The sequence below is a fragment of the Salmo salar genome, chromosome ssa05 (genome assembly GCF_905237065.1).
Source record: "Salmo salar chromosome ssa05, Ssal_v3.1, whole genome shotgun sequence".
In the NCBI taxonomy this organism is placed as follows: Eukaryota; Metazoa; Chordata; class Actinopteri; order Salmoniformes; family Salmonidae; genus Salmo; species Salmo salar.
This window is the reverse complement of record NC_059446.1, coordinates 65,479,914-65,768,271: the sequence shown is the minus strand read 5'-3', so window position 1 is coordinate 65,768,271 and position 288,358 is coordinate 65,479,914. Positions and strand designations below refer to the sequence as shown.

The window sequence follows — 288,358 nt, the reverse complement described above, 5'->3', positions numbered from 1 at the left end:
CAGAAAGGATGGGAAATTCATCTAAGCCACTCATTCTTGTCAGGTATGGCTAATTTATATTTTATATCACTCAAATATCACTCAAATATCTAACTAATGGTGATATTGAGAGGCTTTCGTCACGCATATGAAATGACATGATCAATAGATGTTGACTGATCATGAAAACATGCAGTTACTTGATGTATAACTCTGATGACAGCTAAATGTGGAATATTCTGAATTGTGTAGTTCTGACTATGCTCTTCAAGGTGATGGTATTAAAACCAAATAGTAATAACATTTAACAACCCCTTAAAAGCAGCATGTAGTTGTCAATGGTTTTAGTGGAGCTGGGGGTCTCCTTGCCTCCCAGCAGGCAAGTCGAACACTCTGTACCTTATTGTGACGTTTTGTTGATAAAAACCTATAGAATTCCTTTCACTCAGAACTTGACTATATCACACAGGACCTCCAAGCACATCACTCTTCAGAAATATTAACAAAGAAAGTAGTTTCTTTCTTTCTATTTTGTCACAACAGAAAATGTGACAATGTAATTCCTTAGTAAATGCAAAGGGCTACTAAATGTTCTCTGTAGTAGAAGTTTTCATTCCAACGTCGCTAGAATTTGTATTTATTTTTATTTGTATTTAACCTTTATTTAACTAGGCAAGTCAGTTAAGAACAAATTCTTATTTACAATGACAGCCTACCAAAAGGAGAAAAAAAACTCCTGCAGGGACTGCGGCTGTGATTAAAAATAAAACAATTAAAATAAAAAACATAAATATAGGACAAAAAACACATAACAACAACAGAGACAACACAACATAAAAAGAGACCTAATTCAACAACATAGCAAGGCAGCAAAACATGACAACACAGCATGGTAGCAACATAACATGGGAGCAGCAAAAAGCATGGTAGAAACATTATTGGGCAAAGACAACAGCACAAAGGGCAAGAAGGTAGAGACAACAATACATCACGCAAAGCAGCCACAACTGTCCGTAAGAGTGTCCATGATTGAGTCTTTGAATGAAGAGAACGAGATAAAACTGTCCAGTTTGAGTGTTTGTTGCAGCTCGTTCCAGTCGCTAGCTGCAGCGAATTGAAAAGAGGAGCGACCCAGGGATGTGTGTGCTTTGGAGACCTTTAACAGAATGTGACTGGCAGAACGGGTGTTGTATGTGGAGGGTGGGGGCTGCAGTAGATATCTCAGATAGGGGGGAGTGAGGCCTAAGAGGGTTTTATAAATAAGTATCAACCAGTGGGTCTTGCGACGGGCATACAGAGATAACCAGTTTACAGAGGAGTATAGAGTGCAGTGATGTGTCCTATAAGGAGCATTGGTGGCAAATCTGATGGCCGAATGGTAAAGAACATCTAGCCGCTCGAGTGCACCCTTACCTGCTGATCTATAAATTATGTCTCTGTAATCTAGCATGGTTAGAATGGTCATCTGAATCAGAGTTGGTTTGTCAGCTGGGGTGAAAGAGGAGCGATTACGATAGAGGAAACCAAGTCTAGATTTAACTTTAGCCTGCAGCTTTGATATGTGCTGAGAGAAGGACAGTGTACTGTCTAGCCATACTCCCAAGTACTTGTATGAGGTGACGACTTCAAGCTCTAAACACTCAGATGTAGTAATCACACCGGTGGGGAGAAGAGCATTATTCTTACCAAACCATATGACATTTGTTTTAGAAGTGTTCAGAACAAGGATAACCTGTCTGGGCAAGTGGGCAGTATTTTCACGGCTGGATGAAAAACGTACCCGATTTAAACTGGTTGCTACTCTTACCCAGAAACGAGAATATGCATATTATTCGTAGATTTGGATAGAAAACACTCTAAAGTTTCTAAAACTGTTTGAATGGTGTCTGTGAGTATAACAGAACTCATATGGCTGGCAAAAACCTGAGAAGATTCCAAGCAGGAAGTGGCCTGTCTGACAATTTGTAGTCCTTCTGTTGCATCTCTATCGAAATTACAGTATCTGTTCTGTTACGTGACACTTTCTAAGGCTTCCATTGGCTCTCAAAAGCGTTCAGAAACCGGATTGACGCGTCTCCTGTCTCTGGGCAGATAACAGCAGCAGAGTTTGTCAGTGGAATGCCTGGTGACAGAGAGACTGGAGATGCGCGTTCGCGAGACCTCGCCATTTTTTTCTTTCCCTCTTTGAATGAATACAACGTTGTCCGGTTGGAATATTATCGCTATTTTACAAGAAAAATACCATAAAAATTGATTTTAAACAGCGTTTGACATGCTTCTAAGTACGGTAAAGGAACATTTTGAATTTTTTTGTCACGAAATGCGCTCGCGCGTTACCCTTTGGATAGTGACCTGAACGCACGAACAAAACGGAGGTATTTGGATATAACTATTGATTATTTGGAACCAAAACAACATTTGTTGTTGAAGTAGAAGTCCTGGGAGTGCATTCTGATGAAGAACAGCAAAGGTAATCCAATGTTTCTAATAGTAATTCTGAGTTTAGTGAGCCCCGAACTTGGCGGGTGTCTGAATAGCTAGCCTGTGATGGCCGAGCTATGTACTCAGAATATTGCAAAATGTGCTTTCGCCGAAAAGCTATTTTAAAATCTGACATAGCGACTGCATAAATGAGTTCTGTATCTATAATTCTTTAAATAATTGTTATATATTTTGTCAACGTTTATGAGTAATTTAGTAAATTCACCGGAAGTTTTCGGTGGGTATGCTAGTTCTGAACATCACATGCTAATGTAAAAAGCTGGTTTTTGATATAAATATGAACTTGATTGAACAAAACATGCATGTATTGTATAACATAATGTCCTAGGAGTGTCATCTGATGAAGATCATCAAAGGTTAGTGCTGCATTTAGCTGTGGTTTGGGTTTTTGTGACATATATGCTTGCTTTGAAAATGGCTGTGTGATTATTTTTGGCTATGTACTCTCCTAACATAATCTAATGTTTTGCTTTCGCTGTAAAGCCTTTTTGAAATCGGACAATGTGGTTAGATTAACGAGAGTCTTATCTTTCAAATGGTGTAAAATAGTCATATGTTTGAGAAATTGAAGTTACAGCATTTTTTAGGTATTTGTATTTTGCGCCACGCGATTCCACTGGCTGTTGAATAGAGTGGGATGCTAACGTCCCACCTAGCCCATAGAGGTTAAGGGTAGAGAAGGCTTGTTGGACACTAAGAAAGCTTTGTTGTAGAGTATTTAACCTCTCTGGGCTAGGTGGGACGTTTGCGTCCCACCCTAGTCAACAGCCAGTGGAATCGTGTGGCGCGAATTACAAATTCCTCAAAAATCCCAAAACTTCCATTTTTCAAACATATGACTATTTTACACCATTTTAAAGACAAGACTCTCCTTTATCTAACCACACTGTCCGATTTCAAAAAGGCTTTACAGCGAAAGCAAAACATTAGATTATGTCAGCAGAGTACCCAGCCAGAAATAATCAGACACCCATTTTTCAAGCTAGCATATAATGTCACAAAAAACAAAACCACAGCTAAATGCAGCACTAACCTTTGATGATCTTCATCAGATGACACTCCTAGGACATTATGTTATACAATACATGCATGTTTTGTTCAATCAAGTTGATATTTATATAAAAAACCAACTTTTTACATTAGCATGTGATGTTCAGAACTAGCATACCCACCAAAAACTTCCGGTGAATTTACTAAATTACTCATGATAAACGTTGACAAAATACATAACAATTATTTTAAGAATTATAGATACAGAACTCCTTTATGCAAACGCTATGTCAGATTTTAAAATAGCTTTTCGGCAAAAGCACATTTTGCAATATTCTGAGTACATAGCTCGGCATCACAGGCTAGCTAATTTGACACCCACCAAATTCGGGGCTCACTAAACTCAGAATTACTATTAGAAAAATTGGATTACCTTTGGTGTTCTTCGTCAGAATGCACTCCCAGGACTTCTACTTCAACAACAAATGTTGTTTTGGTTCCAAATAATCCATAGTTATATCCAAATACCTCAGTTTTGTTCGTGCGTTCAGGTCACTATCCGAAAGGTAACGCGCGAGCGCATTTCGTGACAAAGAAATTCAAAATATTCCATTACCGTACTTAGAAGCATGTCAAACGCTGTTTAAAATCAATTTTTATGCTATTTTTCTCATAAAATAGCGATAATATTCATTCAAAGGCTGAAAGAAAAAAATGGAGAAGTCTCGTGAATGCGCATCTCAGTCTCACTGTCCCCAGGCTGACCTCTTACAAACTCTGCTGCTGTACTTTGCCCAGAGACAGCAGATACCCCATTCCACCTTCTGGTGGCTTTAGAGAGCCAATGGAAGCCTTAGAAAGTGTCACGTTACAGCACAGATGCTGTATTTTCAATAGAGATGCAACAGAAGGACAACAAATTGTCAGACAGGGCACTTCCTGCTTGGAATCTTCTCAGGTTTTGGCCTGCCATATGAGTTCTGTTATACTCACAGACACCATTCAAACAGTTTTAGAAACTTCGAAGTGTTTTCTATCCAAATCTACTAATAATATGCATATTCTCGTTTCTGGGAAAGAGTAGTAACCAGTTTAAGTCCGGTACGTTTTTTATCTGGCCGTGAAAATATTGCCCCCTAGCCCAGACAGGTTAACAGAAGTGGCCAGCTGAGGAAAAGAAAGGGGCCAGCTGAGTATAAGACTGTATCATCTGCATATAAATGGATGAGAGAGCTTCCACTGCCTGAGCTATGTTGTTGATGTAAATTTATAAGACCGTGGGGCCTAGGATTGAGCCTTGGTGTAGTCCCTTGGTGACAGGCAGTGGCTGAGACAGCAGATTTTCTGACTTAATACACTGCACTCTTTGAGAGAGGTAGTTAGCAAACCGGGCCAAAGACCCTTCAGAGACACCAATATTCCTTAGCCGGCCCACAAGAATGGAATGGTCTACCGTATCAAAAGCTTTGGCCAAGACAATAGAAATTGCAGGACAACATTGCTTAGAATCAAGGGCAATGGTGGCATCATTGAGGACCTTTAAGATTGCAGTGACACATCCATAACCTGAGCGGAAACCAGATTGCATACCAGAGAATACTATAGGCATCAAGAAAGCCAGTAGAAGGGTTGAGCAGACTACCAACAAACTGGAGTTAAACTCCCAATGGTTAACCATAGATTTGAATGACCTGCTCATACTATTATGTTGATATTTCATGTAGGATGGCCATCCCACACAAACACAAACACACGCACGCACGCACACACATACATTGTTTGTTATTGTATTGTAACTTTGTGAGTCTGGGACACAGAAACCCTTTTCTTCTTCTTCTGTCTAATTAATAGACGGCAGATAGACCTCCAGCCCTGTGAGTACCTTTATCCAGGACATACTCCCCACTGATGTTACCTAGCATTACATCAATAAGTGATGGATTGTAATGTCTTGAATCTATTAACCATGCAAAAAGACAAAAAAGAGGATAAGTCTCGCCTGGCCACTCATTCCCGTCCTCAACTCAATTTTGTAAAACACAAGCCGAGTAGACCCTCTCCAAAACATAACATGTGAGGCATTATGCTGGATTAATCAAGTATTACTTTTGAATTATTTAAGGAGAATCCTGACAAGACTCTATTTCTCTCTCTTTCTCTTTTTCTCTCTCTCTAAATCTCTCTCTCTCCTGTTCTCTGTCTCTCTCTCTTTGCAGATAGTGGACAGGGTCAAAAAGAGGAGGCTGGTTAAAGAAGGGAAGGATAAGTGATCATGGGGAACAAAAGTTTGCAGAGGAACAATACAAGAGTGTTAGTGTAAGTCAATAATCTTTTGTAAATTAAACATCAAGTATTAGTTTTTAAACACATACTTTGATTATTTTATTAAACAAATATGGTTGATTGCAACCTGAACTATGATGTTCAAAATTACCATCATGGCTGCAAGGACATATTCAAGTGCTGTCATAAGATGTAATAATATTTACCTGAACCAATTATCTGCCCATCATGCAACAGATCACAGGATAATTCCTTCCTTCTGTTAGTTTGAGAAACACTTGAACTTGTGACATATCATTGATTTTCAGGTCACCAACAGGAAATGACATCAGGAGATGGAGAGCAGGTGTGGACAAGTAAATCAATCAGTACACCAAACCAATCAAATGCTATAGTTTAGCTAAGCACAATCATTAATCAACTCTAATGATGGTGCGCTCTCTCCATCACTCTGTCTCTCTCACTCGCTCTCTCTCTCTTTCTCTCTCTTTTCCCCCACCTCTCGCTCTTCTCCTCTCTCTCTCTCTGACAGCAAAGATCTCCCTCTCTCTAATAGGGCTGGGGGCAGGAACAGACAGACAGGCTGGGCTGGCCTATTGAAGCCTCCAACAGAGGACCTATCCTCCTGCCATGGCATGGTTCTCTGAATCCTCTGTCTCAGTTTGGCTGTCCTCTATGTGTCATCAGTACACATGGAGAGGAGGGGAGGTGGTATGAGCTAAATGGTTAACAGGTAGGATGATGGTGAGCCTGGTGCATAATGAGAATAGAAGACCTGACCATGTTAATATACACTGACACACACTGGCAAACACACACGCGTACATGAATACAGTACACGCACATACACACGCGCACACACAGATTGGCTAACACACACAAACACACCATAACCTCACGACTGCTGAACCAAACATAACAGTGCATCTTCCACCAGTATCCTCTCCATGCTCTGATGCACCATTTTTGCTCATTTTATTTGAGTTGTTATGAGGCACACTGAGCCAACATGTCATGGCAGAAAAACAAAGAACCAAGAAATGAAAATGCTGAAGAAATGGAACATGCTAACTTTTGAGCAAGAAACATTTGCTTTCCACACGGCACAAGCTCCTACCAGGCATTACCCAGCCTTATTGGTGAGGCATGGCGAAGAGGAAAAGGTTAAAATTACAGGTAATCTGTTTTGATAGAATACTTATTCCGAAAGGAAGATAAACCAGCCTCCCTGATGGCAATTGACAAGCCTTTTTGTTAAAACTGCGGTGGATTTTTAAAACAGAGCTCAGTGGAAAGTCGGTTGCAATTTTGTCCGACAGGGTGGAGAAGATGAGGAGGAATAGACTCAGCTGCTGCCAGCTTATTTCTCAGCATCTCTAAACCCAACAAAAGGATACATTCAATCTTACACGAGGCAAACACGGCCATTCTGTTATCGTTAGAAACACACTGACATTTGCAGTCCATAGGATGGCTTCCATTGGACAATAGAAACACACAACGGCCACTTGAATCTTAAGTCATCCTTGAATGCCAATACCCTCAATGAACCTCGGGCGGGCTTTTGAAGCCAAGATGGTGAATGAAGCGATTACGTGTTCTTTCTCTCAGCCTCAAGATGAAGAAGAGAGTAATTTCATATTGGAGATTATCATCATGTGTAGGGATAAAAGCCTGATATTCTTTTGGTGAGAGTCTTTTTGAAAGAGGAAAAGAGAGAGAGAGGGAAAGAAAGAGAGAGAGAGAGCAAAGTCCAACCCTCCCTTTTGAAGAGACATGAACTACTTCAAAATAAACTTTATTTTCTAATTTTGCTGGGGTTGTAACGCATCAGTACATCAACGGCGTAAAGCTACTATAAGAACAAAGGCACTATCTAGAACCTAAAAGGGTTTTTTGGCTGTTCCCATAGGAGAACCCTTTGATGAACCCTTTTTGGTTCCAGGTAGAAGACTTTTGGTTGTAGGTAGAAACCTTTTGAGTTATATGTACAAACCTTTCCACAGAGGTGTAGGGCACAATTAGTTCTACTGTTAATTTAATCACAATGGGCGGGTCTCTTTCTCTCTCTCTCACACACACACACACACACACACACACACACACACACACACCAGCATTGTAGGGTTTTGCATTTCCTGATTATGATGACCATAATGCCATGTGGTGATGGTAGGTGGAGGTGTTTCTGGAAATCAAAGGTCTGTGTGTGCCTGTCTCCCCGAGATAGCAGAGAGGAGCTGAAAACCCATCTCACTACTATCTCTGCCTAAGACACACACAAAGACACACACACACACACACACACACACACACACACACACACACACACACACACACACACACACACACACACACACACACACACACACACACACACACACACACACACACACACACACACACACACACACACACACACACACAAACACACATAGAGGATGTGCTTGTGGGTAGGCAGTATATGGAAGCCTGCCTGCCTGCCCTGGACTTACAGAGAGATTGGGCGGAACTTGGAAGATAAAAACATACCAGGGCAGGAGACGGAGGAAAAGGGGAAATATAGAGGGAAGGAGGAAACGAGGGAGGAGATGTGTGTTCTGTGTGATAAGAGCAGGGAGGACTGTAAAGGTTTTTAATTGACCTGTGTGAGGCCAAAAGCATGAAGAGGGGGGTTAGGACTGGACAAAGGCAGGGGGGACTGGGGTAACGTCCTTTAGAATGATGGAGGCAGTGGAGGGAAAATGCTATATGGTCTTCATGATAGATGCAGGAAGTGTTGTGAGATATGAAATAACGATTTCTGGTGATTTCTGTGCAGAAATGGTAAATGTAGGAGTATGGAAGAGGGCGAGGAAAGAGCATAGCTAGTAATGCTGGAATATTAATCAATAATTTTGTCAAAATCCTTTAGTGACGTTCACTTAGTGAAGTTCCCTGTCAATTATTGTGGAAACTATGGCTTGACCTACACTGTTAGAAAAAATGGTTCCAAAGGGGTTCTTCAGCTGTCCCCATAGGAGAACCCTTTTTGGTTCCAGGTAAACCCTTTTTGCTTCGTGCATGCGTGTGTTGTTGTATTGAGAGTACTGCTTGGCCATGCTCGCTCTGAGAGGAGAGCTATCGTGTTGTGTGTGTGTGTGCACTGCTTGGCTTGGCTCGCTCTGAGAGGAGAGCTATTGTGTTGTGTGTGTGTGTACTGCTTGGCCATGCTCGCTCTGAGAGGAGAGCTATCGTGTTGTGTGTGTGTGTACTGCTTGGCTTGGCTGGCTCTGAGAGGAGAGCTATCGTGTTGTGTGTGTGTGTACTGCTTGGCTTGGCTGGCTCTGAGAGGAGAGCTATTGTGTTGTGTGTGTGTACTGCTTGGCTTGGCTGGCTCTGAGAGGAGAGCTATTGTGTTGTGTGTGTACTGCTTGGCTTGGCTCGCTCTGAGAGAAAGTTATCGTGTTGTGTGTGTGTACTGCTTGGCTTGGCTGGCCCTGAGAGAAAGCTACCGTGTTGTGTGTGTGTACTGCTTGGCTTGGCTGGCTCTGAGAGGAGAGCTATCGTGTTGTGTGTGTGTGTGTACTGCTTGGCTTGGCTGGCTCTGAGAGGAGAGCTATTGTGTTGTGTGTGTGTACTGCTTGGCTTGGCTGGCTCTGAGAGGAGAGCTATTGTGTTGTGTGTGTACTGCTTGGCTTGGCTGGCTCTGAGAGGAGAGCTATCGTGTTGTGTGTGTGTACTGCTTGGCTTGGCTGGCTCTGAGAGGAGAGCTATCGTGTTGTGTGTGTACTGCTTGGCTTGGCTCGCTCTGAGAGAAAGCTATCGTGTTGTGTGTGTGTGTACTGCTTGGCTTGGCTGGCTCTGAGAGGAGAGCTATCGTGTTGTGTGTGTGTACTGCTTGGCTTGGCTGGCTCTGAGAGGAGAGCTATTGTGTTGTGTGTGTGTACTGCTTGGCTGGCTCTGAGAGGAGAGCTACAACCCACACAAGTGGCTCAGGTAGTGCAGGTCATCCAGGATGGCACATCAATGCGAGCTGTGGCAAGAAGGTTTGCTGTGTCTGTCAGCGTAGTGTCCAGAGCATGGAGGCGCTACCAGGAGACAGGCCAGTACATCAGGAGACGTGAAGGAGGCCGTAGGAGGGCAACAACCCAGCAGCAGGACCGCTACCTCCGCCTTTGTGCAAGGAGGAGCAGGAGGAGCACTGCCAGAGCCCTGCAAAATGACCTCCAGCAGGCCACAAATGTGCATGTGTCTACTCAAACGGTCAGAAACAGACTCCATGAGGGTGGTATGAGGGCCCGACGTCCACAAGTGGGGGTTGTGCTTACAGCCCAACACCGTGCAGGACGTTTGGCATTTGCCAGAGAACACCAAGATTGGCAAATTCGCCACTGGCGTCCTGTGCTCTTCACAGATGAAAGCAGGTTCACACTGAGCACATGTGACAGACGTGACAGAGTCTGGAGACGCTGTGGAGAACGTTCTGCTGCCTGCAACATCCTCCAGCATGACCGGTTTGGCGGTGGGTCAGTCATGGTGTGGGGTGGCATTTCTTTGGGGGGCTGCACAGCCCTCCATGTGCTCGCCAGAGGTAGCCTGACTGCCATTAGGTACCGAGATGAGATCCTCAGACCCCTTGTGAGACCATATGCTGATGCGGTTGGCCCTGGGTTCCTCCTAATGCAAGACAATGCTAGACCTCATGTGGCTGGAGTGTGTCAGCAGTTACTGCAAGAGGAAGGCATTGATGCTATGGACTGGCCCGCCCGTTCCCCAGACCTGAATCCAATTGAGCACATCTGGGACATCATGTCTCGCTCCATCCACCAACGCCACGTTGCACCACAGACTGTCCAGGAGTTGGCGGATGCTTTAGTCCAGGTCTGGGAGGAGATCCCTCAGGAGACCATCCGCCACCTCATCAGGAGCATGCCCAGGCGTTGTAGGGAGGTCATACAGGCACGTGGAGGCCACACACACTACTGAGCCTCATTTTGACTTGTTTTAAGGACATTACATCAAAGTTGGATCAGCCTGTAGTGTGGTTTTCCACTTTAATTTTGAGTGTGACTCCAAATCCAGACCTCCATGGGTTGATAAATTGGATTTCCATTGATTATTTTTGTGTGATTTTGTTGTCAGCACATTCAACTATGTCAAGAAAAAAGTATTTAATAAGATTATTTATTTCATTCAGATCTAGGATGTGTTGTTTAAGTGTTCCCTTTATTTTTTTGAGCAGTATATTTTCTACATTGTAGAATAATAGTGCATTTTTCAAAACTATGAAATAACACATATGGAATCATGTAGTAAACAAAATATATTTGATATTTGATATTCTTCAAAGTAGCCACCCTTTGCCTTGATGACAGCTTTACACACTCTTGGCATTCTCTCAACCAGCTTCATGAGGTGGTCACCTGGAATGCATTTCAATTAACAGGTGTGACTTGATAAATGTTCATTTGTGAAATTTCTTTCTTTCTTAATGCGTTTGAGCCAATCAGTTGTGTTGTGACAATGTAGGGGTGGTTTACAGAAGATAGCCCAATTTGGTAAAAGACCAAGTCCATATCATGGCAAGAACAGCAAAAATAAGAAAAGAGAAAACGACAGTCCATCATTACTTGAAGACATCTAGGTCAGTCAATCCGGAAAATATAATTTCCGCCACAGGAAAGGAAGACCCAGACCCAGAACTTTGACATTTTCTTCAAGTGCGGTCGCAAAAACCATCAAGCGCTATGATGAAACTGGCTCTCATGAGGACCACCACAGGAAAGGAAGAACCAGAGTTACCTCTGCTGCAGAGGATAAGTTCATTAGAGTTACCAGCCTCAGAAATTGCAGCCAAAATAAATGCTTCAGAGTTAAAGTAACAGACACATCTCAACACCAGCTGTTCAGAGGAGACTGCGTGAATCAGGCTTTCATGGTCAAATTGCTGCAAAGAAACCACTACTAAAGGACACCAATAAGAAGAAGAGACTTGCTTGAGCCAAGAAACACGAGCAATGAACATTAGAGCGGTGGAAATCTGTCCTTTGGTCTGATTGATGAGTCCAAATTTGAGATTTTTGGTTCCAACCGCCGTGTCTTTGTGAGACACAGAGTAGGTGAACGGATGATCTCTACATGTGTGGTTCCCATCGTGAAGCACGGAGGAGGAGGTGTGATGGTGCTTTGCTGGTGACACTGTCAGTGATTTATTTAGTATTTAAGGCACACTTAACCAACATGGCTACCACAGCATTCTGCAGCGATACGCCATCCCATCCGGTTTGCGCTTAGTGGAACTGTCATTTGTTTTTCAACAGGACAATGACCCAACACACCTCCAGGCTGTGTAAGGGCTATTTGACCAAGAAGGAAAGTGATGGAGTGCTGCATCAGACGTCCTGGCCTTTACAATCACCCAAACTCCACCCAATTGAAATGCTTTGGGATGGGTTGGAGTGAAGGAAAAGCAGGCAACAAGTGCCCAGCATATGTGGGAACATTTTAAAGGTCATTGGAAAAGCATTACAGGTGAAGCTGGTTGAGAGAATGTTAAGAGTGTGCAAAGCTGTCATCAAAGCAAAGGGAGGCTACTTTGAGGAATGTAAAATGTAAAATTGATTTTGATTTATTTAAAACATTTTTGATTCCATATGTGTTATTTCATAGTTTTGATGTCTTCACTATTATTCTACAATGTAGAAAATAGTAGAAAATAATGAAAAACCCTTGAATGAGTAGGTGTGTCCAAACTTTTGACTGTTACTGTATAATTAATTTAGAAATTACTGTATAATTAATTTAGAAGTCAAAAAATGTATGTAGCAACTAAGGATTGCCCCTTTTAATGGATCGCGTTTAAATGGCTACAAAAAATTGATGTAGAAACTAAGAATTGCCCCTGTAACAGGCAGTGACCTTCATACAGCAGAATTATGACTTTCAACTGCTGTATGAAGGTCACTGCCTGTTAAAGCACGTACATTACATATAAAACAAAAGATCAAAAAAGTACATCATATGACATTATTACACCACCACATATCAACAATACAAAATGTACAATTCAAAATGTATAATACCACCATATAACCAGTGGCGACCCGTCATGTTTTGACCCCACATTTTTAGCAAAAGAAATTGTGTGGGGGTTGCCTGTTTTGCATGTTATTTTGGCATTAATGCATGTCACATATCAATTTACAAACAATGTAAAAACATATATATATACACATATATATATATATATATATATATATATACACACACACACACACAATTGAGTTAATAAAGCCGCATACAAACATGGTCTCATTTTTGCTTTCTTGGGTATGGCAGCTCCAAAATGCAGGTGTTTCAGCAGGTGGGGCAGCCAGCGTAAAATACGCAGCATAGGCGTTGGTAATGTTCTTTAGATGCGCCATGATTGGCTCAGTGTTCTGTCACTCATGGGTACACTACTTCATTGCCAAATCTCAGGGTAGAGCTAAAAAATTCAAGCCCCTTGGGTGCTGCCATAGAGTTACATTAGAAGTGCCCATCCAAGAAGGCTCAAGGTCATTGGCCGCAGATAAAATGACGTCAAATCACGTTATATCTACAGTAACTTTGATTGGACTGATCATGTCAACGTCATACTTTCAAAATCTTATCTGGCAGTCATCATCATGCATCAAGTCAACAATCTACTGGCAAATCATTTTTAATCATTGTCATATGAAGAAAAATAATGGAAACATTATATAACAAGTTGGAAATCACAAATTCAACAATGAGTGGTTTGGAAGGAATCAGTGGCTAACTGCAAGCATTGCAAAGCAATCAATAGCCTGCTATTCAGTGGATTGGGTGTGTGGTCCCAATTCTGGGTTTAAGGGTTTCTTTTCCAAGCTTAAAATGATAAACATTCAACATTGGGCATGCTGTTGCGCTCAAAACAACTATTAACTGGGAACTGGGAAATCTGACTTCAATGAGTTCAAGACAACTGGGAACTCGGGAAAAAACGAGCTCCGACTGGGTAATTAATTTTGAACGGATGAACATCCAACTTGGAAATGTAAGTCGGGAACTCGGGCCTCTTTCTAGAGCTACAACCTGAAGATCACTGACGTCATCATGATTCGAACTTGTTTATTTCCGAGTTCCTCGTTATCTTGAAAGCACCATGAATCCAGAGAACGCTAGACTTCGATTACAAAGTTTGATGACAAAATTTGCCCACGAAGGACTGCCACGCCACCTTCCTGTTCAAGTGAGCACAGCACAACAAGGTGAGTCCAAAAATGTCTTGTACGCTGCTGCATAAATTATGTAATATGCCAGGAATATATTTATACTATAGCTAAGAAAGTAATACTAAGTGTATGTTGTGTAGTAAACTGTTAGTAGCATATGTCGTGTCTTTGGGATCATTAAACTGAAGACTGTTATTTTATCAAATCAATTCTCTGTAATTATTATTACGTGATTAAACTAATCAGGTAAATGTAATTAACTAGGAAGTCAGGGCACCAAGGAAAATATTCAGATTACAAAGTTATAATTTTCCTAATATAACTTTCAGATATTTTAATATCTGATCAATTGTTCTTCTAATTAATGAATTATTCTTTACCTCACGTTAGTCTCATTCCAAACGTCGTAAATTGTTGGTTATCTGCACGAACCCAGTCTTCACTATGAATCATCAGTTCATCAATTGTCTCAATCATTTATTTATTTACTAACTAAATAATCACAGAAATGCATAAACAAACAACAAAGTAGATATAGTTACAAGGAAATGATAGGGGATGTACCCTAGTGGGCTAAACTGATATCGCGGCTTGATTGAAAAAGGGACTGGGAAGGGCGGGAAAGACACAGTTGATAATTATAATAATTGAAATGCTAATCCTTTGCACATGAACGCTCAGTCATTCGGGAATAATTGCAATCAATATATATATTCACGCTCAGTGTGTCGTCGTGATCTCTGTTGGAGTTGTCCTTTTCTGTTGGAGAGTTCATCCGAGATTCTGTGTCCCTGGAGTCTTTGGTTAGATTGGATACTTCAGAGTCCCATTCAGAAATGTTGTTTTAGAATAGCTGTTTCGGAGGTTGTCGGCCTTCGCATTCATGGGTATATAATTTCTAGCTGCAGACTAGTAATTAGTATCGAAGAGTAGCTCTTATTCGGTCAGATCGATAGTCTCAGAGTTTAACCACGTGGTATGGTTAAAAGATTCAGCAACCATTACAACCTTAGCTCCCTCGATGGTCGAGGTACGCATGGTCTCTACTCAAACCTGATCGAGGTACTGGTCTACTGGGAAATTCTCAAGGTGGGGGTTATATCCAGAACCGTTGGAAAGGGCTGTCCCATGACGCCAGATCAATGTCTGTGCTCATGGGGCAGGCCTATGACTTAGTTAAACTCCAAAGGGAACTGGAGTTTCCTTCATTAAACAGTTTAGAATCCCATTACATAATTTCACAAATAGTTTCATCTTTACTCATTCATTTTAAACAACAATTAGATGCAAGCCTCACAACTGAGACTCTTGTATAAACAGAGTTCTGATAATGTGGCTGTATTGTCTCTCATGAGTTTCACAAACATTAAACGAAATGGACCGGTCGTAGCTGGATTCTCCCCGACCGTGTACACATTCTCCAAAACATGGACATTGTTCAGTTCTCAAGTTCTATGATGTGAAAGAAGTTCCTTTGTTCTCCTGCAAAACTCTTTCTCTCTATACTGAATGGCCATGAGATGAGAGACTCCTCTAGGAATTTATGACCTGCGATAACAGAGCCTGGGTGTAGGGGGAAGAGAGAGGTGGTGAGAGAAAGAGAGAGGGGGGGTGGTGCTTGCTATACCCAAAGAGGGCCACATCATGACACCCATGTGCCTCACCCTTATATTTTGGTATATTTCCCACTCTTAATGTCGCTTACTGCACTGCGCCCGGCCCTCCCTGTGGAGGGCCGGGCGCAGTGCATGCTGACACGGTAGTCAGGTGCACGGTGTTTCCTCCAAGACATTGGTGCGGCTGGCTTCTGGTTTAAGTGGGCATTGTGTCAAGAAGCAATGCAGCTTGGTTGGGTTGTGTTTCGGGGTACACACGGCTGTCAACCTTCACCTCTCCTGAGTCCATATGGGAGTTGCAGCGATGAGACAAGACTGTAACTACCAATTGGATACCAAGAAATTGGTGAGGAAAAAGGGGTAAAAAAAAGAAAAAAAATGATAAGATAAATAATATAATAAAAAAAATAAAACAATTACACACAAAAATCGAATTTGCAGTTTCACATATGAACAAATTTTGAAAAACATGTGAAACTGCAAATTTGAAGGGTATGTCTCATTTCCAGAGCCTGGATGCTCTGGTCCCCTGCTGGCTAGAGAGCGGTCGGGTCAGAGAGCTAAAAGGATCTTCACGTGAGGAGATAATACACCCTCTAATTGGGTGTTGTGTTGGGAGCTGGCTCAGGCTCCATCTCCGTCTGCACTCCCTCTCCCTTCTGTGGCCTCCCTCACACGACTGTTCCTCAGCCAGCTCCCACAGATTATTATGGATGACAGATGCCGCCATCTTTTGGGAGAGAGAAGGATTATCTTGTTCTGGCAGGCGGAGTGTGGAAAGGCATGATGGAGAGAAAGGGGGGTTGAAACAGCGGTGGAGAACAAATGAATAGGCTCTGAAAGGAGCACACAGTCATACACACATACACAGACACCCCACAGAACATCCCTCAACAGTGTGTGTGTGTGTGTGTGTGTGTGTGTGTGTGTGTGTGTGTGTGTGTGTGTGTGTGTGTGTGTGTGCGCGTGCGTGCGTGCGTGTGTGCACCATATACAACTTATCTCCAGATAAGGTCCAGGAGAACCCAAGAATTAGCTGGGAAATAGCCTCAGAACATAGCTGGCATGACATTCTCATTATCATATAGCCACAGAAACAAATGAAGTAGAGATGTATATATCAGGGTGAATGGGGTGGAATGATGACACCTGATCATGTCTCTAATGGCCAATGCGTTGGCCAGGCCAGCGACAGTAAGTGGATTTCTACTGTGGTCTACTGTTTGTTTATTGGAGTGGCTGTTGTTCTGGATGCACTCCATAGAGGATACAAATTGCATTATCCACGGCGGTGCAGGCCGGTAACGGCAGGGATGAATGATGGCCCCTATTTTCCTTCTGACAGAGAAGGTCGACAGAGGAGCTCTATACAATTACAAACAAGTTCCTGTTCAATCACTGCAGGTCTGTAGGGGGTACGCTATGCAACCACATCATGGGAGTTGTAGTTTTTGTGGAGTGGAGGGTTGCAAGGGTACAGGTTCAAGTACCAGTTTAAGTCTATACACTGCACAGTAATCTTTTGCTTTAGGGGCATACAAACCTGGATAAAGTTTATAGGAGGCTGGTTTGCTTGTATCGTAGACCTCGGCAATGCGGTCCATTAGAACGAGTTACCTTTATCTGCTATGCACATACATACTACTGTATGTTATTATCAAATTTGCCAACCCTTCATGTTACTACTGTCAGTGATCTACGCAGCTATTTAGGTTAACCTAATAACTCTAGCTGATAACTAGATTCACTCTGCTACAGAGAGACAGCAGGGAACTACTAACCACACAGTACTCTCCTCTCATGCTAACAGCTACCCACACTAACCACATAACCTCACTATGGAAACTACTGTCTAACCAACACCTGGAGGTAAAGAGCTTGGGAAAATGATCATTTTACAGAAATCTATTGACTTATTGAATTCATAATCTCCCGTGGCACAGAGAGTGTGGAGACTGGGGGGAGAGAGAGGGAGGAGACGGGAGATGCAGCGGCTCATTGCAGCTTTCTGAGAGTCAAGCTTTAATGAAGTAATTTATCTCTGATCTAGGGAAGCTCCCCCCTGCCTCAGACACACCCCTCACCCCCTTCTACCCCACTAATCACTGTATGAGTCAGTCCGGGCCGAGGGAGGGCAGGCCACAACAGAAATGCTCATCAACCAAATGACCCTCCTCAGTTTCCATAGACTTTCACCATCTCTGTTTGCAGGAACACAACAACACATCAAGGTGCTTTGTGTACACAACATGTAGCCCATGTAAGAACAGCCCACAACTTATTATTTAACCTGTTTGGCATATTGGGATCTTCAAATGTTATTGTAAGAATAAATATTTTTCTTAATGTTTTACTGGATCTTGCAATCAATAAGATGAACTTATACTAGGATGCCACATTTACAAATACAACTAATGCAGACGTATTTGTTGGATTCTTTGCAATATCTTATAATACATAAAAAGCAATAAACAAGGTGATTGGCTAGTTAAAATGATGAAATATGCATTATGAATTCAGCCTATTGAGTGAAAAGAGGAGTGTTCATTCTAGTGTCAAACGTCCATGTTTGCACTGTGCTGGGGCTAGGATATGAATACAATCCACTACCAGATATTAATATGGGTTACCTCAATTTTATTAATAACACATTCTCTGTTCTCATTCTATGTAGAAGGGCCTTGCTCGTTGTACTCTGTCCGAGAGGCTTTTGTGCGATAAAGAAAAGGATGACTTTGGTAAATCTCACTCACATATCTTGTAAACCTCTGGCACCCAGTGTATCCTCCAACCATGAATAATGCATGTCCCTCTGAGCTCCCCGCCTTGTTCGCATATGACCTATAGCTAAAACTCATTTTTCATATTTAAGCTAAATAAATAATCAAACGTTATAAATGGTAACCCAAGGCAGTGGGGGGATCAACTAGTGAGTGTTGCATTTATCAGACTATAAGAAACAGTGTGAGCGAAAGTTATTTTGATTAGTCTCTCTCTCTCTCTCTCTCTCTCTCTCTCTCTCTCTCTCTCTCTCTCAACTTTCTTGATTCTTTTCTTTACATGTTATTTTTTTTATAGTGGAGGGTTAATGCAATATTTGTTTTAGCGGCATCCACAGTTTTTTCAAAGTTAGGGTGGAAGAGGACAGAGTAAGTTTCCTGGGGTTTGGAAGGTGTGGTGTGCACGATGGCTTCTCAGCATAGCGCGGAGGAGATGCTGTCGATACGGCATGGATTCAGGTATGTTCCTGAGAATGGAGTTAAAGTAGAGGTTCTGCTTGCAGTTGGTGAACAGGTAGGACCTGAATTTATACATTTTGCTGCTAGAATGAACAAAGCTGTGGTTGTGTTCATGAAAAGAGCAAATTTGGTTGGTAGGCTAATTGCTAGCGGAATATTTGTAAGGGATGTGTTGGTGCCAGTTTCACCTCTCTCTACCCCTTCGACAAGAGTGGTTGTTGCAAATTTGCCTCCGTTTATTATGGATGATAAATCAGGAAAGAGCTGAGTCGTTTTGGTAAGTTTGCTAGCGGTTTCGTGTACTGTCGGCAGGTTTTCTGGCAGATGCCGTTAAGCACGTTGTTTCGTTCCGGAGGCAAGTGTTCATGTTTCTGAATAACAATGAGCAACAGTTAAATGTTAATTTTAAAGTGAGGCATGGGGAGGGGCTCTATGCAGGGTTTGCCAGCACAGATAGTCTACGGTGTTTTGAGTGTGTGGATTTGGAGCATAAGAGCTTTGCGTACCCACATAAAGGCCGTAGACAAGGTGAGGGTACAAGCGCCAGTGGGGGAAATCAAGGTCAAAGTGCAGGGGGTAATGAGATGCAGACAGCAGAGGCTGGGCCTAGTCATGCCAGGGATGGTGGTGTAGATGAGGCTGGGCCTAGTCATGCGAGGGATGGTGGTGTAGATGAGGCTGGGCCTAATCATGCAAGAGATGGTGGTGTAGATGAGGCTGGGCCTAGTCAGGCTAGAGATGGTGGGGTAGCGGAGGCTGGGTCTAGTCAGGCTAGAGATGGTGGGGTAGCTGAGGCTGTGCCTAGTTATGCTATGGAGGGTGGTGTAGATGATGCTGGGCCTAGTCATGCTATGGAGGGTGGTGTAGATGATGCTGGGTCTAGTCAGGTTATGCTAGTGGATGAGGAGAGTATAGTGGGGAAGTGTAAGAGACTAGGGGGGAGGAGGAGGGTGTCAAGCGGAAAAGGAAAAAGGTTGTGGTCAAAGGCACCATGGAAACTTTGCCTGTTGCTGTGGGGGATGCCCTGACCAGAGAGGAAGGGCAGGTGGTCAGGGTGGGAGATAGAGATGAGGAGGAAAGTGAGTCTGAGGAAGAGGATGAGGAGTTATTTTTTTCAGGCTCCTCTTCAATGGGCCCGGAGCTGACAGCCAGTCAAGCAGAGGGGTCTAAGTACACGTTAAGAGAACTGACAAGGTTCCTGAATGAGACCAAAGGGAAAAAAGCTAATCTTGAGGCTTTTTTTTCTGATCCGAGAAAGTTTGTAAGATCAGTACAATATGCTATGATAAATGAGGGGCATGGTGTCCTCTCACCCAGGAAACGGTTTAGGTTGAGGAAGTGGGTCACAACAGTGCGTAAAGGTTTACCTTCAGACACTGTTTAGATGTATATTTTCTTTCTGACACTGGGGCTTTTTGAGCTTTGCTATTGGTCTCTTTCTCTGCTGGCATGTCTCCCACTTCTTATGGAGACGCTTTGCGTAGGCTCGCTCAATATAAATGGCGCCAGAGATGCAGGAAAGAGGAGTGTGTTGGGTGAATATGTAAAACAAAAAGAAGTACAGGTGTTGTTTCTGCAGGAGACACATAGTGATGTGTTGAATGAAGTCGATTGGGGGCTCTGGTGAAAAGGGGCAAGTGTGTTGAGCCATGGGACAAATCTAAGTGCAGGGGTGGCAGTCCTTTTTGCACCAGGTCTGTCTGTAAAAATTTGCTCCTCAAGGGAGGTGTGTAGGGGTAGGCTGCTTGTTGTTAAAGCAGAAATTAACAACATGGGTTTTGTCTTTATAAATGTGTATGTGCCTAATACAGGGAGAGAAAGAGGGGTTCTATTTGGGAGTCTTAGACAGGAACTCTCACAGGTAGTGCCTGAGGAAACGCTGGTGGTCGGAGGGGACTGGAATTGTACAATGGATTTTACGAAAGACAGAAATGGGGAAGAGCCTCATTCAGTGTCAGTGGGAGTGTTAAGGGACATCATTCTTCAGTTCGACCTAGTGGATGTTTGGAGAACTAAACATCCCAACACAAGACAGTATACATGGGTGAAGGTTTTTAGGGCTAGGGTGAGTGCAGCCCGACTTGATCGGTTTTACATGTCTAGGAATCGGAGCAATAGGCTGTTGGGCGCTTCCATTCTCCTGGTGCGGTTTTCGGATCATCACATCACGGCTGTCTATTTCACCAGGGCCCCGGCAGGCATCTTATTGGAAGTTCAATGTAAAGCTCTTACAAGGCGCCACTTTTTGCTCAGGTTTCCAGACCTTTTGGGAAAGGTGGGGGCAGCGAAGAGAAGAGTATGAGTCTCTGAGTCAATGGTGGGATGTGGGGAAAGTCCAAATTCGGCTTTTCTGTCAACAGTACACAGCTCTCTCATCCTCAGAGGCTAGGAGAGTATTGGGGGAACTAGAGCGTTGTACTAGTGAGATGGAGGTAGAGATGGTGGGGCAAGGCAATGTAGGCCTCCAGGCTAATTTAGTCGAATTACGTAGGGACCTGGGCAGTTTTTTCCAGGTTAAAGCAAAGGGAGCACTTGTAAGAGCTGGGTTCTCCATGCTCAAGGAGATGGATGCTCCCAGCTCCTTCTTCTTTGGTTTGGAAAGACAGAGCAGTGAAGCCAAGGGTATGCATTGTCTATGGCTGTCTGATGGGCAGGTGACCTCTGTGGTGGGTAAGATGCGGGAACGGACTGTGGAGTTTTATACTGAATTGTATAGGGCAGAAGTGTGTGATCCTATTATGTGTGCTCAGGTCTTGTTCGCAGGACTCCCTAAGCTCTCTCTGGCACAGAGGGATGAAATGGACATTCCTCTGTTGTACCATGAACTGGCAGAGGCCGTAACCCAGATGTCCCCCGATGGACTCCCAGTGGAGTTTTATAAAAAAATTCTGGGGAATAATTGGACAGGACTTCTTTTGCGTGTTACGTGAATGCGTCGGGGTAGGAGAGTTGCCGATGATCTGCCGTCAGGCGGCTCTGACTCTCCTGCCCAAAAAAGGGAACTGGAGGCCTGTGGCATTACTCTGTGCGGACTACAAGATATTTGCCAAGGTCCTCTCTAACAGACTGAAGTCCCATTTCGATAGTACATAAGGACCAAACATATTGTGTACCGGGACGCTCAATCACGGTCAACTTGTTCTTAATTAGGGACATGTTGGACTTGTCGAGAGGTTCTAATGTGAACTTTGGACTGGTCTCTTTAGATCAAGAGAATGCTTTTGATAGAGTGAACCATGAGTATCTGTTTAATGTGATGTCTGTGTTTGGGTTTGGGAAGAGTTTTTTGACCTGTGTGAAGCTGTTGTATGCTGGGGCGTCATGTATGGTTAAGGTGGGAGGGGGGCTCAGTAGACCAGTCTGTGTGAGACGGGGCATTAGACAAGGATGCCCTCTATCTGGGCAGTTATACACACTAGCCATTGAGCCTTTTTTAGGACTGCTACGCAGGAGACTGCAGGGAGTGTTCTGGACAGGCATGGATGTGGTGACAGGAATAGCAGTGTCAGCATATGCAGATTATGTTTCTGTGATGGTCAGGGATGGTCAAGATATGCAGGCACTAGAGACCAGTCTGAAGGTGTATGAGGGAGCTTCATCAGCTAAGGTAAACTGGGGCAAGAGCAAAGCTCTGTTAAACTGGGGCAAGAGCAAAGCTCCCCCCCGCTGCTCGCAGACCTGCAATGCAAGCTGGTGGACTTCTTCTGGTCGGGCCATCACTGGCTGAGGGCTGCAGTGTTGTACATGACCGTCCACGAAGGAGGACAGGGCCTGGTGGAGCTGGAGAGCAGAATGGCTGCCTTCCGGCTAAAGGCGGTGCAGAGACTGCTGTACCATACTGATGTTGGCTGGAGGGAACCAGCATGCGCGCTGCTGAGGGGAGCTGGCGGATTAGGGTTGGACCGGCAGCTGTTCCTCATGAAGCTGGAGAGGCTGAGTACAGCAGGTTTCTCAGATTTTTACTCTGCAATGCTGAGGGCTTGGCAGCTGCTAAGGCCCACATGAGAAGGGGGTGTGGAGCCTGGGCTGTGGGTGTGGGTGTGGGAGGAGCCTATCTTCCACAACCCAGCCATCCCTTTGAGATCGGTTCAGTCGGCCACCCTGCAGAGGCAACTGATGGCAGGGGGTTTACAAAGGCTGGGTGACCTGAGACTGCTGGGAGAGGAGGGGTGGAAAACCCCGGAAGTCTTGGCACAACAAACAGGAATAACGTCTTTTAGGCTGCTCTAGAGATTCCTGGAGGAGGTCCAGGAGGCACTGTCTGAGCCGGTAAGGGGGATGTTTGAGCGGCCAAAGGGAGAGGGGCCACCAGTGTTTCCGCCACTGCAGGTGACGGCAGAGACTGGAGACTGGCAAGGGGGTCTGAAGGACTTGTTAGATTTTAACACTCTGAGCCTGGGGGAGTTTGAAGGGGTAGGAGGTAAAGCCCTCTACAACCTTTGCATTAAGGTTAGGAGCATTAGGAGACTAACAGGAGTGAGGGCGGTGGCAGGGGGTATGTGGGGCAGAGAGTATGGTGGGTTTTAGATGGAGGGGGCTTTACAAACCCCCAGTACCAAAGAGGTCAGGGGACCTCCAGTGGAGGGTTCTTCATGGAGCCCTGGCCACTAACAGCTAGTTGACACGGGTTGAACCGGGAGTCGGGCAGGGGTGTCCTTTCTGTAAAATGAAAGAAACTGTGATTCATGTGTTTTCTGTGTGCACCAGGTTAATTCCATGAATGTCTCTAATGGAATGTCAGTGTGAGAGGTTGGAGGAGGTTTTTACTGTTGGGATGTTTATAATGGGATACAGGTATTCGAGTAAGGAGAAGGCCAAATGTGTTTTGTTGAATTTTCTGTTTGCACAGGCAAAGTTAGCTATTTGGCTAACAAGGAGGAACAGGGTCAAAGGTGGGGGATAACAGACCTTTTACTATTCTTTAATGGGATGGTCTCTGTGCGCCTTAGGGTTGAGTTTGAGTTCTATAAAATGATAAAAGTGTGGAGATGTTTGAGGAGATATGGTGTTGGGGGGGCTGTCTGTATAACTGGGGAAGATGTTTTGGATATACGGTTGTAGGAGTGGGTATTGTTTTGAGTATTGTGATGTTGGTTTGTATCATGTGGTAGATGGAAAGGTGAGTATGGTACATGTATGCAGTACAGGATATATTTGGGGGGTTTATTTTTAAGGGGGGGGGGTGAGTTTTAAATGAAATGAGAATGCTTCAGTAAAGAAAGACAAAAGGTCAAAGTCTCACTCACTCACTCTCTCACACACACACATTGGGCTGAATTAAAACAGTAATGTGTGGGCTGTTGTCTGCACAGTCATTTAAAATGAAATTATTCTCTGGGCCTTATGGCTGGATGAAGGGAGAGCTACTATGGTATTAAGAGAAGCCTACGGCTCTGGGATTAACTCAGTCGAATGCAGCAGTGGCTTCATTCACAACTACTACTATGGGATGCTGCTGATTCACCGTGCACAGAAAATAGAGAAGTACAGAAATACAGCAAGTATAGACCATATTGTGTTCCCTACAGGTTACAGAAAAGAGCAGAATCTCTGAGCTATACTTTCAGACCCCTGTCCTACCTACCTACATCAGGTTAAAGAAAATGTGCTCTTTTAGTATTTGTCCAGAAATACAGCAATAAAGCAATACAAAAATACAGACATACAAGAATACAGAACTACAGAGATTAGGCTTGGGCAGTATACCGTATATACCGTATATCGGGGTATTTAGAAATAGTACCGTCAATATCGTTGAAACTATTTTTTCGAAATTTGTGCCATTTTTCATTATGAACCTTACCTGTAGACTCCAGTCACGCGGTGTTTGTTTACAAGCACACAACGACAAGAGACCAAAGCCTTGTGAGTCACTCATGCAGCACTTGTGCAGCACGTGCCAGGTGATCTAGTTACAGTATGGAATTCATAACTACGCTGAACAAAAATATAAATGCAAAGTGTTGGTGCCATGTTTCTTGAGCTGAAATAAAAGATCCCAGAAATGTTACATACTGTCACGCCCTGATCTGTTTCTCCTGTGATTGTCTTCACCCCCTCCAGGTGTCACTTATTTACCCCAGTGTATTTAACCCTGTATTTCCTGTAACTCTGTGCCAGTTGTTCTTGTATCTTAGTCAAGTCAACCAGCGTGTTTTCCCCGTACACCTTTTGCTATTCTCTTTTTGATAGTCTTCCCGGTTTTGACCCCTGCCTGACTCTGGACTTCTTTCCCTCCTGCCTGATCATCCTGCCTGCCCTGACCTTGATTCTGCCTGCCCTTCAGTACCTTTTGGACTGGTTTTGACCCTTTAGCCTGTCCACGACCATTCTCTTGCCTTACCCTATTGGATTAATAAATATTGTAAGACTCCAACCATCTGCCTCCTGTGTCTGCATCTGGGTCTCGCCTTGTGTCATGATAGTACGAACTGGCCATGACAGACCCAGCAGACTTGGACCAGCTCCGCCACGCTGTCTCCCTGCAGGGAGCCACTATTGGGAGACATCAAGAGTTGCTACAGGGCCTTTTGGAAGGGCTCAGTTCCTTGACGAAACGCCACAACCATGGGTTAAAGGCTATTATGGAGCACATCAGGGAGTTAGCTCCGACTGTCTGCCACCTCTGAAAAACCCCAATCACCCAGTCATTTTTTTTCCTTATCTGTGGTGAGTTTGTACTGCCTATCCCGACTCCCCGTGAACCCCGCTTACCTCCTCCAGAGCGATATTCAGAGAATCCTGGTACCTGCGGGGGTTTTCTTTCTCAGTGCTCGCTTATTTTTGAGCTACAGCCATCAACGATCGGTCTCCATGTCAGACAGGTCCTTCAGCGCCTCCTAGAGAACAAATTATTTAGTGAAAGCCAAGAAGTGTGAGTTCCACCGCTCTTCTATCACCTTTCTGGGATATGTCATTGCTGAAGGCAATGTTCAGATGGATCCTGGAAAGGTGAAAGCAGTGGTGGATTGGCCTCAACCAACGTCCAGGGTGCAATTGCAACGGTTTCTTGGTTTTGCAAACTTCTACCACCGTTTCATGCGAGATTACAGCACCCTGGCGGCCCCCCTCTCAGCACTCACCTCTCCCAAGGTACGGTTCAAATGGTCTCCAGCTGTCGACAAAGCCTTTGTGGACCTGAAGCATCCGTTCACAACAGCACCCATCCTCATCCATCCGGACCCCTCGCGTCAATTTGTGGTGGAAGTGGATGCTTCGGATGTTGGAGAGGGGGCCATCCTGTCCCAGCGATCTGCCCAGGACCAGAAGCTTCATCCCTGTGCCTTCCTGATTCATCGTCTCAATCCTGCTGAGAGGAACTACGATGTTTGCAACCGAGAACTCCTGGCGGTGAAGATGGTGTTGGAGGAGTGGAGCCACTGGCTGGAAGGAGCAGAACAGTCATTCCTGGTCTGGACCGACCCTAACATGGTATATCTCCATTCAGCCAAGTGCCTCAACTCAAGGCAGGCCCGGTGGGCCCTCCTGTTTACCAGATTCAACTTTATCATTTCCTACCGTCCAGGGTCTAAAAATGTGAAGCCTGATGCTCTCTCCCGGCTATACAGTTCCTCTGCCACACCCTCGACCTCCAAAACCATTCTCCCAACCTCATGCCCAGTCTGGATCTGAAAGGGGCCCGGCTAACCGGCTGTTTGTCCCTAACCCAGTCCGGTCCCGGGTCCTGGAATGGGCTCATTCCTCCAGGCTGACCTGTCATCCAGGGTCCTGTCGTACACTAGCCTTCCTTCGACAACGTTTCTGGTGGCCCACAATGGTCACTGACGTCTCTGCCTTCGTCACCGCATGCACTGTGTGTGCTCAAAACAAGACTCCACGGCAAGCTCCTTCTGGCCTCCTGCAGCCACAGTTCCTCATCGTCCCTGGTCTCAAACATTTCTGGACTTTGAGATTGAGGCTCATTGCCATGCCATTCATCCGCCACCATCACCTCCTGTTTCAGCATGATAATGCACAGCCCCATGTCACAAGGATCTGTACACAGTTCCTGGAAGCCAAAAATGTCCCAGTTCTTTCATGGCTTGTATACTCACCAGACATGTCACCCATTGAGCTTGTTTGGGATGTTCTGGATTAATGTGTACAACAGCGTGTTCCAGTTCCCGCCAATGTCCAGCAACTTCGCACAGCCATTGAAGAGGAGTGAGACAACGTTCCACAGGCCACAATCAACTTCCTGATCAACTCTATGCAAAAGAGATGTGTCGTGCTGCATGGTTTTCTGATCCACTCTCCTACTTTTTTTAAGGTATACGTGACCAACATATGCATATTTGTATTCCCAGTCATGTGAAATCCATAGATTAGGACCTAATGAATTTTTTTCAATTGACTGATTTTCTTATGAATTGTAACTCAGTAAAATCGTTGAAATTGTTGCATATGGTGCTTATATTTTTGTTCAGTATAAATGTTTGTCAGCTACATATCTGATAACTATTAAGTTAACTGTAGAAAATGTGCTAAATGCTCTGCAGTTGTGCATTTGGTTTGCTAATTTAGTAGCTAGTTAGCTTTCTAGCTAAGTGGTTAGCTTCTTAAAAAATCAACCTTCGCCTGGTAACAACAGAGAATCCCCTCCTGGATCAAGAGCTTTTCCATCTAATGTTTGTTTTGCAGCAAACTGTGAGTAGCATTTTTGAGTTACTTTTATAACTTTGTCTGTCCTGAAAATAGTTTAGGTCAGAGACTGTATCAAATGATCGCAATGCGCTCGTTAGCATTAAGTTAGCATTCTATCTGGGAATGTATATGTACTTGTTAGCATTGCTAACCTTCAGATTACGGAGGCTGTGGGGTTAGAAAATAATGCCCTTTATGTTCAGTACCGGCATTACCGAATATCCCGATATGGCACAAGGTCGGTATGACAATCTAGATACTTTCCAAGCCTAACAGAGATACTGCTCTAAACTTCTCAGAGATCCCCAGCGTGAAATGGGGAAAAGTTGAAGAAAGTCGATTTAGACCCTCATATAGCCGATTGTCAGGGTCAGACGTAAGGGGCAGTAAATCGTACAAGCCTAGCACCCAGCCAGCCGATAGTGAGGATATCCTGCATTATCTTGAGCCTGAGTAGCTCCTATAACCGTGGTTGGATAAAGCCTAATCATCACTACAACCCTGTCAAGTCACTTGCTCCATCCAGAAGGCAATTTGGAGCAGATAATGGCCTAACACATCCATATCTACCCTTTTCAGAGCATCATGATGGTATATGGATGAGGAATTTGGTCATTCATGTTTGTTTGCTGTAAAATACTTCTTGACAGCGTGAATTTGCTTTGACCCTGTCTAGTATCTTTATTGTCATAGAGTCACATTTTATAGGGAATTATCCTTTCTTTTTGAGAACAATGGGTTGACAGGAAGGGAACCCATGGAGAATTTTTACATGTCAGAGAAACAAGCAGTGGGGGTTTATAGTTTATTCATATTGAATAATATTCCATCCATTTACCACCTCCGCCTACCTCTCTCTCTCCCTCCCTCTATCTCTTCGCTCATCTCAGTAAATCTGAGGTCTTTAAGCCCAAACAATCCATGTGAAGTAGCTACACATTCTCTATCTATTCACCTCCATTCTTCAGAGCAAGTCAACTGTCCTCACCAGTACAGTGCATTTTCAAGGCCCTTCCCACATGAAAAAATATTACAGTTTACTATAGAATACTACATCACTTACTATAGAATTCCGCAGTAAACTGTAGTGTACTTTAGAATACTATACTACACACTGTAGTATCTCCTGATCATGTGTAGGACTTACTATAGAATGTTGTAGTATACTGTAGAATACTATAGTAAAACTACAGTATACTACAGTCCACAAAAACACCACAGTAAATTCTACAGTAATCTCCACAAAATAAAACACTGCAGTTGGCAAAAACACTTCTATGTCAAAGATAATAAAGCAAACACTGTAAAGGTCTGGGTGTAGCTGGTGCAGAGGAGTCAGGCGCAGGACAGCAGAGATGAGTAATAAAAGTAACTTTACTCAAAATTACCAAATACTTGAGGTAAATACCAAGCCCACACAAAAGGACCGAAATACATAAAACAAACACGCACAAAAACCATGGGGAAAACAGAGGGTTAAATAATGAACATGTAATTGGGGAATTGAAACCAGGTGTGTAAAACAAAGACAAAACAAATGGAAAATGAAAAGTGGATCGGTGATGGCTAGAAGGCCGGTGACGTCGACCGCCGAACGCCGCCCGAACAAGGAAAGGGACCGACTTCGGCGGAAGTCGTGACAAACACTATAGTAAATACAACAGTAATGTTCACAAAACACTACAGTCTGCAAAAACACTATGTCAAAGAAAACAAAACACTAAAGTAAATACTACAGTAATGTCCGTAAAACAGTACAGTAAATACTACAGTAACTACAGTCCGCAAAAACACTACAGTACGTACTACAATATAGAAAAGTCCGCAAAAACACTACAGTAATTATTATAGTGTATGTATAAATTGGTCTGGAACAGGCTGCGTGTAGCTGGTTACAAAAATATTTAAAGGAAAGAACACAGTGTTTATTAATTGTTGGTGTTGGTCTGGCTTCATGTAGCTGGTAAAAATGGTTGTGTTTTGCATTTCATGTTTTGTGTTTGCTTTTCATGTATTGTGTAATCGATTTATATATACAGTGCATTTGGAAAGTATTCAAACCCCTTCCTTTTTTCCACATTGTGTTACGTTACAGCATTATTCTACAATTGATTAAATAGTTTTTTTATCAATCTACACACAATACCCCGTAATGAAAAAGCAAAAACTGTTCATTAGAATTTTTTGCAAATTCATTACAAATAAAAAAACAAATACATTATTTACATAATTATTCAGACCCTTTGCTATGTGACTCTAAATTTAGCTCAGGTGCTGCATCCTGTTTCCATTGATCATCCTTGAGATGTTTCCACAACAGATCTGGGGAACGATACCAAAACCTTTCAGCAGCATTGAAGGTCCCCAAGAACACAATGGCCTCCATCATTCTTAAATGGAAGAAGTTTGGAACCACCATGACTCTTCCTAGAGCTGGCTGCCCAGACAAAATTAGCAATCGGCGATGAAGGGCTTTGGTCAGGGAAGTGACCAAGAACCCAATGGTCACTCTGACAGAGCTCTAGAGTTCCTCTGTGGGGATGTGAGAACCTTCCAGAAGGGCAACCATCTCCGCAGTACTCCACCAATCAGGCCTTTATGGTAGAGTGGACAGACATAAGCCCCTCCTCAGTAAAAGGTACATGACAGCTCGCATGGAGTTTGCCAAAAGGCACCTAAAGGACTCTCAGGCCATGAGAAACAAGATTCTCTGTCTGGTCTGATGAAACCAAGATTGAACTCTTTGGCCTGAATGCCAAGTGTCACATCTGGTGAAAACTTGGCACCGTCTCTACGGTGAAGCATGGTGGTGGCAGCATCATGCCGTGGGGATGTTTTTCAGCGGCAGGGACTGGGAGACAAGTCAGGATCGAGGGAAAGATGAACGGAGCAAAGTACAGAGAGATCCTCTCAGGACCTCAAACTGGGGCAAAAAACTCCCCAAATACAGGTGTGCCAAGCTTGTACCTTCATACCAAAGAAGACTCAAAGCTGTATTCACTGCCAAAGGTGCTTCAACAAAGTACTGAATCAAGGGTCTGAATACTTATTTAAATGTGATATTTCTAAAAACCTGCTTTTACTTTGTCATTATGGGGTATTGTATGTAGATTGATGAGAGAAAAAAACAATTTCATCAATTTTAGAAGAAGGCTGTAACGTAACATAATGTGGAAAAAGTGAAGGGTTCTGAATACTTTCTGAATACACTGTATGCACTGTATGTACTGTATAGTGTAATTGTTGTTTATTGATGTGTTGGTGCAGGGCAAAAAAGACTGGTCTCAACATGACTCCCTGGCTAATTAAAATTAAACAAATGAAATGGTAACCTCTATATACTATAGTATTCTACAGTAATATCTGCAAAAACACTATAGTAAATACTACAGTATACTACTGTCCGCAAAAACATTCCTGTCTGCAAAAGCGCTATGTTTTTTAAACTATAGTAATACTACAGTATAGTAAACTATATCATTTTTTCATGTGGGTTTGCTTGCTTTCTAATGTTCCTATTTGACTGAGCTCGGAGTGAGAGCTATACTCTATGGTACCCTGTGAATTACCTCTGCCCTGTAAGTAACACACACAGCAACAGGCCTCTGGCTCTTGGCAAACACCCAAACAAAGGGCGGATGTTAAAGGTTAACAATATCAGAGGCCTCTCATCCATGAACCCAGAATATTAATGCCACTCATGCTGTCAGTGAAATGAATGACGTTTCTGTGTGTGTATGTGTGTGTGTGTGTGTGTGTGTGTGTGTGTGTGTGTGTGTGTGTGTGTGTGTGTGAGTGTGTGTGTGTGTGTGTGTGTCTCTTTCTCTGTCTCTGTCTCTGTCTCTGTCTATACGTGCGTGAGAGAGAGAGAGAATGAGAGGGAGAGAGAATGAAAGACAGAGAGAGAGAGAGAAAGAGGTAGAGAGTGAAAGAAAGAGGTAGAGAGAGAGAGAGAGAGAGAGAGAATGAGAGGGAGAGAGAATGAAAGACAGAGAGAGAGAGAGAGAGAAAGAGGTAGAGAGAGAAAGAAAGAGGTAGAGAGAGAGAGAGAGAGAGAGAGAGAGAGAGAGAGAGAGAGAGAAAGAAAGAGGTAGAGAGACAAAGAGAGAGAGAGAGAGAGCGAGAAAGAAAGAAAGAGGTAGAGAGAGAGAAAGAAAGAAAGAGGTAGAGAGAGACAAAGAGAGAGATAGAAAAAAGACAATGTTGGGAAAGACAAGAAGCAATATCCTGTCTATGTGTTGTGTCATGTACTAGGCCAACTACAGCAAGAGCTGTATTATTTGAACTGCGCGCTACTTAACTCTACTTCAGGTCAAATACACTCTACATAGTCTGTCCCATCCCACAACTATAGCTGTGCCAGTCCACGTGCCAGTCAGACTACACCCCACTCGCCCTCAGCCAGCATACACAGGCCAACTACTTCTCCACTGCGCTCTAACTCTGCTGTGAAGTGGGGGTCTCTGACCTTGTTGGTTCACTGGCATGTCAGCCTAGAGAGTGAGCACTGCTGGGGCCTGTTGAGGAGTCCTGCTTGGCTCACTGTCTACATGCGCACACACACACACACACACACACACACACACACACACACACACACACACACACACACACACACACACACACACACACACACACACACGCAAACACGCACATACACACAGTGCTACATGGTTGTCCACAGAGCCTGCCTCTCTTCTGCCTCCTGCCTGTCCAGTGGCTTTGAACCACAGCGGCTGGGGTTAATCTTATTTTCCCTGGAGCTCTGAGTGGGAGACTAGGGAGAGCTGCAGTATGGCGTTTATCGCCTTTTTCTCTTTACGTTAGAGCTGCATGAGAGAGTCTGAGTGGCGTGGGTAATTACAGATCGTGCTTCCGCAGATTGGGCTGGGGAAATTACTCTTCACACACACACACTCAGATACTCTCCCACAATCTTACACACACACACACACACACACATACACACACACACATACGCTCACACATGAACACACTTATACTTGCACATGCACTCTCTCTCTCTCTCTCTCTCTCTCTTTGATACACACTCTCATACAGAAACACACACACAGATACGATCTTCCCTCACACTCTTCTAAGTCATCTTTTGCTTTCCATTGCGATTCAAAGCAGAGGGAAAACCAATTAAGGGAAGCAATAATAGCGATGTTATATTACAAATGATTAATGTGCTCCTTCAGCTGTTTTTTCTATCTAATCTGCATTCATCTCAAGCCTCCTCGTCGTATTGTCTACTGACATCCAGTCACTAAGCATCCACTCTGTTTGTGCAATGTGTTTTCTGAGACCTCTGAGGATACCGCTTGGCTCTGTTGTCTCACTTCAGAGAGTCCCAAACCCCCCCCCCCGCCCCCCCGCCCCCGCCCCCACCACCACCACCACACACACACACACATCCCCCCCCCACACACACACACAAACCTAGACACATTCATCGTCAGCTACACAAACTGAGAGTGTGTCATGGCCAGACTGTGAAGTCACTCCTCTCCCCGGCCAGTCCGTATTGATTACCTGTCACTCACAGGACTGGATGAGGATGGATGAGGCTGGATGCATAAATTGGCTGTGTTTTCCGGCTTGTCACTGTTATGAGACATTACCCTGGATGTCAGGAGGGATATCCCGCTGAGCCCCCAGGCGATAATGTGCAATTCAACAGGCTTCTCTGCTCTCTTTATCTGTCTGCGGAGGACCTGCCATGACACACTGCAGCACTATGCAGGCTCTGACTGACTGAAGACAGGGTTTCTCTGTTCAGCTGGTAGAGTATAGCTTCCAATAAGGATTAGCACTTATCAGATATAAAACACAAGATTTGAAGACTTGGAGCTGATACCAGTAGGAGTCTTAGAGCTAGCTATAGGTGACACGAACAGACAAGAAAAACTAAAAATGATCGCCAGGACATTTTTTGTCCCCACTCTTGAATCACCTAACCTTTTAATAGTTCTAATAGCCCTTTATCTTAATGTAAATGGTATTTGAAGCTGATACGTAAAGCACATGTCAACCCCGGACTCTTTTTTTCAGTCTCCTGTTCATTGAAGCTGTGATCGCCCATTAGGCACAGTGAGGGGTAATGGTCTGTCAGAATGACAGAGCAGAACTCTCTCTCAGCTCAGTGTGGAAACTGCAGACAGCTATGAGACATGGTTTGTGGAACGTGTTCTCTCACTACATGCAGAAAAGGGACGCTTTTCTATATATCGAATGTGCTGTATAAATTTTGATTTGATTCTCCTAATATTGTACATACACTACCAGTCAAAAGTTTGGACTGTTGGAAAAAGCACTCCTCATGAATGCCAAGAGTGTGCAAAGCTGTCATCAAGGCCAAGGGTGGCTACTTTGAAGAATCTCAAATATATTTTGATTTATTTAACACTTTTTTAGTTACTACATGATTCTATATGTGTTATTTCATAGTTTTGATGTCTTCACTATTATTCTACAATGTAGAAAATAGTCAAAAATAAAGAAAAACCCTTGAGTAAGTGTGTCCAAACTTTTGACTGGTACTGTATATTACATATTGTCTATAGACAGAGCCTACAACATTGCCTCAAGCGTTGTTTTTGCAAGGAAAAAAAACTCTGATTTGAATACCATTTAGATCCTATTCTGTAAAAAGTTAACTTGTGACTTTCAGGAATTTTACACTTTTGTTTCACATATTACAGCTTGCTCTCTTGTCAACCTCGTCAAATTAAGATGGATGGTATGAGATGCAATAGCGTCAATGATGTCAAAAATGAATCACAATTCCAACGTGTGGTGTATTTAATTGGAAAATGTGGCTCCTGTTACTGCGTCATCACCGCCCACTGATGTTACAGCCATCTGTAAACTTAGCTACCTGGGCATAAGAGTGGGCAGAAAGGGAGAGATGGGGGGGGGGGCAAAAGAGAGAGGGAACAAGAGAGAGAGCTAAAGAGGGAGAGCAAGAGAGAGAGTGGGGGAAGAGGAAAATGTGAACTGAAAGAAATAAAAAGAGAGAAAGCAGGGGAGTGTGAAATGACAAGAATAGGTGGAGATGAGAGAGAAGACAAAACAACAATCATCTATGAGCTCTGAGAAGAATCAAGAAACACTTTCGTAAAATCAGACAAAAGCAATCCATCCTGTCCATCACGCACGCTGCGCCCTACCAGGAGGGAGGATTGGCATCTGGCGGCGTCGGCAATTAATGTCTGGTTCTGGCTGGGCTCTCCATCACATCCTTGTAATAGCAGCCTGCGTGCAGAGAGAGGCTCAGCAGATGTTACACACAGATTCATTAGTGTCCTGTGTTCCTCATATTGGTCCCCTGGAAGCCATCATCTAGAGCATCAGCTATATGATACTATATGACGTCACTAAGGCCACGTCTCAAATGGCACCCTATTCCCTATATTGCAGAACTTTTGGCCAGCACTCATCCCTTACAAGCCATCATCCAGAGTCCTGTCAGTATGACACGTCACCAAGGCAACGTCACCTGTTGCCGCCCCATGTTATAGAGTATTTCTATATGTTTCATATGAGAGTAGGATGACACGCCCACTTTTACATTCAAGTCATATGTCGTCAAATGTCATGACTTTTTATGAGTGTCTATATCTGGTGCCACTGCGTCATGTTCTCGACACCATGAAATACTTCACTGTACCTGAATGGTGTGTGATTCAATGTGATGGGAAGAAGAAGCTCTCCAACCCTGTTCCTGGAGAGATACCCTCTTGTAGGTTCACTACAGCCCCAGTTGTAACTAACCTGATTCAGCTTATCAACCAGCTAATTATTAGAATCAGTTGTGCTAGATTATGGTCGGAGCAGAAACCATCAGGATGGTAGTTCTCCAGGAACGAGGTTGAGAACCCTGCCCACACACATACTGTATGCACGCACAAACAGTGCATCACTCAGGAGAGTGCAGTGGGGTGCCTCCTGTTCCATTACAGAGCTGTCCATCATCCCTAAACAGCCAATCAGCCAGCTTTACTGTGAGAGGGCCGACACCCCTGAGGCCCGCGTGACAGATGGAGAGAACCACTAAACATACAACACAGGGAGAGGCCCTCTCTCTCACCAGGGTGATACTACGTCATATACAGTACTGGAATTGTGTTGAGTAATGAAACATGTTGAGCATTTTCATGTAATGGATGACAGCGGGGGTTAAGTGTGATTTGTAGTAGATTTGGTGTGGTTATGTTTGACTGTACACACATTAGAGGGGAAAACGCTGGTAGGCTTGACAAAACAAAACAAACAGAGAACAGGTATAAATACACAGGGGATAATGGGGAAGATAGGTGACACCTAGAGAGGGGGTGGAGACAATCACAAAGACCGGACGAAAGATCAGGGTGTGACAGTAACCCATCCTCCCCCCCTCTAGGTGCGCCACCTGGCGTCCTACCTGAGCGCATACCTGATTGACCAGGGTGTCGGCGTTGGAAATCCGTGATGAGGCCTGGGTCCAGGATGTCCCTGGCGGGGACCCAGCACCTCTCCTCCGGGCCATAACCCTCCCAGTCAACCAGGTACTAGAACCCCCTGCCCTGAGGTCGAACCTTCAGGAGACGCCTCACTGTGTATGTCGGTTGACCGTCGATGAGCTGGGGAGAGGGGTGGGCCTGGAAACAGGAGACAAAAGGCTGTGAGACATAGGTTTAACTCCGGACATATGAAAGGTGGGATGTATACGAAGTGTACGGGGCAACAGAAGATGAACAGCAGAGGGGCTAATACTTTTAGAGATGGGAAAAGGCGATAAAAGTTGGCAAACACCAGGAAACATTGCAGCTGCACCCTGGACGTAGGCTGAGGCCAATCCACCACCACTCTCACCTTCCCGGGATCCATCTGGACACTCCCAGCAGAGATGATGTAACCCAGAAAGGGGATGGTGGAGCGGTGGAACTCGCACTTCTCCGCCTTCACAAACAGCTGATTCTCCAGAAGGCATTGAAGGACCTGCCGGACGTGGAGCATATGTTCTTGGGGGGAGCGGGAGAAGACGAGGATGTCATTAATGTAGACAAAGACGAACCAGTTCAACATGTCCCAGAGAACATCATTTACCAGAGCCTGGAACACAGCTGGGGCGTTGGTGTGGCCAAAAGGCATGACCAGACACTTGTAGTGGCCGCAGGCCATGTTGAAGGAGGTCTTCCACTCGTATCTGCACCAGGTGGTAGGCGTTCCGTAGATCCAGCTTGGAAAACATGGTGGCCCCCTGGAGCGGCTCGAAGGCAGAGGAAATTAGTTGTAGCGGGTAACAGTAATTTAATTGAGTCCCCGGTAGTCAATGCATGGGCGCAGGGTCTTGTCTTTTTTCTCCATGAAGAAGAACCCTGCGCTGGCGGGAGAGGAAGAGGGACGAATAAATCCTGCAGCTAGGTAGTCCCCAATGTAGGTCTCCATAGCCTTAGTCTCCGGTCCCGACAGAGAGTACAGATGTCCCCGGGGCGGCGTGGTGCAAGGGAGAAGGTCAATCCTGCAGTCATACGGTCGGTGCGGTGGAAGCGAAGTGGCCCAGGCCTTGCTGAACACCTCCCGGGGGTCCTGGTACTCCGCGGGGATGGGGGAGAGGTCCGGGGCACCTTCTGAGCCCCCAGGAAGACATCCCAGGGCAGGTTGCGCTGACTTCAGACAATGGGCGTGGCAGAACGGACTCCAGCCCTTGATGGCACCCGTAGACCAGTTGATGAGGGGATTGTGTCACTGAAGCCAGGAGAATCCCAAAACCACAGGAATCTAAGGAGACTTGATGAGCAGAAATTGAATTGTCTCGCTGTGATTCCCTGACACCCGAAGGTTAATGAGAGTGATATTATGAGTGACCCAGCCTATAGAGTGCCCATCCAGCACTCTAACATCCATGGGAATGGAGAGGGGCTGAGTGGGGATGTTCAGCTCGGAAGCCAGGGTAGCGTCCAAAAGGCTCTCATCGGCCCCAGAGTCAATGAGTACCTGGAGAGAATAAGACTGGTTTCCCCACAGCAGAATGGCATGAAAAGGGCTACAAGCAAGGGAAGCAGAAAAGTTCTCCATATGGCCCACCAGAGTACTCGCTCCTACCGATGAGCCTGGTCTTTTAAAGGACAAGAGGACACCAAATGACCAACAGTCCAGCAATACAGACAACTCTTCGTGTTGATCCTGTATTGCCGTTCCGCTGGTGACAGTCCAGCTCTGCCTAGTTGCATAGGCTCGGGAAGCGGTGACTCCGCCGTCTTCGGTGATTCTCGGGGGAGGTCAGGAAGCCTCGGGATTTCCGCAGTTTATTAATCCAACAGGGGCAAGCAAAAGACAGATCAAGGGCAGGCAGGGGTGAGTAATCCAGATAGGTGGGGCAAAGGTACAGGACAGCAGGTAGGCTCAGTGTCAGGGTAGGCAGAGGTCAGTAATCCAGATAGGTGGGGCAAAGGTACAGGACGGCAGGCAGGCTCAGGGCGGGCAGAAAAGGTCAAAACCGGGAAAACTAGAAAACAGGAACAATCGAGAGACAGGAACAGAGGGAAACCGCTGGTAGGCTTGATGGAACAAAATGAACTGGCAACAGACAAACAGAGAACACAGATATAAATACACAGGGGAATAATGGGGAAGATGGGCGACACCTGGAGGGGGGTGGAGACAATCACAAAGACAGGTGAAACAGATCAGGGTGTGACACTAATGTGTAAATCGCGAACACACCAAGACCCTGATACCTCATGCCTGATCCAGGTTGGTTGTGTGGTTTTTGTATGATATGTATATTTGTGTACTAACTAATTAACTGTCTGTCTGTCTGTGTCTTGTCTGTTTGTCTTCCTCATCAAATACTGAAACAAGGTATTCGCCATAGGATTAGTCCTGACTAAATGCACTAAGCTCATTTGGTAATTGAGGTTTCTCCCAATCTCTGGGAGTAATTAACAATGCTAGTGATGAGTCTAATCTAAATGAATGACTGTGGTACTGGGTATTGCATCAATTCTATCAGCTCCACATAAATGGCTTTTGTTCATGCGTTTCACATTTAGAACAAGTTGTATTTGTCTAATACTTGGCGCACTAACACACTGAAACATGTTCACATGTGCACTAGCATATACACATTCACACACTCAAATTCACACACACAAAAGGGGGAAAATATGGTACACTCTTAGATAAAAGGGTTTTAAAAGGGTTCTTCGGCTCTTCCTATATGAGAACCCTTTTTGGTTCCATGTAGAACCCTTTTTGTTTCCAGGTACAGTATAACCCTTTTGGGTTCCATGTACCGTAAATTCCGGACTATAAGCCGCAACTTTTTTCCCAGGCTTTGAACCTCGCGGCTTAAACAATGACGCGGCTAATATATGGATTTTTCCCGCTTTCAATTTTTTTTCTCTAAAAAAACACATTCTGTGACGTGCTCAGTTTTTTGGCGGCATGAAGCTTTCATTAGACCAATGAAATTGCCGAACGGGTTAAGGTCAAACAACTTTTTTGTTTACTGTTTAGATTAAATCGAGCGCTCTCAAACTTCCCATCATTCTGATTACGGTAGTCATTTTGTCACCCTCATCATGGCAAAGATACGGAGAAATGCATATGATGCAGCTTTCAAGTTGAAGGCGATTGATCTGGCTGTTGGAAAAGGAAATAGAGCTGCTGCACGGGAGCTTGGTCTTAATGAGTCGATGATACGACGTTGGAAACAGCAGCGTGAGGAATTGACTCAGTGCAAAAAGACAACTAAAGCTTACTGCTCATTTTTTATTTTTTGTTACAAGCCGTGTTTTGTTAAAGCCTATTTTTTTTTGTTACAAGCCGTGTTTCGTTAAAGCCTATTTATTTTTGTTACAAGCCGTGTTTCGTTAAAGCCTATTTATTTTTGTTACAAGCCGTGTTTCGTTAAAGCCTGTGTAAAGTTCATTTGTTTCAATGTACTGGTAGGCACCTGCGGCTTATAGACATGTGCGGCTTATTTATGTAAAAAAAAAAAAATTTTAATTCAGGCTTATATTCAGGTGCGCTTAATAGTCCGGAAATTACAGTAGAACCCTCTGTATAACGGGTTCTACATGGAACCCAAAAAGTGTTTTACCTGGAACCAAAAAGGGTAATTCAAAGGGTTCTCCTATGAGGACAGCTGAAGAACCCTTAAAGGTTCTCGATAGCACCTTTTTTTCTAAGAGTGTAGAGTTTAATAGAGAGAGAGAAGAGAGAGAGAAATCCAGATCTTGCAGAGAGACAGAGACTCTGTAATAAAATCCACTTCATTTCAATTGCTGCAGAGAGTGATAAACAATCCAAATAATGTCCCTGAAGTGGCCTAATCTTTTTAGGAGGGAAGGAAAGGGGGATGAGGAGGGAAGAGGGGAAGATGGGTGAAGAGAGTCCTTAATTTCATCAAAATGCCTGTCCATGCAGCATGCTGGTAAAAAATGACCCTCTCCCTCATCCGATTACATATCACACCGACCCCCACCTCTCCCCCACATCCCATCCACCGCTCCTCCACCTCTCCACCCTAATGACAAACCTCAATTACTCCACAAAAAGAGAGTCACAGAAAACGACTTTGTCTGCTGCTGGATTGTTTGTGTGTGTACTTTATGTGTACGTAGGCTACAGCATATGTATGTTTTGTGTGTCTGCGTGTCCAAACTGCACTATCCACTCAACATATCTTCCCTTTTCAATAGATTACACACTGAGTATACAAAACATTAAAAACACCTGCTCTTCCATGTCATAGACTGACCAGGTGAATCCAGGTGAAAGCTATGATCGCTTATTGATGTCACCTGTTAGTCAATTTAGATGAAGGGGATGAGATAGGTTAAAGAAGGATTTTTAAGCCTTGAGACAATTGAGACATTTATTGTGTATTATGTACCATTCAGAGGGTGAATGGGAAAGACAAAAAATTTAAGTGCCTTTGAATGGGGTATGGTAGTAGGTGCCAGGCGCACCTGTTTGTGTCAAGAACTGCAATGCTGCTGGGTTTTTCACGCTCAGCAGTTTACCGTGTGCATCAAGAATGGTCCACCACCCTAAGGACATCCAGCCAACTTGACACAACTGTGTGAAGCATCGGCGTCAACATGGGCCAGTATCCCTGTGGAACACTTTCTACACCTTGTACAGTCCATGCCTCGACGGGGGGGGGTGCAACTCAGTATTAGAGTTCCTAATGTTTGGTATACTCGGAGTATGTTTTTTCAGAATGTCCCTGTTTTTGTCATCCAAACTGTAGTCTGAATAATTTAGTTGTCATAAAATGTTCAGGTTCCTTTGCTCCTGCGTTAACAAGGAAAGCCACTCTGTTTGCATGTGCCCTCTCTTCCACCAGGATGTGATGTCATGACTAATTTATCAGAGGATGCCACACATACCGTATGTCCTGCTGAGTGTTTTGGATTTTGGAAGCCTGACCGGCCATGTGTACTACTACATACCCTTTAGATGTATGAACAATAAAAAATAGTTTGTTTTATTACAATTGGGAAGTTGAATATGCTTAGTTTCAACAGTATGTGGTGTGGTTGAATCATTGAATGTCAAACAGGGTTCAGGAGGGATTCCCAGTGGAACATGTGGGGAGTTTACAACTGAAGGTTCTCTCACCCTTCTGTTTTGGGAAGCTGGAGGCAGGAAGTAGCCTAGGGGGAGAGAGAGACAGAGAGAAAAGGAGTAGAACTTCGTACCTCCATTTCTGTCCACTGTGCCAGGTAACTCATACTGCCGGGTAACTCATACTGCCAGGTAACTCATACTGCCGGGTAACTCATACTGCAGGTTAACTCATACTGCTGGTCCATGGAGGTTCTTTTCACGGAAGGAAAAAGTGTGTGCGTGTGTGTGTGAGTGAGTGAGTGTGTGAGCATGCCTGTGTGCACTTTAGTGTGCGAGTGTGAGTCAGGGAGAGTTGTGACACAGGTTGACTATGACTGTCAGCAGGTCAGCACTTAGCACCTACAGAAGTCTAACTGCCTTGGTTTGACACACAGTGATGGAATGGCATATATGATACCTGGAGGGCATCCTTCCTTCATGTTTCTATTTTCTCACTACTGTAACATTTTCAGCCTTTCAGCTGTAGCTGCCCTCAGACGCATCAATCAATGACCAAAGTACGAAGCCGGGGTTTAAGCAGAGTATGAAGCATGGGTGATAGGCAAGGCAGGGTGAGCAGTGGGATTCCTGGAGCTGTTTCTGGAATCATTCACAGAGACGGAGAGTGTGAATGGAGGTAAGGGCCATCTCACTCAATGGACCCTTTCTCTCCCCTTATCCCTTGTCGTTGAAAAGAGCAGGCGGTGACATCATGCATTCTCAACCACTGCGTCTGAATGAATGTAAGGGGGAAGCAGCTTAAGAATTCTAAGGAGGGTGTGTGCTCGATTCTTGTTCAGATTCCAGTCATGTGTCACATATATTCCATTGTAAGTGAGTACAAGTATATTTTTGTGTGTGGGTCCTTGTATTTGTTTGAGTAGCTATGTGTACAGTAATGTATTTTCTGTGCTTTGAGTGTTTCTATTTGTGTGAATGGGTTAGTTTGACTTTGCATGTCTATGTTTTGTGTAGTAGCATTGTGACCAGAAACCTTATCCAGTCTAATCCACACCTCAAACGTGTGATGTTGCTATTGGATTCTTTTTGAGCCTTCTGGAAGGAACATTCTGGCATGTTCTTTTATATTAATGTTCTCTTTAATGCATTTCACTGATGATAAGATTTGAAAGCCCTAAAGGCGTTCGCTCTGCTCTGTGCAGAGAGGGAGGGAGATCCAGTGATACGGAGGAGTCCAGCAAGCCAACCGCCAGGCAGACAGGCAGACAGGTAGGCAGAGAGATATAACTTCTGTAGATCCACCTGACACTAGCTCCCTCCGTCCCAAGATACTACTGTGGTCCCTGGAGGCTAGCAGAGTAGTAGTGCTGGTAGCCACATGTGCTGAATCACTGTTGTTGTCTTTGTAGCACTTATGGTGGTGGTAGTAGTAGTAGTAGTTGTTGTAGTAGTAGTAGTAGTAGTAGTAGTAGTGGAGGTTTGCTCTGGTAGTGCACTTTATTAAAACAAGTATACTTTCATTTTAAATAACCTTTATCTAACCACACAAGTCAGAGAAGAACAAATTCATCTTTACAATGATGGCCTGGCAAACGAGTAATACACACAATCATCAAAACATATCTGCCAATACACTCCCCCATGCACTGGCACAGATCTGTCAGCATTCAAACACTAAAGCTCTCACACACACAAAAAAAGGTACAGTATGTTACCATAAATTCCAATGAAACTTTGGTTTAACAGTACATTACTTTGGTTTATTTGGAATTTACAGTAATATACTGTACTTTTTTATAGTAACTTACAGATAACTGTCTGCCAGTAAATTACTGTAAAAACAACATGATTTTTTTTACTGTGCATATATAGATGCTTTTGTATATTTTGCGGTCACCCCATTACAAAGCTGGCAGTGTTGGAGAGTGAGAGAGAAGAGCATTGGCACCCTCTAGTGTTCAGACTGAGCACAGTCAGTGCTTGGGGGAAGCCCTTGAAGGCTCAGAACATTTGGGTATGTCCCTAAGATTTACCGACCTTCTCCTCACGCTTTAAAGGTCAGTCTCAACAGGTTCAGTGGCTAACCCCTCCCTGCCCTTCAGCCATTTTATCATTATGCTCTCTCCCAGTCTCTCTGATTTAATTAAGAAGTGACATTTTCCAAGAACTGTATGAGAAATAATGTAAGAGGAGAACCATTAGGAACCAATGGTAGGGATAAAAGGAAAATGGGAAAGAGGGAAAGAGAGGGGGACAAGGGAGAAAGACAGGGGAAAGTGTGTGATAATTATGAGAGAGAGAGAGAGAGAGAGAGAGAGAGAGAGAGAGAGAGAGAGAGATAGATGCAGATAGAAAAACTGTCAAACTGAGAACCCAGACTCCAGTTTGAACAGGATAATCCCAGCTAGTATTTGCTCCTGTTCTGCCACATCCCTCCATGGAGCTGACTGTGGTCCTGGAGCCACCAGCCACGATGCAGCCAGCCACTCCTTTTTACTGCAGTGCAGTCAGCAGTTAGTTTGGCCAAAGTGTTTTTCTTTGACAAGGAAAGTTCCAGAATCCTCAACAAGCGGGGGACTAATCTTATTGGCTGGGAGGCCGGCTCTGACTACTTCAGCACCACTGGCCTTTCTTCTCCAGGATCAAACAGGAACAGGAAGTGAGTGACTTAAAGAGAAATAGAAATAATAAAAGCTCACAGGCGTCAAGAAAGAAAAATACAGCCCAACTTCACAAGATAGAAGTCCTGCTTAGTTCTGGCTCATGAATGTCATTTTTATTTGTGTGTGTGTGTGTGTGTGTGTGTGTGTGTGTGTGTGTGTGTGTGTGTGTGTGTGTGTGTGAATTAGAATGCATCTGTCTGACGTCTGAATAACAAATAATGCCATTAGTGAGACAGGGGCGTTCTTTGCCAGTTCCTCAAAGATGAATGGAGGTGTCACTGCCCCAACACACACAAACCACACACACACACCACATATACACACTCTCTGCTTATTAAGCCCTGTGTAGGGACCAGACCAGGTGAGGCTCTGTCACATCTGAGGATGATTAAACTGTAAAACGCTCCAATTAGGATTTAGACTGATCTGTCTCCCATGCCTCACTAAATGACTAGCTCGCTTTCTCTCTCCTGCCAAACTCTGATGTTTCTTTCTTTCTCTCTCTCTCTCACTCCCTTTCTTCCTTCCTTTATCTCTCTCTCTCTCCCTCATTCCCTTTCACTCTCCCTCTCTGCCTCTCTCTCGCTCTCTGCAGGTGATTAAAATACTCAGCGTCCTCTGTCCGTTCATCTCTCTGATGCCCAACACTGAAGTGGGTCATGAATCAAATTCATCTGTACAACAGGTTAGATTGAACTGCGTTGTCAAGGCTGCAGGAAAGAACACACAACACCTGACAGGATGCCATAGCATAGTAAACTGACTATAGTGTCGAATACTGTTTTTGAGAAATGACAGAGCAGAACTTGGAAACAGTAATCAGTCTTAAAGCTCTATGAGTTTTAGTGAAAGGGCAGCAGAAAGAGATGAGTGAGGGAGGGAAATGGAGGGAGGGGGGATAAGGAGAGAAAGAAAGGGTGGAGGGAGGGAAAGAGGAAGAGAGATTGAGGGATAGAAAGGGAGATGCAGAGAGGAAGAGAAACGTACAGATTCATGAGCAGAGGGTGAACAGGGAGACGTTATTTCTCTGCCTAATACTTCTTTATCCTCCAAACCTCAGAAGGAGTCATGACAACAGCTGTGCTACACGGAAGGACAACTATTCATTTGAACATAATTAAGCTCACTCTACCAAGGGAATTAGCTGTAATGAAGGAAAGCGAGAGGCATGAATAACATGAACAAACTCAACGCCACAGAGATCCTATCAAATATGTATAGTCTATGTAAAGTCAACACAAGCAAACTTCTGCAGTGAAAATCCAAAACAGTGGCTACTGTTGCTGAGTCCAAAATACTTTTCTTTCTCTGTACTTTTTCCATTTCATTATTAATTTTTAATTTATCATATTTGTAAATTATTGTTTTTTTCGCCTTAAGCCAGCTCGAACAGCAGAAGGCTGCATGTTTTGGTCTTCTGAATCGTACGGATTTCCATCTCATTTGAGATTAGCAAAGAAGAGCTCTTTTGGATTAGCTTAGTTCCTCTCTCCCTCCTCTCTCTCTACCCTCTCTCCCTCTCTCTCTCTCTCCTCTCACTCTCTCTATCATCTGTCTCTCTCCTCTGTCTCTCTCTCCCTCCACCCTGACACACACTGATAAGGACAAGCCAGAACCCAACAGTCAAAGAAGCACACAGGAGTCGGGAGAAATGCCTTTTTTTCTAAATGGTTAAGACTTTTCCAGTTAGTTTTCTCATGTACCCACCCCTGATGATTAGTGGAGGGAGAGAGACAGACACAGAGAGAGTAGTGGGGAGAGGGGAGGTAGAGAGAGAGAGGAGAGACAACAAGGGAGTGAGTATGGACAATGTCCTGCTGTCATAGGAGAAGTGTGTGAGAGAGCACACTAGAGAGGACAGAGGACACTTGTTTAACCTAGCAGGACACCTGTTGTGATTTCCACTTGACTAAGAACACCTTCTCTCCCTGTCATAGAGAACAGGCCTATCTTCAAATACACTCTGTCTCTCAGGGACAACCTTTAAACATCAAATCAAATCAAACCAATTTGTATTTGTCACATGTGCCGAATACAACAGGTGTAGACCTTACAGTGAAATGCTTACTTACAAGCCCTTAACCAACGATGCAGTTTTAAGAAAAATGTGTGTTAAGTAAAAAATAGTTGAGGTAATTGAGGTAATATGTACATTCGGTAGAGTTAAAGTGACTATGCATAGATAATAAACAGAGAGTAGCAGCAGCGTAAAAGTGGGGGTGGGGGGGACAATGCAAATAGTCTGGGTAGCCTGTCAATCACTCATGGGTCTCTCTGAGTGAACAAGTACAGGTCAACATGGGAAGTGGGAGTATTAACAGTTCTTTTGTATGAAAACCCTTCTCTATTTTTGAAATATTTAACAATAGCACACAATGAATTGAGCGAATCAGCAAATAATCCCCTAATGCACCAAAGCCAGCTCAGGGGACGTGGTCTGAAATAAAAGCCATCTAAAGGGTACTGGGTTCACAGGGGGGCACGATGATGTTATAACAGATGCATCAGTGTGAATGCGTGTGTCTGAAATGATACAACAGTCCCTATAAACGGGATGCTTGGGAAGGGTATAATCATAGGCAATATAAATGCTAAATCTGTGATGAAGTGGGAGAAGGAAAGAGGAGAAAGAGAGAATGTGTGTGTAAGTCTTGCAGAGGGCCTCTAATTAGGGCCTGATCCTATTAGAGATGACAGAGAGGGACTGGAGCAGCATGCCGATTAAAGTCAGCGTTGAAGTTAGAACACTTAGTGACCACAGAACCACCACGATTCAAATGATGGCCATGCACGCCACACTATAGACCCTATCAGTCCATGAAAGCAAGGATTTGGTTTAATGACAGTATCAACACTCAAGTCAAGCTGCCTTGGTCAGGGTTAATGGGCCTTCTTCAGTCTTTGAAAGCTGTGAGGCAAGATAGCCAGACCTACCAATCACACTGATTGGTTTTCTATAGGCCCTTGGGCCCATTTTATATCAGTAGTTTAATTTTCTTGAAGCCTTTATGTCTTAGTTTATGAGTGCAGTACCAGTCCATTCCCTGCCAAAGTCCAAATAGACTGTTTGTGCTCTCACCACCTATTGGTCAGAAGAAGAGATGAAGTATTGCTCTGTTTCTTTACTAGCCAACCCACTCATAATAAAACTAAATTGCAACTGCTTCTTTGCAATGGCGAACGTGCATGAAGGTGGCAGAACTTAGATATGGCGTCATTGTTTTAGCACTATTCATAGAGTTTTTAATCTACGGCATGTTACATGGTTCAATGCACCAATAAACCAGTACAATCTACCTTTTCATTTATTTATTTTATTGTCGTCGTCTCGGACCAAAATTGGGATCATGTTAACTGTGCTAATGACCATACAAAAAGAGTAACAGAGGACAATGTATTTTACAGTGAACTTAGCAAACGAGAAAATTGTGTTAAGTACATGGTGGCCGCCATCTTCATGCACCTCCACTATTGGTACATGACTGCATCTGTGACCCCCCCCCCTCTAACTCCAGCCACCTTCCACCTTCCACCTTGCCTCATCCCCTACCTGTGTCATTATAAAGTGGAGAGCTCAACGCGCAATGGCTGGTCTTTGGGAGGTGAGGAGAGGAGAGGTGTGTAATTATACAGGGCTTTGATTACCTCTCGTTGTGAGTGGAGCGGCCCGTTCAATAGCCATTACATGGAGACACTCTCCTGGCCGCTGGCTAATGGCCATGCCTCCATTCCCACTCAGAGGACACAGAGGGAAGGGAGGGAGCAGACAAAAGACAGGGACTCACAGCAGTATACTGTTTAGTGTTCAGATACCCCTACTATGCAGTGATCGATCTGGGCTGGCATAAACCCACTGCTGGGTTGGGATACACACTCACACTCACACACACGTGCACAGGCACATACACATACACAGACAGCAGAAGTGACAAATAACTTCACTGCCAAGACATCAATAGAGTGTTTTGTATAAATGTTTTTATTATTAGCTAGTGGGACTGTTAGTGTGAGTTGTAATAGTTGATAGTAGTACATTTTAGTCATTTTAGCAGACGCTCTTATCCAGAGCGACTTACAGTAGTGAATGCATACATTTCATAAATTTTTTTTATTTATTTTTTCTCTCCGTACTGGTCCCCTGTGGGAATCAAACCCACAACCCTGGCATTGCAAACACCATGCTCTACCAACTGAGCCACAGAGATAATTGTGGAAGTTGGTTTTCAGGGTTTTCTAGCATGTTTCTGCAGCACTAACACATTGAAGTGGCATGCTATTATGTCTGCAGTATTTCTGTAGAGGAATTTGAGAAGGGGGTATATGGAGACCCTTATGCAGTCCCTCTGCAGTGTGGTGGCAGTTAGTGCAGGTGTTGTGAATGAGCATTACTCTGCAGGACCCTGGCTGTCGCAGTGGCATGGCAGCATTGATGGAGTGTTATCAGAGAGGCCCTACCACCTGCAGTTATTCTGAAACCCTGCCTGCCTGCCTGCAGCAATCGACCTGCTTTGGAAACTCCAATGTCATTGTTTCTCCAGCTTAATTTTCTTTCTCCTATTCTTTCCCGTTCAGAAAAAAACAGTCACGCAATCACACACCCACACACACCCACACACTCACTCACTCACTCACTCACTCACACACACACACACACACACACACACACACACACACACACACACACACACACACACACACACACACACACACACACACACACACACACACACGCACACACACACGCACGCACGCGTGCGCGCACACACACACACACTCACACACACTCTTCAGATGTCGGCTTTTCTCCCACCTCAGTGTGTTGGTCTTTGATAAAGACCTGTTACCAGGGCAACACAGACCTAATTCACAGGCTGAGAAGCGTCAGACACTAACCCCTGCAGAAAAGTGAGGGGAGGGGAGTAAAAAAAGAGGGGGGGAAGAGAGCAAGAGAGACAGTTAATTACAGAATGCAAATTATGTTGTCAGAACAGTAAAAAAAAAATAATGTTGCCTGCCTTCCTGCTCCTCCTTTCAAAGCAGGTTTAATAAGCATGCCTCGTGCGCGCACACACACATGCACGGATGCACGCACACATGCACATACCACGCACACATGCTCACACACATTCCTTTTACATACACACACACACACACACACCCCTGTCAGTGGGCCCTCTGCATGAAAACGAAAAAAAGAATCTCCAAATGATGAACAGAACCATCTCTCCCCAGCCCGAGCGTGACAGAGTCGTACATGCAAAGTAGGAAGTCACAGAAGATGCCAGGTCGAAGAAATCTCTTGTGTTGAACAACAATCGGCCCCAGGGTTACTTTAAAGTGACAGAAGTGGTGTGTGTGTTGTGCAAGCATGAGTCAGATGTCCATCTATTTATTTACGGCCATCTGTGTGTAATATGTATGCCTGATGAAAAAGTCTTCACAGGTAGTAAACTCAGGTTCTTCACTAACATCAAAGGTGAATTATCCTACCTCATTTTGCTGGGGGTGAAAAAGGAAGCAGGTGTTTACTTCATTTGTGGAACTTGTTCAAAGTGTTCATTTAGTAGGTCAAAATGAATTCATGGTCCATGACAGTTCCTACTGAAACTTTCTCATGTCTACAAATCAGACATGCTTTTTGATTGGGTACAACTTAAATGCTGTGACTTTAACTGTGAGAGCACTGTTCAGTCTGTTCGCCTGTTTTGGCATGGCCCTTTATTTAAAGCAAGTGTTATTTGTCAGTTTAAGTGGGTATAGATCCCTGTGTTTCTTGCAGATTTCCTGTGAAGTTAAATCAATGGAATTACATGGAGCCAGAGTCACAACCCCTATTCATCTTCCTGTACCGCCACTGGCCCCACAGACTCACTATACTTCAGTATTCACCAGCAGCCCTCTGTTCCTCTCCACAGCTCTTTAGTCTTCACAGAGCTCTGGAGAGTTGGGAACAAAAAATAAAAAGAGATAACAGTTTGAGAGGAGGGGTTTGCAAACCCCCCCACCAAGCCCCTCATCCCCCACCCTCCAGTCTACCACCCCTACGCGTTATCTTAATTGTACATGACAGGCAGCTCCCAAATCCAAACGAATCAAAGAGATCAACATATTCATTTTAAATTGGCAACCCCATGCAGGCAGATAGGAATCTCTAATTACTTATGCTAATATGGAGGCGATAGAGACAGGGAGAGAAGCAGAGGGAGTGATCGAGTGAAGAGAGGAGAGGAAGAGGGTTGGAGAGTTGAGGATGATGCTAATATGGAGAGGTGAGGAGGAGGGAGGAAGAGGGTTGATGAGAGGAGGTTAGGGGTGAGGAGAGAGGGGAGAGAGGGGGAGGATGGGAGAGAGGGAGAGAAGCAGAGTAATAGAATGGCGGGTGAGGAGGAAGGAGTGAGGAGAGAAGAGTGAAGAGTAGCGAGAGGGGAGGGAGGGGTAAGGGAGAGAAGGGAGAGGGAGAGAATTAGAGGGAGTTAGAGAGGCGGGTGAGGAGGGAAGTGAGGTGAGGAGGAGGGAGTGAGGAGAGAGGAGTGAAGAGTAGAGAGAGGGGAGAGAGGGGTAATGGAGAGGAGGGAGAGAAGTAGAGGGAGTTAGAGAGAGGTGGGTGAGGAGGGAAGAGAGATGAGGGGGTGAGGAGAGGCGGAATGTTACGTTTGGTGTATCACTGAGGGTGTACTCAAATGTATATTCGCGACGTAACGGCCTGACTAGAGGCAGACCTGTCTCTCCTAGCCCAGTGCAGTACAGTATAGTGTGTCCCCAGCGAGGAGTGGAGCAGAAGCCACATAGAGGTAATTACTGTTATCTCAGGCCTGCTTTATTAACATATGTCCTCAACAGAATGAACAGAGAAGTTTAACTCGCCCTTTGGCTCAGACCTGATACCAGCCTCGATAGATTGACAGAAAATTATTACCGAACTGAAAACTGAACGGTTCTTCTTCCATTCTTATCTCACTCACTGGAAAAAGGAGAAATAAAGATATATTTTTTAAACTAACACCCACTCACACACTCCCTAGGGAGATGATATCTCCTCAGATAGACAGATAGAGGAAGGAGAGAGAAGATGAAGTGCCAGGACGAAAGAAAATAGGAGAGAAATTGAGGATAGACATAGGAAAGAGAGAGAGAATAGGAAGCGGATGGAAAAGAATAGGGGAAGAGAGGACGGTACGAGATGGAGAGAGGAGAGGATGGAGATTAACAAAGAGATCTTGCTGCTTTAGAGACGAGAGAGAGAGTAGATGGAGAGAGGGAATCATAGAGATAGAGAATAAGAGGGAAACCGTAGAGAAAGCACATATTGGGTCTTGTCTGTACCAACAGCCAGTAATTACACGCCAATCATCCTTCCGCAGGCCAGCGTGGGGATTAACTAAGCGGAGAAATGGTGGGAAAATTTCAATTAAAAAACGTATTAAATAACCAGTACTATTTCCCCTTCCAGTGGGAGCATTGAAGGGGCAGCAGATGGATTGGTTGAGGTGGTCCACAAATGGGAGCAACGACAGGGCGGAAGTGGATTGGTCGACCTATGGGCGCAAATTGGATTGGATGTGGTCGTCCACCATTGGGAGCAACGACAGGGCGGGAAGTGGATTGGTCGATTTAGGGGCGCAAGTTGGATTGGATGTGGTGGTCCACCATTGGGAGTGTGGGAAGGGCGGGAATCAGATTGGATGTGGTTGGCCAGTGGGAGCATCGGAGGGGCGGGAACTTAATTGGTGGTCCACCATTTGGAACGTTGAAGGTGTGGGAACTGGATTGGATGTAATGGTAGTCTGTCATGGGCATCTAAATGGATAGCATTGGCTGGATTGGTTGTGCTGGTTGGTCTTTTGAAGTAAAAATAAGAAAAGGCTGGGCTGATTTTAAACTGACTGGCCAATTGCTTTGAGACTGCAGCAACCAACCGTATCTATTGAGGTTGCTCCTGCAGGTCGAGACAGTGTTTTGTGGTGTTATTTTGAAGGTTTGTATAGGCAAGGGTAAAACCCATTGACCTGTGGCCAGCACCACATCTCAGTGTGTAAATAGAAAACACCATTTAGCTATTGTACCACTACCTACCAGTATGATGCCCTGTCAGACAGAGTAGAAGAGACCCAGGTCTGATTCTGCCCTGCATTATGATGGGAAATGTCAGCTATGATAAGACCTTTTCAGAGGAGAAGAAACCACATCTGATTTGTGATGCAGTCCATTTATCTGCTACATGATCTGTCTGTCAAGGCCTTCACCCACAGAATAATACCCAGCAGACATACATCCCACTTCTGTTAGAATAAGGTTAGGTGTCCATCAAATGGCTGAAAAACACTGGTTGGTGTCACAGAATATGTGTGATTAAAACCATGTATGTTTTACCTGACAAAGATCCATTGTGGAGCAAAACAATACCACAATTAAAATGTGGTATTAGGAGATGAATATAGTGTGCAGGCCTTTTTGTCCTTGACCATGATCTAACCACTAAAAGGTTTAATTATGAACACTGAGTTGGTCTTTCTCTGAATGAGCAGGTGGAAGACAGCCCTTTGGGGCAGCCATATTCAGAGCTCTGACACCTCCTTGCAGTAGCAAGGTGACCCTGAGACGCCTCTCTGTGACAACATGTAACCTCCCCAGTGTCTAATGTACACGTTGAGAACCCAGTGCCCACGTATTAACCAATCCATTATGATCCTCATCACCGTGGCGACGGGTCGTCAGACTGGCCCTGGAAAGGCATTATTAAACCAGGTAATTGCCGAATAATTAGACCGTTGTTTGTTGGCACGTCACTGGTGTATGTAAATGCCTTTCTGCCCACCCCACAGCGTGATTTATGACTGCATAATTTATATCACACACACTCTCTCGCACACACACACACACTACCACTCTAATCACGTTTTCTCGGCCCCCATTACTACAGCTTCGTTAATGGCAGAGCTGAATAGTGTTGGTGGAAGACTTTTGAGAGAAAATTATACAAAGACAAAGGAGATAAAACCTGCTTGGTTTGTGTTTGTTTCCTGATTGTATTGTGACCAAATGTTATTTGTTCTTCTGCTTATAAAGTGAAGAGCACATATTGTACTTTTTAGATCAAATAAATGAATGTACAGGGTGCGTTTCTCAACCCCAGACCTTGACATTCCATAGCAATGTCCTTTCTTTCTCTCATTTCTGTCTTTCCTTTGTTCTTTCTTTCTCATATAGACGTATCTCATGTTGGTGACTCGTGTACAATGGAGATATTTTGACCATAGGATCTCCAAGAATCCAAGTATGAATGAATGTACCTGAGCAGCATATCCAATAGTCTATTAATTTACTGAATGCTGTATATGAATGTACAACAACTGACAGGAAGGACATTGCTAGGTCATTAAAGAATGTACCCTCTTGCACGGCAGATAGAAAATGTCATTTTATAGTACAGCTCTAATGACAGGTGCAGTCCTCCCTCTTGTTAAATGTAGACAATTACAGGTATTTCTCTTTTTACCTGGAGCTTCCGCAGCTCAATTTGAGAGCTGGTTTTAGAAGAGAGAGCATCATTCAAATCATATTGCTGTCCTCTTTCTCTTTTCCCTCCTCATCTTCACCCTTCTACTATGAGATACAGCCCACTTTTCTTAATAAGCACCAATCATCTTCTACTATGAGATACAGCCCACTTTTCTTATTAAGCACCAATCAACTTCTATTATGAGATACAGCCCACTTTTCTTATTATGCACCAATCATCTTCTACTATGAGATACAGCCCACTTTTCTTATTAAGCACCAATCAACTTCTATTATGAGATACAGCCCACTTTTCTTATTATGCACCAATCATCTTCTACTATGAGATACAGCCCACTTTTCTTATTATGCACCAATCATCTTCTACTAGTCCACTTTTCTTATTAAGCACCAATCATTTTCTACTATGTGTTACAGCCCACTTTTCTTATTAAGCACCAATCATCTTCTACTATGAGATACAGCCCACTTCTTATTACGCACCAATCATCTTCTCCTATTAGATACAGCCCACTTTTCTTATTATGCACCAATCATCTTCTACTATGAGATACAGCCCACTTTTCTTATTAAGCACCAATCAACTTCTATTATGAGATACAGCCCACTTTTCTTATTATGCACCAATCATCTTCTACTATGAGATACAGCCCACTTTTCTTATTATGCACCAATCATCTTCTACTAGTCCACTTTTCTTATTAAGCACCAATCATTTTCTACTATGTGTTACAGCCCACTTTTCTTATTAAGCACCAATCATCTTCTACTATGAGATACAGCCCACTTCTTATTACGCACCAATCATCTTCTCCTATTAGATACAGCCCACTTTTCTTATTAAGCACCAATCACCTTCTACTGTGAGATACAGCCCACTTTTCTTATTATGCACCAATCATCTTCTACTATGAGATACAGCCCACTTTTCTTATTATGCACCAATCATCTTCTACTATGAGATACAGTCCACTTTTATTATTATGCACCAATCATCTTCTACTATGAGATACAGTCCACTTGTCATGGTTGTCGAAAGGAGAAGCGGACCAAAGTGCAGCGTGTACGTCGTTCCACATTTTATTTACTCTGTGAAACTATGCAGTACATAAATAAACAAAACAACAAACCGTGACGCAGAGGTGAAACATACACTACTCAAAATTAATCACACACAAAACCCCTACTTAAGTATGATCTCCAATTAGAGACATTTACATTACATTTTAGTCATTTAGCAGACGCTCTTATCCAGAGTGACTTACAGTAGTGAATGAATACATTTCATTTCATGCATTTTTTTTTTTTGTACTGGGCCCCCGTGGGAATCGAACCCACAACCCTGGCATTGCACACACCATGCTGGCATTGCAAACACCATGCTCTACCTACTGAGCCACAGGGAAGAGACAACGAGGACCAGCTGCCTCTAATTGGAGATCATCCCAAACAAAACCCCAACATAGAAATACAAAACTAGAACCTAAACATAGAAATAGAAAACATAGGGGAAAAAACCCTGTCACGCCCTGACCTACTCTACCATAGAAAATAACATCTTTCTATGGTCAGGACGTGACACCACTTTTCTTATTACGCACCAAACATCTTCTACTAGTCCACTTTTCTTATTACACACCAATCATCTTCTACTAGTCCACTTTTCTTATTACACACCAATCATCTTCTACTAGTCCACTTTTCTTATTAAGCACCAATCATCTTCTACTATGAGATACAGTCCACTTTTCTTATTACGCACCAATCATCTTCTACTAGTCCACTTTTCTTATTACACACCAATCATCTTCTACTAGTCCACTTTTCTTATTACACACCAATCATCTTCTACTAGTCCACTTTTCTTATTACGCACCAATCATCTTCTACTATGAGATACAGTCCACTTTTCTTATTACGCACCAATCATTGTTGTCCTTTTCCTTTTCCCACTCCACCTCCCCTTATTCCCATTCCTTATACCTTATCATGAACTCTGGATTTAAACCCAAGATTCAGTCCAATTTCCAGCCATTATTTTCCAGTACAATGTTAAATAGACCCCTTTGTGTGTTTGTAAACGAAGGCAATGCGTGCCATAACACGGGAGTTCTCAAAGAGCGCCGGGGAAAACAAGCCTCCATTTACATGTTGCTTATAAATGCATTTCACAATACCTCTGTATTATAATTGGAATTTAAGGCTCGTATGAATGTCATCATCACAAATCAACTGCAATAGACTTAAAAACAACTTAAACTTCAACCAGTAAAATGGCTTTTTGGCTAGCTTTTGTTACAGCATATATCAATGACCGTTAGCATTCTAGCTAAAACAATTGCTGCATCCAAAATAGGTATTTTGCAAAGATGACAACCAAATATAATGTTAGCAAATGTTCAAGCAAGTGTAGGCTTTGTTAAATGGAGGCAGGTGGGATGGTGATTTTCTGCATCCTTGATGCACACACAGCCATATATATTTTTTTTTCATTGATGACTGTAGTTAGTTATATTCTGGTAAAAACAGCAGTACTAAGGCAGTAAGGGGCAGAGCAGAATAGATATAAAAGAAAATCTGACAATCAAGTGGGCGTATGATTGCACTCGTATGCACCATATTCATCTTTCTCACTATTGCACAGACACTGTGGCTGGCAGTTCTATAATAACATACCACAGACAGAAACAGCCTTCATTGTGGCTGGCAGCTCTGTAATAACCCTATACCACAGACATAGACCAGCCTCACTGTGGCTGGCAGCTCTATAATAACCCAACACCACAGACATAGACCAGCCTCACTGTGGCTGGCAGCTCTGTAATAACCCTATACCACAGACATAGACCGGCCTCACTGTGGCTGGCAGCTCTATAATAACCCAACACCACAGACATAGACCAGCCTCACTGTGGCTGGCAGCTCTGTAATAACCCTACACCACAGACATAGACTGGCCTCACTGTGGCTGGCAGCTCTATAATAACCTTATACCACAGACAGAAACAGCCTTTACTGTGGCTGGCAGCTCTGTAATAACCCAACACCACAGACAGAGCCCGGCCTCACTCTGGCTGGCAGCTCTGTAATAACCCTACACCACAGACATAGACCGGCCTCACTGTGGCTGGCAGCTCTGTAATAACCCTACACCACAGACATACTGTAGACCAGCCTCACTGTGGCTGGCAGCTCTGTAATAACCCTACACCACAGACATAGACCGGCCTCACTGTGGCTGGCAGCTCTGTAATAATCCTACACCGCAGACATAGACAGGCTGCTGCCCCCGCCACCCAAGGGCCTGATGGGTAGAGATCCTGTCGGAGTGTCCCTTGCTGGAGGGCAATAGGAGTCAGTCAGTGTTCAGCCAGGTACAATACTTGAGACACCAGGCTCCAGACCCACAGCAGAGCGGTCAGGATAAGTTTGGCACTGTCATTATTATTACAGAGAGTCTCACGGGTCTCGCCTCACCTATAGTGGTGTAAGGAGAGGAAGGGAAGCTGGCAGCAATATGTCTTTTCCATTTAATGGCTGTATGTGTTTTTATTATTATTACAGTATTATTATTATTATACAAATACACAGATCCAGAGACATATTGTATCTGTATATGGCTCTGGGACAGATACATATGGCTCACAGTAGATCGGTGATTGTCTCCATGTCTCCAGTTCCAGAACGGATTCATTCATTACTCCACTGGGGATATGGCAGTAATGCAATTTCATATTTAATCATATATTGTCCTGTAGGTGTACAGTATGTGCTGTATAAACCACAGGAGGCTGCTGAGGGGAGGATGGCTCATAATAATGTCTGGAATGGAGTGAATTAAATGGTATAAAACACATGGCTTCCATGTGCTTGATTTGTTTGATACCATTCCAATTATTCCGTTCCTGTAACGTTCGTCAAAAGAAGTCGACCAAGGTGCAGCGTGGAATATGTTCATCTGGTGATTTATTTACTCAGAACACGATAAAAAGTAATGAACAAAGAAAATCCGACCGTCACGTTCTGTAGGCACACAAAGCAATACAAAAATAAGATCCCACAACCACAGGTGGAAAAAAGGCTGCCTAAGTATGGTTCCTAATCAGAGACAACGATAGACAGCTGCCTCTGGTTAGGAACCATACTCGGCCCAACACAAAGAAATACAAAACATAGAATGCCCACCCCACACCCTGACCTAACCACATACAGAAACAAACCCTCTCTCTCTCAGGTCAGGGCGTGACAGTTCCAGCCATTACTATGAGCCTGTCCTCCCCAATTAAGGTGCTACCAACCTCTTGTGGTATAAACATGTAAGTATTGGGGGGGGGGGTGATCCTGATTTACTGTCTGATTTAATAACAAGAACACACACACACACACTGTACCACACCTTCTCCAACACACTGCCGACTCACTTTCTTTACGCCAACCTTATATTATGTGGATAAACAACAAGTTCTCATATTCTTGTGCCACGTTCACGTGCAAGTCGGAACTCTGAAATTTCCGACCTGCTAACTGTTTGAATGTGGCACGTGTATAACTAGAACCAGTTAGCATGTCGGAAATGTAAGACTTTCCTAGTTCCAACTGGCGCTGCATAAGTAAAGTCCCAAAGAAGGTTTGTTTCTGCAATACTAAAATTGAGCAGTCCACTGAACATCCAGAGCATCAAACCAGACTTTGATTAGCCTCTGCACCTCCAGTAGTCCTCTGGGGCTTTTGAATGGAGTGGAACCCTGCTCACTCTCTATGGTACTGGTGCCCTGTTAACCTCAGGGTTCTCATTCCAAATCTCAAGAAACTACAGCCGACTAGTGCTAGACCTCTGAGTTCAGGAAGTGAATTGACAAGCATTTTAGGATCCTTGGGAATTTACCTTCAAGTAATGTGTTGCATAAGAGTTCTGAATGCATAGTGAAACTTTAGATGAGGCAGATTCACTGTTAGCCATCCAGCTATGACAAGACTGGTCAGAGTCCAGTATTCAGAGAGCGAACCAAAAATGAGACAGAGCAACCAAGCATACCTCTTAAAATTAAAACCCCTAAGGTTTCTATATGATACCCAGTAGTGGCACCTTCACCATGGTCCCTGAGGATCTGAATGTCTTGTCTGTCTGTATGAATGAACAGAGCACAGTGAGATCTTCTGTCCTCCCTCCTTTCCCCCACCCCTCCTACCAGGTTCTCATCAGAACAACACAGCTTGGGGAGACAAAGGAAGCGCTTGGAGGACAGTGAAACTCTTCATTAACCTGTAGTATTTGCATGAATAACTCTTTTCAAGTGGTGTCTGCCACTGTCCTCTCTCTGCCTTCATGCGACAGGCCTAGTCGACTGTGGGCACTGGCAGGTCATTCTTCAACATTTAATCTCTATTTATATATATGTGTGAGAGAGAGGTTTCTTTCCTTTGAAGCAACCAAATTGCGTAGATTTGTTGGGGGGGGGGGGTAGTCCTTTGTCAGAAACCTGGTGCAATGTATTGCTGTGAAGTTTTGTATACAAGACATGAAGGAAATGCACTTAATCATCCCTAGTATAGTGCACTACAACTGTTGATCTGATCCCTGGTGTTGGGAGTGAACACGGTGAATCTGTAAAAGCTACAGAGTGACAGAGATGGGCCATGTCTCCAGTATCTGTCAAATTGGTCTGGTGAACACACCCACCCATGGGGAGAACCAATCATCCTCTTTGACGAAAGAGAAGGGAAAAGGGGAAAGAATGGGAGGAGAGGCTGTGATTCCAAGTTAGAGTCCACTACTCACACTCTCCCACTTCCTCTCTCCTTCCTCTCTCCCACTCACTCACACACATACATACACACACACCAACCACCCCCAAACTCTTCTCTGCTCATGTGTGAAATGAGCAAGGGTCTTATCTCTTGGAAACACACGACTGAGCCAGAGGACAGGGAGAGAGAGGGAGACAGACAGCAGGATGGGAAGAGAGCAGGAAGGGAAGAGGAACGAGGGAGAGACAGAGAAAGGAAATGAAAGTTTCTCATGGTCTGCACACTGATGACTGGAGAATCTGGTGTGGCACAGACTCTGGAACTCTGGACATTGCCAAGGCTTACTGGCCAGTCTGAAATAACCCTGTTTTGCCCTGCCTACTATTAATGCAGTTAGTTAGGGTGTTTGTCTTGTATCTAAGGCCTGTCTGGCGAGGTTGTTTTTCTCAACATTATATACATAAATCAGGACTGAGTTATGTATAGTCATTAAATAGTCATTATGTCCCTGAAATTCTAATTAAGTGAAAACACCCCTGTTAAGCACCCCTGTTTTCAGTACTCCAGCATCCTACCCATGTGAGGATAATGACACTGAACCTTTTTCTGAAATGTTTTATGAGATTTGAGAACACATTGGGAGGGATCTTAGACCATTCCTCCATAGAGAATGGTCAGATGACATGATAATAAAGCTCTTTGGCCGCACACACCAGTGTGGGTTTGTGGCCCTTGTTAAGGTCGATGGCATCATGAACTTTACCAGGAACCTACCAGGACATTTTTGCCAAAAACCTGGTTGCCTCAGCCAGGAGGCTGACACTTGGCCGCAGGTGGATCTTCCAACAAGCCAATAACCCCAAGCACTAATCAAAATCCATAAATTATTAATTGACTACAAAATCTAAATTTTGCAATGGCCATCTCAGTCTCCACATTTCATCCCCATTGAAAACCTGTGGTTTGAATTGAAGAGGCTAGTCCATAAGAGCAGACAAAGAACATCTAGGATATAGAAAGATTCTACAGTTGAAGTCAGAAGTTTACATACACCTTAGCCAAATACATTGAAACTCAGTTTTTCACAATTTCTGACATTTAATCTGAGTAAAAATTCCCAGTCTTAGGTCAGTTAGGATCACCACTATATTGGGTGAATGGGTGAATTTTGGCCCATTCCTCCTGACAGAGCTGGTGTAACTGAGTCAGGTTTGTAGGTCTCCTTGTTCGCACACGCTTTTTCAGTTCTGCCCACAAATTTTCTATAGGGTTGAGGTCAGGGCTTTGTGATGGCCACTCCAATACCTTGACTTTGTTTTCCTTAAGCCATTTTGCCACAACTTTGGAAGTTTGCTTGGGGTCATTGTCCATTTGGAAGACCCATTTTCGACCAAGCTTTAACTTCATGACTGATGTCTTGAGATGTTGCTTCAAGATATCCACATCATTTTCCTACCTCATGATGCCATCTATTTTGTGAAGTGCACCAGTCCTTCCTGCAGCAAAGCACCCCCACAACATGATGCTGCCACCTCCGTCCATCACGGTTGGGATGGTGTTCTTTGGCTTGCAAGCCATCCCCTTTTTCCTCCAAACATAACGATGGTCATTTTTGTTTCATCAGACCAGAGGACATGTCTCCAAAAAAGTACCATCTTTCTCCCCATGTGCAGTTGCAAACCGTTGTCTGGCTTTTTTATAGCGTTTTTGGAGCATTGGCTTCTTCCTTGCTGAGAGGCCTTTCAGGTTATGTCAATATAAGACTCGTTTTACTGTGGATATAGATACTTTGTACCTGTTTCCTCCAGCATCTTCACAAGGTCCTTTGCTGTTGTTCTGGTATTGATTTGCACTTTTCCCACCAAAGTCCGTTCATCTCTAGGAGACAGAACGCGTCTCCTTCCTGAGTGGTATGACGGCTGCGTGGTCCCATGGTGTTTATACTTGCGTACTATTGTTTGTACAGATGAACAGGGTACCTTCAGGTGTTTGAAAATTGCTCCCAAGGATGAACCAGACTTGGGGAGGTCTACAATTATTTTCTGAGGTCTTGGCTGATTTCTTTTGATTTTCCCATGATGTCAAGCAAAGAAGCACTGAGTTTGAAGGTAGGACTTGAAATACATCCACAGGTACACCTCCAATTGACTCAAATGATGTCAATTAGCCTATCAGAAGCTTCTAAAGTCATGACATAATTTTCTGGAATTTCCAAGCTGTTTAAAGGCACAGTCAACTTAGTGTATGTAAACTTCTGACCCACTGGAATTGTGATTCAGTGAATTATAAGTTAAATAATCTGTCTGTAAACAATTGTTGGAAAAATTACTTGTATCATGCACAAAGTAGATGTCCTATCCGACTTGCCAAAACTATAGTTTGTTAACAAGAAATTTGTGGAGTGGTTGAAAAACGAGTTTTAATGACTCCAACCTAAGTGTATGTAAACTTCCGACTTCAACCGTACATCCTCCTGGCTGAGGCAACAAGATTTTTTCATAAAATGTCCTGGTAGGCTACTTGGTAAAGTTCATAATGCCGTCGACCTTAACAAGGTCCACAGGACCAGTGGAAGCAAAATAGCCCCATAACATCAAAGACGCACTACCATACTTCACTGTAGATATCAGGTACATTTCCGCATGCTTCTGTTTTTCAATGCCCACAAACCCACACTGGTGTGTGCGGCCAAAGAGCTCTATTATCATGTCATCTGACCATTCTGTATGGAGGAATAGTCTAAGATCCCTCTCAACATGTTCTCCAATCTAACAAAACATTTTAGAAAAAGGCTCAGAGTATTGAAAACACGGGTGCCAATCATTTTGGCCCCTATCGTTTTTTGATTTTATACAAATGATTTGTTAAACAACGTTTTTCCATGAGCAATTGTATTAGTATGAAATCATATATTTTTAAAAATTGCATTCTGTATAGCTCAGTATTTGTATTATTTATTTATTTTATATACAATTTTTGGCTGATCTTTATCAAGGGTGACAATAATTATTGACTTGACTGTATATTGATCAGCGATGTATTTCACTCAAAGATATTATAATCAAATCCATAATTATTTATAGGCATTGGAGAGTTTATTCATTCAAAACATGTTATTACAAGGCAATTGATAGCTATTAGACACCAATTCACTCTAGAATTAGGCCTGGTTTAAATGATCTAAAGCTTTTTGGCTCTACATATTAAAGCAATTATCTTTTGCCATTGTTGTTAGGGCATCGACCTTGTAGGAATAATGAATGTGGCAGGTGCTCGTTTTGTTATCTCTACTGTAGCACAGATGAATATGGCAGGTGCTAGTTTTGTTCTCTTTACTGTAGCACATATAACCCCAGAACCCTTGCTCTAGATAGCCAGGTGGGAGCTCCAAGGAGAGCCTTGCATCATTACCACCATGAGTTGGGATCGACAGTTAACCTGTCAATTCACCGCTGTGGTGAATGCGTCAGTGGCCAGATGCAAAGTGGGAGTCACCCAGATTAGACTCGAATTAGATACATATGACCTTCATCTCGCTCAATTAAATTACACCCAAAAGGCTTTATTGGCATGGAGTCTAACCACAGAAGCATATTACATCTGACGACGGAAATGAGATCTCACCCTTGTGAGATCTCAATGGGAAACTGGTTTGATAGTTACCCTGATAATTTATGACAATGGCAATTCGTATTTTTTTCCTCTGCAGGTACCAGACTGATGGTGTTGTACTGCAACCTGGTGGATAATGTGAGCACTCTCGCTTGTACTGCGCCCTGCACTAGGTGTCAGTATGTGCTTTTTCGTCCTTTTATGGAAAGTATCTTCAACCTAGAAAAGAACCAGGAAGTAACTCCGTCGTTTGTTTAGATTATTAGCTAGAACGCTCTTGGCAACTTCAGGAGTTACGTTTTTGCTTGCTTTAGAAAGTGAAAGGTGTAGCTAGATAGAGTAATTCAAAATAGCATCATAACATGAATAAAACAGAGAGAGGAATCATGAGCTCATTGCTTGTTGTGGCTGTAACCTATGTCCTCGTTAGCCGAGCAGAATGTCACACTAGTACTACGCCAACGCCATTGAATTGTAAGATACTATTCCTACATTTTTTGGTTACGAAATGTATCAACAGCATTCAGTATTGTCATTGCTCGTTACATTTATTTGTTTGCATTATGTCGCTTCCAAGGTCTCGATGGCTAGCTAGCTAACTATAACTGAAATGCGTCATCAGCTAACGTTAGCTTGCTAGTTTAGCAAAAATAATCAACTTTGAGTTGATGTGACATGCACAATTGTAGACAGTATGGCGATTTAGCCTAGTTTTTAGCAGAGCACAGCTAAGACTTACTGAATTCAAATAAGAACACACATTTTCTTTCATTTCAGCTTGCAAAGCCTTCTCAACTTGTGACTCATGCATTCAAAACCCAAAGGTAAGTAGAATATTATGTAACACTTCCTATTTGTAAAGCATTATAGTCTGTATAGCCTTCGCTACTAAGTTAACGTTATCACTCGGGCTATGTTCAATAATATATACTTTTTTTTGGTCAATTTGTACCATTTTGTACAAGGGTCACATCATTGCAAGTAAGCTGTCTGAATCCATTTTAAGTTACTCAATATAAATTAGAGCAGGGAACTACACGATATTATCACGATACTTAGATGCCGATACGATATATATTATGATTCTCATTATTCCATATGTATTGCGATTCGATGTTCCAAACATATTGCGCACCATTTGTCTGCTGCAGAGGGACGAGAATCATGAGAAACAAGTTTTGAGCAGTCATGGAAATAAAAGTACTGTAAACAAATTGGCTACCAATTTAAAAATATGGAAAACAATATTTGAAGGAAAGATACTGGAGCTTTGGTATAGGTACAGCCAACTAGCACAAAAGTAATATTGTGATATTGTCAAAAAGATGCAATATGATATATCGTCAAAAAGAATAATAACTAACACTAATAGAAATACATCAATTGATGGACACAGTCAAGGACATGGGTGAAGGCTGGGAATAGGTGATCCTGCACATATCAACTCTTTGAGAATTGAAGTAATAGGCTAATGATGAGTGTCTTTCCTCAGTGCCTGTGGTGCATGACCAACGACACGTGCACAGACTACCCAGTGAGCTACATTCTGCCTCCACCTGCAGTGTGCAAACTGTCACAGGCACGATGGGGAGTGTGTTGGGGTGAGTGAAATGAAGTTTTACTTGATGTGACCTCCCATTAGACCTCCTGATGTGGGTGCAGGCTTTAATTCTAATCAACTTATTGTAGTGTTCGATTTAGACATGAATTAGTGTAATCAAGTGTGTTACTACTTTGCTAGAACAAAAGCCTGCCCTGTACCCACATCAGCCCATGGCGGGCCACATGCTTAGTTGGGTATCTGTTAAGGTCAATATAGCAACAGTCAGATTAATACAGAATAGTACATCTGATTGTGGTTGGTGGAGCCTAAATTCTTCAGGGCATGGATTCTACAAGGTGTGGTGTTAAAACGTTGCTCAATTGGTATCACAGGACCTAACGTGTGCCAGAAAAACATTCCCCACACCATTACACCACCAGCAGCCTATACCGTTGACACCAGGCAGGATGAGGTCATGTACTGCTTGTGTTCCCACTGGAGCCGCTTCTTCTTGTTTTTAGCTGATAGCAGTGTAACCAGGTGTGGTTGTCTGCTGTAATAGACAATCCGTGACAAGGACCGAAGAGTTCTGCACACCACTTTTGAACTGTGCTGTTATTTGCCTGTTTGTGGCCCGCCTGTTAGCTTGCACAATTCTTGCCATTCTCCTTTGACCTCGCTCATCAATGAGCTGTTTTCACCCACAGGACTATCGCTGACTGGATGTTTTTTGTTTGTCGCACCATTCCTAGACACTACTGTGCCTGTAAAGTCCAGGAGGCTGGCCAGTTTCTGAGATACTGGAAAGGGGCGCACTTGGCACCGCCGATCATACCAAGCTCAAAGTCGCTTAGGTCATTCGTTTTTCCCATTCTAACGTTCAAACAGTAACGGAATGCGTCTGCCTGCATTATATAGTAAGCCAATGCCACGTAACTCACTGTCTGTAGGAGCTTATCATTTTCGTGAACTGAGTGGTGTTCCTAATAACGGGCCACTGAGAAAGTATTCACGCCACTTGACTTTTTCTACATTTGGTTGTGTTTGTTAAAGGCGGAGATTTCGTCATTGGCCTACACACAATACTCCATAATGTCAGTGTATTTATAGTGTTTAACATGTCTTTTGAATGACCACCTCATCTCTGTACCCCACACATACAATTGTCTGTATGGTCTCTCAGTCGAGCAGTGAATTTCAAACACAGATTCAACCACAAAAACCAGGGAGGTTTTCCAGTGCCTCACAAAGAAGGGCACCCATTGGTAGACGGGTAAAAAATAAAAAAGCAGACATTTAATATCCCGTTGAAGTTATTAATTACACTTTGGGTGGTGTATCAATACACCCAATCACTACAAAGATACAGGCATTCTTTTTAACTCAGTTGCCAGAGAGGAAGGAAACTGCTCAGGGACTTTAAAACAGTTTGAGTTTAATGGCTGTGTCGTGGTCTCAGGTTTGATGCACCTGTACTGTCGCCGCCTTCTAGATGGTAGCGCGGTGAACAGGCCGTGGCTCATTCAGGCCTAGTAGATGTCAGCCAGCCTGCCCCCTCTGGCTGTTCTGTGTTGATTAAAGAGCCCCCCCCACTGACTGATCCACACTCACACACTGGGGCTGCCTGCTGAAGCTTGCAGGGGCTCTGATCACAGGCCTCTGGGCCACAGATGACGGATGCATGCGGTGTCTGGCTGGTTTCTGAGCACAACCATGGGGTTAGATACCAGGGATACATAATAAGGAATAACACACATTCCACAGTGTTGTTATGATCATTTTAATAAGTAAAGAAGAGATCTATCATTTTGTTTTGCAAAAAAATCTCTGACACACATATTGGCAGATTTAATTAAGAATACAATGTTTTATGACATGAGAATCTGGAAACAACCATCTTTGTCCAAACTAGTTACTAATCAGTTTAAATCCTTCTCGACTTGTGACTCGTGCATTCAAAAACCAAAGGTAAGAAGAATATTATGCAACAATTCTTGACCAACATTTATTTTGTCCAAACTAAATCGAGGAAGTACAAAAATCTTGACATAAAACCCCACTTGTAATTTCAAAAACACACCAGCAGGTGGCAGTAATGTCTAAGAAAGGTGCATTGTTGAATAGTGGTCTGAGTCCCAAGCTGAGCTTTTCATATCACTCAATCACAGGCTGGTACTGCTCAGGCTAATTAAATAATACTGCATATCTGACAATCAACATCAGTGCAGTCTGTGCACCCCTCATTTGAATCTGTTTGATTCCTCATGGGTTTATTAGTCATATACCTACATTATGATAGAATAAATGCATCGTCACATGAATAATTAATTGTTCTCTTCATCCTTGATAAAGGATAGTGTTGTGAACGTGTGTGAAATTCACTTAAAAATCTAATAAACTTGAAGCATGTTGTTATTTGTTCGTATCTTGACCTTTGACCTGTTCTCTGTTCCAGTGAACTTCGAGGCTCTGATCATTGCCATGGCAGTGTTAGGCGGTACCATCATCATCAGCATTGCAGTCTGTTGCTGCTGCTGCTGTTGCTGCAAGAAACGTCAATCAGGGTAATACAGGAAGTGATGTCACAGAATTGCCCTGTCTCACCTAATATTAAGGGATACTTGCAAAGAATGGCAAGGGCTTTATCAGTCATTATCCTAGGAAAACCTCCACTCTAACCATATCAGACTCCTTATAAATGTGCTGATATTACTCATATTCTTTGTTACATCCAACATGAAATTATTCAAAATGCAAATCTCTATTCACGTGCACCATCCATGTACAGTCGTTATACCCTTTTATTAAAACCGGTAGGTACAGTCCTGGATGGTGATCCTGTCCTGCTTGTTATGTGATTCTAGGAGGGAGGAATAAAAAACTGTCACTACATAGCGGAATGTTTTAAAACGTCATGTCAATCAAGTGCTTGCTGGCCTGACACCCTGATTGGCAGCCATTTTAACTGCACCCGCTCTGTGCAGCTCAATCATCTATCATAACTAAACATGAAGGCCGTGAAGATGAAACAACATGTCTGTCCGAAATGAAATTCCACAGACACGCTTACACAGTTCATATTTCTCACCTCCCAATCATTGGAATGCCTCTGCATATATTGGCAAAATTATTTGTTCCATTTTAAGATTACATCCAATTAACAAAGATGACACCTCTCTCGTTTCCCCAGCAGAACCTCTCACCTGTCAGAACCTCTCCCCTTTCCAAGCTTCCACAACAGCAGCCTCACTTTTTGCATTAAACACAACCAGCAGAATAACAGCATACAGGATTACTTCTTGTTGGTAGCATCTATGCAAAGTGAAGAGCAACAGCCGTTCTATACAACAGATCTTGCAGTGTTATTGTTGACAAGAAATACTATCCAAGTCTCATTTCCACTCGGAGACAAAGTATATCATGTACTGTACAAGGAAAGTGTGTTCTCAGACCAATCTGTGCTAGTGTCTCTGTCTGTAAACGTGATGTTTCAAGGTGATTGTAACGCTGCCTGTGTCTCTGTGTCTCACCAGGCCAGACAGAGATGAGGAGAGGTTTGCCAGGAGGAGAGAGGAGATCAGACAGCGTGCTGATGAACGGTAAGGATTCATTAGTTATCGCACCCTCTGCTTCACACTGGCTTTCAAACCACTACTAAAAGAGGCCCCATTTTTATCAACACAATGATTTGTGTGAGCCCACACTGTTAGTTGCTAAGATTTTTGGGGAGGCGCTTGTATCCGTTTCAATGATGGAAAGCACTTCCCACAGCTACCTGCTCAGATTCAGTTTTCTACTCTGCTGCTGGTGACCTATAGAGACGTTCTCTGTCAGGGTTGGGGATTTGAACAGTTGGTGAGCTGTTCCCCTTCAAGCAGAACTGTCCCCAGGAGAATTGTGTGTGTGTGTGTGTGTCCAAACACCAACCGAGAGGATTGTAATCACTGACTCCAGCTCTTAGTCCTAAGCAGCTGATAATGAGGTCATAAGTGTGTGGTGGGTATAGAACATCTTGTAGTGTAGTGGTAGTAATGGGATTCTGAGCCACACTTCCTCCTACACTGAATCACGGTGTACTAAAGCTGGTCTGGAACCCCTCTTACATAAATGTTTCAGCCTTTCTTTCAATTGTTTCCCGCCTGTCGTCCACCGAGGATATCCTGATGTGTTGTTTAACGTGGTGAGCAGTCAGTCATGCAGAAAGACTGTCGGTAACAGTAAGTTTATCATCTGGTGTACTGGGGAGTCTTGGCTCACTGTGTGTTTCTGAATTAAATCAGCCTCTGTGAACCTTTCTTCTATCAAGCCAGGGAATGTAGAGTATATTCACTCAGTCAGTTCCTGATGTGGCTCAAACCTCTATAGTCTGTGTTAGTGTACTGACCTACATAGACAGTGTTGCTGTTCTGGTGGGAACAGAGAGGACCCAGGCCCTGTTTTATGCACCATGGGAGAGGAGGGAGCCTCTAGAGAGATTACAGCACGTCCCCAGAGTCTGCAGATGGAGAGGTTAGGACACAGCTAAGAGCTCTGGGCCCTCTGTCATCTGAGCCACAGATGGGGATCGTTCTACAGAACAACTAAACAGACATAAGTTACCACATCACATCCCTACCATCCAAACTCCACCGACTCTTACTGGATCTCTATGTTGGAGAATGTCCCATTGAAATAACACAGGGTTTAGGTTAAGTTTGTCCTGACTCCCTATCAAACCAAGGGGTTTAGAGAGGTCTAAGACGGCGGTAGAGAGCAAGTTTAGAAAGAGTGCACTTGAGTCTTTGAGATTGTATTCATCCCTCTCGCTCTTTTTCATTTTCTTCCTGTTGCTCACCCTCCCTCCTCCCCTCCCACTTGTTGCCTTGGTGCATGGTTATGTTGGAGTCAGTCAGCTGAGAGGGAGGGGGGGGGGAGAGACAGATGGTGGTCAGGACAGCCTCTGCTCCTCTCTGCTCCCTGTGTTGTCAGCCTGCCTGCCTCCTCTGATTGCTGCTCCCCAGATCACTACCTTGCATTAAAGAGCCCAAACTGATTTACACTGTCTGTCTTTGTGTGGGACTGCCACTGGGGACCCAGTGAATTTACGTCCCTGGAGGGGCCAACAACCACAACCACCTCCCCTCCCTGCCTCCTTTGTGTCCCCCATAAAGTTAGAGCGATGGCTGGGTGGCAGGCTCCTCAGCCTGCCCTGTGCTCGTATTTCACCTACTGCTGGCCATGCCGGTGTAAAACACAGTGTCTTGTTGTTTACGAGCCTCAATCAGGGGCCATGGGGAGGTAAACAATGACACTAAAGCTGCCTTAAATTATGTCAGATGTCTAAAGGCTTAATGCTGCCACTTTAAGGCATGGCAGCTTCGTTCAGCAAGATGGAGGCTGGAGTCAACTTTGTGTTTGTAGAGGACACATATAGATGCTACTTTTGTTATTGATTGCTTTTGACAACCATATTTGATATCTCCGCAACTGCAGTCCGTTACTTGACTTGATAAGGTATTTGCAGCCTGGGCAAAGTTCTTCCATTAAGCGGGGCTCCTCTGAGGAGGCTGGGGAGTATGGTGCAGGAACATGGGAAGTGTCACTGGTGAGAAAGCTGAGGTGCTAAAAGCGGCAGTGTGAAACAACATGTAACAAGTTTAGCAGAAACACCCACTGACTGAGTACGTTTACATGCACAATAATAATTGGATATTAAAAGTGATTATGGCAGTAGGCCAAGTATGGCAATAGTCATGTAAACACCTTAGTCTGCTTAGCTTAATCAGCGTACGGTCTAAATCGAAGTAAGCATGCGCAGATTATAAATCCTGGTTTTCTGAGCAATCTCTGGAATTATTAGGACATGTAAACAGTTTAATCCGTGTTCCAGCAGTGTAACTGATCTGCACATTTGCCAGCACCGGTAGCACAAGCCTCCCTCTTATGCCGAGTGAAGTGAGTTTGGAAAAACTGAAAGTATGCATCTTAGAATTCATTTTCACACACAAACTTTATACGTCCTAACTCAGAATCAAATAGGCTTCGAAAAAATAACATGATCGCTGTGGTAGAATTTTAATTTTGATTGGCGATTTTCTGCATTTATCAAAGTCCCTTTCAGACGTGTCCATGTAAACAGGAATATTTGGGAAATCGTTCTTCTTGCAAAACATGTCAAGGTTTTAAACAAACTATTATATTAATCTGACTATCCACAATAATCGTGTAATTGTGTGCATGTAACAGTGCTCACTGACTGGTGGTTTATAAAGTATGAGGCTTGTATTCACAATCTCCTTCATTACCCAGAATTACTGACTGAGAAGACTTTATAAATCCTACATTACCCAGAAGTACTGACTGAGAAGACTTTATAAATCCTTCATTTCCTACTGTTCATTATCCTGCGCTGTGTTCTTCTGTTAGCGGGTTATTACATGTTCCAGTGTTGCTTATTGTCTTGTTACTGTGTGATAGAACATGACTAGCATTGTCCTCTACTCTGACAGGAAGGTGGAGAGGAAGGTGAGGCATGATGACATCCGCAAGAAGTATGGTACGTATCTCCCTCTCTACTTGTATAGAAGTTAAATGTCATTATTTTAGCTATTATATTAGGATCCACATTAACTGTTGCCATAGCATCAGCTACTCTTCCTGGGGTCCACACACAACATGAAACGTGACACAGAACAGCTCAAGGACAGAACTACATAAATGTATACAATGGTATGTCTCAACTTTTTACCAGCAACTTATCTTGTATCTAATATGAACCAAGGACTCCCTCTAACCTCTTATGCAATTAGACCCAAGATACACTTCCTTATATAATCTGACCCAATGACCTTGCTCTACTTCACCTGATATGAAAGTCTTCTGAGACTACATTTACAAGCCTCTTGCTGTTCTGTGGCCTGATGTACTTTACATGGGTGTGATGGGATGAGCGTTCAGCATTCATTGTCCTCTATCCATAGGGCCGTCCATTTCCATATTTTCTAGGGTGTTGCTTATTGAATTTCCATCCTCGGTCACATTAATGCATTATTCAGCGTAGTGAACGTGTCCCAAAGCAAGCCCACGCAGCCCACATATTGGTTACTCTACCTCAAGTCTCTCGAAATCAATTCTAACACGATGCATCACACTTTGGATGTCAGATACTGGGCATCTCATTAACATCTGCATGTTAGTACAGGTCAGCACAACACACACAGTTCCCCATGTTGAAACATTGATACAGAAACACAGGCCAACTCGGTCTCAGGTAATATCTTGATTCTGAATACTGTAACAACCCGTAAGGCTCCGTTAGCTGGTGTATTCAGTATGCCGAACAGTGTAGGAGAGTGGGGGGAGCAGAGAGGTGAGGTGACTAGGAATGAGCAGCAGTCTGTAGGGCAGAGGGCTCCCTGGGGTGAATAGGAATGATGGGAGATATGAGCACTGCAGTCAGTCCCAGGGTTGACCGAAATGCGGGTGGGATGTCCGGACTTCCTGCTTATTCCCTCCTTATTCCAGGAATTATCCAACTGAGGTTTTTGGAAAACCTAGGATTTTTGGGAAAGTCACCGGCATTTTTCAGTCCTTAGTCAGTCTATATGAGTTATGGGAGTTATGAGACGAGCAGAGCAGAGTGTCTCTGGGGTCTGATACTATAACCTCTGCTCTATGCTAGGCCTCTGACCCTGGGACTGAAGAGAGGGGTGGTGTATATGAAGACATCTGCTTCTGGTTAAGTGTGAGAGGGGGGTAGCATAACTCTAAAGCTCTCTGAAAAGTGACTATTCCTAGTGAATATTTCTCTGTTACTGATGTGTTGTCAAGTTTGAGATCTTTCCATACATTCCCTTCACGGTCTCGAGGTATGTGTTAATGTCTCTGTGGTATTGGTTGCAGTTCCACATCAATTGTGAATTTCTTTATGGACAACATGACAGAGTGATGGATGGTGGTCTCCTTCACATGCCCCCTGCTTAGTGAAGTCTATGTACATTAGGGACCGCTTGGCATTTGTCTGCTACTCAAACAAGCTGTGTGTGTCTGTGTGTGTGTGTGCGCGCCTTTCACCCAGTAAATCCTCAGAGATCAAACAACACCTAGTGACCTGCACCACATTCCCATCATCTCGACAGCCTCTGTACAACCCTACTTGGCAGCCTCTGTACCACCCCACTTGGCAGCCTCTGTACCACTCCACTTGGCAGCCTCTGTACAACCCTACTTGGCAGCCTTTGTACCACCCCACTTGGCAGCCTCTGTACCACTCCACTTGGCAGCCTCTGTACCACCCCACTTGGCAGCCTCTGTACCACCCCACTTGGCAGCCTCTGTACCACCCCACTTGGCAGCCTCTGTACCACCCCACTTGGCAGCCTCTGTACCACCCCACTCGGCAGACTCTGTACCACCCCACTCGGCAGACTCTGTACCACCCCACTCGGCAGACTCTGTACCACCCCACTCGGCAGACTCTGTACCACCCCACTCGGCAGACTCTGTACCACCCCACTCGGCAGACTCTGTACCACCCCACTCGGCAGACTCTGTACCACCCCACTCGGCAGCCTCTGTACCACCCCTAGAAAATGTAACTATATACAGTGGGCTCCAAAATTACTGGCACCCCTGACTGGCAATGCACAAACAATACTTAAAAATATATAAACACTATAATTATGGAGAAACTCAAAATACCAACATGTGAAAAATACTGTACTTTATTAATGTTTAAATGGAATGTTTAAATATCAATGTCCTCCAACTCAAGGTTTCACAATTAATGGCACCCTTAAATATTATTGTAAATAATCTACCAAATTTAAACCAGGAATTAAATTCCACTTATTTAAGTTTATCTAAGTGTTAAGGAACTATTCAGTCATTACATCACTTCCTTTTTCACTAGGGTATAAAAATTAGGTAACACACATGCAATATCCCTTTGTCATCCAACACCATAAAGAAAAGAACTGGCAGTTCAAAAGGGACAGATGGTCGTAGACCTTCATAAATCTGGTAATGGCAACAAGAAGATCCACAAACGATTGACTATACCACTGAGCGCTGTCAGGGCAATTATTTAAAAAAATAAAAAGATATGGAACAGTTGAAAACCTCATGGGTAGAGGACGCAAATGCATTTTGCCCCCCAGGATAGGGAGGAGGATCGTGAGAGAAGCAACAAAATCCCCAAGAATCACTGTGAAAGAATTGCAGGCCTTGGTGGCGTCTTGGTCACCAGGTTTAAAAAATCACCACCAGACGCCACCTCCACAACCACAGGCTCTTTGGAAGGGTTGCCAGAAGAAAGCCCTTTCTGACCCCAAGACACAGACGCACGCGCTTGGAGTTTGCCAAACGCCATTTAAATTATGACTGGAAGAAGGTGCTCTGGTCAGATGAGACCAAAATTGAACGTTTTTGTCAGATACAGCATCGGCATGTTTGGTGTCGAAACAGAGATGCATACAAGGAGAGGCACCTCATACCCACGGTGAAATATGGTGGTGGGTCAGTGATGTTTTGGGGCTGTTTTAATTCCAGAGGTCCAGAGGCACTGGTTAAGATTGATGGCATAATGAATTCCACCAAGTACCTGGCAATTTTGGCTGACAATCTGGTTGCCTCTGCCAGAAGCCTGGGACTTGGCTGTCTGTGGACTTTCCAACAGGACAATGACCCAAAACATACCTCAAGGTCCACACAGAAATGCTTCTGTGACAACAAAATCAATGTTCTGCCATGGCTATCTCAGTCACCGGACCTCAATCCAATCGAAAACCTGTGGGCTGAGTTGAAGAGGGCAGTTGATAAGCGCAAACCCAAGAATGTGAAGGATCTTGAAAGGATCTGCATAGAGGAATGGTCCCAAATCCCTCCAAATGTGTTCCTTAACCTTGTCAAACATTACAGGAAAAGACCATGCTGTTATCCCTGCCAGAGGTGGTTGCACTAAGTACTAAATGAGGAGTGCCAATAATTATGAAACCTTGATTTTGGTGTGATGTATTTTGTATTAAATAATTGTATGATTTTGGTGGGTTCCGTTGAAACATTAATAAAGTACAGTATTTCTCATATGTTGGTATTTTGAGTTTCTCTATAATTTTATTGTTTATTTTTTTAAAGTATTGTTTGTGCATTGCCAGTCAGGGGTGCCAGTAATTTTGGAGCCCACTATAGAATACTATGATGGACATGAACCTTCTTATGATGTGAAGAATGTTAGCCATTTTGTCAGGGAGTTGGTCAACCATGGTTTGCCAGTGCTGTGATAAGATATTGTGTAAAATAATGAATTTGAAGAATTGAGCTGCACTGTATGTATGTTTGTTAGCTGGCTAGCCAGGCCGTTTTAGAGGAATGATTCCATTAGGGTTTTAACTTAACTACCAATTTGCCAACATTCCATTCAAACAATGCAGTCAATCCACAGCCATGCACTTTCTGAAATCAGTTGATGATAGGACTTAGACAAGTTGTAAATGCAACAAGTACTGATTGTATCATTAGGGCTCCCGAGTGGCGCAGCGGTTTAAGGCACTGCATCTCAGTCCAAGAGGCATCACTACAGTCCCTGGTTCAAATCCAGGCTGTATCACATCCGGCCGTGATTGGGAGTCCAATATGGTCCCCCAAACCAGCGTCGCCCAGGTTTGGCCGGGGTAGGCCGTCCATTGTAAATAAGAATTTGTTCTTAACTGACTTGCCTAGATAAATACAAATATATCGTTTTCCAAGATAACAAAACATTTGACATTTATGGTCTGTTTGCATATATTTTAAAGTCTATTTAAACATAACATTTGTATGAATCCCAATATAAACTGTATTTATAATTATGACTATTTTAGGGAGACAATTCTATAACACAATTTCTGATATCACATATCAGGATTATGCCTCTACTGCCATTCATTCCAATTAGACTGTTTGGATTTTTCCCTGACCAAAATATGGTTGTCATTTTGACCACATTCTGGAACTTTGAGGGTTAATGTCTCTAGTAATTTAATAGGATCTCTATGCTCTAGACAGCCTCTGTACAACCCCTACACAGCCCAGTCATAACGCAGCAGCTTCTAATCACTGTTTTTCAATGTTCCCCATCTTTCCTTTTTATTTCTCTCTCTCTGTATTTGTTTTTACAGGTCTTGTCCCTGACTCTGACCACCCATACAGCAAGTTTGAAAATGAGTAAAGCAGAAACCTGTGTTTGAGTGAAGAGAAGAGTTGTTCAGATGGCCCTGCTCTACTCTGCTCCATCCTCTTTTGGCTGACTATCATCCTGTCCTGCTGACTGTTTTAGCTTAGAGAGCAGACACACACACACACACACACACACACACACACACACACACACACCTATATATCAAGACCGGTCTATCATCATGATTAATCTAAATCAAAACCTTTGCCTATAATTATTAAATGCAGTTTTTATTCATTCATTTTAGGTTCTGATTGAAAATTATTTACAGTTTGAGAATGTTATGTTTGTCACACGATTAAGAAGTTTGAGGAAGTCTGTAATATTTAGTTTGCTGTTGGAGACATGGCACTGAGTGGAGCTTCTTAACTTTCTGCACATTGTCTTTGTATTTTTGTGAAATCTGATTTAAAAGAGCCTTTGTTTTAAACTACTGTAATATCTGTGAGTACGTTTGCGCTTTGTATATATTTCATAAACCAAGATCATAATTATGCTCAATCTGATACATTTCCTAATAAATGTTTTATTTTAAAGTAAAATGTTTAACATTTTAAGGACTTAACAAGCCTAAGATCACCATACTCAATGCCAAGCGTCGTCTGGAGTGGTATAAAGCTCACCGCCATTGGACTCTAAAGAAGTGGAAACGCGTTGTCTGGAGTGATGAATCACTCTTTACCATCTGGCAGTCCGGAAGGATGAATCTGGGTTTGGCGGATGCCAGGCGAACGCTACCTACCTGAATGCTTAGTGACAACTGTAAAGTTTGGTGTAGGAGGAATAATGGTCTGGGCTGTTTTTCATGGTTCGGGCTAGGCCCCTTAGTTTTAGTGAAGGGAAATCTTAATGCTACAGCATACAATGACATTCTAGACGTTTCTGTGCTTCCAACTTTGTGGCAACAGTTTGGGGAAGGCCCTTTCCTGTTTCAGCATGACAATGCCCCACGCACAAAGCAAGGTCCATACAGAAATGGTTAATCAAGATTGGTGTGGAAGAACTTGATTGGCTTGCACAGAGTTCTGACATCAACCCCATCGAACACCTTTGGGATGAATTGGAACGCCGACTGCGATCCAGGCCTAATTGCCCAACATCAGTGCTCGACCTCTCTAATGCTATTGTGGCTGAAAGGAAGCAAGCGCCCGACCTCACAAATGCTCTTGTGGCTGAAGGGAAGCAAATCCCCGCAGAAATGTTTCAACGTCTAGTGGAATGTCTTCCCAGAAGAGTGGAGGCTGTTATAGCAGCAAATGGGGGACCAACCCCATATTAATGCCCATGATTTTGGAATTAGATTTTCGACACGCAGGTGTCCACATACTTTTGGTCATGTAGTGAACCTCATCAGCCTCTCCACCCCTTCTTATTCGTAACCATACCCCAATCTACCAGATGTCTGGATGGGGTTGCCAGTCCTTATAATGACAAATTTACTGCCCTGTATGGACATTCAACATCTTAATGGCAGTGCTACTATGGAAAGTTTGGTCATTAAAGGGATACTTCGGAATTTAGACAATGATGCCCTATATCTACTTCTGCTGAGTCAGTTGAACTCGTAGATACCATTTTTATATCTGTGTCCGGTATGAAGTAAGTTGGAGGTAGTTTCACAAGCATGTTAGCAGATACCCATAGAATTCCAGTCATTGCGCTAATGCTACACTGAACAAAAATAAAAATGTAACATGAAGTGTTGGTCCCATGTTTCATGAGCTGAAATAAAAGATCCCAGAAATGTTCCATATGCACAAAAAGCGTATTTCTCTCTGTACAAATTTGGCCAGGTATAAGCTACACACAATGATCAAATTTGCATTTTATCGAGATACCGTGATGAGATTCTGAGGACCATTGTGTTGTGCCATTCATCCGCCGCCATAACCTCAAATATGAGAGTGTGCACTTGGTTAGGCTAGTGGCAAAACTGCTATCTAAATGGAATCTAATTCTAATGCTAGTCGATGATTTGTTGTTGCGACTTCTGCACGTGTGCACAGTCTGAATCTACAAGGACAGGCACAGCCTATTTGACATGCAAATCTCCTGAAAAGCTTATCTTTTGTTCCATCATTTGCAATGCAGACAACACCCAGACCAGACGTTTTTAAACGGTGAAAATACTGAGCAGGAGAAGTCAAATCAGGTGATTATGAAACACTTTAAGGTGGTATTTACCACTCTGGAGTGGTCCAAGACAGATTAAAGGACATATCAATTCATCTGAGGCTCATCACTTTTATTGGTTTTATTGAACAGTTATAAAGAGGTTCTTGGGCAGACATGCTGTGCACCTGTTTATAGTGGAATCGTGTAATAGACTCATTGGTTGTCTCATATGGGTTACACATTGAATAAGAACACCTCAAAGGATTTCCCTTTCACATGTACAGGGCCGGCCCAGACAGGACAGCCTGTCATAATTGATTTGGAATACATAGCATACTTTACAATGCCATCATGCCAGTCTGTTTGTGCCGTAATGCAAACTCCAAACATGACAATGACAACAATGGAGTTGGCAAGAACACCAACAGATCTGGGAGCAGGCTATACTTTACACTCATGTTTAATTGTATTGAAGAATTTCTCATTGAACAATGAAACCCATTGAGTCATAAAAATGACAGAACCATGTAGGTGCTCAGATTTGGACAGGACAGTGGACACCCTACCTTCCCTGGAGGAATGTATGTGTACATTAAAACAACATGGCCTTGACAAACCCCTCCACATTCCTAGCATGTTTCCCATGCTTTGTGTGATGTATTGTTGTCTCTACCTTCTTGCCCTTTGTGCTGTTGTCTGTGCCCAATAATGTTTGTACCATGTTTTATGCTGCTACCATGTTGTGTTGCTACCATGTTGTTGTTATGTTGTGTTTATACCATGCTGTGTTGTCATGTGTTGCTGCCTTGCTATGTTGTTGTCTTAGGTCTCTCTTTATGTAGTGTTGTGTTGTCTCTCTTGTTGTGATGTGTGTTTTGTCCTATATTTATATTGTATTTATTTTTTACTTCTTAATCCAAAGCCCCCGTCCTTGCAGGAGGCCTTTTACCTTTTGGTAGGCCATCATTGTAAATAAGAATTTGTTCTTAACTGACTTGCCTAGTTAAATAAAGGTTAAATAAAAAATGTAAAATACAATTGATCTAAAACACTCTATAGGCTACATATGCACCACCAAGTCAGAACAGTATGCTAAGTTATGAGGGGGAAAAGGACCAAATTATTAGGGTGAGGCACATGGGCTTCTAACAGCTTAATACAAAACATACACTTAATATTGCTTTCTTTGCTACAGTATACATATCTCTCTGGCATATTACATCATTTATGCAGCACCATACAAGACATTTTAGGACTTAACCATGTTGTGCTGTGCTCACTTGAACAGGAAGGTGGGGCAGCGATCCTTCTTGTGGGCAAATTCTTTCATGAAACTTTGTTATCAAAGTCTGACATTCTCTGGATTTATGGTGCTTTCAAGACAACTGGGAACTCTGAAAAAAACAAGTTTGAATCATGGCCTCCTTGATCTTTAGGTCGGAGCTCTAGAATGAGGCCCGAGTTCCTGACTTGAAATTCCGAGTTGGATTACCATTCAAAACGTATTTTCCCAGTCGGAGCAAATTTTTTTCCAAATTCCCAATTGTCTTGAACTCACTGACGTCTGAGATTTACCAGTTCCAAGTTTCCAGTTGTTTTGAAAGCGCCAGAAGTCATGCAAGATTGACAGCATGGCCAATCTATTCAACCTTTTCTGGCCCATGGTGTTGGGTGAGAATGTTTATCCTTTTAAGCTTGGAAAAGAGACACTAAAACCCAGACATGGACCACACACCCTCTCCACTGAATAGCAGGCAGGGGAATCAAAATAGTGATTGCTTTGCGATGCTTGCATTTAGCCACTGATTCCTTCCAAACCACTCGCAAACCAATTTGGGATTTCCAACTTATGTAATGTTTATGTCCAATGGCGATGAGCACCATTGCGTTTTATCTGTAATTTCTCTTCATATGACAAGTATTGAAAAGGATTTGCCAGTAAATTGTCGTCTTGATTCATGATGATGACTGCTTATCTAGCTTGCTAGCTAAGATTTTGAAAGTATGATGTTGACATGATCAGTCCAATCAAAGCTGCGGTAGATATAACGTGATTTGACATTATTTTATCTGTGGCCAATGACCTTGAGCCTTCTTGGATGGGCACTTCTAATGTAAATCTATAGCTGCACCCAAGGGGGCTTGAACTGCCTAGCCCTCCCTCTAGATTCTGCGGTGACGTAGTGTCCCCATGAGTGACAGAACACTGAGCCAAAAAACTAGAAACTAGAGAAGATTATCAACGTCTAAGCTCTGTACTTTCCACTAGCTGCCCCTCCACCACAGAAAGCACTGAGCTAGGCTGAATTACCTTGCATTTTGGAGCTGCCTTACCCAAGAAAGCAAAAAAGAGACCATGTTTGTATGCGGCTTTATTAACTCAAAATATATTTTTTTAATTGTTTGAAACTCATATGTGACATGTATTAATGCCAAAATAACATGCAAAAAAATATATATTTACAGTACCAGTCAAAAGTTTCTACATTGTAGAATAATAGTGAAGACAGAAACTATGAAATAACACATATAGAATCATGTAGTAACCAAAGAAGTGTTAAACAAATCAAAATATATTTAAAATGTGAGATTCTTCAAAATAGCCACTCTTTGTCTTGATGACAGCTTTGCACACTCTTGGCATTCTCTCAACCAGCTTCATGAGGAATGCTTGAAGGAGATCCCACATATGCTGAGCACTTGTTGGCTGCTTTTCCTTCACGCTGCGGTCCAACTCATCCCAAACCATCTCAATTGGGTTGAGGTTGGGTGATTGTGGAGGCCAGGTCATCTGATGCAGCACTCCATCACTCTCTTTGGATAAATAGCCCTTACACAGCCTGGAGGTGTGATTTGGGTCATTGTCCTGTTGAAAAACAAATGATAGTCCCACTAAGAGCAAACCAGATGGGATGGCGTACGTATTGCTGCAGAATGCTGTGGTAGCCATGCTGGTTAAGTGTGCCTTGAATTCTAAATAAATCCCTGACAGTGTCACTAGCAAGGCACCCCCACACCATCCCACCTCCTCCTCCATGCTTCACGGTGGGAACCACACATGCGGAGATCATCCGTTCACCTACTATGCGTTTCACAAAGACATGGCGGTTGAAATCAAAAATCTCAAATTTGAACTCATCAGACAAAAGGACAGATTTCCACCGGTCTAATGTCCATTGCTCGTGTTTTTTGGCCCAAGCAAGTCTCTTCTTATTATTGGTGTCCTTTAGTAGTGGTTTCTTTGCAACAATTTGACCATGAAGGCCTGATTCATGTCTCCTCTGAACAGTTGATGTTGGGATGTGTCTTTAACTTGAACTCTGTGAAGCATGTATTTGGGCTGCAATCTGAAGTGCTGTTAACTCTAATGAACTTATCCTCTGCAGCAGAGGTAACTCTGGGTCTTCCTTTCCTTCCTTTCCTCATGAGAGCCAGTTTCATCATAGCGCTTGATGGTTTTTGCAACTGCACTTGAAGAAACTTTCAAAGTACTTGAAATGTTCCGCATTGACTGACTTTCATGTCTTAAAGTAATGGACTGTTGTTTCTCTTTGCTTATTTGAGCTGTTCTTGACATAATATTTTTATATTTTTTCTTTTTTTCTTTTATTTTTATTTCACCTTTTGTTAACTAGGTGTTCTTTGTTATTCTTTGTTAGCTACTAGCTTCTTCCAGGAGAGTCCCTAGCAACTGCTTAGCAACTGGTAAACAATTCAGCTAGCTAAGATAACTGTACAATTTTATGAAAAATAGTTACTTTTTCAAAAGCCTATCTTCTTTGTTTGTTGCTTGTTTTGTCTCCAATTCAGTCTTGCAGTTTTCTTTTGCTTTTTTTCCAATGTACTTCATTCTAAAAAACTCTAAAAAACCATGTACATTTCAATATTTGTAGGAGCTCATTTTTTTAGCAGCTGCTGCTCAATTTGGAACTCCGGAGTTGGAGTTGGTCTTTTACCAAATCGGGCTATCTTCTGTATACCACCCCTACCTTGTCGCAACACAACTGATTGGCTCAAACGCATTAAGAAGGAAAGAAATTCCACAAATTAATTTTTAAGAAGGCACACCTGTTAGTTGAAATGCATTCCAGGTGACTATCTCATGAAGCTGGTTGAGAGAATGCCAAGAGTGTGCAAAGCTGTCATCAAAGCAAAGGGTGGTTACTTTGAAGAATCTATAATCTAAAATATATTTTGATTTGTTTAACACTTGTTTGGTTACTACATGATTCCATATGTGTTATTTCATAGTTTTGATGTCTTCACTATTATTCTACAATGTAGAAAATAGTAAAAAAATAAAGATAAACCCTTCAATGAGTAGGTGGGTCCAAGCTTTTGACTGGTACTGTATATACACTACTGTTCAAAAGTTTGGGGTCACTTAGAATGTCTGTTTTTTAAATAAAAGCAAATTTTTTTGTCCATTAAAATAGCATCAAATTGATCAGAAATACAGTGTAGACATTGTTAATGTTGTAAATGACTATTGTAGCTGATAACGGCAGATTTTTTTTATGGAATATCTACATAGGCGTACAGAGGCCCATTATCAGCAGTGAATAGGCGACTCCGGGATGCTGGCCTTCTAGGCAGAGTTCCTCTGTCCAGTGTCTGTGTTCTTTTGCCCATCTTAAACTTTTCTTTTTATTGGCCAGTCTGAGATATGGCTTTTTCTTTGCAACTCTGCCTAGAAGGCCAGCATCCCGGAGTCGCCTCTTCGCTATTGACGTTGAGACTGGTGTTTTGCCGGTAGTATTTAATGAAGCTGCCAGTTGAGGACTTGTGAGGCATCTGTTTCTCAAACTAGACACTCTAATGTACTTGTCCTCTTGCTCAGTTGTGCACCGGGGCCTCCCACTCTTCTTTCTATTCTGGTTAGCGCCAGTTTGCACTGTTCTGTGAAGGGAGTAGTACACACACAGATCTTCAGTTTCTTGGCAATTTCTCGCATGTAATGGCCTTCATTTTTCAGAACAAGAATAGACTGACAAGTTTCAGAAGAAAGTTATTTGTTTTTGGCCATTTTGAGCCTGTAATCGAACCCACAAATGCTGATGCTCCAGATACTCAACTAGTCTAAAGAATTCCAGTTGTATTGCTTCTTTAATCAGGACAACAGTTTTCAGCTGTGCTAATGTAACAGTTTAGCTTCTGTCCCTCTCCTCACCCCTACATGGGCTCGAACCAGGGACCCATCACTCTACAAAATCCGCAGCCCTTGCAGAGCAAGGGGAACAACTACTTCAAGGTCTCTGAGCGAGTGACGTCACCAATTGAAACGCTATTAGCACGCACCCCGCTAACTAGCTAGCCAATTCACATCGGTGAAACTAACATAATTGCAAAATGGTTTTCTAATGATCAATTAGCCTTTTAAAATGATAAACTTGGATTAGCTAACACAACGTGCCATTGGAACACAGGAGTAATGGTTGATGACAATGGGCCTCTGTACGCCTATGTGGATATTCAATTTCCAGCTAAAATAGTCATTTACAACATTTCCAATGTGTACATGTATTTCTGATAGTTTTGATGTTATTTTAATGTAGAAAATAGTAAAAAAATAAAGGCATTTCAATGAGTAGGTGGGTCCAAGCTTTTGAACAGTAGTGTACGTATATACACTACTGTTCAAAAGTTTGGGTATAGAATGTCTGTTTTTAAATAAAAGCAAATTTTTTTGTGCCATTAAAATAGCATCGATCAGAAATACAGCTGTTAGACATTGTTAATGTTGTAAATGACTATTGTAGCTGATAACGGCAGATTTTTTTTTATGGAATATCTACATAGGCGTACAGAGGCCCATTATCAGCAGTGAATAGGCGACTCCGGGATGCTGGCCTTCTAGGCAGAGTTCCTCTGTCCAGTGTCTGTGTTCTTTTGCCCATCTTAAACTTTTCTTTTTATTGGCCAGTCTGAGATATGGCTTTTTCTTTGCAACTCTGCCTAGAAGGCCAGCATCCCGGAGTCGCCTCTTCGCTATTGACGTTGAGACTGGTGTTTTGCCGGTAGTATTTAATGAAGCTGCCAGTTGAGGACTTGTGAGGCATCTGTTTCTCAAACTAGACACTCTAATGTACTTGTCCTCTTGCTCAGTTGTGCACCGGGGCCTCCCACTCTTCTTTCTATTCTGGTTAGCGCCAGTTTGCACTGTTCTGTGAAGGGAGTAGTACACACACAGATCTTCAGTTTCTTGGCAATTTCTCGCATGTAATGGCCTTCATTTTTCAGAACAAGAATAGACTGACAAGTTTCAGAAGAAAGTTATTTGTTTTTGGCCATTTTGAGCCTGTAATCGAACCCACAAATGCTGATGCTCCAGATACTCAACTAGTCTAAAGAATTCCAGTTGTATTGCTTCTTTAATCAGGACAACAGTTTTCAGCTGTGCTAATGTAACAGTTTAGCTTCTGTCCCTCTCCTCACCCCTACATGGGCTCGAACCAGGGACCCATCACTCTACAAAATCCGCAGCCCTTGCAGAGCAAGGGGAACAACTACTTCAAGGTCTCTGAGCGAGTGACGTCACCAATTGAAACGCTATTAGCACGCACCCCGCTAACTAGCTAGCCAATTCACATCGGTGAAACTAACATAATTGCAAAATGGTTTTCTAATGATCAATTAGCCTTTTAAAATGATAAACTTGGATTAGCTAACACAACGTGCCATTGGAACACAGGAGTAATGGTTGATGACAATGGGCCTCTGTACGCCTATGTGGATATTCAATTTCCAGCTAAAATAGTCATTTACAACATTAACAATGTCTACACTGTATTTCTGATCATTTTGATGTTATTTTAATGGACAAAAAAATTGCAAAACAAGGGCATTTCTAAGTGACCCCGAACTTTTGAACAGTAGTGTACGTATATATATATATTGTTGTTGTTAGCTAAACAAGTGCTTGTTAGTGCCATCAGACATATCAGAGAATACAGCTGTTATACACTTGCATTCTCTGACATAATTGACAGTTTGAACTCAGCTTTGTTTCAAGTTTTATTCTCCAGTTTTGAGTAGAGTGTTCCCGACACTTCTGTGGCAAGGCTCTGCTGAGGCAGCTCTCAAGGTCCTCGTTGGAGATTTGCACCACCAAGGGAGACTAGGTGGAGAAAGCAGTTGTCTTTGGAGTTGACGCAGAAATATATCAAATGTAAACTGGCATCTGTGCGTTTGCTTAATCCAATAAATGTACGACTCCATGTGTAGCCAACCATTTGGAGATGCCAAATGCGCTTAATACGCATACTGTATGTGGCTGACGGGTATGTCCTCTGACTCGTCTTGTCATTTGGTACTGAAAATTAAGCGAAATTATATTAACAGGTGTAGGCCTAATATCAAGTTCGACACCTCTCAGAAAGCATTAGAGCCTGTGATAAAACATTTGTTTTGCATAAAGTTTCAATAAACGGCTTCCTGGTAGGACTAGGCCTACTTCCAAACATCCCTTCACAACACCCAACACTACAATGAAATGATCAAATAATCCAATAATATTTTAAAACAAAGGATATTTGGAAGACATTCATGATCGTATTTGATACGATTGTTACATTTAGGTTATTTGCATGATTGGCTAAGAGATATTTTTGATAAATCAACAATAGCCAAACTAATTGTGGTAGGCTAAATGCCACAGGATAGTAGACCATCACACTTTCACTTGTTGTGAGTTACTTTTATCTGAACAGCGGACTCCCTGGCAATGAACCCTGCGCACTTGAATTTTTATATATTTTTTGTATTCGAGCGGCACAAAAGCATGATTGATAGATCAATAGCAAATCACAGAATCCCCTGTTCTTATTTGGCCAATCGTTGCGCATCCTGGGCGGGATTTGTAGCTCTGGTGGAGTGTGTTTTTTCTTTCCTCTCCCAGACGGGAGAGAGAGAATCCCAAAAATGACATCCAGATTGCAGGGGAGCAGAGCAGAGAGTGAGTGAGAGACTGAGAGAGAGAAAGAAAGAACTCAACAACCCGTTCAGTTTCAGGGAGAGAACAGAGAATATCAGCCAGCGCATGTTTTATTTTACAGCTTCATACTCGGCATCTTGTGGAAAATTCCGACTTTAGAAATGTAGTTGGATACAAATAAAACCTGAGAAGAATACACCAATGTGTTTTTGAAAACAAAAGCGTTAGCATAAACGTTTCCTGTTTCTTGACATCGTAGTAGAACGGAGAACCCCTTGGTTTGAACCCTGTGCTTCTCTACAGTTTTGTGAAGATCACTGTCTGCTGCAATCCAACCGTTAAGATGTGTGACCTGATGCCAGTTTCGAAACCTGCTGAAAAAATCGGCAAAATGAAAAAGTTGCGAAGAACTTTGTCAGAGAGCTTCAGTCGCATAGGTAAGTAGCCTACCCCTACTGTAGCGGTTATAGTGCAACAATGCATAGCCTATCGCAGTTAACGGTTATGGAAAACGGTGCTGTAGCCTAGGGAACTATTCTAATAATGTCCACTCCAACTAGTCGGGACGATAGCTGAATTTCACTATTACAAAAAGCTTTACACAAAATAAGCAGCGGTGGCATTCACACTGGTGGCAATCACTTTTACGACATTACGATTATGCATTATGGCAATAACTGTCATTGTGTTGCTGTAATTCAACACATTGTTGAATATTGTAAATGGGTAGTTCAAGTTGAGTGTTATCATTACTGTCGTATCAAACATCAGGGAATTGCCGATGTGCTTATTGTACAACTGGAAGAAGCTTGCTATCCAAATGGCCTGCGTGCGTAAACGCAGGCATCTAAGCAGGTACACACACTGCATCTCTCTCTCTCATCCCAGTGTTGGTCTATATGGTTTTGTGCATTAAAGGCAAACAAAATATCACTCCCTATGTAGACGACTGTTATATAATCTTTCCCCACAAATTAACTGATCAGATACAACAAGAAGAGGGAACATTTCCCATTTTTACGTAATTTAGCAGACACTCTTATCCAGAGCGACTTACAGTAGTGAATGCATACAGTTTTTTTCCTGTGCTGGCCCCCCGTGGGAATCGAACCCACAACCCTGGCGTTGCAAACACCATGCTCTACCAACTGAGCTACAGGGATGGCCGATATGATTTGAATATGAGGCTGCATGAAAAAAGGTCGGTATTGACTTTTCTGCTGCATGGATTGTCCTTGTCCGTACTGGTCACTGTTGCTGCTGATATCTGCATCAGCCATCAACGTTGTGCACAGCACTATATAGGCATTGATTGATCACTCACTCTCTGTCTGTGTTTCACGGATGGTTTAACAAAGAGCATTACATATTAGTTTGAGAAGTTGGGCTTCTTGTAACCAAGTCATAATGCTACGTCCTTACTATATACCAGTCGATATTATTATTTCCATACATGTCCTAATAATACGCTCACACTCAATGTCACATCATAGTTCAGCCTGGTCTCATAGACTAGAAGTAACAGAGTAAATGTAAATCCAGGACCCCCAGTTAGTACATTATCTTACCTTTGGTATGTTTACATAAGACATATTGTTACTTAAGGCCAAAAAAACAAAGGTAGGCTGGTTGGTTGGGTGGAAAGGTTGCGAGTTCGAATCTCATCACGGACAACTTTAGAATTTGAGCTAATTTCAAATCAAATTCAAATCAAATTGATTTATATAGCCCTTCTTACATCAGCTGATATATCAAAGTGCTGTATAGAAACCCAGCCTAAAACCCCAAACAGAAAGCAATGCAGGTGTAGAAGCACGGTTGGCTAGGAAAAACTCCCTACAAAGGCCAAAACCTAGGAAGAAACCTAGAGAGGAACCAGGCTATGAGGGATGGCCAGTCCTCTTCTGGCTGTGCTGGGTGGAGATTATAACAGAACATGGACAAGATGTTCAAATGTTCATAAATGACCAGCATGGTCAAATAATAGTAATCACAGTGAACAGGTCAGGGTTCCATAGCCGCAGGCAGAACAGTTGAAACTGGAGCAGCAGCACGGCCAGGTGGACTGGGGACAACAAGGATTCATCATGCCAGGGAGTCCTAAGGCATGGTCCTAGGGCTCAGGTCCTCCGAGAGAGAAAGAAAGAAAGAGAGAAAGAGAGAATTAGAGAGAGCATACTTAAATTCACACAGGACACCGGATAAGACAGGAGAAATACTCCAGATATAACAGACTGACCCTAGCCCCCTGACACATAAACTACTGCAGTATAAATACTGGAGGCTGAGACAGGAGGGGTCAGGAGACACTGTGGCCCCATCCGATGTTACCCCCGGACAGGGCCAAACAGGCAGGATATAACCCCACCCACTTTGCCAAAGCACAGCCCCCACACCACTAGAGGGATATATCTTCAACCACCAACTTACCATCCTGAGACCGAGTATAGCCCACAAAGATCTCTGCCACGGCACAACCCAAGGGGGGGCGCCAACCCAGACAGGAAGATCACGTCAGTGACTCAACCCACTCAAGTGACGCACCCCTCCTAGGGACGGTAGCTAATTAGCAACTTTGTAACTACTTACAACTTTTTAGCTACTTTGCAACTACTTAGCATGTTAGCTAACCCTTCCCCTAACTCTAAAACTAACCTTAACCCTTTTAGTTAACCCTAACCTTAATCCTGTAACCTAACTCTTAAACTTAACCCTAACCTTAACCCCTAACCCAGCTAATTTTCCACAGCTAGCAAACATTAGCTACTTAGCCAGAATTCATAACATATCATATGTTTTGCTAATTTGTAACATTGTATGTTTACCAAATTCGTAATATATAATTGAAATTGTAATTCATAACATATCATACAACATGGGTGATGGACATCCTCAAGTTAATACATATCATACAAAATGTAACATGTCATGCTAAATGGAGTTGGGAATTTGATGTGGGACCCAGATTGTAGGCTATTTATCCTACCTTGCTATTCCAGGCTATGCTACCACCTTGCATATCAATTGCTAACTGTGCTAAGGTCATGTACAGTAGGATCTACAAACTCACAACTCTATTCTTGTCTTTTAACTGTTACTGTGTATTTCCAGTACATCGCTATGACAATGCAGCCTTCTGACCTTAGCTGAGGTTAGCTGGGATGAGACTGTTGGCCTACTTCAGGGATCATCAACTAGATTCAGCTATGGGCTGATTTTTTTCTTGAGGGGATGGTCAGGGGACCGGAACATAATTACAAATGATTTGTAGACTGCAAATTTGTAACGTTTGAGCTGGGAGTCGGGAAGCAATTTCAGGAAGTGATTCATTTAATAAATAAATGAAAACATAATACAAAACAAGAAACACAAACAACGCACAGACATGAAACTGAAACAGAAACAATGACGCCTGGGGAAGGAACCAAAGGGAGTGACATATATAGGACAGGTAATCAAGGAGGTGATGGAGTCCAGGTGAGTGTCATTATGTGCAGATGCGCGTAACGATGGTGACAGGTGTGCGCCATAATGAGCAGCCTGGTGACCTAGAGGCCGGAGAGGGAGCACACATGACAGTACCCCCTCCCCGGCGCATTCGGCTCCAGCAGCAGGACGCCAACCACAGGGACTATCCCGGGGATCAGGAATGGACCGGTCGCCTCCACTGAGGCACAGAAATCGGACAAACCGGCTGAGGCATGAGAGCCTGATGAGCAGGCTGAGACCTCCCCAGTTGCCTCGGTGGAGGCACGGGAACCTGTTCACCCAGCTGAGGCATGGGAGCCTATTGAACCCGCTGAGGCATGGGAGCCTGTCGAGCCAGCTGAGGCATGGGAGCCTGTCGAGCCAGCTGAGGCATGGGAGCCTGTCGAGCCAGCTGAGGCATGGGAGCCTGTCGAACCCGCTGAGGCATGGGAGCCTGTCGAGCCAGCTGAGGCATGGGAGCCTGTCGAGCCAGCTCAGGCATGGGAGCCTGTCGAGCCAGCTGAGGCATGGGAGCCTGTCGAGCCAGCTGAGGCATGGGAGCCTGTCGAGTCAGCTGATTCATGGGAGCCTGTCGAGCCAGCATGGGAATCCGACAAACCGGCTGAGGCCTCCCAGGTAGCTCTGGTTCTGACACCCGGACCCGACATCACCTCCAACACAATTTAAAAAAAATAAAACACTCATTTCATTTCATTATGCACTGATGCACGTAACAATGGTGACAGGTGTACAGCCTGGTGACCTGGAGGCCAGAGAGGGAGCACACGTGACAAAATTGACTAAAACATAATCATTTCAAACCTTGCTTACATTTGCTCACGATCGCATACACTGTAAATCTCTGTATTATGCGTGGGAATACTTTGGAACCTATTTCCCAAATTAAAATCACTTGGAGCTCTTTTATGTCCAATAATAATAATAATAATAATAATTATAAAAAACATATTATTTTATTATAAAAATAAAATCACCCGTGGACCTCCAGTTGGGGAATGTCATGACATCATTTTCTGGAATTTTCCAAGTTGTTTAAAGGCACAGTCAACTTAGTGTATGTAGACTTCTGACCCACTGGAATTGTAATACAGTGAATTATAAGTGAAATAATCTGTCTGTAAACAATTGTTGGAAAAATGTAGATGTCCTAAACGACTTGCCAAAACTATAGTTTGTTAACAAGACATTTGTGGATTGGTTGAAAAATGAGTTTTAATGACTCCAACCTAACTGTATGTAAACTTCTGACTTCAACTGTAAATGATATCACCTACAGTTGAAGTTTTTCCAACAATTGTTTACAGACAGATTATTTCACTTATAATTCACAGTATCACCCCAGCAGCATACCACCCTGCATCCCACTGCTGGCTTGCTTCTGAAGCTAAGCAGGGTTGGTCCTGGTCAGTCCCTGGATGGGAGACCAGATTCTGCTGGAAGTGGTGTTGGAGGGCAATTAGGAGGCACTCTTTCCTCTGGTCTAAAAAATATCCCAATACCCCAGGGCAGTGATTGGGGACACTGCCCTGTGTAGAGTGCTGTTTTTCGGATGGGATGTTAAATGGGTGGCCTGACTCTCTGAGGTCATTAAAGATCCCATTGCTCTTATTGTAAGAGTTGGGGTGTTAACCCCGGTGTCCTGGCTAAATTCCCAATCTGGCCCTCATACCATCACGGCCACCTAATCATCCCCAGTGTACAATTGGCTCATTCATCCCCCTCATATCCCTTGAAACTATTCCCCAGGTCGTTGCTGTAAATGAGAATGTGTTCTCAGTCAACTTACCTGGTAAAATACATTTAAAAAAATCACAATTCCAGTGGGTCAGAAGTTTACATACACTAAGTTGACTGTGCCTTTAAACAGCTTGGAAAATTCCAGAAAATGATGTCATGGCTTTAGAAGCTTCTGATAGGCTAATTGACATCATTTGAGTCAATTGGAGGTGTACCTGTGGATGTATTTCATGTCATACCTTCAAGCTCAGTGCCTCTTTGCTTGACATCATGGGAAAATCAAAAGAAATCAGCCAAGACCTCAGAAAAAAAATTGTAGACCTCCACAAGTCTGGTTCATCCTTGGGAACAATTTCCAAATGCCTGAAGGTACCACGTTCATCTTTACAAACAATAGTACGCAAGTATAAACACCATGGGACCTAGCAGCCGTCATACCACTCAGGAAGGAGACGCGTTCTGTCTCCTAGAGATGAATGTACTTTGGTGCGAAAAGTGCAAATCAATCTCAGAACAACAGCAAAGGATCTTGTGAAGATGCTGGAGGAAACAGGTACAAAAGTATCTGTTTCAGGTTATGTCTTATATCGACATAACCTGAAAGGCCGCTCAGCAAGGAAGAAGCCACTGCTCCAAAACCGGCATAAAATAGCCAGACTACGGTTTGCAACTGCACATAGGGACAAAGATTGTACTTTTTGGAGAAATGTCCTCTGGTCTGATGAAACAAAAATATAACTGTTTGGCCATAATGACCATCGTTATGTTTGGAGGAAAAAGGGGGAGTCTTGCAAGCCGAAGAACACCATCCCAACTGTGAAGCAGGGGGGGGGGGGTAGCATCATGTTGTGGGGGTGCTTTGCTGCAGGAGGGTCTGGTGCACTTCACAAATTAGATGGCATCATGAGGTAGAAAAATTATGTGGATATATTGAAGCAACATCTCAAGACATCAGTCAGGAATTTAAAGCTTGGTCACAAATGGGTCTTCCAAATGGACAATGACCCCAAGCATACTTCCAAAGTTGTGGTAAAATGGCTTAAGGGCAACAAAATCAAGGTATTGGAGTAACCATCACAAAGCCCTGACCTCAATCCTATAGAAAATTTGTGGGCAGAACTGAAAAAGCGTGTGCGAGGAAGGAGGCCTACAAACCTGACTCAGTTACACCAGCTCTGTCAGGAGGAATGGGCCACAATTCACCCAACTTATTGTGGGAAGCTTGTGGAAGACTACTCGAAATGTTTGACCCAAGTTAAACAATGTAAGGCAAGACAATGCTACCAAATACTAATTGAGTGTATGTAAACCTCTGACCCACTGGGAATGTGATGAAAGAAATAAAAGCTGAAATAAATCATTCTCTCTACTATTATTCTGACATTTCACATTCTTAAAATAAAGTGGTGATCCTTGACCTAAGACAGGGAATTTTTACTAGGATTAAATGTCAGGATTTGTGAAACTGAGTTTAAATGTATTTGGCTAAGGTGTATGTAAACTTCCGACTTCAACTGTATAGTATCTTATATTTATGTTCTTGAATACGAGTCCATGTTTAGTTTTGTTTTGGAAATGTTCAATATATCAGACTTGTATGTGAAGGAGTGTTCAAACTAAATAACAATGCTACAGATTCTTGTGTATTGACTCCCCATTTACTGTAGTTGTAATGATCCTGCTGTGTTTTCTACTTTGAGGAAATTCTCCTCTCTGTGTCTCTGTTTTCTGATGAGAAAGATGCAATTTTATGGCTCCACGGCTAGATGACTCTGCCTCAAAACAATGCCATTGACATGAGTAAGTCATTTTACATCAAGGCCAAACAATATAGTGTTACTTCCATCTGTAACTTACCCTATCTCATTGTGTCAGATTAGTTGTGATACCCTCCAATCAGATAATTATTGAGTTCATTATGAGAAATGTGTAATTAAAGAGATATTTATTAGGCTATGTTTCCGAAAAGCATTTTTCAGCACTCTTCCCAGGCAATGTGGATTGGTTTGTCTTTCACAGTTAAAAACAAAGCTAAAGATAAGATCTGGTTTGCACCGAATGTACCATACAGTACATCTAGCTGTCAAGGAGGAAACAATCACACCGGCAACACAGCATTGTTTACCTTCCTTTTCATAAATACAAAGGATATTGCTGTCCAATGCAATCACTATGACTTCCTGTGATTATAGTCATAGTGGCGAGAGAAGACGAGAGCTCCTCAGTCACACCAATGGGCTGCTAGTGGTGTGTTGCTCTCTTCCTGCCACACCTGGGTTCAAATATTATTTGAAATCTTTCAAAATTACTTCTAGCGTTTGCTTAAGCCTGCCTTAAGAATGCCATTTGGGTGGGGTGTGCACTTTTGGGACTATTCTATTGGTTCCGTTGCGCCAGGCAAAATCAATCAAGCACAGCTAAAGTATATTTAAAGATTTCCAATACTATTTGAAGTGAACCCAGGTGTGTTCCCAGCCATTCACTAGTCTAGTAATGATGATGCAGTGTCTGAAAGGTCTGTCTAATAAAGCACAAACAAACTCTTCTTCTGAACGCTGCCAGTGTCAGATCATGTTGATTGACCTCGGACTATCTGCCTGAGTGTCTGCCTTAATGAAGGAAGCATAATGAATCTTTATCACACGAATAGGAAATCAGGACACCATTACAGGGCTGTGTGTGTGCGTACTGTAGGTGTGTACGTGTGTGTGTGGGTTATGAGTGAGTGCACACTGTGGTTGTAGTCACTGTTTTTGTTCCCTGTTCAGAAGACGTCAATGTGAGCCTGGTTTTCTTCTTCTCTCTATTTTCAGCTTTCAAGAAAGAGGACAGTGGCTTTGATGAGGTGAGTTCAAAACCAGTGAAACAGCTGGTGAAATGATTGGTCCATTTTTCAGTGCAATACAACAATATTTGATGGTAATGCTTATTGTGTTTATTATGTGGTATCATGGATTGAATTCATAGACAGACAATACTGTGGTGGTACTGTATGCAGTTCAGTAGTTTATTCTATGAATGGTCATTAGATAGGATTTGTAAGTCGCTCTGGATAAGAGTGTCTGCTAAATGACGTAAATGTAAATGTTTGTAATGTATTCATGTTTACTGCATCAGGGCTGTCCTATCATCTCAGTAGTCCTAGTCCTCTGGGCCAGTGTTTGTCACTAGGAAGCCAACCAGACACATTATTCTGTGGACAGAGAAACTAACATCAGAATGATGAAAGTATTCGAGAATGTTTTCCCAATGTATAACAATGCTGCATGCGTGTGTGTGTGTGCGTGTGCGTGAGTGTGTTTGCATGCGCGCGTGTGTTGATGAGGAAGCCGATAAGGCCGTAGACACTAGGATGTAAATGTTAAATGCGTTGGCAGGGAAATTCTGCTTGCTTGCTCTTTTGAGTTGAAGTAACATCGATTTTTTTTTTCTTCTCCCCCAAGCCCTCAATGCGGTGCTTTAGATTGGTATCTAAGGAGATGTTCTTGGTGAAAGATAAGGCTTAACTCCTGTGGTCTCTAAAGCCTTTCCCTTTTCCAGTTGGAAATTCAAGTACACAAGGTGTAGAGAGACTGAGGAGACAGCAGCCAGTGTGAATGTTTGCTGATCTTGCTTTGGTTAATGATAACCTTATCTGTTCAGCTTATGAAGGCGGTGATGGTACAGACAAACCAGGGATTGCATTAACGAACTGAACAGCTCTGCAAATGGAGGCTAAAACTAATGCCGGGCGTACACTACACAGTTTTGCCATGAATTCCCCACTTTTTTTGCCATCCCAGACACATTTTCATGATCGGGGTGAAACCTTATGAACTTAGGCTAGGTTCAATACGTCGGGACTCGCATAGTTTGAGTGGGTCAAGGACGCACCAACGATGGCTGTTCCGTTCTCCAGATCCCTGTCGGATGTCCTGAAAGGTTTTCGGACACATTTTGGATGTGCATCTTGTAGTATGAGCAGTGCTACAACGCGATTGGGCAAGGACTGCTGCCAATAGCCAATGAGCACTCAACATATGAGACCAAAACAATGATGGCAAAGAGGAAAGTAACAACTACACGCACCGTGTGGACCGAGGTGATGGAGGACAGATTGGTGGAGCTGTGGAGAGAACCTGGCTGCCTTCAATGTGCAAGTTTGTTTTACGTGCCCCAGATGAGCTCAGTTTGCTCATTCCATTGGTCTTTAAGTAAAATCTCCACCCACCCGGGACACCGGGCCATGCAAAACAAACTCCACCAATATTACATCTGCGTCTTACCATGACAGAATCCAAAAATATTATTTCATATTATTGTTATTATTTCATATTAAGTTCATATTCTGCGCCTCCGGCTTTTTAAAAATGTTTCTGCACATAATAACGTGCTCACTTATAAAACAGCTCACTGTTTGCGCGTCAGCATTTTTTCCTACGACAACCGAGAAACGCAGGGCATGATCAACTAGGGAATCATTGTGTAATGTGAGCAGCCATGTCCTGGGGTTGAGAATGGAAGGAAGGAAAGATTTGGGACAAGCAAATCATGAAATGTGACCACGTCCAAATTGTTAACATTTTAGAAGTTGTGTAGTGTATGCCCAGCATAACTGATTCACACAAGGTGCGAAGAGCCACGATTAGCTGTTTTTCTACCTCTGTTAAATCTCTGGGGATGTCCCCTCCTCCCATGTCGCTGTATTCTTGCCTAGCCCTACACAGATTATAAGAGTGATGGGCAATTACTCCCTGCTGCCCTCTCTCTCTCTCTCTCTCTCTCTCTCTCTCTCTCTCTCTCTCTGTGGCTCTGCTCTCCCTTTCTGTCTCTCGCTGTCTCTCTCTGTGTTCCTCTGTCCTTCTCTTTCCTCTCACTCTCTTTCTTTCTGAGGTCCAGGCCACGGGTCGGCATCTCTCTGAGGACTTTACATAACACTGGCCTGGACTGGTGCTCACTGCCTTCTCTCTCTCTCTCTCAGAACTCTAACCTAATTCTGACCACTGGTGGACTTACCATTAGGCAGAAGAGGCAATTGCCTCAGGCCTCACATCATCAATGGACCTCATGAGCTGAGCATACATTTTTTAAATAATATTCAAATAATTTCTACCCGCCCCCCCATGCTCCGCTCAAGGCAATAAATAAATCCCCATCATAATCTGTGTTTAAGATAGAGATATCCACCGATGTCGGCGGAAGGTGGCAGAGCTACAGCGGTGTTTGTCAAATTAGGTAACTCGTTACCGGGGTGAAAAATGAATTGAAGTGAAAAGGGCATTTTCACGTCAAAGGTATACAGGTTTTTTCATGTACGAATATGTTATTCAATTTGTTTCTATAGGCTAATAGCAGTAAGGCCAAATTCAATATTTCATCAAATAATATTTTTGTTACCTAAAATTCTAAATCAAATATCTAAATCATCCTTGGTATGAGCATCTTAAAACTATTCCATATGTTAGCTTAGTAGTAGTCTCACGTTGCCATACCTCCAAAATCATATCGCTGTGTGGAGAATTTTGTATTGCAAAAACAGTTTGAATGGTCCTCTGGCTCCCAGCGGCAATATTTTGATTGGATGTTACTTTCAAGAACCCTTGCCCACATGCCCGTTGGTGCCAGGTGTTATGTTCGGCACTGTTTTCTGACTGGATAGGACACATTTTGCAGAGAGTTGGTCCGTATGCTGGTTTGCAACATTGCAGAAAATGGAAGAAAAACTGGGGGGAAAACCCTTTTGTCAGAAGTGTGCTCAATACACAATCCAAGTACATCAACATATATTGATGGAGATTTTAATCAGCGATTTCCTGGCCATCTTCACCATGCACGGTTGCACCTACAACACTCATTTAATGAGCACTATTGGAGCTCCCCCCAAGCAAGGCATTTGATTGATTTGACGTGTAGCGAGGCGTCACTGATTTACATCTGGTCTCCACCCCATTTTGCTATTTAGGGAAGACTGGTTCTCGACCCAGCCCTTTGTCCTCGGACTCTAGGGGGATATAATACACCTTTCTTTAGTAAAAAGGCAGGTGCTGCTAATAAAACTGCCATCGTCATCTAAGCAGAGGACATGTACAGTATGTGTAGCCCATTTATCTGATGCTGTCTGGCATGTCATTCTTTGTTTTGGCCAGACAGCATCAGATACATGGCCTACATATAGTAAGACAGAGGGGTGCCGTTTCGCTAGTTCGCATGCTTTTGCCGGTGAGATAGTTTCAGCCTCTATTGAATTGAAGGAAAGTTGGTGGGTGCACACTGCACTGTTCGGATGCTGGAATTATTTTCAAATCAAATCAGTTTATTTGTCACGTGGATGAACGTGTGAAGGTAACCTACTTTTGAAGTGATTATTTGACAATCAGATAAAAACATGACTGATTGTGTTCATGGCACATTAAAAGGTAATACAGACTGGTCTTTGACTGGGGCCTCCAAATCACTAAGCCTGCCCCTGGCTCTGACTAGGGCCTCCAAGTCACTAAGCCCACCCCTGGCTCTGACTGAGCTCTTTCTCTCTCTGTCTCAATTCAGTTCTATTTAAGGACTTTATTGGCATGGAAAACACATGTTTACATTGCCAAAGCAAATGAGCTAGATAATAAGCAAAAGTAAAAAAAAAAAAATAACAATTTACAGTAAACATTACACTCACAAAAGTTCCAAAAGAATAAAGACATTACAAAATGTCTGCAGTAATCTGCAGTCTCATTTCTGTGGTTGCACTGAGGAAGTGATTATGCTCATTTTAAGACTTTGTCATCACAGGGGCTTTGCACAAGTCATTATTTGTGTTGGCACTGGAGACTAGCTGTATATAAAATGGCTGTATATAAAATCTAAGTTATTTAACATTGGCATTAGTTATGTTTCCGGTGATTACGCTGATGAATATAGATTAGATATATCGCCACCACCAGTCCATTTTATGCTACTGGGACTTTTGTGGTGCAATAATGTGAACCGAACCGTTCCAAGAAGCCAGTGCCCTGGGAAATAGCCCGGACCATTGGCTATAAATGGTCTCATGCCACCAGGGAATGTTTTAAAAGAATTTAGGAAAGAAAAATAACTATTTCCTGTGCAGCACCAGGGTGTCTCTGAGGGAGCAGTAAGGGGAAGAATTAGCCGGCGTGTGTTTATGTCTTAAAGAAGGGCCCATTGTTTGCTACATTGTTCAGCTGATGCCCATTCATCATGGGCAGAACACCACGAGTCTGATTAAAATGTACCCAGAGTAGCTAGCCTACTACACTGCCTGAAGAATTAGCAACAGTACCCTGTTAGTTTGTCTTGATATTAAATTGTTGCTCCAAGGTAATGTGACTGTATCTGGCACAGAAAGAGATATCATCTGGTCATAACTCCCAGAGAAAGAGACCAGTCATCCACAGCAGTCTTTATCCCCCTCTCCCCTCTCTGTCCCTCTCTCCTCTTCTCTCTGTCCCTCTCTCCTCTTCTCTCTGTCCATCTCTCCTCTTCTCTCTGTCCCTCTCTCCTCTTCTCTCTCACTCTTTCTCTGTGTCTTTGTCCCTCTTTCTCCCCATCCTGCTCCTATCTCTGCCCTCCCTGATTCCTTCTCTCTTATATCTCTCTCGTTCTCTCTCTTTCTTTCTCTCTCTCTGCCACTCAATCTATCTTTTCATCTCCCTACCTCTCTCTCCCTCTCTCTTTCTCCTTGCCCCCCTTGCTCCCCTTGCTCCCCTCTCCTAGTGGAAACACAGGCGCTGTGCTGTGTGGCCTGGCTGAATGTTAAATAACACTGCTGTGGGTTTGACTGTTCTATTACAGAAGGCTGTTAGAGAACTCTGGGACGCTGAAATATACACACACACACACACACACACACACACACACACACACACACACACACACACACACACACACACACACACACACACACACACACACACACACACACACACACACACACACACACACACTGGAATGCTGAAATGGCCTCTACTTAAGAGGAAGTCTCAGGAGGCATCATGTTGAGCCATTAGAATGGGCAGATTGTAAAGGATTGTGTGTGTGTGTGTGTGTGTGTGTGTGTGTGTGTGTGTGTGTGTGTGTGTGTGTGTGTGTGTGTGTGTGTGTGTGTGTGTGTGTGCGTGCGTGCGTGTTAGCACAAACACGTCCTCAGCTGCTGCCCCATGGACTCAATCCAATTTTAGTTAACATGTAAGCCGAGTTCCATGAGTGTCGCTTTGTCTTCACTTCACACATTGTATGCACACAGAGACATTTTTATGTGTAGCAATGCAAACAATAACTTCTGTATAATGAACATTGCTAAATATTGTTAGATTAAGGCCAAGGTCTTCAATTATTTCTGGCTATTAATAATTATTTTCTCCTTCCTTATTTTTTCTCTCTCTCTCTCTCTCTCTCTCTCTCTCTCTCTCTCTCTCTCTCTGTCTCTGTCGCATGAGAACTTCATTATCTATTCTCAGCAGAATTGGAGTCTGGCACATTGAATAATTGCATGTGTTTGGTGTCAGGATCAGAAATGAATGCAATAAACGTCTTCATCTATTACATTAAAGACTCCAGCGATATTAGTGGAGGAGCCGTTAAGACTGAACCGGATGGAAAATCTGTCATTTATTTCACAGGAAACAAATCACCTTTTGGTCCTTGGGAGTTATCTGAAGGTTTTATAAAGGGAGGAACGGTACTCTCCTGTCATCATTGTCATCATCATCATCTGTGTCATCATCTTTTATGTCATCACTAGCAGTCAGTCACTTCTTGAATAGCAGCATGGCATAGGCTGGAGCCATTCCCCAGGTCTTAGAATGTTAACGTGCCAAGGGCGGAGGGAGAGAAATGGCGAGAAGAGAGATGCCTGGAATAGTGAGTTTTTCCTCCGTCAGGGGATGTATGGATGGTTGGTTCACAGTTAAGCCCAAGTGAGGGACTGCTAGGTGGGGTAGACGGGGGAGAGAGTCGGGGGAGGGAAGGAGAGAGGTGCTGTCACGTATTCTGCCATGGTGATCCTTGGGGACGGACACAGCCCAGCAGAATACCCAGATAGACCATGGATTTATCTTTCTCTCGCACTCTCTCCCCCTCTCTTGCTTGCTGACTCCTCGGAACTCCAGTTCTTTACCAAGACTTTAGCCTTGCTTTCTGTCTCAGAGCACAAATGTCTGTTGTTAGAAACTGGTTGGAATTACACTGGTGGTTAAGAGAGGAGAGGAGGAGGGGCAGCTGGGACATTATGGATGTATATCATATTTTTCCTGAGTGACACAGAGGTGTGACAGTTTGAATAGCTTTTATTGGATGTCTGTCTCACACCATTAATTAAGTTTGAAATGCTGTCAGAACCTGATGACATTGTCATATTGCGTCTCAACCGGCATACACCCAGCTGTTTTCCCACGAGCGCACACATCTGTCTCTAAGCCAAGGTCAGTGGTGATTGTTATTCGCTTAGAACACTTCCCATTGAGAATTCAAATCGCTTAGAAAACGCAAGCTACAAACACCCCCTATTGACTTTTGGTTGAAATCTTCGTTGTTCAATTAAAACAGCGTATTTTGATGACTTTGAAAAATCCAATCAATGTTCTACATTGATAACATGCGGGCGCGGTAGCGTTGATTACAGGGATTGACTCACTGGTTCCTGCTTTGAGGTCCCATTGACTTTCATGTCCTATAATGTTGTTCCAGTAAATCTCCACATGAATTCAATAACTGTTGAGCTACAAAGGGGTGGAAAGGAAAAGTAAAGGCCATATCTATGTGAGTAAGTTAGGAGGAAAGATAAAAAAGAACGAGTAAGGGCCGTAGAGGCTAAGGAAGAAGGAGAAGAGGAGAGTACCAGGAGACCAGCAGTGGCCTGCGGTGTGAAACACCATGGTGTTGATTACAACCTTCCTTCACCCTAACATTGATAACGCATGCGCACACGCACACTGATAACACACGCAGGTGCCGCCCATGGCTTATCGATTCACCTGGCGGTGCGCTCGCCAATGTCACCCTTCCTGCCCCATTGTGTCTCAAGATTACCATCCTCCCCATCCCCAAGCCCCAGGGTTCCCGTCCCCCACGTCTCCTAGATAAGGGACAAGGTCAAAGGTCATCAGGAATCTAGATAACGTCCCTCTCCCGGTTAGCATCACCGTGGGCAACAACGTATGGCGAACACTCTTTAATGTTATCGTCAAGGACACAAATAAAATAATCAAAGATGACATATATTGTTTTTCAGGATCATAGTCAGGATCAGAAATATCACACCTTTTGTTGTTCTAAGAGGCCTTGCAGAGGTGATGTTTCACTGCAGTCAGTGCAGTAGTTGATATCATATACTATACAGTGAGGGAAAAAAGTATTTGATCCCCTGCTGATTTTGTACGTTTGCCCACTGACAAAGAAATGATCAGTCTATAATTTTAATGGTAGGTTTATTTGAACAGTGAGAGACAGAATAACAACAAAAAAATCCAGAAAACCGCATGTCAAAAATGTTATAAATTGATTTCCATTTTAATGAGGGAAATAAGTATTTGACTCCTCTGCAAAACATGACTTAGTACTTGGTGGCAAAAATGTTGTTAGCGATCACAGAGGTCAGACGTTTCTTGTCGTTGGCCACAAGGTTTGCACACATCTCAGGAGGGATTTTGTCCCACTCCTCTTTGCAGATCTTCTCCAAGTCATTAAGGTTTTGAGGCTGACGTTTGGCAACTCGAACCTTCAGCTCCCTCCACAGATTTTCTACGGGTTTAAGGTCTGGAGACTGGCTAGGCCACTCCAGGACCTTAATGTGCTTCTTCTTGAGCCACTCCTTTGTTGCCTTGGCCATGTGTTTTGGGTCATTGTCATGCTGGAATACCCATCCACGACCCATTTTCAATGCCCTGGCTGAGGGAAGGAGGTTTTCACCCAAGATTTGACGGTACATGGCCCCGTCCATCGTCCCTTTGATGCGGTGAAGTTGTCCTGTCCCCTTAGCAGAAAAACACCCCCAAAGCATAATGTTTCCACCTCCATGTTTGACGGTGGGGATGCTGTTATTGGGGTCATAGGCAGCATTCCTCCTCCAAACACGGTGAGTTGAGTTGATGCCAAAGAGCTAAATTTTGGTCTCATCTGACCACAACACTTTCACCCAGTTGTCCTCTGAATCATTCAGATGTTCATTGGCAAACTTCAGACGGGCATGTATATGTGCTTTCTTGAGCAGGGGGACCTTGCGGGCGCTGCAGGATTTCAGTCCTTCATGGTGTAGTGTGTTACCAATTGTTTTCTTGGTGACTATGGTCCCAGCTGCCTTGAGATCATTGACAAGATCCTCCCGTGTAGTTCTGGGCTGATTCCTCACCGTTCTCATGATCATTGCAACTCCATGAGGTGAGATCTTGCATGGAGCCCCAGGCCGAGGGAGATTGACAGTTCCTTTGTGTTTCTTCCATTTGCGAATAATCGCACCAACTGTTGTCACCTTCTCACCAAGCTGCTTGGCAATGGTCTTGTAGCCCATTCCAGCCTTGTGTAGGTCTACAATCTTGTCCCTGACATCCTTGGAGAGCTCTTTGGTCTTGGCCATGGTGGAGAGTTTGGAATCTGATTGATTGATTGCTTCTGTGGACAGGTGTCTTTTATACAGGTAACAAGATGAGATTAGGAGCACTCCCTTTAAGAGTGTGCTCCTAATCTCAGCTCGTTACCTGTATAAAAGGCACCTGTGAGCCAGAAATCTTTCTGATTGAGAGGGGGTCAAATACTTATTTCCCTCATTAAAATGCAAATCAATTTATAACATTTTTGACATGCAATTTTCTGGATTTTTTTGTTGTTATTCTGTCTCTCACTGTTCAAATAAACCTACCATTAAAATTATAGACTGATCATTTCTTTGTCAGTGGGCAAACGTACAAAATCAGCAGGGGATCAAATACTTTTTTCCCTCACTGTAGCTCTACTGGGAGATTGTGGATCCTGTCACTGACAGATACATATTCTTCATATCCACCATTCATCTATAAGTAGGACTGGATCCGCTATAATTTAAGCTGCAGATTAGAACACGTAGGATCCATATGCTTTTAAATAGAGGGAAACCAAACCTGTGAGTTCTTACAATGTGATCAGAGGACGACTGACGTCTCACTCATTTCTATGGTCACTGTAGTTCCCGGGAGAGAGAGATGATTCCCAGAGGTTTCTACCCGTTCCGTACCGCATGTTGAATATTCCGACCGGAATCATCCGGCTTTAATCATGGCAGGATTTCATTTCACACTTTTCGCTCACTGTGCTGCTAACCTTCCTCTCTGTAAGCTGCTTAGCCATACTATCAGACAGCGAATATTATTAAATAAAGTTTTAAGCTGTGGTAGGAAGGGGACGATAAGGAAGGAATCTGAATGAGATTACGTTAGAGTAGGTCAGAGGAATAGGTTCTGAAACCAGATCCTACTCTCTCCGAGACACTAGCTAGAGAATCCTCTTCTCAATTTCTTTCAGGGCTGAGACATTTTAGGGGGCATTTTGTAGGCTTGGAGTATCCCTGTCCTGTTGCACTGCAGAGGAGCTCAAGGGTCTTTTCATTGTATACAGATATTCAAGTGTGTGTGTGTGTGTGTTTTCCTAGACAGGCAAGCTTTCGATGCTAGGTCACTTTAGGTTGTCTGTTTGTTGAGCAGGTAGAGCTTTACACTTTGAGTCTGGTCCTCCAGAAATGCAGCAGATGTTGAGTTGACTTCACTCAGACATTAAGCAGATCCTACTCATATATATACACACGCACGCACGCACACACTCACACACACACACACACACACACACACACACACACACACACACACACACACACACACACACACACACACACACACACACACACACACACACACACACACACACACACACACACACACTGGGAATGTTGCCCCTAATTGCTCTCTTTCTCTTCCACTCCATTCCTGTCTGCATTCTCTCTCTCTCTCTCTCTCTCTCTCTCTCTTTATGTCTCTCTCTCTGTCTCTCTCACACTCCATTCCCCTCTTTCTACATTCTCTCTCTTTCTTTTTGTCTCTGTGGGTGGTCTCCTGGCTGGTTTGTGGTACCCCTCTGATCTGATTAGGATGGCTAGATTATGCCACAAACAGTTGTGGTGTCAGCTCCCCAAATGTTTCTATTGGCTACATCACCAGGACTGCTGTACACAACAAGTTCCATATGTACAGTCGTGGCCAAAAGTTTTGAGAATGACACAAATATTAATTTTCACAAAGTTTGCTGCTTCAGTGTCTTTAGATATTTTTGTCAGATGTTACTATGGAATACTGAAGTAAAGTTACAAGCATTTCATAAGTGTCAAAGGCTTTTATTGACAATTACATGAAGTTGATGCAAAGAGTCAATATTAGCAGTGTTGACCCTTCTTTTTCAAGACCTCTGCAATCCGCCCTGGCATGCTGTCAATTATCTTCTGGGCCACATCCTGACTGATGGCAGCCCATTCTTGCATAATCAATGCTTGGAGTTTGTCAGAATTTGTGGGTTTTTGTTTGTCCACCCGCCTCTTGAGGATTGACCACAAGTTCTCAATGGGATTAAGGTCTGGGGAGTTTCCTGGCCATGGACCCAAAATATCGATGTTTTGTTCCCTGAGCCACTTAGTTGTTATGGCAAGGTGCTCCATCATGCTGGAAAAGGTATTGTTCGTCACCAAACTGTTCCTGGATGGTTGGGAGAAGTTGCTCTCGAAGGATGTGTTGGTACCATTCTTTATTCATGGCTGTGTTCTTAGGCAAAATTGTGAGTGAGCCCACTCCCTTGGCTGAGAAGCAACCCCACACATGAATGGTCTCAGGATGCTTTACTGTTGGCATGACACAGGACTGATGGTAGCGCTCACCTTGTCTTCTCCGGACAAGGTTTTTTCCGGATGCCCCAAACAATCGGAAAGGGGATTCATCAGAGAAAATGACTTTACCCCAGTCCTCAGCAGTCCAATCCCTGTTCCTTTTGCACAATATCAGTCTGTCCCTGATGTTTTTCCTGGAGAGAAGTGGCTTCTTTGCTGCCTTTCTTGACACCAGGCCATCCTCCAAAAGTCTTTGCCTCACTTTGCGTGTAGATGCACTCACACCTGCCTGCTGCCATTCCTGAGCAAGCTCTGTACTGGTGGTGCCCCGATTCCGCAGCTGAATCAACTTTAGGAGATGGTCCTGGCGCTTGCTGGACTTTCTTGGGCGCCCTGAAGCCTTCTTCACAACAATTGAACCGCTCTCCTTGAAGTTCTTGATGATCCGATAAATGGTTCATTTAGGCGCAATCTTACTGGCAGCAATATCCTTGCCTGTGAAGCCCTTTTTGTGCAAAGCAATGATGACGGCATGTGTTTCCTTCCAGGTAACCATGGTTGACAGAGGAAGAACAATAATTTCAAGCACCACCCTCCTTTTGAAGCTTCCAGTCTGTTATTCGAACTCAATCAGCATGACAGAGTGATCTCCAGCCTTGTCCTCGTCAACACTCACACCTGTGTTAACGAGAGAATCACTGACATGATTGCAGCTGGTCCTTTTGTGGCAGGGCTGAAATGCAGTAGAAATGTTTTTTGGGGATTCATTTGCATGGCAAAGAGGGACTTTGCAATTAATTGCAATTCATCTGATCACTCTTCATAACATTCTGGAGTATATGCAAATTGCTATCATACAAACTGAGGCAGCAGACTTTGTGAAAATTTATATTTGTGTCATTCTCAAAACTTTTGTCTACGACTGTACGTCTTCAGTCACAATACTGTCACATAGAAATACATTTACTTGTCTCTGCGTAAACAATTGTTCTTTCTTGTTCTACTCTAGGCCTATTTTTCTCTAAATCATTGAAATGAATGTGGAATTGCTGAGAGCCTGTGAAAATAGACTTCCACCACCGTGTTCCTATCAGGTGATTGAAAGGTACTACAGATCAGGTGTATGTAGGTTAATGTAAGCGTCGGTGTCCTACTTCTTTCTGTTCATGATCAAACCAATGACTGGAACAAACCAAAAGGTATCGCTCACATCTCTGCTGTCAGTATAGCCTGCTCACTCAATATAATATGTATCTTTAGTGTACTGTGCATGAAATTTACAGTAGGTAGTTTATGCTGTCTCTAAGGCTTTTAGCCCACATGTGAAACAGCTAGCCAGGCAGTTCCACCAGGCGGTGTGTTTCTATGTTAACTCTCTGCAGTGAGGGAAAAGGCTTCTGGGCCTGCCTGCCTGCCTCCCTGTCCGACCCAGCTTATGTTTTGTAGCAACGCGTTTGAAAATCACTTCAAGATGTCCTACGCTAGCACTCATTTGACCTCAGAAGCCTCTGCGTTTTGTTCTCTCACTCTTTTTTCCCTCCTTCTTCCTGAGGTAGTAGAGTAAGATATTGACAGATACCCTTGAACACCCCTCTATCCTCCTCTCTCCAGAGCGGCCCAGGGGGGAAGCTGGGAGGAACCGTCTTCCTTCTGCCAACGCTACATCACTCCTGCTCAACCCCCTCACAGGGCACACTAGGGTGGGGAGAAATATAGAGCCAACATCATTACTCATTTCTCCTTGTAAGGGCAGTGTGTGTGTGTGTGTGTGTGTGTGTGTGTGTGTGTGTGTGTGTGTGTGTGTGTGTGTGTGTGTGTGTGTGTGTGTGTGTGTGTGTGTGTGTGTGTGTGTGTGTGCATGTGCCTACATGCTTGTGTGCATCCTCTGCTGTTAACCCATGAACTCAATCCAATTCCTGTTAAGATTAAAGTAGAGTTCTCTCTTCTTCTAAACTCTTTAACTTCTCATGATCAGTGTACATTCTCCTAGAAGATACTTTGATGCAGCCGTAAGCCTGAATGACTGGTGACGATTGCTTGACTTTTCAGCAGCAGCAGCCATGTTTGTGTGCTTCTGTCACGGCCAGCTAATCTGGGGGTGTTAGCCTGCAGGGGTTAGGTCAGCTATTTCCCAATCTGAGGATGATGGCTCAACTGAAAGCGTTGGCTTCAAGACTCTGACAGGCGGTCAGCTATTTATCACTCTCCCCTGGTTAATCTAAGAAGCGTTAGCTGCGAGGTACTCTGTTTTTTCTCAATCTAAGATTAGTGCTAATCTGAGAAAATTAGCAGTCTCCGTTTTTAGCCACCACTCATATTTGGCTGTAAATTCCTCCAGCTAGCTGTTATAATCTTGGAACTTCATTATACAGGATTAGTACATAGTTGAACGATACTATGGCTTAGTTTGTGTGAGTATGAATCCATACAAGATTAGACTGGTCCAAGATCAGTTTGTGCTGTCTTGCCAACTCAAGCATAGGAGTTGCCAAAACATCACTAACAGATCTGCGACCAGGCTAATACTGTATGAGATGGTTGTGGATGTATGAGTCCGGCCAGCGTGAAGCCCCTGAGTGTCAGTCCTGGTGTTCAATCCCACCATCTCCTGTCTCATCGTGAATAACGTTGGTATAATCCAACTGTCGTTAATCCAGCCATTCGTTAGCGAATTAACTTTCCCTCAATAGGCCCGGGAGGATACCTAATGGATTAAATATTGCTGAGATATTAAAATGCAAATGTGGCATGAACAGTATGACCAGTCTCCCCGTTGTTAGGCGAGCTTCCGTCCTGTTGTTATGGGCGTCGTGGTGCGATGATGACTGGCGGATGTGATGTCACATCGATCATGTTGACGGCTGTTGGAGCGTTCCCATATGTTTCAGGGCTCAGACCAGGTTAGTGCTGCGCAGGGAGGAAAAGGCAATGAACCGTTACTGGGAGCTGGAAAGAGCTGACTGGTAGCTAAAATCTGTCCCAAATGGCACTCTGTTCCCTACATAGTGTACTACTTTTGACCAGAGCCCTATGTAGTATAATAGTGCACTTCATAGGGATTAGATGCTGTGGGGGAAATAAGGCAAAAGGAGGGTAATGGTATGGAAGACAACCATGCTTCAGTCTGGTTATTATGTTCTGGGTTCAGCAGATAAAGCAATAAGGGGCTAGTATAAATATAACACACTTTCAGAATATTCATTTAAACTGATTACATTCTACATTTAGTTAGCGAAAGAAGCTCAGCCTCTCTTGTCTTGTCTCACATTTTCTCTTACATACTTAGAGTTCAAAACAATTTGGGAAAAGTGTCAAATGTCAAGGTAAATATTGTGTTTAATGATCAGTCCTTTTGAAAGGAGAAGGTTAGGGGAAAGAAACACAATGATCTCTGTTGACCTTTGGAAAGGGGGAAATATCACCTTTCATCTCCGAGCGAATAAGCACTCTTTCTTCTCTCAATTTAGACAGCTCTGCTATTTGGAGGCTCATTATGAGAGGGTGTGTGTGTGTGTGTGTGTGTGTGTGTGTGTGTGTGTGTGTGTGTGTGTGTGTGTGTGTGTGTGTGTGTGTGTGTGTGTGTGTGTGTGTGTGTGTGTGCGTGCACATTTGCGTGTGTGGGGTGTGTGCCAGCCAGTCTGTTCTCTCCACAGAGTCCAGAGAGGCCCATAGAGTCTTGCTCTGACATTTTTGGGAGGTCAGGAAGGGAAGTGGGATGTGGGAGTACTGTGGCAGGTGAGAAAATGAGAGCGAGATAGACAGAGAGAGCGAGGGAGACATGGATGTAGGAAAGGATGAGGAAGGGGAGAATAGTGTGAAATAGTAATAGTGGTTAAGGGAGAGGGGTATAGGCGGTGAATCTCAAACCAGCCCCTCGCCCCGAAACTCTGAAGGTGACTTCTAGGGCTGGGAATTGCCAGGGATCTAATGATACTATGTTATCACGATACTTACACTCTTTGAATAAAGGGTTCCAAAAGGGTTCTGCGGCTGTCCCCATAAGATAACCCTTTTTGGTTCCAGGTAGAACTATTTTGGGTTCCACCCTCTTTGGAAAGGGTTGAACCTGGAACCAAAAGGGGTTCTTCAAAGGGTTCTCCTAAGAACCCTTTTTGGTTCTAGATACAGTGCCTTCAGAAAGTATTCACACCCCTTGACTTTTTCAACATTTTGTTTTGTTACAGCTGAATTTAAAATGGATGAAATTGAGATTTGTTGGTCACTGGCCTACACACAATACCCCATAATGTCAAAGTGGAATGATGTTTATTGAACGTTTTACAAATGAATAAAACATGTTTTGAGTTAATACGTATTCAACCCCTTTGCTATGGCAAGCCTAAATAAGTTCAGGAGTAAAAATTTGCTTAACAAGTCACGTAAGTTGCATGGATTCGCTCTGTGTACAATAATAGTGTTTAACATAATTTTTTTACAACTACCTCATCTCTGCACCCCACATATACAATTATCTGTAAGGTCCCTCAGTCCAGCAGTGCATTTCAAACACAGATTCAACCACAAAGAGGTTTTCAAATGCCTCGCAAAGAAGAACACCTATTGGTAGATGGGTAAAAATAAAAAGCAGACATTGAATGTCTCTTTGAGCATGGTGAAGTTATTAATTGCTATTTGCATGGTGTATCAATATACTCAGTCACTACAAATATACAGGCGTCCTTCCTAACTCAGTTGCCGGAGTTGAAGGCCAATGGTAACTTTAAAACATTTACATAATTTAATGGCTTTGACAGGAGAAATTTGAGGATGGATCAACAACATTGTAGGTACTCCACAATATTAACCTAATTGACAGAGTGAAATAAGGAAGCCTGTGCAGAATACAAATATTCTAAAACATGCATCCTGTTTGCAACAAGTTACTGCAAAAAATGTGGCAAAGCAATTCACTTTTTGCCCTGAATACAAAGTGTTATGTTTGGGGCAAATCCAATACAGCACATTACTGAGTACCACTCTCCATTTTTTCAAGCATAGTGGTAACTGCATAATGTTATGGGTATGCTTGCAATCGTTAAGGAACGGGGAGTTTTCAGGATGAAAAGAAACGGAATGGAGCTAAGCAAATCAAATTTGTCACATGCGCCTAATACAGCAGGTGTAGACCTTACAGTGAAATGCTTACAAGCCCTTAACCAACAATGCTTTTAGAAGTTTTAAGAAAAAAATAAGTGTTATTAAGTAAAAAATAAGTAAAAAGTAAAAAATAAAAGTAACAAATAATTAAACAGCAGCAGTAAAATAACAAGCGAGGCTATATACAATGTGCGGGTGCACCGCTTAGTCAAGGTAATTGAGGTAATATGTAAAATGTAGGTAGAGTTAGTGACTATGCATACATTATAATCAGAGAGTAGCAGCAGCTTAAAATAGGGGTCTGGGTAGCCATTTAATTATCTGTTCAGGAGTCTTATGGCTTGGGGGTAGAAGCTGTTAAGAAGCCTTTTGGACCTAGACTTGGTGCTCCGGTACCGCTTGCCGTTCGGTAGCAGAGAGAACAGTCTGACTAGGGTGGCTGGAGTCTTTGACAGTTTTTATGGCCTTCCTCTGACACCACCTGGTATAGAGGTCCTGGATGGCAGGAAGCTTGGCCCCAGTGATGTAATTAATAAAAACTGTTTTGAGTTAATATGTATTCAACCCCTTTGTTATGGCAAGCCTAAATAAGTTCAGGAGTAAAAATGTGCTTAACAAGTCACATAATAAGTTGCATGGATCCTGACAACCAGTCAGGATGCTCTTGATGGTGCAGCTGTAGAACTTTTTGAGGATCTGAGGACCCATGTCAAACCTTTTCAGTGTCCTGAGGGGGATAGGCTTTGTCGTGCCCTCCTCACAACTGTTTGTGTGTTTGGACCATGGTAGTTTGTTGGTGATGTGGATGCAAGGAACTTGAAGCTCTCAACCTGCTCCACTGCAGCCCCGTCAATGAGAATGGGGGCGTGCTCGGTGCTCCTTTTCCTGTAGTCCACAATCATCTCCTTTGTCTTGATCATGTTGAGGGAGAGGTTGTTGTCCTGGCACCACACGGCCAGGTCTCAGACCTCCTCCCTATAGGCAGTCTCATCGTTGTCGGTGATCAGGCCTACCGCTGTTGTCGTCTGCTTAACACAGGGGACGGCAACCCAAAATGTTGAAAGAGCCATATTGGACCAAAAAAACAAAAAACAAATCTGTCTGGAGCCGCAAAAAATGAAAAGCCTTATATAAGCCTTATAATGAAGGCAACACATGCTGTAAGTGTCTATATTAGCTATATTAGCCTACTATCAAAATGATAAGTAGGCTACAAATACATAATGAGCATTCATGATTAAACGTTTATTTTACCTGCAGCGCATCCTGGAGAGAATGACGCACCACGTGACTACTCTGCTGTACGATGGTGCTTTAAGTTTAACTTCCATTATAATATTAATGTATTATGTTTCGTTGCATTGATGAAATTATAGAAATACAATACAGAAATCTGATTTTTGATGTCATTTTTATTTTAGGATTTGAAAAAACAACAACAAACTGTGCAACGTGCACAATAGGCCTCCTGTAATTTCAGACCTCCCCATGGAAATAAAATGCTTTTCAATCCTCAATAATACCATACAATCCTCTTCTCTTTTCCCCCTTATCTGGGCAACAGACAGAGTGCAATAAAACAGCAGTCTTTTGAAAAGGTAAAGTATATCAAATTAAAATAATACAGTTTAAGATCGATTTCTGTGCATTATCCACTTCTCTTTAGTTTTCTGAAAATGTGCAAGGGTAAAATGCAGCAGCACCCTCTTCTCTATTGACACGCACAATACAATGCAGCCATCCTCGGACCTGAGCAACAAAACACAATAATATCCCTATGTGTCATTCCAAATATATACTGACAAAAATCAGAAATCACTTTATAAAAACAGCCACTTTGTTACTAAATATGTGCCTATGACAGGATTGTGTTCTTACCCGTTTAATGTGACTTCTGTTTTCGGACATCACTGGACAGCTTCTCAACATCGGGCATGTAAGATGTAACTTTAATCTTCACGCAGGACTGCAAGCTCTCATCTGTGAGGCGGGTGCGGTATTTGGATTTTATGTAGTTCATGTTTGAGAATATCTGCTCGCACAGGTATGTTGATCCAAAGATGGATAATACTCCAAATGCATATTTCTTCATGTTCCTATAACTGTCAGGAAGAATGGAAATGTCTTTCCACGTTACTCTTTTTGTTATTTGACAACTTCTCATTACAAAGCAAACATGCAGGCAATCCTTCCGCATTGGCAATGAAAGCAAATGATTCGGTCCAACAACTGTGTTCTCCTCAGCTAACCTTCGCTTTTTTCCTTTGGGATCCATGGCCCATGACACACCCGCCGGTTTGTTTGCAACAGCCACCTGTCTGGCACTACGCCGAGCTGAAAGAAACGTGTGTCGCAGGCTATGACGTAAATCTTCGTTGACAGAAATGTTGAAATTAAATATTTATTATACACATTTTTACAGCATTGAATAATAAATTATATTAAAACAAAAAATATATTCACACCATCTTTTTCCATTTTCAGATTTTTGAAAAAGCTCCAGGGAGCCACTAGGGCGGCGCTAAAGAGCCGCGTGTTGCCGACCCCCGGCTTAACATAATGATGGTGTTGGAGTCGTGTTTGGCCACGCAGTCGTGGGTGAACAGGGAATACATGAGGGGACTAAGTACACACCCCTGAGGGGCCCCAGTGTTAAGGATCAGCGTGGCAGACGTGTTGTTGCCTACTCTTACCACTTGGGGGCAGCCCGTCAGGAAGTCCAGGATCCAGTTGCAGAGGGAGGTGTTTAGTCCCAGAGTCCTTAGCTTAGTGATGAGCTTCGTGGGCACTATGGTGTTGAACGCTGAGCTGTAGTCAATGAACAGCATTCTCACATAGGTGTTCTTTTTGTCCAGGTGAGAAAGGGCAGTGTGGAGTGCGATTGAGATTGCGTCATCTGTGGATCTGCTGGGGCGGTATGCGATTTGGAGTGGGTCTAGGGTGTCCGGGAGGATGCTGTTGATGTGAGCCATGACCAGCCTTTCAAAGCACTTCATGGCTACCGACGTGAGACTCGTGACTTGAATGATGCAAATCATGTTCCACTTACAAATAAAACAAGCATGAAATTCAAATGAACAAGTACCCCGTGCCGTTTTGCAAGATTTACACCTCAGTAACAGTTAAACATTTAATTTGAGAGGTGTTTCATCTGTTACGTGTCAAGTCTTGAAATCAGACATTAGCAAATGCACGTGGCAAACAGTATAATTAGGCACGCCTCTCCATTCTTTTGTATTAAATTGCACAAACTCCAAACATATCGCAGTGCGTGTCGGGATAGCACTTCGCTCTGAAACCTGCAGCCTTGTTGGCTTGGTCAAAGTGGCTATAGGAGGGTCTAATTAGCCCCTACCTACACCCTCGATCATTTTCACTCCCTCAGCTTTCACACTTGTGCAAACGGCGGATTCGCACATGAGTGCGCAAATGGAGTGCCGAGGGCACGGGGGTGATTTGGGATTCAGCCAGGGTCTTACTGCAGTGTCCGACCCCTCCTCTGTCTGTATGTGTAGTTGTTGGTGATTAGATGTTGAGCAGCAGCTGGTGTCTATATTAAACCCTCTAATTAACTCTGAACGACGGCAGCAGCAGGTTAGTCCGACTCGTTTGGATCACACGCACGCACACACACAGTCAGATGTAATTATGGAGGATATGTGCTGATTCCCATAACTAACTACTCCTCTGCTCCAGGAAAACATGCCAAACGAACCCAACACCAAACTGTAAATGTCAAAGTCTGAATTATTAATCACTGCAGCAACACATGCTGTTATGACTGCACAATGCTGCATAAATGGACGTTTAATGGGAATTTTAGTCAGTCACAAACGTGATGGGTGTTTTTGTATGCAGGGGGGAAGTTCTTCTGCAGTGAGATCAAATAATTCTCTAGAAAACTCTGAAGATGCAGTCCCATCCATGGATACACTATACTGGCATAGTATGTTGCAATTTGGCTGCAGATCACCTCCTCATTCATTCAGTACTGTAGTTTCCACATCCTACTGAATGGAGGAATGGATGTATGGAAATCTCTCTCTGGAAATCTGTCAAAAGCTGCTTTGTTGACAGCCCTGCTTGGCTGAAATGGAGTGATAACAAAGGCTGTCTTTCTTCCTCCGTAGCTCTGTCGCTATCTCTGTGAGGCTGTGACCTCCTCTTATCTAACGCCCGATAAGGCACTTTGTCATTCAACAGTTTACCAGCCAGCAAAGGGGACTGAAGAGTTGTTCTCTCTCTCTCCATTGAAGATATTTCCTGAGTGTTGCTTGCTACTTCACTTTGATAACAGCAGAATTTTTTTTGGACATTTACCATACCTCGGTCTTACAAACTAGTGGGACAAGACTAGTGTTTTTTGATTAATTCCCCTTATTTTAGTAAAGATTATGTACGGTCTCAACAGAGGGCTAGGAATAACCTATTGGCTTCATTAGAAGGACTGGCTGAACAGAGACTAGGGCCTCTGAGATTATATCACTCCCATGCTTTATGATGTCATTTCCTGCCCTGATGAGGATGGGAGAGGAGAGGACTTACCCTTCTGTGTCTTTTATTTATTTTTATTTCACCTTTATTTAACCAGGTAGTCTAGTTGAGAACAAGTTCTCATTTAACAACTGCGACCTGGCCAAGATAAAGCAAAGCAGTGCAAACACAAACAACAACACAGAGTTACACATGGAATAAACAAACATACAGTCAATAATACAATAGAAAAAGTCTATATACAGTGTGTGCAAATGAGGTAGGATAAGGGAGGTAAAGGCAATAAATAGGCCATAGTGGCAAAATAATTACAATTTAGCAATTAGACACTGGAGCGATAGATGTGCAGAAGATGAGTGTGCAAGTAGAGATACTGGGGTACAAAGGAGCAAAATAAATAAAATAAATAACAGTATGGGGATGAGGTAGTTGGATGGGCTATTTACAGATGGGCTATGTACAGGTGCAGTGATCTGTGAGCTGCTCTGACAGCTGGTGCTTAAAGTTAGTGAGGGAGACATGAGTCTCTGAGTCGTCTGAGCCCAACATTACTTAGAGTTGTATCACAGTTGGACTAAGGATGAATGAATGGCCTGAGATGAATCTCTCTCATGTGATGGCACAGCAGTTAAAACTTTGTTTGTATGGAAAGTGGCCAATTAATTAGTCAATCATTGTTCTAAACCTTTCTGACCCTGTGGTAGAGCATGATGTCATCCTAGTGGTATGTTCCAATGCCCCGTCCCTGTTGCTCAGTGTTGAGATTCTCAACTTGAGAACAGAGATTCTCTCTTAACGGCACAGGATGAGACTGGTGTCAGTCACATTCTGTGTGGACAATGCTCTGATTGAATCGGACTCTAGTCTATAATGGAGGTACCAATAGTACAGAGATGGGTTCATATGTTTCTGAGGCATTGCTTTAATATGGCATGTCAACGACAGTCTTGTCACCTAATAGTCTCTCTTGATATTGGCAGTTGTGGCACATTCTTGTTTGATAGTGTTAATCAATGCACTGCTCCTCTGACTGTGCTGATCTTATCTCACCTGTTGGTGAGTCATTGCCATCTACTGGTCACATGATGCTCAGAGTTCATTTAACGTTTATTTGTAGTTTTGTCTCGTCGTGTTGTGGTCGTTCACAGTACAAATCTGTCCCTTCTGTCTTTTGAGCAACAATCACTAGTCAGCAAGTTAGACAGTAGTTAAGACCATATCTAACTTGAAAGGTAGAGTCCGCTGTCATTTGACTTTCTGCTGAAAGTGCTCCTAATAACAGGCTTAGGTCTTGCCTCTTTTCTCTCAGCAGTCTGAAATGCCATTCAAGTTTATTCACCCTTCATTTGAAACCATCTTCCTGCAAATTACTACTCCACTCTCACTTTAGAAATCCATCCAGCCAGTCGACTTGATAAACTCAGCACCACCACCCAGAACCACGTAACGTTCCGTTGTTACAAAGGAGGATCCTCTCTGAAGTCATACATAGCCCCATATCCCTACACTTCTAGTGAGCCTCAACCTCGGTGATTCTCCTCTCTCCTCCGGGTCCATCTGAAGGCAGTATGAAGCAGGGTCATCCCAAGGCCAATCCACTGTTAGATGTCTCTCTAGCCCTATGACTCTATGGCTCCCAGACTTCTCCTCTTTGTGGATGATGCTAGCTCAGCTACCATCTCTCTGAGAGTTCATCTGTGCTCCTGTAGCCGTTGGGCCGCATCCCAAATGGCACTCTATTCCATATGTAAATCACTACTTCTGACCAGGGACCATAGGGTTCTGGTCAAAAGTAGTGCACTATGTAGGGAATAGGGTCCCATTTAGGACACAGCGTTGTACCCAGAGCTGCTCAGTGATGAATAGAATAGGGATTATAGCTCTTCTTCTTTCAGTTCAGCCGGCGCTGACTCCGAAGCAGAGTCTTATTCATGTCGCTGGGATTGCAGTGATCAGCCTGAGTGATTTGCATTTTAAAGTCAGCAACAAAGCCACAAAGCTTCAGGGTGATTCTTCACTAGCAAACAGACAGACAAGACAGGCCAACTGATGAGCTATTTGTCCATTCCCGCTGTTAAGAAGTAATTGTGTGAAGACCACGTCCCCTTAGGCCCCGAGGCTATAGGTGTTGTTTCATTAATCAGTCTTCAATTAATTTGCTACACTGAGCTGTGGAGGCAATCAGCAGGTTTTCCAATAAGCAGTGTTGTGTTTAGTGGTGTTGTGGCGGCTGGGTGTGTTATGTCTTGGTGTTTGTGATTGGGTCTCTTCTATTGATCTGATGCTGCCTGGGCCCAGGGAGAGAGGGAGAGAGGGAGAGAGAGAGAGAGAGAGAGAGAGAGAGAGAGAGAGAGAGAGAGAGAGAGAGAGAGAGACTTCTGGAGGGGATCCAGGGGCGTGTCACCAGCTACCTAATGCAGAAGGTGGAGGAGAGGGGAGTGGTGCTATCTGAGTTCAAGAGGAGTATCACTGCACACACACACACTTGTTTTTTTCTATCCTCGTGGACACCAAACATGTATTTCTATTCCAAATCCTATTTTCCGTAACCCAAAGCATAAACCTAACTCCTAACCCTAAACTTAACCCCTAAACTTAAAATAGCCTTTGTCCTCGTGGGAAATGTCTGCATTAGGGAGAATTTTCCTTATTTTACTATCCTTGTGGGGATGAGGATAGAACAAGACCACACACACACAAACACACACACACCAAAACAAACAGTTGGACTGAGAAAAGCAGTTTGTCTTGTGTAGGATGTTGCTGTACCTCATGATGGCTGATGTGAAGTGGATATGGGGTTTCTGCTGTGTTATATGCTTTTGCCCTTGGATAACTGTCTCCTTCCTCAGAGAGGTAAATCAGTCAGGGATTGGAATGCTCTGATTGGCCTTATTCTGTTACAAGGGGAGGAGTCTAATATATATTCACTTTGTATATTTGAAATATATAGCTACTCCCTTATTCTCACTGTATAAATAATACAAAATGATTTCACTGTATGAATACAGCATCACAGTCAGGCAGGCTCTAAGATGAAATATATTGTGTATGGTGCCCAGGCAGGGCTAAGCCAATTATAGCAGGCAGTGTGATGCAAATGTGATGTTCACTGGCAGTGTGAACACAGTGAGCTGGTTTTAATGGCCTTCCTAATGGCTAGTAGGGCTGTTGCTTTTATCTCATCTGCTTACAAAGTTGGCCAACTGAAGTTGAACTCTAGAATTATCATATCTGTGCATATGTGAAGTCAGCCATTTTAGTCCCTGTCCTTCCCTGTCAATGAAACATGAATGGCCACCGAGATGCATCAGCCTGTAGGCAAACAATACAAGGTTATACTGTCTCTGTGCTATCTACGCTTCAATACATTAGCTTATGTGTCACTGACACATTGCTTTACTGCTATTTCATTTGACTTTGTTATTTGCTAAGTTTTTATTACTGAGGAGTTTCCTAATGATATGGACTCGGATGATAATTCCTTCATTTGTACTGTGTGAGGAAGTCCAGCCCAGGGAGTGTGGTGTCTTCTCTCTGTCATCTCACGGCCCAGAAACATGAATGCATCCCGTTATAAGGCAGAAGTTTGGGCAGAAGTTTGCAACTGAAAGCTGCGTCGGTACAAAAGCCCTGTGATCCTGAATGACACGGCCTGTGATTCAGTAGCTTGTTTCATTAGACTTCCAAATGAGATAAATTGACTTGTCACTCTGGAGCGCGAGGAACAGTACACAAAGAAATGCTTAACTTGTCTTAATTCAGTAACTGATAACTTACATCAGCAATCTTAATGAGACCCAGGCGGTTTGAAGAGATCTGTACCAAACAATATACACACTGAATATATTCAGTTTGGAGGGGAGTTTATTGGTGTCTAGTATTTTATAGGAAGCAAGATGATTTAAACTGAAATAACATATAAAAGGGTTTGAAAAATAGCAGGCGGCACCTACTGCATAGGATATATCAGTACTATAGTATATCAGCAGTATGTAGCTTTTCATTGTCTTTAATGATGACACCACAGTCCAACCACTTCACCTCCATTTCCTCCACCACCTGTTGATTGATACTTAACCACATTGTCTTTCCTTGTTGTGACTGATGTGTTTCAGTAATGTTTCCGGGGTGTTATCTGGTGGTTGGTTAGGATGCTGGTGTTCAGCTGTCTGATATGGAGAGAGTGTTATTACATTACCCTTCTCCTGATGGATGGGAGGATGGAGGGAGAGAGTGATTGAAGCGCGACCCAGGCCCTGGCCCTGTAACCTGAGAAAGATAATCTCTCTCTCTCTCTCTCTCTCTCTCTCTCTCTTCTCTCTCTCTCTCTCTCTCTCTCTTTCTCTCAGCCCTGAAAACAAGGGAATATATACAGACAACACATGAGAGAGAGGGAGAGGGAGAGAGATGTAGTGCGAGTGGATGGGAGGAAGGAAGTCATCTGTCAAGATGAGTTATGATGCATGGCAGGGATGGGAGGGAGTAATGATGATTGGAGGACTTGTAGGGTTGCTGTAGACTCCAGTGGATATCCAGATTGCTTTTCTCCTCTGGGAGCCCAGCTGTGTGAAGGGGGGAGAGGAGAGGAGAGAGGGATGGATGGATGGATAGCAGTAGTGGTGAATGGTGAAAGGCTGAAGGGCATGCCGTGTCAGCGCAGATGGAGGGATGGAAAGGATGGATGACAGGAGAGAAAAGGGCAGGCCAGAGGGCAATGCTACTGTGTTGCTCCCAGTCAGATGAATCTCTCTCTCTCTGGTCTATCAGCCCCCCGCTGTGTCTCTAGCCCCACTTCCTCTCACTTCCTCTCCCTTTAACCCCCCTTTCATCATCATCATTACACAGGCCCTCAGCCATACCCCTTCCTTCCCTCTCTCTCTCTCTCTCCCTTTCCGCTGGTCCTTCTGGTTTCCTGTGTGTGTGTGTGTGTGTGTGTGTGTGTGTGTGTGTGTGTGTGTGTGTGTGGCAGGCAGGGTGTCCTGTGTGTCCTAAATAATACATGAGCCAGAGCCCTCTTGGATTCTCCACCCACGCACTAGCACCCTCCAACACTGCCAGGATGCATCCCTCAGTGTGTGTGACTGTGCATGCATGTTTCGGATAAAGCATTTAGTTAGTTCAGGCAGCTTATTGTTCCTGTCAGTGGATGTCTACATGTCTTGTAGGATATCCTCAGTTGTTATGTTGATATATGTACAATAACAGATAACCAGCTTGCTTGACCCGGATGTCAGCCGCACCAATATGTCGGAAGAAACACTGTTTGATTGACGATCGGAGTCAGCTTGCAGGCGCCCGGCCCTGTCACAAGGTGTTAGATGCTAAGGGAAGCCCCACCGGCCAAACCCTCCCCTACCCCGGAGGCGCTGAACCATCGTCCTATGGGGCTCCTGGTCACGGCCGGTTGTGGCACAGCCTGGGATGGAACCGCAGGCTGTGGTGGCGCCTCTCTGCGGTGCAGTGCTTTTGACCGCTGCGCCACCCAGGACTCCTTATACCGATTTAATGTTGTATTAGGATGCTAAGTGTTTCCTGAATTATATTCTATGATTGCCAGGGTAGAATGCCCATTTGTTAGCCTCGAGATACAACATTGTTAATGTGGATTTCACGCTTTTCTGCCTGTTATCAGGTATGTTAATGAAGAGCCTCCACAACACAATGGACACACTCTGGTTCCTGTGGCAACACATCAGTCAGGGTCAAGAAAAAGAGAAAGAAAAAGATAGGTAGAAGAGAAAGGGAGAGAGAGAACGAGAGAGAGCAAGGCTGATACTAAGAAAGCGAGAGAGTAATATTTCTCTCCCTTTATCTGTGGTTTGTGGTGTATTATGTGACAGGGTCATGATGTTGGCGTTTTCACAAATTGAGCTGTCACAGTGGAAGATAATTATTTGACCTCTATACCCTATCTGAATCACACACACACACACACACACACACACACACACACACACACACACACACACACACACACACACACACACACACACACACACACACACACACACACACACACACACACACACACACACACATACACACAAACCCCTACTTCCATATGAAAAATTGAAGAGACAATATCAGATGAATGTATACTGAATGCAACATGTTATGAGAGCTAGGGAGAGAGGCTAAACCCTGACAGCACTTAAGGAGTGTCTCCCCATGCATCTCTCCTCTGTGATTGCTGTTGACGCTTCTCATCCAGGGCTAGATTAATGAATGCAGGCTGGCAGGCAGGCTGGCAGGCTGGCAGGGTAAGTGCTGCAGCCTAAGTGTATACTGTACTGTGCTATACAGAGAGAGAAGAGAGAGAGAGAGAGAGAGAGAGAGAGATAGAGGAAAGATAGACACAATCGATAGTGTTTGAGCCCTTCTCTCCCTTTTGCCAGCCCCAGCTCAGCCCCGGCTCAGCGCACACATGGGCTAACCCAGCTACACTGCTACACTGCTAATGCTAATGCTGCAGACACTGCTGCTGCCACAGTCTGCTTCCTCAAACTCCACCGGCCGCACCATCTCTCATCGCTAAACGGGGGCCGCCGGTGTTCCAGGATCGCTGACATGGACACAGGAGAACCCCTCAGCCATCTGCTGCATCACAGCCCGTCTCCTAACGCACCTCTCGTCTCAAATCACAACGCATCATCTCTCTCCGCTCAGCGCCCGGGAGGATTGTGATGCGTCAGTCTGCCACTTCCCCCCCTCCAGTTTCACTCCCCCCCGTGTTGTAGTACAATCTCCTCGTTTCCAACCTGCCAGGGCTAGCGGGAGAGAGAGGAAGAGAGAGAGAGAGAGCAAGGGATAGAGAGGGAGATGTTTTGAGTTTGTTAGCAGGGAAATGAGAGGAGAGTGATTGGTGTTAGTGGAGCGGTGTGTTCCGTCTGCTCTCCAGAGAATCCCAGGTGAGCTGCGTCCTGCTATAAGGTAAGAAGACAAACTGATGATTTCTACTCCTCCTCCTCCCCAAATCCCTAGTTTCCTCTCTCCCTTCATCCCTCTCTCGCTGTAGAGCAGTACTTGCAGGTGTGTGTGTGTGTGGCGCTCAGCCGGAATAGTATTCCCCAGACACAGCACACACATGCTGTACAGTACGTTAGATGGGCATGTTTACCATTTACCATCTAGGGCATGTAGAGAAATAGACGGAGTAGCAGCAGTGCTGTGTGTGGGTGTGCATGTGGGTGCGTGAATGTGTATGTGCATCTCTCTCTGTGTGTGTGTGTGTATGTGTGTGGACCATGATGAGCTCACATGCTAGCTCCACGCAGGCCCACCTGAGACTATCTGTGTGTGATAGGGATTAGGGAGGATGTGACGAGGTTATGTAGACGCAGGGGGGAGGGGTTGTGTGGGGAACACGGTGGGCTGACTCTGGAACTCTGGAAAGCCTCATCTGCAGTTTCTGTACAGGTTCTTTACGTTGCATTCATTCAGCGAGCACAAACGAGAGCATCTTTAGTCTTCTTTCTGCCTTTCTGTCTCTCGTCTCCTCCCTCCCTCCTTTCCTCCCTCAGTGCTAGAAGGTATGTTTCCATTGTTGTGCTGCGAGGTGCTGATGTTTACCCGTCTGAATGGCTACTCTGTAGCAGTGTTTGCTGCTCACATGTCACGCTGGTCTGAGTGTGCGTCGGACCGAGCGATGCCACTCTCCCATCTGTGTTAACGCCTCACAGAACGCTACTGAGGCAGAGAGGCTGTGCCTTGGGCTTTTCTGCAGGGCCATACGACACAACGGACATTCTTGTCTTTCTAAGGAGATGGGAGAAGAGAAATGAACAGAAACGCAGCCGCAGCCCTCCAATGGCTCGATGGTTTAGCCTGGTTGAAGGGCGATAGATACTTTTGAAATGTATATTTATTATATAGACTAAACCATCGAGCCATGGAGGGGGGTTGCTGCTGCTTTTCTCTTCTCCTTAGAAAGACCAGAAGAGAACAGGGACTGATTTCAGAAAGAGAATGATGAGGACAAAAAGGGAGGGAAAGCGACGAGGGAAATAAGAGAGGAGTGGATGAGAGAGTCAAGTGGTTAGGAGAGGGAGGAAGAGGGGGAAGAAGGCAGAGAGGCCTAAGGAGGAGTGACTGGTTCTACATGCTTAGAGAAAAGGGAATCCAAAAGGGTTCTTCGGCTGTCCCCATAGAAAAAAAACCTTTTTGGTTCCAGGTAGAACCCTCTGTGGAAAGAGTTCTTCAGGAACCCATAAGGGTTCTACCTGGAACCAAAAGGGTTCTACTTGGAACCAAAAGTTCTACCTGGAACCAAAAAGGTTCATCAAAGGGCCTCTATGCAGAGAGCCGAATGACCATTTTAGGATCCAGAGAGCACCTTTTTTTCTACGAGTGTAGGGCCTAAGTTGAAGTGGTGCTCTTTTGATAGTGAGTTATGAGGAGGCCATTGTCTGGGTTCAAACCTAAGCCCTTTACACTTCCTGTAATGCACAGAGTCTATTCTGCTATGAAGCCAGATTTAGACTGTTTGATCTTCCAGATCAGGTCCAGGCAACGCTGTTCTTGGAGTGCCACAGATACTGCATGATTTTTCCTCCAACTAGGCTCCACACTGAGCTACTAAGTTAATTGATCAGTTCAGTGTATGCCTCAATTCAACCCACCTGTCCTACCTGCAGCACTCCAGGACCAGGGTTGCCTACCCCCTGTTCCAGATATTGATCTATCATGTATGCTGCCCCTCCGCCTTACCCTTCCCGGTGGTATATGTACATATCGTGTTAGTAATCTCTGTTCTGTTTAGGTCAGATCCATTTCTATAGAGAACAATGGTAGCCTTAGTACTATGATAATGATTCATAATATGGAGACTGTAGGCTCCATTGAAGTGATAACCATTGATGAATTTATTATAAACCCATTGAATAAATATGTATTTCTATGGTGCTAAGCTACTATGAGAGAGGAGAAGAGAAGGGTCACTTCAACCTGGTGTGATAAATACTACAGCACTTATCTGTCTGGGGGCAGTAGCATATGCATTCATTCATCTCTGATTCACTGCTACTTTCATAAAAGGAGGGAAATATGTCTGAATCGTCATGGAGACGAGTTTCTAATGACTCAATAATTCACTCTCTATATTTTGTTATGCATATTTAGTGGTTCACACACAGCAGCTGTTTTAGTTGGAGTGGTATGTCTTGTAGTAAATGGGGATCATTTACTGTAGGAAGACCATCCACTTGCTTCCAGTAGAAAAGCATGGAATGAACCATTAACTGATACAACTGTATTGGTATCAGTGCATCACCGGACTACTGCTACACTTGCTGAAGTTCAAATGCCCACTAAACCCACCTTACCTACTGCAAAGACCCACCCAATCCACCCCACCTTGTTCAAAGCCAACCTATCCTCACTTGCCATTCAGAAGACTGTCTGTTTCTGGCTCTGCAGGACTAAAGCCAAGCCAAGCCACTCTACAGAATGAGAAGACTCCCTCTAGGTGGCCGGCCTCCCAGTCCCTCCCTCTCGTCTGGAGACAGACGTAAATCTATCTTAGTTATTCCTCTAACAATAATGTCTTCAGACAAGCCCAGCCTAGCCCAGCCTAGCCCAGCCTAGCCCAGCGCTGAACCTCTTACAGTAGTGTCAGTAAGGCTGAACCTAAGCCAACAGTCATTCTGTCCTGGACCAAAACCTCAACAGAAACACATTCTGTCAGATACTACATCCAACACTTCAACACTCCTAAATAGAGGGGAGGTTTCAAAACCTCAACAGAAACACATTCTGTCAGATACTACATCCAACACTTCAACACTCCTAAATAGAGGGGAGGTTTCAAAACCTCAACAGAAACACATTCTGTCAGATACTACATCCAACACTTCAACACTCCTAAATAGAGGGGAGGTTTCAAAACCTCAACAGAAACACATTCTGTCAGATACTACATCCAACACTTCAACACTCCTAAATAGAGGGGAGGTTTCAAAACCTCAACAGAAACACATTCTGTCAGATACTACATCCAACACTTCAACACTCCTAAATAGAGGGGAGGTTTTAGTTGTGACATGTTACGTCTAGTGGATTAGATCACCTTGTTCTACTTATTGATCCATTGTTGGCCTCCTCTCCTTGTTCTGGTTGGCTCTGAACAGTGAGATTTGAACTATAGCTGAGCTGGGTTGCTGGCATTGGTCCAGAGTAGGGAGAGATCCACACTGGAGTTTGTAAGTGTCAGAGCGATTGGTCTGAGTGACCCTGCGTGCTTCTGGCTCCTTAGGCTGGAAGTGCTGGGGAAGCCTGCCAATTTACTCATTAATATGTCAGAGTTTTTATCCTCCATCTTCATCCAAATCAGAGCCAAGTTCTCTCGGTACTAATCAGAGGGAGGAGGTGGAGGTGAGGCCTGGGCCTGGGCCTCTGTTTGGCTGGCTGGATGGTTAGCTGACTGGCTGGCTGGATGGCTGACACAACCTATAGATACCTGTGGGAGGGATGGATGGAAGGATTAAGGGGCAGAGGGATTGAGGGACAGAGGTATGGACGGATGGAGGAATGTAGGGTGGAAGAACAGAGGGATAAAGGCATGGAGGGACAGGTCAGGACACAGTTCTGTTTTGTGGACAGCTGTAAAGGGTCTGGTTTGCTCTATTTGAATTTGTGTTTTATTCTAGTCAGGCTTATTAACCAATGATTTATACACTAGATGTCAGATGGGGACACTGTGTTGAAGCCATCGTGCCTCCATTTTGGCACTCCCTCACTGTTTAAAAAAAATATTTTGGAAGTTATAGAAATACGTTTATTAATGCCTACATTTGTTTTTGTCACATTTATTATATTACAGACACCTTAATAAATAAATATAATACTTCAATACATTTAATTTAGTCCTTGAAACATTTAATTGAAATACTGTAGAATCCCATTAATTCCTATGGAGGACTGCTCCTACTGGGGTGTGCCAATATGGCCGACCGACCGGTGGCTTCAAAGCCTCTCAATGGCCAATACATAGCAATCGGCAATCCAGGGTTTATATACATCATTCTTATCAACCCAGCTTTGGCAAAGATACTGTAGCAAAGTGGATTGGGAAAAATGTAGAAAATCACCTACCTTTCCCAAAGCCTAACCCAATGCCCAGTCTTACTGTATCTGAACCTCATTTCCCCATCCGCTAACTCTAGCCCAGCCTCATCTTGTATCTCTATAGAGGGCTACAGCTACTTTCCTCTCTGGGAGATGGTTTTAAACCACAGAAACATCTTCTTTTCCAATAACTCGACAGTGCTACGATCAGTTTCTAACAAAACCCATTTTACATAAATAACTTATTGTGAATAATAAACCCATTATATACAGTCATTGTAATGAACACAGCTCCTCTGGCTATGAGCAGTCCCTGTGATGTAATGAACACAGCTCCTCTGGCTATGAGCAGTCACTGTGATGTAATGAACACAGCTCCTCTGGCTATGAGCAGTCACTGTGATGTAATTAACACAGCTCCTCTGTCTATGAGCAGTCACTGTGATGTAATGAACACAGCTCCTCTGTCTATGAGCAGTCACTGTGATGTAATGAACACAGTTCCTCTGGCTATGAGCAGTCACTGTGATGTAATGAACACAGCTCCTCTGGCTATGAGCAGTCACTGTGATGTAATGAACACAGCTCCTCTGGCTATGAGCAGTCACTGTGATGTAATGAACACAGCTCCTCTGTCTATGAGCAGTCACTGTGATGTAATGAACACAGCTCAGTGAGCAGTCACTGTGATGTAATGAACACACCTCCTCTGGCTATGAGCACTCACTGTGATGTAATGAACACAGTTCCTCTGTCTATGAGCAGTCACTGTGATGTAATGAACACAGCTCCTCTGTCTATGAGCAGTCACTGTGATGTAATGAACACAGCTCCTCTGGCTATGAGCAGTCACTGTGATGTAACGAACACAGCTCCTCTGGCTATGAGCAGTCACTGTGATGTAATGAACACAGCTCCTCTGGTTATGAGCAGTCACTGTGATGTAATGAACACAGCTCCTCTGTCTATGAGCAGTCACTGCGATGTCTGCTGCAGTGCTGCAGTGTTGTGTTGTTTTCTGAGACATGGTTTGTGTTATTTTCCAGAGGGTGTGTTTATCTCATGGCACTGCGTCTCTAATGATGGCCACAGATCTGGGACAAGGAACGAACGAGTGGTCCGTCTGCTCGGCTGTCTGAATATTTTATACAACCATTGATGTTAGTTAATTAGGAGTTGGTTGGGAAGTGAAACTCATCTCACTAAATATCTGTAGGCTTAGATTATAAGTAGAGAAACTTTCTCAATAAATATCTGAAGGCTCACATTGTAACATTATAATATGGTAGAGCGAAAAATTGCAATTTTTTTTATGTTGAACTATTATTAAGTTACCACAAAGTGCCACTTACAGCAATTTCAGGAAGCGCCTCTTTAACATTTACAGTAATTTCAGGATGTGCCTCTTTACCACTTACAGTAATTTCTTAATAACAAGTAAATACAAAGCATGTCTGCTATCTCTACTGCTGTCTCTGAGACAGTGGCCTATAGCAACGGCAGGTAGACTGTATCCTGATCTACCTCTGACAGCCCATCTGACCTCATTGGAAGTGGGAATGAATGTCACACCTTCCTACATCCTTCCTTCCTCATGCAGCCCATCACCCATTGATCACCGGGGCGCTTCCGCTCTCCTGATCTCCTGGCCTCCTTTAAGAACCGCCCTCCCTCCGTCCTCACACTGCTCTCTAATAGGCCCTACAGATTTATACAAGCAGTGCCTTGAGGAGGTGGAGAAGGCTGAGAGGGGTGTCACATCACAAAGAAAGATGGGAGAAAGAGAGAGAGAGAAAGACTGCCCTCAAAGGATTGGCCTAGTTAGTGTCAGATGTGCGCATCACATACATCATTCATTTACCATTCAGGAACACTAAATAGTGACGGAGAGAGGGTAAGGTGTTTTTTCCACTCTTTCTCCTATCGCCTCACAGCGTCTCTGGCTACCATATTGGCCCTTTGTCATCTCCGTGTGAAAAGGAAATGCATCTTTACACTGTGACAGGAGGGCCGTGAATGAGGACTAAACCTCTGTTGTCTCTGGTCTGTCTGACTGGGTAAGCATTACAGATAATAGGATAAGTAGTGGTGATGGGAGGGAGGTTGCCAGATGCATTACCTTGCCTAGCACTACCGTGCATCCTCTAATACAGTCTTCCCCAGATCTCCACTGTACATCTTCTAATATTCTCCTCAACCCAGATTTCATTGTGTAACTGAACTACTACTGTACATTCTCTAATAATCTATCTAGCTCATATTGTAGTGTAACTGAACCACTACTGTACATTCTCTAATAATCTATCTAGCTCATATTGTATTGTAACTGAACCACTACTGTACATTCTCTAATAATCTATCTAGCTCATATTGTAGTGTAACTGAACCACTACCGTACATTCTCTAATAATCTGTCTAGCTCATATTGTAGTGTAACTGAACCACTACCGTACATTCTGTGGTGGTTAATTTCTTTACTATCAAATGAGGAGAGACAAACGTATCACACAAGTCAGAGTTATACTTAAACTGAATCTTTATTGGCATATTAGTAAGGGAGCAGGTCAATACAACACACACATAAAGTTAATCGATTGAGTGCTCTACGATAATGATGGTTGGTCGACGAATCACCCTCAGATGATTAGTTGAGAGCCCCGAGACAAAAGTACAAAGTCTTTTATAGCCAAGATACACCCCTTTCTGTCTACATGACGAACAACAGATGTATGGAATGGGTCACAAGGTTAAGATTTGTATGAAAGAAACTTATAATTCACAGCAGACAGTATCTGCTGTAAAAACTGTTTTCTTTGTGTAGAGACCAGGGTCTGGCCCTGGGGTCATCTCTCCCTGGTACCATATAGAACAGAAACATTAACTCATGCTCTGGAATGCGGTATCCCCAAAGACATTGTAAATCTTCCAGAGGCCCATCCTCGGTAGAACACACACAGATGAGCCTTCTAACAACCCCTTATTATGTTGCATAAAACAACCATTTGATGCAATAAAAGTATTATAACATCATCTTGCAATTTTGCTCTCACATTTCTCTAATAATCTATCTAGCTCATATTGTAGTGTAACTAAACCACTACCGTACAATCTCTAATAATATATCTAGCTCATATTGTATTGTAACTGAACCACTACAGTACATTCTCTAATAATCTATCTAGCCTATATTGTAGTGTAACTGAACCACTACCGTACATTCTCTAATAATCTATCTAGCTCATATTGTAGTGTAACTGAACCACTACTGTACATTCTCTAATAATCTAGAGCTCATATTGTAGTGTAACTGAACCACTACCGTACATTCTCTAATAATCTAGAGCTCATATTGTAGTGTAACTGAACCACTACCGTACATTCTCTAATAATCTAGAGCTCATATTGTAGTGTAACTGAACCACTACCGTACATTCTCTACTAATCTATCTAGCTCATATTGTATTGTAACTAAACCACTACCGTACATTCTCTAATAATCTATCTCTCATATTGTATTGTAACTAAACCACTACCGTACATTCTCTAATAATCTTGCAGCTCATAAATCATAGTGAGACTGTCCTGGGTTAGGGTGACAGAGACTAGTTCAGAGTGTCATACTAGGTAAACTACAGCTACAGTATGCCCTGCCACCAGCTATGATATAATATACAAATATTTGTTTGCACATGTCACAACCATAGACACTGATTGTATGTGTGTCTGCCAGCCAGTCTGTTCTCTCCACAGAGTCCAGAGAGGCTCATAGAGTCTTGCTTTGACATTTTTGGGAGGTCAGGAAGGGAAGTGGGATGTGGGAGAGCTGTGGCTGGGGAATGGGAGGAACTGGTAGAGAGAGGATGTAATGCAGTAAGTATGCCTGTGTGTGTGCGTGCGTGTGTGCATGCGTTTACAAAAGCATCTGATATAAGGTCTTGTACATTGCTGTTGATGTTATTTTTGCATTAATCACTGTTAAAACGTTTTGTTTGGGACATGGGTTATGTTGTGTTGTTGTCGAGATTTACTCTGCGTGCATTAGTGCATTAGTGTTGCACTGTATACCAATACGTATGTACTTTTTCCGATACTAGAACATGAAAAATGCTTTGGTACTAGAATTGTAGTTTCGGTACTTCTGTCAAATGTGTCTCAAGGATTAAGCCTGCTGCACAGAAGTTAACACAAAATAATGTGACACAGCATGTAGACATTTTTAAACTGTTAATTACTGTTCGCAAAACAATGTCTATACAGGCTAGAACACTTTACAATGCGAGAAGATACAGGTAGCTTCCAGCTTTAGGCTAACTTTCCTTTCTAGCTGACTGACAGCTAAAGGGGCTCCCGAGTGGTGCAGTGGTCTAATGCACTGCATCTCAGTGCAAGAGGCGTCACTACAAACCTGATTCTTGGTCGATGTAGGCCGTTGGTGTAGGCCGTCGGTGTAAGCCGTCGGTGTAAATAAGACTTTGTTATTAACTGACTTCCCTAGTTAAATTTAAAAAAGAAAGAAATAAAGCAAACATCAATTCACTACCCTAATACTTTTATTATCACTACCCTAGTACTTGTGATAATATGCTAACTATAATGCCAAATATGCTGATTTCAAAGTTGATTGCCACCAAAAACGTTATTAATTCACTTATTCGGTCTCTCTCTCACCTCTCTTCTAAAGATCCATTGCCTCAGTGAACTGACTGTGCTCTGATTGTCCGCATGCCTCGTGAATGATGTCATTACTGGTTAAAGAGACAGCTAACATTTTTATAAAATATGCTTCTTCTATGCAAATGTTGTTGATCAATACAACACATAAGTCCCAAATGGAAGGGAAACAGATTGTTTGATATCTGTTGTCCCATGAAATCAGCCCCCCAAAAAGCTAAATAACTCAATGCATGCACACACTCCTATTGAATATGCATTCACCTGTATTGTGGATAGGCCTAGGCTACATTTTGATTTACCCAGTTTATCAATAGAGATTTACCATTCAAATAAATGATTACCATAATGGTGTTATGTAGTTAAGTTGATAAAAACAAAGTCAAATTGATTGTTTAATTTATTCTCATGACGTAAAAAATTCAAATCATGATGTTGAACTCAAAAGATACCCAATGATTGAACAGAGCGGTAGCTGAGTTCATCTGTCTGGATGAAGTGCCATTCTGTGACTTTGGCTGTGGTATTCTGTGTTTTGCTGTGGTATCATTTTGGTATTGAGTATCTTGATGGTATTGAGTATCTTGATGGTATTGAGTATCTTGATGGTATTGAGTATTGTGATACTAAATGTAGTATTATCTAAAATAAGGACACACGACAACGAGGTTCTAGCTCCAGCATGTTTACTAACCTAACCCTTGCATGTCATACCTAGTTACGGATACCCCCAAGGGACATCCTTCTACATCTTCCCCTCTCCCATGAACAAGAACTCAACATGCATAACCACTGAAGCATAACTGAAATGCAATTTGGAAACCAGTATTATTCTCTAACATGCTACTTCACATCCTGAAACAGTATGAAAGCATTAAATGACACAGTATGAACATTAACTTAGGTAGAGTCTCTTTTTGCTGGGTATGGTCCCCAACAGTATGTTTTCTCTTCATGTAACATAGTCTTTCAGACTCTCTGGTGGCTTCACATCCCTTTTTGGGCGCGCTTGTGGCTCTGTGAACATTCTCTCTCTCCTTCACCCTCTTTTTGTGCATTTTCTGTGGCCTCAGTCTGTGTGGCTGGTAGATCTGGAAGAGCTCTGAGCTGTGTTTTGTTCCTTCGTACCTCTTCTGAGCCTGTGTCCACCACATAGGAGCGTGGGGCATCCACTTTCCTCAGCACTATTGCTGGTGTCTTTGAGTTTGTAATCCACACACGTTGACCTTCGGTCAGCTCTTGCCTCTCCGTAGCACGGTGTCTCCAATTGAAGTCTCCAGTTTGCGTTTGTTTTAGCCGTTTGTCTCTCTCAGCGAAGGCCTTACTGTTAAGCCATCGGGGTTTAAGCTGAGCCGGCGAGACAGGCAATGGGGAACACAGCCTCCTGCCCATCAGGAGCTCGGCAGGTGACGGCCCATGATGCAGTGGTGTAACTCTGTAAGCTAACAGAGCCCTGTATGGATCCTTGTTCTTTTTCAGCAGTCCCTTGACTGTTTTCACAGCTCTCTCTGCCTCACCATTACTCTGTGCATGGTAGGGGCTACTGGTCACATGTCTGAAGTCATATTCTACTGCAAAAGCAGAAAAGGGGCTTGCAGAGAACTGGGGAGCGTTCTCTGTAACCAGGACCTCAGCGACCCCTTGCCTGGAAAAAACATTACTTTAATCCATTGATAACACCAGCTGATGTGGTTATGGGTGTCTTTGCTATTTCAATGTATCTTGAATAGTAATCTACCACTAGCAGATAAGTGTCCTTTTTCCAATAGAACATATCTGCCCCTACCTTTTGCCATGGCCGTTTTGGCAGCACCGTTACCATCATTGGCTCCGGATGACAAGGTTGACATTTTGTACAGACCTCACACTGGGCCACCAGCAATCTGAGTATTCAGACCAAGCCACCACACCGACTGTTGAGCCCTCAGTCTGCATTTGCTTATCCCCATGTGTCCCTCATGCACTCTGTCTAGCATTTCTGTATGTAGAGTCTCTGGGATAATTATCCGTTGTCCTTTCATGAGAAGGTCTCCATTACAGTGGAAGTCACTTTGGTGCACCCAATAGGGCTTCAGCAGCTGAGGCAGTTCCTCCTGCCTGGGCCATCCCCTTTTGCACTGCTGCTGCACTATCTGTCGGCAGATGTGGTCTCGTTGTTGCTCCTCTGCAATCTGCTGCAGTTTGGTCTGAGATGCAGGTAGGCTGTCTCTTACTGCATTATTGGACACCTGTACCTCACCCTCTAGACATTGCTCCTCCTCTGATAATGGATGTTTAATTGGGGCCCTGGAGAGTGCATCTGCTGTGATCAGTGCCTTCCCTGGCACACACACCATCTTGTAGGTGAACCTCAGTAATCTGAGGCGGAAGCGCAGAACTCTGGGAGGCAAGTTGTCCAGTGCTTTTGTCCCTAACAGAGCCAACAGTGGTTTGTGGTCAGTCTCTGCTGTAAACTGCAGGCCAATAAGGTATTGGCTGAGCCTTTCACATGCCCATGTGATAGCCAACGCCTCCTTCTCCACTTGTCCATACCTTTGTTCTGTGTCGGATAAGCTTCGGGAGATGTATGCTATTGGATGCCATTCCATGTTGTCCTGCATCTGTGTGAGGACCGCCCCTAGCCCAAAGGATGATGTATCTGTTGATACCTTTGTCTTAGCGTGGGGACGGTACTGGGCCAGCACTCTCTGGGAGGCCAGGTCTCCTTTGATTTTGTCAAACGCCACCTGTTGCACGTGACCCCATGACCAGTCATTCTCTTTGGCTAGTAAGTCTCTCAGGGGTTTGGTTCTATCTGAAAACTGTGGGAGGAACTTACCCACATATAGTGGCCATGCCTAAGAAGGTCCTGACTTCAGCCACATTCTGGGGTCTGGGCATATCTGTGATGGCGCTGATCTTCTCCGGGTCCGGCTCTATTCCAGCTGCACTGATTTTGTGTCCCAAGAACAAGACCTCTGACTGTGCAGAAGTGCATTTTTCATTGAGTGTCAGGCCAGTCTTCTGGAGTCTGGCCAGAACTGCTGTGAGCCTTACATCATGTTCTGCTCTGTCCCTTCCGCACACGAGCACATCGTCCGCGTGGACTATGACGCCACTCAGCCCATCCAACAGCTGGGACATGCGTCTTTGGAAATGCTCAGGACCGGAAGCGATTCCAAATGGCAAAACATTAAAACAGTAATGGCCAAACGGTGTTATAAACGTTGTGAGCGCCCTACTCTCTGATGACAGCGGTATCTGCCAGAAACCTGAGCGGGCATCCAGCTTTGTGAAGACTTGTGAACCATCCAACTGAGCCAGTGACTGCTCCACTGATGGTAAGATGTGTCTCTCTCTGCAGAGTGCCTCATTCAAGTTAGTCATGTCCACACAGATCCTTATGTCCCCATTGGCTTTTGGGACCACTGCCATCCCTGCACACCAGTCAGTGGGGCTCTCTATTTTAGACACCACCCCAATTTCTTCCATCCTCCCCAACTCTTCCTTTACTCTGGCCAATAAAGGGATAGGCACACGGCGAGGAGTGGTAAGGGCATAGGGGACAGCATCCTCTTTCAGGCGGATTTTGTGGTCACCTTCTATCCTTCCTAGACCAGAAAACACTTTTGGGAATTTATTTTTGAAAACCTCACCTGGGTCCTCCAGTTCGCTCACTCTCTCAATGAGTTGCAATGCTTCAATTGCTGGCAGCCCCAGCAACGGTCTGACCAGAGAGTCAATGACGAAGACAGGCTGGATGGCACTTTTGTCTTTACTCTCCAGTTTAATCACCAACTGCCTTACCACTGGTAATATCTTATTACTGGGCCCGTACAGTTTTTTGTTTGTAGAGAGCAAAGGGCCATCTCTGCTATAGCTATACAGCCTAGTTGGGATAGCTGTCACTGCTGCCCCAGTGTCTAGTTTAAATGACACAACCTCCCCATTGAGTTTAATGTCTGAATGCCAGCCAGCATTGTTTTCCTTTACTTCTCCCAGAAAGATGCTGTCCTGCTGTACCTCCTCTGAGACCTCCTGCATTTGCTTTAATCGACAGACAGCTGAAAAGTGTCCTCTCCTGTGACATTTCCTGCATTCCGCATCCTTTGCTGGGCAATCTTTCCATCTGTGGAAAGGGGATTTCCCACATTTTCGACAAACACTTGAACTAGCTACTGGTGCTGTCTGTGATTGTTTTCTCCACGTCTGTCTCTGTTCTGTGTTCCCCTCCGTTTTTTTTAGCTCAGTATGAAAATGCATTTATTTCCTCACTCTCTTCGCTCTGTAAGGAGCTGCTGTCGCGCAGCATCGTCCGCTGTCTTTTTACTGTCTCACTCTGCCTAACCTGGTTTACAGCTTTGCACAAGGTAAGCTGGGAATCCAACTGTAACTTTTCAGAAAGTGATATATTTCTTATTCCCACTACAATCCGATCTCGGATCAGCTCTTCCCTGAGCGCGCCAAACTGACAATGTTCTGCTAGTTTGTGATAAAACTGTCGGTGGTTTCACCATGCTCCTGTTTGCGCATATTAAACCTAGCTCTCTCAAATATAATGTTGTCTCCCTACAAAATTAGTTTCAAAACAGTCTTTAACAGCACTGTAGTTAAGTTTCTCTTCCTCAGGCAACATTGAAGCATTTAATATATCGTCGGCTTCATCACCCATAGAGTAGATCAGTGTATTAACTTGAAATGCCTCATTTTTCACGTTTTAGCCTGATGCTACCCTGTACCTTTCAAAGCGCCTGATCCATTTCGGCCAGTTTTGAATGTCCATACAAACAAAATTCTCTGGTGGACTAATGCGAAATCCGTCAGCACTAGCCACTGGCCTGTCCGTGTTTGCGCCAGAGCCCGTTGAACTTGGAGTCGCAAACCCTGAAATCCCGCCAGTTTCTTCCTCTTGCAACATGTTGCTTAGCAGTAACTTAGTCCTTGCTCGTTAGCTGGCAAAATAATGATATGCGCTGTTTTATCTCCAACACTGTGCCCTCCCTGCTTTGAAACAGCCTGAATGTATGGTTTACCTGGTTCGTCCTTCACGTTTATGTGATTATTAAACCCACGTCTGACACCATGTAGTATGATCTAAAATAAGGAAGCACGACAACGAGGTTCTAGCTCCAGCATGTTTACTAACCTAACCCTCGCATGTCATACCTAGTTACGGATACCCCCAAGGGACATCCTTCTACACTAAAAATGTGGATTTGTTGTTGTTTGTTCCCTGTCAGAAGCCCAACTGTGTAACGTGACTAATCCTAACCTGGGTGAGAGAGCCGCTTCGCTCTGAGAGCTGCAAGGTGACTCTTCTGCAGCCTGGTCATTGTATATATGTAGTGGTTAGAATAGCAGCTTGTTGGGGAGTCCAGTACTAAATATTTCATCTGAAAGATAGGCTGTGGCAGAACACGACACGCTGCCTGGTCCTTTTTTGCCCAGGGAACAAACACACTCTTTGGCGGCTGTGGAGTAGCTGGTAGGTTGCATTGCGTTTAGAGGAAATGCGTGTGTGTATGTGTGTGTTTGTGTGCGCATATGTGCACTTGTTTGTACTTGTGTGTGTGTGTGAGTGTGTGTGTAGGCACAGCAGCAATGGGGTGTGAAAGAGGCAGCAGCAGAAACAGAGTAGGCTGGTTGCTTTGTTTTGTTTTGATCAGAGGGATATGGAGATAAAAATCTTCTAACAGAGAGAGGTAGCACTGGGACTCCACAGGGAGGGAGAGATGGAGACAAACAGAGAGATTACATGAAGGTAGATCTAGAGGAGGAGGGGAGTTGGTGGGGGGAAGGGGGGTAATTTTGGTCCAAACAGCAGTAAATGCAAATGGAATAATTTTCCTCACTTTCATTTTCGCTCACCCTCTTACTCCTTTCTCTCCTCCCTCTCTCTCGGTCCCTCTCTCCTCTCAGATATGTGTCACAAAGATGTCCACACGCAGCGGCCAGGGAAAGGACTCGGTCATCACGCCCCTGGACACCATCCCTGAGGACAGGAAGGTAAGGGTTCAGCGGACACAGAGCGGTTTCGACGCCTTTGAGAAACCCGCCAGCCAGGTGAAGAGGGTGCACTCAGAGAACAATGCCTGTATCTCCTCCAAGGCCTCCTCTACTGGGAAAGAGTCGCCCAAACTGCGCCGACACTCCAGCCCCAGCTCTGTAAGTCTATACAGTAGCCTACACACTGTATGCTACATACTGTATATAAAATACACAGCACAGTATACACAGTCTGTTGTCTACTCACTGAACAGCTGGCGGGCCGCGGGCTGAATCTAGTTGATAATTACAAATATTTTGTGGACTGTAAATTGACCACAAGAAGCCAAAACTGATATAATGTTTGACTAAAACGTGGGAATACATGGCAACAGATGTATTAAAAATCACTTGGAGCTGTTTTCCTGGTGCTTTCACAGTTTTTTATGTCCCAACATTTAAATCTTCTTTTTAAAATAATTGTTGTCAATTTCTTGCTCTGAAAACTTGAGGGTCAAATGAAACCACTCACGAGCCAAATTCGGCCCCCAGGCCGCCAGTTGGGGAACCCTGCTGTACAGTATATGCAATACACAGTACAGTCATACAATGTATACTGTACAGTCGATAGTATACAGTACAGCCTATAGGCCTGCAGTACATTATACTGGTTGGCGCGACTATAGTATGCATTGGTTGAAACTCAATGTTAAATTCAGATCTCCCTACCATCACATATAAGCCAATATGACACCCTCCCCGCTTCTCGTATTGCTCTCATGTGCACATTTCTGTCCAATAAAAACCAACGATGTGCCACTTTTCTGGAGCATTTTTGACAATGCGAACATCTTTTCAGCCGAATCTCAGAGTTCTAAAACCGGGTGCAACTCGGTTGCTATGCAACAGTAGCAGCTAACTAGGAGAATGCTTGTAGCTACAGCTAGCTAGCTTACACCCATTTGATAAGAAGCAAAAGGAAGGTAGCTATCTAGCTACCTAGGTATATTTTGCTATGGAAGGTTTTTCATATGGCTGAACACTTGCATGTCATCAACTTTGGGAAAACTGCCACACTGCTTATTTACAGTGAGGGAAAAAAGTATTTGATCCCCTGCTGATTTTCTACGTTTGCCCACTGACAAAGAAATGATCAGTCTATAATTTTAATGGTAGGTTTATTTGAACAGTGAGAGACAGAATAACAACAACAAAAAATCCAGAAAAACGCATGTCAAAAATGTTATAAAATGATTTGCCTTTTAATGAGGGAAATAAGTATTTGACCCCCTCTCAAATCAGAAAGATGTCTGGCTCCCAGGTGTCTTTTATACAGGTAACGAGCTGAGATTAGGAGCACACTCTTAAAGGGAGTGCTCCTAATCTCAGCTTGTTACCTGTATAAAAGACACTTGTCCACACGCCAGAACAAACATGTCGCTGTTAGAAGATCCAGAGCAAATTATATCCCTTAGCTTATTCATTCATTTAGTACGCGCCCTCTGTCAATGCTATTTTCTTCTTGTCATTATAATCCACATTTGCGCTGACTGATCGACACAGTGTCAAGTTACTTTTCAATGTGTTCCTGAAAACCTGAAGTCGCCATTCACAAGGTAAAAGTAGCAGGGGTGCGGGTTGCACACAAAGCATCCAGGTAAAACAACAACCTCATAAGGATCATTGCTTGCTTCCACGACATGCGTGCAGTCAAAATAAAATGCCATGTTTGCTAACTTGGTTAGTTATGTGATAAAATGTTTTCAACACATTGACTGTTTCAGACGGGGAAACAAATGAACCAAGTAAGAGAAATAAACGTTCAATCAGTAGAGTGAATGAACAAAAACATTTTGGAATGAACGTGTGCTGTCATCATTTAAATATAGTGTCAAGTTGATATATCTATAACAGGGTCCGTAGTGTAACACAGCATCACCATGCTGGGATTTGAAGGTCCTGGGTTCACCTACCGGAGGGGCTATTTTGACCATTCTCTTTCGTGTATAGTTTTTAATACCCCCCTCCCTTTCCCATTACACACACACACACACACACACACACACACACACACTGGTGTGCACACATACGCACAATGTGTGATTACTTTCATTTATTAGGTGTTTCTTAAAAGAGCCTTTGGGTTCGTTGGGCATCGTTGAGTGGCAAGGTACAGAGAGTGTGGTGTATACTAGTACTGGTGCGCGCGTCTTGCTTCTACAGAGGGGTGAACGGTGGAGAAACCAGCTCTCAAACTCTCTCGAAGATGTCATTGCCCTCATCTGTCAGATGCAAGCCATCCCTACGTTACAAATACATGCAATAAGTTGCACAGGTTGTAAACAATTTTCCTTTTCAGGCGCCACTTTCTGTCATTTGAGAAGCTAAGAAATTCTTCAAGCTGGCCTACGTCGAGCTGACAAACGACTTACGCTTATTCGTATTCACACAGTACATCACGCACTATCAGCAGCAGTTACGTATGTTCTGTTCCAGATCTGTGAGTACGCTAATTTCATATTTATATTCATATTTATACTGCCATTTATATATGTGGGAATGTGTGCTCTTTTACTGGAGTTGGACAGCCGTGTACAACATTACTAAAAACATTTGTAACTAATGGATTTAGAGCACTTATCCAATGTCCGATCTGTAAATATTTATTCTTAAAAGTATTTTGTACTTTTTTGTTACAGGTGTTTCTCAGCAGTTTGTCATTTGTCACAGTGTTTTTATCAGGAGTTGCTATTGACGAGCCACAGGGTCATACAGGCTTTTTTTGTTCATCAAGACCTCAGCTGTTCATCGAGACCTTGAATAGTAGAATCAGGTGTGGTAGAACTGGGCTTGAACAAGGAAGCCTGCATAACCCTGTAGCTATTCAAGCGCAATTGTGGCCATCCCTGAATTGTAAGTGCAACGTTTACTATGTCTGATGAATGTACGTTTGATTGTAAATTGTTTCTTTTGTAATAACTCACTGTTGTTTACAGGTAGTGTAGTACTAGGCCTGTACTAAGTACATTTTCATTTAAATAGTTAATGGGTACATGTTGATTATTTTGTGTATTTTCCAGGAGCTTTCTCCATTGTTAAAAGAGATTAGGGAAAACATTTCCAGATTATCCCACATTGGCTTAAATGGGGTTCAGTTTTTTCGCTCCTCTCTAGAAATGCAACTGTTAATATTAAATAAATACTAATAACTCCATTTTTTTCTGTTGCCATTTGTCATTATTGTGTACTTTTACTTGTATTGCTGTGTTTTGCTCAAGCACACATTGTCTTAGTGTGGGGTGCAATACATTACCTTGTATGTGGTACAAATCACATCATTGTCGGAGCAACTCCTCTAAGAGTGTGAATTAGGCTGTTTGAGAAGGTTTGAACCCTAAGCAACCTGCATACACATTGTTGAAAGTACAATTGACCAACATAGCTACCGTAGTAGGTCAAAGCGGTGTGCTGGAAAACCTTGGTAGAGCATGGGTGAAGTATGCAATGTCGTGCTCGTGAATTTCAGACCAATCCCTACTTCTCACTTAAAACATAGTTGTTTTGTTTTTAATGAAATGTATACAATACACTGTGCAGTCTATACGTACAGTACAGTCACTAATATACAGCACACAATACTATAGCAATAACATCAGACAATAATGGGAGAAAACATAATCGAAACTCAGATTGTATTCTGTATTTGCAAGTGTTTTGTTTTGCCATTTAAAACTAGATTTAGATGGATGTGAGGGTGCATCCGGGTGGGTGTCACCGGAATCATCCGGCTTTCAGGGGAAAAGCAGAGAAGAGGCGAAGCCTCAAAACGGATGCTTCCGTTTTCATCCGACGTCCCTCAGGCGTTTCCTTTACGCCTGCTACATTAGGTTAAGATTGATGATCTGAAAATGAGAAAACAAGCTAACCAGAATGTCATTTCCATTTGGTGGCTAATTGAATGTTGTTACCAGAAGACCTGTATTGCTTAATCATGTAGATTAGACATGTTTCAAATTGTGTCCTCAATGTATTTTCATTTAGCTCAATTATTATTATTGTGCACACATAATAAGATGTAATAACTATTATATTATTCTTGACTGATTGTCTTTTGGCATTTCTGTAATTTGTTTGTAATTTTTCAGTATGATTTGTTTGGGCCACAACACATCTAACAATGTAAATTGATGTAAGTGTAATGTAATGTATATGTAATGGTCCTATTGCTTAGGCTACTGGAGCGATCAGCCATCTTTCCCTGCCTACTTCTCTTATTTTATCAGCATTTCATGCCGAACCACTTATATTCCAGTGATGTTCTAGTATTTCCAATAGTGCATGGGTGCACAGCTCGGAGCTACAGTCCTCACGGACCACAGTCCTGCTGTTAGGTTTCAGCCCTCTCTCCCTGACATGTAATCAACCAGTTAATGCTACAGACTGGCCAGAGGGTCCACACACCTGGCTCAACAGATTGTAATGAATGTCTAATTAAAAGCCAAGGACAAACACCTGGTGTACGCTGCCCCTGCTGCCCTTGAGGACCAGAGCTCTGCACTCTTGTTGTAGAACATTAAATGGTTAATGTCAAATAACTTCAGTAGGGTCTTTAGCTCACAGTACTGTACCAGCATGGGGTAGGCAGGAAGAGACCTGAGGTATGTACCATCCACCACCAGAGGACAGAGAGAGAGGACAGAGAGAGGGGGAAGGGGACAAAGGCTAGAAACAGATAGAAAATAAAAGGTTGAAAGAGAGAACCCCAGATAGAATCCATTTGGTTGAACATTCATGGACATGCAAAATGCATGAGATGTACAGTACAAGGGGTACTTAGCCTGGAGGAGGAGACAGAGGGAGAGAGAGAGAAATTGAAATGAGGGAGAGAGAGAGAGGCTAAGCTGAACTGTAGCCCCATAGGACCCCCACCTTACCCAGAGACATCCAATTCCTTGTTAACTGGTGGGGAAGTTAAGTGTGGGTATCCGGCCAGGTAGCAGGCTCTCAGCCAATCAGGCTAGTGACGTGTCTCACCCTTAACCCTGACCTCCATTTCTCTAATAATCAACCTGTGTACAGCTAAACCATCAGGCCAACAATCCACTGGAGAGCCATCCTGAGTGTGTGTTTGTGTTGGCTCACCAGGCTGTTGGCTGAATAAACTACCCTGTGTTTGTTGGGGGTATCTTTGGGGATATATCTGGTCCTGGATCAGGACCTACTCCCTGTACTATATAACAGACACTAACTGAGTGTGTTTGTGTTGCAGCAGATTCCGTGTTGCAGCAGATTCCGTGTTGCAGCAAATCCCGTTGTTGGCCCATTTGAGTCCTACCAGACCCTACAGTGGCCTTTAACAGCCCTGTATTTGACCTGTAATAGGTTGAGATGTGTGAGCTGCCTGCAGCCAGTCCAGCTGGGTTTCACTCACATCCTGTTGTCTCCCAGGATAATTTCTTTGTTTATAAAACCCTTAGAAATTCCGCATGGACTTATTAGTGTGGCAGCAGGAGATGACTAGATAGCAACCAGAGGGAAGAAGACACTGCTAAAAGCTGTGAGTGCATGTTTGCGTGTGTGCTTGTGTGCTTTTTTGCATGCATGTGAGTGTATGTGCACGCACATGCGTGTGTGCTTGTGTGAGCGTGTGTGCCCACACCGCCCAGAGAAAGACAGTGATGACGGGAGAACTGAGTTATTCCCCAGGGATTGTCTGGAATGTGTTGGAGCTTTCCCCGAGCTCTCGTCTGGTCCACTCGCTCTTTAAATGATAAAACAGAGACATTACAGCAGCCTGACGTTAACCTCTAGAAGCCCCCGTATTTAAAGTCTGACAACAGTAAGAGATAGCAGATATATTTTATGTCTGTCTGCCAACAGGGCTGAAATGCTATATCACTGAAAGGACAGACAGGTCCTTAACAGGTTACATTGCTGTCAGTCCTTGTTCTTTTCAGTTATTCTTAAAGAAAATAATGGAATGTAAGAGAAAGTCTAGGGTCTTGATGACACCCGGACGCACGCACGCACGCACGGACGCACACACACACACACACACACACACACACACACACAGTTTCCTCCAGAGAAGAGTTGCTGATGGAGGTTGAGATTTTCTAGTTGAGTTCATTTTGGGCCTGATTGTCTGAGATAGAGAGAGATTTTGGAGGAAGCTGAAATGTCAGCTGCAGTGTGTTATAGGTAATGGGTTTTTATCGCTCCATTTCCGTGAAGAGTTCAAGACGAATGCATGAGTGTTAATTCTCTCTGTCTCTCTCTCTTGCTCTTTCTCTGTCTCTGTCTCTCTCTCTGTTTCGGTTTCTCTCTGTCTCTGTCTCTCTCTCTGTTTCTGTTTCTCTCTGTCTCTCTCTCTCTTCTATTTCCTTTACTGTCCCCGTCTGTAAATCATTGATAAGTGGGTCTGTAACATTAGTAAGAGTGGAACAAATTGAACAGGCCGTAAACATGACCCACTATTATGAATCCGATCCGGTAGCTTGTTGTATCCTCTGTTCTCCTGTTACCCCGGCCAGGTGTGATCCAGTTGCTGGTTGTATCCTCTGTTCTCCTGTTACCCCGGCCAGGTGTGATCCAGTAGCTGGTTGTGTCCTCTGTTCTCCTGTTACCCTGGCCAGGTGTGATCCAGTAGCTGGTTGTATCCTCTGTTCTCCTGTTACCCCGGCCAGGTGTGATCCAGTAGCTGGTTGTGTCCTCTGTTCTCCTGTTACCCCGGCCAGGTGTGATCCAGTAGCTGGTTGTATCCTCTGTTCTCCTGTTACCCCGGCCAGGTGTGATCCAGTAGCTGGTTGTATCCTCTGTTCTCCTGTTACCCTGGCCAGGTGTGATCCAGTAGCTTGTTGCATCCTCTGTTCTCCTGTTACCCCGGCCAAGTGTGATCCAGTAGCTGGTTGTATCCTCTGTTCTCCTGTTACCCTGGCCAGGTGTGATTGCACACTGTGTTATTAAACCCAATTGATATGAGAGTTTATCAAAATTGGATTTGTTTTAGAATTCTTTGTGGGTCTGTGTAATCACATGGAAATATGTCTCTCTAATATGGTCATACATTTGGCAGAAGGTTAGGAAGTGCAGCTCAGTTTCCACCTCATGTTGTGGGCAGTGTGCATATAGCCTGTCTTCTCTTGAGAGGCAGGTCTGCCTTCGGTGGCCTTAATTCATCTGACTGGTGTCACCTCTGTCACCGTCCCATGATCCTCCATGATCCATCATGATCCCCACGGAGCACTTAGAGAGAAACATGACACGGACAGGATTTGTTCCACCTCTATAGGACCTACCTGCTGTTTTCCAATGATAGGACAGGTACAATCTTCATTCAAACATTGATAGGTCCCATCATATTTTCATTCAACAGTTTATTGTCAATACCATGCAGCCAAAACTCATTTAATAAAATGGTTGTACCTGCAAAGCGTACACCTTCTGTACTGTTATCTTACCAATGAACTCCAGAAATATGAAAATGAGTTAGAGAAGTGTGGAATTTGGGTCTGAAGTGGCTTAAAAGCACTATACTCTGAGATCTTCTGAGATAAACGAAGCCCATACTATTTTTTCTTCTTTCAATCGTGTTCGGTCCTGCTAGCTGCAGCAGTGATATTTCCTCCAGACCTTTATTACAGTCTCTGTGTGTGAAATCCTACACAACCCATTTCCTGGATGACTGAAAGCTTTCCATCATCCAGAGTAGAAACCAGTGAAACAGACCGTGCCATTTTTCTACATGGCCGTGTGCCAGCAGGTTCACAAGTGCCTGGTGTTACAGAGTGGATCTGGTGTTGTTGTCTTTAGGCCTCTTGACCCAAACCACAACATCTACTGTACCATGTCCCTCCTTGTGAAATAGCACGTATAGTAGCCTTCTTAGGGTTAACATTATTGTTTGGTATCAATGCCGTTACATCAGCCAAACTCCCAAGTGCTGTGGCTCTTCCATCATCTACACAGATATAGATCGCCCCTATGACTGCTCTCTCGCTTAATACACCCAAACTGAGCCCTCTCTACCGTAACTGGTGTCTCTTTTCCTGAATTATATTCTCTCTCTCTGTTTCAGCCCACAAGCCCCAAGTTCGGAAAGGCTGATTCCTATGAGAAGCTTGAGAAACTGGGAGAAGGCTCATACGCTACTGTTTACAAAGGGAAAAGCAAGTGAGTGCCAAAACAATATTAATATAATGGTCCAATGCAGCTGTTATTATCAAATATCTTTTGGGCAACAATGAAAAACCTTAATGTGATTGTTTTCAATTAAAATAGTTTAAAAAAATAGCTTCTTAGCAAAGCGCCATTTCTCAAGCAAGAATTTTGCTAGAACTGTCTGGGAGTGGTCTGAGTGGGGAAGGGAAACGTTTGGAACTCTCTTTCTTATTGGTTTACACATTTACACTCTGATGATGTCACCAAGCAGGCCAAAACTCCATCCCACCAAAACAGACTGAAATTTCATGTGGTCTTTTCAAACAGCTCTTACACTAAAAGGGCATTATAATAATTTTCACAATTTCATAGTATTATTCCAACCTTAAAGTGTGGAAATATATATAAAACACAGGAAAATCATGTTTTTGACTGCACTGAATGTTCCGCGTTTCCTACATAACTGTATATGACCAATTGATATGCACATAACTGCTTGTAATCATGAAGCAGTAAAGTGGTTAAGGGTAATAACAATTACTGGCCATATTCCATATTCATTTATTTTTTATATTACACTAATAAAAGATCTGCACTTCCCAACCATGAAATACAATTTGTTTTATTAAATCACTTTGGAATGGAATTATTTAATGATTGTTTAAGAGTTATTGTTTTGTTATTTTCCTTTTTTCCTGTTCGTGCAGAGCGGTACAATTGCCCAGGTTCTGATAATTAAAATGTAGCAAATGAAAATGTCATAGCTGTAAATAGATTGAAATGTATTGAGGTAATTTCTCACTGTAATGAAGTTACCTTGTATGTGTTTTTCTTCACTACAATGGATTTGATTGGTGAGGTTCATTTTATTTAATCTTCTGGTCTTCTACTAAGTCTCAGTCCAGTGCTCCTAAATTGCATTTCATTGACTTACAGAAATCTACCATTCTCTCCATTCACTGCCTGCCTCATTCTTGAGTCCTTTTTTCATGAGATGAAGTGTAACGTGTTGGGGTGCCTTATCTTCTTGTTGCCAGGGTGAACGGCAAGCTGGTAGCCCTGAAAGTGATTCGTCTGCAGGAGGAGGAGGGGACACCATTCACCGCCATCAGAGAAGGTCGGTCTCTGTCACACCTAGAAGGGTTACATTAGGATTAGGCTCCTGTAAAGTCTAAATACTGTAGAGTTCACTTTAATTGGAATTTAAGAGTTTGAAGATAACGTTAAGTGTTGTTATTCTAGGTACTTGGGTTAAGTGGACTTCTGTTTGTGTAATGGTGACTGTTAGTTCAGAGGGTTGTCAGAGAGAGGGGAGCTAACGTCTCGAACAAAAAATGTCTCATCTAGAAAAGCCAAATCTGAAGCCTTAACAAGCACAGCCCAATTATAAACTGCCCCTGGTGTTAGTTAGATAAGGATCTGACTTGAGTTTCAGCCTTATGAAAACCAAAAACCCATCCCATGGGCCATGTCTACCTTATTCGTCTGCATAGCGTTCCGTCATGGCACTGGGCTGAATCACTTCAGAGGGATGTTCTTGCCATGAGGTGCTTTCTCCTGGTCCCTGGCCGTGTGTCACAGCAGGTCAAGTTGTGTGAAGGCCGGCTAGCAGTCTTTGGTGTTCTGGCTAACTGGAGCTGAGTGGCTAGAAGGCTTGGAGGTTCCTGAATGTGAGGGTGGGTGTGAGAAATGTGTGGCAGACTCACCTCCACAGGAAGAGCTGGGCCTGGCTGGGCTGGAACCTTGCTTCATTTAGATGAGAAAAGGATTCTGGCTGTTTGATCTGTGGGATCCTGGGCTGATGAACTGAGCTGAGAGCCATGCACCAGCCCCTCTTCACATCGCCTCATCCCCACCCCTCCCTCCCTTCCTCCCCATCCTTCTCTCCCCCGGTGAGCGGATCAGAAAAGCACTTTGAAATTTAACTAATTCAGCGATTACTGGGCCGAGATGCTCCCAGAGTGGAAACGTGGACAGAATTACAGTGCGGTGTTGAAAGCAATACCTACACCCCTGAGAGAGGACCCAGGTGTGTGTTTGTGTATGAGTGCATGCGTGCTTGCATACGTGTGCTCATCCGTGCATGTATCTAGGCATACGTGTGTGTGCATGGGCACACACAATAACATTACCAACACAGTCAGTCTCTGTGTGTCAGGAGGGAGGGAGGGAGAGCCTGGTGCATAGACTGTATAGATCTTTACCTAAATTGGTGAAGCAGCCTTTGAGGTAGCTCGTGTCTGTACCACTAGGACAGATATGCATGAGAGGAGCATTCCCTTTGATCTTCAGGGGTTTCAGTGCTTTAAGTGTTAATGCACAATGGCTCTGTGCTGTGTGCTCTGCTCTGCAGATCAGGACGCCATAGGTTCTCTCTCTCCCTGTGCCCTTGAAACAGAATTGTTGTTTGCTAAATTAATCACATTCGCAACAGTCTGAAAATCCCATTTAGGTTTCTCATAATAAAAACACACTTAATATGCCGCTGCCGCTCTCTGTTCTAAATGAAACCGTTCCCTGTGTTGTTTAGCTCTTAACGAGATAAGATTTCTGACAACTGTTTGTTTGGCCCAGCTGTGGTGATTGTGTCTCCTCAGTAATGGGTGGAGGGAGAGGTGGAGCCGAAGTGCCTCAGATCACATCTTTCAAACACATGAAAAGGCGTTGTGTGAAGTGTTCCCTCCCTCCGTAGCCGCCAGTTGAAACAGCGCAGCACGGCTCCTCCAGCGAGGGTTTAGAGCGACGCTGACTATTACCACTAATTGCTCTGTTCACACCCGGCCCGCAAGCTGACACAATAGACACAGAGCTTTGCCTCCCAAATAATGGAAGTGATGGTCCCTCCCCAAGGCTTTGGCTTTCTCTCGTTACTCTCTCTCTCTCTCTCCTACTCGCTCGATCTCTCTCTCTATCTCTCGCTCTCTCTCTATCTCGCTTCTCTCTCTCTCTCTCTCTCTCTCTCTCTCTCTCTCTCTCTCTCTCTCAAAGTTTCTACTCTCAAAAAGTTGGTGGCAAACTGAAACCAGTTATATAACTATTTCACCATAACTACATTGACTCCAGTGCGATCTATGATTGCCATAGATGTAGTTGAAGTGTCTCTGGTAGTAATTATTATATAATTGTATTTTATTTTCTGTTCCATTCCATTCTATTATTTTCTAATCCTTTATGTTCTGTTCTATTCTAAATCGTACTACTGACTATTACTATTACCATCCACTATTCTATTATGCTATATTATATTCTATTAGGCTATATTCTATTATATTATATTCTATTAGGCTATATTCTATTATATTATATTCTATTAGTCTATATTCTATTATATTATATTCTATTAGGCTATATTCTATTCTATTATATTCTATTAGGCTATATTCTATTATATTATTTTATATTAGGCTTTATACTATTCTATTATATTAGGCTATATTATATTCTATTAGGCTATATTATATTATATTAGGCTATATTATATTATATTCTATTAGGCTATATTATATTATATTAGGCTATATTATATTATATTCTATTAGGCTATATTATATTCTATTCTATTAGGTTATATTATATTAGGCTATGTTATTTTCTATTATATTAGGCTATATTCTATTCTATTAGGCTATATTCTATTCTATTATATTAGGCTATATTTTATTATATTATTTTATATTAGGCTTTATACTATTCTATTATATTAGGCTATATTCTATTCTATTATATTAGGTTATATTATATTCTATTAGGCTATATTATATTATTTTATATTAGGCTTTATACTATTCTATTATATTAGGCTATATTCTATTCTATTATATTAGGCTATATTCTATTCAATTAGGCTACGTTCTATTCTATTAGGCTATATTCTATTATATTCTTTTATATTGGGCTTTCTTCTATTGTATTTTCTTTATCATATTGTAAATAAATGGTAATACTGATAGTAGTTTTGCATGTAACTGCTTCATCATGATAATAATACTGTATCCTGTGTTTTTCCTAGCATCTCTTCTGAAAGGTCTGAAGCACTCCAACATCGTGCTGCTCCATGACATCATCCACACCAAGGAAACCCTGACGCTGGTCTTTGAGTATGTGGTGAGTGTCAGAGAGCCATCTGGATATGTTGCACAGAGCATCATGGGTACTGTAGTACATCAGGTTACAGGGCTAGCTCAGTACAGGTTTATGAGTATGTGGTGAGTGTTACAGCGCCAACTGGATATGTGAGTCAGCAGTAGAGGATCAAGATATTTGATTTGTGTAAAATGTATTTTAAGAGGAATTTCAAAAAGCCACACTTTCATTGTAGAAATAGAATAACTAACTTGTTTTATGGTTTGATTCATTTGACCTCTCACTCTTCAGTTATTGACATTGACTTATTTAATCCCAGTCCAAAGAGACATGCGCTCTGGCTAGTTCTACACACATATTCTTTGTTTATAAGATGGTTGAAGGTTTAGTAATGTTTAGTCTTGCCTGTTAAAAACAGAACCCAAGCCTGGGATATTTTCCTCCAGGCTTTGAACAGAAACAGTGATCCGAGTGCCATAGAATGGTGGCCTAACCACGAGTGGCATGGCAGCCTCAGGCCCAGCTTTGAACCCAGCCCTGGCATCATGGGGGAACATTTTAATTGAGGGTTGCTGTTTCTGTAGGTTTTCATAGCACACATACTGTACACACACGTACACACGCATGTACACATGCACACACACATACACACACATGTACGCAGACACACACACACACACACCCGCACACACATGCTGTGGACAGCAATAGCAGCAGGAGTTCCCTCTCTCTCCTGTGGAGTAGTGTGGCCTGTTGTTACTGCTGACATATATGCATATGGATAACATCCATTGATAAGTTCAAACCAGCCAGAATACCAATCTCCTCCAACCTCTAGGAGTAGTAAAGTCTCTGCTCAGCATTACTCCAATAGACCATATACTGTATCTAAATAGCTCAACCTCTTTGATGTTGATATGCAAAACAAGACCCAGCCGTCTCTCAGAATAACCTTAGTCATCTTTCTAAATAGTCCCGGTCCATGTTTGTTTTCATCCGTGCTGTGTGCTATGTGGCCTGGTGCATCAGATCAAGAGCCAGCTCTGATACCGTACTGTATGTACGCTAGTCTAGTGTGAGGCCCCCTGTTGGTCGGAAACAGCATGGTTCAGCAGGGTCAGTGGGAACATCTGCTCCTGGTAATACATTCTGACCAGATCCTCTGAGAGATGACAGAACCAGGCACTGGGCAGTCTGTAGCTGGTTGTAGGGATTCTAATGAGGATGCTCTCTGGCCTTAAAGTGTACGTTTTGATTACCTGGAGAACAGAGGTCAGTTTGGATAGAGGGGTTGTGGAGGTCTTTCAGTGCTGTTTCTCTGCTCCATGTGCAAATATAAGAGCTAACCAATCCAAGTATATATATTCATGAAGTAGATGCTGTCTGTAAGTGGACACGGTTGACAAGGATCTGTCTCCATAGCCTTTATTATGACAGAACACCCTTCTCTTACTGTGAATGTTGAACAGACAGAGTGGATAGCGTATGTTTCACAGAAATGGGTAATGCAACACTGGATCTGTGTGTTGTCGTTGGTGTGGAGACTTTGGTGTTCTGGCTAACTTTTATTTGCAGCGCAGCCAGTTTCATGCTGTTCTATTCTGCTGTGTTCAGACCTGTAATTCCAGACTCTTTCATATACAGAAGGCTCCACACCAAGCCAAATCAATTCATTTTCCTCATTTAGCAGGTAATGACAATTGACAGGGAGCGAGCGGGACCGAGGTGGAGAGAGGGAGAGAGAAGAAATGGAGAGAAAGTGGGGGGGAGAAAGATATGGAGAGAGGGAAAGACAGATAGAGAGAGAGGACGGAGGGAGGGAGGGAGGGAGGGAGGGAGGGAGGGAGGGAGGGAGGGAGGGAGGGAGGGAGGGAGGGAGGGAGGGAGGGAGGGAGGAGGAGGGAGGGAGGGAGGGAGGGCAGGTTTTGAGTAAGGTGGACAGGCATGGCTGAAGCTTGTTTGAGCGTCTGGTTGAATTATTCATGAAAGGAAACACATTTATATCTGATGGTGTGAGGAGCAGCGGGGGTACGCAAATATCACCCAGCCCCATGAGCTGTGGTGTCTGTGTCCGTGTGTGTGTGCCCCGGGTCTGCTGGCAGAATAAATCAGTGAAGTGCAGATCAGGGTAATTCGTCTTTTCTCCAGACAGACAGACGACTCTGCTTACATATAGCACCTAAAGACATACAGACGGTGTCACTCCCAATTTCATCCCTCCACACAATCACATTAAGGGATTTGTACCAAAGGTATCCTCTGTGGATCATTCTGTTGATATAGACCGGATATCATTCATCCGCAGACAGGGGAGACAGGCTGGGGAAGAAAATAAATGTTGCGAGTGACGTCTGCTGCAATTCAATGATTGAGTTTGTGTCTCCAGCCTGGCGCCTTACTGATATTTTATCATGGACGGATGACAGTAGGTCAGAGTTGCTTTGAATAGCAAGGGGAAAGCTATGAAAGCCAATAACTTTTTTCCATTAGCTGATTTTTCCATCCTCAAACCAAGCTCACATTCCGACCAAGGTACATTCAAGACTAGCAACACAATTAACAAAAAGCAAATATTCTCACTGCCAAAAACCTCTCTCTGCTGCTTTTACGGTTGAAATGAATACCATAAAATACTGAACAGCATCAATACATTTATACAAATGCATTTTTACTTCATTTTTCATATTGACTTATTTTTGGGTAATTGCAATGCATCTGTTTTTATGATTTTTATGTGTCTTTATTTAGACATATTGTAATCTAACGGTCCTCTCTTTCTCCCTGACAGCACACAGACCTGTGCCAGTACATGGACAGGCACCCAGGAGGACTGCATCCAGACAATGTGAAGGTAAGACTGCTGCTCATTATCATGACTATATTACTACAGTAAACCACACTGTCCTGAGCATCACTAATATGTCATAGAATCCTACAGTTTCTACAGTGACACTGATGAGGAGTGATGCCCACACACACGGTTAGATAGGAGCAGTGTCCTGTAGGCTTGCTTAAATTACCTCAATGAACTACACCGTTGAGGAGTAACACACACGGTTAGATAGGAGCAGTGTCCTGTAGGCTTGCTTAAATTACCTCAATGAACTACACCGTTGAGGAGTAACACACACGGTTAGATAGGAGCAGTGTCCTGTAGGCTTGCTTAAATTACCTCAATGAACTACACCGTTGAGGAGTAACACACACGGTTAGATAGGAGCAGTGTCCTGTAGGCTTGCTTAAATTACCTCAATGAACTACACCGTTGAGGAGTAACACACACGGTTAGATAGGAGCAGTGTCCTGTAGGCTTGCTTAAATTACCTCAATGAACTACACCGTTGAGGAGTAACACACACGGTTAGATAGGAGCAGTGTCCTGTAGGCTTGCTTAAATTACCTCAATGAACTACACCGTTGAGGAGTAACACACACGGTTAGATAGGAGCAGTGTCCTGTAGGCTTGCTTAAATTACCTCAATGAACTACACCGTTGAGGAGTAACACACACGGTTAGATAGGAGCAGTGTCCTGTAGGCTTGCTTAAATTACCTCAATGAACTACACCGTTGAGGAGTAACACACACGGTTAGAGTAGCAATGTTTTCCTGTGGCTCTGTGTAGAGGTGTGTTGAGGACGAGGAGAAGGTAGGGAGAGTGATGGAGTGAATGGGGCCATGGAGGATGGGAGGGATGGTGTGAAAGGGGGGTGTTGTGTGGAGGAGTCCTTTGAGGGGGGGGGTTGGGGGGGGGTGGTGAGTTCAGGCATCGTGGGTTATGTAACACTTCATACCTAATATTGTCGCTAAGGATTTCCATAAGTAATGTATTTATCCTGTTGACGACCGACCGCCTGCCTCATTGAAATGCATGTATTAATAATAGAGGATTATACCCAGAGAGGGGTGTCAGGGGAAAAAACCTGCTTCCACCTCTTAATCTGTAAACATATGTTGTGTCCAAAATGGCACCCTATTCCCCATATAGTGCACTACTTTTGATCAGAGCCCTATGGGCCCTAGTCAAAAATAGTGCACTATAAAGGGAATAGGTTGTAATTTGGGATGCAGACAGAGTTCCAGTTGTACAACAGGCCAGAACATGTGTTCTCAATATGTCACCATGTAGTTTTTGTGAAATAATTTTCTCTTTGAAGTCTCTGTTCAAACTGGACTAGAAGGTAGAGTTAGAGACAGACATAACGAAATCGACAGAGACAGACGTATGCATGTTACGCAAAGAGCCAGCAGCTAGCGTTAGCCACAATGCTCTCCATGGTGGGAGGACAGATGGAGCGGGAGAGAGGGAGGGAGAGAGAGAGGAACCAGAACCAGTCTTTCCCTAGTGGGAGGACAGACAGAGTATTGGAGGAGCTCTAATGACCTGGCAGCTGAAAGGAAAACAACCTGACTGTGTGGAGGCAGAGGCTATGTCCCAAATGGCCCCCTATGCACTATGTAGTGCACTACTCTTGACCAGGGTCCCTAAGGGTGCCATTTGAGGCACATCCAGAGACACAGACCCGGACCAATCATTAGAATCAGCAATCAAAATCAAGATGGAGGCAGCATGGCATATTGAACTGTTTGCCAATGTGCCACTCTTCGGTGCTCTTGTGTGTCAAGAGCCGGAGACACTCCAGTATGTGTTAACTGTAAAATGGAGGGTATAATAGCTATATTTGTAACCAGTGAGGAGCAGAGTAGATAGACAGTAGATTAACAGATAAAGTGGCTTGTCCTCCTGTGTGCGTGCGTGCATGAGTGTGTGCATGAGTGCGTGCATGAGTGTGTGCGTGCGTGCGTGGATGTGTTTAACTATTATTGTGGAGACAAGAAGTCCCCACAAGAATAGTAAACAAACAAAACATTTTCTTAGTCCTCAAAAGGTCAAATTCTATTTCTAGGGGGTTTAGGGTTAGAATTACATTAAAACCTCTTACATCTAGACGTTCCGCTAGCGGAACACCTGCTCCAATATCCAATGATGGGCGTGGCGCTAAATACAAACTCCTCTAAAATACAAAAACTTCAATTTTTCAAACATATGACTATTTCACAGCATTTTAAAGATAAGACTCTCCTTTATCTAACCACACTGTCCGATTTCAAAAAGGCTTTACAACGAAAGCAAAACATTAGATTATGTCAGCAGAGTACCAAGCCAGAAATAATCAGACACCCATTTTTTAAGCTAGCATATAATGTCACATAAACCCAGAAGACAGCTAAATGCAACAATAACCTTTGATGATCTTCATCAGATGACAACCCTAGGACATTATGTTATACAATACATGCATGTTTTGTTCAATCAAGTTCATATTTATATCAAAAACCAGCTTTTTACATTAGCATGTGACGTTCAGAACTAGCATACCCCCCGCAAACTTCCGGGGAATTCGCTAACATTTTACTAAATTACTCACGATAAACGTTCACAAAAAGCATAACAATTATTTTAAGAATTATAGATACAGACCTCCTCTATGCACTCGATATGTCCGATTTTAAAATAGCTTTTTGGTGAAAGCACATTTTGCAATATTCTAAGTACATAGCCCAGGCATCACGGGCTAGCTATTTAGACACCCGGCAAGTTTAGCACTCACCAATATCAGCTTTACTATTATAAAAGTTTCATTACCTTTTGTTGTCTTCGTCAGAATGCACTCCCAGGACTGCTACTTCAATAACAAATGTTGGTTTGGTCCAAAATAATCCATCGTTATATCCGAATAGCGGCGTTTTGTTCGTGCGTCCCAGACACTATCTGAAATGGTAAATCAGGGTCTTGCGCATGGCGCAATTCGTGACAAAATATTCCATTACCGTACTTCGAAGCATGTCAACCGCTGTTTAAAACCCATTTTTATGCCATTTTTCTCGTAAAAAAGCGATAATATTCCGACCGGGAATCTCCTTTTAGCTAAACTGAGGAAAGTAAACAAAGCTTTCAGTCGACGCGGGCACGAGCCTGAGTCTCACAGTACTGTAACCAGCCACTACCCAAACGCGCTACTTTTTTTCAGCCAGAGCCTGCAAAGCCACGATTCAGCTTTTTGCCGCCTTCTGAGACCCTATGGCAGCCGTAGGAAGTGTCACGGGACAGCTAAGATCCTCACTCTTCAATAAACAGAGACAAGAAGAACGACACCTTGTCAGACAGGCCACTTCCTGCCTGAAACCTTGTCAGGTTTTTGCCTGCCAAATGAGTTCTGTTATACTCACAGACACCATTCAAACAGTTTTAGAAACTTTGGAGTGTTTTCTATCCATATGTAATAAGTATATGCATATTCTAGCTACTGGGTAGGAGTGGTAACCAGATTAAATCGGGTATGTTTTTTATCCAGCCGTGAAAATACTGCCCCCTAGCCATAACAGGCTAAGGGATAGGGTTAGGAGCTAGGGTTAGTGCAGATTGCCTGGTTAGCCAATGTGCGGGAGCACTGGTTGGTCAGTCCAATTGAGGTAGTATGTACATGAATGTATAGTTAAAGTGACTATGCATATATGATAAACAGAGAGTAGCAGCAGCGTAAAAAGAGGGTTTGGGGGGGGGGGGGTGTGTGTGTGTGTGTGTGTGTGTGTGTCAATCAGATGACAGATCAGGTTTCAAATTGTTTTTGTTCTTTGGTTGAGGTTATTTCAGAAGAAACAGCCTCTGACTGAAGATACATTGCTTATAAGTGTGTGTGTGTGTGTGTTTGTCCCCCTGTTGAATAATCAGGGACATAAAAGCTATTAGAGTGTCTGCTGTCTGAGATGGCTGGATAACATTAGCATTAACCTAGCAGAAAACACTTAGACCTTCACTAGCTAATGCAATTATCAGTTAGCCTGGCCAGCAGAGAGAAGTGTTTGTGTTGTTTGGAGTGTGTCTTGTTACAGAACTCCTTCTGAGAGCATAGTACAGAACATGTACCTTTACCCATACACTTAATTGATTATAGTGTTCTCCTTTCGTATTCTACCTATTATTTAATAGAACTGTCTGTTCTGTATGACATCACCCAAAGCTGCAACAACCTCCTAGTCAGTGAAGCTCTTGATGTGATTATATCCAGTCAGCTGAATGGGGTTCTCTTAATGAGAGCAGTAGGGCTGGGCCAAAATATTATATCACCGTATACAAAAAAATTACGGTATGACAGTATTTCATGGTATTTCATGTTATTGAATAATAAAATCTATGAACTTGCTTTTTGAGTGGTGTGACCCTAGAGTGGCAACACATAAATTATAAGTGATTTCAATGGGTCTTTCTCCATTCTGATTGTTTTATACTGTACAATTCAACTTCAACCAAATATTATTTGCGATAATGTCCACACTGCCACGTAGGGCTGCACAATATGGGAAAACAACCTAGGCCTTATTTCTAACCAAATGTTGCAATTTGCGATTTGAGTTGCGATTTAGAGCAAAACACATTGGTGAACTGTTCATAACTGTTCTATCATGGAAATTGAACGATTATTCTAATTCTATAGCTAGAATATAATACTGGGCACTTTGAATACAGTGTTGTTGGACTTGACAATGAATGAAAATGCCAGAGAGGAGTTATTATGACAGGGTAGGAACCAGAGTGTTGATAAGCGTTTCCTAGGGAACCCTATAATCTTTGGCTACATGTCATGTTTTCTCTAAGCTACATCATGTAGCTAACATATTCACACTTCTAGTATTCCTCTTTGATTTAGAACAGTGATTCCCAAACTTTTTATAATCCCGTACCCCTTCAAACGTTCAACCGCCAGCTGCGTACCCCCTATAGCACCAGGGTCAGCGCACTCTCAAATATTGTTTTTTGCCATCATTGTAAGCCTGCCACACACACACGCTATACGATACATTTATTTAACATAAGAATGAGTGTGAGTTTTTGTCACAACACGGCTCGGGGGAAGTGACAAAGAGCTCTTATAGGACCAGGGTACAAATAATAATATAATAATAATCAATAATTCTGCTCTTTATTTAGCCATCTTACATTTAAAACCTTATTTGTTCATCAAACATTGTGAATAACTCACCACAGGTTAATGAGAAGGGTGTGCTTGAAAGGATACACATAACTCTGCAATGTTGGGTTGTACTGGAGAGAGTCTCAGTTTTAAATCATTTTCCACACACAGTCTGTGACTGTATTTAGTTTTCATGCTAGTGAGGGCCGAGAATCCACTCTCACATAGGTACTTGGTTGCAAAGTGCATCAGTGTCTTAACAGCGCAATTTGCCAAGGCAAGTAACTCTGAGCACAGCCCAATCCAGAAATCTGGCAGTGGCTTCTGATTAAATTCAATTTTCACAGAACCGCTTGTTGCAAAAAAATGAAGTGATGACATGTCAACTTCCCTGCATTCTAATTTGCTCTCTGTTTATCATAGACGCTTCAAACAACTTTATAAAGATCGTTGACATCTAGTGGAAGCCGTAGGTGTTGCGAAATGAATCCTTTCTCACTATGGTATCTATAAAACAATGACACTAAATAGTACAGTCACAAAATTCACATTTTTTTAAATCTATTTTTCACAGGTTTTTGCCTGCAATATGAGTTTTGTTATACTTACAGACACCATTCAAACTGTTTTAGAAAATTCAGAGTGTTTTCTATCCGAATGTGTTAATAATATGCATATCCTAGCTTCTGAGTTGGTGTAGGAGGCAGTTAAAAATGGGCACATATTTTTTTCAAAATTTCTCAATACTGCCCCCGAGCCCCAACAGGTTAAAGAAAAAAATTTGAATCACATTTTTATTTGCCGTACCCCCGTTTGTGAATACCTGATTTAGAAGATACTGTTGCACAAACAACATTCTGATTTGGTTCTACACCATATACTGGTATTATCAGGCTGTATAGCTAATTACATTTGGTAAATACAGTATACCACCCAGCCTTACCTGGCAGGCATTGGTTGACAGTCATAATCCTATTTAATCAGCATGTAGTACAAGAGGAGCATTGCATTATTCCTCAATGTCAAGTGTAGTATCAATGTCAGGTGGAATATTGATAAATGAGTTTAGTATAATGTAATGGTAACATCACAAAGGCGCATGTCTAAAAACGTTCAACAAACTCAACAAAGCACTACTCCTGAGTTCCCAACTCCTTCCCTACCTCCTCTTTCCCCTCTACTCATCTCCTCTTCTCCTCTCCTCCCCCATCTCTATGCCCTAATCATGTGTGCAGATAATGCAGTAATGACATGCCACATTAAGACAGACAGTACTACCCAGATGCTTTCTGGGATAAACTACTACGAGGAACAGGGCGGTAGGGGAACAGTAGCTGGCAGATGGGAGCGTCAGTGTCTTCTCAGCTCATTTAACATACTATCCTACCTCTCCTTCACTCACTGCTGGGCTAAACTCACTCCCCCTGTATATAGTAAAGTGCTGCTTTCAGAGGTTTTCTCAATGACTCCCAAGGTTTCCATTCAATTAAAATACTTCATTAATTATCCCCTCAGGTGCAATGAAGATTTAGAGGTTTGTGTTTCGAGGGGTTGGCTTTGTCTATGATGTTGAGTTCAGCATGGCTGTGTGTGATTGGACTCTCATTCACTATTGATAGGGTTTGAATAAGTAATGTGAACACAAAATACATCCGTTGGAATAACACATATTTTGGGGATTTGTCTTTGCCCCAAATCAGTCAGTATGCATTGGAATTAACCAATGATAAAACAGGTTTACAAAAGAGACAAAATAAAATAAAATAATTAGCAATTGGCAACATGATAATATATTCACATATGTTTCCCCTTTGTTCAGTGTTTCTGTGTGCACATATTCCATATGATTAAGAAATGTGTATAACCCATTATATGCTGTTAGTATGATGCATGGTCTCATCCTGTAGTAAGTGAATGGGAATATCAGACAATTCAGCCAACCTGGAGTCTGGTAGATAACAGAGAATATCTGGACTCAGATGATGAAATCCACTGTTTTACTGGCCACACTAATTCTCTAAACTTTATTGCTAATATCTTTTCATTAAATCAAACAGCATTAACTTTTCCATTTGAACACTGGTGTACAAGTTAAAGCAGAGGTATATAAAACAGACAACATTCAACAGATATACGAAAAGGCTATGATAACAGTTACAAGTTGAGGTACCATGTACAGTGTGTAGCCCACACCAGTGGTGTAAAGTACTTCTATGGGCTACGTGGGACCCACCTGCGGGACACAGCCAGTGAAATATCAGGGCGGCAAATTCAAAAACAACAAAATGTCATAATTCAACTTTCTCAAACATACAACTATTTTACACTATTTTAAAGATACACTTCTCCTTGATGTAACCACATTGTCCGATTTCAAAAAGGCTTTACAGCGAAAGCAAAACATTAGATTATGTTAGGAGAGTACATAAACAAAAATAATCACACAGCCATTTTCCAAGCAAGGACATGTGTCAATAAAACCCAAAACACAGCTAAATGAACCACTAACCTTTGACGATCTTCATCAGATGACACTCCTAGGACATTATGTTACACAATACATGTATGTTTTGTTCGATAAAGTTCATATTTATATCCAAAAACAGAATTTTACATTGGCGTGTGATGTTCAGAAAATGTATTCCCACCAAAACTGCCGGTGAATGTGCACATCAATTTACAAAAATACTCATCATAAACGTTGACAAAATATATAACAATTATTTAAAGAATTATAGATAGACTACTCCTGGATGCAACCGCTTTGTCAGATTTTAAAATAGCTTTACGGAGAAAGCACATTTTTCAATATTCTGAGTACATAGCTCAGCCATCACAGAGAGCTATACAGACACCCGCCAAGTTCGAGGCAACCTAAACTCAGAATTAGTATTAGAAATATTCTCTTACCTTTGCTGATCTTTGTCAGAATGCACTCCCAGGACTGCTACTTCCACAAGAAATGTTGTTTTTGTTCGAAATAATACATATTTATGTCCAAATACCTCCGTTTTGTTCATGCGTTCAGAGCACTATCCAAAGGCATAACGCGCGAGCGCGGTACCAGAGACGAAAAGTCAAAATGTTCCATTACCGTACTTAGAAGCATGTCAAACACTGTTTAAAATCAATCTTTATGGTATTTTTAGTGTAAAATTGCGATAATATTCCAAACGGACAATAGCGTATTCATTCAAGGAGAAAAAGAAGGAATGGCGTGCTCGTGTGACTGCGCATATCCAATCCCTTTGTCCACAGGCAGTCCACTCAGAAACTGAGCTCCTATTATCTGCCCAGTAACAGGAGAAGGCTGAAACAACTTTCTGAAGGCTTTTGACAGCCAATGGAAGCCTTAGGAAGTGCAACGTAACCCCACAGATACTGTAGTTTTGAAAGGGACTAGAAAGAAGAACTACAATTCTCAGATCCTCCACTTCCTGGTTGACTTTTTCTCAGGTTTTTGCCTGTCATATGAGTTCTGTTATACTCACAGACACCATTCAAACCGTTTTAGAAACTTCAGAGTGTTTTCTATCCAAATCTACTAATAATATGCATATTCTAGTTTCTGGGCCAGAGTAGTAACCTGTTTAAATTGGGTACGTTTTTCATCCGGCTGTGAAAATACTGCCCCCTAGCCCAGACATGTTAAGTAGAAGTACTTTCAAGTACTACTTAAGTTGTTTTTTGGTCTATCTGTACTTTACTTTACTATTTATATATTTTTTTGACAACTTTTACTTTTACTCCACTACATCCCTAAATAAAACAATTTACGTTTTACTCCATACATTTTCCCTGACACCCAAAAGTACTCGTTACATTTTGAATGCTTAGCAGGACAGGAAAATGGTCCAATTTGCACATTTATCAAGAGAACATCACTGGTCATCCCTACTGCCTATGTCTTAGTGTTGGAGTATGCCCCTGGCTATCCGTAAATTAAATAAACAAGAAAATTGTGCCGTCTGGTTTGCTAAATATAAGGAATGTGAAATGATTTATACTCTTACTTTTGATAGTTAGGTATATTTTAGCAATTACATTTACTTTTGATACTTAAGTATATTTAAAACCAAATACTTTTACTCAAGTAGTATTTTGCTGGGTGACATTTACTTTTATTTGAGTCATTTTCTATTAAGGTATCTTTACTTTTACTCAAATATGACAATTGGGTACTTTTTCAACCACTAACACACACACACACACACACACACACACACACACACACACACACACACACACACACACACACACACACACACACACACACACACACACACACACACACACACACACACACAGCCACAGCCACACACAGCCACACACACAAGCCAGAGTTGGCAGACAATTCAGGGAGTAAACCTAACCCCTTACACTTGTGGAAATTGGCCTATATGGATAGGCCCAAAATTCAATGTTTCTAACAGAAGAACTATAAAAAAGCATATGCATGACCATGGTAGCAATTGAAAGAGAACATTTTGGAGAATATGAAGAAATGTGAGGTCACAACAGTTCACCTGACACAATACTGAATCCAAACATTACACTGTTGATTTTATGTGCATTTTACGTTTACTGTAATTTTTCACAGCAATTGTCAATAATGAAATCTGAAAATACTCTGGATACATGCAATAACATAATATGAATAATCAATGACATTCTGGAGTAGGTGCAAGATAAGAAAAAACGATTACAAGGGTTTGAGTGAGAGGTCGAACTTGTGTCTCCTAGTGGCCACACACCTCTCCAAACTGTGCACAGTTCCTAAGTCATGTCCAAACTGTGCACAGTTCCTAAGTCATTTCCAAACTGTGCACAGTTCCTAAGTCATTTCCAAACTTTGCACAGTTCCTAAGTCATGTCCAAACTGTGCACAGTTCCTAAGTCATTTCCAAACTGTGCACAGTTCCTAAGTCATTCCCAAACTGTGCACAGTTCCTAAGTCATTCCCAAACTGTGCACAGTTCCTAAGTCATTTCCAAGCTGTGCACAGTTCCTAAGTCATTTCCATGCAGTTTTGACTCAAGGAAAGAGCCAATTATAAGGTGCTTATTTGAGCTCTCTTACTCTGCCATTGAGGAACTGAAGCAACCACATGTGTAGTTATTTGTTTGGAACACAGCCTTGCATCCCCACCATCACATAATTACTGTTGTTGTTTACAAAATCCAGAAACATTCCATTATAAATCACAATCTGGGTCAGGTGGGTATCATTTTTATCAAAGACATCAAAACTATGACATAACACACATGGAATCATGTAGTAACCAAAAAAGTGTTAAACAAATATAAATATATTTTATATTTGAGATTCTTCAAAGTAGCCTCCCTTTGCCTTGATGACAGCTTTGCACACTCTTGGCATTCTCTCAACCAGCTTCATGAGGTAGTCACCTGTAATGCATTTCAATTAACTGGGGTGCCTTCTTAAAAGTTAATTTGTGGACATTTAATACTTTTAAGAATCTAAAATCTAAAATTAATTTTGATTTGTTGAACAATTTTTTGGTTACTATATGATTCTATATGTGTTATTCCATAGTTTCATTGTCTTCACTATTATTCTACGATGTAGAAAATAGTAAAAATAAAGAAAAACCCTTGTGCCTAAACTTTTGACTGGTACTGTACTGTATGTTGATACTGTACATGACATGAGTTTTCAAATATGGAAATGTGAAGTGCACATTTGAACTTGTATGACATCAAAGCGATATTTATTCTAATCATCAATGTCTCATCTTTCAGAACACATCCACTCCTTTCGATTTACAGCATTTCCCTCGCTCAGACATCAACAACTATGCAAAAGTAGCCCAATTAGCAGGAGGGATGGGGGCATCTTCTTGTCACGCACGGTGCTCAAGTCAAAGCCCATTCAGTCAAAGCCCATACAGTCAAAGCCCATACAGTGCTGTGAAGCGGAGAGCCTGAGCTCTGACGTCATGTATAGCATGTTACTGTACAGACACTGCATTCCAATTTAAGCACTTATCAATGACAAAATCTGCCATTTTCAACCCACGTATAGGATAACACTTACACACCCGCACGCACGCACACGCAAGCACACACACACACACACATTCACATACTCACACTGCAATTAGTACACAGCACAACTAATGATTCATTATGTTCCTAACACCCTGGCCCACTATACCCTCATAAGAAGAGGGTTGTCGCTTTCTATCTGTTCATGGTTAGTGTGTAAAATCCCTCTCTCCTAATTCCTCTCACAATTTCATAATTATGTATCATCTGTCCGTTGTGCGGTGGAAGTCCCTAGAGGGGAGTGGAGGTGGGGTGACACTATTGATATTCTAGGGAGCGGGCGGCTGGCTGCTATTGACTTTCCAGCAAGGCAGCTTAAACTCTCTACCCCCTCACCTCCCCTCACTCCTCTGTTTCATCCTACTTTCAACGCTGCCCCTGTTCTCTTCTCTCTTTCTCTCTACCTGATTTTCTTTTTATTCCTCTGCCCTTTTAGACCACTCCCCCTCTCTCTGGTTCTCTCTTTATCTTTATCTGTATTTCTCTTGCCCCTTTCTCATTCTCTCTCTCTCTATGTATCTTTCCCTTCTTTACACTCTCTCTCTCTCTATGTATCTTTCCCTTCTTTACACTCTCTCTATGTATCTTTCCCTTCTTTACACTCTCTCTCTCTCTATGTATCTTTCCCTTCTTTACACTCTCTCTCTCTATGTATCTTTCCCTTCTTTACACTCTCTCTCTCTATGTATCTTTCCCTTCTTTACACTCTCTCTCTCTCTATGTATCTTTCCCTTCTTTACACTCTCTCTCTCTCTATGTATCTTTCCCTTCTTTACACTCTCTCTCTCTCTATGTATCTTTCCCTTCTTTACACTCTCTCTCTCTCTATGTATCTTTCCCTTCTTTACACTCTCTCTCTCTCTATGTATCTTTCCCTTCTTTACACTCTCTCTCTCTATGTATCTTTCCCTTCTTTACACTCTCTCTCTCTATGTATCTTTCCCTTCTTTACACTCTCTCTCTCTATGTATCTTTCCCTTCTTTACACTCTCTCTCTCTATGTATCTTTCCCTTCTTTACACTCTCTCTCTCTCTATGTATCTTTCCCTTCTTTACACTCTCTCTCTCTCTATGTATCTTTCCCTTCTTTACACTCTCTCTCTCTCTATGTATCTTTCCCTTCTTTACACTCTCTCTCTCTCTATGTATCTTTCCCTTCTTTACACTCTCTCTCTCTCTATGTATCTTTCCCTTCTTTACACTCTCTCTCTCTATGTATCTTTCCCTTCTTTACACTCTCTCTCTCTATGTATCTTTCCCTTCTTTACACTCTCTCTCTCTCTATGTATCTTTCCCTTCTTTACTCTCTCTCTCTCTATGTATCTTTCCCTTCTTTACACTCTCTCTCTCTCTATGTATCTTTCCCTTCTTTACACTCTCTCTCTCTCTATGTATCTTTCCCTTCTTTACACTCTCTCTCTCTATGTATCTTTCCCTTCTTTACACTCTCTCTCTCTCTATGTATCTTTCCCTTCTTTACACTCTCTCTCTCTCTATGTATCTTTCCCTTCTTTACACTCTCTCTCTCTATGTATCTTTCCCTTCTTTACACTCTCTCTCTCTCTATGTATCTTTCCCTTCTTTACACTCTCTCTCTCTCTATGTATCTTTCCCTTCTTTACACTCTCTCTCTCTCTATGTATCTTTCCCTTCTTTACACTCTCTCTCTCTATGTATCTTTCCCTTCTTTACACTCTCTCTCTCTCTATGTATCTTTCCCTTCTTTACACTCTCTCTCTCTCTATGTATCTTTCCCTTCTTTACACTCTCTCTCTCTCTCTCTCTCTCTCTCTTTCCCTTCTTTACACTCTCTCTCTCTCTCTCTCTCTCTCTCTCTATGTATCTTTCCCTTCTTTACTCTCTCTCTCTCTCTCTCTCTCTCTCTCTCTCTCTCTCTCTCTCTCTCTCTCTCTCTCTCTCTCTCTCAATAACTCTAGTGATGCCTTTAGCATTTTAAGCCAGATGGGGAGACCAGTCATCTAGCAGATGTCATGTCTGTCATGTGGCCAAATGTCCTGCTAGTATAGTGACCATGTTGAGCTAGTGAGTGTGATTACAGTCTAGGGCTACACATGGAATAGAGTTTCAGAGAGCAGGTCTTTTTTTTGTGGGATTTCGACCTTTTACATACATGTAAAGACATACGTTATGAATTTGAAAAGCATGCAAAAGCAGCTCCCAGCTCTCAGCTAAACTCCAACCAAACTTAATTTGAAGTTGACGTGAAATTGCGGACATTTAATCAAAAACTGTTTGTCAGTAAGCTGTTATTGTTGCCAAGCCTATCTTTGCCCTTGTACATTACTTTCTACCATATAATATGCTAATTTGACAGAATTCTCAGTTTTCCTGTCGTCGACAATAAGAGTTATTTTTAAGCAGCGTTTTGATGTTTCGTTTGCAGAGAGAGGGGAGTGAATAAATGAGTAACCTTTTGATTGCCTAGCCCACTTAATGAGGCAAGGGCTTTTGACGAGTGTGTTTTGATATACATGAGTAAACACACATTTCTCATGCTAATTTACGGCGTTGTGCGTTGTTTCGCGTATCGCCCGCCTGCCGAGTTGAGGAATGCTAAACTGTTGACCTGGTGACTCCAGATGCCAGACAGGGCTGATCCCTGATTGGACTCTGCGGTTTTCGCTCTGCCTAATTGGCCGAGACCCTGCTAGTGCTGCTGGGAAGTGAGAAATTGCAATGAAAGATTGGAATGTTGGAATGGAGGATCAGCAATTGCACAGATTCAGAATTCATTATTGGTTGATTGATGCAAAGTGAACAAAAACCACAGGATCTGAAAGAGCCATAGACATTGATGTTGTTTTCAGGTGATGTGTCAGAGAAAAAATAGTAAATATGAGGACATTTATTCAGTTTATTTTGTGTTGATTCTTATTTTCTCACCTATTTTCCATTGCTAGCATTTGAATGTAACTGAAAACCACTTTGTGGGTGGTTGAAGTCAGAATATGATATATTTATGACATATTCATAAATAGAACACACGTTTTTTCCTTTTCTTTTCTTTATATTGTTTATTTATTGATCTCCTCTCAAGCCTTCGAATGAACCAGTCACTATTTGTTATTGATGTGTGAGATCAGATGGTCATTGTGAGGGCATCTATTTGATAACTGGTCAATAGTCCAAGCTGAGGAAAAGATGGGATGGGAGTTCTGGGTTGATTGGCTAGTATTGACGTTGGGGAGTGGAGTGAGGGTGTGTGAGCGAGTGTGTGCGTGCAAGCGTTACAGAGTTAATGGTGTGGTGTAAATGAGTTGTGGAAGTTAATATACCAGGGCTGGTGTTGTGTTGAGGCTGAATGAAGACATTAACACCTCCTACTGATGCATAGCTGTTATGACTCGTCTATGGGCTGGAAAGCCTTTCCCTCTTACGTATGAGTCCAAACAATGCTATGAATCAGCCAGAGAGATGGAGAAGAAGAGAGATGGAGATACTAGATGGACAAATAGCAGGATGTAAAATAAAAACATTACAAGGAAATATTGCTATTGAGACAACATAGTGGATGACTTGGAAATCCATTGGAGACACATGATATACATTGTTTGAATGATTAATGATTAGCCTACTCTAATTTAATTTCTCATGAATCTAATGAACTTATGATTCATGAATTGAATGATTGAATCATTCATAGATTTTTCGCCTAATGATGAATGATTAACGGTGGATTTCCTCTCTGTCTATCAGTTGTTCCTGTACCAGTTGCTGAGAGGTCTGTCCTACATCCACCAGAGGTATATCCTGCACCGCGACCTCAAGCCTCAGAACCTGCTCATCTCTGACACTGGAGAACTCAAACTGGCCGACTTCGGTAGGTGGCTTTGCTTTGTCTGACTAGCACTCTTTTGTATTTCTGTGCTTCTCTCTGTCTCTGTCTCTCTCTCGCTCTTTCTCTTCTCGCTCTCTCTCTCTCTCTCTCTCTCTCTCTCTCTCTCTCTCTCTCTCTCTTCTCTTTCTTTCTCTCTCTCTCGCTGTTTTGCTTGCTCTCTCGCTCTTTGTCTCTCGTGTGTGTGTGTGTGTGTGTGTGTGTGTGTGTGTGTGTGTGTGTGTGTGTGTGTGTGTGTGTGTGTGTGTGTGTGTGTGTGTGTGTGTGTGTGTGTTAGACCTCTCCTGAAGCGGTAGCACCATATGGCCAGTCTCCTTTCATGGTGCCCAGCTCTGTAAATACTACCCACACGGTTTGACTGGTTTGCAGAGGGGATCGACTCAGACTGGCACCACAGACCAGACAAAGACTGCCTCACAGGAAATCATCCCTCCATTCACCCCTCCATCCATCCCTCTAGCCACCCAGGCAGGGGAGACACCTTCATCAATAATGTAAAACCCTCCTCATTATAGAGTAGACATATTACTGGAAGGCAATGAGAAAATAATGGACAACATGCTTAATGAGAAAGAATGGAAATCCCATGGAAATACTGCTGTGGATTCACACACACATAGACACGGTCAGCCCTAACCAAGGGGATCTCAGTGACATATGTGTTCTGAAAGGAGAGGAAGAGGGTACTGGGGAATAGGAAGGGGGATAGAAGGGAGAGGAGAGAAGGTGTGGGAAATGAGGATAAGGGGGAGGAATGAGGGGCTTGGAGATCATCAAGGAGAGGGGAGAGAGGGCATGGGCATGGGTTCTGTGTCCCTGCTGGTTGATTTGTTTCTGGACCTGATCCAGAATCATCCTCAGCTCTTTGTGTGTTTCTCTGTCCTAATGAGTAGCAGGCGAACAAGTGAGGGTTATGAAAAGCTTAGATGGTTAGACTGAAGCATAGAACAAACTGAAGTAGTGTGTGTTTGTGTGTGTGTGTTTTTACGATGGTGCCAAGGTGACGGTAATCACCTATCTCACATACACACACACACACACACGCACGCACGCACACACGCACGCGCACGCACGCACGCACACACACACACACGCACACACACACACAGCGAATGGGAGAGACAGAATCTGGTCTATGACAGCTGCCGTCGTCATAATGGCAATGGAGTCTTGGAGCATATGGCTATATTTTTGCCTCTCAACACACGCACACACACACACGCACGCACGCACGCACGCACGCACGCACGCACGCACACACACACACACACACACACACACACACGCGCAACACACACACACACAGCGAATGGGAGAGACAGAATCTGGTCTATGACAGCTGCCGTCGTCATAATGGCAATGGAGTCTTGGAGCATATGGCTATATTTTTGCCTCTCAACACACGCACACACACACACACGCACGCACGCACGCACGCACGCACGCACGCACGCACGCACACACACACACACACACACACACACACACACACACACACACACACACACACACACACACACACCCTCAGTGGGGTAACTAGGACACTTAATTCTCACAAGGGTCACAGACACACACACCTGCACGGCTTGAACTGTCACAAGTGTGTGTTACTGTTTAGTGTGTGTATTGGTTTATAGCATGCAATAGACATTTGCGTTTTCATGCTTGACTATCATCGAAGAAGAGATTGTTTCTTTGTGTGAGACTGAATTGCAAATGTGTGTGTGTGTGTGTTCATCTGTATGCGTGTGCTCCCGTACATAACTGTGTGTGTGTGTGTCTGTGTGTGTGTGTCTACAATCTCTCAACGGGGTGTCTCTCGTGTGGCGTGGATCATTCCCAGTCATTCAGCTGTGGATATCTCAGTGTGTGTACTATGAGAGTCCTCTCCCTTCTCTCTCCTCAGAGCGGTGTCTCTCCTCTCTAATCCTGCTCCAGTCAATGGGCCCGCGGCCAACTCCATCTCTGCTAATTGTATCCATTGTATGGCAGCAGAAACGGAAAGTCGAGCTCTCCAGTCTCTTTCTCTGATTGTCTTTGTTCTCTGCCCTGCTGTGTGTAGGAGCCTCACAAAGACTATTTCCTCCACAATCACAATTTATTATGTCTGGCCATATGGAGGCCTCACCTTGAAACAGACGCAGGCTACTGTGGGAGGTATTATACGACTTTCAACATGTTCCGTGCTGAGCTTGTAGTGAAACAGAACAAGCAAATGTCCCATGAAAACAATGCTGCAAATTACAATAATCTTGCAAATACATATCCAAATACCTATCCAGCCATTGGTTTAATAATCAACCAATAGATACAGTACATTGCAGTGATGACGTCACTTGTTTTATACTGTATCCACAAAAATGTTAGCTTTGAAGACACTGTATATTCTCCCTCCCTCCCTTGTCAGGTAGTATGTGTGTGTGTGTGTGTGTGTGTGTGTGTGTGTGTGTGTGTGTGTGTGTGTGTGTGCGCGCTGGAGGGCAATGTTTTATTCCTTTCCTAGTGATTCGATTCGAGTCACTCGGAGCGTTGGGAGTGTGTGTTGTAGTGATATAGTTTGAAGACAGCTGGTGAGGATAATGATCTGTGGAGATGCAGGAATCTGGTTGGAATGTCAGAGGAATCCGCATGGAGCGCCAGGACTTCCGCTGTGTGCTGTTCGCTATACCCAGGCACACAGGCCCTACAGGGAGTGTGTGTGTGTGTGTGTGCATGTGTGTCTGTGTGTCTGTCTGTGCATGTATAGTTGAAGTTGGAAGTTTACATACACCTTAGCCAAATACATTTTAACTCAGTTTTTCACAATTCCTAACATTTAATCCTAGTACGAATTCCCTGTCTTAGGTCAGTTAGGATCACCACTTTATTTTAAGAATGTGAAATGTCAGAATAATAGTAGAGAGAATGATTTATTTCAGCTTTTATTTCTTTCATCACATTCCCAGTGGGTCAGAAGTTTACATACTGTAAATTCCGGACTATAAGCCGCAACTTTTTTCCCAGGCTTTGAACCTCACGGCTTAAACAATGACGCGGCTAATATATGGATTTTTACCACTTGAAAAAGAATTTCTCCAAAAAAACACATTCTGTGACGTGCTCAGTTTTTTGCCGGCATGAAGCTTTCATTAGACCAATGAAATTGCCGAACGGGTTAAGGTCAAACAACTTTTTTGTTTACTGTTTAGATTAAATCGAGTGCTCTCAAACTTCCCATCATTCTGATTACGGTAGTCATTTTGTCACCCTCATCATGGCAAAGACACGGAGAAATGCATATGATGCAGCTTTCAAGTTGAAGGCGATTGATCTGGCTGTTGGAAAAGGAAATAGAGCTGCTGCACGGGAGCTTGGTCTTAATGAGTCGATGATAAGACGTTGGAAACAGCAGCGTGAGGAATTGACTCAGTGCAAAAAGACAACTAAAGCTTACTGCAAATGTTTTATTTTTTGTTACAAGCCGTGTTTCGTTAAAGGCTATTTATTTTTGTTACAAGCCGTGTTTCGTTAAAGCCTATTTATTTTTGTTACAAGCTGTGTTTCGTTACAGCCTGTGTAAAGTTCATTTGTTTCAATGTACCGGTAGGCACCTGCGGCTTATAGACATGTGCGGCTTATTTATGTTCAAAATAAAATTAAAATTCAGTGGGTGCGGCTTATATTCAGGTGCGCTTAATAGTCCGGAAATTACGGTACACTCAATTAGTATTTGTTAGCATTGCCTTCAAATTGTTTAACTTGGGTCAAACATTTCAGGTAGCCTTCCACAAGCTTCCCACAATAAGTTAGGTGAATTTGGCCCATTCCTCCTGACAGAGCTGGTGTAACTGAGTCAGGTTTGTAGGCCTCCTTACTCGTACACGCTTTTTCAGTTCTGCCCACAAATCGATAGGATTGAGGTCAGGGCTTTGTGATGGCCACTCCAATACCTTGACTTTGTTGTCCTTAAGCCATTTTGCCACAACTTTGGAGGTATGCTTGGGGTCATTGTCCATTTGGAAGACCCATTTGCGACCAAGCTTTAATTTCCTGACTGATGTCTTGAGATGTTACTTCAATATATCCACATAATTCCCCTCCTCATAATGCCATCTATTTTGTGAAGTGCACCAGTCCCTTCTGCAGCAAAGCACCCCCACAACATGATGCTGCCACCCCTGTGCTTCATGGTTGGGATGGTGTTTTTCGGCTTGCAAGCCTCCTCCTTTTTCCTCCAAACATAATGATGGTCATTATGGACAAACAGTTCTATTTTTGTTTCATCAGACCAGAGGACGTCTCCAAAAAGTTCGATCTTTCTCCCCATGTGCACTTGCAAACCGTAGTCTGGCTTTTCTTATGGCGGTTTTGGAGCAGTGGCTTCTTCCTTGCTGAGCGGCCTTTCAGGTGATGTTAATATAGGACTTGTTTTACTGTGGATACAGATACTTTTGCACCTGTTTCCTCCAGCATCTTCACAAGGTCCTTTGCTGCTGTTCCTGGATTGATTTGCACTTTCCCACCAAAGTACGTTCATCTCTAGGAGACAGAACGTGTCTCCTTCCTGAGCGGTATGATGCTGCGGCTGTTTATACTTGTGTACTGTTGTTTGTACAGTTGAACGTGGTACCTTCAGGCATTTGGAAATTGCTACCAAGGATGAACCAGACTTGTGGAGCTCTACAATTATTTTTCTGAGGTCTTGGCTGATTTCTTTTGATTTTCACATGATATCAAGCAAAGAGGCACTGAGTTTGAAGGTAGGCCTTGAAATACATCCACAGGTAAACTTACAATTGAGTCAAATGATGTCAATTAGCCTATCAGAAGCTTGTAAAGCTATGACATCATTTTCTGGAATTTTCCAAGCTGTTTAAAGGCACAGTCAACTTAGTGTATGTAAACTTCTGACCCACTGGAATTGTGATACAGTGAATGATAAGTGAAATAATCTGTCTGTAAACAATTGTTGGAAAAATTACTTGTGTCATGCACAAAGTAGATGTCCTAACCATAACAAGAAATGTGTGGAGTGGTTGAAAAACAAGTGTTAATGACTCCAACCTAAGTGTATGTAAACTTTCGACTTCAACTGTATGCAGGGAATGACCTGACTGGGATGTGTGCTGTTTGCTGCCTATCTCATTAGGGATCACTTAGAGTGGTGAAATGGGCTGTGATGGACAGACAGAGAGGCAGGCTTTGATAGACAGAGAGGCAGGCTTTGATAGACAGAGAGGCAGGCTTTGATAGACAGAGAGGCAGGCTTTGATAGACAGAGAGACAGGCTTTGATAGACAGACAGAGAGACTGGCTGTGATAGACAGACAGAGAGACAGGCTGTGATAGACAGACAGAGAGACAGGCTGTGATGGACAGACAGAGAGACAGGCTGTGATGGACAGACAGAGAGACAGGCTGTGATGGACAGACAGAGAGACAGGCTGTGATGGACAGACAGAGAGACAGGCTGTGATGGACAGACAGAGAGACAGGCTGTGATGGACAGACAGAGAGACAGGCTGTGATGGACAGACAGAGAGACAGGCTGTGATGGACAGACAGAGAGACAGGCTGTGATGGACAGACAGATGGACAGGCTGTGATGGACAGACAGAGAGACAGGCTGTGATGGACAGACAGAGAGACAGGCTGTGATGGACAGACAGATGGACAGGCTGTGATGGACAGACAGAGAGACAGGCTGTGATGGACAGACAGAGAGACAGGCTGTAATGGACAGACAGATGGACAGGCTGTGATGGACAGACAGAGAGACAGGCTGTGATGGACAGACAGATGGACAGGCTGTGATGGACAGACAGATGGACAGGCTGTGATGGACAGACAGAGAGACAGGCTGTGATGGACAGACAGAGAGGCAGGTGGCAGGTGATCCACCACATACCTTTAGGTATTACTACTGTATATGAGAGGAGAAGTGGGGAGAATCACAGGAAGTTGGAAAGCCCATGTGTGGAAGGATGAATTAATTCAGCATGTGAGCCAACTGTCTCTCAGGGGATTTTCTTAGCAGAGGAAATACAAACATTTTCTGATCCTAAATACTAGTTTTGCTTGTGTGTGTGTGTGTGTGTGTGTGTGTGTGTGTGTGTGTGTGTGTGTGTGTGTGTGTGTGTGTGATAAGTAAAGTGGAATCAAAATGTTAATGTCCTCATCCCAGATCATGGAGAAGCAATAGCAGTATGCATGCCATGCCATGTTGACACACACACCAGCACACACACACACGTCCCACATTTCCCAGATTCTATCAGACCAGACATAAGTGATCTGCCAAGCGCACACAATCCGTTATTGCCACCAGAAACCTGTGCAAGTATGCTAAATTACTTCCAAAGCATTATAGCATATTTTAAAGCCATTTTATACGTAGTTTTGTTATATATATATATATTTGAGATGTGAGCAGGGGGTATTATTACATATCACACAATCAGACATTCATCATCATATATTAGACTGGGATGATGCAGGAGAGGAGTGACACATTATTTAATTTACCCGGTTTTGTATTCTGGCTACACATTTCATGACAGAAACAAGTTGTGTATTTGCCGCATCTGCAAGATTGTTTTTCAGTGTTTTTTGTAATGGTAAATGCTTTTTTTTTTTTTTTATCATCATTTGTTTGGTATATCTTGTTTCTTTCTCCCCGTGGATTTATCATAGCTTTAGACACAGCAGCCGAGGAGGAAGAGGAGGAAGATGAGGAGGAGGCTACACAGAGATACCTGAAAGTCATTTGACTTCAGAGTGAACTTCAAAAGAAGGCTTGGGTTGTTTGTCCCAGGGGGGATATGGAGTCGATTTCAGTCTCCTCTCTGGCTGTATTCTTCTTCATCCCCCTCTTCTCTTCCTCCTCCTCTCCTGCCCTCTGTTCTCTGACCCCTGGTGTTGCCATGGGGACACAGTGGGATGTATAATTCACTACTGAACTTTACACCCAGGGCTACCTGTGTGTGTGTGTGTGTGTGTGTGTGTGTGTGTGTGTGTGTGTGTGTGTGTGTGTGTGTGTGTGTGTGTGTGTGTGTGTGTGTGTGTGTGTGTGTGTGTGTGTGTGTGTGTGTGTGTGTGTGTGTGTGTGTGTGTGTGTGTGTGTGCGACCTGGAATGGAAGGCCAGCCAGGAGCCACACCGGTCGTATAGTGTGAAACTGTCGTCTCAATGCCAGGGGCGTCAGTGTTTGAAGGTATGAAGGTTGTTGTGTGCGTTGGTGCATGTGTGTGAAGCCTGGGGGTCAGGCCTTTTGAAATGGAACCTCTCGCTGCAGTAGGTCTATCAGGTGTTCTCTGATGTAGAATGTCAGGGCCACCGGGCAGTCACCATTTTATAGAAAGAGCAATGTATCCATCCACCTGTTTTGTGCTGTTACCGTGGTGACTACACTGGAGGACGAGAGGAGAGGGAATTCAATCATCTAGGTCCTGTAGTGCAAATGCAGTACACACCCCCACTATTTCCTATCACTCCCTCTCTTTCTCCCTCCATCCCTCTCCTCCCTCTACCTTCCCTCTCTCTCTTTCTCCCTCCATCTACCTTCCCTCCCTTCCTCCCTTTCTCCCTCCATCCCTTTCCTCCCTCTACCTTCCCTCTCTGTCTTTCTCCCTCCATCCCTCTCCTCCCTCTACCTTCCCTCCCTGCCTTTCTCCCTCCATCCCTCTCCTCCCTCTACCTTCTCTCCCTGCCTTTCTCCCTCCATCCCTCTCCTCCCTCTACCTTCTCTCCCTGACTTTCTCCCTCCATCCCTCTCCTCCCTCTACATTCCCTCCCTGTCTTTCTCCGTCCATCCCTCTCCTCCATCTACCTTCCCTCCCTCCCTTTCTCCCTCCATCCCTCTCCTCCCTCTACCTTCCCTCCCTCTCTTTCTCCCTCCATCCCTTTCCTCCCTCTACCTTCCCTCCCTCTCTTTCTCCCTCCCTCCCTCTCCTCCATCTACCGTCCCTCCCTCTCTTTCTCCCTCCATCCCTCTCCTCCCTCTACCTTCCCTCCCTCTCTTTCTCCCTCCATCCCTCTCCTCACTCTACCTTCCCTCCCTCTCTTTCTCCCTCCATCCCTCTCCTCACTCTACCTTCCTCCCTGCCTTTCTCCCTCATCCCTCTCCTCCCTCTACCTTCCCTCCCTCTCTTTCTCCCTCCATCCCTCTCCTCCCTCTACCTTCCTCCCTGCCTTTCTCCCTCCATCCCTCTCCTCCATCTACCTTCCCTCCCTCCCTCCCTTTCTCCCTCCATCCCTCTCCTCCCTCTACCTTCCCTCCCTCTCTTTCTCCCTCCATCCCTCTCCTCCTCTACCTTCCTCCCTGCCTTTCTCTCTCCATCTCTCTATCATTCAGATGAACCTACAGCCAGACAACCAATGTACTGTAACTACCCCATCAGTCTATTATTCTGGCCTTTTTATGATGATTAGATCTCTTCTCCCTGCTCCTGCCCTGCGTCAACCTCCCAGTCCCCCCTACACACACACACACACACACACACACACACACACACACACACCTCACAGCACCCACGGTGTAAATGATAGGCTCTCAGTGTGTCTGGGATATTGGTCTCTCCTCTCTGTGACACAGCCTATTGTTTACAGGTCAGATTAGTCTGTAAATTACAGTGTTAGACTGTGAGGAAGCCTGGCTCAACCTCCCTCTCTCCTGGAAGCCTGGGTCTGTTCTGGCATAGGGACATGTTAACTACCCCCTGCCCTGCATCACCCTGCCCACACACACACACAGGGGGCTGGCACCAGGGGCAGGAAGTCTTGGCTGTTTAAGCTAAATGCTTTAATGAACCAGTCTCACCACCTGGGAGGACAGCTAGCTAAATGCCACCAGACTCATTAAAACTAGCTGGCTCTGCAGTGCCAGCAAATGCACACACACACACACACACACACACACACACACACACACACACACACACACACACACACACACACACACACACACACACAAAAATACTGTACCGTCAGCTTAGGGAGCGGTGTCCTTGATGTTAGATGTAGTGTATGGAGATGGTCTGTTGTAGCTTTGAGTATGTCTGATTGGTATTCTGATAGCCCTGGTCCTGTTGGTACCCAGGCTCCATGTCAAAGAGCACCTCAGGCAAGACCTGCTCTGCTTTGCACCAGTCAGCTTTTCTCTCATCTTATGGAGCCTCAGTGGAGGGCATTCAATGATAAAGTTAACATACAGTGTGTTTCTGTTCCCACTATTTGTTCCTTACAGTGTGTGTGTGTTCTCTCTGGCAGGTCTGGCACGGGCTAAGTCAGTCCCCAGTCACACCTACTCCAATGAGGTGGTGACCCTGTGGTACCGCCCCCCTGATGTCCTCCTGGGATCCACAGACTACTCCACCTGCCTGGACATGTGGTGGGTAGTACCACTGACCTTTAACCCCTGACCCCCTACCTCTTTCCACATCCCTCTCCACAACAGGGAGAATACTGCCTCCTCTAGATCAGATGAGGTATGAACCCCACAGAGAGCCACAGACAGCTGTGTGAATGTGTTCCATAAGGAGGTGAGGGAGAGACCTGGCCATGTCTCTATCTGGGGTTGAGGAGAAGCTGGGAGACCTGGCCTGGCTGAGACTGAGGCTCAGTATGGACAGAAAGGAACATTTACTGAGGACATGGGCAGACAGAGGCCTTCCTATGGCGACAGACAGACAGCTTTAGTCAGGATATGGACAGGGGTCTTCCAGAGCTGCCGTCCAGGCTGTGAAATGATCTGTGACCACATCGATCTGGACAAGCAGTCCTCGAGGACGCCCCTTTCCAAGGACCCCAGCTGCATCCCAGCACGGGTAATTAAAGCATAGCGGGGGAGAGGGAGAGGCAGCGGGTTAGGTGGGCAGTAGAGCAGGTGGGCAAATCCTCAGGGCACTTTTCCACTCCACCGAGACTGGAGCCACTCAACATAGAAAGACCTATACCGTCACTTAGAAAGCAGTGTTCCATGAACAAGCAGCGCTCACATCGACAGCAGTGCACTCAGTGCTGGGTCACTGGTTTGGTTAACAGTCTGTCCCATATCCGTCAAACCACTGACAGGTTAAAGGATCAGATCTGGATTTGGAAGACAGGAGGGAAGGGAAGAATAGGGTGGAACAGAACAGGGATTCTTCCTCTAGTCTATTTTTATGGCTGTTATCGCCCCAGTGAGCCTGCCGTTTCACCAGGCACCTGTCAGACAAGCTGACAGACCACTGTGGACAGACAGACAGACAGACAGAGGTGTGACAAGAAGAGTGGAGGATGTGGTTGAAACCCTGTTGTTTTCACACTGTTAGTAGCAGGTTTGATCCCTGCCAAGCCAAACCTCTGTATCTGATTAAACACCAGTCTCTATATAAAGATCTAAGAAAAATCTGAACAGTTTGCTGATGAAAATGTATTGTTCAACCCAGCATCTACTTCAATCCATTGGACTTCTCGAAATGTATAGGGTTCTTCCTGGTCTATACGTATAGATTACGTTTTCAAAAATCTGTGTTTAAGTCAATGAAAGTGATGCTGGTGGTTGTCTCTCTTTCTTTCTTTCTCCCTCTCTCTTTCTATTTATCCCACTTTCTTTTTCTACATTAGCTGTGTGGCTGCTCAGGACTGCTCGACCTCAGGACCGCTCAGCCGGGTCATGTAGAGATGGGGGGGGAAGAGAGAGGGAGCAGTGTGCACTGGGCCAGAAAGTGAATCTGTCAGGAAACAATAGCTCTCTGACAAATGGGCTCTGACACCTGTTTAAACACACACACACACCACCCTCCAGAACTGGCCACCTCTCTCTTTCTCCATCCCTCTCTCCTTCTCTCTCCACTGGGCATCCCATTATCCAACCATCACCACCTCAGATCGTTGGATAATGGGATGGCCAGTGGAGAGAGAAGAGTTAGTTTTCTGAACAAACACTTTACTGGAGCTAAATCCTCTAGGAAATCAAGACATCAACCATAGATTTAGATGGAAATTAAGATATTCCCCAAGAGTGAACCATTTGCCTTTCAAAATATACTGTGCTCTTCTACAAAGCCATTTGAGTACACTATAGATTACATAATTATGCATTGTAGTTGTGGAGGCCAGTATTCTTCATAGAGGGGTTCAAATGTTTACTGCTGATGGCTCTGGAGCTCTCCAACTCTGTTGATGCTGTCTGTGTGTCTCTAATGGGGATGCTGTCTGTCTGTCTCTAATGGGGATGCTGTCTGTCTGTCTGTCTCTAATGGGGATGCTGTCTGTCTGTCTGTCTCTAATGGGGATGCTGTCTGTCTGTCTCTAATGGGGATGCTGTCTGTCTGTTTCTAATGGGGATGCTGTCTGTCTGTCTCTAATGGGGATGCTGTCTGTCTGTCTCTAATGGGGATGCTGTCTGTCTCTAATGGGGATGCTGTCTGTCTGTCTCTAATGGGGATGCTGTCTGTGTCTCCCCAGGGGTGTGGGCTGCATCTTCATCGAGATGATCCAAGGAGTGGCAGCTTTCCCTGGGATGAAGGATATCCAGGATCAGCTGGAGAGGATATTCCTGGTGAGTCAGCTGTGTGTTTGTGTGCGTGTGTACGTACGTGCACAATATGTCTATGCTGTCACTGATACACAACATTTCCATCTCCTCTCAGTTGTGAACCAATAGGAAACAGTCCCACTTTGAGCACTTTTTAATTAATTAATAAGAATTATTTATTTAACCTTTATTTAACTAGGCAAGTCAGTTAAGAACAAATTCGTATTTACAATGACGGCCTACCAAAAGGCAAAAGGCCTCCTGCGGGGGCTGTGATTAAAATAAAAAATATAGGCTAAAACACACATCACAACAAGAGAGACACCACAACACTACATAAAGAGAGACCAAAGACAACAACACATCATGGCAGCAACACATGACAACAACACGGTAGCAACACAACATGGCAGCAGCACAACATTGTAGCAGCACAAAACATGGTACAAACATTATTGGGCACAGACAACAGCACAACATGGTAGCAGCACAAAACATGGCCGAATGGTAAAGAACATCTAGCCACTCGAGAGCACTCTTACCTGCTGATCTATAATTTATGTCTCCATAATCTAGCATGGTTAGGATGGTCATAAGAATCAGGGTTAGTTTTACATTTACATTTACATTTAAGTCATTTAGCAGACGCTCTTATCCAGAGCGACTTACAAAATGGTGCATTCACCTTATGATATCCAGTGGAACAACCACTTTACAATAGTGCATCTAAATCTTTTAGGGTGGGGGGGGTTAGAAGGATTACTTTAACCTATCCTAGGTATTCCTTAAAGAGGTGGGGTTTCAGGTGTCTCCGGAAGGTGGTGATTGACTCCGCTGTCCTGGCGTCGTGAGGGAGCTTGTTCCACCATTGGGGTGCCAGAGCAGCGAACAGTTTTGACTGGGCTGAGCGGGAACTGTGCTTCCTCAGAGGTAGGGGGGCCAGCAGGCCAGTGGTGGATGAACGCAGTGCCCTTGTTTGGGTGTAGGGCCTGATCAGAGCCTGAAGGTATGGAGGTGCCGTTCCCTTCACAGCTCCGTAGGCAATCACCATGGTCTTGTAGCGGATGCCAGCTTCAACTGGAAGCCAGTGGAGAGAGCGGAGGAGCGGGGTGACGTGAGAGAACTTGGGAAGGTTGAACACCAGACGGGCTGCGGCGTTCTGGATGAGTTGTAGGGGTTTAATGGCACAGGCAGGGAGCCCAGCCAACAGCGAGTTGCAGTAATCCAGACGGGAGATGACAAGTGCCTGGATTAGGACCTGCGCCGCTTCCTGTGTGAGGCAAGGTCGTACTCTGCGAATGTTGTAGAGCATGAACCTACAGGATCGGGTCACCGCCTTGATGTTAGTGGAGAACGACAGGGTGTTGTCCAGGATCACGCCAAGGTTCTTAGCACTCTGGGAGGAGGACACAAGGGAGTTGTCAACCGTGATGGCGAGATCATGGAACGGGCAGTCCTTCCCCGGGAGGAAGAGCAGCTCCGTCTTGCCGAGGTTCAGCTTGAGCTGGTGATCCGTCATCCACACTGATATGTCTGACAGACATGCAGAGATGCGATTCGCCGCCTGGTTATCAGAAGGGGGAAAGGAGAAGATTAATTGTGTGTCGTCTGCATAGCAATGATAGGAGAGACCATGTGAGGATATGACAGAGCCAAGTGACTTGGTGTATAGCGAGAATAGGAGAGGGCCTAGAACAGAGCCCTGGGGGACACCAGTGGTGAGAGCGCATGGTGCGGAGACAGATTCTCGCCACGCCACCTGGTAGGAGCGACCTGTCAGGTAGGACGCAATCCAAGCGTGGGCCGCGCCGGAGATGCCCAACTCGGAGAGGGTGGAGAGGAGGATCTGATGGTTCACAGTATCAAAGGCAGCAGATACGTCTAGAAGGATGAGAGCAGAGGAGAGATTGTTAGCTTTAGCAGTGCGGAGAGCCTCCGTGACACAGAGAAGAGCAGTCTCAGTTGAATGCCCAGTCTTGAAACCTGACTGATTAGGATCAAGAAGGTCATTCTGAGAGAGATAGCAGGAGAGCTGGCCAAGGACGGCACGTTCAAGAGTTTTGGAGAGAAAAGAAAGAAGGGATACTGGTCTGTAGTTGTTGACATCGGAGGGATCGAGTGTAGGTTTTTTCAGAAGGGGTGCAACTCTCGCTCTCTTGAAGACGGAAGGGACGTAGCCAGCGGTCAAGGATGAGTTGATGAGCGAGGTGAGGAAGGGGAGAAGGTCTCCGGAAATGGTCTGGAGAAGAGAGGAGGGGATAGGGTCAAGTGGGCAGGTTGTTGGGCGGCCGGCCGTCACAAGACGCGAGATTTCATCTGGAGAGAGAGGGGAGAAAGAGGTCAAAGCACAGGGTAGGGCAGTGTGAGCAGGACCAGCGGTGTCGTTTGACTTAGCAAACGAGGATCGGATATCGTCAACCTTCTTTTCAAAATGGTTGACGAAGTCATCCGCAGAGAGGGAGGAGGGGGGGAGGGGAGGAGGATTCAGGAGGGAGGAGAAGGTAGCAAAGAGCTTCCTAGGGTTAGAGGCAGATGCTTGGAATTTAGAGTGGTAGAAAGTGGCTTTAGCAGCAGAGACAGAAGAGGAGAATGTAGAGAGGAGTGAGTGAAAGGATGCCAGGTCCGCAGGGAGGCGAGTTTTCCTCCATTTCCGCTCGGCTGCCCGGAGCCTTGTTCTGTGAGCTCGTATTGAGTCGTCGAGCCACGGAGCAGGAGGGGAGGACCGAGCCAGCCTGGAGGATAGGGGACAGAGAAAATCAAAGGATGCAGAAAGGGAGGAGAGGAGGGTTGAGGAGGCAGAATCAGGTGATAGGTTGGAGAAGGTTTGAGCAGAGGGAAGAGATGATAGGATGGAAGAGGAGAGAGTAGCGGGAGAGAGAGAGCGAGGGTTGGGACGGCGCAATACCATCCGAGTAGGGGCAGAGTGAGAAGTGTTGGATGAGAGCAAGAGGGAAAAGGATACAAGGTAGTGGTCGGAGATTTGGAGGGGAGTTGCAATGAGATTAGTGGAAGAACAGCATCTAGTAAAGATGAGGTCAAGCGTATTGCCTGCCTTGTGAGTAGGGGGGGAAGGTGAGAGGGTGAGGTCAAAAGAGGAGAGGAGTGGAAAGAAGGAGGCAGAGAGGAATGAGTCAAAGGTAGACGTGGGGAGGTTAAAGTCACCCAGAACTGTGAGAGGTGAGCCATCCTCAGGAAAGGAACTTATCAAGGCGTCAAGCTCATTGATGAACTCTCCAAGGGAACCTGGAGGGCGATAAATGATAAGGATGTTAAGCTTGAAAGGGCTGGTAACTGTGACAGCATGGAATTCAAATGAGGAGATAGACAGATGGGTCAGGGGAGAAAGAGAGAATGTCCACTTGGGAGAGATGAGGATTCCAGTGCCACCACCCCGCTGGCCAGATGCTCTCGGGGTATGCGAGAACACGTGGGCAGACGAAGAGAGAGCAGTAGGAGTAGCAGTGTTATCTGTGGTAATCCATGTTTCCGTCAGCGCCAGGAAGTCTAGGGACTGGAGGGTAGCATAGGCTGAGATGAACTCAGCCTTGTTGGCTGCAGACCGGCAGTTCCAGAGGCTGCCGGAGACCTGGAACTCCACGTGGGTCGTGCGCGCTGGGACCACCAGGTTAGAGTGGCAGCGGCCACGCGGTGTGGAGCGTTTGTATGGCCTGTGCAGAGAGGAGAGAACAGGGATAGACAGACACATAGTTGACAAGCTACAGAAGTGTTGTTTCTTGTATTATTGTCTCCTGTGTCTTTAGAGAACTGTTTCACTTTGATATCCTTTTTCTTCTGTCCTGATTTTCTCTTTCTTTTCTTCTGTTAACTAGATATTCTTTGTTATTCTTCGTTAGCTAGCTAGCTTCTTCCAAAAGACTCCCTAGCAACTGCTTAGCAACTGGTAAACAATTCAGCTTGCTAAGATAACTACAATTTTATGAAAAATAGTTATTTTTCAAAAGCCTATCTTCTTTGTTTGTTGCTTGTCTTTTCTCCTATTCAGTCTTGCAGTTTTCTTTTGCTTTTTTCTGATGTACTTCACTCTAAAAACCATGTAAATTTCAATATTTGTAGGAGCTCATTTTTCAGCTGCTGCTGCTCAAATTGGAGTTCCGGAACAAAACTGTTAGGCATAGTTTGGCAGCTGGGATGAAAGAGGAGCGATTGCGATAGAGGAAACCATGTCTAGATTTAACCTTAGCCTGCAGCTTGGATATGTGCTGAGAGAAGGACAGTGTACCGTCAAGCAATACTCCCAAGTACTTGTATGAGGTGACTACCTCAAGCTCTAAACCCTCAGAGTAGTAATCACACCTGTGGGGAGAAGGACATTCTTCTTACCAAACCACAAGACCTTTGTTTTGCAGGTGCCCAGAACAAGGTTAAGGGCAGAGAAAGCTTGTTGGACACTAAGAAAGCTTTGTTGTAGAGCGTTTAACACAAAATCCGGGAGGGACCATCTGAGTATAAGACTGTATAATCTGCATATAAATGAATGAGAGAGCTTCCTACTGCCTGAACTATGTTGTTGATGTAAATTGAGAAGAGTGTGGGGCCTAGGATCGACCCTTGGGGTACTCCCTTGGTGATAGGCAGTGGCTGAGACAGCAGATGTTCTGACTTTATACACTGCACTCTTTGAGAGAGGTAGTTAGCAAACCAGGCCAAAGACCCCTCAGAGACACCAATACTGCTTAACACATGCAGTACCTATCTGAATGATGCGATCTGAATCATTATTGACTGACCAATTGACTGCGTTTACTGTGTACTTGAGTACTTGAGCAGTAACCTTTGGGTCTTGATCTAATCAGCATGAGGTCTGTGGGCCTCTTCAACTCGGGGTCAGATAGCTATTCAATTCTTCTTCTAGCTGCTTATTTAAGGAACCAGTGATTAGGGATTAATAGGGATGGTAGATAGATTGATATATATATTTCTGAACAGGACTCAGAGCCTGACTGCATCAATATTTTATAGCTGTGTGAGGTCTCATTAATCCCTTAATCAGCTCATCTGTCCTCCATAATTCCCCCCATCGGCAGAATTGAAGTGGAGTGTTAATGTGATGAATTCATATTCATTCATCCTCTGAAACGAGTTAATGCAGACAATTACTGAGATGAGATGATGGGAGAGAGAAAGAGAGGGATAAAGAAAGAGAGAGAAAGATAGAGAGAGCGAGACGGAGGTTGGTAGAGTCAGGAGTCAGGTGTGAAGACAAAGAGACAAAGAGGTTCGGTTTGTTTTGCCGAGGGCTGTCGAGGATAAGTGTGTGGGTGCGTGTGCGTTTGTATGTCTGTGTGAATCTGTGTGTGTAGGGAGTATGCCCTAGGCAGGGCAATCTTACACAAAGCATCCTAGGAGGACAGATAGCAGTGGAGAGAGAGATACTGTATAAAAGCATTTTATTGATTGTCTGTTTTGCCAAAGACAAAATTGGGGCTGTCTGCTCTCCTCACATCTGTAAGATTCCCCCCAATACCCCAGCCCTCTCTGCCCCCTGCATCCATCCAGTACACCCCTTGAATACACAGACACAAAGAGAGAGGGGAAAGAGTGAAAAGAGGGGAGAGACCCAGTAGTGGGATGGCCTGTCGCCAGCTTGGGTATCGATGGAGGCGCACCTGCAACCCTGTTGGCCTGGCAGCAGGTCCTTGGAGGGGGTCTGTGTGCCCTTTAGCAGGTTGCAGGTGGAGCAGAGAAGGGTAGGAGGGGCAGAACAAGCGATGGAAGGGGGTTTGGAGGGAGGATGGGGAGGGGGAATGGAGGGGTATATGTTTGGGGGGAGGGGAAGGGAGGGATGGATGGGGATTGGGGGGGCTGTCTGACTGTCTGGGATAAAATGTAAATGTTATCCAGTGGAGATAAAGGTTTCTTCAGCGAACACCCCTGGGGTGCCTAGGTGGTCCAGATATGAGGAGGAGAGGAGGAGAGGGGAGAGGAAGGGGGAGAAGGGTAGGGGGAGAGGAGGCAGAGGAGAGGAGTATGAGGGGAGGAGAGAGAGCAGAGAAGAGACAGAGTAGTGGAGGATATGGGTGAGAGGAGAGGAGAGGATGGGAAAGGAGGGGGTGGTGGGATAAAGTCTGACAGGTCTATATTGTGTTCTGATTATCCTCTCCTTATTCTCTCCACAATATGAAGACCTTATGAATCCCCTGTTTTAACAGGATCACACCTGTGTAGGTAATAGCATAGCTCACAGCCCCTGTAAGCCATACACATGAGGAGGCCAGAGATGTGCTTATACTAGGCTTACAGTCTTACCTTGACTGTAGAATCATTATTATTTATCTGAGGTAATAACACCTCTGATCATCTCAATGCCAATGTTGTTTTTTCACTTTTTTATTGATTCAGCATGTGTTTCTCATAATCCAGATGGCAATAATTAGTGTTTGGACGTTCAAACATGAATCGGAAGACAACAGCTCTATAAACATTCTTTCGTGGTGCCCCGACTTTCTAGTTAATTACAATTACATGATTAGCTTAATCAGGTAATATTAATTACAGAGAAAGGATTTTATAGAATAGCATGTCATATCACTTAATCCGGCATAGCCAAAAACACAACACATGTTTAGACAGACAAAGCACATACTGTACACATATGTTCAGTCCAACATAGCCACACACACGTACAGTCAATTACAGCCACACACATTCAAACAGACAGCCACTCACATGTGGTTTTCAGTTTCAATTCCCTGTCTGTGCAGACAGTATGGGTGTGCTTGTGTCATCAACACTTGCTATTTACTCAACAACATGAACTGTTACATTATCCATAGGATATGATGTGTGTGTGTGTGTGTGTGTGTGTGTGTGTGTGTGTGTGTGTGTGTGTGTGTGTGTGTGTGTGTGTGTGTGTGTGTGTGTGTGTGTGTGTGTGTGTGTGTGTGTGTGTGTGTGTGTGTGTGTGTGTGTGTGTGTGTTGACGTGTGTGCGTTGACGTGTCACTCCCTAGGTGACAGAGGTGACAGCTTCGTCCATCACGCTAATGCAAGGCAAAGGCTCATTGTATTCAGTAAACACACACACCTCTGCTCTGACAGCCTATTTCCTACAGATAGACCTGTCCATATTCCTACTGTTCTTCCGGGGGATGTAATCTTGAACAGAGTGACACTCAGTTAACCAGCTACATTGGGCCTGAGCTTGTACCACGCATATCTAATACAGACGGACAGAGGGGACGGAGACCCAGTTGTAACTAGCAGCCAGCCAGTCAGCCAATCAGCCAGTCAGTCAGCCCAGCCCACTCACGTCTCAGGACCAGGAAAAGAGCAACACATGGCATAAACACCCACAGGCTCTCTGTTCAGGATAGCCAGGGCTTTGGAAGATTACAACAGAACACTGACATTCATATAAAGCAGCGGCTTTGAATAAATAAGAGCCTTTAGTTGATTTGCTCTCAGCTCACACACACTTGCCCATGGAGCTCTGTGGGGACGGGATACAGCATGGCAACGATGGGGATAAAGCAAGGTAACAATGGGGATAGCTTTAATTCGGTCACGGATCATTAGAATGGCACTGCTGGAGATTGGCTTCTCTTCTCTCAGGGAAGCAGCATAGATACATTTGGTTTTAGCTGCAAACAAACAAATAGGCTTCACAACACATAGTAAATAGCCCATACACCAACTGTACTGGGCTGGCTCAGATATTGTCTTGTCACATTGGTTTTTCCATCATGGTTTCAGTGAATATCATAGATGGATGAGCCGGCTAGTGAAGTATAGGCCTTCAGCTTGGCTACATAGTGTGAAAAGTTGGACAATTACACAGTAACGGAATTGCGCTAAGACTCCAATTTTTCTATTAAAATGTATGCTAAACAAAAACCATTGATTTCAAAGTTTAACAAACCATACAACTCTATATACAAGGACTACTTTTAACAATTTACAATTAACATTTTACAAAAACACATTACTGGAAGAACTGTGCAAATGCAAACTTTGGTAACAGAATTTCGGTAAAATATTTTTTTGTCTCCACGTTTTACAAAAAGTCTTAAATATCTGCTCCGAATGAAGATTCAACGATGTCTGCAGAAAGAATGGGAGGTCAGCTATGACATGACACATAGACTTTGAAATAATCTATTTTGGTTATTGAACTATAGTAAGTGAAGTGGATTGACACCCGGTAACGGAATTTCATCATGGGTCCCAGATCTGTATTACACAGAAAATTATAATTATGGATAAGAAATGTAATTATCTTCATGGTGATGTATCCTAAATAGGTACACTAAGGTATAAACATGCAATATCCTCCTTTGCATATTTGGGTATTATTCTACACACATATTCTACACAAGACCAAATTTGGTTGGTCCGGACAGAACCAAATCTGGACCAATCATAGACGTCTTTGTTGCACAAGTTTGGACATCAAAGTACAGCACAGTAGAGCTCAGTTGAGTTCAGTACAGCACAGCATATAACAGCAAAGTTGAGTAGAGTAGTGTAAAGTACAGTACAGTCGAGTACAGTAAAGTTTAGTTCAGTACAGTACAGTACAATACAGTACATTATAGTTTACTCAACTCTAGTGCGTTCTACTGTATACAGTAATGAACTATACTCTACTTTTCTTTACTGTACTGTGCTGTACTGTGCTGTCCAAACTTGTGAACCTAGCTGTTGTTTGTGACTACTATGATTTCCCATTTTAGCCAATTCAATTGCAGAAATTCAGTTAAAGATTTTTCGGAAATTCCGTTACCAATTTTGAGTTTAACCACTTAGAAATTCATAAACAAAATATATATCAGTAAAAAACCCGATAACTAACTTTCATTATCCTCCGTCCTCATAAGGGAGAAAAATTTGAAAATATCTTAAAGATATATGGGTTTTTGGAATTACAAGGCACAAGGCAATGTTTCTTTACCTTACAGTAGGCAGAAAAATGTCTACAAAACTAAATATAAGTGTTGATATTAGTTCAACATTAGTGTGTTTTGATGTATTTCTAATACCTTTTAAGACTTTTTCTGGTAGATGTTTTCTAAGAACTATTTTCCATCTGTTTGACAAGAAATCAAAGCCTTTGCTTATTCCAAATGATTGAAAAATGTATATGCTTTAATTAGGAAAAATATATAGACTCTTAGCTTTAATTTCACACCTAATTTGACATGCTCTTATGAACTTCACGTTGGTGCTCATGGGTCCTTTTACATGGAAATGACCAGGGTGTTAGTGTGGGTCTAACTTCTTTCAAAATGCCAACTGACTTTTGTCAGACTGAGTACTTATCAGACAGGGATGCTAGGTGACCTTTCTCTCCCCTTCACAAACACACGGGCCTATTAGAGGGGCGTGACTCAGCATAATCTCTCCACCGACAGACAGACAGACAGACAGACAGACAGACAGACAGACAGACAGACAGACAGACAGACAGACAGACAGACAGACAGACAGACAGACAGACAGACAGACAGACAGAAGGTACCGACACTCACACACGTACCAACCACAGGAGGATGGTGGCACCTTAATTGGGGAGGACGGAGCGGAATTAGTGGAATGGTATAAAAAACATCAAACATATGGTTTCCATGTGTTTGATGCCATAATATTTGCTCTGTTCAAGACATAATTTTAAGTCGTCCTCCCCCCAGCAGCCTCCTGCGGTACACACACACACACACACACACACACACACACACACACACACACACACACACACACACACACGTGTCTCTGGCCATGCGTCAACTCTTGACTGTCTTGACACTGAGGAGCTGAGCAGGACATGATTCCGAAGAAACAGAGAGTTGAAGAAAAAAAGAGAGCAGAAATGAAAGAGGGATTCAAATGGAAATGTGAGTGTCAGGCTAACTCTGACAGGTGGAGCTGTTTGCTACGCTAACCGACCATCTAGCTGCCAGGCCAAGCAGACTGGTGGACATTTTTCTAGATGTATTTCTCTATCTGTCTTTTCTTCCTCGAGCTGACAGCAGAGTACACAGACACACAACAGGACGAGACGTGATTGGGGTGGGAGAAAATATAAACGGCTCAATTTGATGGGTCAGTACTTCTGAGCCAATGCAATATAGTGAGAGTTGTCTCAGTGTGGTGCCATTTTGGTTCAATACGTTGGGTGAGTGAGTCCATGTCCATCCTGGTCCATGAGGCTGTCGTGTCTCTACTATGGTTAAATGAGATCTCATGCTATTTTCAAGTCGATTAGCTAATGTTTGATTGATTACGTGATTGAATTAAACCATGCAACAATTACAGTTTCTCCCAATTGCTAAAACACAATTTTGCAAAATAGGCTGGTTTTATCAAAATACTTAACACAATTCACAAGACCACACACCAAAACTGCAAAATACCTCATATATCCTGCAAAATGAAGCACTGCAACCAAAACTACATATAGCATTATCAAAATCAAACGTTTGCACGAAATGGCACACACTTCATTCATATTACCAGATTTTTGTCTGACCAACTACACACTGTTGGGCATAATGAAAAGCACTCTCATCTTTACTATGCTTTGCCATAATACTAAAATAGTTCAAATTGTAGAAAATTCTTCAGATTAACAGAAATATTTGCAGATACACACACATGCTGTTGAAACATTTTATTTTTTATTTTTCACCAAACAAGTCAGTGAAACATATGCACAGCAGATATATTTACATTGGACTGAACAAAAATATGCTCACAAAAAAACGGTCAACTGAAAAAGAAAATTGCAGAAAAAATTTGCAGAAAATCTATATCGAAAAAAAAAAGAGTCAAGAAAAATTATTAGGCAGCATCTTGCCGCACAGCTGGGTCTGGCCACAACGCCTCGTCCACATCACAGGCAATATCTTCCCTTGCCAGACATCGAGGGAAGAAGCGCCTTGAGTGCCTTATCCATCCCTGAGTCGCACCCACATCAATCTCATCACATGCCTCTTCCATGGCCTGCACAAGAGGCATGCGCACAAAGGGCTGCCGGTCGTATACCTTCCACCGCCATGACGAAAATAACTCTTCTATGGGATTCAGAAATGGTGAGTATGGTGGGAGGTATTGCACGAGAAATGGTGCGTGGTCAGCAAACCAGTTTTGGACTGGGGCTGCACGATGAAAGCTCACGTTGGCCCATACTACAACGTACCGGGTTCTTTGATGGTCTGCATCATTCATACGCTCTGGTGGTATGAGAATGTTGTGGAGTCTGTCCAGAAATGTGAGAATATGGGCTGTATTGTATGGTCCAAGGTTGGCATGACGGTGGAGGACACCATGCGTATTGGAGATGGCAGCGCACATTGTGATGTTCCCACCACGTTGGCCAGGAACATCTATCAAGGCTCTGTGGCCAATGACGTTTCTCCCCCTTTTTCTGGTCTTTGCTAGGTTGAACACAGCCTCATCTATAAAGATGAACTCATGTGGGATTGCATGAGTATCCATTTCCAGTACTCCCTGAAAACAAAGAACAAAAGCAGTCAATATGATGTTATCCAGTACACTGTAGTGTACTGCAGTCAATATTGTACTTACATCCACATATGCGCGTCTGACCTCTTTGTTTCTTTGAGAGTTTCTCTCAAACGGCACCTTATAAAGTTGTTTCATTCTGATTTGGTTTTGCTTGAGAATGCGAGCCAATGTGGACAGACTGACTCGTTGAATGTTGTTGAATATGGTGTTGTCTTGGAAGATGTGGCTTTGAATTTCTCGTAATCTGATTTCATTATTTTCCAAAACCAAGTTTACAATGGCAGCTTCCTGTACCCCGGGGAACATTTGGCCCCTTCCTCCACCATGGTTGTGTCTCTCAGTCCTTTAGAAAAACTAAAAAACTAAAATATAGGGCTTGGACAATGCAGCCTGAAGATATTTCCCCCACAGTAGAGTAAATTCTACAGGACATTTGTGCAGTTAGTGTATGACATCGGCCATTCATGAAGTAAACAGGTGTCACCCAACTGATACACTATGACATGGGGTGTACTACATAGTGTGAAAGAAATGTTGGTTCCATACCTGTACTCCAGTCTAAATGTCCGGATGACACAGGCGACAGTAAAACAGCTCATGTTGGGCTGCACTCTCTGTCCAGCCTCTCGCATTGTCAGCCCATGGTTGATGACATGATCAACTAAGGTTGCTCTGATTTCATTTGAAAGTTGTTGTCTTCTTTGGCCATGAACTCCTCTACCAGCTCTACCCCTACCTCTCACTCTTCCTCCCCCTTTCATTCTCACCCTCCCTCTTCCTCTTCCTCACTCTGCAACGACTTCCATTGTTGTTGTAAAACAAAAGGTGCTCACCTGTGGTCTTTTCATAGTGCTTACTTCCTGATTGAAGTGGTAACAATTAACCATTGAGGTGTTTGGCCAGGTGGCACATGTATTGGCAAATTAGCTCATGTAGTGTCATTTTGAATGGCAGTGTTTTGAAATGGAAAACATGTGACTTTATGTCAGATTGTTGTGTCTTATGCAGAGAACCATGTGCAGTGCATTTAAAAAGTGCCATTTTGAATTGCAAAATGTGTGTAAAGCAGAAAATGTGTTTAGACTTTTGGAGACTTGAGAAGAGGTTTTGCTCTCTCTGTGTCAGTTTAAATAATTGTGCTGTGCATGTCATTTTAGTGTGTTAGCAATTGGAAAAAGTTGTAAACCATTAATAACCTGGAGCACCACGGAAGCATTAGTTTATATTGAGTGTCTATCTCCCGAATCCACTCCTGAAGATATGAAGATCTTTTATATCAATAGCAGGTAATCAGTCATGAATTATTCTTTACCTAATATCGGTCTCATCTGAACGTCGTAAAATTCTTGGTTATCTGCACGAACCCAGCCTTTACTTATGAATCATCTATACACAAATTGGCTCAATTACTTATTTACTAACTAATTAAACAATTACAGAATATACAATACATAATAAAATGATACAGTACATACCGTCCCTAGTGGACCAAACAAAAACTGTTTGGTTATAACACGATAGATTCAGAGAGGAAAAGGGGGGGTGGAGGAAGACAAAGGAACATGGGTCTCTTTCGGACATGGAAAGCTATTCTCGCATAAATATGAATGCATATGCACTTTAACAATCGCTCGTTCAGATAAAGGAATGTAATTAGTATTTACGATTGCGCTGGTGATGTAAGGTTCTGGTTTGCCCAGTCGAGGTCGCCATTGTCCTTTTTAGATTCTGCCGGGTCATCGTGGAGTGAGATGTTTATCTCACTAGCGGTCTTCTGCGTCAGACAATGTTCTTACTAGATTTGTTACCTTTCCAGCTGCAGTGTGTTAGGCTGTAATCTAGGACTCACTTCTTCTTGAGTGATCAATAGTTCAGAGTTCATACCATTTCACGTGTGTAGCAAGTTCTCACGTTTTCAGGCCTGTAGGGTTGAAATTAGAATTAGCCCTTTTTAAATGTGAGGACAAGTCCTCACGGTATTTGGACCTGAGGATTCTTTTCATCACGGAGGCTATTATTCAAGAGTGGAAAAGGGGTAGGTTTAACATTTCCAACCAAAGTCTATTCATTTGGGCGTGGCTACTGACTTAGTTAAACTTTACATGGAGGCCAATTCTCTCATTTTAAAGGTTAACATCACATTACATCATTTCGCAAATAGTTTCATCTTTACTCATTCATTTTATACAACAATTAGATGCAAGCCTCATAACTGAGGAACCTGTATTAACAGAGTTAGGGTAATGTGGCTGTATGGTCTTTCATGAGGTCATGAACATGAAACAAAATGGACCAGGTCGTAGCTGGCTTCTCCACCGACCGTTTACACATTCTCTAAAATAGGAATATTGTTCAATTCTCAAATTCTGGGACATAGAATTTGGCGTTGTTTGGGGTTGTTCACATCTCTGCTAGACAATACACTGAAAGAGCTAGTGTCATGACAAGGCCATGTAACCTGTACATAATTTTGTGTGTGTATTTACAAGTGAAGCAAACTCTTTTATTAAACGTCTTAAATTCCTCTAATGTATGCTAATCATGTTCATAACACCACAAAAGGCCAGTTAACTTTTTAGTGACAGGGGGCAGTATTCGGAAATTCAGATGAATGACGTGCCCAAATTAAACTGCATGCTACTCGGGCCCAGAAAGTAGGATATGCATAGTATTGGTAGATTTGGATAGAAAACACTCTGAAGTTTCGAAAACTGTTTGAATGATGTCTGTGAGTATAACAGAACTCATATGACAGGCAAAAACCTGAGAAAAAATCCAACCAGGAAGTGGTTTGTAGTTTTTTCAACTGATTGCCTTTCCAAACTACGGTGTCTGTGGGGTCATTTTGCACTTCCTAAGGCTTCCACTAGATGTCAACAGTCTTTAGAACCTTGTTTCATGCTTCTACTGTTACTGGGGAGAGAATAAGAGCTGTCTCGCCAGGCGCGCCACTCTTTATTTTTCCTCTGTTATGAATACGCTATTGTCCAGTTGGAATATTATCGAAGATTTATGTTAAAAAGACCCTAAGGATTGATTGTAAACATCGTTTGACATGTTTCTACGAACGGTAATGGAACTATTTGACTTTTCGTCTCGGGTTTTGCGCTCGTGCATTATGCCTTTGGATTAGTGATCTGAACGCGCAAACAAAACGGAGGTATTTGGACATAAATATGGAGTTTATCGAACAAAACGAACATTTCTTGTGGAAGTGGGAGTCCTGGGAGTGCATTCCGACGAAGATCAGCAAAGGTAAGTGAAGATTTATAATACTATTTCTGAGTTGGCGGGTAACTGTATAGCTTGCTTTAATGGCTGAGCTCTGTACTCAGAATATTGAACAATGTGCTTTCGCCGTAAAGCTATTTTGAAATCTAACACAGCGGTTGCATTAAGGAGAAGTGTATCTATAATTCTTTCAATAACTGTTGTACATTTTATCAACGTTTATGATGAGTATTTTTGTAAATTGATGTGCTCATTCACCGGAAGTTTTGTGAGGCAAAACATTTCTGAACATCACGCGCCAATGTAAAATGGGGTTTATGGATATAAATATGAACTTTATCGAACAAAACATACATGTATTGTGTAACATTGAGTCCTGGGAGTGTCATCTGATGAAGATCATCAAAGGTTAGTGATTCATTTTAGCTGTATTTCTGATTTTTGTGATGCCTCTCCTTGCTTGGAAAATGGCTGTGTGGTTTTTCTTGTTTAGGCGCTGTCCTAACATAATCTAATGTTATGCTTTCGCCGTAAAGCCTTTTTGAAATCGGACAATGTGGTTGGATTAACGAGAAGATTATCTTTAAAATGGGATATAATAGTTGTATGTTTGAAAAATTTGAATTATGAGATTTTTGTTGTTTTGAATTTGCCGCCCTGCTATTTCACTGGCTGTTGGCAGTGTGTCCCACATGTCCCGGAGAGGTTAAACTCTTAAAGACCTAGTAAAATTTGACATCAATAGCAGTCAATATTAATTGTCACCTTATTTCAGTCTCATCTGAAAGTTGTAAATTCTTGGTTATCTTCACGAACCCTGGTTAACAAGTTGAATCAGCAATACAAACTTTGGTTTAATTATTTATTTACTAAATAATCACATAGAATTACATATACACAGAATGCAAATTATGTCACACAGAAAACGTCCCTGGTGGACGGAGCCGACATGATGGCTGGTTGCACAAAGGAAAGGGAGTTGGGTTTGAGTGAAAGAGCGGGAAGACTGAGGAACAAAGGGAGAAGCTATACTATCATAAATACAGTATCTTATGCATTCTAAATTTCCGCCCATTTGGAAAAGGAAAATGCAATAAATATTTACTCTGAGCTGTGCTTCGGTAGGTTGGTCGTAGATGCTGGCCGTGTTGCCCAACAGAGATCTTCCTGTCCTTGGAAGATTGTCTCTGGTGGTAAACAGGATACGTTGTAGTATCGTCGTTGTGTGTTAGACTGGATCCATCGTCTGTCCTTTCCTAGCCCACGTTTACAGCGGCTGCTGCTAACTCAACGGCTAGGAGGTATCACTTCTGTAGTGAATAAGAGTTCAAAGTTCATACCATTCGCAACCAAAGCTCACGCTGAGGTTGGCTTAGTTCTGTAGTTGACATGTTAGTCCTTTTAACGTGGGACCGTCGTCCTCACGTCCTTGGAACAGCTTATTATCTGAATCCTTCTGACATCGGACCGTCGCCCTAATGTACCCGGAACAGAAAGTTATATTTTCGTAAAGGGCTTATATAGTGGAGGGAGAGAAGGGTGTGTTTCGTAGTTTATAACCAATGTCCCTTCACAGGGGCGGGCCAATGATGGAGCAGAGCTTTAACCTTATGAAAACCCAATTCTCTCATTTGGAAGCTAAAATTACATTTAATCTTTTCACAAATAGTTTCATATTTAAACATTTAAATTGCACAACAATTCCATGTGAATCTGATAACTATAATGTGTAGACTTTCCAAGATACAGTTTGTCATCCTATCATTAATAAGAATGTCTCAGATGACAACCGAACTGACATCATATTCATAAAGTACCAATACATAATTTCAACTGGTTGGATTACCGAAATATGGTTCCTTTCCCCCCACCTTTTGATTTTCCCAGACTCTATATGTGTAACAAAGGTTCTTCAACAGTCCTTCTGTAGAGTCAAGAGAGAGAGGGAAGGGAGAAAGGTATTTATGGGGGGGTCATAAACCTACCCCCTGGCCAACGTCATGACACGTGTGTGTTTGTCTGTCTGAATGTGTGTGTCAGTGTTTGTGCAGGCGGCCAGAGGAGAGGATGCTGTTTAAACCAGAGGATATAGGTTGAATTATTCCTAAACCAGGTACTTATCTCTACATCCTGGGAGATTAAGTAATATGAGTTTAGTATGAGAAGTAAGCCGCACGCACGCATGCACACACACACACAGTAATATGAGTTTGGTTTTGAGGCATAAGCCACTGCACACAACTCAGTCAGATTAGGGAGAGAGAGGGGGCAGACCACTCAACGTAACCGTGTGGAGAGTGAATGCGGTCTCTCCTGTCGGAACTTAATGAACACATACTAAACACATTCTACCCTGTGTGATTAGAGGCTGATCCCTGTGGTTCTGATCCATGGGGTGACCTTTATCTCCTGACCCCTGGCTGGACGTGACCATGTTCATTAGTGCACTCTGTAGTAAATGTTTGCATACCTGTAGAAAAACCTTACAGTCCCTCTCCTGACCACAAACTAACAGCCCTCTAACTATTGAAACAAGTAGTCACCTGCCCCAAACTCTTCCTGACTCCCTGACCCTGCAGAGAGCAGAGGTAGCGGATGGGTCCCCGTTGTTTATAGGCTACCCTGTTTGCACCTCTGGAGCTCTCCAGTTACATGCCACACCCAGTGACCTCTGATTGGGACATTTGACTGTCCATCACCACTTTTGACCCTGCTCAGCTAGGCAGATGGGACCGGGACAAGTTTAAAAGCACAATCCAGCCCTGTCCGGGATCAGTCTTCAGAAAGCAGAATCAGGGGTCAGGTGTGAAGACAAAGAGACAAAGCGGTTTGATTGTTTTTGCCGAGGGCTGTCGGGGATAAGTGTGTGTGGGTGTTTGAAAAAAATTGTAAAACAAGGAAAATTCAGACAAGTGGAGACATTTCACCAGTCCCCACAAGGAAAAAGGCTATTCTAGGCTTAAGCCTTCCGCATGCTTCGGATCGACTGGAGCCTAGCCAAACTCGGCTAAGCGAACCGAACGAGTGTGCTTACACTCTCTTAAAAGTCCTTCGCTTGAAAAATTTGAAAAAAGTGGCAATAGTACTGTTAGCCGATCTTGATACACCGAAGCCAGTATACACTTCCTTAAAATAGTCAGAATGAATCTAAGATGAAAGCTAAACAAACCCCAAATTGCTCACTGTGCCCCCACATTTTTTCATGTGGTTTGGGAATGCCCAGGGGTTTTACGCTTCTGGGGTTGTCTTTCTGACATGATAGGCAGAAATGTATCGTGTTCACAATTTATTTTATTTTAAACGATGACATTACTTCAGACCTATCTGTCAAACAGGGACGTATTCGGCTGGTTGGATTAAAAGCAGGCAAGAAAATTCTAGCCTCATGTTGGCAGGCTCCTCATTCTTTAAGCAGACAGCAGTGGCTGCTATCATTCATGGACATTATAAACATGGAAATATCTGTAGGACGCATGCATGAGGAAACATATTTGCTCTTTCTTCAAGGTATGACTCTGTAAAAAGACTGCTATTGTGAACCACTAATCTAATTTTGGATTGGGGAAGTCCTGTGGGACAGGGGTGGGATGGGAACTGTTTGTCTTGTATGGTCTTGGCACTTGTTTTTCTGTCCCATGTATACCTTATTAAAAATAATAAAAACATTTGATCAACAACAAAAAAAGAATGAATCTAAGATAACTCAACAAATCTGTCATTAATTGTGAAGTTTTTGCTAAGGAGATTTTAGCCACGGAATGTTACATCTAGCTAAAATGTTTGGTTCAGCATTTCTCAAGTGGAAAAAATGTGCATGAAAACGATTAGTCTCTCGTTGAATGACAACAAACACTTCATGAAGAATCTCTACTGTTGACCAGTCACCGACGAAGGGGCTTAGACTTCGGCTACCAACTTCGTCTCACCTCGAGAATAATAGTTGTGTGCACGAAACAGCCCAATAAATCTTGCCGAATATCAAAACGAACAAAAAACGTCACAAAATGTCATCATAATGTGCACAAACTGTTTGAACTGTTTTGGATGGGAAGCATGCAGACACCTTTAGAGGTTTAGAGTTAGGCTGGGGCAGGAGTCGTGTGCCCTTTAGCAGGTAGCATGTGGAGCAGAGAAGGATAGGAGGGGAGGAGCAAGGGGTGGAAGGGGGTTTGGGGAAAGGAGTGGTAAGGGGAAGAGAGGGGTGGAAGGGGGGTTGGGGGAGAAATGGGGAGGGGGCTGTCTGACTGTCTGGGGTAAAATTAAAATGTTGTCCAGTGGAGTTAAGGGTTTTCTTCAGCAAACACCCCTGGGGTGCCTAGGTGGTCCGGATATGAGGAGGAGAGAGGAGGGGGGAGAAGGGGAGAGGATGGGAAAGGAGGGGGTGGTGGGATAAAGTCTGACAGGTCTATATTGTGTTCTGATTATCCTCTCCTTATTCTCTCCACAATATGAAGACCTTATGAATCCCCTGTTTTAACAGGATCACACCTGTGTAGGTAATAGCATAGCTCACAGCCCCTGTAAGCCATACACATGAGGAGGCCAGAGATGTGCTTATACTAGGCTTACAGTCTTACCTTGACTGTAGAATCATTATTATTTATCTGAGGTAATAACACCTCTGATCATCTCAATGCCAATGTTGTTTTTTCACTTTTTTATTGATTCAGCATGTGTTTCTCATAATCCAGATGGCAATAATTAGTGTTTGGACGTTCAAACATTAACTGACCGTTTGTGGCGTTATGAATATGATTAGCATACATTTGAGGAATTGAACACGTCAAATTTAGCTGTTTATATTTTCTCCCACCCCAATCACGTCTCGTCCTGTTGTGTGTCTGTGTACTCTGCTGTCAGCTAGAGGAAGAAAAGACAGATAGAGAAATACATCTGGAGTAATGTCCACCAGTCTGCTTGGCCTGGCAGCTAGACGGTCAGTTAGCGTAGCAAACAGCTCCATCTGTCAGAGTTAGGCTGACACTAGGGTTGCAAAGGGTCGGAAACTTTCTAGTAAATTTCCTGAATTTGTCCGGAAATTTTCCATGGGAAGTTAAGCCCGGGAATTTGGTGAATTTTGCTTAAATTCATCAAAAAGTTAGTTTATAACAGTGAACCTTTTTTGTGTGATACACGTAAGGCAATTCTAGGACTTGTGGCATATTTTGGTTAAACTATCCCCAATTCAATGGAATTGCAACCCTCTGCATGCACAGTGCATTCTTCTATCACATGTACAGCTGATTCTCAAGATCTTGTACACTAATGAGATGCTATTGAGCCCACATTACTACACTGTCTGAGCCAAGGACTACATGCTTTCTGGTAAGTTTTGATTACCATACTGGGTGGTGTGAATGTATTTTATGTGACATACATTATTTTTTGTTGATAAATTGTAAATATTAGCCTACAGCAAAGTGTGTTTAAATAATTCTAACTTGTAAACAATTTCTGCTAGTTAGTTTTTGCTACCATGTGAGTTTTAGTCCCTACATTGCAGATGAGCTGAAGACAGTCATCAATGACCTTGGACCACAGAAGGTATTTGCACTGGTGACAGACATGCTGCGAACATGAAGGCTGCTTGGTCTAAAGTGGAGGAGTCCTTCACTCACATCACACCCATTGGCTGTGCTGCTCATGCATTGAGTCTGCTCCTCAAGGACATCATGGCACTGAAAACAATGGCTACACTCTACAAGAGACCCAAGGAGATGTTTAGGTATGTGAGGGGTCATCAAGTTATAGCAGCAATCTACCTCACCAAGCAAAGTGAGAAGAATAAGAGCACCACATTGAAGCTGCCCAGCATCACCCGTTGGGGTGGTGTTGTCATCATGTTTGACAGTCTCCTGGAGGGAAAGGAGTCTTTCCAAGAAATGTCCATATCACAGTCTGCCGATATGGACAGACCCATCAAGAGGATCCTCCTGGAGGATGTATTTTGGGAGAGTGGTAAGCAGCCTGAAACTCCTGAAACCTATAGCAGTAGCCATTGCATGGATTGAGGGAGATAATGCCATCCTGTCTGATGTTCAGACTCTGCTTGCAGATGTAAGAGAAGAAATCCATACTGCCTGCCCACTTCACTGTTGCTCCAAGCAGAGGAAACTGCAGTTCTGAAATACACCAAAAAGCGTGAAGACTTCTGCCTGAAGCCCATACACCCCACAGCGTGGCTATCCGGGCAAATTTGAGGCTTTTTGTGCCTGACAACAAGCCATCCTCAACAAGGTTGGAAAGTGACAGTGAATGTGAGGCCTCAGTCTGATGTTCAAGAGGTGGACATTGAGGAGGTCAAGGGAGAAGACGTGGAAGCCTGAGAGGAAGACAACCAAAGCTTTAGTTTTTGGGAGATGTGATGGATCATTGGGGATCATTCAATATTCCCTTTCTTTTGTTGTTCAGTGAAATCATCCCATGTGAAGAGACAACTAATTTAATTAAGGTTACATTTGTAACTAAATTGTTTTTTTTTTATTTCTATTGGAAGGATTTAATCATTTGCAATTATGTCTACTTATGATAAGGTAAAATGTTTGTTTCTGTCCCCATATGAAATGGTAAATATATCCAATACAAAAAACATCTACATTTATATGGTATTGTCATGACTTCCGCCGAAGTCGGCTCCCCTCCTTGTTCGGGCGGCGTTCGGCGGTCGACGTCACCAGCCTTCTAGCCATCGCCGCTCCATTTGTCATTTTTCCATTTGTTTTGTCTTGTTCCCCAAACACCTGATTGACATTCCCTAATCACACTGTATATATATATATATATATATATTCCTCTGTTCCCCCCATGTCTTTGTGTGGAATTGTTTTGTTACGTGTTTAGTGTTACGCGCCAGACTGTTTTTTTCCCGGGTATCGTGTTTTGACCCGTAGTAGGGTTATTGTCATACATTTGCATTGTTGCGAGTGTTTTCGCGCTTAGTCTCTTTTGCCAATGGCTGGAGGTTTTATGACGCAGTTATGTCTGCCTTTTGTGCTTCTGCCAAATAAAGTGCGCCTGATCACAACTCTCTGCTCTCCTGCACCTGACTGCTCACCAGTAGCGCACAACCTTGACAGGTATTAATATTAATTTGCATATATTTCCATTAATTCCCATATATTCCTGTTAATTCCCACGGAAAGTTTCCATCTCTGAATATTCCCCAAAATGTGCAACCCTATCTGACACTCACATTTCCATTTTAATCCCCCTTTCATTCCTGCTCTCTTTTTTTCTTCAACTCTCTTTTTCTTCGGAATCAAATCAACTAAAGGCTGTTATTTATTCAAAGTTGTTGCTTTATTTTAATGTTGGTGTTCTTTTGAAATCTTCCAAAGCCCTGGCTATCCTGAGCAGAGAGCATCTGTGTGTTCATGCTCAAGTGTTGCTCTTTACCTGGTCCTGAGACGTGAGCGTGGCTTCTTATGGGCTGGCTGGCTGACTGGCTGGCTGCTAGTTATGACTGGCTGGCTGCTAGTTACAGCAGGCTGAGTCTTCGTCCCCTATGTCTGTCTGAATTAGATATGCGTGGTACGAGCTCAGGCCCAATGTAGCTGGTTAACTGAGTGTCACTCTGTTCAAGATTACATCCCCCGGAAGAACAGTAGGAATATGGACAGGTCTATCTGTAGGAAATAGGCTGTCAGAGCAGAGGTGTGTGTGTGTGTGTCCACGTTTGTCCGTGTGTGTCCGCGTTTGTCCGTGTGTGTCCGTGTGTGTGTTTACTGAATACAATGAGCCTTTCTCCTTGCATTAGTGTGATGGACGATGCTGTCGCTTCTGTCACCTAGGGAATTAATTATTCTCTCACGTCAACACACGCACACACAGGAGTGCATTAGCAAGGACAGCATATCCTATGGATATTGTAACAGTTCATGTTGTTGAGTAAATAGCAAATGTTGATGACACAAACACAGTCATGCTGTGTGCACAGACAGAGAATTGAAAGTGAAAACCACATGTGACTGTCTGATCAATGTGTGTGGCTGTAATTGACTGTACGTGTGTGTGGCTATGTTGGACTGAACATATGAGTATAGTGTGTGTGCTTTGTCTGTCTAAACGTGTGTGTGTGTGTGTGTGTGTGTGTGTGTGTGTGTGTGTGTGTGTCTGTCTAAACGTGTGTGTGTGTGTGTGTGTGTGTGTGTGTGTGTGTGTGTGTGTGTGTGTGTGTGTGTGTGTGTGTGTGTGTGTGTGTGTGTGTGTGTGTGTGTGTGTGTGTGTGTGTGTCTGTTTGTCGGTCTGAATGTGTGTGTCAGTGTTTGCGCAGGCGGCCAGAGGAGAGGATGCTGGTTGAATTATTCCTAAACCAGGTAATTATCTCTACATGCAGGGAGATGAAGTAATATGAGTTTAGTATGAGACACATACTCACACACTCACACATACACACATGCATACACACAGTAATATGAGTTTGGTTTGAGTCGTAAGCCACTGCACACGACTCAATCTGATCTGAAACAGAGAAGGGGCTGCCTCCTGCCGCTGGGTAAATAAATGATGTGATTCCAGAAACAGCCGCAGTGGCGGCAACGGCCTGACCACCCAATGTGACCGTGCATCTGTCAAGCCCCAGTGGAGAGTGAAAGTGGTCTCTCGGGTCAGAGCTTACTAACCATATTCCACCCGGTGTGAGTGGGAGAAGAGGCTGATCCATGTAGTTCTGATCTGTGGGGTGACTAACCCCTGTCCCCTGGCTGGTCGTGACCCTGGATCGTGTTCATTAAGGTACATCAAAATGCAGAGCAACTGAAAACAAGCTCATATAGTACCTCCATCTTTTACTCTGTTTCGGACCATTTTCTTCCATTTTATGGCTACTGAGCATGGCCATGATCTGATGAGCTGGGGTTGTGCTCTCTCTCTCTCTCTATGGGTGAGAGGTAGCCTAGCGGTTCAGAGCATTGGACCGAAAGGTCGCTGGTTTGAATCTCTGAGCCGGCAAGGTGGACAAATTTGTATTTTTGCCCTTGAGCAAGGCAGGGCGCTGATGATGTGGATGTTGATTAAGGCAGTCCCCTGCACCTCTCTGATTTAGAGGGGTTGGGTTAAATGTGGAAGACACATTTCGGTAGAATGCATTCAGTTTTACAACTGACTAGGGATCTCCCTTCCCTCTGTCTCTTCCTTCCTCCCTCCCTCCACCTCTCTCTCTTTCTCTCCCTGAACTTGGGCAGACTGTGACCTGTTTCACCAGTGACCTGCCTGCTGTCTGTCAGTGAGGGACGGGCCAGCTGTAATCCCCTCATAGCTCAGTGACCAGACAGACATACTATCCATGAACCCTATTCAATCTCTTTCCCTATAGAGAAGACAAGGCCATTGTAAACAACGCATGGTTACGAAGATGACAACGCTGTTAAATGCTCACTCATTAGTTGTGGCTGGGTGGTCTTGGAGATGGTGGAGGTAATGTTTGTGCGTGCGTGTGTGTTCCACTTTTTAATCTCAGTGGAATGCCTGGACTTCTCTTATCTAGAGAGAGAGAGAGAGAGAGACTTTCTGTCTCAGCTATGCTGACTGTTCTGTCCTGTCGTCTGTCCTGACCTTTGACCTGACTGATGGACATGTCTGGAACATGTCAGTTGAACTGGCAAGGGAAAGTTTCAGCGCCTTCCATCCAGCTACAGTTAACTAGATGTCTCCTGCAGTGTATACGGCACTGAACCTGAAACTGAGAAACTCAGAAGATTATCTTCCCTCAATCTGCTACAAATGCGGAAGTTACAGTTGAAGTCGGAAGTACACTCAGGTTGGAGACATTAAAACTCATTTTTCAACCACTCCACAAATTTCTTGTTAGCAAACTATAGTTTTGGCAAGTCGGTTAGGACATCTACTTTGTGCATGACACAAGTCATTTTTCCAACAATTGTTGACAGACAGATTATTTCACTTATCATTCACTGTATCACAATTCCAGTGGGTCAGAAGTTTACATAAACTAAGTTGACTGTGCCTTTAAACAGCTTTGAAAATTCCAGAAAATGATGTCATGGCTTTAGAAGCTTCTGATAGGCTAATTGACATCATTTGAGTCAATTGGAGGTGTACCTGTGGATGTATTTCAAGGCCAACCGTCAAACTCAGTGCCTCTTTGCTTGACATCATGGGGAAATCAAAAGAAATCATCCAAGACCTCAGAAAAAAATTGTAGACCTCCACAAGTCTGGTCCATCCTTGTTAGCAATTTCCAAACGCCTGAAGGTACCACGTTCATCTGTACAAACAACAGTATGCAAGTATAAACACCATGGGACCACGCAGTCGCCATACTCCTCAGGAAGGAGACACGTTCTGTCTCCTAGAGATGAACGTACTTTGGTGCGAAAAGTGCAAATCAATCCCAGAACAACCATAAAGGAACTTGTGAAGATGCTGGACGAAACAGGTACAAAAGTAAGGAAGAAGCCACTGCTCCAAAACCGCCATACAAAAGCCAGACTACGGTTTGCAACTGCACATGGGGACAAAGATCGCACTTTTTGGAGAAATGTCCTCTGGTCTGATGAAACAAAAATAGAACTGTTTGGCCATAATGACCATCGTTATGTTTGGAGGAAAAAGGGGAAGGCTTCCAAGCCGAAGAACACCACTTCACAAAATAGATGACATCCTGAAGTAGGAAAATTATGTGGATATATTTAAGTAACATCTCAAGACATCAGTCAGGAAGTTAAAGCTTGGTCGCAAATGGGTCTTCCAAATGGACAATGACATTTACATTTACATTTTAGTCATTTAGCAGACGCTCTTATCCAGAGTGACTTACAGTAGTGAATGCATACATCTCATACCAACTGAGCCACAGGGAAGCTTGAATGACCTCAAGCATACTTCCAAAGTTGTGGCAAAATGGCTTAAGGAAAACAAAGTCAAGGTATTGGAGTGGCCATCACAAAGCCCTGACCTCAACCCTATAGAAAATATGTGGGCAGAACTGAAAAAGCGTGTGCGAGGAAGGAGGCCTACAAACCTGACTCAGTTACACCAGCTCTGTCAGGAGGAATGAGCCAAAATTCACCCAACTTATTGTAGGAAGCTTGTGAAAGGCTACCCGAAACGTTTGACCCAAGTTAAACAATTTAAAGGCAATGCTACCAAATACTAATTGAGTGTATGTAAACTTCTGACCCACTGGGAATGTGATGAAAGAAATAAAAGCTGAAATAAATCATTCTCTCTACTATTATTCTGACATTTCACATTCTTAAAATAAAGTGGTGATCCTAACTGACCTAAAGACAGGGAATTTTTACTAGGATTAAATGTCAGGAATTGTGAAAAACTGAGTTTAAAAGTATTTTGCTAAGGTGTGTGTACATTTCCGATTTCAACTGTAGGTAGCTCGTATCGTTGATTGGTTTGGGACTATTCCTTTGGTTTCCGTTGTGCCAGGCAAGCTCAATTTCAAAAGTGCAGCCAAAGTATTTGAAAGCAAACCGATACTATTTGAACCCAGATGTGCGCTCCAGCTGTGTGCGTCAGAGCGGTGTGGTGCTGAGAGTCAGTGAGTGGGATCAGAGTGCCTCTAAACGGGTCTCTTTGAAGGCTGTTGTCTGCCTGGGCTGTGATGTGTCTGTCAGACCTCTTCCCTTCCCTGCCTCATCCGCCCTTCCGATGTGCTGTGCTCCTCTCCTTCTCTGATGTGCCTCACAAAGACACTGACATTCACATGGCAGCCTAATCTCCCCTCCACCTCTCCTCCTCTCCTCTCCCTCACTTCAAAGAGCATGAGAACTCTCCACATCAATAATGTAGGCTGTTTCTATCTGACACCTCAACCAGATTGTGGATTTGAGCATGTCCCCTTGTCTCCTTGTGCACCCCTTCATGCCCCTCCCCCACAGTCCCTGTCTGTCCACTGCCTCACTATGCCTTGCCCCCTAGAGCAAGAGACATGTGTGCCATCCCACCCCATCTGTGTTCAAATGTACCCCCTCCCCTCTGCTCCTTCAGCCCAACCTGTATCCTCCCACTGCTCAGCTGTATGCCCTCATAGGGGAAGACGTTCCTTGTGTGTAGCTGGATTTGCCCTCATCTGCCCTCATCTGCCCTTGCCCTCGACTGTGTGTGTGTGTGTGTGTGTGTGTGTGTGTGTGTGTGTGTGTGTGTGTGTGTGTGTGTGTGTGTGTGCGTGTGTGTGTGTGCGCTCGACAAACAGACAAGCAAAGTCCCCTGGATTATCCCTGTCTATCACCTCTAATGGTCTGGGGCCATGCTGGCCATGTTGATAGGGGTACCTGTAGGGCTGCCTGCCTGACTTAATGGACGGACTTATAGTCAACCAACCAAGGCCATGTATATATGCCACGGAAGTTGTTGCTATGCTGAAGCGACATGATCTAGGACTTCAAATATGTCTTCACCTCCCCTATTCTATTTCCTGTCCCAACAAGTTGTTCTAATGTGGCAGCAGCATCATTGTCTAGCCTTACCTCTTCTTACCAGCCTCTTTCATGTGCTGTCTCTCTTGCTCTGTGTGTTTGATGTGATATCATGATATCTCACTGGAGAGATGGGACTCAGTGAGAGACGAGGCTAGGAGCTGGTGTGTGTAGCCCCTGTTATTTGGTCAAGGTTACCCCTCGCTAGATCGATCCCACTGTTCTCCTCTGTCCTCTGGGGTGAATATTAAAGCCTTGGTGCTTTAAGGGGAGCTCAATCAGATGACAGATCGGGTTTCAAATTGCTTTTGTTCCTTGGTTGAGGTTATTTCAGAAGAAACGGCCTCTGACTGTAGATACATCACTTCTATTAAGTGTGTGTGTGTGTGTGCTTGTGTGTGTGTTTGTGTGTGTGTGCGTGCGTGTGTGTGCGTGTAGCTACATCGCTCAATGAGATGTTGTTCTCTATTACAGTTGAATAGATTGAGAAAAAACCTTCCCATCTTGTGGTATAGTGATTTTGTCCTCAGGTGCTGTATGGCCTGAGAGGGTCAGGAGAAAGTTATCCTGACTCTGTCACAGAGACCCTGTCACAGAGACCCTGGCTGTCACACAGATTGGAGTGTATTACCAATCCCATTACCACAGTAGTGGAACGTCTGTCAGGGCCTAGAGGTGAGACAGCTAAACACTGATGTCCCAAATAACAACCTATTTCCTACATAGTGCACTACTTCTGACCACTCCAGAGCCCTCTGGGTCCTGGTCTAAGTAGTGCACTATATAGAGAATAGGGTGCCATCTGGGACAGAGTCTGAGATGAAAGTCAGGCTAGAGCAGAATGAAAGTCAGGCTAAAGTCACTGAGACAGTGAAAGTCACTATAACACCCAGTCAAATCACACTGAGCTCATTGGCACATTCATAGTGAACGCAGTGTTTCCCATTCTGCACCAAGGGTATCTCTCTCTCTCTTTCTCTCTCTCTCTCTCTCTCTCTCTCTCCCTCTCTCTCTCTCTGTCTCTCTCTCTCTCTGTTTTATCAACCATTAGAGAGCTATAGTGGTGTTTACTATGTGCTTACGCTCAGTAAATTGTCTCTAATGGTGCAGAAGAGTGGATTGACTGAAGCGGATTACTTACCAGTCAGTAAGCCTGGCTTGCTGTGCTAACTGTGTTGACTGCTGAGTCGTATCTGGCTGGGTTTGACCACAGAGCCAGTGGTAGTGGTAGTGGTGGTGGTGGTAGCATTAGCGGTGGCGGTGGTAGTAGTAGTGGTGGCGGTGGTAGTAGTGGTGGTGGTGGTGGTGGTAGCGGTGGTGGTGGTGGTAGTAGTGGTGATGGTGGTGGTGGTGGTGGTAGCGGTGGTGGTGGTGGTAGTGATGGTAGCGGTGGTAGTAGGGATGGTGGTGGTGGTGGTAGCGGTGGTAGTAGTGGTGGTGGTAGCGGTGGTGGTGGTGGTGGTAGCGGTGGTGGTGGTGGTGGTAGCGGTGGTGGTGGTGGTAGCATTAGTGGTAGTGGCGGTGGTGGTGGCGGTAGCGGTGGTAGTAGTGGTGGTGGTAGCGGTGGTAGTAGTGGTGGTGGTGGTAGTGGTGGTGGTAGCAGTAGCGGTGGTGGTGGTGGTGGTAGCGGTGGTAGTAGTGGTGGTGGTAGCGGTAGTAGTAGTGGTGGTGGCGGTGGTGGTGGTAGTAGTGGTGGTGGTAGCGTTAGCGGTGGTAGTAGTGGTGGTGGTAGTAGTGGTGGTGGTGGTGGTGGTAGCGTTAGCGGTGGTGGTGATAGTAGTAGTGGTGGTGGTGGTGGTAGCGTTAGCGGTGGTGGTAGCGTTAGTGGTGGTGGTAGTAGCAGTGGTGGTAGCGTTGGCGGTGGCGGTAGCAGTGGCGTTGGTGGTGGTAGCATTAGCGGTGGCGGTGGTAGTAGTGGTGGTGGTGGTAGCGGTGGTGGTGGTGGTGGTGGTGGTAGTAGCGGTGGTGGTGGTGGTAGCGGTGGTGGTGGTGGTAGCAGTGGTAGTAGGGTGGTGGTGGTGGTGGTAGCGGTGGTAGTAGTGGTGGCGGTGGTGGTGGTAGCGGTGGTGGTGGTGGTAGCGATGGTAGTAGTGGTGGTGGTAGCGGTGGTAGTAGTGGTGGTGGTGGGGGTGGTGGTGGTGGTAGCGGTGGTTTTGGTGGTGGTAGCGGTGGTGGTGGCGGTGGTAGCATTAGTGGTAGTGGCGGTGGTGGTGGCGGTAGCGGTGGTAGTAGTGGTGGTGGTGGTGGTAGCGGTGGTAGTAGTGGTGGTGGTAGCAGTGGTAGTAGTGGTGGTGGTGGTAGCAGTAGCGGTGGTGGTGATAGCGGTGGTAGCGGTGGTAGTAGTGGTGGTGGTAGCGGTAGTAGTAGTGGTAGTGGTGGCGGTGGTGGTGGTAGCAGTGGTGGTAGTGGTGGTGGTGGTAGCAGTGGTGGTAGTAGTAGTGGTGGTGGTAGCGGTGATAGTAGTGGTGGTGGTGGCGGTAGCGGTGGCGGTGGTAGTAGTAGTGGTTGTGTTAATATATACCTTTTCTTTACTTTGATCTCTTACTTTCCTTTTAGTCCCTTTACTTCATTTACTGTGACAGTATGTAATATCTACATTCTACACACTAGAGCCATAAAGACAGAGACTCTGGCTACAGAAACATTAGTGGTAGTAGTGGTAAGGCTGTGTCCCCTTTCAGCCCTGGTCTAAATTAATGCTCTAGAAAGGGAATAGGGTGCCATTTAGGATGCAGACTAGTGTTAGTGTTTGGTAGAGACGCCCCCTGTTTCTCCTCTGAAGCCAGTCAGACAGTCAGTCAGACAGTCAGTCAGGCAGTCCTGAGTGGCAGACTGCGGCTCCCTGAGCTCATTTCCGTCCTGAAGGCTGTGTGTCACCAGAACAAGCACAGCACTGCACACACACACACACACTGAGCCACACCTTACAGTGCTGCCTGACAGTGACAAGAGATCAGAGGGGAAATCAAGCAACACACCCGGCCTGGCCGGCAGAGGACAGAGAGAGATAGAGATAGAGAGAAACTTCTGTGAGTGTAATGTTTACTGTTCATTTTTATTGTTTATTTCACTTTTGTATATTATCTACCTCACTTGCTTTGACAATGTTAACATATGTTTCCCATGCCAATAAGCCCCTTGAATTGAATTGAATTGAGAAAGAGAGATAGAGAGAGCGAGAAAGAGACAGAGATAGAGGGAGAAAGAAAGAAAGAAAGGGCAGGACTTAGGTAGGGAGTGGAATTGTGTGTGTGTATCAGCCCAAAATGTATTAAAGGTTGACATAGTTCATTTGTGATGTATTAGCGTGTTGTTGATGATGCTGTGGCGATGTGTCATGTTTCCGTGGCAATGATGAAGCTGCCGTGGCCGGTGTCGTGGTGCGGGTTGCCACAGTGAGCGATGGTGTGTGTGTGGCTGTAATTAAGGTAGTGAGTGTTTCCCTACAGGGCTGAGGGGACAGCTAATTTCACTCTGCACCTCAGGGGGCTGCTGGACCGAGGGAAAGAGGGAACATGGAGGGGGGGGTCACCCTTTGTGTGTGGCTGCGGTCAGGGGTTTGGCATACACACATTCTCACAATCCAATCCCCCTCCCCTGTCTCTCCATGTTGTGCTCTGCAGGTCATGGTACACTGCTGCCCTCTGCTGGGGTCTTACAAAGCTTTACATAGTAATCAATATTTTATACATTTGTTCGTTTTACGAATATTCTAACTTCAATCATCTCCAAACTGCACACAGAGACATACAAGTGGCACCATGAGTTTGTCTGACTCTGGGTAAGTAGAAAAACAAACAAAATCTTGAAATCTCACAGTATCCCTTCAACCCAGTCTGTGTGAGTGAGGTGTGTTTCTGATACTCTGAGTGGTGTAAACACACTGTAGGAGAATAAGGGTTAGTAGGTTACCATGTCTGTGACTATGTGACTAATTGACCACATTTACATACAGTGCCTTGCAAAACTATTCATCCCCGTTGGTGTTTTTCCTATTTTATTGCATTACAACCTGTAATTTAAATTGATTTTCATTTGGATTTCATGTAATGGACATATACAAAATAGTCCAAATTGGTGAAGTGAAATGAAAAATACCTTCTTTAAAAAAATTAGAACAAAAAAAACCTGAAAAAGTGGTGTTCATACAGTTGAAGTTGGAAGTTTACGTACACCTTAGCCAAATACATTTTTACTCAGTTTTTCACAATACCTGACATTTAATCCTAGTAAAAATTCCCTGTCTTAGGTCAGTTAAGATCACCACTTTATTTTAAGAATGTGAAATGTCAGAATATTACAAGAGAGAATGATTTATTTCAGCTTTTATTTCTATCATCACATTCCCAATTGGTCAGAAGTTTACATACACTCAGATAGTATTTGGTAGCATTGCCTTTAAATTGTTTAACTTGGGTCAAACGTTTCTGGTATCCTTCCACAAGCTTCCCATAATAAGTTGGGTGAATTTTGGCCCATTCCGCCTCACAGAGCTGGTGTAACTGAGTCAGGTTTGTAGGCCTCCTTCCTCGCACACACTTTTTCAGTTCTGCCCACACATTTTCTATAGGATTGAGGTCAGGGCTTTGTGATGGCCACTCCAATACCTTGACTTTGTTGTCCTTAAGCCATTTTGCCACAACTTTGGAAGTATGCTTGGGGTAATTGTCCATTTGGAAGACCCATTTGCGACCAAGCTTTAACTTCCTGACTGATATCTTGAGATGTTGCTTCAATATATCCACATCATTTTCCTACCTCATAATGCCATCTATTTTGTGAAGTGCACCAGTCCCTCCTGCAGCAAAGCACCCCCACAACATGATGCTACCACCCCCGTGCTTCACGTTTGGGATGGTGTTCTTTAGCTTGCAAGCCTCCCCCTTTTTCCTCCAAACATAATTATGGTCATTATGGCCAAACAGTTCTATTTCTGTTTCATCAGACCAGAGGACATTTCTCCAAAAAGTATGATCTTTGTCCCCATGTGCAGTTGCAAACCGTAGTCTGGCTTTTTTATGGCGGTTTTGGAGCAGTGGCTTCTTCCTTGCTGAGCGGCCTTTCAGGTTATGTCGGTATAGGACTCGTTTTACTGAGGATATAGATACTTTTGTACCTGTTTCTTCCAGCATCTTCACAAGTTCCTCTATGGTTGTTCTGGGATTGATTTGCACTTTTCGCACCAAAGTATGTTCATCTCTAGGAGACAGAATGCATCTCCTTCCTGAGTGGAATGACGGCTTCGTGGTCCCATGGTGTTTATACTTGCGTACTATTGTTTGTACAGATGAACGTGGTACCTTCAGGCGTTTGGAAATTGCTCCCATGGATGAACCAGACTTGTGGAGGTCTACAATTTGTTTCTGAGGTCTTGGATGATTTCTTTTGATTTTCCCATGATGTCAAGCAAAGAGGCACTGAGTTTGAAGGTAGGCCTTGAAATACATCCACAGGTACACCTCCAATTGACTCAAATGATGTCAATTAGCCTATCAGAAGCTTCTAAAGTCATGACATCATTTTCTGGAATTTCCAAGCTGTTTAAAGGCACAGTCAACTTAGTGTATGTAAACTTCTGACGCAGTGGAATTGTGATCCTGTGAATTATAAGTGAAATAATCTGTCTGTAAACAATTATTGGGAAAATGACTTGTGTCATGCACAAAGTAGATGTCCTAACCGACTAGCCAAAACTATAGTTTGTTAACAAGAAGTGTGGAGTGGTTGAAAAATAAGTTTTGATGACTCCAACCTAAGTGTATGTAAACTTCCGACTTCAACTGTATGTATTCACCCCCTTTGCTATGAAGTCCCGAAATAAGATCTGGTGCAACCAATTACCTTCAGAAGTCACATAATTAGTCAAATAAAGTCCACCTGTGTGCAATCTAAGTGTCACATGATCTGTCACATGATCGCAGTATATATACACCTGTTCTGAAAGGCCCCAGAGTCTGCAACACCACTAAGCAAGGGGCACCACCAAGCAAGTGGCACCATGAAGACCAAGGAGCTATCCAAACAGGTCAGGGACAAAGTTTTGAAGAAGTACAAATCAAGGTTGGGTTACAAAAACATATCAGAAACTTTGAACATCCCATGGAGCACCATTAAATCCATTATTAAAAAATTGAAAGAATATGGCACCACAACAAACCTGCCAAGAGAGGGCTGCCCACCAAAACTCACGGACCAGGCAAGGAGGGCATTAATCAGAGAGGCAACAAAGAGACCAAAGATAACCCTGAAGGAGCTGCAAAGCTCCACAGCGGAGATTGGAGTATCTGTCCATAGGACAACTTTAAGCCGTACACTCCACAGAGCTGGGCTTTACGGAAGAGTGGTCAGAAAAAAAGTCATTGCTTAAAGGAAAAAATAATCAAACATGTTTGGTGTATACCAAAAGGCATATGGGAGACTCCCCAAACATATGGAAGAAGGTACTCTGGTCAGATGAGACTAAAATTGAGCTTTTTGGCCATCAAGGAAAATGCTATGTCTGGCACAAACCCAACACCTCTCATCACCTCGAGAACCCAATCGTGGGGATGTTTTTCATTGGCAGGGACTGGGAAACTTGTCAGAATTGAAGGAATGATGGATGGCACTAAATACAGGGAAATTCTTGAGGGAAACCTGTTTCAGTCTTCCAGTTATTTGAGACTGGGACGGAGGTTCACCTTCCAGCAGGAAAATGACCCTAAGCATACTGCTGAAGCAACACTCGAGTGGTTTAAGGGGAAACATTTAAATGTCTTGGAATGGCCTAGTCAAAGCACAGACCTCAATCCAGTTGAGAATCTGTGGTATGACTTAAAGATTTCTGTACACCAGCTGAACCCATCCAACTTGAAGGAGCTGGAGCAGTTTGCCTTGAAGAATGGGCAAAATCCCAGTGGTTAGATGTGCCAAGCTTATAGAGACATACCCCAAGATACTTGCAGCTGTAATTGCTGCAAAAGGTGTCTCTACAAAGTATTGACTTTGGGGGGGGGTGAATAGTTATGCACGCTCAAGTTTTCTGTGTTCTTATCTTATTTCTTGTTTGTTTCACAATAAAACATATTTTGCAACTTCATAGTGGTAGGTATGTTGTGTAAATCAAATGATACAACCCTACAAAAAATATATATACTGCTAAAAAAATAAGGGGAACACTTATCCAACACATCCTAGATCTGAATGAAAGAAATAATCTTATTAAATACTTTTTTCTTTACATAGTTGAATGTGCTGACAACAAAATCACACAAAAATAATCAATGCAAATCCAATTTATCAACCCATGGAGGTCTGGATTTGGAGTCACACTCAAAATTAAAGTGGAAAACCACACTACAGGCTGATCCAACTTTGATGTAATGTCCTTAAAAGAAGTCAAAATGAGGCTCAATAGTGTGTGTGGCCTCCACGTGCCTGTATGACCTCCCTACAACGCCTGGGCATGCTCCTGATGAGGTGGCGGATGGTCTCCTGAGGGATCTCCTCCCAGACCTGCACTAAAGCATCCACCAACTTTTGGACAGTCTGTGGTGCAACGTGGCATGGTGGATGGAGCGAGACATGATGTCCCAGATGTGCTCAATTGGATTCAGGTCTGGGGAACGGGCGGGCCAGTCCATAGCATCAATGCCTTCCTCTTGCAGGAACTGCTGACACACTCCAGCCACATGAGGTCTAGCATTGTCTTGCATTAGGAGGAACCCAGGGCCAACCGCACCAGCATATGGTCTCACAAGGGGTCTGAGGATCTCATCTCGGTACCTAATGGCAGTCAGGCTACCTCTGGCGAGCACATGGAGGGCTGTGCGGCCCCCCAAAGAAATGCCACCCCACACCATGACTGACCCACCGCCAAACCGGTCATGCTGGAGGATGTTGCAGGCAGCAGAACGTTCTCCATGGCGTCTCCAGACTCTGTCACGTCTGTCACGTGCTCAGTGTGAACCTGTTTTCATCTGTGAAGAGCACAGGGCGCCAGTGGCGAATTTGCCAATCTTGGTGTTCTCTGGCAAATGCCAAACGTCCTGCACGGTGTTGGGCTGTAAGCACAACCCCCACCTGTGGACATCGGGCCCTCATACCACCCTCATGGAGTCTGTTTCTGACCGTTTGAGCAGACACATGTACATTTGTGGCCTGCTGGAGGTCATTTTGCAGGGCTCTGGCAGTGCTCCTCCTGCTCCTCCTTGCACAAAGGCGGAGGTAGCGGTCCTGCTGCTGGGTTGTTGCCCTCCTACGGCCTCCTCCACGTCTCCTGATGTACTGGCCTGTCTCCTGGTAGCGCCTCCATGCTCTGGACACTACGCTGACAGACACAGCAAACCTTCTTGCCACAGCTCACATTGATGTGCCATCCTGGATGAGCTGCACTACCTGAGCCACTTGTGTGGGTTGTAGACTCCGTCTCATGCTACCACTAGAGTGAAAGCACCGCCAGCATTCAAAAGTGACCAAAACATCAGCCAGGAAGCATAGCATCTGTGGTCCCCACCTGCAGAAACACTCCTTTATTGGGGGTGTCTTGCTAATTGCCTATAATTTCCACCTGTTGTCTATTCCATTTGCACAACAGCATGTGAAATTTATTGTCAATCAGTGTTGCTTCCTAAGTGGACAGTTTGATTTCACAGAAGTGTGATTGACTTGGAGTTACATTGTGTTGTTTAAGTGTTCCCTTTATTTTTTTGAGCAGTGTATTTTAATTCCAGGTTGTAAGGCAACAAAATAGGAAAAATGCTAAGGGGGGTGAATACGTTCACAAGCCACTGTCCACACCAATATACCATTATTATTTGGGATACTCAAGTGTTCTGCTTTGAGTTGACGCATATAAACATCATATCCTGTTTGCAATAACACAGAAAAAGCTTGTGTACCGGTTATGAAAAACCCAGATAAGATGCCTGGGATTTTTTTATTTTTTATTGAACCTTTATTTAACTAGGCAAGTCAGTTAAGAACAAATTCATATTTACAGTGACGGCCTACCCCGGCCAAACCCTAACCTGAATGAAGCTGGGCCAATTTTGCGCCTCCCTATGGGACTCCCAATCATAGCCGATTGTGATACACCCTGGAATTAGACCAGGGTCTGTAGTGGCACCTCTAGCACTGAGATGCAGTGCCTTATACTGCTGTGCCACTCGGGAGCCAATATGGGGTACTGTGGCATGTAAACATCTTATCCCATTTGCTGTTGTTTCTGTGGTCTGTGCAGGATCAGTTTCACATGTCATGGGTGTTGTGGGATGATGTTTTCATAATTCTTACATTTGGTAGGCCGTGTCAACTGTAGTTTGACACGTGCAGCTTCCCTTCTGCCATAACTTGTTGCATCAGAAGACTAAATAAAGTGGCGCTGACCAGAATAATGTCTTACATTGATTGAAGGAATGCATTAGTAATCTAGTTAATACCGGTAAAGTTGTCTCTTTCGTTTAGGAACTGGGGAGAAAACGGAATAACTCCATACCAGTGGAAAGATCGGTCCTATGCAACATTTCCAAATGTCATCAGTGTGACCTGTTTTAAGGAAATGAAAATCGGAGAAAACGACGAAACACATGTCTGATATGGTTCAGTTTGTCTTGAGTGCATATTGTATGTGGTTGAAATCATTTTTCTCCACTCCTGTTCCTGAGACATATTTTATACAATTTCTCTGAAAGAAATGCATAATTCTGCAGGAGATAATATTTCGCATAGAAATCCGAAGAGGGTGGCCAGCAGAGATAGATGGGATGGGCTGAGGGAAGCTGAGGGTTGGGATGTGGAATTGGAGACAAGTGAGAGTGGAGTTGCTGGGCGGGGGATAGAATGACAGTCGAAGATAAAAGTAAAAAAATAAAGTCAAAATAAAACATAACAAAAAGAACATTTGAATGACACTGAGGGGCAGTGTTGTTACAGTTAATGCTGGTTTGCCTGAGGCTGATGCCGTGCAGGTGTTTGTACTCATGCGATATACACACACGATATACACACACTCTCAAATGCACATATGTGCACATACACGGACACACACATGTAAATAGTGCCATATATGCACTCAAACATATTCCGTTGGCCTCACTGTTATGATTTTTGTTGTCCTTGAAGTCTTTTGTTTTTTGCATTGTTGTTTTCTGTTTTCCTTTGTTTTTCTCTTTTGTTCATTTTGTTGGGGGGGTCTTGGGGATGGGGAATGGAATTATTGTATTTATTTATGAATTTTCTCTTGGGTGGGTTGTGGGGGGGTCTTGGATGGTTGAGGGGCAGCTCTTGGGGAACTGTGGGGGGGATCTTGCAGGGCTGGTGGGAGATCTGTTGACGTGCCCTTGAGTGTTGACCCTGGTTGTTTCTGTGTGTCTCTCTGGATGGGAGACTGTCAGATGACTAATGTGATGTAGTTGTTGAGCGGCTTCACTGCAAGTATATTGAATGTTTTAAATATTCAATAAAGAAATATATTATAAATTGTTTTATTATTTTACTCTACATATGAGAGGTTATAGACCTACAGTCAGTGTCCATATTTCAGTTACTATACCATTTAACCCATATGAACTTCAAATAGGAATATTCTGTTTATTCATGGATACAGGGATACTCATGAGCGGGATATCAAAGATACATGTAAACAGCTTATCACGATTAAGACCTTAAGCGGGATATAACCTACCATCCGGAATACTGTGCGCATGTAAATGTGGTCATTGTTTAGGACCTTAGTGATTCAGAGGTTCCTCTTTGGTCATAGAAATGAAATGTTTTCTCTATGAGACGGTCTTCTCTTTTCCTTTCTCTGTGGCCCAATTGTGTTGTTGAAGTATGCGTGTGTTTGTCTGATGCATTCCTTCTTTCAGGTCCTAGGCACCCCCTGTGAGGATACCTGGCCAGGGGTCCACTCCCTGCCCCACTTCAAACCAGGTGAGGAACACACGCACGCGCACACACACATACACACGCACGCGCACACACACATACACACACACGCACACACACACACGCGCGCGCACACACACATTCACACACGCATGCGCGCATACACGCACGCGCGCATGCGCACACACACACACACGCGCACATACACACACGCACGCACACACACACACACACACCATAGGTCCAACAGTCAGAACCAGACTTTGACTCCAGTTCTACTTTGTAAACCTTGGAGGCATGCCTCTGTAGTTCACACAGCCCAGGCAGCCTGTGAGCCAGCTGTACCATCGCTGTGCCATCCCTGTGCCATACTAAAGCTACTGCTGCTGCCCTCTGGGAGCTCATTAGAGACAGACTGGACGGTGCTCGCAGATTAGTGTTGGCATGCTGGAACACACAGAGAGATAGAGGGGGAATTAGAGGAGTGACAGAGAGAGGAGGATGGAGAGAGAAGAAGAGGGACAGAGGGAGAGCAGGGGTATCATGATGTGAGTGGCGTGTTTAGCTGTATCTCCTGTGACCAATTACAGAGGAACTGGGGTGTGAAACACACACAAACACACACACCTAATCGCATGTCCTGTGGCCATGGCTGTGGTTGGCCATAGTTCTATGTTGTCCTGCTGCCGTGGGCAGCTGTGTGAGCAACACACACTGTTCTGTCCTGCTGCTCCTGTCATCCACAGACCTGGCTTCAGTGTACCAGATCAGTGATCTCTGCATGACAATAGGTATACACACAATACACCATTTTATTATCAGCAATTGAGGCAGTTGCCTGCTCAGATGTCCAATGCAAGACCACCTCCCTCTCTTAATAAGTGTCTCTCCAAGCTACCTGTTTCCTCCATAAAGTGAACAATCTTTTGACTGAATCCCGGGATAGAGAGAACCTTTTATTTTCTTATTTTTTCTCTAAAGGGATGCCCAATGTCACAATGATCTAATCTAAACAGCTGTTTCAACCCTCTCAATGTCACCATCACTCAACCACAAAGTGATCATTAGCACGTAACAGATGCTTTATCAGAAGAAAGTTAACACTCTGGGTGTAGTTATATCTTCCCAACACCAGAGGACAGTGTTGTCTCACTCTATCCCTCTGAATATATCCTACCTCACTGAGAGCTTCTCAATCTGACCAGCTTTTAGTCTTCCTCCTGATCTGTAATCAGTTTCCAGACATTAAATCAAACACAGAGATGGTATCAGCACGTTGTTTATGATTCTTCACATTCTCAGCATTACTTTCAATAATTCACAGCCATGTTTACAGCCCTGGTTTTTCACTCTGGTGTTCGCAGCGCAACCTTTTAGGTTTGAAATGTAGACAGCCATGACACTTAGCCTGACCTTGGCCCAGGGCCTTGGCCCAGAGCCTTGGTGCTTTACGATGGGCTGGAGGATATTTAGTACAACCACAGTATATCAGACATTTGAGAAAGACAGGAGTAATCTGGATATCAAAACAACTCTGTCTCATATATGTCTAATCCCTGACTCTGGAACAGTCTTACCATCTCTCTGTCCTCCCCACTCAATAACTCCTTAACTCAAACTGTAGCTATTCCGTATCTCTCTCCCCCTCTGTCTAGCAGTGGAACAGTGGCTACTCTCTCTCTCCCCTCTGCCCCTCTCCCTAACCCATGGTTGGCTGTCTAGCTGTCTCTCTGCCCCCAGTCTAGTCCTGGAGGTTGGCAGTTATAGTGTTAGTCTGAAAACAGAGGTCTCCACACAGAGGTTTTGGACGAGGAAGTCGAGCTGTCAGAGGTGCACTCACACACATACACCTAGCCATTCATACCGTACACACACACACACACACACACACACACACACACCTAGCCATTCATACCGTAGACACACACACACACACACCTAGCCATTCATACCGTAGACACACACACACACACACACACACACACACACACACACACACACACACACACACACACACACACACACACACTCACATACACCTAGCCATTCATACCGTAGACACACACACACACACACACACACACACACACACACACACACACACACACACACACACACACACACACACACACACACATACACCTAGCCATTCATACTGTAGACACACACACACACACACACACACACACACACACACACACACACACAAAATTACTTTTAATATATAAGAATAGTACCATTTAGCAGATGCTTTTATCCAAAGCGACTTACAGTTATGCGTGCATACATTATAAGTACGGTGGCCCTGGGAATCGAACCCACTATCCTGGCGTTGCAAGCATCATGCTCTACCAACTGATGTTAACCTCTTGTTAAATCACATACTGTACAATGAAACATTTGTTGCAAAACTTCACAAATGTGTCCTGATGATGAATATGAACATGTTTCTATTGTCTCTCTGTGTCTTTACCCATTCAGACAGCTTTACTGTCTACAGTTCCAAGAAGCTCAGACAAGCATGGAATAAGTAAGTGTACCGTTTTTGTCACATAAATGTGTGTGTGAGAGAGAGAGGGTGTGTGTGTGTGTGTGTGTGTGTGTGTGTGTGTGTGTGTGTGTGTGTGTGTGTGTGTGTGTGTGTGTGTGTGTGTGTGTGTGTGTGTGTGTGTGTGTTTGCGCCCATTCATATGTGTATGCATGGTCAGAGGGCCATTTTGTATGCCAGGTCAGAGGGCCATTTTCCTACAGACCCACTTTTGTGCTCTTCCTGTCTGTGAATGTTACGCTCCAGACCGCCAACCCCCCACCACTCCATCCATACATCCCTCTCTTTTCTCTCCCTGAGCCCTCCATACTGAAGACCCCTGGGACTGTTCTGGTCCCCTAACAGACATTAGTAGCCCAGTTAGAGATGGCTGTTGTCCAGTGTGTGTGTGTGTGTGTGTGTGTGTGTGTGTGTGTGTGTGTGTGTGTGTGTGTGTGTGTGTGTGTGTGTGTGTGTGTGTGTGTGTGTGTGTGTGTGTGCGTGTGTGTGCGCGTGTGTGTGTGCTTCCTCTCAGCGCTCTACCCTCGGGGCGTCTAGACCTACAGACAGCTCACACACTCTTCCCAGGGTTCATCTGGTTTAGAGGGGGAGGGGGGGGCACCCAGATCGGGGTCATGCCACTGGTGTCGTGCCACCAGAGCACCCAGCCCTGACACAGATGGCAGGAAAGGGCACAGGGGACATTCCAGATGTGGACCACCCTCTGCCCCTGGCACTCATCAGGAGCCTGGGGGGACAGGCAGAGACAGGGTGACTTGATGATTTGGTCACAGATACGCAGAATGTCTCACAGTCTTCTGGTCTGGCTCAGTGCTGAGAACTCTTGGCCTCTGTAGTGACCACATTAACCATGGCCAAGGGGTTAAAAGTCAACGTTCCACATTCTCTCTCGCAGTATCACAGTTTCCTTTTTCAGATGAATATAAAATAACATTTGATTGATGGCTCAAAAGGAGAGAGAAAGAGAGCAGCAATACATTTTATGTTTATCTGTGTGTGTGTGTGTGTGTGTGTGTGTGTGTGTGTGTGTGTGTGTGTGTGTGTGTGTGTGTGTGTGTGTGTGTGTGTGTGTCTACAAGTACAGTATGTGTAGATTTTCTCTCAGTCTTTGAGAGATACTGTAGCAGTGAGAGAGATACTGTAGCAGTGAGAGAGATACTGTAGTAGTGAGAGAGATACTGTAGCAGTGAGAGAGATACTGTAGCAGTGAGAGAGATACTGTAGCAGTGAGAGTCAGAAAGTCAGCCAGTTGATGGTGGAGCCAGAGCAGTGGAGCCTCAGTAACAGACTGACTGACAGACAGACTGACCTGGGTAACAGACTGACTGACAGACAGACTGACCTGGGTAACTGACTGACAGACAGACAGACTGACCTGGGTGACAGACTGACTGACAGACAGACTGACCTGGGTAACAGACTGACTGACAGACAGACTGACCTGGGTAACAGACTGACTGACAGACAGACTGACCTGGGTGACAGACTGACTGACAGACAGACTGACCTGGATAACAGAATGACTGACAGACAGACTGACCTGGGTAACAGACTGACTGACAGACAGACTGACCTGGGTAACAGACTGACTGACAGACAGACTGACTGACCTGGGTAACAGACTGACTGACAGACAGACTGACTGACCTGGGTAACAGACTGACTGACAGACAGACTGACTGACCTGGGTAACAGACTGACTGACAGACAGACTGACCTGGGTAACAGACTGACTGACAGACAGACTGACCTGGGTAACAGACTGACTGACAGACAGACTGACCTGGGTAACAGACTGACTGACAGACAGACTGACCTGGGTAACAGACTGACCTGAGTAACAGACTGACTGACAGACAGACTGACCTGGGTAACAGACTGACTGACAGACAGACTGACCTTAGAGGAATGACTGCCGTGTCCCATGCCCTCTATGTATGACCCCCCCCAGGATGGGCATGCTGAACGCTCCAGTTCACACAGTCTGTCTCTCTGTCCCTGGCCTCTCCGTGTCTATCTGTATGTCCCCCCGGCCCTGCTCCACTACACTCCACCCCCTCTGCCTAGCCACTCTAGCCCCTGCCCCATTCTCCCCTCCTCCCCTTGGACCCCAGCCAGTCTATGAGGAAATAAATATGTGAAGAAAGAAACTGGACGGAATGTTAATGACCGCTGCTTCTTCCCCCTCCTTTTATACTGTGCCAGGTCCTGATGAAGTTGATATGAACACATGCATCTCTCTCCCCCTCTCAATTCCTCTCTCTCTCCCCTCCCAATTCCTCTCTCTCTCTCCCTCTTCCAATTCCTCTCTCTCTCCCTCTTCCAATTCCTCTTTCTCTCTCCCTCTTCCAATTCCTCTCTCTCCCTCTTCCAATTCCTCTTTCTCTCTCCCTCTTCCAATCCCTCTTTCTCTCTCTCCCAATTCCTCTTTCTCTCTCCCCCTCCCAATTCCTCTTTCTCTCTCCCCTCGCAATTCCTCTTTCTCTCTCCCCCTCCCAATTCCTCTCTCGCTCTCCCCTCGCAATTCCTCTTTCTCTCTCCCCCTCCCAATTCCTCTTTCTCTCTCCCCCTCCCAATTCCTCTCTCTCTCTCTCTCTCTCCCCCTCCCAATTCCTCTTTCTCTCTCCCCTCCCAATTCCTCTTTCTCTCTCCCCCCTCCCAATTACTCTCTCGCTCTCCCCTCCCAATTCCTCTCTCTTTCTTCTCCTTGCACTGAGAGCTCTCCCTCTTTCTCTCTCTCTCTCCCTCCTCCTATCTCTCTCCCTCTCCCTCTGCCCCGTACCCACCTCACTACTACTCTGATATTGATAGCTGGGGTAGTTTTCTCATTCTATGGTTTGTTTGGATCAGATCAGACATTCACAGGCATCGCATGCGAATAAGATGTAAGGGTCAGAGCACCCGGCATGCTGGCATTCCTCAGTTTAACGGTTTCAGAAGTGCTTGTGTGTTTTTGTAATGGTAAGACTACCCCCCCCTGTTTACATTGACTGTATGTTCAGTACAGCTTGTATAACCCATATAACCCTGTGTTCAGCACTTTATTAGCCAGCGGAGTCTTTGAAAGTAGCTCGGCTGACGGTGGTGTTGCATGCCAGACAGAGCTTGTCAGTGTGTAGATCCATTCTGCTCTCACATATCTCTTTGTGCAATAGTACCCTCATCCACAATGACTCACACATGCTGAAAGGCAAGCAGCTCTCCTGGACTGCTGTCGGGTCTTGCAGGGACATATGTTTTGACACAGCCACAAAGACTTGTTCCAAAATAGTGTTTGGTTGCTATCCGTGTTGGGTGCTGTTGAAAGGTCCTGCTGTGCTGCCGTGCCTTGCCTGAGTTATAACCATGGCATAGTGGTGGGGGAAGGCCAACAATAGGAGCAGGTGTTACTGCCTGTAGTCACACACACGCACACACACACACATGTGCATACACACACGTACTCATGCTTTCTGCCCTCCCAGGTCCCGGCTGTGGTTTCCTCATGGAAAAACATGACGACATGAAAAGGCGTCTCGCTCTGAAGACGGAATGCTTCTTTCCGCTGTGAACGTCCCATCAACCCGGGATGTTTGATTGTCGGAGGAGATATCGATCACAGATGTGTGCTTGTTTACTCATAGCATCTGACCTAGCTAGCTAGCCGAGTCAATCTTCCCGCTCAGGCTAGCTGACAGCGTTAGCAGGCAGGAATGCACACCTATATCAGCAACACAAGCCCTTTATTTTCTAAGATTTTTATATCGAGGTGAAGTTCACCCAGTCAGTGATACCTGTTTGTTCCTTTGTTTCTGGCTCTGTTGTTGCTCAGACTGTAACACCTTTTATCAGGTCAAATTAGCAATGCCTGATGGGATTTTGTACCTTTTTCTGTCATGCTAAAACCTGACTTGTAAACGCACACTACACTTTCTGATTATACAGTATGTTCTAGATCAATCACACAGTGACCTGTAGTAATCATTATACTCCCCTGCATTACCCCACCCTTAAGCCTCAAAAGTTATGTTTCGTTTAAAATGGGAACCTACCCATTTTTACATTGAGTTCAACATCCTCCATCTGTGGTGAAAATGAAGGGAGAAGAAGGCCCTGATGGAGTTAGTTAGCTGTGTTCCTCTCTGCAGAGAGGGTCTATTGAGTTCAGTAGTGTAGATCTGCTCTATTCCCTCTGAGAGGAGGAGAGACGGGAGGAGGAACTGTGGGAGTGGGCTTCAGAGTTCCTGCCATTAGGTCTGTCTGTGATGAGAACTCAGAGGACTCGCTCTCTCTTTAAACACACACACACACACACACACACACACACACACACACACACACACACACACACACACACACACACACACACACACACAGAGCTCGGTAGCTCCGGCAGAGGGAGGAATAACATCATGGTTATTTAATGGACTGCAGGCCTAATTACTGACTGACTTGGTTATACTTTGTTATTTTATCTGTTTCTGCGTCCCCTTCGGTGCTGGATGGTAGGCGGGTTCAGGAGTTCAGAGCCTCCCCGTACGAACACACACGCGTCGAACGCACATGCGCGTGGGGCAGTTCAATGAAAGCCTACAGGGAATTGAGAGGCTGCCTCTGTCTTCACCCTCTCTGATGAAGTCTTTCATTTTTCATGGTGACCGGGTCGGCCTGTGTCACGGGCATGCCAGGGAGAGGAGGTTGTGAAATTCCCCCTGAGACACCAGGGCCAGCCATTGTCAATGGCAACCCTGGAGCAATTACGTTTCAGTGCTTTGCTCAAGGGCACATCAACAGATTTTTCAAATCCTAGGGGATTTGAACTAGCAATCTTTCAGTTACTGGCCCAGCACTCTAACCAGTAGGCTACCTTCCGCCCTGTTTCTGTTATGTAGGTAGTGAACCATGCTAACTGTCTGTCTGTCTTCCCTGTAGGTTGGGCTATGTGGACCATGCTGAGGAGTTAGCCTCTAGGTTCCTCCAGTGCTTCCCAAAGAACCGTCTGTCTGCTCAGGCAGCTCTCCAGCACGAGTACTTCAGCCACCTTCCTCCACGGCTCTGGGAGATCTCAGACAGTATGTATAACTTTACTAAGATACTGGATCTCTGTCTTTTATTTAGCTTTCTCTCTCTCTCTCTCTCTCTCTCTCTCTCTCTCTCTCTCTCTCCCTCTGTCTAGAGGTGAATCTGTATCCCTACATCACTCCAAAGCAATGGTCTTCCCCCCTCTTTCTATGTATTTCTCCATATCTCTCACCCTCTCTTCCTCTCTACCCCCCCACACACATTCTCTCCATAAAGCAGTGGAACTAGTGGTTGTTGTTGTTCATGCAGAGAGATCCTCTGTTAAAAGCCCAGATGGACCTCAGTTGTCCAGCTCAAGATCTGCGTTTGGATGTCTTTTCCATCTTACTCACTTGTTAAGTAAAAACAGATGAGTTCTGGTGGAGCGTGATCTTCTCTCTTACATTAAGAGTCTACTCTGCTCAATGCTTTGCAACAAAAAGTTGTTTATGAAAGTATTGTATTAATATGAGTTCTGTTCATCTGGTCAGCCACGTGCTTCATTATGTTTGTGTCAGTAGCTTCAGCCAAGATATCTATGATCGTATGCTATCCTTTCATGTTTTTGGTATGCTATTTTTATATCTGAGAATTAAGCAATGATATCAGGCCACACCCGGCCATGATTACAGACATCTGTGTGTGTCCTTTGACACTATATAAACTATTCACCCCACATTGTTTGTCATTATACCCTGATGAAGACAGCTTGTCTGTCGAAACGTTGGTTATTAGGTTATTCAGTTATTGCATCTGAGCTCCTAGTGTGCGGCTCTCCTTAAATTGTTTAAGTGTTCTACTCCGCTAGCCAGCACCTCGCCTAAATAGGTGTGCGTTTCTTTCACCTCTAGATGAATCTGTTACCCAGTAAACAGCACCCTACCGACAAAATGCTCTTAAACGATGCCGAATGATAATTATCTTCCTGACACTGGTCAAAGACCCAAACAAGATGACTTTGAATATAGCCAAAGGGAACGTGATAAGATCATTGTATCAGAGTCCCTTTTTGACATGCCGGGGGTAATTCTGACCTCTCGAAAGAACTGTTAAACTTATCTAAGCGCCAGACGAGAATGCGTCTACATGTAGTCACTCTTAGTGATTATGTGGGTCAAGGCATTATTCCACGGGGAGCCATCACTGGGACAGCGTACAGATGATTTCTGGGAGCGCTGGTGTGCCATCCTGAACAAATGCTCTATTGATTTAATGACATTAATTGTTGACCAATTTAAAAATAATTGTATTAAAATGGATAACACGATTGAAGAGAAACGCACAGCTCTGCAAGGAGCTGTTAATGATGATGGCATATTCAATGAACTGGTGAAAACTAACCAAGCGCTCCAGGACAGGTTGTCTACAGAAATAAAGGAACTTAAAATCAAGAAACTCAACCCTTCTGGAGAAACCCTGATAAAAGAGGTCCTGCTCCTCCTCTCCATGACAGCCGCAGGAGGGATGCCGCTTACTTCTATCCACCTCGTCTGGCCAAAGCTCTACAACCAGCGCCTCATCCGCTTCCAGTGGCACTTTTTTATCCAACGAGAGACTGGGCCGACGGAAGCGAGGGGGTGGCCGCGGACACGCGCACCGACGAGATACCGCACCCGACCCACACGGTCCCAGAACCCACGGGACTGAGTGTCTTCAATTTATCAAGATATTGAGCCCTGCCCATGTCTCCTTGCTTAATAAAGGGTTATATGTTGTGCCTACAACTCAGTGCAACGATTTCGATGTTAAGGTAGACATGTTTACGTTTTTCTAGAAACATCCGTTTAAGGGAATACTTTAGCTCCCCTAATCGTGATATTTCTGCTGAACATGTAGGCTGCTCCACCTGCACATACTCTGACTCCTTTTAGAAGTAAGAGTTATTTTGTACCTCCAGCCAATCGCAATCACTCTATTGAGACATATTGCAGACAGGTTGAAAAAGATGTTGCTCATCTCCTTAAGAACAAACAGGAGTACACATCTTTCCATCATTTACCTCAGGATGAAAACAAGCTTTGCTTGATTTACAATCCGATACGTCAGTCCTTACCCGCCCTGCTGATAAGGGTGGGTTGGTTGTACTCATGGATAGGGCTGTTTATGTAAATGAGTGTCATAGACAACTGTTTGACAACACCTTTTACAAGAAACTCAGAAGTGACCCCGCTGCCCAATTTCAGAACACGATCTTTACTGTCCTAGATGGGTCTTTAAGTTCTGGTCAGATAAGCAAAAAAGAACACGACTTTTTGGCTATTCAACACCCTAAAATTGCTACTTTCTATACTTTGCCGAAATTACACAAGAATGTTACAAAACCTCCAGGGCGCCCTATTGTAGCGGGCATTGATGCAGGAACGGCCCCTCTATCAACTTTTGTTTACTTTTTTATTAGATCACACGCAGAACAGCTCCTTTGTAAAGGACACCAGCAGTATGATCTCAGAACAGCTCCCCTCCTTTGTAAAGGGCACCAGCAGTATGATCTCAGAACAGCTCCCCTCCTTTGTAAAGGACACCAGCGGTATGATCTCAGAACAGCTCCCCTCCTTTGTAAAGGACACCAGCAGTATGATCTCAGAACAGCTCCTTTGTAAAGGGCACCAGCAGTATGATCTCAGAACAGCTCCCCTCCTTTGTAAAGGACACCAGCAGTATGATCTCAGAACAGCTCCCCTCCTTTGTAAAGGACACCAGCAGTATGGTCTCAGAACAGCTCCCCTCCTTTGTAAAGGACACCAGCAGTATGATCTCAGAACAGCTCCCCTCCTTTGTAAAGGACACCGGCAGTATGATCTCAGAACAGCTCCCCTCCTTTGTAAAGGACACCAGCAGTATGATCTCAGAACAGCTCCTTTGTAAAGGACACCAGCAGTATGGTCTCAGAACAGCTCCCCTCCTTTTTAAAGGACACCAGCAGTATGGTCTCAGAACAGCTCCCCTCCTTTGTAAAGGACACCAGCAGTATGATCTCAGAACAGCTCCCCTCCTTTGTAAAGGACACCGGCAGTATGATCTCAGAACAGCTCCCCTCCTTTGTAAAGGACACCGGCAGTATGATCTATATTATTGAATCTCTTGATCCTCTCCCTGATAATACTTTGTTAGTTACTTTTGATGTTGAGTTGTTATACACAAATATTCCACACGAGGGCAGTATTGAAGCTATGGAACATTTTCTTCTGCAACGTGACCCCAATTAACTACCTTCCAGTGCATGCATTATAACATTGGCTGAAATAGTACTTGCACACAAGTACTTCATGTTTCTAAATGATTTCTTTATTCAGACAAAGGGTACTGCTATGGGATCCTCCATGGCTCCTAACTTTGTATGTGGGTTACATGGAGAAACATTTGTATGTTGGATACATTTTCAATCCTCTCAAAAATGTTTTCTGCCGAACATCATTATTTCGAAACGGTATATTGATGATATTTTTGTTCTATGGAGGGGTGATGCAAAACAGCTCCAGGCATTCCATGCTTTTCTTAAGTCTTGTTCTGAGCATCTGAGATTTACTATGCAATCTGACACATGTCAAATCAGTTTCCTTGATCTTCTGATCTTGTGTGAAAATAATGTTCTATATACTGATCTTTACAGGAAACCTACTGATCGTAACAGTTTGTTGAGGGGTGATAGTTGTCACCTGTTTCCCTTGAAAAACAGTTTGCCTTACAGCCAATTCTGTTGAATTTGCAAAATTTGCTAAAAAAAACCAATCAGATTTAGACAGAAATATGGCTGAGACACAAAGAAAATTCAAGGAGAGGGGGTACAAAATGGTCAGATTAATACTGTCATTGAGAAAATTCAAAACAAACCGAGACAGGAACTTTTTCAAGGACAGTCTCGCAAAAAGAAGCATTCTTGCAACTACCCGCTATTCAAAGTGCTCTGAACAAATTAAGGGAATCGTTTAACAACATTGGCACATTCTAATATCCGATGACGGTATCGGTAATGTGTTTTCGGACCCTCCCTTGGTCGTATTCTCGCGGGGCAGAAATCTCAGAGATCAATTGGTAAACTCTGATTTACCACCCAAAAATATCCCTGCACAATGTCTACTGGATGGAAACTACAAGTGTAACGGCTGTGCTCAATGCAATGTCACTTACAAATGTAGATCCTTCAAACACCCCCAAACAGGGAAACAGATCCCAATCAAAGGTGTTATTTATCTTAGAACTTGTCCTTGTGGTAAAAATGATGTGGGTAAAACCAAGCGCCAATTAAACGTACCAATCGTAGCACCATTAGGTGCAAAAACTTGCGTACCCAGTTGCGGTCCACTTTTTGGAAGTGAACCACTCGATTTCGTACCTACGTTATATCGGCATCGAACATGTTACCCTCCCTAGGAGAAGGGGTGACCTCGACAATTTAATGTTAAAACGAGAGGCTGCCTGGATCTTTCATTTAAAGACCCTTGCTCCCCTCGGACTCAACGTAGACTTTGATCTGAAGCCATTCTTGTGATAATTGTGATTTTGCTATTGTAATTGTTTGTAGACATACAGTATGTAGCCAAATTGTATCTATGATCGTATGCTATCCTTTCAGGTTTTTGGTATGCTATCCTTTCAGGTTTTTGGTATGCTATCCTTTCAGGTTTTTGGTATGCTATCCTTTCAGGTTTTTGGTATGCTATCCTTTCAGGTTTTTGGTATGCTATCCTTTCAGGTTTTTGGTATGCTATCCTTTCAGGTTTTTGGTATGCTATCCTTTCAGGTTTTTGGTATGCTATCCTTTCAGGTTTTTGGTATGCTATCCTTTCAGGTTTTTGGTATGCTATCCTTTCAGGTTTTTGGTATGCTATTTTTATATCTGAGAATTAACCAATGATATCAGGCCACACCCGGCCATGATTACAGACACCTGTGTGTGTCCTTTGACACTATATAAACTAGTCACCCCACATTGTTTGTCGTTATACCCTGATGAAGACAGCTTGTCTGTCGAATTCAGTTATTGCATCTGAGCTCCTAGAGTGCGGCTCTCCTTAAATGTTTCAAGATATGAAACAAGACCTCAAGGATGCAGTCATCACATACAACAGGTATGTATATAGGCAACTACCAAAATAAAGGAAACACCAACATAGTGTCTTAATATGGCGTTGGACCACCACAAGCTACCTTGACATAGATTCTACAAGTGTCTGGAACTCTATCTGAGGGAATGCGACATCATTCTTCCACGAGAAATTCCACAATTTGGTGTTTTGTTGATGGTGGTGGAAAATGCTGTTTCAGGCGCTGCTCCAGAATCTCCCATAGAGACACACACACACACACACACACACACACACACACACACACACACACACACACACACACACACACACACACACACACACACACACACACACACCCTTTAAACCCCTATGCTCCTTTGAGACCCCTCTTTCAAAGTCACTGAGATCTCTTCTTTTAGCCATGGTAGCCAAAATAATGGGCAACTAGGCATATTTATATATGACCCTAAGCATTTAATTTTGCAAACGTTTATAATTTTCCTATCACAATACCCAACCTGGCATTCTACATGACAGTTCAGTTGCCATCGAATCAGAACAGGACATTCAACTGTGTCATTCAGAGGTGACATACTACCTATATTATTAGACTAGAAACACAGATACATACAGAGCCAATCCTATCTGTTCACCCCACTCATCACCAGTGTCAAAGCCCAAAGCCTGTTCAGATAGCTTCATAGGAGCTGCATTGGGACCGCCTGACAACCCACCCACAGGCTGGTCATTTTAATATGAGAATCATTCTCATTTTAAATTCCCCAGATGAGGATTGATTGATCTCTATTAATCCTGTTATCAGCAGGCCACAGTAGGTTGTTCTGTTAGGAGAAGCAGGAGCTCTGCGGCGGTCACCGGGCTGGGAGAAATGGTGGCTCTCTTTGTGCTGTTACACACATGCGCACACACACATGCAGGCATGATTTCTCTCTCTCTCTCTCTCTCTCTCTCTCTCTCTCTCTCTCTCTCTCATAAACTAACACAAAGAGGCAGGCTTTTGATTGAGGAAGAATATAGTCAAATGAAAACTGTTATACTGTATAAATGAGGTCCTTGGTGGATCAACACTGTAGCAGCAGGAAGGGAGGGAGGAATGAAAGGAGGGCGAGAATAACAAATGGTGGTGGAGGAGGGGAAGTGGAGGAGAAATGACTCTGAAGAGAAGGAATAGTAGAAGTTAAATAAAGGGATCATTGTTATCCTGGGTGTTAGCCTGCTAGCGAAACATGGTGATGTTGTTTTGTGCAGCAGGTAGACAGGCAGCAGGAGAATAGAGACTGATGGGAAATGCCCCAGCCCATGACACTACTGGGAGTTAAACCTGACTGTCAGCACTCTAACACTAACTAACATGAGCTTTACATTCATTACAACACCACAGATAATGAAGAAAGGAACATAGCACACACAAACACACAACACACACACAACACATATATACACACACACAGCGTGTTCAACATTAAAGCTGAATCTTTATTAGTGTTATCTGGCTGGGGACTGAAGGAGAACATGGTTTATTCAGCCACAAATGCACTCCGTTGTCTAATGTGTTGGGAATTATAGAGACAATAGCTAGACAGATTTATTATGAACAATGGAAGAATTACAGGAGGCATAATAGACTACCCAGTCCCGGGGGGGGGGGGGGGGATTGGATTGTGATTGTGACATTTAACAGAAACACTGTGGAAATCTGAGACAGAAGTAGTGTACAATAATATTGCCCTTGACTCGACCTTCGCAGTATTACAGACTCTGATATCTCACAGTATTACAGACTCTGATATCTCGCAGTATTACGGACTCTGATATCTTGGAGCATTACAGACTCTGATATCTCGCTGTATTATGCACTCGGATATCTCGCTGTATTACGGACTTGGATATCTTGCTGTATTACGGACTCTGATATCTCGCAGTATTACGGACTCTGATATCTCAGAGCATTACAGACTCTGATATCTCGCAGTATTATGGACTCTGATATCTTGCAGTATTACGGACTCTGATATGTCACAGTATTACCGACTCTGATATCTCGCAGTATTATGGACTTGGATATCTCTTAGTATTACGGACTGATATCTCGCAGTAGTATGGACTTGGATATCTCTTAGTATTACGGACTGATATCTCACAGTATTATGGACTTGGATATCTCTTAGTATTACGGACTCTGATATCTCCTCAAGGAAAGGAAATAAAGGATGTGAGAGAGTGGTGTTTTTATAACTCAGTTTAGTGATAGTGTGTCCTGCAACTTTAGAAAAAGCCTTAAAGAGATAAACTCTCTTCATTTCAGAGTATTTTGACTCAATCTGTAATCCTTTGACTCGAAGAGGAAACTATGAGGTTGGCTTTAATGACTGATAAATCACATTCTCTCTCTCTTTCTCTCTCACTCAACTCTCTCTCTCTCTCTCCTATCCCAGTGGCTACTATCTTCACGGTACCAAATGTCAAGCTGCAGGTGGAGTCAGGTGACAGTATACAGGTGTGTACCAGGACCAGCTCCAGCCATGCTAAAGGACCGTCCAGCAGCAAACACTGACCGGGGCAGACTGCCCCACAGCTAGCCAGGTATGTACACACACACACACACGCACGCACGCACACACGCACACACACACACATACATACACAAACACATACACACACACATACACACACACACACATACATTAAATGCTAGTAAAATGAAATGCATGCTCTTCAACCGATCGCTGCTCGCACCCGCCCGCCCGACAAGCATCACTACTCTGGACCGTTCTGACTTAGAATATGTGGACAACTATAAATACCTAAGTGTCTGGCTAGACTGTAAACTCTCCTTCCAGACTCACATTAAGCATCTCTAATCCAAAGTTAAATCTAGAATCGGCTTCCTATTTCGCTACAAAGCCTCCTTCACTCATGCTGGCAAACATACCCTTGTAAAACTGACTATCCTACCGATCCTTGACTTCGGCGATGTCATTTATAAAATAGCCTCCAACACTCAACTCAGCAAATTGGATGCAGTCTATCACAGTGCCATCCGTTTTGTCACCAAAGCCCCATATACTACCCACCACTGCGACCTGTATGCTCTCTTTGGCTGGTCCTCGTTACATATTCGTCACCAAACCCACTGGCTCCAGGTCATCTATAAGTCTTTGCTAGGTATAGCTCCGCCTTATCTCAGCTCATTGGTCACCATAGCAACACCCACCCGTAGCACGCGCTCCAGCAGGTATATTTCACTGGTCATCCCCAAAGCCAACACCTCCTTTGGCCGCCTTTCCTTCCAGTTCTCTGCTGCCATTGACTGGAACGAATTGCAAAAATCACTGAAGTTGGACACTTATATCTGCCTCACTAACTTTAAGCGTCAGCTGTCAGAGCAGCTTACCGATCGCTGCAGCTGTACACAGCCCATCTGTGAATAGCCCATCCAACCAACTACCTACCTCATCCCCATATTTGTTTTTCTGCTCTTTTGCACACCAGTATTTCTACTTGCACATCCTCATCTGCACATATATCACTCCAGTGTAAATTGCTAAATTGTAATTACTTCGCCACTATTGGCCTATTTATTGCCTTACCTCCTTACTTCATTTGCACACACTGTATACAGATTTTTGTATTGTGTTATTGGCTGTACGTTTGTTTATCCCATGTGTAACTCTGTGTTGTTGTTTTTGTCGCACTGCTTTGCTTTATCTTGGCCAGGTCGCAGTTGTAAATGAGAACTTGTTCTGAACTGGGCTACCTGGTTAAATAAAGGTGAAATAAAAAAATTAAAAAATACACACACATACACACATACACAAACACATATATATACACACACATACACACAAACATATACACTACCATTCAAAAGTTTGGGGTCACTTAGAAATGTCCTTGTTTTTGAAAGAAAAGCTAATTTTTTGTTCATTAAAATAACATCAAATTGATCAGAAATATGGTGTAGCCATTGTAAATGTTGTAAATGACTATTGTAGCTGTAAACGGCAGATTTTTTAATGGAATATCTACATAGGTGTACAGAGGACATTATCAGCAACCATCACTCCTGTGTTCCAATGGCAGGTTGTGTTAGCTAATCCAAGTTTATAATTTTAAAGGCTAATTGATCATTAGAAAACCCTTTTGCAATTATGTTAGCACAGCTGAAAACTGTGTCCTGATTAAAGAAGCAATAAAACTGTCTTTCTTTCGACTAGTTGAGTATCTGGAGCATCAGCATTTATGGGTTCGAATACAGGCTCAAAATGGCCAGAAACAAAGACCTTTCTTCTGAAACTCGTCAGTCTATTCTTGTTCTGAATAATGAAGGCTATTCCATGGAGAAATTGCTAAAAAACTGAAGATCTCGTACAACGCTGTGTACTACTCCCTTCACAGAACAGCGCAAACTGGCTCTAACCATAATAGAAAGAGGAGTGGGAGGCCCCGGTGCACAACTGAGCATGAGGACAAGTACATTAGAGTGTCTAGTTTGAGAAACAGACGCCTCACAAGTCCTCAACTGGCAGCTTCATTAAATAATACCCGCAAACACCAGTCTCAACGTCAACAGCGAAGAGGCGACTCCGGGATGCTGGCCTTCTAGGCAGAGTTCCTCTGTCCAGTGTCTATGTTCTTTTTCCCATCATAATATTTCCATTTTTTTTGGCCAGTCTGAGATATGGCTTTTTCTTTGCAACTCTACCTAGAAGGCCAGCATCCCGGAGTCGCCTCTTCGCTGTTGACGTTGAGACTGGTGTTTTGCGGGTACCATACCACCAACAAAAACCAGCTGCCTTCTGACCACTAACAACCCTCAAAGGATCCTAAAGCTGAAGTGGTCATGATATGGTATCGTAAAGTGTAGCAGGGGATCCTGTGTAATGGCTGGTGGGTTATCTTCAGCTCTGACTGGGGAAGGTGGTGGTCCTGTCCAGGAGGGACGGGGTTCCCTATTCACCAGGCACATAAAGAGGCTGTATTTGCATGTAATGAGAGCTCTGGGGGCCAGGCGGAGGGGATAATGATGGTGAAGGGGCCAGGGCCAAACTTAAGGGCCACACCAGGGCCCCACTCACAGGATTAAACCTGCAGTTACAGACAGACAGGTGCAGGGACAGGTGCATGGGTTTAGGGATGGGGATCGTTGGGTGAAGACTGACTGGAGAGGATGACAACCACACACCTACTCATACACACACACACACACACACACACACACACACACACACACACACACACACACACACACACACACACATAGGGCCATAGGGTACATAAACCAAGCACAGTAGTTTTACACACTAAACTGGACTATGTATCTATCTCCTCTCCTCCTCCCTCTATTTCACACCATCATTTCATCCCATATCCTCCTACAGTGTATGTATGCGTGTGAATGTGTGTGTATGTTCGTGCTCGCGTTTGTGCGTGCGTTCATGCGTGTGTGTGTGTGTGTGTGTGTGTAAGAGCTGAGAGTGGAAGTCACCCCACTGGGAGAGCTGTGTCCTCTCAGCTGCAGTATTCTTATTGAAATGATCCTCTTTGTCCCTGCCCTTCCCACTGCCTGACAGACTGACAGAGCCCCAGTGATAGCAGACTAATCCACACGCACGCACGCACGCGCGCGCACACACACACACACACACACACACACACACACACACACACACACACACACACACACACACACACACACACACATACATGAATGTCTGGTATTCCAGTGAAGATTTCTGAAAGGTGAGAAGAAGAAGAGGAGGAGGAGGAGGAGGGGAGAATGTGGTGTGGAGGATAGAAGACTCTACGAGGACCAGGAGGAAGTGTTGTATTATTTATAAGAGGTAGTGCAGACAGACAGACAGACAGACAGACAGACAGACAGACAGACAGACAGACAGACAGACAGACAGACAGACAGACAGACAGACAGACAGACAGACAGACAGACAGACAGACAGACAGACAGACAGACGGGCAGGGTGTATTCTTCCGAGGGGTTAATTCCCAGTAGACAGTCTTTGTGCTGTCTAGATGGCTGTTATCACAGAGCCCACTACCTGTCTGTTATAGAACTGAATCAAGACCAGAGAGACTGACACATCTCAGACACGCAGCTGTCTGTACTACCTTCAGACTGGAGAGAGAGAGAGGGAGAGAGACAGAGAAGGAGAGAGGGAGATATAGAGAGAGATAGTGAAGGGAAAAGAGAGGAAGACAAGATGGAGGAAGGTGGGGTGGTGAAGAGGGGGTAACAAGAGTAGAGTCATTGAACACTGGTCACTTTAATAATGTTTACATACTGTTTTACCCACTTCATATGTATATACTGTATTCTAGTCAAGGCTCATTCTATATAACTACTGCTGTACACACCTTTTCTATTCATATACTGTCCATAATGTCTATACACACCATCATATACATATAGATGTATATCCCGGACTCTGACATTGCTCGTTGTAATATTTCTATACTTCTTAATTCCTTTATTTAAATTTTTGGGATTTGTGTGTGTTGTTTTGTATTGTTAGGTGTTACTGCACTGCAATAACATCTGCAAAATATGTGTACTCGGCCAATACAATTTGATTTGATTTAGAGAGAGAGCAAAGAAGAGCAAAGAAGAGCAAAGCAAAGAAATAGAGACATACTGTACATGATAGGCATGTGTGTTGTTTGAAGGGGGAAGGCAGGAGAGTGAGAGAGAGAGAGAAACAGAGAGGATGAGAGAAAAAGAGAAAGAGAGAGGGAGGGAAAAAACAGGCCTCACAGGCTGCACATGGACAGTTATAGAAGTGTACTGCAGAGCTATACTGTATGTTTATTCATGAGTGTGCATTATTCAGGGGAATGGCTGATGCAACATTGTACCTTGCCTTTGCAATGGCTCTCTCTGTACCATCGATCCTCACGATGACCATGAAGTTCACTTTGAAGTTATTTTCGACCACCTTTAGGTTGACTTCCATTGAGTTTGTACTTCTTGCAATCAGCCTCGCAAACGTCAGTTTCATATTGCACCGTTCCGTTGGCTCAGAGGTAATAGTCTACAGTCAGCTCCTCTCCTCATCTCCTTTCCTCATCTTCTTTCCTGGTGTCACAGAGAATGACTGGTGAAAACAAGCGTTGCATAGGCCTTTAGCTGTGTTTTCACGTCTGTGCAGAGAGGAGATGAGCAGTACCTGATGTAGCATTACCTGATGTAGCAGTACCTGATGTAGCAGTACCTGATGTACGCTATAGCAGTACCTGATGTAGCAGTACCTTTCAGCAGCCAGCCAGCCAGACAGACAGACATGTGAGAGTCAGACAGACAGAGAAAGCAGCTCTGGGTCAGAAAGAGGACACTATGGGCCCTCAGCATCACAATAACACCCACAAGTGCGCTGAAGCTACAGTTGGAAGTTTACATACACTTAGGTTGGAGTCATTAAAACTCGTTTTTCAACCACTCCACAAATTTCTTGTTAACAAACTATAGTTTTGGCAAGTCGGTTAGGACGTCTATTTTGTGCATGACACAAGTCATTTTTCCAACAATTGTTTACAGACAGATTATTTCACTTATAATTCACTGTATCACAATTCCAGTGGGTCAGACGTTTACATACACTAAGTTGACTGTGCCTTTAAACAGCTTGGAAAATTCCAGAAAATGATGTCATGGCTTTAGAAGCTTCTGATAGGCTAATTGACATCATTTGAGGTGTACCTGTGGATGTATTTCAAGTCCTACCTTCAAACTTAGTGCCTCTTTGCTTGACATCATGGGAAAATCAAAAGAAATCAGCCAAGACCTCAGAAAAAAAATTGTAGACCTCCACAAGTCTGGTTCATCCTTGGGAGTAATTTCCAAATGCCTGAAAGTACCACATTCATCTGTACAAACAATAGTACACAAGTATAAACACCATGGGACCACGCAGCCGTCATACTGCTCAGGAAGGAGATGCGTTCTGTCTCCTAGAGATCAACGTACTTTGGTGCGAAAAGTACAAATCAATCCCAGAACAACAGCAAAGGACCTTGTGAAGATGCTGGAGGAAACAGTTACAAAAGTATCTATATCCAGAGTAAAACGAATCCCATATCGACATAACTTCAAAGGCCGCTCAGCAAGGAAGAAGCCACTGCTCCAAAACCGCCATACAAAAGCCAGACTAAGGTTTGCAACTGCACATGGGGACAAAGATCGTACTTTTTGTAGAAATATCCTCTGCTCTGATGAAACAAAAATAGAACTGTTTGGCCATAATGACCACCGTTATAATTGGAGGAAAAGGGGGGATGCTTGCAAGACGAAGAACACCATCCAAACCGTGAAGCATGGGGGTGGCAGCATCATGTTGTGGGGGTGCTTTGCTGCAGGAGGGACTGGTGCACTTCACAAAATAGATTGCATCATGAGGTAGGAAAATTATTTGGACATATTGAAGCAACATCTCAAGACATCAGTCAGGAAGTTAAAGCTTGGTCACAAATGGGTCTTCCAAATGGACCATGACCCCAAGCATACTTCCAAAGTTGTGGCAAAATGGCTTAAGGAAAACAAAGTCAAGGTATTGGAGTGGCCATCACAAAGCCCTGACCTCAATCATATAGAAAATGTGTGGGCAGAACTGAAAAAGTGCGAGCAAGGAGGCCTATAAACCTGACTCAGTTACAACAGCTCTGTGAGGAGGAATGGGCCAAAATTCACCCAACTTATTGTGGGAAGCTTGTGGAAGGCTACTGGAAACGTTTGACCCAAGTTAAACAATTTAAAGGCATTGCTACCAAATACTAATTGAGTGTATGTAAACTTCTGACCCACTGGGAATGTGATGAAAGAAATAAAAGCTGAAATAAATCATTCTCTCTACTATTATTCTGACATTTCACATTCTTAAAATAAAGTGGTGATCCTAACTGACCTAAGACACGGAATTTTTACGAGGATTAAATGTCAGGAATTGTGAAAAACTGAGTTTAAATGTATTTGGCTAAGGTGTATGTGAACTTCCGACTTCAACTTTATACTGTCTGTCCTTTCGGTCCACTATGTAGAGCAGCCAGGCAGCTGTTTATGTGGCTCTCACACACATTCAGCCACACACGCTCACACAGACACACACACAACGTTTAGCCATGCCGGCTCAGTGGCCACCTGCCTGAGGGACTCCATACCTCAGCATTGTGTTACTTGAGTCTTTGCATATGCCATACACACACACACACACACACACACACACACACACACACACACACACACACACACACACACACACACACACACACACACACACACACACACCAGTGCACGGATTTCACGCACCAGAGCACACCCTGGCTTCTTGTCCTATATCCTTTAAAAAAAATATATATATATAAATATATATATAATTTATAACAAAAAAACACAAGGAAGGGGTAACATTAAAGTATTAGAACATGAAGGACAAACAATACAGCATCAAGACACTATCAAACATGTATCAGTCCCATCCTTATGTGTGAGGGTGCATGTGCATGATAGTGATATAAAATATATGTCATAGTTTCCTTTTTCATGATCCTATGTCCTTTAACCAGCATCAACATGTTTCATCACCTTCAACTAGATCCAACAGTAAAGCTCTGTACTTTAGTGTAGCATTTTGTATTTTCTATGCCATTTAAATTGCCAAAGCCCTAAAAATTGTCAAAGACTCCAGCCACCCTAGTCATAAACTACAGCAAGCGTTACCGGAGCACCAAGTCTAGGTCGAAACAGCTCCTTGACAGCTTCTACCCCCTAGCAATTAGACTGCTAAACCTTTAATCAAATGGCTACTCTGACTATTTGCTTTTTTTAGCAAATATTTTCTTACTTTTTTAAAAATTCTGCATTGTTGGTTAAGGGGTTGTAAGTAACCATTTCACGGTAAGTTCTACATCGGTTGTATTCGGCGAATGTGACAAATACAATTTGATTTGATTTAAATAGTCTACATACAGTATATACTGTATCGTACACAGACAACAACTGGTGTTTTTGCTATGACAGTCTTTTTTAGGTTCACAGAATGACCTGGTAGAAAGTTTTCAGAGGGAAGACAAACTGCTTTAAAGCTGTCCCCTGCTGTGTGCCTGGGTGAGGGAGAAAGGAAGGAATGAAGAGAGGGAGTGAGGGAGGGATAGAGGGATCACCTGAGGCACTGCCTTCAGGAATGGAGAGCTTTCTGTCAAATAACCTCGCTTTGCTCTCCTCAGTGTTTCTACTCAGCACCAATCCCTGATTCCACTGGCTGTGTCCCATTTTGCAGACTCTCCCTTCTTTGTTTTGATTCTCTCCTCTCTCTCGCCCTCTTTTTCTCCTTCTCTCTCTCCATCTCCCTCTCCATCTCCCTCTCTTTGTAAACGAATATGCAGTGTGAATAGAGATTGTAATACATTCCTCAGGAGTGTATTATGAATTGGCTCGGTCATTCCCTGCAGAAGGTGCATGAGTCACCAGTGTGTGGATGTGTTTTTTAAAGGCCCCATTTCCCTCTGTTAAATCTTTCACCCTTCCTTCCTGCCTTCTTTCATGGTGGTCTGAGCTGAGCTGGGAACAGTCTTTGGACCTGAGAACAGTCAGCCTTCCAAGTGTTGAAGTGGAGAGTAAAAGGGTGGTTGGAAGTTTTCTCTGTGTGACTCAGTTTGGTGGTGCAGTATGGAGCTTGTGATTTTACTGATTCTACTAAGCTCTGAATCACTACCACCTCAGCGCCTTCATTTAGGCCTATATATAATATACTGTAGATAGCACTATTCTGGGCTGAATGTCTGAATGCTTTTATGTGATAGAGTATTGTCTTAGTAGAAGTTGGTACATGAATTACTCATTCAAATATTTCTTTTCTCTTGTAAAATAATGTTCAATACCTTCTGTAGAAACACTTGGTTTGTTACATTTTAATGTCAGTTATGATTTGATTTCCAACCATATTTCTCTTTCTGTTTCTCCATATTCTGTGCTCCATCATACCTCACTGTAAAACATCTAACTGTGAGTCTCTCCCCCTCTCCTCTCCTCTGCTCCCCTCTCCTCTCCTCCTTGTTCCCTCTCTATCTTACAGCACTATAACTCTCATTAGCCGTCAGTTCACACCCTCTCTCTCGCGCGCGCGGCCTCTCTCTCTCTCTCTCTCTCTATTCCCTCACTTTATCTCTCCTGAGTTCTCCCTGTCTTCTCTCTCACTGTAATTATTTATTTCACTTACTCTCTCGCTCCTTTTCCATCTCTCCCCCTCTGCTCCTTCTCTCTCCCTCCCTCCCTCCCCCCTTCTCTCTGGTGTTGTGGTTGAGTATCTTTCTCTCTCTCTCTCTTCCCTTTGCCCTCTCTAGTGTGAGAGTAAAGCTCTTTCTTTCTTTGGGCCTGTGTGATTGACAGGCTTGGGGATTGGATCTGATGAGCCACGCTCTCTCACAGGGTCAAGGAGCCTAGTTAGCAGGAGTTGTCAGAGAGAGGAAGAAGAGAGAGAGAGAAAAGAGAGAGGGATGAGGGGGAGAGGGTTCAGGACTCCCCCGGGCAGGTGTTCATCTCAGCAAGACAGCCCCCCCACCACACACACACACACACACACACACACATACACGCACACACACTCCCTTTCCTCACACCTCCCCCAGCTTGGCTCAGGAAGATGGGGCAGGCAAGCAGAGAGAAGGGGTGATAGAGCCCTACAGGGAGATGGGGGAATTGATTTCATGTGTAATTTGTTTATCACTAGAGGGGACAAATGCCATCCACCTTTGAGGGGGAGGGGGGAGCGGAGCTGAGGAGGAGAGAGAGGGAGGAGAGAGAGGGAGGAGATCTGACTCTGGATCTCTCTCTCATTACCATAAGCTCCCTTCAGACCTCCTCCAGTTGTAGGAATGTTTTTCACTTGCTCCCTCTCTCTCTCTCTCTCTCTCTCTCTCTCTCTCTGTTTCTCACCCTCCCTCTCTCTCTCTCTTTCTGTTTCTCACCCTCCCTCTCTCTCTCTTTCTGTTTCTCACCATCCCTCTCTTGCTCTCTTTCTCTGTTTCTCATCCTCTCTCTTTCTCTGTTTCTCACCCTCTCTCTCTTTCTCTGTTTCTCACCCTCTCTCTCTTTCTCTGTTTCTCACCCTCCCTCTCTCGCGCTCTCTTTCTGTTTCTCACCCTCCCTCTCTCCAGCTCCCATCTCTGTCTTTTTCTCTCTCCCGTAGTATCTGACAGTAGTTCATGTTGTTGAGCTCAGCCTCTAAATAGATAACCTCTGGCAGATGATGATGAATATGAAGAAAACTAAGAATGTGCGTGTGTGTGTGTGTGTGTGTGTGTGTGTGTGTGTGTGTGTGTGTGTGTGTGTGTGTGTGTGTGTGTGTGTGTGTGTGTGTGTGTGTGTGTGTGTGTGTGTGTGTGTGTGTGTGCGAGTGTGTGTGCGTGCATGCGTTCCTGGATGGAGACAGTGGTGATTATGAGCTCAGATGGCTCAGCACCCCTCCGTGTCACCCAACCAGATGGTGTAATCCTTATTCAGGAAGTGAATTGGACATACATAAAGAAAAGCTCTGCAATTTACTCCCCTCTTCATTTTTTATAAAATGGCAAGTTATTGCTTTAAAACACCCGCCTTCGTTATTTATTTCCCAGTAGGAAAGGGGGAGAAACAGAAATAAAGAATAGGTTGAGAATATTTGTCACAGCAGCCTGGCGGAAGCCGTCAAACTGTGGTAAACAAAATCACATTAAGGTTCTGGAGATAAAGGACATGTATTGGTACACAGTATGAACACAACACACTACACCTCTCTCTCTCTCAATTCAATTCAGCCTTTCTCAATAGCAAGGCTGTGCTCACTGAGTCTGTACATAATCAAAGCTTTCCTTAAGTTTGGGTCAGTCACAGTGGTCAGGTATTTTGCCACTGTGAACTCTTTGTTTTGGGCCAAATAGCATTCTAGTTTGCTCAGTTTTTTTGTTAGTTCTTTCCAATGTGTCAAGTAATTATCTTTTTGTTTTCTCATGATTTGATTGGGTCTAATTGTGTTGCTGTTCTGGGGCTCTGTGGGGTCTGTTTGTTTGTGAACAGAGCCCCAGGACCAGCTTCCTTAGGGGACTCTTCCCCAGGTTCATTTCTCTGTGGGTGATGGTATTGTTATGGAAGGTTTGGGAATCGCTTCCTTTTAGGTGGTTGTAGAATTTAACAGCTCTTTTCTGGATTTTGATAATTAGCGGGTATCAGCCTAATTCTGCTCTGCATGCATTATTTGGTGTTCTACGTTGTACACGGAGGATATTTTTGCAGAATTCTGCATGCAGAGTCTCCATTTGGTGTTTGTCCCATTTTGTGAATTCTTGGTTGGTGGGCGGACCCCAGACCTCACAACCGTAAAGGGCAATGGGTTCTATACCTGATTCAAGTATTTTTAGCCAGATCCTAATTTGTATATCGAATCTTATGTTCCTTTTTATAGCATAGAATGCCCTTCTTGCCTTGTCTCTCAGATCGTTCACAGCTTTATGGAAGTTACCTGTGGTGCTGATGTTTAGGCCAAGGTATGTATAGTTTTTTGTGTGCTCTAGGGCAACGGTGTCTAGATGGAATTTGTATTTGTGGTCCTGGCGACTGGACCTTTTTTGGAACACCATTATTTTGGTCTTACTGAGATTTACTGTCAGTTCCCAGGTCTGGCAGAATCTGTGCAAAAGATCTAGGTGCTGCTGTAGGCCCTCCTTGGTTGGTGACAGAAGCACCAGATCATCAGCAAACAGTAGACATTTGACTTCAGATTCTAGTAGGGTGAGGCCGGGTGCTGCAGACTTTTCTAGTGCCCTCGACAATTCGTTGATATATATGTTGAAGACGGTGGGGCTTAAGCTGCATCCCTGTCTCACCCCACGGCCCTGTGGGAAGAAATGTGTGTGTTTTTTGCTTATTTTAACCGCACACTTGTTGTTTGTGTAAATGGATTTTATAATGTCCTATGTTTTCCCCCAATACCACTTTCCATCAATTTGTATAGCAGACCCTCATGCCAAATTGAGTCAAAGGCTTTTTTGAAATAAACAAAGCGTGAGAAGACTTTTCCTTTTGTTTTGGTTTGTTTGTCAATTAGGGTGTGCAGGGTGAATACGTGATCTGTCGTACGATAATTTGGTAAAAAGCCAATTTGACATTTGCTTTCACTGAGGAAATGTACTAGTCTGCTGTTAATGATAATGCAGAGGATTTTCCGAAGGTTGCTGTTGACGCATATCCCATGGTAGTTATTGGGCTCAAATTTGTTTCCACTTTTGTGGATTGGAAGGATTAGTCCTTGGTTCCAAATATTGAAGAAGATGCCAAAGCTAAGGATGATGTTAAAGAGTTTTAGTATAGCCAATTGGAATTTGTTGTCTGTTTATTTGATCATTTCATTGAGGATACCATCAACACAACAGGCCTTTTTGGGTTGGAGGGTTTTTATTTTGTCCTGTACTTCATTCAAGTTAATTGGAGAATCCAGTGGCTTCTGGTAGTCTTTAATAGTTGATTCTAAGTTTTGTATTGGATCATGTATATGTTTTTGCTGTTAGTTCTTTGTTATAGAGCTAAAAAGATTGGAGAAGTGGTTTACCCATACATCTCCATTTTAGATAGATAATTCTTTGTGTTGTTGTTTGTTTAGTGTTTTCCAATTTTCTAGTCTATGGATTCTTCAATTACATTGAGCTGATTTCTGGCTGTTCTTGCTTTTTCCGTAGTGTATTTCTGTATTGTTTTAGTGATTCACCATCGTGAAGGCGTAGACTCAGGTTTTCCGGGTCTCTATGTTTTTGGTTGGACAGTTTCTCAATTTCTTTCTTAGATTTATTCATTCTTCATCAAAACATTTGTCATTGTTGTTCATTTTCTTCGGTTTTCTATTTGAGATTTTTAGATTTTATAGGGAAGCTGAGAGGTCAAATATACTGTTGAGATGTTCTACTGCCAAGTTTACACCGTCACTATTACAGTGGAACGTTTTGTCCAGGAAGTTGTCTAAAAGGGATTGAATTTGTTGTCGCCTAATAGTTTTTTGGTAGGTTTCCAAACTACATTCCCTTCCATCTATAGCATTTCTTAATATTACTCAGTTCCTTTGGCTTTGATACCTCGTGATTGAGTATTGCTCTGTTCAAGTAGACTGTGATTTTGCTGTGGTCTGATAGGGGTGTCAGTGGGCTGACTGTGAACGCTCTGAGAGACTCTGGGTTGAGGTCAGTGATAAAGTAGTCTACAGTACTGCTGCCAAGAGATGAGCTATAGGTGTAGCTAACATAGGAATCCCCACGAAGCCTACCATTGACTATGTACATACCCAGCGTGTGACAAAGCTGCAGGAGTTGTGAACTGTTTTTGTTGGTTATGTTGTCATAGTTGTGCCTAGGGGGGGCATATGGGGGAGGGAATGCTGACACCTCCAGGCAGGTGTTTGTCCCCCTGTGTGCTGAGGGTGTCGGGTTCATGTCCGGTTCTGGCATTTAGGTCGCCACAGACTAGTAATTGGAGGTGTACCTGTGGATGTATTTCAAGGCCTACCTTCAAACTCAGTGCCTCTTTGCTTCACATCATGGGAAAATCAAAAGAAATCAGCCAAGACCTCAGAAAAACAATTGAAGACCTCCACAAGTCTGGTTCATCCTTGGGAGCAATTTCCAAACGCCTGAAAGTACCGCTCATCATACCGCTCAGGAAGGAGACGTGTTCTGTCTCCTAGAGATGAACGTACTTTGGTGCGAAAAGTGCAAATCAATCCCAGAACAACAGCAAAGGACCTTGTGAAGCTGCTGGAGGAAACAGGTACAAAAGTATCTCTATCCACAGTAAAACAAGTCCTATATCGACATAACCTAAAAGTCCGCTCAGCAAGGAAGAAGCAACTGCTCCAAAACCTCCATAAAATAGCCAGACTACAGTTTGCAACTGCACATGGGGACAAAGATGGGTCTTTTTGGAGAAATATCCTCTGCTCTGATGAAACAAAAATAGAACTGTTTGGCCATAATTACCATCGTTATGTTTGGAGGAAAAAGGGGGATGCTTGCAAGCTGAAGAACACCATCCCAACCGTGCCACGGGGGTGGCAGCATCATGTTGTGGGGGCGCTTTGCTGCAGGAGGGACTGGTGCACTTCACAAAATAGATGGCATCATGAGGTAGGAAAATGATGTGGACATATTGAAGCAACATCTCAAGACATCAGTCAGGAAGTTAAAGCCTGGTCGCAAATGGGTCTTCCAAATGGACCATGACCCCAAGCATACTTCCAAAGTTATTGCAAAATGGCTTAAGGACAACAAAGTCAAGGTATTGGATTGGCCATCACAAAGCCCTGACCTCAATCCTATAGAAAATGTGTGGGCAGAACTGAAAAAGTGTGTGCAAGCAAGGAGGCCTACAAACCTGACTCAGTTACACCAGCTCTGTCAGGAGGAATGGGCCAAAATTCACCCAACTTATTGTGGGAAGGTTGTGGAAGGCTACTCGAAACATTTGACCCAAGTTAAATCATTTAAAGGCAATGCTACTAAATACTAATTGAGTGTATGTAAACTTCTGACCAACTGGGAATGTGATGAAAGAAATAAAAGCTGAAATAAATCATTCTCTCTACTATTATTCTGACATTTCACATTCTTAAAATAAAGTGGTGATCCTAACTGACCTAAAGACAGGGAATTTTTACTAGGATTAAATGTCAGGAATTGTGAAAAACTGAGTTTAAATGTATTTGGCTAAGGTGTATGTAAACTTCCGACTTCAACTGTAGGTAGCACACAGGAGGACATTTTTCTCTGTTAAGATCATTTCCTTTTGAATTTCTATTCAAATGTAAAATGTTCCTGATTTGATTTTAATTTAATGGAGTTAGGTCTGCTCTATACCCAATTAGCATACCCCCTGAGTCCCTTCCTCCCTCTCTCCCTCTTTCTCTCTCTTTCCTTCCTCTCTCTGGCTCTATCTATCTCACTCCCTCTGTCTCTCTCTATGTCTCTCTTTCTCTCTTTCTCATTTTCCCAACATATGTGCCTCTCTAATGAGCATAGCATACATAGCTTTTCTTATTTTTTTCTTTCACTTTTCTTTTTGTTTCTCAAAAAAAATGGTCTTGTGTGAAGGAGCCAACAGCTCACCAGCTCCTCATCCAGCAGCAGCAGAAGCCTCAGTGGTTCCTTTTGGTTCCCCTCTGCTCACTAAAACTGGGTTAAATGAAAGTTGTCTAATTAAAACTTGGCCTGTCTTCCATTGATGTGTTTGTTGGGAAGAGTCTGTTAATGCTACTTAGAGAAGATGAGTTTCCCAAATTGACATACAGTATATGTCAACATAGAATGGGGGTGATAGACGGGACCTCTGGATTTTGTGTGTGTGTTTACACGTGTGTGTGTGTGTTGTGTCAGTGAGTGTGTATGCAAGTGTTATGTAAGAGGGAAGAGAGCAGAGTGTTCTCCCATGTGAGCCTTCTGACATGTTTTTGGTTTGTATTTCCTCTGGAGTTGTGCATATGTCAGACTGGGAGACAGGTTGGCTGTGTACGGGCCAATTACCTTGACGAAATAGCAGGTCGAAAAGAGAGGGAGGGGGTTAGAGAGAGAGAGAGAGCAGGTGTCAGGTCTCCTCACTAAATATGCACAACAGCCTAGTGCCCCAGCCAGCCTAGAGCAGAATGCAAATATATCCAATGTATCCCTCTCACACCCACAACTTCTCAAAGACTCTCTTTCATATTAGTGACATCTAACTCTGATTCACAGAAAGTAAATATTTTCCCAGTTACGTCATTCCCCTCCAAAGAACCATAGAGACCCTTCTATATTCTTAACATTCTCATGTACATCATATATAAAAGACAGATTCATAGCAGATCTCACACAGGGATAATCCACTACAGTGAATCATCGTTCTGAGGACTTGTAGCTGAAGTTGAGGAGGGGGAACTTAAGAGCACTGGCTCTATACCATACGGCTGCTGTGATGTGAAGGGTCTTGCTGGTCAGTTTGAAGCAGGAAGTCAGCAGGAAGGAGGGAGACTGACCCGTATGGATCTGGACATCACTCACAAATTAGAGCCCCAGCAGGGAGTCTCCATGGTAACACAGCATGGCCACACTGTAGCTGTGTGGATCGGAGGGTTGGAACACTGGTTCTAGTTATACATCAAGCTCTACATATCTCTCATGAGACAGAGAGAGTGAGAAAGTGAGAGAGTGAGAAGAAATGAAATACATGTGAGATTAAATGAAATGAAAGAGATGTGTGTTGGAGGAGGGAGTTGGCACGGGATCTGGGGCACTCCGAAAATATTATTTTCACTAATACCTTTCTATTATGTCTGACTTGGTTGACCTGCCCCAGGATTGAGATAACTGTACTAATGGTTTATAATGACGAGATATTGATTTGCTAGCTTGAGCCCAGATTTTCCTTGAAAGTGTGAGGTGTGTGTGTGTGTGTGTGTGTGTGTGTGTGTGTGTGTGTGTGTGTGTGTGTGTGTGTGTGTGTGTGTGTGTGTGTGTGTGTGTGTGTGTGTGTGTGTGTGTGTAGGATTTGTGAATAGACCCTTTTATATACTGGTAGCATGAAACTATAAAATGACCTATGTTTGCTTGGCTTGATGTAAATGACTAGACACAACAAAGTTAATCACAAGATTTTGAAATGAATGACATATTGTATTGACGCTGTTTCTGTGTAGTGGTTACAGTGTGATTCTCCAGGTAGTGAAGTCATAGCATCGACACCATGTGACAGGAAAAGAGCTTTATCATGGCCGTGCAGCTTGGGCTGGTACACTGTCTGTCTGTGACAACACATGGTGGCAGCTGTGGCCCTGTGTTCCCGCTGCGTCTGTCTGCAACACAACACATGGACGCCTCTCCAGAACCATCTCTCAACACTTCAATGTCCTTCCTCCTTTCTCTTGCTGTCTCTCTCCCTCCTTTCTTTCTCGCTAAATCTCTGTTTTGCTGCTTTTAAAGATACATTTGATGCTTCAGTGTGTGTATATCTGTTTTTAAGCTCCTTTAAGCGTTTCACAAAGTTGAGCAAAACACAACCTGTGTGTCACTCAAAGCCTGGTCTCAGATATGGTTGTGCTTTCTTGCCAATTCCTATGATGATTGTCACATAAAGGCCTGAGACCAACTCTATCCGTGTATTCTGTCAGAGAGAACCTAGGTGAATGAGTTCAGTGCAGCACCCTGGAGTTGTTTAACTGAAGGCTCGGTTGTGGGGTTGACCTGACCTGGACTTCATGTCTCTCTCTATGAGACTATCTATGAGCCTGGCAGGTTGTATGGACAGTTGTATGAGTGTCCTGGTGAGGTGTTACACAGCGGAGTTCCTCCAGGCTAAATGCAACACGTCACCTTCCTGTTGTCGCCCCTCGCTCCCTTCCTCCAGACCCTTTCAACTCTTCCCAGGGTCCAGTCTGAGCCTGCCTGCATGCCTGGGGTTCACTCTTCCAATGGGTTCACTCTCCCATACAATCCTTTCACACTACTCAATAGCCCCTCTCCCTTTCTCCCTTGTTTCTTTCTCTTCTCTCGTCTGTCTTTCTCCCTCTCTCTCCCTCTCCCCCCTCTCCTAGTCTCTTAGTCTGTTTAGCAGTATGTCACTGTTTTTTTGTTAAGAGCTGTTGTGTGCATGTGTGTGTGCGGTGCGTGTGCGTGTGTGTCCGTTTAGAGCTGATGTGTGTGATGTGTTTCACTGCGGCTGGCCTTGTCTGGCGCAGCGCGGAGGAGCGTCACTCTCCCACGGGGAAGGTCGCGGTGGCACTGTAGACCTCCGGCTGTTTGTTTTGTTCCTCTGGGCTTCCCACTGGCTGGCATGGCAGGCCCATACACCATGTCTGTTGTGTTGGGACTGTGTTGTCGTATATCTGGAGCTGTGTCACCTGTGTTAGCGCTAAATGCTAACACTTTGGATGTGTTGGACCAGTGTTGTTGTAGGATAGTGTTAGTGGCGCTAAATGCTTAAGTTTTTGATGTGTTAGACTGCTGTTGCTCTGGGTACTGTTAGCACTACATGCTAATGCTGTGATCAGAGAGAGGGAGAGTGGCCACTGTTGTAGACTGTTAGTTGTATACATTGTTACTACAAGTTATTTTAAATGAATGAGAGAGTGAGTGTAAACTACAAACTATTATAGACACATGAAAACTTTGCAAAGAAGATAATCTCCTCAATTTTTACCAGTCTCACTCATTTTCCTTATTTTTCCTGCTGGCAGAAAAACATACACATTTTGCAAATGTATTTGTTCTGTATAGGAAACATTCAACCTGTCCTTAAGAGATGACAAAGCATTATCTCTCTCACGCTCTCGTACTCTTTCTCCCACTCTCTCTCTCTCTCTCTCTGTCTGTCTGTCTCTTTCTCACTTTGTCTGTCTTGTCTCTGTCTCTCTGTCTCATCTTTGTCTCTTTTTCTCGCTCTCTGTATCTGTCTCTCTTTCTCTCTCCCCCCTCTCCCTCTCCCCCCTCTATCTCAATTTCAATTTAAGGGACTTTATTGGCATGGGAAACATATGTTTTACATTGCCAAAGCAAGTGAAATAGACAATAAACAAAAGTGACAGCCAGGTCAAGAGTCTGTACATAGATAAAGGTTTCCTTAATTTTGGGTTAGTCACAGTGGTCAGGTATTCTGCCAATGTATACTCTCTGTTTAAGGCCAAATAGCATTCTAGTTTGCTCTTTTTTTTGTTAATTATTTCCAATGTGTCAAGTAATTCTCTTTTTGTTTTCTAATGATTTGGTTGGGTCTAATTGTGTTGCTGTCGTGGGGCTATGTGGGGTCTGTTTGTGTTTGTCAACAGAGCCCCAGGACCAGCTTGCTTAAGGGGCTCTTCTCCAGGTTTATTTCTCTGTAGGTGATGGCTTTGTTATGGAAGGTTTGGGAATTGCTTCTTTTTAGGTGGTTGTAGAATTGAACGTCTCTTTTCTGGATTTTGATAATTAGCGGGTATCACCTCTCTCTCTCTGGGCTGAAACATTATGTTAATGTGCAGCGGAGGGGGCGTGGCCACAGGGCCTCTGATAAGTGGATCATGGAGAATGTGAATGAAGCAACGACAGGCGAGGCAAAACACACATTCATCCCTACACACACAATACACAAACACACACGCGCACACACACACACACACACACACACACACACACACACACACACACACACACACACACACACACACACACACACACATACACATTCAGCCCTCCACTCAGCACAGCACAATACCGAGCAGTACTTTAATTAAACCTTACCCAGCTGCATGAATAATGCAGCGAATGGTTCCCTCCCTCAATCCTCAGAAAGAAAGTCTCCCTTTCTACTGCTTACCAGCCAGCCAGCCAGCCAGGCAGCCGGGTAGGCTGCATTCACTTCAGTCATCTTATCTCACTGTGTTTCAGGAATACATTAAAAGCATTCCACCGTACGGTTCCAACCAGGGATTTCTGGTCATTTCCACCAGCAGCCTGCCTGGAACATCTCATGTTTATTTGCTGTGACATTGGGGGGGAAACGTTGTTTCTGAGAGATAATGTAGGGTTTTAAGATCAGTCACGGTGTAGTATGGCTCTCAGGTTGTCTTAGCGGGCCTAGTCTCAACCGGTGGGCACTGATAGTTGTATCATTCTGCTGATCAGAATGAGTTAAAGTTATGAAATTCTTCTATTAACAGACAGTATGATGTTTTCAGGCTATGTGCCCTAGCAGTAACGGCATGCTAGAATTGAGCTAGATGAGTCCAAATGAGTTATTGACATGTGAAACAAACGAACACACAGTCAAATCAAAGACAAGACCGTTTCACAACAGCCTAAAGGAGAGACCCAAACAAATACTCCCAGATACGTGATCAAATCTCACTCTGGTACACACACACACACACACACACACACACACACACACACACACACACACACACACACACACACACACACACACACACACACACACACACACACACACACACGGACACACGGACAGACAGAGAGACGTGAGGTATAGATGGACTCATCGTGCTGGGGCTGAGGTGTAGTGATTTCACACCTGGTTTGTTGGCTAACAGCCTTACGCTCTCTGCACTGCAGGCACTGATTTCCTGTGTGTGTGTGTGTGTGTGTGTGTGTGTGTGTGTGTGTGTGTGTGTGTGCATATGTGTGTGTGTACCTGGGAGACAGTCTGAAAGCCCAGCTTTTTAGGGAGGGAAAGAGACTGAGGGAAAGAAGAGAGGGGGAGGAGGGGGTTGTATTAGCCATACGGGGCTCAGCAGGACAGGGAGAGATCCAGGCTCCCTCCCCCTCCAGCTCCACTCACCCCCCAACCAGCCTTATTTCCCAGCTCCAACTCTCCCCACTCTCTCTTCCAGCCCCACTCTCCCCCACTCCAAACCAGGCAGTATTGGATTAAATAAAGCATAGCCTGGGAGTGCAGGTCTGAGTTATTAACCCTCTGCTGTGTTTACACAGATGTCGAGGAGGGAAGTATTTGGGCCGTTGAGGTGATGATGTCTGAATCCTAACACAGCAGGAGAGCCAGCCGGTCCCTGCTGTGACTTAGAGTGTGTTCAGGATACGTTCAGGGATAATTATTCCACGAGGCGTACAGCGGCAACTTTTCAGCATTTTTGCTGGCTGTTGCAATCTGATTATGTTGTTATGTTATTACTCTGTTTATTTGCTTAGCTGACTTCCTGATCCAGGGTAGAGGGTTAGATTAGTTGGCATTTTTCACATGCTCAGCCCTACAAGGCTGCTGGGTTTATGAATGAGAGAGATTATAAGACTCTAGTCTAATACTCTAGTGTTGGGAGACTCTAGTCTAATACTCTAGTGTTGGGAGACTCTAGTCTAATACTCTAGTGTTGGGAGACTCTAGTCTTATACTCTAGTGTTGGGAGACTCTAGTCTAATACTCTAGTGTTGGGAGACTCTAGTCTAATACTCTAGTGTTGGGAGACTCTAGTCTAATACTCTAGTGTTGGGAGACTCTAGTCTTATACTCTAGTGTTGGGAGACTCTAGTCTTATACTCTAGTGTGGGGATATTCTAGTGTGGGGATACTCTAGTGTAGGGAGACTCTAGTCTTATGCTCTAGTGTGGGGAGACTAGTCTTATACTCTGGTGTGGGGATATTCTAGTGTGGGGGTACTCTAGTGTGGGGATACTCTAGTGTAGGGAGACTCTAGTCTTATGCTCTAGTGTGGGGATATTCTAGTGTGGGGGTACTCTAGTGTGGGGATACTCTAGTGTGGGGAGACTAGTCTTATACTCTAGTGAGGGGATATTCTAGGTCTTATACTCTAGTGTGGGGATATTCTAGGTTTTATACTCTAGTGTGGGGATACTCTAGTGTGGGGATACTCTAGGTTTTATACTCTAGTGTGGGGATACTCTAGTGTGGGGATACTCTAGGTTTTATACTCTAGTGTGGGGATACTCTAGTGTGGGGATACTCTAGTGAGGGGATACTCTAGGTTTTATACTCTAGTGTGGGAATATTCTAGTTTTGGGATACTCTAGTGTTGGGGAGACAAATCAAAGCAAATGTATTTGTCACATACACATGGTTAGCAGGTGTTAATGCAAGTGTAGCGAAATGCTTGTGCTTCTAGTTCCGACCATGCAGTAATATCTAAGAAGTAATATAACCTAACAATTTCACAACAACAACCTTATGCACACAAGTGTAAAGGAATGAATACGAATATGTACATAAAAATATATAAATGAGTGATGGCCGAACGGCATAGGCAAGATGCAGTAGATGGTATAGAGTACAGTATATACATATGAGATGAGCAATGCAGGGTATGAAAACATTATATGAAGTCACATTGTTTAAAGTGGCTAGTGATACATTACATCAAGATGGCAAGATGCAGTAGATGGTATAGCGTACAGTATATACATATGAGATGAGCAATGTAGGGTATGAGAACATTATATAAAGTGGCATTGTTTAAAGTGGCTAGTGATACATTTAATTACAGCAGATGGCAAGATGCAGTAGATGGTATAGCGTACAGTATATACATAAGAGATGAGTAATGTAGGGTAAGTAAACATTATATACTGCTCAAAAAATAAAGGGAACACTTAACCAACATATCCTAGAGCTGAATGAAAGAAATAATCTTATTAAATACTTTTTTCTTTACATAGTTGAATGTGCTGACAACAAAATCACACAAAAATAATCAACGGAAATCCAATTTATCAACCCATGGAGGTCTGGATTTGGAGTCACACTCAAAATTAAAGTGGAAAACCACACTACAGGCTGATCCAACTTTGATGTAATGTCCTTAAAACAAGTCAAAATGAGGCTCAGTAGTGTGTGTGGCCTCCATGTGCCTGTATGACCTCCCTACAACGCCTGGGCATGCTCCTGATGAGGTGGCGGATGGTCTCCTGAGGGATCTCCTCCCAGACCTGGACTAAAGCATCCGCCAACTCCTGGACAGTCTGTGGTGCAACGTGGCGTTGGTGGATGGAGCGAGACATGATGTCCCAGATGTGCTCAATTTGATTCAGGTCTGGGGAATGGGCGGGCCAGTGCATAGCATCAATGCCTTCCTCTTGCAGGAACTGCTGACACACTCCAGCCACATGAGGTCTAGCATTGTCTTGCATTAGGAGGAACCCAGGGCCAACCGCACCAGCATATGGTCTCACAAGGGGTCTGAGGATCTCATCTCGGTACCTAATGGCAGTCATACTGGAGGATGTTGCAGGCAGCAGAACGTTCTCCACGGCGTCTCCAGACTCTGTCACGTCTGTCACATGCTCAGTGTCAACCTGCTTTCATCTGTGAAGAGCACAGGGCGCCAGTGGCGAATTTGCCAATCTTGGTGTTCTCTGGCAAATGCCAAATGTCCTGCACGGTGTTGGGCTGTAAGCACAACCCCCACCTGTGGACGTCGGGCCCTCATACCACCCTCATGGAGTCTGTTTCTGACCGTTTGAGCAGACACATGCACATTTGTGGCCTGCTGGAGGTCATTTTGCAGGGCTCTTGCAGTGCTTCTCCTGCTCCTCCTTGCACAAAGGCAGAGGTAGCGGTCCTGCTGCTGGGTTGTTGCCCTCCTACGGCCTCCTCCACGTCTCCTGATGTACTGGCCTGTCTCCTGGTAGCGCCTCCATGCTTTGGACACTACGCTGACAGACACAGAAAACCTTCTTGCCACAGCTCGCATTGATGTGCCATCCTGGATGAGCTGCACTACCTGAGCCACTTGTGTGGGTTGTAGACTCCGTCTCATGCTACCACTAGAGTGAAAGCACCGCCAGCATTCAAAAGTGACCAAAACATCAGCTAGGAAGCATAGGAACTGAGAAGTGGTCTGTGGTCCCCACCTGCAGAACCACTCCTTTATTGGGGGTGTCTTGCTAATTGCCTATAATTTCCACCTGTTGTTTATTCCATTTGCACAACAGCATGTGAAATGTATTGTCAATCAGTGTTGCTTCCTAAGTGGACAGTTTGATTTCACATTAGTGTGATTGACTTGGAGTTACATTGTGTTGTTTAAGTGTTCCCTTTATTTTTTTGAGCAGTGTATAATATAAAGTGGCTAGTGATAAATTGATTACATAAATTTTTCCATTATTAAAGTGGGTGGAGTTAAGCCAGTATGTTGGCAGCAGCCACTCAATGTTAGTGATGGCTGTTTAACAGTCTGATGGCCTTGAGAGAGAAGCTGTTTTTCAGTCTCTCGGTCCCCGCTTTGATGCACCTGTACTGACCTCGCCTTCTGGATGATAGCAGGGTGAACAGGCAGTGGCTCGGGTGGTTGTTGTCCTTGATGATCTTTTTGGCCTTCCTGTGGCATCGGGTGGTGTAGGTGTCCTGGAGGGCAGGTAGTTTGCACCCAGTGATGCGTTGTGCAGACCTCACTACCCTCTGGAGAGCCTTCCGGTTATGGGCGGAGCAGCTGCCGTACCAGGCGGTGATACAGCCCGACAGGATGCTCTCGATTGTGCATCTGTAAAACGTTTGTGATTGTTTTTGGTGACAAGCCGAATTTCTTCAGCCTCCTGAGGTTGAAGAGGCGCTGCTGCGCCTTCTTCACCACGCTGTCTGTGTGGGTGGACCATTTCAGTTTGTCAGTGATGTGTACGCCGAGGAACTTAAAACTCTCCACCCTCTCCACTACTGTCCCGTCAATGTAGATAGGGGGCTGCTCCCTCTGCTGTTTCCTGAAGTCCACGATCATCTCCTTTGTTTTGTTGACATTGAGTGTGAGGTTATTTTCCTGACACCACACTCCGAGGGCCCTCACCTCCTCCCTGTAGGCCATCTCGTCGTTGTTGGTAATCAAGCCTACCACTGTAGTGTCGTCTGCAAACTTGATGATTGAGTTGGAGGCGTGCATGGCCAAGCAGTCATGGGTGAACAGGGAGTACAGTAGAGGGCTGAGAACGCACCCTTGTGGGGACCCAGTGTTGAGGATCAGTGGGGTGGAGATGTTGTTACCTACCCTCACCACCTGGGGGCGGCCCGTCAGGAAGTCCAGGACCCAGTTGCACAGGGCGGGGTCGAGACCCAGGGTCTCGAGCTTAATGACGAGTTTGGAGGGTACTATGGTGTTAAATGCTGAGCTGTAATCGGTGAACAGCATTCTTACATATGTATTCCTCTTGTCCAGATGGGTTAGGGCAGTGTGCAGTGTGATGGCGATTGCGTCGTCTGTGATCCTATTGTGGCGGTAAGCAAATTGGTGTGGGTCTAGGGTGTCAGGTAGGGTGGAGGTATTATGGTCCTTGACTAGTCTCTCAAAGCACTTCATGATGATGGAAGTGAGTGCTACAGGGCGGTAGTCATTTAGCTCAGTTACCTTAGCTTTCTTGGGAACAGGAACAATGGTGGCCCTCTTGAAGCATGTGGGGACAACAGACTGGGATAAGGATTGATTGAATATGTCTGTAAACACACCAACCAACTGGTCTGCGCATGCTCTGAGGACGCGGCCGGGGATGCCGTCTGGGTCTGCAGCCTTGCGAGGGTTAACACGTTTAAATGTTTTACTCACGTTGGCTACAGTGAAGGAGAGCCCGCAGGTTTTGGTAGCGGGCCGTGTCAGTGTCACTGTATTGTCCTCAAAGCGAGCAAAAAAGTTATTCAGTCTGTCTGGGAGCAAGGCATCGTGATCCGCGACAGGGCTGATTTTTCTTTTGTAGTCCGTGATTGACTGTAGACCCTGCCACATACCTCTCGTGTCTGAGCCGTTGAATTGCGACTCCACTTTGTCTCTGTACTGACGCTTAGCTTGTTTGATTGCCTTGCGGAGGGAATAGCTACACTGTTTGTATTCGGTCATGTTTCCGGTCACCTTGCCCTGATTAAAAGCAGTGGTTCGCGCGTTCAGTTTTGCACGAATGCTGCCATCAATCCACGGTTTCTGGTTGGGGAATGTTTTAATAGACGCTGTGGGTACAACATCACCGATGCACTTGTTAATGAACTCGCACACACCGAATCAGCATATTCGTCAATGTTGTTGTTCGCCGCAATGCGGAACATATCCCAGTCCACGTGATCGAAGCAATCTTGAAGCGTGGAATCCAATTGGTCGGACCAGCGTTGAACAGACCTGAGCACGGGAGCTTCCTGTTTTAGTTTCTGTCTATAGGCTGGGAGCAACAAAATGAAGTCGTGGTCAGCTTTTCCGAAAGGTGGGTGGGGGAGGGCCTTATATGCGTCGCGGAAGTTAGAATAACAGTGGTCTAGGGTTTTGCTACCCCTGGTAGCACAATCGATATGCTGATAGAATTTGGGGAGCCTTGTTTTCAGATTAGCCTTGTTAAAATCCCCGGCTACAATAAATGCAGCCTCAGGATATGTGGTTTCCAGTTTACATAGTCCAGTGAAGTTCTTTCAGGGCCGTCGATGTGTCTGCTTGGGGAGGGATATACACGACTGTGATTATGATCGAAGAGAATTCTCTTGGTAGATAATGCAGTCCGCATTTGATAGTGAGGAATTCTAAGTCAGGTGAACAAAAGGACTTGAGTTCCTGTATGTTGTTATGATCACACCACGTCTCGTTAATCATAAGGCATACACCCCCGCCCTTCTTCTTACCAAAGAGATGCTTGTTTCTGTCGGCGCGATGCGTGAAGAAACCAGGTGGCTGTACTGACTCAGATAGCGTGTCTCGAGTGAGCCATGTTTCCGTGAAACAAAGAACGTTACAGTCTCGGATGTCTCTCTGGAATGCTACCCTTGCTCGGATTTCGTCTACCTTGTTGTCAAGAGACTGGACATTGGCGAGTAGTATGCTCGGGAGCGGTGCGTGATGTGCCTGTCTACGGAGCGTGACCAGAAGACCGCTCCGTCTGCCCCTTTTTCTACGGCGTCGTTGTTTGGGTCGCCGGCTGTGATCCGATCCATTGTCCTGGGTGGTAGGCCAAACAGAGGATCCACTTCGGGAAAGTCGTATTTCTGGTCGTAATGTTGGTGAGTTGACGTTGCTCTTATATTCAATAGTTCCTCCCGACTGTATGTAATAAAACCTACGATTACCTGGGGTAACAATTTAAGAAATAACACATAAAAAAAAAAATACTGCATAGTTTCCTAGGAACGCGAACGGAAGTTGAAGGGACTAGCCGGACTAGTCTTATACTCTAGTGTAGGGATATTCTAGTGTGGGGAGACTCTAGTCTTATACTCTAATGTGGGGATATTTTAGTGAGGGATACTCAAGTGTGGGGAGACTCTCGTCCTATACTCTGTTGTGGGGATATTCTAGTGTGGGGATACTCTAGGTTGGGGAGACTAGTCTTATACTCTAGTGTAGGGATATTCTAGTGTGGGTATACTCTAGTGAGGGTATACTCTAGATTTTGTACTCCAGTGTGGGGATATTCTAGTGTGGGGATATTCTAGGTCTTATACTCTAGTGTGGGGATATTCTAGTGTGGGGACACTCTAGGTTTTATACTCTAGTGTGGGGATGGTCTAGTGGGGGGATACTCTAGTGTGGGGATATTCTAGTGTGGGGATACTCTAGGTTTTATACTCTAGTGTGGGGATACTCTAGTGTGGGGATACTCTAGTGAGGGGATATTCTAGGTATTATACTCTAGTGTGGGTATACTCTAGGTTTTATACTCTAGTGTGGGGGCACTCTAATGTGTATACACTAGTGTGGGGTACTCTAGGTTTTATTCTCTAGTGTGGATATAATCTAGTGTGGGGATACTCTAGTGTGGGGATACTCTAGTGTGGGGATACTCAGCATTTTTGCTGGCCATTTTTCACATGCTCAGCCCTGCAAGGCTGCTGGGTTTATGAATGAGAGAGATTATGAGACTCTAGTCTTATACTCTAATGTGGGATACTCTAGTATGGGGATACTCTAGCCTTATACTCTAGTGTTGAGAGACTAGTCTTATACTCTAGTGCAGGGATATTCTATTGTGAGGATACTCTAGTCTTATACTCTAGTGTGGGGATACTCTAGTGTGGGGATACTCTAGTGTGGGGATACTCTAGTCTGGGGATACTCTAGTGTTGGGATACTCTAGTCTGGGGATACTCTAGTCTGGGGATACTCTAGTGTGGGGATACTCTAGGTCTTATGGTCTAGTGTGGGGATATTCTAGTGTGGGGATACTCTAGTGTGGGGATACTCTAGGTCTTATACTCTAGTGTGGGGATACTCTAGTCTGGGGATACTCTAGTGTGGGGATACTCTAGTCTGGGGATACTCTAGTCTGGGGATACTCTAGTCTGGGGATACTCTAGTGTGGGGATACTCTAGGTCTTATGGTCTAGTGTGGGGATATTGTAGTGGGGGATACTCTAGTGTGGGGATACTCTAGGTCTTATACTCTAGTGTGGGGATATTCTAGTGTGGGGATACTCTAGTGTGGGGATACTCTAGGTCTTATACTCTAGTGTGGGGATACTCTAGTCTGGGGATACTCTAGTGTGGGGATACTCTAGTCTGGGGATACTCTAGTCTGGGGATACTCTAGTCTGGGGATACTCTAGTGTGGGGATACTCTAGGTCTTATGGTCTAGTGTGGGGATATTCTAGTGGGGGATACTCTAGTGTGGGGATACTCTAGGTCTTATACTCTAGTGTGGGGATATTCTAGTGTGGGGATACTCTAGTGTGGGGATACTCTAGGTCTTATACTCTAGTGTGGGGATACTCTAGTGGGGGGATACTCTAGTGGGGGATACTCTAGTGTGGGGATATTCTAGGTCTTATACTCTAGTGTGGGGATATTCTAGTGTGGGGATACTCTAGTGTGGGGATACTCTAGGTCTTATACTCTAGTGTGGGGATACTCTAGTCTGGGGATACTGTAGGTCTTATGGTCTAGTGTGGGGATACTCTATTGTGGGGATACTCTAGGTCTTATGGTCTAGTGTGGGGATACTCTAGTGTGGGGATATTCTAGTGTGGGGATACTCTAGTGGGGCATACTCTAGTGTGGGGATACTCTAGGTCTTATGGTCTAGTGTTGGGATACTCTAGGTGTTATACTCTAGTGTGGGGATATTCTACTGTGGGGATACTCTAGTGTGGGGATACTCTAGGTCTTATGGTCTAGTGTGGGGATATTCTAGTGTGGGGATACTCTAGTGGGGCATACTCTAGTGTGGGGATACTCTAGGTCTTATGGTCTAGTGTGGGGATACTCTAGGTGTTATACTCTAGTGTGGGGATATTCTACTGTGGGGATACTCTAGTGTGGGGATACTCTAGGTCTTATGGTCTAGTGTGGGGATACTCTAGTGGGGGATACTCTAGTGTGGGGATACTCTAGGTCTTATGGTCTAGTGTGGGGATACTCTAGTGTGGGGATACTCTAGTGTGGGGATACTCTAGTGTGGGGATATTGTGGGGATATTCTAGTGTGGGGATAATCTTGTGTGGGGATACTGTAGTGTGGGGATACTGTAGTGTGGGGATACTGTAGTGTGGGGATATTCTAGTGTGGGGATACTCTAGTGTGGGGATACTCTAGGTTTTATACTCTAGTATGGGGATACTCTAGTGTGGGGATACTCTAGTGTGGGGATACTCTAGGTTTTATACTCTAGTATGGGGATACTCTAGTGTGGGGATACTCTACTGTGGGTATACTCTAGTGTGGGTATACTCTAGTGTGGGCATACTCTAGGTTTTATACTCTAGTGTGGGGATACTCAAGTGTGGGGATACTCTAGGTTTTATACTCTAGTGTGGGGATACTCTAGTGTGGGTATACTCTAGTGTGGGTATACTCTAGTGTGGGGATACTCTAGGTCTTTTACTCTGGTGTGGGGAGATTGATAGAGAGGGGGGGGAGAGAGGTGGAATGGAGAGGAGAGATAGAGAGGGATGAAGGTAAGGAGAGTGGTTGAGAGAAGGGAGGAGAATTGAATAGTTATAAGGGTATGGTTCATTCTGCTACTCTAACTCACTAGTTACACAAAAAGTTAGGTCTAGAATGTGTTGATATAGTTTGGGTATATACAGTATTTTTTTATATATATATATTTTTATTGGACTTATAAAGAAATGAAAATTACAAATTGAATAGATATGACAATTTATACAAATTTCAAATTGGGGATAATATATAAATATACCCTACCGTTCAAACGTTTGGGGTCACAAGTACATTAGAGTGTCTAGTTTGAGAAACAGACACCTCACAAGTCCTCAAGTTGCAGCTTCATTAAATACTACCCGCAAAACACCAGTCTCAATGTCAACAGCGAAGTGGCAACTCCGGGGTGCTGGCTTTCTTTTTTTCAGCTGTGCTAACATAATTGCAAAAGGGTTTTTAATGATCAATTAGCCTTTTACAATGATAAACTTGGATTAGCTAACACAACCTGCCATTGAAACAAAGGAGTGATGATTGCTGATAATGTCCTCTGTACGCCTATGTAGATATTCCATTTAAAAAAATCAGCCATTTACCGCTACAGTAGTCATTTACAACATTTACAATGTCTACGCTATATTTCTGATCAATTTGATATTATTTTATTGGACAAAAACTTAGCTTTTGTTCTAAAACAAGGACATTTCTAAGTGACCCCAATCTTTTGAATGGTAGCGTAGTAGATGAAATATCTAAATCCCCATACTGTCACGCCCTGACCATAGAGAGCCATTGTTTCTCTATGGTGTAGTAGGTCAGGGCGTGACTAGGGGGTGATCTAGTATATCTATGTCTATGTTGTGTTCTAGTTTATTTTTCTATGTTGGTGTTTTGTATGATTCTCAATTAGAGGCAGCTGGTAATTTTTGTCTCTAATTGGGGATCATATTTAAGTAGTTATTTTTCCCACCTGTGTTTGTGGGATCTTGTTTGTGTGTAGTTGCCTGTGAGCACTGCATTTGTGTCACGTTTCGTTTGCTGTTTATTGTTTTGAGCGTTTCACGAATAAAGATCTGGAACCCAGATCACGCTGCGCTTTGGTCTGTCTCTCCACACGATCGTGACACATACAAACATAACATAGTCATTTAGAATGAATTAAAGTCCAAACTACAACTACAGTTGAAGTTGGAAATTTACATACACCTTAGCCAAATACATTTAAACTCAGTTTTTCCTGACATTTAATCCTCGTAAACATTGTCTATCTTAGGTCAGTTAGGATCACCACTTTATTTTAAGAATGTGAAATGTCAGAATAATAGTAGAGAGAATGATTTATTTCAGCTTTTCACATTCCCAGTGGGTCATAAGTTTACGTACACTCAATTAGTATTTGGGAGCATTGCCTTTAAATTGTATATCTTGGGTAAAACGTTTCGGGTAGCCTTCCACAAGCTTCCCACAATAAGTTGGGTGAATTTTGGCCCATTCCTCCTCACAGAGCTGGTGTAACTGAGTCAGGTTTGTAGGCCTCCTTGCTCGCACACGCTTTTTCAGTTCTGCCCACAAATGTTCTGTAGGATTGAGGTCAGGGCTTTGTGATGGCCACTCCAATACCTTGACTTTGTTGTCCTTTAACCATTTTTCCACAACTTTGGAAATATGCTTTGGGTCATTGTCCATTTGGAAGACCCATTGTCCATTTGGAAGACTCAAAACTGATGTCTTGAGATGTTGCTTTAATATATCCACATAATTTTCCTACCTCATGATACCATCTATTTTGTGAAGTGCACCAGTCCCTCCTGCAGCCAAGCACCCCCACAACATGATGCTGCCACCCCCGTGCCTCACGGTTGGGATGGTGTTCTTCGGCTTGCAAGCCTCCCCCTTTTTCCTCCAAACATAATGATGGTCATTATTTTTTAATTTTTTTATTTCACCTTTATTTAACCAGGTAGGCAAGTTGAGAACAAGTTCTCATTTACAATTGCGACCTGGCCAAGATAAAGCAAAGCAGTTCGACAACATACAAAAACACAGAGTTACACATGGAGTAAAACAACATACAATCAATGATACAGTAGAAAAAAAATTAAGACTATATACAATGTGAGCAAATGATGTGAGATAAGGGAGGTAAAGGCAAAAAAGGCCATGGTGGCAAAGTAAATAAAGTATAGCAAGTAAAACACTGGAATGGTAGATTTGTTATTTGAAGAAAGTTCAAAGTTAAAATATAAATAATATGGTACAAAGGAGCAAAATAAATAAATAAATTATGGCCAAAAGGTTCTATTTTTGTTTCATCAGACCAGAGGACATTTCTCCAAAAAGTATGATCTTTGTCCCCATGTGCAGTTGCAAACCGTAGTCTGGCTTTTTTATGGCAGTTTTGGAGCGGTAACTTCTTCCTTGCTGAGCGACCTTTCAGGTTATGTCGATATAGGACTTGTTTTACTGTGGATATAGATACTTTTGTACCTGTTTCCTCCAGCATCTTCACAAGGTCCTTTGCTGTTGTTCTGGGATTGATTTGCACTTTTCGCACCAAAGTACGTTCATCTCTAGGAGACAGAACGCATCTCCTTCCTGAGCGGTATGATGGCTGCATGGTCCCATGGTGTTTATACTTGCGTACTATTGTTTGTACAGATGAATGTGGTACCGTCAGGCGTTTGGAAATTGCTCCCAAGGATGAACCAGACTTGTGGAGGTCTACAGTTTTTCTTCTGAGGTCTTAACTGATTTCTTTAGATTTTCCCATGATGTCAAGCAAAGAGGCACTGAGTTTGAAGGTAGGCCTTGAAATACATCCACAGGTACACCTTCAATTGACTCATATTATGTGAATTACCCTATCAGAAGCTTCAGAAGCCATGACATAATTTTCTGGATTTTTCCAAGGTGTTTAAAGGCACAGTCAACTTCGTGTATGTAAACTTCTGACCCACTGGAATTGTGATACAGTGAATTATAAGTGAAATAATCTGTCTGTAAACAATTGTTGTAAAAAATACTTGTGTCGTGTACAAAGTAGATGTCCTAACGACTTGCCAAAACTATAGTTTGTTAACAAGAAATTTGTGGGGTGGTTGAAAAATGAGTTTTAATGACTCCAACCTAAGGGAATGTAAACTTCCGACTTCAACTATACGTACTGATCACTTTTTCGTTTAGTTATCCAGAGTAAGAGCAAGAGCGTCTGAATATTATATAAATATGCAACAAATTTCCCATTCAGATTCCTCCCTCTCCGACTCCTCCCTGCTTCTTATTCATGGACTGTAATTCATTAAACTATGCGGATCGTTATACTTACACAAAATGTACTAATTAATTCACTAGACAATAGCGCTCTCCAGAGTTGTGCTAGATGCTGAACTAAATCTTCATCACACACACAATGTAAATTGAAGGCCTACAAAACACCTCCTACCAACTTTCAGTCTAGCCTCCTTCACGCAGTACCGTTCTGATAATGTTGTCTATCTTATGACATAAAATGGTTGGTTTCTCTGTAATCTCTGACACACAGAATTAAAATATTGCGTAATTGCATCATATGCTCGATTAAGCTGTCGGGAAGACGTGTTTGAAAATATACTAACAAGCCTAACGAAGTCTCCACCGCTCTAACAGAAACTCTCAGCCAGTTCCTGGGAAGTCTACAAGCTAAATGTCCTCTCCCCTTTCGAAATTCGAAAGATTCAAGCACCTGCAAAATCAGGATTTGTCCTAGTGATCAGTGACGAAAAATCAGGGTAGCGGGAACAAAGTTCCTCGTCAGGCGTTGCATCCTACAGTCTGTCGACAGACCCTTCTACCAGTTATGTTACGTGGTATGTGCGTCTATCCATGAGAGATTTGTTTCTCTGAAACAACATAAAATCATGTCATCTCGAGGAGAAAGACTGGGAAATCAGGAGAGAGAGACAGAGAGATGATGGACAGAGCAATGTAAAAATCATTTTCTGGAAGGTGATGTAGCTCAAGTACCACATTAGCTACAGTATGAAGTCTTGAGTAAAACTGAGGCCAGAGTAGGGACTCTTTCTCCCAGTAATGGTTAGCTGATAGGGAGAGTACAAGGCTTAGTGAGTCACTGTGTTTAATGAGGTTCCTGTATTGACATATTTTTTATATTTTACATTTTTACCCCTCTTTCTCCCCAATTTTGTGGTATGCAATTGGTAGTTACAGTCTGGTCTCATCGCTGCAACTCCCGTATGGACTCGGGAGAGGCGAAGGTCGAGAGCCGTGCGTTTTCCGAAACACGACCCAACCAAGCCACACTGCTTCTTGACACAATGCCCGCTTAACCCAGAAGCCAGCCGCACCAATGTGTTGGAGGAAACACCGTACACCTGGTGACCGTGTCAGCGTGCATGCACCCGGCCCGCCACAGGAGTCGCTACAGCGCGATGGAACAAGGACATCCCTGCCAGCCAAACCCTCCCCCTTACCCGGACAACGCTGGGTCAATTGTGCGCCGCCCCATGGGTCTCCAGGTTGCGGCCGGCTGTGACAGAGCCTGGACTCTAACCAGGATCTCTACTGGCACAGCTAGCACTGTGATGCAGTACCTTAGACCACTGAACCACTCGGGAGGCTGTATTGACGTATGTGACCATACACTGAAGCACACATTACTGCACACACACGTATGCACACACACACACACACACACACACACACACACACACACACACACACACACTAGAACGATAAAACAGAGTATAAGATTGGTTAAATGACCCGTGATGTGAGTGAAGATTAATCCTGATCCTTACCAGGTGCTCACATCCTGAACAGAGTAGTGTGTGTGTACGTGACCATGCACTGAACTCTAAGCACACACACACTACTCTGTTCAGGATGTGAGCCCCCGTTAAGGATCAGGATTAATCTTCACTCACATCACGGGTCATTTAACCAATCTTATACTCTGTTTTATCGTTCTAGTGTGTCTGTGCGTGTGTGCGTGTGTGTGTGTGTGTGTGTGTGAACGAAAGAGTGAGTTCATTATCCGACCCATTGGTCCTTTAAACTGGTCCACCTACCAACCTACCTGTCCACACTCCCAGTCACACACACCAGCCTACCCAGTCACACACACCAGCCTACCCAGTCACACACACCAGCCTACCCAGTCACACACACCAGCCTACCCAGTCACACACACCAGCCTACCCAGTCACACACACCAGCCTACCCAGTCACACACATGGCTTTAAGGCCAATGAATATGTAATGATGCCAGTGGCGCTGTTGGCTCCTCAGCGTCCCATCACTGGTTCACTTTCTGTGTCAGCTCAGCTCAGCGGAATATGAATATGGATTATAGAATGTACTCAGTGGGCTACAGCTGGGAGGGAGGGGAGTTTTTACAGCCTTAATTACACACCATGTTATAATTATCCTCCCTTCCTTCTTTCTCTTTCTCTCCGTCTCTCTCTTTCTATGCCACAGTATCCTTGAGAAAATGTAATGATGGAGATATATATATTTTTTAGTTGAGTAGAGGTACAGTAGAGGTACTGTAGCAGCTAGCTACCTGCGGTCTTCAGATGTGCTTTTTGTTCAACAGCAAGGCTATGGTTTGTTGTCTAACCAGTGTGACCTGTATCTCTGTGTAAACATGTTTAGTGTCACAGGGAATCATAAACTCTTTTAACCTCTTATTACCACAGGCTACATGCTAGTTGAGAGTTTGCAGTGTGCCATAGCATTCCCCAATAATAGTGCATGACAGCCATGACCAACCTCTCCCATCCCACCACCATAACGTCACCATGTGCATTGTCTGTGTGTGTGTGTGTGTGTGTGTGTGTGTGTGTGTGTGTGTGTGTGTGTGTGTGTGTGTGTGTGTGTGTGTGTGTGTGTGTGTGTGTGTGTGTGTGTGTGTGGTCCCTGTGGTATGGAGATATTAGTGATTATGATAAGGATCCACCTTTAGCCAGCAATGTCCCCCGTGTGTCACTGACTGTCCCCAACCTCAAGACACCCCACCACATACACAAGACCTCTCTCTCTTTCTCTTTCTCTCACACTCTTTCTTTCATTCTCTCTCTTTCTTACTTTCTCTCTCCCCCCTTTCCTAAATTAGTTACTACAATTATCTGTTATGCCCTGTGTTTCCATTTGCCTATAATCTCATTACAGAGAGAGAGAGAGAGAGAGAGAGAGAGAATGTACAGAAATAGATTGGTATGTTCCAGCTCATTTCCTCACTAAATTCAGCCTGCTCTGCCACCAGCCCTGTGGAGTGTGTGTATGTATTAGTGTCATGGTGGAGGGGTAACATGTTTAGTAGTCCTGTTTAGTGCTGGTTAGGTAGAGGGACCGTTGCTCTGGGCCTGTTTAGTGCTGGTTAGGTAGAGGGACTGTTGCTCTGGGCCTGTTTAGTGCTGGTTAGGGAGAGGGACTGTTGCTCTGGGCCTGTTTAGTGCTGGTTAGGGAGAGGGACTGTTGCTCTGGGCCTGTTTAGTGCTGGTTAGGTAGAGGGACCGTTGCTCTGGGCCTGTTTAGTGCTGGTTAGGTAGAGGGACTGTTGCTCTGGGCCTGTTTAGTGCTGGTTAGGTAGAGGGACCGTTGCTCTGGGCCTGTTTAGTGCTGGTTAGGGAGAGGGACCGTTGCTCTGGGCCTGTTTAGTGCTGGTTAGGTAGAGGGACCGTTGCTCTGGGCCTGTTTAGTGCTGGTTAGGGAGAGGGACCGTTGCTCTGGGCCTGTTTAGTGCTGGTTAGGGAGAGGGACCGTTGCTCTGGGCCTGTTTAGTGCTGGTTAGGTAGAGGGACCGTTGCTCTGGGCCTGTTTAGTGCTGGTTAGGGAGAGGGACCGTTGCTCTGGGCCTGTTTAGTGCTGGTTAGGGAGAGGGACCGTTGCTCTGGGCCTGTTTAGTGCTGGTTAGGTAGAGGGACCGTTGCTCTGGGCCTGTTTAGTGCTGGTTAGGGAGAGGGACCGTTGCTCTGGGCCTGTTTAGTGCTGGTTAGGGAGAGGGACCGTTGCTCTGGGCCTGTTTAGTGCTGGTTAGGGAGAAGGACCGTTGCTCTGGGCCTGTTTAGTGCTAGTTAGGGAGAGGGAACGTTGCTCTGGGCCTGTTTAGTGCTGGTTAGGGAGAGGGACCGTTGCTCTGGGCCTGTTTAGTGCTTGTTAGGGAGAGGGACCGTTGCTCTGGGCCTGTTTAGTGCTGGTTAGGGAGAGGGAACGTTGCTCTGGGCCTGTTTAGTGCTTGTTAGGGAGAGGGACCGTTGCTCTGGGCCTGTTTAGTGCTGGTTAGGGAGAGGGAACGTTGCTCTGGGCCTGTTTAGTGCTGATTAGGGAGAGGGAATGTTGCTCTGGGCCTGTTTAGTGCTGGTTAGGGAGAGGGAACGTTGCTCTGGGCCTGTTTAGTGCTGATTAGGGAGAGGGAATGTTGCTCTGGGCCTGTCGTTGTGGCCCTATAAATATGCTTCTGGATCTGAGGGCCGTGACTGAGGCCAAATGAGTCAGTGTTAATAGAGATTTAGATAGCAGCATATTGGAAATAGAACATATTGTATATTGAGATAAAGCATATTGATGGTGCACATATAGTGCACTGAGACTGCTGTGAGAGGTAATGTAGTTAGCAGGCAGTGTACACATTCAGACTCAGAACGGATTTTGGGCAAAATGTCAAGTGTGGTTTGTGAAACAATTGTCCTCCGCTCTAGTATATGCATGTTCTTCAAAGGTAAACGCTCTCTCGTTGCTCTTCGGAGTCTGGCCAGATGTGATCTATTAGAAAATCACCTCACAACAGCGAGAATCTGACCTTGCAGTTGTCTTTCCAACAAAACCATCCATTACATATTTCCAAAATTGTGCAATGTGTTCTGTGAACTCTCCGGCCAGTGTGGGAAGTTGAGCATGCAGGAAACCAAAACAGAGGAGTATAGTAAGTTCTGTGAACTCTCCGGCCAGTGTGGGAAGTTGAGCATGCAGGAAACCAAAACAGAGGAGTATAGTAAGTTCTGTGAACTCTCCGGCCAGTGTGGGAAGTTGAGCATGCAGGAAACCAAAACAGAGGAGTATAGTAAGTTCTGTGAACTCTCCGGCCAATGTGGGAAGTTGAGCATGCAGGAAACCAAAACAGAGGAGTATAGTAAGTTCTGTGAACTCTCCGGCCAGTGTGGGAAGTTGAGCATGCAGGAAACCAAAACAGAGGAGTATAGTAAGTTCTGTGAACTCTCCGGCCAGTGTGGGAAGTTGAGCATGCAGGAAACCAAAACAGAGGAGTATAGTAAGTTCTGTGCAACACCACAAAGGTCTAAAGTTACTCAGCCACTAGAGACTCAGAGTGCATCCCAAATGGCACCCTATCCCCTATATAGTGCACTACTTTTGACCAGAGCCCTAAGGGTGTGGGCTGTTATAGGGTTGCATTAGTGTCCTAACCCCACTAGTCTCTCCAGCTGGGGTTTGACTCTGCCGCTGTCCTATAAACCATTCTATCCCCACATCTCAGAACTCCTCTTCTCAGTATTCTGTCTGTTTTACCTCCTGTGAACTGTCCACACACACACACACACACACACACACACACACACACACACACACACACACACACACACACACACACACACACACAGTATCCAAAGGGACGTCCACGCTGATGAATCGGTTCAGTTTGTTCTTCAGTTGGTTCTTCAGAGTTGTGTGAGTATGACAGGCTCTGTTTCAGAGAGTAGAGGGAGAGGAACAGATTGACGGTCTGTCTCTGACAAAGACAGAGAGAGACAGTGCCTGAGGGTCCCAGCCCAGGACTAAACCCAGCAGGCCTCTGGTCTTACCCCCTTCTGGATCAGGGTCTAAATCCCTATTTCATCCTCTGGGTCTCCACCCCTAAGAACCTGCCCTCAAGACTGGGGAGGGGAGGGGAGGGCAGAGGAGGGCTGGATGTCTTAGAGTGGCTCCAACTGCAGCTATTTAAAGGTCTGTTGTCACCGAAAATTTGAAAAACTTAATCTGTGGACGCAGTGATTGGGCGGGATTCTCTGTCTAGGGGACAGAATGGACAGATGGAAAACAGGCTTTTAAAGTCCTTCATTGAAATATTTTTCTCCACATCCATTCTGATGACAGTCTTATCCTGCGAGAGATTAGACGAGCCTTCAATGATGTCTTCATCCTAAGAGAGAGAGAGAGAGTGAGAGATGGAGCTAGAGAGAGGGAGAGAGAAGGAGAGCTAGAGAGAGAGTGTGAGAGAGAGAGAGGGGGGGGGAGAATAAGCATCGCTGCTGAAGCACATCCTCAAATGATACTGTAACTGTATGTTACAGTAGTGTATACTGTGCTCTACACCCATTGAATGTGTTCATGTAACTCACAGTATACAAAACCCTACTATTTGAACCATCTTAGCTGTCATTGAGAAACATCTGGCCTCTCCCCCTCTGCAGAACATAAACACTCTCTCTCTCTAGCCAAACCATGTTATGTGAGAAGTGTACAGGGTGCTGTCCACTGAGCTATTGTATTCTGTCACATCCCAGCAGATCCAAGCTTAGGTGTGAGCTCCATGACAAGTGAAGAGAAGGGGCAGTGATTTGATGTGGTGGCCAGGGAAAAGGGCCTGGGGGCCGGGTAGTCGACACGGGCTGAGCTGGGTCTCTCTGAAGAAGGGTGTGTTCGTCTGTGTGTGTGTGTGCGTGCGTGCGTGTGCGTGCGTGCGTGCTTGTGTGTGTGTGTGTGTGTGTGTGTGTGTGTGTGTGTGTGTGTGTGTGTGTGTGTGTGTGTGTGTGTGTGTGTGTGTGTGTGTGTGTGTCGCCCCAGGCGACACGTGGCAGTGAGATGACAAGGGCTTCTATCCCAGTGCTGATGTGACTTTACCTCCATTTGGCTCCATCGTGTCTGACAGATGCTAAACAGACGTCTCTCTGCCAGCTCGCTCGGGGTCCTGGGGGAGTCCAACGCCAAGCCCAATCCTGCTCTGTTGTTTACTCCTATGTGGATGGAGGGAGGGAGGGCTCTGGCAGCTAAACGAGGCCCAGAGGGGGCAGAGAGAAAGACACCCCACTAGAGGCTAAGGGATGGATCATTCCCTCCATCGACTCAGCACACTCCTCTCATGGTTATGGAAATGAGAAGTCCTATAACATCCATTATGTACCTCAGCATCTTTCCCTGTCCTTGTCCTTGCACTTCATCTGTATCTGATGAAGCATAGAAACCAACGCATTTCCAATGTATTTTCCAGGCAGAACGTAGCTCCACAGTGAACGTGAGACTAGTAGCTTCTCCTTAGATCATTCCTCCACAGTGACCGTACTCCAGTAGTTTACAGAACAGAAGCAGTAGAACACAGCAGACTGATCCTCCAACAGCAGCCTACCCATAAACCCCTGGGCCTAGGCTAGGCTGGACGGAGAAAGAACCAGGGTCGTCTCTGAGTTTAGAGGGCTACTTCCTCTCTCTTCCTCCTCTCTCCTTCTCTCTCCTCTTTCCTCCTCTCTCCTTCTCTCTCCTTCTCTCTCCTACTCTTTCCTCCTGTCTCCCCTTTTCTCCTTATCTTTTCTCCTATCTCCTTCTCTTTCCTACTCTCTCCTTATTTTTCCTCCTCTCTCCTTATTTTTCCTCCTCTCTCCTTCTCTTTCCTCCTCTCTCCTCCTCTTTCCTCCTCTCTCCTTATTTTTCCCCCTCCCTCCTTCTCTCTCATTCTCTTTCCTCCTCTCTCCTTCTCTTTCCCCATATTTCCTCCTGTCTCATCCTCTCGCCTTATCTTTCCTCCTCTTTTCTCCTGTCTCCTCCTCTCTCCTTATCTTTCCTCCTCTTTCTTCCTGTCTCCTCCTCTGTCCTTCTCTTTCCTTCTCTTTCCTCCTCTCTCCTTCTCTTTCCTCCTCTCTCCTTCTCTTTCCTCCTCTCTCCTCTTTCCTCCTCTCTCCACCCAGCTGCTCAACATGTGTGGAGAGGATACACACACATACACACTTTACACATGTTTTACACACACAGACACATACACACTTTACTTACGGACACTTTACACACACAAACACACACACACTTTAGCCGCGCTCACTTTACGCACACACACTTTAAACACACACAGAGGCAGCGAGCTACTGAAGTTGTCGTGAGAATGGACGGTGTAGTTAATAGTTCTTTTCACCGTGGGTTTGGCGTTCGGAGGCCTAAACTGGCTCTACAATACTAACGGTCCTCAAATGAAACACTGCTCATTAAGCCAAGTTTCCAGACCCTTGTTTTTCTTCACCTCGCAAAGCACGCCATTCATCGCCATCTCACAAAACTTGGAATATACTACTGTAACTGTTCCTTTAAAAGAGAGAAACTGAAGCTTAATAAGTGTCTTTAGTGTGTCTGTGTGCTGTCCTGATAGTACTGAGAGTTTATCTCAGGCTGAGGGGGTTGTATGGACAGACTGTGACCTTAACTCTGGGGGTGTTGTATGCGGACAGACTGTGACCTTAACTCTGAGGGTGTTGTATGCGGACAGACTGTGACCTTAACTCTGAGGGTGTTGTATGCGGACAGACTGTGACCTTAACTCTGAGGGTGTTGTATGCGGACAGACTGTGACCTTAACTCTGAGGGTGTTGTATACGGACAGACTGTGACCTTAACTCTGAGGGTGTTGTATGTGGACAGACTGTGACCTTAACTCTGAGGGGTTTATATGTGGACAGACAGTGACCTTAATTCTGAGGGGGTTGTGTGCGGACAGACAGTGACCTTAACTCTGAGGGTGTTGTGTGCAGACAGACTGTGACCTTAACTCTGAGGGTGTTGTGTGCAGACAGACTGTGACCTTAACTCTGAGGGGGTTGTGTGGACAGATTGTGACCTTAACTCTGAGGGGGTTGTGTGGACAGATTGTGACCTTAACTCTGAGGTTGTTGTGTGGACAGATTGTGACCTTAACTCTGAGGGGGTTGTGTGGACAGACTGTGACCTTAACTCTGAGGGGGTTGTGTGGACAGACTGTGACCTTAACTCTGAGGGTGTTGTGTTGGGGCAGACAGTGACCTTAACTCTGAGGGGGTTGTGTGGACAGACTGTGACCTTAACTCTGAGGGGGTTGTGTGGACAGACTGTGACCTTAACCCTGAGGGTGTTGTGTTGGGGCAGACAGTGACCTTAACTCTGAGGGTGTTGTGTTGGGGCAGACAGTGACCTTAACTCTGAGGGTGTTGTGTTGGGGCAGACAGTGACCTTAACTCTGAGGGTGTTGTGTTGGGGCAGACAGTGACCTTAACTCTGAGGGTGTTGTGTTGGGGCAGACAGTGACCTTAACTCTGAGGGTGTTGTGTTGGGGCAGACAGTGACCTTAACTCTGAGGTTGTTGTGTTGGGGCAGACAGTGACCTTAACTCTGAGGGTGTTGTGTTGGGGCAGACAGTGACCTTAACTCTGAGGGTGTTGTGTTGGGGCAGACATTGACCTTAACTCTGAGGGTGTTGTGTTGGGGTAGACAGTGACCTTAACTCTGAGGGTGTTGTGTTGGGGCAGACATTGACCTTAACTCTGAGGTGCATCACTTCCCACTTCAGCCATGTTGCAAACATAGCTAATCCCATGTCCATGCTACTGGTTCTGCTTTCATTTCTCCACTGGGTGTGATTTATCCAGCTAAGTGTTAATGTGTGTGTGTGGGTGTGGCTAGCTGGAGCTCTGGCTGCTGGGTTGGGGTGGAAAGGGCAGGGGGAGTTTTGGTAGATCCAGGTAGTTTTACAGTAGTAAGTCATGATAGACAGAGTAGGAGAGAGGTAGGGATGGAGAGAGGGTTATTGAGGTTATCTGTCCATGTGTACTGTCACTGTAGTGTTATATGGGAACAGCAAACAGAGGCATGTCCTTAGTTTGGGCCCTGGTTGTCACGTCCTGACCATAGAAAGCTGTTATTTTCTATGGTAGAGTAGGTCAGGGAGTGACAAGGTTTTTTTTCTAGGTTAGATTTTTTATGTTGGGTTGTTCTAGTTTTGTATTTCTATGTTGGGCTTTGTTTGGGATGACCTCCAATTAGAGGCAGCTGGTCATTGTTGTCTCTAATTGGAGGTCATATTTAAGTTGGTGTTTGTCCCACCTGGGTTTGTGGGAGATTAGTTTTGAGTAGTGTTTGTTTCACCTCTGCGTCACGGTTTGTTGTTTTTTTGTCATTCAAGTTTATTTATGTATTGCATAATTTCACAGTATAAATAAAATGTGGAACGACACACACGCTGCACTTTGGTCCGCTCCTCTCTACGACAACCGTGACACTGGTGGGAAGACCTCACCTTCCTTCTAGATCTACTTACTACAAGCCAGCTGTAATCTGTAGTGTTCTATATAGAACTGTGCACGTATACTGTACTGCATCAGATCCATGTATACAATAGAATAATAATATATGCCATTTAGCAGACACATTTATCCAAAGCGACTTACAGTCATCCGTGCATACATTTGTATGTATGTGTGGCTCTGGGAATCAAACCCACTATCCTGGTGTTTCAAGCGCAATGCTCTACCATACAGGACCGTGTATAGACTATTGTAGCATCATTATTCAAACATGAATATGCAAATGCACTGTAAAGCCCTTGTCCATAGTCTGCATTAGACTAGAGCAGGCTGTCTTAGCTACTGTCTGTGGGACTCAGTGTTGGGAAATGTCAGTAACCCTCCCCAAATTCCCTGGGTTTTCAGAAATCCTGTTTGGAGGATTCTGGATATCCTGCTTATTCCCTCCTGATTCTGAGAATTTCCCAACCGTGATTTCTGAAAATCTCTGAATTTTGGGAAAGTTTCTGGAACTTTGCGACCCAATACATACAGCCTCCTGTACGTATTATAGCCTCCTGTATGTATTACAGTCTCCTGTATGTATTACAGTCTCCTGTACGTATTACAGCCTCCTGTATGTATTACAGTCTCCTGTATGTATTACAGTCTCCTGTATGTATTACAGTCTCCTGTACGTATTATAGCCTCCTGTACGTATCACAGCCTCCTGTACGTATTACAGCCTCCTGTACGTATTACAGTCTCCTGTATGTATTACATCCTCCTGTATGTATTACAGTCTCCTGTATGTATTACAGCCTCCTGTACGTATCACAGCCTCCTGTACGTATCACAACCTCCTGTACGTATCACAGCCTCCTGTACGTATCACAGCCTCCTGTACGTATCACAGCCTCCTGTACGTATCACAGCCTCCTGTATGTATTACATCCTCCTGTACGTATCACATCCTCCTGTACGTATCACAGCCTCCTGTACGTATCACAGCCTCCTGTACGTATCACAGCCTCCTGTACGTATCACAACCTCCTGTATGTATTACATCCTCCTTTACGTATCACAGCCTCCTGTATGTATCACAGCCTCCGGTACGTATCATAGCTCCCAGTACTAAAACTGGAAACACTTATCTCCCTCACTAGCTTTAAGCACCAGCTGTCAGAGCAGCTCACAGATTACTGCACCTGTACATAGCCCATCTATAATTTAGCCCAAACAACTACCCCTTCCCCTACTGTATTTATTTATTTTGCTCCTTTGCACCCCATTATTTCTATTTCTACTTTGCACTTTTTTTCCACTGAAAATCTACCATTCCAGTGTTTTACTTGCTATATTGTATTTACTTCGCCACCATGACCTTTTTTGCCTTTACCTCCCTATCGCACCTCATTTGCTCACTTTGTATATAGACTTATTTTTCTACTATATTATTGACTGTAGGTTTGTTTTACTCCATGTGTAACTCTGTGTTGTTGTATGTGTCAAACTGCTTTGCTTTATCTTGGCCAGGTCGCAATTGTAAATGACATCTTGTTCTCAACTTGCCTACCTGGTTAAATAAAGGTGAAATAAATAAATAAAATAAAATATCACAGACTCAGACACCAGAGGAGCTGCTCCATGGGACTGGAGGACTGACTGGGTCTATTTATACTAGGCATTAGTAGTACCACTGGATAGTCTCTTCTAACTCCAATAGATATTTGCTTTGGCTCTTTACAATCCTCCAAAAGCCACTTACCCCTCACAAGGCCTGTCAGACGTCCACAATGTAGCAGTTATTTCCCTCTAGGAGGGAGGACACTGTGAAGGGGAAGACCGAGTGGAGCACAGCCTTATACATAACCATTTCCTCTCCATGGTGGGAGAGTTATGGAGCATCCCATCACACACACACACACACACACACACACACACACACACACACACACACACACACACACAAAACCATTAGGTCCATGGAGGGAGAGAGTTATGGCGGTGTGACTGGAGATGAATGGGGGCGCTGTGTGTTTTAATGGGGGTTGATGGTGGTCTTTGTGTTATAGTATCGGGCTGGTCTGTGAATGGGTCGCTCCCAGCAGGAGGTCTACTGATTTACAGCAGGGTTAGATACTGTAGCAGGGAGAAACACACACCACACACACACACACACACACACACACACACACACACACACACACACACACACACACACACACACACACACACACACACCAGCACAGTGGCAGTCTCCGCTGTCACACTACAGTCAGGCGCCTAAGCAATAGCTCTCACCCTCTTCTTCTCCTCTCCTCTCCTCCTCTCTTCCTCTCCTCCTCCTCTCTTCCTCTCCTTCTCTCTTCCTCTCCTTCTCTCTTCCTCTCCTCCTACACTCTTCCTCTCCTCCTCCTCTCTTCCTCTCCTCCTCTCTTCCTCTCCTCCTCTCTTCCTCTCCTCTCCTCCTCTCTTCCTCTCCTCCTCTTTTCCTCTCCTCCTACTCTCTTCCTCTCCTCCTCCTCTCTTCCTCTTCTCCTCTTTTCCTATCCTCCTACTCTTTCTCTCCTCCTCTTTTCCTATCCTCCTCCACTCTTCCTCTCCTCCTCCTGTCTTTCTCTCCTCCTGTCTTTCTCTCCTCCTCTCTTCCTCCCCTCCTATCTTCCTCTCCTCCTCCTGTCTTCCTCTCCTCCTCTTCCTCTCCTCCTGTCTTCCTCTCCTCCTGTCTTCCTGTCTTCCTCTCCTCCTCTCTTCCTCTCCTCCTCCTGTCTTCTTCTCAGCTGTGTTTCCATGTCCTTACTGACAGAAACCCCACAAGGGGGAAATCAGCCAGTCCTCAGACAAAAAATACACCCCTCAAACCAACAGCGATTTATGGGATGAGAAGAAAGTAACCGCTCGCCGCTCTCGCCCCAGAAATAGTTTGACACTGGCGGCATCTTTAGTGAGCGCAGTGCTTTAGAGGCTGATCTTTCCGTTGAAGATCCAATGGACACACAAACACAGACACACGACATACAAACTGGTCATGTCAAAGGGGGTCCGACATCATTCACCCACACCACAGCTCCTATTTATTCATGTGCACTTTAAAATGACATATTCAAAAAATGTGTGTAAAGCAGAATAGAATATGTCTGTAGTTTCTTCTTCGAACTACAGTTTCTCATCTCTTTATTTGGCCTCAGCCAGCCAGGCCGTTGTAGCTGTAATGGAAATTAGTGGTACTAGCAGTTGCAGTAATAGTGGTTTGGAGGCTGGTGCTGTTAGGAGTAGCAGTTGCAGTAATAGTGGTTTGGAGGCTGGTGCTGTTAGAAGTAGCAGTTGCAGTAATAGTGGTTTGGAGGCTGGTGCTGTTAGGAGTAGCAGTTGCAGTAATAGTGGTTTGGAGGCTGGTGCTGTTAGGAGTAGCAGTTGCAGTAATTGTGGTTTGGAGGCTGGTGCTGTTAGGAGTAGCAGTTGCAGTAATAGTGGTTTGGAGGCTGGTGCTGTTAGGAGTAGCAGTTGCAGTCGTAAATCCAGGGTAGTGTAGAACAAGGCTGTAGAGATGACTTGCTATGTAAACACCCAGCTTCCCAGCGCCTCACAGACACAACTCTTAATGCACCCAGGAATGTGTGTATAATGACTTGCACCTGTGCTGCCTGAAAGCTAAGGCCTCTGCTCTGACTGACTCCTCCATAGTGTGTGTGTGTGTGTGTGTGTGTGTGTGTGTGTGTGTGTGTGTGCGTGCGTGCGTGCGTGCGTGCGCATGCGCGTGTGTGTGTATTAGATGTCGACCAACTATGATTTTTCAACGCCGATACCGATTATTGGAGGACCCCAAAAAAGCCAATACCGATTTATCGGACGATTTCTTTATTTATTTATTTGTAATAATGACAATTACAACAATACTGAATGAACACTTATTTTAACTTAATATAATACATCAATAAAATCAATTTAGCCTCAAATAAATAATGAAACATGTTCAATTTGGTTTAAATAATGCAAAAACAAAGTGTTGGAGAAGAAAGTAAAAGTGCAATATGTGCCATGTAAAAAAGCTAACGTTTAAGTTCCTTGCTCAGAACATGAGAACATATGAAAGCTGGTGGTTCATTTTAACATGAGTCTTCAATATTCCCAGGTAAGAAGTTTTAGGTTGTAGTTATTATAGGAATTATAGGACTATTTCTCTCTATACGATTTGACTATTGGATGTTCTTATAGGCACTTTAGTATTGCCAGTGTAACAGTATAGCTTCCGTCCCTCTCCTCCTTCCTACCTGGGCTCGAACCAGGAACATATCGACAACAGCCACCCTCGAAGCAGCATTACCCATGTAGAGCAAGGGGAAAAACTACTCCAAGTCTCAGAGTGAGTGACGTTTGAAACGCTATTAGCGCGCACCCGGCTAACTAGCAAGCCATTTCACATCGGTTACACCAGCCTAATCTTGGGAGTTGACAGGCTTGAAGTCATAAACAGCGCAATGCATTGCGAAGGGCTGCTGGCAAACGCACGAAAGGGCTGTTTGAATGAATGCTTACGAGCCTGCTGCTGCCTACCATCGCTCAGTCAGACTGCTCTATCAAATCATAGACTTAATTATAACATAATAACACACAGAAATACGAGCCTTAGGTCATTAATATGGTCGAATCCGGAAACTATCATCTCGAAAACAAAACGTTTTTCCTGTCAGTGAAATACCAAACCGTTCCGTATTTTATCTAACGGGTGGCATCCCTAAGTCTAAATATTCCGGTTACATTGCAAAACCTTCAATGTTATGTCATAATTACGTAAAATTATGGCAAATTAGTTCGCAACGTGCAACGATTGTGCTTATTTCGCAAATGTGCTTTTGTTAAATCATCCCCCGTTTGGCAAAGTCGGCTGTCTTTGTTAGGAAGAAATAGTCTTCACAGTTCGCAACGAGCCAGGCGGCCCAAACTGCTGCATACACCCTGACTCTGTTTGCAAGAGAAGTGACACATTTTCCTTAGTTAAAATAAATTCATGTTAGCAGGCAATATTAACTAAATATGCAGGTTTAAAAATATATACTTGTGTATTGATTTTAAGAAAGGCATTGATGTTTATGGTTGGAGCAACGTGTACCTAAGCGATTATATGCAACGCAGGACAGGCTAGATAAACTAGTAATATCATCAACCATGTGTAGTTAACTAGTGATTATGATTGATTGATTGTTTTTTATAAGATAAGTTTAATGCTAGCTAGCAACTTACCTTGGCTTCTTACTGCATTCGCGTAACAGGCAGGCTCCTCGTGGAGTGCAATGTAAAGCAGGTGGTTAGAGCGTTGGACTAGTTAACCATAAGGTTGCAATATTGAATCCCTGAGCTGACACGGTAAAAATCTGTCGTTCTGCCCCTGAACAAGGCAGTTAACCCACCGTTCCTAGGCCGTCATTGAAAATAAGAATGTGTTCTTAACTGACTTGCCTAGTTAAATATGAAAACTTGAAATCGGCCCTAATTAATCAGCCATTCCGATTAATCGGTTGACCTCTAGTGTGTATACCGTATGCAGTGCATATGTACTCAGTGTGTGTCTGAGAGACGAGAGAGAGAGTGTGTACGTGCTACTCTGGCTGTATCTGAAGTGCTGACATGGAAGACGTTCAACAGTGGGGTTGTGGTGCCAGGACATGAGGAAATAGAAAACACATCCATGTGTAGAATATACCCTCTTCTCCTGGGGAGACCAACAGAGAACCCCTCACCTCCACTGCCTCACACCTTCACACACACACAAACACACATCCCTCCACACACACAGGAACTGGTTAACTTAACCCTTCTGCCCAGAGAGAAGCAGAGACAGCTGTGCGTAGCTGTGTTATCCTCACTAGTCAGCTAGCTAGCCCATGCATGGTGCCTCTGTCTGTTCTGAGGTAGGGAGATAGCGTGTGAGGGTCTTAAGCCAATGCTAGAATGAAACAACTTCTCCATATACCCACCAGCGTGTGGGTCATCGGCCAATTCCCCTTTGGAATCTGCATGTCATGTGACGGCCGGGGGCCTGAAGGTGGAGTGGTTGCTTCCTGTACCCGTTAACCCCTGCTACAAACCTGTGTGTGTGTGTGCAGGCATGCGCGAGCGTGCATTGTGTGTGCGTGGTAGACGTGTTTAACCAGAAGTCCCCACAACAGTAGTAAACTAAAACAAATTTGACCGACTGGTGACATTTTGTTAGTTCCCACAATGAAAAAGTATATTTCTAGTTGGTTAGGGTTAGAATTGAATTAGGGTTATGTTTAGGGCTAGGTTTAGGGCTAGGGTTAGAGGTTAAGGAATATAGGATTTTAAATGGGAATAAATTGTGTCCCCACAAGGTTAAATAAACATAAATGTATGTGTGAGTGTGTGTGTGTGTGTGTGTGTGTGTGTGTGTGTGTGTGTTTCTCTCTCTCTCATTCTCTCTCTCTGTCTCTCTCTCTTTCATATTTCATTAGGCCCAGTCATGTTTAGCCTGGCAGGCAGGGGTGTATGGAATTGTAGAGTGCTGTTTTAATAAAGGGAGCGTAGTACTGTGACAGACTATAGGACTGTAGACTGGTAAGCATTAGGCTGCCCTGCCTGAGTGGCTCTGGTATTCACACTGTTTTTATTAGTGATAAACCATGGCTGGAACCCTACCAGAAGAACCACCACAGACAAGCTCCATGTCTTGTTAAATAAATGTACATGTAAAGGGTATTCCACTAAGCAAACAGGTGGGGAGATTTCTGTTAGTCCGTTAAAGCAGAGAAAACAATCTGCAAACCACCGATGGTACTCACGACTCTGGGAGGATTTGACTGTGTGTGTGCGTGTGTGCGTGTGCGCGTGTGCGTGTGTGTGTGTGTGTGTGTGTGTGTGTGTGTGTGTGTGTGTGTGTGTGTGTGTGTGCATACGAGAGAGAGAGAGAGACAGAGAGTGTATGATTTAGATGATTTAGGCATTCTAAATTGTTAATTATTGTTACTAGCACACTGGAAACGGCTGCTCATGTAAGACCAGTGAAGTCTGCAGTAGCCATGGCAACCAACACAGTAGTGGCCATTACACAGCATTCCTATCATTCTAATGACTGGAAACTTTTAAGTCCAGTCTACATCCAGTAGGGAACCTTTGGGGTTTTTAATTAAACCTGTGCTTAAAAGAAATGGAAAATGATTTGTCTTCATTAAAATCACTCCAAATCCTCAATTCACGAACACACACACCTACACACCCACACACACAGTTTATAGCCCAGCACGTAAAACAGTTTGTTAAAGCATCAGGGCTGTCTCAGCTGAGGGTGTTGTGTGAGTGATGTTTAATGGCGGGCTGACGCACCTCATTACCCCGGGATCAGACATGACGGGACGCTGTGGGGGTTAGGGGTCAGAGGGCGTGACCTCTGGAGGGAGGGTAGGCAGGGGGTGTCAACCTTCCTCAGTCAAGCTGTCCTGACTACCAATGTCGACAACTCCTGTTAATTCGGGGTGTTTTGGATTGATAATAATCTGTAGAATTTAGAACCAAATCCTGTTTGTTAAAGAGACCTGTAAAAATGTAATTGAGTACGGTTATATGCACACACTAATGCGATTATTGTGGATCGTCAGATTAATATAATAGTTTGATTAAAACATTTACATGCTTTGCAAGAAGACCGATTTCCCTAATAATCCTGTTTAGATGGACACATCTGAAATCAGGCTACCTGATGGCACTCTGATAAATGCAGAAAATCACCAATCAAAATAAACGTTTTACCACAGCGACCATGTTCTTTTTGGGAAGCATATTTGATTCTGAGTTGGGACATATAAAGTTTGTATGTGAAAAGTCACATACATTCAGTTGTTCTAAACTCACTTCTCATGTACTAAAGAGGGAGGTTCGCTGGGCTGATGCTAGCATATGCCCAGATCAAATACACCGCTGGAACGCTGAGTAAGGTCTTTTTTTTTACATGTCCTAATCATTTGAAAGATTGCTCAGAACACCAGGTGTTTTAATCGACGTATGCTTACTATGATTTTGACCTTACGCCGATTAAGCTAAGCAGAGCAAGGTGTTTACATGACTTATGCATAATCTGCCTACTGCCATAATCAGTTTAATACCAAATGATTAGTGTGCATGTAAATGTACTCATTGATAAGCTAGTTAGGCCTATTTGAAGTATTTGACTGTTTTAAAACTCCTCAGTGTTTTTTGTCTACATTATTATGGTGTTTATATACTACTTAGGCTCATTTGAAGTGTGTTAGTATTCTGCAACACCTGAGAGGTTTGTCTCCGTTCTCTGAGGTGTTCATCTGGGGTTATTAGTATTTCCAGAGCTGCTGCTTCACGGTAGTGACAGGCTTTTTGATCAGGCAGGTATAAGGGATTAAAGGTGTGTGTGTGTTGAGGAGGGGATTGTCTGGGGAGCGACCCGCTCACTGCAAGACTGACTGGCTGCCCGATAAACATCTAGAGGAGAACTGTGCTGATATTTGAACATGGCCTCAGAGAGACTGGGATCTGGTGGGAGAGGGGGGAGAGGGAGTGGGGAGAAAAGGGGGAGCAGGCTACAAACGCAGGTGCGGCGAGTGGAGGGGGAAGGGTGATCAGAGAGAGAGGTTAGCTTGTGTTTGGTTTTTTTAGTAGTCACCTCTTCTTATTCTCTCTCTCAATCTCTCTCTCCATTGTTAAATATCCCACCACCCAGCACTAAGCACTTTCCCTTCTTATGATGTGATTGTGTGTGGGGGGGGTGGGGGGGGTTCTGTCTATTCACCATTGTATGACAGACAACAGCTGGCCCTATTGGACATGGCCACACCCTACAAATCCTACCCATCTGGTTCCATGCAGAACCCCCTACACACACACACACTCACTTACACACACTCATCTTTAGTACTTTTTCATCCCACAGGACTAAATCAGGCCCCAAAAACAACACATTCCATTGTTGACTTAAAGAGTATATGATACAGTAGGGAGGAGAGCAAAAGGAGAGAGGGAGGAGAGAGAGATCCCTCTGTGGGCCTCATGACCTGCCATCCAATAACTCACCCTGAGGCAGAGAAAGAGAGAGAGATGGACAGGAGAGAGACTGAGTGCTTCTGTGACCTTGAACTTCTCAGCCTCACATCCTCTCTCCTTTTCTCTCTCTTGTCTGTTTTTCCCCTTTTCTCTGTTTCTGTCCTATGTCCACTCTGTTCATCTCGCGGTGTCCTTTTTGACCTAAACAAGACTCCATACTCTATCTCTGCTTTACACAATGCAACCTGAAGTCAACCTCATCTTCTCGCTACTTCTCTTTCTCCCTCTTACCCCTCTCTCTCTCACACACAAACACACACACACACGCACACAAACACTAACACACACACACATTCCTACACCGCCTGTATGTGTTTTGAGTCAGAGAGCTGTATGAGCAGCAGATAAAGGAGGCGTCCATCCAAGACTTCAGATTCCTGGCATAGACTACCTCACATCCACTGGGAATGGACTTCCAAAGGCTGAGCGAGAGAGAGAAAGAGAAAGAGGGGGGAAAGAGTGTGAGAGAGAGAGAGAAGGGGGGGGAGGGGGGAGAGACAGAGAGGACACAGGGAGAGACATGCATTATTTATTATTGCAGTATGGTCACTAGAAAGAAAGAAGGGGATTAGAGGAGCGCTCCAAGCCAGCCAGGTCTACTGGGTTATCTCTCTCTCAATCTCTCTCTCTCTCTCTGTCTCTATTTTTCTCTCTCTTTTTACTTCTCTCCTAAGGGGTCGTTCAGAAATAAGGTAGTTGTGATTAGTTTATTTCCAGTTGGCAGATTAACTCATGTGTTTGTTTCTGTGTTTTTCAGGTTGCTGCTGTGGTCAGTCCAAGAGAGAAGGACAAAGACACTGAGATGGAGGAGCCACCGGGATCACATACCCTCTTCTGTTTCTTTAACTTATTACCTTTCCAACCGTGTGTGTGTGTGTGTGTGTGTGTGTGTGTGTGTGTGTGTGTGTGTGTGTGTGTGTGTGTGTGTGTGTGTGTGTGTGTGTGTGTGTGTGTGTGTGTGTGTGTGTGTGTGTCTGAGTGTATACATTTTGGTGGGTGACACCACCAATTTCAGTTTTATAATTTGCAATTTTTGTTGACTTTTATAATGTTATGATACTCATATATCGTTGACACATTTACAATACCCTTAATCATCAAGGGACTTTACAATACTATTGATACATACTGTGGCTTGTGTTTCTAACTACCTATGTAAGAATGTATATTTGTATGTACAGTATACTCATATTTAGAAAATATATCACGGACTCCAAGAAAGCTTAAATTCTTTCACTAACATGCTGCACTTGCATGCATTCACGCACGCATGCACAAACTCACACGTACACAAACACAGATACACACCCACTGGACAGTTTAACTCACACTCACAACACAAACTTTAACTGAGAATGACAAGCGGTAGTAATGTTTCTCTTTAACTTTGAACTGTTCCTCCTCTGTAACTGTCAGGCCAGAGTCAAATGACATCAAATCAATAATAATCATAAGAGAAATGGTAGTAATCCTGTAATAGTGATATTGGTGATAATAATCCGTTAGTCTCTGCTGGAGATGATGCATACACACAAAGCAATGAGCATCGATGACATCGTGAAGAGTCACATGTTATATGGTGAATTCGCTGTGGTTCGTCTCAAGTGTATGTGGGTGTGTTATATCTGTGTGATTGCGTGTGCATCAAACATGGGCAATACCCTTTCATTGGTGCTTCCATGTAGGCCATGAGGTACTGTTATCTATACCGCATCCTATTGTGCACTGTATCTAGATGGTAAAACACAATGGCAATAGGCTCAGTGGGATTTTGATCTCTTGGTTACTTCGACCCATGACTATCCACTTCTCCTTCACGTCCTTTGACACCATCACCGTCCAGTAATGTACTGTATATCAGACGTCATCACAAATGTTTTTAGACGATTACGCCATTGGCTGTTTGTCTCAGCTATCATGTCAATACAATTATTAGGAGCACTTTTTATGATATCGTGTGATGTTGATTTAACAAATAGTTTTGTTTCATTGGCTGGTACAAAGATCTCTTTGTGTTCGATTTTCAACTGGGTGTTGTTTTGTATAAAAATACCTGCTCATATTAGTCACGTGTGAGCTAGGTAATATAGCAATGACCAGTAACATGGAGAATATGGGTTCCTTTTTATGGATTGATTTTAAATCTACCACTAATCTGAATGGGCCTGTACTGTTCACAAGTAGAGGAGGGAGAGGAGAGTTCTGAATAAGACATCATGGACACACACTGACGATCAGGAGAGATTCGTTTTCTTAATCCACGCTGACAACATTAGAAAGACGTGTGTGTGCACTCACACACACACACACACACACACACACTAACACACACACACATGAGAACACATGAGAGACAGTCACAGGTATTATACTGTAGACACTTGGCCACACACAGTCCCTCTCCACCGCTGCCTCACCTGCTAGTCTATCATCGAGGGAGGAGGAAGAGGAGGAGGAGACACTAAAAAGAAAGGAGTCTTGTAGAAGGCTTTGACATGAGTTCGCCATATGGCCAAGTCCATGTCATGGTACAGCTTTAATTGTCCCACCATCTCTAGTGGTGGTTGGTGTGATATAGAGCACTCGAGGCAACGACAGAGAAACACAGTGATAGTGACGACTTGTGTCATTAGCTTTTTGAGAATGCACTTTTTTAACCTACTTGCCCTACTGTACATTCCAGCTTATTAAAAATGTCCCTTTTTGCACCTGTGTTGTCCTTAATCACATGCGCTTGCCTGCATAGACTAGAAATATCAGTGCCCTCCCTTGGCAACCGTAATATAGGCCAACAGACCCCAGTTTCCAACCCCAGTAAGACTTTTTAAGGAGAACTACTACAAATACTTGAAGTGATTTCATAGAACTTCAGTGTCGTTCCTGGTGTGGCAAGTGATTCTGTGTTGTGGTAGTGAAGACGGTGAGGAAGGGTGGAGAGTCTAGAGTGGCGTCTTAATGTGACTAAAGCAGCGTGACAGAGGAGGGTAAATACCTGAGAGCTCTGCTGAGATAGATCGCCCAGCTCGCTCTACTTGGCCTTGCATGGCTTTATGGGATACAGTAAGGTATTAGCAGCTGAATAATTATTGTTGATACGTTACTCTCCTGCTTTCTGTGTGTGTGGCATATCACTTTTCTTTTTCCCCCTTTTTATTTTGTGCCTTTGTGTCCCAGGAGTTTCTTCCTTTGCCGCCTGCCTGCAATATCACATAAACATGAAAATACTGTATATGTTTTGGACTGCCTGCCTGCCTGCGTGGGTGGAGTTCCTGAAAGCTCATTTTTTCTCCTTTGGGAATTAAAAGCATTTTCTCTATGAAGGGAAATCTTGGGGAAAAAAGTAGTGAAATTGCACATTGAGCACTGTGGTGGTCAAAATGATGAACATTTTAATGGGGCCTACTATCATTTTAATGTTACCATTGGTTCTTGCTTGTAAAGTTAACTTCCAGATGTTTAATAAAATGCATTTACAAATGCACCATTCAAATCTGAATTGGGGAATGGCTTAAGATGAATCTGTTTGCTATATTTGTCATGCTACGGAATGTGCACATTCTGAGTCATATTTCGAGATACATGTCAATATTTAATCATTTTGTACCCTTTGTTATAAACTGTCTTACTAGGCTGTATATAAAAGGGGAGGTGAAACGCCTTGTGTAAAATTTAATAGTGACGCTTGTACTATGTTTCCGTACATACAGGGTCACGGGTGTCTCCTTAACGCCATAAAAGAGAGGATTCGTATTAAATATATATGGATATATACACATACAGTATATTTTTTGGCCTTGTCAGTTTCTTAACTGCGTAGATGTACAGCATATGTTGGGAAAGGCGTTTTGGAACCAGACATGCAACCCCCGCTGTACTCAACACTGAATCTGTGTTTTCCAGTACAAAAAAAAAGCTTCACTTGCATATCTATTTTTTCTTTTTTGTATGATGCTCTGAAAATACATCATTTGTCACAAGTGGTTTCGGACATAGAAGAAGTGTTACCGGTCACTTTATAAACTGAAACTTAGAATATAATAGTAGAATAGCTGTTGCATTACCTATTTGTTACGACCTGTATGTAATGTTATTATGGAAGATGTAATGTCCTTCTGTAAATGTTGTTTATTGTTGGCTTACCTGAAATAAATAAAGTGTATTAATACTTCAAACTGTGTTCAGCTACCAATGCAAAACAGCTGTTGTTAGGTCATGTATTACATACTAACTTCATACTAATTCTACCACAACTCCAATCCAGTGTGGTCATGCCAGTGTGGATATTGGTTGCCTTTGTCCTCCTATTCATCAGTATTTACATAGTTAGCTATTTCCGGAAATTAGTTATCCCTGGAATTGATCTAAGTACCGTACTTTGTTTTATTTAAGGCATCATTTACTCAACTGCACCAGCAACAGTTTCTAGTGATTTATCCTGTATTACCAGTCCTGTTTGATGTGAGCTCAGCTGGCCTGATTACAGAGTCCTTCTTTGTATTGAAACCACAACAGTGTTTTCTCTGGACACCCACCAAGGTGTTATGTCTCTGATTCAAACCATACCAATAGGTCAACAACATCTCCAAGACTGCATCCCAAATTGCATCCCTATTGGCTCTGGTTAACTGTTGTGCACTATACATGGAATAGAGTGCCATTTGGGATGTATATATGAAAAAGAATGTAACTTCAGTTATTAGTACAGTTTTCACGTCTGCTGGTCAAAAAACAGATATAATTTATAACATGAAAACAAACAACCTCCGGGTCATAATGACTGCTGTGACAGATAGGTAGGAGAAAAATACATGGAAACTGCAACAACACAATGTTTGCTGTAAGAATGTAATGTTCGTAACGTTTTTAAAGTTTCTTTGGAAAAACATGAAGTCATTCTATTCTGCTCTGTGGTTATTGCATGTGGTCATAAATGGTTCTGAAACTGTTTTGCACCAAAAAATTCCCCACCAAAAAATGCATTTCCAATAGTTAATTCCAGTTTATCTCTTTAATGTTGGATCATATATCAACTGCATGAAGGTCAAATCTGACTCAAGGTTTTAACTTTGTCTTTGTAACGTTGATTGCTCTGGACAACTTTATTCCAAACTGAATAGACTTGGCAAGACACCCAGCCCTAAAACAAGACATTTAGTAACATAAGTCATTTTGAGTTTGTTTGTCTCTCTCTTGGCAGGGTGTAGCTTGAAGAACCAAATCTCACTGCATTCTTCTATCAGGATATATTACATACTTATTGACTCCCTCTCCATACCACAAACAGACATGCCTCCTAACCAGTCAGAATGCCTGGGTGACTCATTAACATTAGGGATCCTCTGTATTTGCTTGGCCTCAGCTAGTGAGCCATGCTGTTTTGAATTCTCAATAGAGAGTGCTCTGTGACATTAACTAGAAATACGTTTTGATGCACATCACTTGGGCTAATCATATTATTGATGCTCTATAACTGGTCATAGTGTTATTGGTGGTTGCAACAGTAGATGATTTGATTATTATTTATGTTGTTATGATACTGTTATTGTACAATAAACAGCCTTACATTATCTAATATAACTCTGGTGAACAGTAAGGTACAGTACAGTACAGTTGATGACAAATGAGAGATGATAGACTCCCTGAAAGTCAAGGGGGGCAGGACTGCTCTGTTAAGCTCACTGTAGTGGAGTATCTCTCTTCCTTCCTTTGGTGTTCTACACAGGGTCTCTCTCTCTCTCTCTTTCTTTTTCTCTTTCACGGTTTCCTTCCTGTTCTCCTCTACACAGGGTCTCTCCCTCCCACTGTTCCCTCTGCGCGCACCACTGTGTGAGCTGGGTTTGAAACCCCTCTGATCCCAAAGGCTCATGGTGACAAACCACTTTCATCCCTGTCCCTAGGGCCTAACGGTGGAGGCAACATTATGGTTGAAAGGGGAGACCGATTAAAATTATGCTGGTTGTTCTTCCCTCTATAAAAGACCGATTTAGGCTATACTCATTTGTAATATGTAAAGCGCATGGCATTTATTTAGTGTGTTTTACAGTCACACACAGTTTTACTGGATGATAATATCAAGGGAGTCTGGACTGTTACAATAGTAGACTATTTGAGGAGGTCTAATAGGATATCTCTGAGTCAGTACCTCACAGTTTTAATGAACATAGAAGTTAATTAAGGGTAAAGGGTTTTGCTCATATAAACAGTAGGCCTTCTGTCAGATTGGTAAAATAATATTGCCTTTTCCATCAGTAGTCCTAGATGTGGCTTTCAGAAGTATCATAGGCCTATTTATAAGGGCATAATTCTTATATGAAATATGTAATATTGTTTCGGCTATAGAACTAAGACATTGAAACTCATCAGCCATGCACAAGATGAACAATTGTAGACGATCCCTAAACCATGCCATCTGTTAGTCCAACCCTTTTTTCCATATGGAGGAGAGAGAGACGGCTCACTGAGACAGCAGGGCGCCTGGAAACAGGTTTGAACAGCGCAGAGCAGAGAGAGGCTATCACGTTTGTCGGGCAGCTAGAGTAGCAGAAGAACATTGTGGAGTCCGGACCTGTGTGTTGTGTATAGTAGGTCGGATTTTTTTTCTCCAAATTCTGTCAGCGATATTTTTCGATTTTGGGGGACCTTCAACATCTCTGCGCAACGGCGGGGAGAAGCGAAAACAACCAAAAGTTACGCAGGAAGGGAGTAATGTTACATTTACAAGGAAAGAAAAAC

General features: G+C 43.8%; 3 protein-coding genes across 4 annotated transcripts in view; all 3 read left to right on the top strand.

Annotated features, from left to right (window-relative positions):
- Window positions 1-62,747: 62,747 nt before the first annotated feature.
- LOC106605506 (pituitary tumor-transforming gene 1 protein-interacting protein) lies at window positions 62,748-75,861 on the top strand. The gene is made up of 7 exons (XM_014201243.2): window positions 62,748-63,056; window positions 63,360-63,406; window positions 64,075-64,183; window positions 66,581-66,689; window positions 67,659-67,724; window positions 70,614-70,660; window positions 75,261-75,861. Exons 1-7 carry the CDS (start codon window positions 62,945-62,947, stop codon window positions 75,308-75,310), a joined length of 540 nt encoding a protein of 179 aa, XP_014056718.1. The 5' UTR covers window positions 62,748-62,944; the 3' UTR covers window positions 75,311-75,861.
- Window positions 75,862-85,335: 9,474 nt separating this feature from the next.
- Window positions 85,336-285,798, top strand: LOC106605507 (cyclin-dependent kinase 14). 2 transcript variants are annotated; one of them, XM_045718621.1, is made up of 15 exons: window positions 85,336-85,804; window positions 93,407-93,438; window positions 135,643-135,888; window positions 143,786-143,880; window positions 144,906-144,985; window positions 147,878-147,972; window positions 150,740-150,802; window positions 165,709-165,832; window positions 175,093-175,213; window positions 177,274-177,367; window positions 215,297-215,360; window positions 217,797-217,845; window positions 222,775-222,914; window positions 230,387-230,534; window positions 282,384-285,798. In XM_045718621.1, exons 1-14 carry the CDS (start codon window positions 85,711-85,713, stop codon window positions 230,503-230,505), a joined length of 1,416 nt encoding a protein of 471 aa, XP_045574577.1. In that variant the 5' UTR covers window positions 85,336-85,710; the 3' UTR covers window positions 230,506-230,534; window positions 282,384-285,798. The 2 variants fall into 2 exon arrangements, with proteins under 2 accessions (XP_045574577.1, XP_045574578.1); XM_045718622.1 differs by lacking the exons at window positions 85,336-85,804; window positions 93,407-93,438 and adding an exon at window positions 120,370-120,942.
- A 2,274-nt stretch (window positions 285,799-288,072) lies between these two features.
- LOC106605516 (frizzled-1-like) overlaps window positions 288,073-288,358 on the top strand; it is a 4,350-nt gene continuing 4,064 nt past the window's right edge. The window contains exon 1 of the mRNA XM_045718620.1: window positions 288,073-288,358. This exon is cut by the window's right edge and continues 4,064 nt beyond it. The gene's annotated coding sequence lies outside the window, so the exon portion shown is untranslated.

Excerpts from the sequence above, each read along its gene's own strand:
- LOC106605506 (XM_014201243.2), top strand. The coding sequence starts at position 62,945 with ATGAATAAAACAGAGAGAGGAATCATGAGCTCATTGCTTGTTGTGGCT. Across the intron at positions 66,690-67,658 it reads TGCAAGAAACGTCAATCAGG|GCCAGACAGAGATGAGGAGA; the intron begins GTAATACAGGAA and ends GTGTCTCACCAG. Across the intron at positions 70,661-75,260 it reads TGACATCCGCAAGAAGTATG|GTCTTGTCCCTGACTCTGAC; the intron begins GTACGTATCTCC and ends TTGTTTTTACAG.
- LOC106605507 (XM_045718621.1), top strand. The coding sequence starts at position 85,711 with ATGTGTGACCTGATGCCAGTTTCGAAACCTGCTGAAAAAATCGGCAAA. Across the intron at positions 175,214-177,273 it reads TCCACCTGCCTGGACATGTG|GGGTGTGGGCTGCATCTTCA; the intron begins GTGGGTAGTACC and ends GTGTCTCCCCAG. Across the intron at positions 222,915-230,386 it reads GCTCTGGGAGATCTCAGACA|TGGCTACTATCTTCACGGTA; the intron begins GTATGTATAACT and ends CTCCTATCCCAG.